The 275,729-nt window shown below is 36.3% G+C and overlaps 2 protein-coding genes and 1 pseudogene across 6 annotated transcripts; all 3 read left to right on the top strand.

Moving 5' to 3' along the window:
• Positions 1-27,802: 27,802 nt before the first annotated feature.
• LOC149814010 (aspartic proteinase 36 pseudogene) lies at positions 27,803-28,517 on the top strand (annotated as a pseudogene).
• Positions 28,518-39,270: 10,753 nt separating this feature from the next.
• LOC149814009 (binding protein) lies at positions 39,271-203,346 on the top strand. 5 transcript variants are annotated; one of them, XM_089992500.1, is made up of 37 exons: positions 39,271-39,424; positions 44,305-44,399; positions 44,839-44,888; positions 45,338-45,423; positions 45,667-45,943; positions 49,480-49,789; positions 57,840-58,292; positions 58,380-58,541; positions 58,691-58,840; positions 61,297-61,452; positions 61,565-61,606; positions 61,693-62,037; positions 81,482-81,655; positions 92,918-93,078; positions 93,192-93,507; positions 93,589-94,027; positions 94,139-94,475; positions 94,681-94,869; positions 108,186-108,453; positions 108,594-108,782; positions 108,885-109,106; positions 109,245-109,418; positions 128,973-129,094; positions 151,406-151,897; positions 152,020-152,233; positions 152,380-152,601; positions 152,786-153,271; positions 153,338-153,679; positions 153,772-154,224; positions 154,311-154,357; positions 154,443-154,536; positions 154,716-154,922; positions 196,885-197,010; positions 197,167-197,538; positions 197,618-197,849; positions 200,996-201,748; positions 203,060-203,346. In XM_089992500.1, exons 5-36 carry the CDS (start codon positions 45,807-45,809, stop codon positions 201,688-201,690), a joined length of 8,328 nt encoding a protein of 2,775 aa, XP_089848626.1. In that variant the 5' UTR covers positions 39,271-39,424; positions 44,305-44,399; positions 44,839-44,888; positions 45,338-45,423; positions 45,667-45,806; the 3' UTR covers positions 201,691-201,748; positions 203,060-203,346. The 5 variants fall into 5 exon arrangements, with proteins under 5 accessions (XP_089848626.1, XP_089848625.1, XP_089848629.1 ...); XM_089992499.1 differs by having other exon boundaries at positions 94,115-94,475; XM_089992503.1 differs by lacking the exon at positions 203,060-203,346 and having other exon boundaries at positions 94,115-94,475; positions 200,996-201,093; positions 201,197-201,358.
• Positions 203,347-223,625: 20,279 nt separating this feature from the next.
• Positions 223,626-225,225, top strand: LOC149814008 (chlorophyll a-b binding protein 6, chloroplastic-like). Its single transcript, XM_089992498.1, has 4 exons — positions 223,626-223,955; positions 224,059-224,161; positions 224,547-224,835; positions 224,942-225,225. The coding sequence occupies exons 1-4, from the start codon at positions 223,771-223,773 to the stop codon at positions 225,094-225,096; spliced, it is 732 nt and encodes a 243-aa protein (XP_089848624.1). The 5' UTR covers positions 223,626-223,770; the 3' UTR covers positions 225,097-225,225.
• Positions 225,226-275,729: the final 50,504 nt, after the last annotated feature.

The following is a 275,729-nucleotide window of genomic DNA, read 5'->3' as shown; positions in this document are numbered from 1 at the left end:
TATGATTTTCAACCTCTAATGCCACCCTCCAAAACTTATATACCAAAGACCACCTTTGAAAAATCGGAAAATGACTTCTGTACAGCAAAAATGACACATTTGTCAAAATTCTTTACAATTTTCAAAATCTGCCTGATGTTCAAATTTGCAAATGTCCAGCTTTAAAAGGGCCACATGAGTGAATTTTTTGAAGTTTGTGTAATATATCCCAAACTCTCATAAAATGCAAATTTGCACATTTTTTTGTGGATCTCATGAAGTTTGTATAACCAAATTTGTGAACCTCCGGTTAAACTTAAAACCTTGAAACTTTGCAAATACTATACTAATTTTGCATATATAACACAAGCTTCACAAGATATAGTGCAAACTTATTCTAGTAACTAATCTTCAAGGAGATCTGCAAATATGTCGATAGAGATGCACATAAGCTTATCTTAGGCTGGCTCGGCTCGAATAAAAAACTAAATGTTCAAGTTCGGTTTGAGTTTGAGCCAAGCTTAAACAACTTTTGTCCAAACTTGGCTCGAGTCAAACTCGAGGTTGGCTTAGCTCGGCTCGAGGCAAGTATTTTTATTTAAAAAAAAGTGAACAAAAATGAAAACAATTGGTTTCAAATCAATCACTTCCTTCATGGAAGGCTAACACCTTACCCATCTGAGCAAGACTTCTTACCTTGTCAAATTTGCAAACATAAAATATATGTATACTATATTTTGTGCATTATATAACTACGCAAACCGAGTTTAATCAGGCTCAACTGAGCTTGATTGCTTGATCAAGCTTGGCTCATTTATGTGTATTGAGCTTGAGCTTGTGTTCAAGCTCTCTCGTTTATCTACCTATAAGAGTTCAAGTCGAACTTGAGCTGAGCCTGAGCTAGCTCATCTCGTTGTGCATCCTTATAAGTGGGGATTTGCGCAAATAATGTTACAAATTTTTACCAAGTTCACACTAAAAAAACTTTGCAAATTAGGTACTAATTTCCCAAATCATGTCATTGTGAATATGCTCTTTATATGCAGATTTCTTGACAATTTTGCGAATTTTTTGAAACATCAAAAATATTAAGGATGAATATAATGTGAATTTTCTTCTTGTTTGCGGATTTTCGTACGAGCATTAAATGTGACCTTCAGTGTTTAAAAATTGGTTATTGCACCCCCAAGGCCATTTTTGCATAAACTAGGGTTTTTTGTGGTCTCCAGTGTGCTCGACAACAATTTTCAGTGAATATTTTTGGTGATTCATAGGCGGCACTTCATCATCTAGATTTTTCAAAATCATTGATGGCAATTTTTTTTTGGTAATAACATCTTTAATGTTATTTTTTTGAAATAAAGGCTTGAATCAGTTTTTTTTTTTTTAAACATTGGCATGAGTTATTTTGTGAAAAAATTTCATGGTTTTCGAGTTGTCTTTTCATGTTTAATAGCTTATTCTAGTTTTTTAATTATTAAATCATTTGTTTATGAGTGTCTGTGTGATTATATGTTATGAATCTTGTATTATAAATATGATTAGTGAACACTTTTTTTTTATCGATTCAAGGTTTGTTTTTTTTTTTGCATTGTCATTAGGCTATTTTGTTTGTTTTTTGCAATACTTTTTCAATAGCTTATGCCATGTCTCTATTGCCCACATATTTATCTATATTCCTCGTGTTGTTGTTGTAGAAAGTTCTAAATTTGTTTATTACAATATGGTGTCTTGATAATACTAACTCAAAGGGGGTCACACCCACAACATCTGATGGTACTACTGAAAAAACAAAGAAAAAAAATTATGTATTGGGTGATAGTTCATATTATGAACTATGGAGTAGGCTTGACATATGGGTAGAGAGGGAATCTGCTTTGTGGCCAAAAGCCTGGGTGTCCATGAATTTCCACAAAAAATACAATATCAATAAATTGAGATACAGGCTTATACGCTCAAACTCGCAACAACTAACACCTTTAATACATGTCGAATTACAACACACACTTGAAGCTTGACCCAAATCTAAGGATCTCATTCCAAAAGCATCTAAGGAGGGGGAAGTCTTTTGGGTGGATCGAATGCTCAACCAAAGGATGAGGTTGTGGTAGAGAGTGTACACAAACAAATGCAGTAGGGAACAAGGTCTAGTGCTCCGAGGATGGGGTCACAGAAGGGAACAAGGTTCGGTGCTAATAGATAAGTACTTTATTCATTTGTTATTTTATAAATATATGTTTATAAGATGTTTGCAATCATTGTCAATTTTATATTCAATCAATAATTAAATTGTCATATATATATATATATTGCAATTCAATCTTTAAAATGTTATATATATGTGTGTAATTAAATTATTAATTTGATTGATTCCATCAAAATTAATTATGATAGTAGGATTTGAGGTCTCAAGATTCAAAGGACCCAACAAGTTGCATGCACAGGTTCTGTAGGTTACAAACACACGAGTGGTTTGCAACACTGATAGAGGAAGCGACAAACTGGTTGGATCAAATGCATTTTTGAAAATTCTTGGAGATCACGTCATAGAACACCAGTTACAATCTCTTAGAAGTCGTCGTGCAATTTTGAAATATGGCAACCAACACATTCAAGTTTGAAGATATTAACATGACCATCATGTTGGAGGACGTGGCACGAATCATCAGATTTAAGTGTTACGTTGAGTCCGTGAGTGCACATTAGTGAAAGATTTCAAGCTTATTTATGGTATTTTTCTATAAACTAATGAGAATGCATTCAAAAGTGAAATGTCAAAGTTATCATGGAGGAAAGGGTAGTGATAGGGTGAACGAGGAGGTGAGAACATTTTTGTTCTACTTCTTTGGCAGTGTTATAATCGAAGATCGTCGGTTCCTCCCATGAGAAGGGACCATTGCACTACATCATTACACGGGCTAACCAAGGCACGTGCAAATATTCTTCAAACAATGTCCTATATTTTTTATAAATAATAAGACATAGGACTAACCATGAATGAAACTTTGGTATGTAGGCAACATGGTGCCCTTATGAAGACGTAGAGGAGGAGGTGATGGTTATGCAAGCAAAAAACATCGCATGGAGGGACATTTGGTTGCACAGCATGAATGAAGTTATACGCCAAATGGCTAGTCAAGTGGCCCGACAATTTGATTTTGTTCAACAACCACTCATTCACCTTGGTGCAATTAACAAAACAATCTTGTGCACAATAAAGGATCAGACAAAGGATTACCCGACATTGTTCCTCTGAACTTGAAGATTGGTGCGAAGGAACATCAACTTATTATCCATGGTACGTGTTTACGATGACGAGGTTGTAGTTGTTGTCAAACTTTCATTTGCAAGAAGTCCCTCCACAAAGAGAGTCATTAAGAAAGATGAACTTGGGGTGAGGAGTCTGATGCATGTAAGGACTGTAAGTGGAGCGGATGACCAGCTGGTGCTTGTACTGATTGAAAAGTGCATGTTGGAAGAGCTACTTCAAGAAAAAGAGTCCATTATACAAACTAACAATTATAAGGTCATCCAGGACCATGAGTGTGCCTAATGCATCCACAATAGTGACTTGTCTTCGATTGTTTTGTAAATCATTTATTATGTAATAATGGATTGCCTTGTAAATTGTTACAACATTGTGTTGCATCATTTGTTAGCACATATATACAATAGTGAATTGTCTTATAAATAATTTGAATGTAACAATGATTCATTATAAAAAAAAAGTAATTGTTTAAACATTATAAATTTGAATTAATTCTGTGAATTTGAATGTAATAGGTGAACTGTTTAAATGCTATAAATTTGAATTAAGAAGGTAAATTTGAATGTAAGCAGTGGATTATGTAAATGCTATAAATTTGAATTGGGTAGGTAAAACTGTCAATTTGTAAGGATGAGAAAATCTGCAAAAGAATTTATAAAAAATCACCAATATTTATGAGGATAAGAAAATTGGCAAATCAATTATGTGAACAATGACAAAGATTTATGAGAATCAGGAAGTCCACAAAAAAACTTTGCGAACTTCTACCAAGATTTGCGAGGATGAGGAAGTTCGCAAAAAAGATTTACAAAAATGATCAATATTTGTGAGGATGAAGAAATTTGCAATTAATGACCAATATTTATGAGGATAAGAAAATAGTCAAATAAATTATACACACAATGACCAATATTTACGAGGATGAGGAAGGCCATAAAAAAGTTTTATGAAAAATGACTAAGATTTGTGGGGTAATTCGCAAAAACAATTTGCAAACATTGACCAAGATTTGCGAGGATATAAGTGATTTTTTAATATAACATACATGAGAGGTGGGGTCTTCGTTGTAAGAGAGAGAGAGAGTTGTTTTTATGCATGTATATGTGAACATAGTTAGGCTTGGAGTTAGGTTGGGGATAAATGAGAAAGTGACATCTCATATGTAAGGTTAGGAGTCTGAGCTTGACTATTTGTGCTTTTTATATATCTACAGGTTAGGTTGGTGAATGCCTCTTATAGACAATCATAGATTGAAAACGAAGAAAAATTGCAAGTTGGGTGTCAAGTCTTTGCCTATTCCTGGTTTTCATTTCTTAGTGATTTTAATAGCAAAAAGTGTGCTAATATAATATTTGTATATCCAGAATTCACATTGGATTGATTGGATACAGAGTACACATTGGATTTATTGGAGTTAAAAATAAGTTCACATGGGAACTGAAACCGCATTAATTTTCAGAACAGACTTGTCTTCAACCGATTACATTGAGTCGAAGCCGAGACAAGTTGTGCCAAGCAGGTTATATGTTACCCCCCGAACAGGACAGTTAGCTATATCTCATGTTCGGGGGTCCCAATGAGCGCCATGTATAAGATCCAGCCCGGCTAGTATCCCCATGTGTGTTCGCATCACATAGCATCGGAATTTGGTGTCGTCGCAAAGACTTAAGTACCCTTTACCGCCATTCTCTTCCTCTTCCCGGAACGGACATAAATGCCCTCCATAATCATCGGTTCATAAAAAGGACAAAACTACCCTCCATCGTGATGGCACCAAAATTTTCAGCAAAGTTTGTGTATGTAGGAAGCTTTATCTCTAGGATTTAAATACTCCAAACAATCCATTTTCGCCCTAAGCAGAAAAGTCTACTGGAGCATCCTTTGCATTCATTTGTTGTCGTCGGATCAGTCGTTGTCTTCTTCTGTTATCGCCGGAGCAGCCTTTGTTTTCTTCTGCTACCGCCGGAGCATCCTTTTCCGTCTTATGCGCAGTGGCAGCATCATTGCCACCATCTGTTGCATCAACCTTCTGAGTGTTTCTTACTCTACTGTTGGATTACCCAAACTCCTATCGTTTAGGTGAGTTTCGTGTAAGGTTTCATTATGCAATCTAAAGGTTGCGATTTATACAACGATTTGTAAGTTTGAATCTGCGATAATTTATACATTCAAAGCAATAGCAATGTGTATTTATGAAGATACCTCGATTTATACATAAGTTTGTTAAATCTTACAACGATGTTTACTTATGAAGCCAAATATTGCGATGATTTGTAATCATGATGATCGTTCAACAAATGGAATAATTTGTATTATTAATGTGTTGTGCAGGTTAGCAATGTATGCGGCTCATCAGAGAAAAAATACTTTGTCGTTCTATGGGTTGTGTATTAGAGAAGTGATCCGCCAGTCTCATCTATCTGAGTTTTTTGAAAGGTACCAAAATATACTTAAGATTGAGAATGATAAAGACAGGGGAAAAACGTTGAAATTGTATTATGCGGGGGATTATCCATCAGATATTGAGGTTGCGGACCAAAGGAAAAATGTTGAAGAACTAAAGATGCAGAAGAAGGATGACCAAGAGAAGGCAAAGCAAAGAAATAAGGAGGAGAATGAAAATAAAAGGCAAAGGAAGAAGGAAGCAGAAAGCAAAAGGCAAAAAAAGAATGAGGAGGAGAGTGAAAGGCAATTGAACAATCTAAAAGAGGAGGCTAGGAGGGAAATGTCAAAAATGTTCATGGAACATAAAGATATGTGACTGAGGATAAAGCAAATGAAGGAGGCGGAGGAGAGGCGAAGGCAATTGAATAAGGAGGAGGAAGAAAAGGAAAGGCGAAGGAGGGAGAAGGAGTTTGAGGAAGAGAAGGAAAGGCAAAGAAAGGAGAAGAAGGATGAGGAAAAGAAGGAAAGAGAAAGGAAGGAGAAGGAGGAGGAGGAAGAAAAGGAAAGATAAAGGAAAAAGCAAGAGGAGGAAGTGGAGGAAAGTAGGAAACAATATAAGGAAGAGAAGGAAAGGCGACGAAAGGAGAAGGAGGATGATGAAAAGAAAGAAAGAGAAAGGAAGGAGAAGGAGGAGGAGGAAGAAAAGGAAAGAGAAAGGAAGAAGCAGGAAAAGGAAGTGGAGGAAACAAGGAAACAACATGAGGAAGAGAAAGAAAGACGATGGAAGGAGAAGGAGGACAAGGAAAAGAAGGAAAGAGAAAGGAAAGAGAAGGAGGAGGATGAAGAGAAGGAAAGGGAAAGGAAGTAACAAATTGAAAATCAGATGAAATTGGTGATGGAGCTAGGGACGGTAGAAGTGGAAAAGCAGTGGGAGGCAATGGACCAACCAGAAAGGCCTAGGTTGGAGGGATTGGTTGAACAGGAGAAAAGTGCGACCAAGGTAAATAAATATGTCTTGTCTGTGAAGATTTAATACTATGTTTAGCGATTTTTGTATAACGATTATTGTGATAGGTATTAATATGTATAACGATTACTGTGATAGTGTGTGTGCAACCAATATTATTTATATCGAATAGTAGAATATTATTTATAAGTACAAATGAGACTAATTTATAATTGGTACGAATAATATGTTATTGTGTGTTACAGGGAGGTCAGAACAGAAGTAGAGCACCAGGTGAAAAGCTCGGAGGTCGGTGTTAGTGGCCTGTAGTTCTGTCGTGGTATGGTCAGCTGAGTGCATATCAGAAGGACTGATTACAAAATATGCACTTCGGTGGCCTTTTGGACCAGCAATATTTTGAAATTTGCTGGAAGACCATGACCCACCTGGTAAATAAGTGGAATGATAAGACAAACACAATCCAGTTTGATTCTTTTGAGATCACCATGACCCTAGAAGATGTGGCACGGATAACTGACCTTAATTGCGTTGGCAGTGCTGTCCTATTACAGAATTCAAACTATAACGAAAGGAAAAAATGCACGGCCCTTATAGGAATGTCGATAGACGAATGAAGTCAATGTATTTCTGGTGGAATCAATTCTACATCAATGAAAGTCTCATCTTTTCATAATAAATGGGAAGGTTGCTCCGCTACTTGTGCATCTGAAAGAGCTGACCAAGAGTTGCGCGGCTTCCTTATTTATTTTTTTGATCTTACTTTATTTTTCGATTGTTCTGGTTCGAGAATAAGTTACATGTGGTTGCAGTACCTGGAAGACTTAGACACAGTCGACAACTATGCATGGGGTGCCGTTATGCTCGCACACTTATACAGTCAACTCTATCGTGCGAGTAAGGGTACGAAAACAGTTAGAGGATTTTGGTCATTTGTTCAAGTATTTGTTTATTACATACTTAGTACTTGTAGACTAAGCTCATTGAAGGTTGTAGTGTTACTAATATATTGTTTTTGTTAGGCTTGGTCGTAGGAACATATTATCCCATTGCGTCCTCATTGTGGCTCTGCGATTTGTGGTTTTCCAAAGATCGATCGTTGGGCTAGAACAAACGTCACAGTTCATAATGCTAAGTCCATTTTAGATGGGCTGCAACTAAATGAGGTAAACATTCTAAAATTGTTTACAATCGGTTCAGCATTTATCATTCAGTATTATAAATTGTTGAAATGTTTAGCATTCTTAAGTAATCATCGCTGTAGGATTTTGTCTTCCTTAGTACAAATCGGTGTCGCCACAACATTCTTAAGTAAACTGTAATATATTTTTTACTCGTTATTAAAAAGAATTACCAATATACAGGTTTTGTGGAGACCATATGGAGATGGGGAGGACGATGATCAAGACATTGTTGCCGAGGTTGCTAGATTGTTTGACCGCGATATGTGGCTATTTTGCAATTATGAAGCTGAGTTGCAGCATGATAGTCGAGTTCTCCTACAATCTGGCTTGGGGCAGTCTATCCCAAATAAGCCTTTGGAAGTGAGAAGAAAGATGAATAGTGGTGGGGGAAGGAACGTGAATTGGCACGAACGCTACAAGGATGAATTATTAATTTGGAACACAGGAGGTGTTTGTGCCGTAGCGTATGATTATAAAGGATGATAATTTGATCCTTTCTATTTCTAAAGGTATTGGGAACCTATGCGGCGAAATCTGGAGATTGAGAAAATTGGGAACCCATGCCTCCCAACTGCCCCCTTTCATGTTGCATCTCAGCATCTACAACTCGTCCATCGTCCCCCTCCGGCTACAACAATAATTCCCTCAGTAACAAATCGTGATGAAGAGCGAACACATCTTACAAAAGAGAACATTGTCTCTGCCGCAAGGTTCAAACTGATGGAGAGGGAGAATAAGAAATTACGGGCGGATGTAAGCAATATGGGTAGACAATTGAACTCACTGGTAGAGATAATGGCCAGTTTTTTTAATCAGATGGACGGAACCAAGAGGCCACACAGGATAGACAGTCCAGCAAGAAAAAGAAAGGGACGAGTTCTCTATCATATTTCATCTGATTCGTCAAGTGCCACGGAATAAACCCTACATATTCTTTTTATCACGATAATTATTTGTTGTAATTCTATAAGTAATTGTCGTAACGTGACATTCTTTAATTGTTTAATTCTTTTTTATTATATCTAACAGACATGTTTCGTCTATGGATCTCGTTGTAACACGAGATCCATAGATTATAAGAAAATGAACGACTCGATCCATCAAGGATTAATATGATGTACATAGATTTCTAACAGATTTTTTATAGTATGTAAACCAATTTTTGTATGCAAATTTTGTAAAACTATACAAAAGATTTAAATCTTGAAAACTGTAGTAAAGTGAAACCTATGTAAATTTAAATCGCAGTTTGGAATATCGATGTTCGCAGTGAACAAATGCGTTGATTGTTCGCCCCTCGTAAATAAATAAAATCTAATCAATAATAGATGTTTGTTGTTCAGAAACCGTGGCATTGCTTAACCTCTTTGATTGAAAATCGCAAAATAAGGTTTGCGATTCATCCGGACAACAAAGGCTTTTAATGGTCGTTATACGTAAGCGATTAAAGTCGTCAGCTATAAGAATTTTTTGATATTCAACAATCCTTGAAAGAAAATCGCACATGAGATTTCCGATGTATGCGGTCAACAACGGCTGAACAAGTTCGCCAGTCTTAAATGATAATAGTAAACAGTGAAAAGAAATGTTTTGTGTTCACAAATCGCTATCTAACTCGTCGTTATTGAATGAAAATCACAGAACACATATGCGATTTATGCGGTCAACAAGGGCCCATAATCGACGTTAGGAAATAATTAAGGTCAACATCGATATAAGAGATCATTGTTGTTCATCAATCATTGTATTTCTCTCCGTCTTGAAAGAAAATCGTAAAAAGGATTTGCGATGTATGCGGTGAACAATGGTTGAACAAGTTCTGACGTCTTAAATGATAACAGTCAACAACGATAAGAAAAGTTTGCTGCTCAGAAATCGTTATTGATGATCATCAGTAAATTCAAATCGCGTAATAGGTTGGCGGCCAACAACGGCTTGTAATATTCGCCCTTCAAAACTGACGTCGTCGTTAAGAAAATTTTGACGTTCCCAAATTGTCGTATTTTTCAACCTCCGTGAATGAAAATCGCAAAATAGATTCGCGATGTACGCGTTCAACAATGGCTAGTCAATTCCCCAGTCATAATGTGGTCAACAGAGGTTGTATTCGATTTGTGATGTATGTGGTAAATGTGAACACCCCAAATTTTCCCAAAAATCTAAAAAATTCCCTTATTGCCCCTGGGTCCATCTTTTGAATAATCAGGTCAATTTTTGTTAAAATTTTCATTCATTTCTCGAATTTGTTGGAAACCAGACTCAATTTTCATTTCTAACCTATTTTCTGAAGGATTTTTCAAAGAACAACGTTAAAACTCTCGAAAAACCCTTCCTTTGTAAATATTTTCAAATTTTACAAAATGTTTCAAGAATCCTTTTGTTTTCTCGTAAGTTTTAGAGTTTTATCTTAAAAACACCAAAAAATATAGAAAACGCCAAAAGAAAACAACAAAAAAATCCAAAAAATCAGAAAATATGCAGTTCAAACCCTTTTTGAAACTTGTTTTGCTAAAAACCTCATTTGAAAAACCATTTTATGAAAACTCCTTTTTGAGGGAGCCCCTTTTTGGAAATTGGAGAAAATGGTAACGGCCTCTTTCTGCTCTCGAACTCCCTTCCTCTCTCTGCTTTGCCCATCTGCCTTTGCCTTCCTCTCCACCTTCGATCTTCAACGACCCTCATCCTCCAGATCCTTCTTCTCCATCTTTAAAAGGGGCACGCAGGGTCTCTCCTCAGGCATCGCCTTCACCCCTCCATAGCTTCTTCTTCTCGACTTTTCCTTCCTTTCTCCCTCTTCCTCTAGATCTCCTTCTTCAAGCTCTGAAATCCCTGTAAATAAGAAGAGCCAACAGGCTTCCTTTCCGATTCCACCGAAGGAGCACCAGCCCCCTTCCTTTCAGGGCTCTGGCAAAAACAAGGTAAGATCCTTCCCCTGTTTTGTTCAATTATTTTAAAGCTTCTTTCATCATTTTTACGCTTTGTCTTCATTTTCTTTTATCGTCATTTATTATTGTAATTTCCTTTGCTTCTTTCAGAGAATCCCCTCTGATGATCTGTTTTCGACCATTTTTTTCCCTTTTTTCTTTTTTTTCTCTTTCTTTTCTTTCTCTTTTATTGAGGATCGACGATGCCTCGCGATGGCATCGCCGATTCATCTGAGTTTTGAATTTTAATTCCATCTCTATATCTATTTTAGCATTTTCCTTTTGAATCTTTTGATTCCTTTTCCAGTTCTCCCTTGCATCGTCCCCATTAGTGCACCATGGACAACATTGGGTTGTTTGTAGCAATCCCAATGCATTTCTGTGTGATATCAAATGGAATTTCCTTATTCAGACATTTTATCTCGCTTTAGTAGCAAGATTTTAGCTGGTTTGGATTCCTTACTATCATCGGCATCTCATGACTCATACGATTCCTCATCTTTATTTCATTTTATTAATATTATGTTTTATACATTTCCTTTTTCTTTCCTCTTAAGCTCTGTAAAGCATTTTATTTAATGGGTAGTTCCTTTATCACTTGTTTTCTATATCTGCAAGCTTGATTTCCTGTTTTCAATGCAATATTATCAATGTCGTATTTGTGGTGTCCTTCTTCTTTAGTTCCTTCTGATTTCGTTAACCCTGTAATGCATTTAGTTTAACAGATTTTTTTTTTAACATCCGGTTGATAATCCTCCATTTTTACTGCGTCTGCATTGGGTTTTAACAGTGTAAGAATCACTCTCTTTGTTGGATCCCCGACTACTATTGAATCCTTTAAGCAGAGGGTCTCTTTTACTGAGGTGAAGTCTTATAAATGTAATCGAGGTCTTGATCGAATCCTTTACTTCTGAAAGTAATTTGACGCTTAATAATCCCATGTATTCCCCGTCGGCATTGGATCTCACCATGGAAGCCGACCCTTGAATCGGCCACGAGGATTATCCCCATCTCCATCATGAAGCCTTTTGCTATCTACCATGAAGATCCAATCAACTGGAGTCACCCCATATGCAGGGTTCGATCAGCCAAGACCTTTGCACTTCTGCAATTGTGTAGATATTATAAATATCGTTGCTACATTGTGCTTTCATATTTTTATTTTTTATTTTTTTTATCTTGCCTCCTCTTCATACTTCTGAGAACAATAGTGGCAACAAAATGTGTTGCCATAAAATCTGGAAGACACTTCGATGACTCAAGACTAAGAAACAGTTATGGAAGAGATGACCAGGATTAAGGTAACGCCAAAGAAACCTGCATTTTCTGAAGGTCGGATGGAATCACCAGTTCAAGCTGCACCGTTAACATCAGATTGCCATCCAAAGATGTGGATAAAGCATTCCACGAGTTGTTGTGCCGCAGGGGAATTCCCTTGATTTCTATTAAAGATGATATGTCCGGCCCTTTTGTGACTAGCTGATCTGGTGAAGCTGAAGGCAGTTGGTCGCTGCTACTGAACTTGAGTTGCAAAGAAACAAAAATTGATTTGAAATTTCATCTTGCTGCCGATAAAAGGGAATCCCATGGATACTGTAGCTTCTTATCTCCTCCCTGTTTCAAATTGCATTCATAGGATTTATATATTCTGTTATATGTTTTTCTCTGCATAATACCCTGTGTCAGAATTGTTTTCTTGAGCCTGCTTGTCAATTGACATCCATCGTAAGGTATATCATTACAGAGATGACATACGTCACAAAAGGTTCATCTTCTGTCAAAGCTAAGATATATATCGTTGCAGAAGAAGAGCTGTATTTGAATTAAAGTAAGTTCAGCTATGTTTCGTTCTTAATTTTACACTTCTATTAGCATGTCATCATAGATTTTTTTTTTAGTAACATCTTCATTTGCATTCAATTTTCCACCAATTGACATGTGTTCTTCGTATCCATGTTAGAAGGTAGGTATATCTGTCATGCCATATCCTGTAGTATGTTCATTCCTAGTATATTTCATAATACAACATGGTTTTATGTTTCATGATTTACTTTTCATTATAGTGTCAAAATAAGTATGTTCATTAATATCCCTTAGGACCGTCCCTGACTCATTTCATTTCCTTCCACACTTCTGTATTAGCCTCACAGCCGTGAGTGTCTCAGCATCCTAACCTGCATATGCATATATCTCTACATTGGTTCATAAATATACATATTGCCATGGTTAAGTTTAGGATAGGTATTTTACATAGGTTCATCACATCAACTCCATCTAAATCTTCTGCATCATACCTTTCATTTCCCTACACTGATATACACCCATATGCTCACTTGGACCTACATCTCAGCATCTCCATCATAGTCCTGCCACCCATTTCGGGTTCCAGCACCCACTATACAGCAGCATAAACATATTATCTCCTTGTGACACCCTCTCTTTACAGCAAAAACCTCATAGACCATGCATGACCTTCCCCTGTTACACTCTAATAGTGCATCTGTATTAGCTTTGCATTTCACTATTGTTGTATTCACTTCATACCTATCTGTGGTCATACATCCATTTTACTGCAAAACACGCTATTCATCTGCACTCCAGTCCTCCTTCAGCAACATAGCATGCCTTCTCACATTTACTGGCACCTACTAAACACTATTGCATGTTCATCCAACTTCACTGTGACCCACTATCTCCTCCCATATACTCGTGCACTACCATTTCCCCCACAGTCCCTTCACCATACACCTCCAAGTACAGCAAACCTGCAACCAGCTACCCCACCTTTTCCTTCCAGCACCTCACATCCACAGCTGTTGCTGTGATTTTCTAGCCCCTGTTACAACATACAGCCCCTTCCAGCGATATTCACTTCCTTCATTACTACCCACACCTCATATCCAATGAAGCTACAACAGTATCCACTATGCCTCCACAAATTTCGTTCATTCATTGCACAGTCTTAGCCACCTGCTGTGACTTACAGCAACATTATCAGTCTCCAATCCTTCACTCCCCAAACATGTTATAGCCTACCTGCTCTTTCCTTTTCTTCAACATTTTCCTTCATTTGCCATCATCATTGCTATGAACCCTATGTTCACATTTACATTAGATGCATAAATGCATAGGCCTCAGCATATGAATTATGTTATACACAATTTTCATCTAGCAAGTAGGATGGACATTATCATTCTTCATTAAAATATAAGCACATGCTCTCTCTCTCTCTCTCTCTCTCTCTCTCTCTATATATATATATATATATATATATATATATATGTGTGTGTGTGTGTGTGTGTGTGTATTTTCCATATATATTGTCTACATAGATACATATCGGTCCTTAACATAACATCCATCTATTATATATTCCATGTCCTGTGCTAACTCTGTTTTGCAGGAATATATGAAAAGCCTGAATTTCTCTCTTAGATTAGAAATTTTTGATATTTGCAATTCAAAGTTGTAATAAATTAGTTATTAATGAGAAATTTACCTTTTTTGCATAGATTAGAATGTATAAGCATGTACATCTTCTAGAAATGCTTGTTTCACATCATTTTCTTGTTTATTCCAAAAATTCACGAATGGGACCACAAATGGCACGTGCACTGTTCTATAAAAGGTGATTAAGTCCAAAGTTGATGATTTACATCAATGGTCATAGTCAGGATGTAAACAAAACTTAGGATTTTCATCTTTTATAGAATAACACTAGATCCACACTGGATCCTCTTCAAAAATCATCATATCTTTAAATATTTTCTTTTTTTGTCAGGGTTTAACTTAAAATTAACTCAAAATATATCTCAATGGCCATAGTCAGGATATATTGAGAGTTAATTTCATTTTAAACTCTATAAAAATACCAAAATATATTCTATTCTTCACCTGAATTTAAATATAGATTATTATATAATGCATTCAATGACCATAGTCAGGAATGTATTATATCTTCAATCTTATTTTAATTCATTTAAAGAATGAAATATGCTTTTTCAAATCCAATTTTATATTCTTTAGATTCATTCATCATTTAGGATAGAATTACATCATATTTTCAAAATTCTCTTTTAAAATTCCAAGTGATTTTTGGGTATTTTCTTCGTTTTCTCAAATCAATGCTTATTTATAAATTCAAATCCAATTCTATCTCATTTCAAGATTCAAAATTCAATTTCAAAGTCCAATTTGACTTTAAAATTTCAAAATCAATTTTGTATTCAAACTTCAAAATTCTAATTCAAATCCAAATTTCAAAGTTCCAATCAACTTTGAAAATTTCAAATTCATTCTCAAGATTCGAATTCAAACTCAAATCAATATCTCAAAATCAAATTCAAAGTTCAAATTTAACTTTGAAATTTCTGATTCATCTTCTGATTTCAAAATTCAAAATTATCCTTTATCCTTAAAATACTCCTCAATTCAAAATCAAGGTTTTGAGATAAATTTTGAATCTCAATATTTGACTCTTCCAAAATTTTAAATTCAATCTGGGTTTTCAAAAACCCAGGTCCATCTTCAAAAGTCCCATTTGGACTTTCAAAAACCAGATCCAAAGTTAGAACCCAATCCCAACTCGGATCCAGATTTCCAAATGCAATCTCCTTTTTTGGATATCAGACTTCAGATCCAAATTCCATTCCAGATTTCGGATCCAATTCCATCTTGGATCTCAGACTTCATATCCAAATTCTATTTAGGATTCCAGATTTCGGATCCAACCCCACCTCGGATCTCAGACTTCAGATCCAAATTTCATTCCAGGTTTCGGATCCAACTTCATTTAGGATCCCAGACTTCGGATCCAATTCCATTTAAGATTTCAGAATTCAACTTCATTTTGGATCTCAGACTTCATATCCAAATTCCATCTTGGATCTCTACCTTCGGATCCAAATCCATTTAAGATCCCAGATCTCAAATCCAAGTTTATCTTGATTCCCAAAAATTTCAAAACCAATCCCATTTTTCATATCCCATCCAGATCTCTTAAACCCAATCCTATTATTTTCAAACTCAAATTAGATTTCTCAAGCCCCATTCTGATTTCAATCTTCAAATATAGAATTCAATTCCATTTCAAATATTCATTTTATCTCCTAAATCCAAGTTTAAAATTCTAAATCCAAAGTCCATTTTCTGACTTTGAAACTTCCTTTTCTTTACCTTATTATCTCAGCTTCAAAACATTCTTTTCAAAGTCAAGATTTATTCTCAAACTCTGATTATTTAGACTTAGAACTTCAAAATATCTTTCCTGATCTATCTCGAGTTCTAAGTTAGATTCAACTATTCAGAAAACATTTCTTTATTCCATCATCACATTTTCACTTGGAAAATCTTAGATTTCCAAAATCATTTCTTTCAAAAAAGCATACATTCTTGCATTGCACAAGCATGATTCTTTGTGCATTTAGACTTAGAATAAATTCTTAGATAATCTTTAAGCAAAGCAAAAAGGCATAAATTCGACCCTTGGTTCGATTACCCCTGGTAAAGGCGCCAGAAACGGTCGAACCTCGTACCGATGAGCGAATCCTGTCTCCCAATTTTTCCTGCAATATTTTCAAAACGGAGGCGAGTAATTTTTCTAAATATTTTTGAAATTAAGGTCAAGTGAGACCCCGCAAATGAGTTCATCTCTCTTCTTTCTTTTCTCATTCTTTCTTCCTTTCTATCTTTTCATTCCCCTTCAAAAAGGGAATAGAGGTTAGAAAGACGAAGAGAAAGGAAAAGAGGAGCGAGCGGAAAAAAATTGCGATGATCACAGTAAACAAAGGTTGTTAATGTTCGGTCGTCTTAAATGATAAAAGTCAAAAGCAGTAAGATATGTTTTCTGCTCAGAAATCGCTCTTTTGCTGGGACACCTTAAATACAAACCGCGAAATAGGATTGCAATTCATGAGGTCAACAACGACTTATAATATTCGACTTTCATAAACGACATCATCGATAGGAAGATTTTGATGATCGCAAATTGTTGTATTGCTCAACAACGTGCACAAAATACTAATCAAGGTCATAAGACATTCTCATCCAATCATCGTACTACTGACACGCCTCGCATGTTCGAGAGTACACTAAGTGGGAAGGCATATAGGTCATCAATAGGTTGGCCATGTAGGAAATGGAATGTTTGTTGTTTAGAAATCACAATTTTCCTCGTCGCCAATGAATAAAAATTACAAAACTCATACGCGATTCATGGGGCCAAAAAATGGTTGTTATAGATCAACCTCCGTGAATGTGATGTATATTGTCAACAATCGTTGTACACGTTCACCCATCTTAAATGATAATATTCAGCTGCGATAAAGAACGTTTGTGGTTCAGAAATCGCAATATTAGTCGTCGTCATTGAATGAAAATCGCAAAACACATAGGCGATTTATGCGGTAAACAATTGCTTGTTTGCTGCTCCAAAATCGGTCATTTACTGATCTACCGTAACTGCAAATCTTATAATAGTTTTGTGATTCATGCGGTGAAGAAAGGCTTGTAATATTGGCCCTTTGAAACACATTCAGTTACCAAGAGTATTATGTTACAATACATAATGACCAATGGTTTGACTTAGATACAATACATTAACATCATCAACAACAACATCAACGACGGTTTGGCTTAGATACAATTAATTTGCATGCGATTTTTGAAAAAGGGCGGTATGTGAAACAATGTTTCTTTTATATAAGACTTACACGTCGATTCCGTAGTTGCGTCGCAAAGGGGTCATCGATATCTTCGTAGTAGACGACGAGAGCAATACGACCAGGGATGTCACCGAAGAAGAAGACGACAGATAGACAGTCAACGTCGATGAAGAAGAAGACCACCAGATCTACAGGACCAGCAATAGCTCTTACGGCGTATATTTTTTGAACCTCGTGACCGGTTTGGGCAACATTTGCCTTTTTATGTCGTATATTTGATTTGTGTTGTTTACTGTAGAAAACAATTATAATTTTAAATTCTAAATACTCTGCTCATGTCAGTGCAACATCCACAAAAAAGGATGGGTGACAACCCTCTAAAGAGTTCGAAAAGAACATCAATCAGATGCAAGATGAATTTGCAGAAGAAAACACTATCAATAATTTTGTACGTATGTAACCACTATCATTTTCTAGGTCATAGGTTTATATGTTAACAAGTTCGTAATTTTTTGCAACCAGACAATGTCTGATTTCGTAAAATATATTCAAAGCAACGCAACAAGAAATACCATACGCATCATCAACCCTTATTTCATGGTATATCTGTTCTGCTATTGTTTTATTTGCTTTTATGACTTAGTCATGTTTCTTGGTGGTTAAACCTTACTATTTCATTCAACAGACGTATGTCCGGCGAAAGTCATACAGCAGTGGATTCTTAGATACATTACCATGTTGGAATGACGATGGTAACTGTGAAGACTTTTGGAATTTCGAAAAGGTAAGTGAACAAACCTCTTCTCCAAGGTTTAGTCCTAACATCCCCATCACGATATGTCTATCGATTTATAAAATATTGTATCGATTCGCAGATTTTACTTCCTACACTCTGGCAAAATCTCAAACATTGGGTCTTATACGAGATGAATTTATGGGAAAAACAACTATGGTGCTACAACTCATTGGATTGTCAGAGTGGTGTAGAATGTGACGTTATACATTTGGTAAGCTTATGTCCATAGGTGTATCGTATCTTTTTACGGTAGACTGGATTTTACTATATTCTCCATTTATCACAGGCGGGATTCCTAAGCCACGTTTTGGGTGTCGACATTGCCGAGTGGATGTTGCTATGTGCTGACTATGCTCCTTTGCAAACTAATGAGGTCGATTGTGGCATATTCGTAATGAAGCATATTAAAGCAATATACAATGGAGAAGAACCTTGTTTCGACGTTGTATGATCTTTGTATCCGCTGTTATTGGGGAATCATTTTATATATTGGTTTCATATTACATTTTTTGTTGCAGGAAGATATACTGGAATTACGCAATGAACTATGCTGAAATTTGATTGAGTTTAAAAAGTCGACAGACATAAATAATCAGCCAACAAGAGTACTTATAAAGAAACGAACGGCACGATCCAGACAAGATTAAAAGGATGTAAATAGATTTCTAACAGATTTTGGAGACTGTCTACACTAATTTCCGTAGGCAAATTTTGTAAGACTATACAATTTTTGTAAATCTTTCTCGGTTGAAATAAAATTTGAACTTTACTAAACACGCTTGTAAATCGTTGTACTGCTTCATCTACGAAAATTAAATCAGAATGAAAAATAGTTTTGTGTTGTATGCGGTGAACCAAGGCTAGTAATGCTGCTCTTCAGTAATTAAAAATACTGCACAACGAAAAGAGTTGTATGTTGTTCCGAAATCTTTGTATAACTGACACATCGTGAATGAAAATCGCAGAAATATATTTCCGTTTTATGTGGTCAACAAAGGCATGTAATGTTCGCCCTTAACAAATGACTAAGTAATTATCGATAAGAAAGGTTTGCTCCTCAAAAATTGTTGTATTGCTGAACTTACGAGAATGAAAATCGTAATATATTTGGCTGATTTATGCTGCAGACAAGTCAATGTTATGTTCGCCCATCGTGAATGAAAATAGTGCATAGCTAGAAGAGATGCTTGATGCTTAGAAATCGTTCTATTGCTCAATCTCCATGAATTAAAATCGCAAATAGCGAAGCAGTCTGAACGATGTCTTATTTTCTGTGATGGGTTTAGTTGTTTGAGTGACACGAGCCGACCCATTGTCGAGGTGTAAATCCCTAATCTAGATCTAAGGCGATTTGTTGGGACGAGGGTGGATGAAGTTATGGATTTATAAAAGACCAAAAAAGATTTTTATAATCAAACTCAGACAATACATGCTATCGTGATTTGAACTACTATGTCCAATCGCTTTGATTAGTTTTGTATATAGCTATATGAAATGACATTGTTTAATTTCATTAATGGGGAGTCTATTTTATTTGAGATTTGCTCATTGTTTTTAAAAACTATCGTATTTATTTGAAAACTGGCGTAGGGTGATAGGACGTTTCATTTATATATGAATGACACATCACACACGTTAAAGATCTGTTCCACTTTGCTTCGTGAATAAGGAACCGACAAACAGATAAATCCTGCATAAATGACTTGTTCGTGAATCGATCATATAACCAGCGATTTTCATTCTCGGAGGTTGATCAATACAATGATTTGTGAGCATCAAAATCTTTTTATCGATGTTGACTTTTAGGGTTTTGTTTTTAGGGTTTAGGGTTTTTGGTTTATGGTTTAGGGGTTTATGGTTTAGGCTTTAGAGTTTTACGGTTTATGGTTTCAGATTTATGGTTTATGGTTTGGGTTTCAGGGTTTTGTGATTAGGTTTTGTGGTTTATGGTTTGTGGATTGTGATTTTTAGTTTATGGTTTATGGTATACTTTAAGAATGGCGAACATTAAAAGCTTTTTTCTACAGGAAACTTTGAAAATCACTTATTGTGATGTTCATACCTGTAGGATGAGCGATACCATGATCTTGTACATCAAACATCTCTTATCTCTGTGGATTTTTTTTTAAAGGGCGAAGATTATAAGGCTTGTTTAGTACAAAAATTGCAAATCCATTTTTGCGATTTTCAGTAACGGTTGGTGAAAAAGACCATGATTTTTTAACAGCAAACGTGTCTTATCGCTGTGTACTATTTCTAATAACGAAAGCAACATTAATGGTTGTTGTTGACCGCATTTATCGCGAATCTCTTTTGCGATTTTCATTCAGGGAGTGTGAGCAATAAAGCGATGTGTAAACATCAAGCATTTCTTATCTATGTTGACTTTTATCATTTCGAACATTACAAGCCTTTGTTGATTGCATACATCGCAATCTAATCTTGCGATTGTCAATCACGCAGGTTGAGCACACATCTTTTATCAAATAAAAGATTTCATTACTTCGCATGCTGACCGTATAAATCGCATATTTTCCTTGCGATTTGCATTCAATGACGACGAAGAATATTCCGATTTCTAAACAACAAACGTTCCTTATCGTTGTTGAGTATTATTATTTTAGGGTGAACATTTCCATGTTTTTTGAGAGCATGCATCGCTAATCGAGTTTGTGATTTTCAGTCCAGGAGGGAGAGAAATAAAAGGATTTATGGACAATAATCATTTTATATCGATGTTTACTTTTTTCATTTCCGAACGTCGATTATGTGCATGTGTTGACTGCATAAATCGCATACACGTTATGCGATGTTTATTCAATGACGATAGGAATATTGCGATTTCGAAATAACAAATATTCCTTATCGCTTTTGACTATTATCATTTAAGACGGGCGAACGTGTCCAACCATTTTTTAACGCATACATCGCCAACCTCTTTTATTTATTGTTGAGCAATACATTGATATCTAACGCAATTTTCTTATCAATGTTGATTTTTATCGTTTAGGGTTTAGGTTTGTGGGTTTCAGATATATGGTTTAGGGTTTACGGTTTAATGTTCGCCCTCAATTGATGTTGACTTAATGTTCCATATCGCTCTTGTTTACCTAAATTGATGTCTTTGTATTCGCTGGATAGCGATTTGTAGAAGTCCTCATCAGCTGAATTACGATTCAGTTATTCAAAAGTTTGTGGATCAGTGATTTATCGCTGACGATTTGTGGTCCGTTTGGTCTTTTAGCATTTATTGCAGATCTCGTCCTCTAATTAATGGATGGATGAGCGGGAATAAAAAAAGGCATTTATTGCTACACTTCTAGGGCTGGTTATTCAAATCATTTGTTCCTTCTTCGATGTTCGGAAATGATAAAAGTAAAGAACGATAAGAAATGATTGACGTTCAGAAACCGTAGTAACTCTCTCCCTCCTGGTCTAAAAATCAGAAAATAAATTTGCAACGTATGTTGTCAAAAAAACATGGTAATGTTACCCCTTGAATGATAATAGTCAACATCGATAAGGTACATTTGTCGTTCAGAAATCACAATTTTCCTCGTCTTCATTGAATGCAAATCGCAAAACACATATGCGATTTATTCGGTCAGCAAAGGAATGTATTCAAATATTTTAATACCTAAAATATATGTGTTGTTCAGAAATCGTGGTACTGCTCCACCTTCGTGGTTGAAAATCACAGAATTAGATTTGGGATGTGTGGTCAACAAAGGGTGTTAATGTTCGATCATCTTAAATGATAAAGGTCAAAAGCGGTAAGATATGTTTGCTGCTCACAAATCGCTCTTTTGCTGAGACACTTTAAATGCAAACCGCAAAATAGGATTGCGATTCATGCGATCAACAATGGCTTGTAATATTCGGTCGAAATATGATTGATTACACACAAGTTCGTGGTACTGTCTATAAAATCTACTTGAAATAGACGAACATGAAATTACTCTGGCGTGGTGGGTCCCGTTGTTCGTTGCCATTTAGATCCTCATGCCGGCTGAGTTATTTTCTCTTCCGCAATTAGAAAGGCTGTCAATTTTTCACAGAGTTCTTCGCGGAATCTAGGTATATCAACCTGCAAAAAAACTGTAATGTGGCACCAATAGACATATATTGAATCCCCAATAACAGAGGGCAAGAAATGGCATACATCGTCGAAACAAGGTTATGCACCATTGTATATCGCTTTAATGTACTTCATTACAAATACGCCACAATCAACGCCATTATTTTGTAAAGGAGCATCGTCTGTCGTGTGATAGATCCACTCGCTAACGTCGACTCCCTAAATGCCTTCGACAAAACTGATCTGAGAATAATGCGGACGAAAGTAAATTCATGACCCCAGTACATGACACGATACTCTTATAGATGGAATCTTACGAGATGGTAAATGTCAAGCCGTAAACCACTGTCAACATCCAACGAATTGTAACGTCATAGTTGTTTTTCATGTAAATTCATCATGTATAAGACTCAATGCTTTTCAGATTACCATAGTGTAGGAATCAATATATGCAAATGAATCGTACAAATACTGTTAGCATTGTTATGTTGTAACCTTGCACTTGAGGTTTGTTTACTTACTTTTTCACTTGACAAAAGGTCTCTGCAATGATTATCGTTAACCCAGTAAGGTAGGCCGTCTTGAAATCCACTAGAGTATGGCAAACGACGTACGACAGTCTGTAAACTGAAACATTGTTAACAACAATGTTAAAATACGAATCAACTGGAGTAAATCAATAACCAAAAAATATAAAATAGAACCGATATACCATGAATTAAGGGTTGACGATGCTTATAGTTTTGTTTGTTGCGTTGCTTTTAATATAACAGATAAAATTGGATATAGTCTGTTTGCAGCAAATATGATGTTGTTAACGTATGTACACATGGCTTACGTATATAGATAACTCCTACTAGTTTCATACGAACAAAATTATTAATCGTGTTGCATTATGCGAATTCATCGTGCATCCGTTTGATGTCGTCCAGGAGTGATTGACTGAGTTTTCACTCAACTTCTTCGGTGGATGTTGTACTGAAATGAGCAAAATTTTCAATCAACGATATTGAAATTACATTACACAGTACACAACACAAATCGCATAAACGATATAAAAGAGATGGATTTTGATGAAAATGGAGATGATGTGTAGACAATATATGATTGATTCGCCATCGTTGGTCGTGTAGTTATCTTCGTCTGCCTCATCGACCATAATTTGCTATGTAGCTGGTTACATGTTCGACTGTCAAACTCGAGGTTTATAAAGGAATCGTAGGTTTGTCTGTTGCTCGTTCACGAGGCAGAAGATAATCACACCATCCAGTACTTGTGTGACATGTCATTCTTATATGACGACAATGTCTTTTCACAGGCCGCCAGTAATCAAACAAATAACGCCAATTTTCATATACGAGCGCCAATAAATTATTGTTGCTGATGATGATGACGATAATGTTGATGATGTATGTTTCGAAGCACATTAATATATGGACGTCGGTTGATGTTGTTGATGATGATGGTAATGTATTGTATCTAAGACAAACCATTGGTCATTATGTATTGTAACTAAATACTCTTTGTAACTGAATGTGTTTCGATGGGCAAATATTAGAAGCCTTTCATCACCGCATGAATCGCAAAACTATTATGTGATTTGTATTTACGGACGATCAGTAAATGAGCAATTTCTGAGCAGTAAACAAGCAATTGTTGACTGCATAAATCGCATATTCATTTTGCGATTTTCATTCAAAGAAGACGAGTAATATTGCGATTTCTGAACAATAATCGTTTCTTATCATTGCTGACTATTATCATTTAAGACGGGTGAACGTGTTTAGCCATTGTTGACAACATACATCGCATTCACGTTGGTTGAGCCATAACAGCCATTTTTAGCCCCATGAATCGCATATGAGTTCTGCGATTTTTATTCATTGAGTAAGTCAAAAATTATGATTTCTAAATACCAAACGTTTGTGATCATTGCAAAATTTTTCTTCTCGTATTCCTTCTCTCTTTTCCTTTCTAGCCTCTATTTTCCTTTTTGAAGAGGAAAAGAAGAGAGAAGAGAAAAGAAAGGAAAGAAGAGAGGAACTCTTTTGCAAAGATCTCACTTGACCTTAATTTTGAAAATATTTAAAAGATTACTCGCCTCCATTTTGAAATATTTGCGGGAAAAATTGGGAAAAGCCCCCGAAAACCCAAGAAAGCTCAAATGTCTCAAAAAGAGTGCCAGAAAGACCATTATGGGAGAAGCCCCAGTATATCAAAACTACCAAAAATCATCATTTCTTATGTGAAATCCTTTCATCAGTGTCTTTTCACTACTTGCTTTTATGAAATTAAGAGTATCTCTTCTCTATTCATATCAAGGAAATAGATAACTTCCTTGAAGAAACTCAACAGCATAAAAAATTGAATCTGACTCTAGAATCCGGGAAGCTAACCTCATTTTGGAGGAAATACTCTAGATAAAAAGAGGGAATATTTTTCGCACATACGTGCACGCTTTCAAGCATTTGAATAAACTACAATTTCATCTTATTGGCAAAATTTTTTGGTTATCCAAAATGAAATAAATGCTCAATATCTATTTTGATGCAACCTAGCGTTTATATTTTTCAAAGAGAGTTGCCTCATTCTTGTGAGGTATTTCTCCCAAATCCCATCATGGTCTTCCCATCAAGGAATTCATGCTTTGTATATCCATTCAAATAAGAATTATACCTGAACCTTGTCTCACGAGGTCTTTTTTTCAAAAATGTTGCATCCAAGTTAAGGGTTAAACCTGTGTCTTTTAAAAAATTCTTATCTATGTCTCAACCACGAGACTCCTTCAAAATCTCTCATTTTTACCATTTTTGGGATATTCATCACAAAGTCCCATCATGATTTCATCATTTTCTTCTGTCTAAATTATTTTCTTCTCGAGGATTTTGTTTTTCTTCCCAAAACCTTTCAGGATAAGGTACCAAAATCTGAGAATAATGTTTTACAAAACAAATCCTTCCACACCTAGTTCAGACCTTCTGACTGGGGCATCTTTAAGAAAATTTGGTGTATCTTCTTTGTCGCTAAGCTCAGCTTACAATCGGCTTAGTATTAAAGAGGGGCATCTGTGAACACCCCAAATTTTCCAAAAAATCCCCTTTTTACCTCTGGCTCCAACTTCTGAATAATCGGGTCAATTTTCAATCAAAATTTCTATTCATTTCTTGGATTCGCTGGAATCCAGATTCAATTTTCCTATCTGACCCAATCTTGGATTTAAATCAGATATCCGGATCCAATTCTGATCTCGGATCTCCTATTCTTCAAAAAAATATATAAAAAATCAATTTCTCCATATTTTCTCAGAGATTTTTCTTAATTCAGGGTTCGATCTCAACTTGAGATCTGAATTCTAATGTTTTCTCAAAATTCTCGGACCCAGATCCATTTCCGAAACTCGGTTTCCAAAATTAACCCCACTTTTTTCAAAAAACCTCATTTTCAGAAAATCTTAAATATTCCAAAATAAATATTTTACAAACAAAATTTAAAACCTCATTTTGGATCCCCTATTTTATTAAAATTTCTTTGTGTTGTCCTTGTATTTTTCATAAAATTTCTCTTTTAAATATAAAAGAAAAAGGTTGTTTCTCAAAAAAATCGTAAAAGAAGGGCCACCTTCTTAAAAATTACCAAAATTTAAAAGATTTCTTTCGAGAAATCCTAACGGACTTCCATTGTGAGGGAAGCCGCAAAGACCTCCATCGCTCTCTCTCTCTCTTTTTCTCTTGATCGATCGATCACATCTTCCTCTCCCGTTCATCTCCAACAGTCTCCCTTCCCGAACCTTCTTCCCCCTCTTTAAAAGAGGCACGAAGGGAAAGCCTTCACTATCCGTTTTCACCCCAGCACCCCTCTCTCTCTCCTCTTTCACGATCGTTCTCCAGTTTTCCTCATCTTCTTCTTCTCTGTTTTTTTTGGTCGACTGAAGAAATCGGGTTCCCCTTTCAATCGGCTAATAAACGGGTATCATACTGCAACAATATACAAGATACCGGTGTTCCTTCCTTTAGAACTCCAGCAACCCTGTAAGCGCCCCCTCCTTTCCTCTAATTTTTCTGATTTCCTTTGAAACTTTCTTGTTTAATCGCCTCTTTAGAAGCACTATTGTGGTGACGGTTTGCATATAGCAAATACCGATCCACATACATTGTGCAATATCAAAGGGAATTATCATATTTCCACAACGTATCCCTTTTTCTTGCAATTTTTCCTTCAATCTTTGATTTCCTGTTTTCATTATGTATTGTCCTTCCAATCTTGATTTTTTGAATCCCCTGAATCTTCACTACAATATACGACCATGCCTTGCTGTAGCATGAGTCTGTGTTTCTCGTTCTTTGAACTTTCAGTTTACTGTTTATTTTGAAATCCCTTCTAATTTGTTGTTAATTTCATTTACCATTGTTATTTTCCATCTCTTTACTGATTTTATTTTGTTTATTTTGTTTTTGTTTTTGTTTTCTCTTTCATGTGCCACGCCATTCCCTCTTTTCTTTGCTTTTCTTTTTTTTCTGATTTTCTCTGCATAATAAGTCTCACGTATGATGTTGATCTGCATATAGCAGTATCAACTCACACAGTGCAATATCAAAAGGAATATTCATGTTCCCACAATTCCTTTTTTATTTTATTTTTATTTTGTTTCTTCTTTTCTCTCCATTTACTGTCGAATTCCCTTAGTTTATTTGCGTTCATCGCATATTAGATTCAGCATTTTGCATTCCAACATCATCTTTCCTCTTTTATTTACTATTCATTATTGAATTTCATTGATTTATATTTGAGTTTGATCGGTGTTCTATCATCGACCTTCACACCATATCTGATTTCATTTTAATTGCTTTTATTTTCTTTTCTTTTCTTTTCTTTTCTTTTTCTTCTTCTTTCTTCCTTTTCTCTTTCTTTTCTTTCATCTTTTAGTTTTTGTTTGCAGATTTCTGTAGTTTCATTTTCTTGTCTTCATTATCCTTTGGATCTTAATTTTCCGTTCATATTTCTGAATTCTTGCTTTCATCCCCTTATCTACCATTGCTTTTCGTTCTATTCTTTCTCTTTGTTGTTTGTTTTGAGGGATAATTGTTACAACAAGAGTCATCTGAGGGCCTGTTGTCGTTTCATTTTGGTTACAATGCAGTATTGTCAACACTTTGCAAAATTTCGATGTCTATCATGATACGCTCTCTGTTGCTAAACAAAAAAAGGGGGGGGGGGATTCATATTAAATTTGCTCAATATATATATATATATATATATATATATCATGTCATCTAATGCAGACAATTTTCAATAGAACGAGGAGAAGAGTAGTAAGTCATTACTGTGACAAAAGATAGTGAAGGATAGACTCTTTACTTTTTTTCTACGTCTTAATTTGATTTCCATTTGAATTATGCATCTTATTTTTGAGAAATTATTTCACATTGTTCATTGTAGATTACGCTTAGGTTGTATGACCAACAAAAATCATCAACCTCATCTACACTGTCGTGTTCAGACACAAGTTGTGTTTCGGCTCTAGAGACTCAAGAGGCAGAATTTGATACTTAGGGTTGTGGTCACATGTTTCGATGTGGTGATGGCAGTGCGATAACTGGTTATTATGTGCCAGATGCTTTGACCTTCGACAAGGTGGTGGCAAATGATCTCACTTCAAATTCTTCAGCAAAAGTGCTATTTGGGTCAGATTGATGAAATAGATTTGCATGATACTTCTAGTTTCCTTTTTTTTATTCTGGTACTTTCTCTTTTTCTGGTAATTGGAACACAACGGATGTTGTTGGTGACATGGTGTTGTTTGAAAAACAGTTGCAGTAGTATTGTTTCTGGTGATTTGACAAAGCCAGACAAGGCAGTTGATGGAATAATTGGTTTTAGTCAAGATAATCTATCCATAATTTCTCAACTTGTATCACAAAACTTAGCTCCCAATGCTTTCTCTCATTGCCTGAGAGGCTCGGATAATGGTGGTGGCATATTTGTTCTTGGAAAGATCATAGATCCAGGGCTTGTTTATACTCCTCTTGTGCAATCGATACCTCACTACAACTTGAATCTAGAAAGTATTTCTGTGAGTGGGCAAACATTGTCCATTGACCCATCAGTTTTTGCAACAGCAAGTAGTAGTGGAACCATAATTGATTATGGAACACTGGCATACCTTGCAAAACAAGCTTATGATCCTTTTGTTAATGATATCATTTCTTATGTTTCAGGAAGCATTCAGTTGGTTAATATAAGTGAGAGACAGTGCTTCTTGACTGTGACCAGGTTTTGATCTCTACTCTTTACATAGATATATACAGGCACACACACACACACACACACACACACACGTGTGCACATGCACATGTTCATTCTTGCAGTTACCTGAGAAACTTTCATTTGAATGGGCAGTTTGACTTTTTTTTTTACCAGGAGTTCTGAATGATGAAATACTATAGGTAGAATGTGCCAAGGGATGTTTTCTCAAAAGACTTTGTGAATGGGATCCAGGAACGATAAGTTATAAGATTTGCTAGAGGATACACATCAGTTTTAATGGACCTTGTTTGCTGAATTAGATTTTCATGTCTTAGTACCTTTAATAATGAGCATATTTCCATCTTAAGTTTAGGCCTGTAACTTGTTATAATACTTACTTGGTTTCTTCTGTTTTGTCTTGTAATTTTCTTTCTCGTTAATATTTATTTCGCTCTTTCAAAGTCATCTAAGGGAATTAATTTTCATATAAAAGCCATACATAGATATGTCTGGCACCTTCATCCTGTTAGAAATCAAGGAATGAGATGTAAATAATCAGTAGCTCTTATTGCATGTCATATGTAGGATATGCATTTCACTATAGGTAGGTACCCCTCTCACTTACCTCTGTGTATCTTCCACTACCACCTTCCAGCGTATATCCCAGCCTCCCAGGCCCAAACCTCTGCATCATACTTATCACCCTCTACACTTCCACATCATTTACCCTCTATGGGTCACAACACTATACACCCCTTTAGCATCATCTCTATACTTTCCTACACCTTCATTCACAAATACCATCTCTACTTGTTGCTAACAGCCACTCCACCTTCACCTCCACCTTTGTCCTACATCCACCATCAACACCACCCATGCTCAACACTTACACTTAATCATTTGTTGCCTCCTGTTCCCCTTGCACCATCAACACATTACCAATCCATTACCACTTACCATTTCATCTTCAGCCATTGGCACTACACCTTCTATTCACTATCTGCCACAGTCTTGCACATCTACTTCATCCCTTCACAAAGCATCTCACCTCCTTCATATGCTTATACTAATGATCTCCTGCATCATTAATATATAACACCTGTTGTAGCAAATATCACTTCCTCCAGTATCCTGCCTCTATACACTTACCACCTTCACTACCAACACCCATTTATCACATGTTGTATCACATAACAGCAAGACCACTTCCTATAGCCTCTTACCATGCCTTACTTCACTTAGCCTACCTCACTATATCATTCATCCCACATGAACCCCCAGTTCCGTTAGGCATCAACATGAGTATTTAGCATAACTAGGTATAGATACATTCATTAGTATGAGCATCTATCTCCAAATTAGGATCTGATATTTACTCGCCTCCGTTTTGAAATTTTATGGGGAAAATAAAGAGACGTGATTCGCTCATCGGTACGAGATTCAATCATTCCTGGCGCCTTTACCAGGGGTAATCGAACCAAGGATTGAACTCATGCCCTTGCTTTGCCTAAATTTGTCTAAGTGATTATTTAAAATCCTAAATGCACAGAGAATCATGCTTGTGTTGTGATGTATGCTTTTGGAAATATTTCTGAAATTTGGGTTTTCCAAGTGATTATGAAATGGATTTTAAAATATCTTTTAGAAAAATGACTCTGAAGTTCAAAAATTGATTTTGCATTTAAAGTTTTAAAATTTTGAAAATGGACTTGAATTGAGAGTTTGAAATTTGAAGATTTTGAAAATGGAATCAAAGTTAAGAACTTTGAAATCTGAAATTGATTGAAAATTGAATTTGAATTGATTTTAAATTGAGAATCAAACTTAGAAGTCGATTTTTGAGATTTAAGATCAAAATTGAAATTTGAACTTGAACTTGAAATTGAAGTTTGGATTTTGAAAATGATTTTGAAAATACTTGGAATTTGCAAATGATTCTAAAATTGAAATTCAATTTCAAAAACAGTTTTTGAATTTAATTATTGAAAATGAAAAAGAAATTTCAAAAATCACTTGGAATTTTGAAAAATGACTTGAAATAATTTGAAAAGAAGGCAAATAATGGTGCAAAATGATGAATGTATAGAAAGGATTTGTTTAAAATTAGAATTTTGAAAGCAAATTTTATTCTTTAATAGAAATGAAATGAGATTAAATTTGAATATATTCATGACTATGGTCACAAATATATTTTAATTTAATTTTCTTTTAAATTCCAAGAAAGAATGAAATAAATTTTTTTGCTTTTATAGAATTAAAGCAAGATTAAATTTCCATATACTCATGATTATAGCCACAAATATATCTAAATTTGATTTTTACTTTGAATTATGATAAAAGAAGAAAAAACAATTTTTTTAAAATATGATGATTTTCAGAAATGACCTAAGGTGTAGGTCAAATTTTATTCCATAAAAGATAAAAATCCTAACTATTGTTCACATTTTGACTATAGACATAAATGTGAATCATTTACTTAGGGTTATTTACCTCTTATTAGAATGGTGCACGTGTCATTCGTGTTATCCCATAGTGTTTTTTGAAAAATAAAGTAAAGAATTTAAAATGCAACTATATGTTCATACATTCTATTCTAAATAAAAAAGTAGAAATTTTCATTAATGTGAAATTATTACAATCTTAAGTTGAAATTGAATATTGAAATTTCCTAATCTATGAAAAGAAATCAAAGTCTTCCAAGCTTTCCTATAAACATAAGCTAGCAAAAGGCAATAGAAATGCAAAGTACAGAAAGGAAATGAAAATGTTATGTTAAAACCAACATACATATGATTATACCTATGCTTTGATGAAAATGCATATACATATGTGAATGTGCAATGCTTATGCTAAATGAAGAAATGCATATGCATTTGCCTAAGTGCAATGCTTATGCTTATGAGGAAGTGTATATGCATCTATCTAAGTATGATGCTTATGCCATATGACGGAATGCATATGCACCTACCTAAATATAATGCTTATGCTAATGAGGGAATGCATATGCATCTACCTAAGTATAATGCTTAAGTTAAATGAAGAAAAGCATATGCATCTACCTAAGTATAATGCTTACGCTAATGAAGAAAAGCATGTGCATCTACTTAAGTATGATGCCTATGTTAATGAAGGAATGCATATGCATCTACCTAAGTATGATGCTTAAGCTAAATGAAGAAAAGCATATGCATCTACCTAAGTATAATGCTTATGCTAATGAAGAAAAGCATATGCATCTACCTAAGTATGATGCCTATGCTGGTGAAGAATGCATACATATGTGTAAAAAGGGAAAGTGCATATGGCTTACTAAAGTGGGGTTGCATATGCATATGCACTGTAGGGATGCATATGTAATGCTTATGCTAATGAAGAAATGAATAAAATAAAGTGTATAGCAGAACATGGGCATGCTGTGAGTGCATGTGATGCTACAACAAATATGAAAGTGTTGTGAATGCATGTGAAGCTACAATAAAATATGAAAATGTTGTGAATGCATGTGACGCTACAACAAAATATGAAAGTGTTGTGAATGTATATGAGATGATGTTGAATGAAAATTAGATGAAATTTAAATTGAACTATACAAATTGAAATACAACAGTTGCTGCAAAACCAGAAATACTATGACAAAACAGAATATGCAAAACAGGTAAAAATTAAACCAAACACAACAACTCAATGAACATATTTTTCACAACAAACAATGTTTATTTTCATTACAGATCCCAACCTAATTTCACTTACACCAAGCACATGTAAATTTCAATAGGTATGAACAAAGCATCAAATTTTAGCGCAATCTTTTAGTAGATATAAATGAAGAATTTCAGAAAATATAGATGCTAAAATGTATGATGTGGATTGAATAATGCAGAGAATGATATGAAGAAAAAGAAATCTGCAACAGAGATGTTGAGCAGGTCTGGATTCCTCCTTTATTGACAGATCAAGATAGACACTTCATGATTAACCAGATCTACGGTCTGGTGAATCTGAAAGAATGTTTAACTAACTCCTGGATGTTGGATGCAGCGTGAAGTAGGAATGCGCACAAATTTGCTCCTCACCCATGGCAGACATCACAGTCACAATAAAGTTTTTGCCTCCACCAAACCCATCTTTGATCTGGGCAAGAAGGGCCTCCTCAATTGGGAGTCTAAGATCATCCTCAGTGTTTCTATTTTCCATCAAAGGACTCAAAAAAATCATCTTCAGAGATGTCAGTTGACTGATGATCAGTACGATTAACATGAGGAGCATCACAGTTGTGTGAAGAGGGAACAATATCTTCAAGCTTTTTCCTATTGAAAATATCAATACACAAAGTGACATTTTGCATGTCCATGCTTGCTAGTCTTGAAAGTTGAGAGGATGCACAGAAAATGCAAGGTACAGAAAACACAGTGAAAATATTTTAATGGATATGGCAATGTGCTGAAGGGTATAGGTGATGTTGTGAAAATAAAAAGAAATGCCATGGTGGATAGAGTATGGTGGGAATAAGATAAGATGGTAAATGAAGGTGCCGTGAGATGGAAAATACAGAGGGGTTATAATGGAGTATACAGTGAAATATTAGATACAGATTACGTAGAGGGGGTGGAGATGTGGCTGAAACCGAGAATGCAAAGGTGGAAATAACACAGTAGATGGATAATACCTAAATGCAAAACTCCTAAGTAAGTATCACCTGAAATTTAGCAGTGAAATGCCTTGGATGCAATGCTTGAACCCATAATATGCACACTATACAAATGGGAGGTTGTTGGAGAGGAATCAATGCAGTGACCGATAAGATGCAAAACAGAAATGCAACAGAGAATGATGCAGATGATACCAAAACAGGATATTGATGTATAAAGGCTAGATTCACATCAATGAAGGCACCTCTTACACTTGAAAGGGGATGTCGCAATGGTGAATGCCACATATATGATGCAAATGAACCATGATGCAGATGTAGCCATAATAATGCAGAAAATGCAAAAATAATGAAGATACAACAATGAACTACAAAAGAAAACTGAAACATAAGCAAAATGAAGATAAGAATGAGGCTAATATCCTATTGCAGTATGCAAATCGATGTTGCTATAGGCAGATCGATGTTGCATATGGTGCTTTAGTGGAGAAGAAATGGTAAGTCGATGCTCTGAAAATAAAAAAGAAAGAAGAAGAAAGATATAAATTCACAGAAAAACAGAAAGGGGATGATTCTCACCTTGGGTTGGTTCGGATCGAGAGGAAAGAGATTTTCCTTTGTCTACTACTGCAAGCTCGATCGAGCTCCTTCACCCATTGAGAAGAGAAAAACTAGGGAAAGGGGGAAAGGGAAGAAGAAAGAAGAAGGGAAAAAGGAGAGGAAAAGTGAAGAAGGAGAAGAGGTCCATGCGATTCTCCTTTGGAAAGGCTCAATTTGCAACGCTCGATGGATGCTTGATGGATCCTAATCGATGATTGGCGGATGAGAGCCTTCCCCTGCGTTGTTTGTTATATAGGAGGAGACTGTTACCTTTTTTTTCAAAAAAGGTCCCTCAATATTTTAAAGACTTTAAAAAAGAAGGCTCTAATTACGAGGATTTTCAAGAGGGTAAAGCTATTTTCTGGAAAATTTCTTTTATGTTTTCTGAAAGAAAAATCTAAAAATACGAGGGAGGGGATCCATATGAAGTTTTTAAGAAGTCTTGTAAAATATTTTGCTTTGAAATTTAAGGATTTTTTTTCAAATCTCAAAATGGATCTGGATCCGAGATTTTTGAGCAAATATAGAGTTTGGATCTCAAATTGAGGAAACATGAGAGGAATGGATCCAAATGGAGATTGGAACTAGGTGAAATACCTGAGCCCATACAGAAAATTAATTTTGGATTTTTAGAAGATCTGGGCTCATAATTTGATTTGGATATCTGATCTGGATCCGTAGTTGAATTGAGTACAAAAAATGAATTTGGATTTTGGATCTTTCACAAGGAAGTGAATCTGAGAGATGGTTAGAAGCTTACTCAATTGCTCAGAAGGTGGGTGCTAAGGGGAAAAAGGGGAATTTTAAAATTTTGAAAAATTTGGGGTGTTCACAGATGCCCCTCTTTGATGCTAAGTCGGTTGAAAGCCGAGCATAGTAGCAAAGAAGAACATACCAAATTTTAAAATGCCTCAGTCAGAAAAATTGAACTGAGTGTGGAAGAATTATTTTGTGAAAATGATTCTCAGGTTTAGCACCTTATCCTGAACGACTTGGTAAAAGACAAAATCCTCGAGAATAAAGTAATTGGATAAAAAAAAATGAGGAAATGGTGATGGGACTTTTGGATGAAGATCTTAAAATTATGACAAAGGGAGATTTTGATGAAGAAATCTCATGACTGAGACGAAATAAGCTTTTTGGAAAGGTTCAGGTTTGACCCTTAACCTAGATGGGATGACAAATACCGCATAGAGTGAGGCTTAGGTTTTAAACCCCTAACCTGACCGAGAAAGAAAAACCTCGAAAGCTGAGGTTCAGGTTTATCCTTTACCTGAATGAAAAAGAAATACCTCAAAAGCTGAGGTTCAGGTTTAACCCATACCTGAATGAAAAAGAAATACCTTGAAAGCTGAGGTTCAGGTTTAACCCTTATTTGAAGGGGGAAGAAATACATCGAAAGTTGAGGTTCAAGTTTAACCCTTACCTGAATGGAAAGAATGTGATCGTTGCAAAAAAAATTCCTTTTCCTTTTTCTCTCTTTTCCTCTTTTTTTCCCTTTCTGCCCCTTTTCCCTTTTTGAAGGGGAAAAATAAAGAGAGAGGAGAGAAGAGAAAGAAAGAAAGAAAAGAAATTCTTTTGCAAGGTCGCACTTGACCTTTATTTGAAAAAGATTTAGAAAATTTACTCACATCTGCTTTTGAATATTTTGCTGGAAAATGGAGAGACGGGATTCGCTCGTCGGTACGAGATTCAACTGTTCCTAGCACCTTTACCAGGGGTAATTGAACCAATGATCGAATTCATGCCTTTTGCTTGACCTAAATTTGTCTAAATGATTATTCTGAAATCCTAAATGCACATTGAATCATGTTTGTGCAATGAAAATGCAAAGATGTATGCTTTTGAGAAATGCTTCGGAAATTTTGACACTTTTCCAAGTGATTTTGAAGTAAATTTGAAGATATCTTTGAAGAAGTCGTTCAAAAAGTTTAACTTGATTTAGAAAACTGAAATTTGAATCTACACTTGAAATTTGAGTTTTGAAAAGGATATTTGAATTTCTGAGGTTGAAATAATCAAAGATTGAAATAGATTAGAATTTTTGAATTGAAGAAGGAATATTTGAAGAAAATGAAATTTGGAACTTGAAGTGAAATGGAAATTAAAAATGAAAGTTGAATTTGGAATTGATACTGGAATTGAGATTTAAACATTGAAATAAAATTAGAAATTGGAATTAAAAATAGAATTTGAAGTCAGAAGGGAATTTCAGAGTTGAATTGAACTTTGATATTGGAATATTGAATTGATTTTGAAATTGTATTTTGAACTTAGAAATGAATTTGAAAATTGAAATGGAATTTAGACTTTGAATTTAAAATTGAATTTGGATTTTGAAATTGAAAAAAAAAATTGAATTCAAGCCTGAAATTTGAAATCAAAATAAAATTCGAAATAAGATGGAATTTGAGAATAAAAGGATAAATCTGAATTTTCAACTGGAAGTTGAAAATATAATTTGAATTTAGAAAATAAAAATTGAGTTTTTGAAAGTTTATTTCAAAATTACTTGGATATTTGGAAGATGATTTCATCCATAATTGCCTAAAGGAAACACGTGCTGATTGTCCATCAAAATGTCACTAAAAGCTTCAGCGTGGATGCACCCTATATTAAATAAATGGGCTTGAAGAGCATCACTAAAGCCCTTTTTTTCACAAACAAAAGTAAGGCTCAATATGAGTGTTTTTTGTTAAGTAACTATGAATTAAGCAACTACCACTCACTCTCTTCATATATTGTTAACAAATTTAAATGCAAGAAAATTAAGATCATCGTTATCCTTTTGTTTCAACATTGATTACTTACCAGCTGCCTTGAAAGTCACGTATGAGCAATCTAATTACCAAAATGACCTAGATAACAAACAATAACTCGTTCAAAATGTCATACGAGGATAAAAACTATACTTTGTAATTTTAATTATTTTCATTTTATAATTAATTTATCCTATTTAAAATATTGTTTTGATCATAGTGGCAAAAGTTAAAAACCCAATTTTTTGACAGTCAAAAACTTGTGAGTTTTTGTTTTTTTAATATCATGTTTTTTTTGGCAAAATATTAACACTAAAAATGAGTTAAAATATAAAAACAAGTCATTATAACATTTTAAAAAATTATTTAAAACTAACAATCACTTGTTTTTTCATGATAACTGGCCAATAAAAACATAAATATCGCATTTAAATCATTATGTTTTGAATATATCGCTATAAATGATCATTTTTTACTTTTAGGTGTTTATCACTTTTTTTTCTTAAATCTCACGATATTTGTTACTATGATTTTGATCTTTTAAAATTAAGAGATATTACCAAAGTGATATATATAGAGAAAAGAAGATTGTTAAACTAAAGAAAGGCGCAAAATTTATAACCAACGACGATCAAACGATATCCCTTCTCCAATGCCTAAGCATCTCTTGGATTGGATGTCTTTATTTTTCAAAAAATGAAGGTATTGTACTAATAATTTGACCCGATTTCCTAAAAAAACTATAATCTTTTTATATTCTTCCGATGTCTAAAATCACAAATATTTGACATTGTTAGGATATTTTTACCCTTTGCAAATGCGAATTGCGGACATATTTTGATAAAACTATACTAATTATCGGCTAGGTATAACTCCCACTTAAATCCAAATCGCTGTTTTTTTATGTGAACCTCGCGAACTCGCATATATTTATTTGTGAAACTTTAGTGATACTGAAACCACCAAAATCACAAATATCCTGTGCTTTCGCATGTATCAATATTTAACATAAATATACGTATGAAAATCTACTTAAATTGAAACGACTAAAATTGCATATATCATACATTTTCGCATATAATTTACGATTTTGCATAAAAAATTTTGTGACAATCCTACTGCTTCACAAAAATCTTTCTCTTTCACAAACGAATTTAGTATTTGCCATTTCAGTTATTTCAGCGGATATTCAAAATAATCATATTTTTGTAAAATAGTTGGATTTTTGCAAATCAATAAGATTTTTTGCAAACATCGTTATGTGAAATTGTGAATTATATGCGAAAAGTATAATATATGCAATTTTAGTGGTTTCAGTTTAAGTTTACATATATTTAAGCAAATTTATAAGCATTTATGATTTTAGTGACTTCAAATTTTTCAGTAGAGTTTTGCATATAACAATTCAAATAATAGTTAATGTAAATAAGTAGACATTCAAATCATTTGAACATTCAAAATATTTGAAAACATATAAACAATGACATTATATGCAAATCATTAAACACTTCTTTCAATTTAAACATTCAAATCATTTAAACGGTGACACTATATACAAATCAATTAGTTATAATGTTGATCTTCAAATTTGTCACGATCTTATCTCCTCGATGACCTTATTTACATTCTCTAGAAAGCTATCTTGAGTACGTATTATATTATTTAACATTTGATTCCTTCAAGTGCTAGAGTCAACTCTCCCTCTAATTCACTTACGGTCTTTTTATGTTTTTCTTTAACTTTCTTATATCCTTGAAAAACACTCATTGTCGTTGAAGAACATGCAACTTGCTAGGCGGCTACAAAATCATCACTAGTAGCACATGCTATAGATGATAAATTGATATCTTTACCGCACTCACACCAATCTTGACGTTTTAAGAGGAATATCATAAAGTAATCCTTTGTCTAATTCTTCATGGCTTGCGATAGAAAGTTGCTAACTATGTGAGTGCGACTAATTGGTTGCTAAACAAACTCAAACTATCAAATAACTCGATTGATTATTTAATGCTCAACTTCATTCATTTTGTGTAATCAAATATCTTTCATCGGGATGACCTTCGCCCCCACAACCACATCGACATTCACCACCTCCTTCAATGTGCCTTTATCGAAGCATCATTTTACCTATATTTTCTTTATGGTTAGGCCTAAAGACATGCATTTATTAAGAAAATATATGAAATACCAATACTAGTACTTATGTTTGCCCTATTCAGTTTGCGAAGTGATGTAGCGCATTCAGCATATGACATACAAAAACCCACCAATCTTTGATCATGACCCTCTGCCTTGCATGATTCACTCCACATTGCATCACATGAAAAATCATCATCACACATATGAGGCTTTCAATGGATATGTGCTCTCATATCTAAACTTACATAACAATCATTAACAAAGATTAATACAAGCACGTATCAAATACCATGCATGTATACTTGTCATTGTCTCTAAGCATGTAACTAATAATCGGGTTCGAGTTTTGTTAGATCACAAAAATACTCAGATCTATATAGTTTTAAAATTTAATTTTGATCAAAAAAATATATAAAATATTCAGGTCGCGTCGGTCCGGTTGGTAACCTGAAAAAATCATGACCCAAACCCAACCTGCTTATTGCTCGGGTTGAGTTCGGGTCGACCGGTCGAGTTCGGGTCGAGTTGGATAGCGATGGACCCGTTTACTGCCCTACCCCCACCAACCACGCCTCTCTCTCTCTCTCTCTCTCTCTCTCTCTTTTCACTCGTTTATCCTCCCCTTTTCCGCACCACCTCTCTCTCTCTCTCGGCGGGAGCACGAAGAAGAACGGTTTCCGTGGACAAGAAAACACTTGATCAAGAAGAAATCCCTTGGCGGACAAGGAAGAACCAGAAAACCCTTGATCAAGGAGAAATCCCTTTATGGACAAGGAGGAACGGCAGATTTTGGTGAGTCTTTGGCGTATTAGCATAAACACTAGCTTTTTAGGCATAGCTTCAAACCCTAAATTTTGGTAAATGATGATGAACGCTTTAAAACCCAAAGATGATAAAAGGAATTAATTTAGTGGATCTTTCCTTTGCTATTTCTTCTGCCATTCTTTCTTTTCTTCGGTTGCTCTTTCTTGTTTAAACTATTTGACCGAAACGGTTTAGTCGGCGTCTATTTCCCTCTAATTTTGTTTCCTTTGATATGTGCCGACGAATAAGAGTTACGGTCTTGGTCATGTAGCTATACCTTTTAGCTAAAAGAAACCCCGAGAGAGTTGATCTATTGTTTTTCAAAATTCCGTGTTTGTTGTTTCCTTTTCGAGCTTCACCAGTTATGGCCCTGTTGGTTCACGACGTAGATTATTTATTTGGCTCGTTTTTCAATCTGTAATACTACTTTGGTGGTCATGGTCCTTGATCTGCTCTTCTTCCCTGCTGCGGCTGTGCTCGGCTTCCTCAGCAGGAGTAGAGTGGTGTTGGGTTTATCTTTTAAACCTTGTTATTAATGCTACTTGGTTTTGGGATCTTCGAGCACGGGCTGTTGTGGGGATTCAGAGTAGATTCTTGGTGATCTTTGAATGCTTGCTGGGAAGTTGGTGCTTGGTGCCTAATGAAAGAAGGTGAGATGTTTTTTGGGAGTGTGATGATGATTTGCAAAGTGCAGTGTGGGAAGTCCAGCACTTCCATTCGTCTTGATGAATAAAGATTGAATTCTTTTTTTGATATACAACTAAGCAGAGAGAGTGAAGGCTTCTGGACAAGATGATTGTTCAGGAGAGTTGTGGGCTTCTTTTGGGGGCCAAACAGATATTGGGTAAATCATTCTGCATCAGTGGGGGTTTTAATTTCTAATACTGTCTCCCTATTCTTGAAGAGATATTTTTTCTCTATCTACAAGAAGTCTCACGGGCCTATTTCTTCCACAGGCCAGTGCAGCGTGACGGTCCTTCCTTACCGCCACAAGCAACTAATTTGTCATGGGCATAAAATTCTTCGCAAACTCGCGATGCATCAAACCGTCCAATCTGGTCTCCCTAACGGCCAAAGGCTGCGTACCAACACCTTTCCATGTGCTGAATCATTTTCATTAGCTTTGCATGCCACCTTGTGCGCAACTGCCTAGCGAAAGCTGATCAAGCGCATTTTCAAATGCAAATTCTATCTAGTCTACGCCGCTTAGTGCATAGCCGTTCCATACCATGTATTACTTTCGAAAATGATACAAACTTGGCTTAGCCTTGCGTGCCATAGAGCATATTGCGACTTCATGCACATGCCACAACAAAACCTCGACATTGAAGAAATAAGACCTTGTGCCCCCAGTCCGAAGACCAGTTGATGATTGAACACCATAGCGAAGAACACCACCCAGACTCATTCGCTGGCGCTTAGGCATTCACTCGCCTAGCCCCGAGTCACCATACTCCGTTGAAATCACCTAATGTAATTCTTGGGGAATTAGCCTTAACCCACACACACCTCCGTGCGTTCAACCGCTACGTGTGAGACACATTCCTGCAAGCCAAGCGGTCCTTAACCAAATCTTTCAAAGGTAACATCTTTTGATTCACTGACACTGCTTAACCAAATAACGCTCTACGTTTGTGCCAACATACAACGATGCACTAACGTCGATGCCGATGCCTACCGTACGCCGTGCACCACCGCACGTCATCGATCAAGCCAACACACACCGCCCGTTCTTACACTTGATGCATTTTTCACTCAGTAGAGCTTTGCACTGCACATGACCCATTTCGAAGGCTCGGTCTGGGACATTTTTCCCCACCCAAAACATTGTTGTCCTCGACAATGCTGGTGCAAGTAAGAACACAATCTTGATTGATATGCCAATTTTCATTTGCACTTATCTTTGGTTTATTTATATTCATCACCTTACTCAACTTGTTCTAGTTTTTATCTACCATCGCCACAACCTTTAATACGCCAAGTCTCATTCCTTAACACGCATTCGATCACTTGGACAATGATCTTTCGCTCAATCAACATCGAGCATTCTTTGCTCGTGGGACCCCAGTGTAATCCAATACACAAGCAGGTCATTCTCGCTTGCACGACAAACTTGCCATCTTTATACTCATGGTTGGGGTGCCTTCCAACCCCAACAAGGGAAATTTCAAGCCCTTCGTCGTCCTCGCGGAGAAAGACGACTTCTAATACGCGCCGCGGGAATATCAACTCTCTTAGGAACCAACTTGCAATTTTTCAATGGTCCAAACTAGTCATCAAGTGAGGGATGCCTACTTGCGTATCACCCCAAAGCGGTCCTTCAAAGTGTCTTTCTAGGCACTCGTCCTCACACGGTTACCTTGGCCCAACACTACAACTCTCATCAAGAGCCAGTAGGTTGTGATTCTCTTCCGGAGTCAGCAAAACGTTCCTGCAGGAACCAAACCGATGAGCCACGAACAACAAATTTTTTTCGCACACACAATCAAAAGAGGAACTGCTAACCTAAGAGACCAAAACAAAGGAGCATTCTCCCCAACATGGGCACTCCGCTAACCCACAATCTTGGGAGAGAATATAGAAGTTTAGTTGAGTCTCCCATACCCAAAGGTCCTAATCCATCATGTCAAATCCAACGCGCATTCTCTGCATGCACAAGGCAAACGTTACGCTCAACCTCCGAGCCTAACGCACAACTGATAATAATTTTTGGCTTATCTACGTTCTCTTAGCCAACTGAATAGCAACCTTACACTTATGCATACCATGGTTAAGATGTCCCATACCATCCTGCCAACATCTTGCTTGGTTAACTACACTTCAGCTGCTCAAATTTGCGTAACCAAGATAAACCATCACTGTACTCTTCAGTGTCGCACACAATAAACAACAAGGTCTACGTAAATCTTTTTGCTCTGATCTCAATTTGTCACGAGCCTATTTCTTCCATAGGCCAGTGCAGCGCAACGCTCCTTCCTTACTGTCGCAAGCCTTCTGTTCGCTTACTCGCAACTAATTTGTCACAGACATAGAATTCTTCGCAAACCTGTGATGCCCCAAATTGCCAAATCTGCCCTGCCTAACGGCCAAAGGCCGCATACCAACACCTTTCCATGTGTTGAATCATTTTCATTGGCCCTGCACACCACGTCGTGCACAACTGCATAACGAAAGTTCATCAAGCACATTTTTAAATGCGAATTCCATATAGTCCATGTCGCTTAGTGCACAACTGTCCCATACCAGCTATCACTTCTGAAAAGGGCACAAACTTACCTTAGCCTTACATGCCATTAAATGCATTGCGGCTCCATGTGCACGCCACAACAAAATCTCACCACTGAAGGAACAAGACCTTGCGCCCCCCAGTTCGAAGACCAGTTGATGATTAAACATCATAGCGAAGAGCACCACCCAAACTCATTTGCCGACGCCTAGGCATTCACTCGCTTAGCTTCGAGTCACCATACTCGGTTGGAATCACCTAATGTAATTCCTGGGGGAAGTAGTCTTAACCCAAACGCACCCTGGTGCGTCCAACCGCTATGCCTGAGACACATTCCTGCAAGCCGAGAGGTCCTTAACCAAATTTTCTAATGGAAACTTTCTCTGATATGCTAATATTGCTTAACCAAACAATGCTCCATGTCTGTGCCACCATACCACAATGCACTAACGACGATACCGTTGCCTACTGCATGCCGTGCTACCACCGCATGTCATCGATCAAGCCAACGCACACCCCACGTTGCTACACCCAATGCATTTTTCACTCAGTAGAGTTCCGCACTGCACATGTTCCATTCCGAAGGCTCGGTCCGGGACAAGCAAAACCTTATGGGAAAGTTCTCAACACTTACCCGACCACAACATTTAATTATGCATTCCTTCATTCCTATCCTAAAGTTGGGTCATGCTAATTCTGCTGAATTATTGTTAAGTTTTTATGTTCCAAGGTTTCAAAAGTTTAACAATGATTACTGGAGTTTACTAATTATAACCTAATGTAAAAGTCTTTTGGATTTTGAAACTAAGTGTTTTATGCCCACACCAATCAGTCCTTTGTTCTCATTCTTCCCTCTCAAAACCAACAACCCATCCTCCACATTTGAATGGAGTGTTTAGTACCAAAAGATGATGCTATTGTAGTTTGAACTCCACATGAAGCTATTGCTGCTGTTTATAATGGGTTGCCTTCTCGTGAATTTCTGTGGTATTCATTTGGAGCAGTTTGAGGAAATTTTACCCCTAACTTGAGAATGTCATTGACCAATTTATTCTGGTGCTGCTAACTTGAAGTAGGTTTTTTCTGGGTTCTCTAAAGAACTGTGTTAGAAATTTAGAATTGTTTTAACCACTATGCATGCTGCCATTTTTTCACTTCATACTCAAAATTTTGTTGCTCCAGCTCAAGGGGCTGGTGCACAATATTTTTTGAATCTGGACACTTTTTACGTCTATTAGACACTTGAGGGAAGAATTAAAAAGGTTGATATTTAGGTGGCTCAAGAACATCATCATTGCTAGGTGGCAAAGCTGAATTCATGTATGTGGGTGTTGTGATGCATCATTTATCTTGAATAGCAGCATGCTCTTTAGTGTAGTTTACATCAAAATTCAGAGTCATACCTGTCCACTAAAGTGTTATATCATTTTTTGTGTGATGATTAGCCTTTTCTACACAACTTCCACACTTGTTCTGATGAAAAATTACATGCTTGGATATGAAAAAACACGTTTCCTAAATTGAATCATGCATACCCTTTATATTCATCATCATGCCCAATAAATTGATTTATTCTGGCCTTAGTAGTAAATTTACATCACAATGAGTAAATTTTCATCACAATGGATTAAAATGCTTGCAGGCACATACATGTTTGTGAATAGTGTGCACGATTACCAAACAACACAAAATAGGGTGAGTTCCCGCTCAAGCAGCAAGTGGCATGCAGTTTATAAGGTATATACTTCCCAAAATCCATGGTCTATAGTTCTGTCTTCCAATTTGATGCATTCATCATAGTAAGCTGCATGAGCCCTCTATTCTTATCCTTTTGTCACTCAATACATGCACAATAGCGCATGTTATCTTCCCTGCATGCTCCGTTTGTTCTATTGCTTCTTAGTTGCTTAACATTGGCAGCATATAAGAGTGTTGGTTTTACTATCAGCTTGAAAATATGTCCTTTTAGTTGAAGAAGCATTCATCTATCACATAGAACATCATGAACTTATCTTTACTTCGTCTAAATAATGGAAATTTTACTAGCAATCTCTTCATTAAATCAACCATCTTGTTGTATATTAGAACGAAAATATTGAAATTTCTTACATTGGTATGCAATTAATTTTTCTTACCTTTTAACATTTTTTCACTAGCTTTTCCACTAAATTTGCAGCATATGCATTCTTCCTAACTACAACAACCATTAGGACATTTCTCCATAAGGTATTCCTCCAAAGTTTTGGATATTTGTGTACCGATTTTCTTGTTCAATTAACAAGTATGCTATCATCTACAAAAAAACTTAAACTATAAATCCTCATATCATATAGATGTATATGGTAAACTTTTTTTTCTTTTAAGACTATTTCTTCGGTTAAATTGGTTGATATCCATTCCCAACTTGACTTCTCGCCACATATACAGAAGATTAACTAATGAATTCTATCTTTGTCTTTCCCTTTTTTTTCCTAAAGAAAAGAAATTCACCAATTACAATTACAAGTATTCAATTTCTGACTGTTTTCCCTCCATGTATGGTTGGAACAATTCTTGAAAAGAGGAAAAATCTTTATTCTTGTACCCAATGTTTCTTTATCAGCCTTTCATGTTCATTCTGAGTGAATCATATATTGTTTTCGGTTGATTTTTTATGTTTGTATGCATTTTGTTAGACAACATTTCTTTACCGAAAAAAGAAGGCAAAGGTTACTTTTCACTGCCGAGATTACAGAATGTGAAGATTCAAACATAAACATAGGTGAGTGGAATTTAATCTTAACACAAGGAACAACAAATGTTTACATTTGGACTTATGCAACTAATGTTTTTTGTATTTGGGAGAGCATGATTTTTGTTTCCAAGTTAATCTGCTTTTTTTTAATTGTCATTTGCGGGAAGTTGTAGAATTCTCTTGAATTATATGTAAGTTTTATATGTTCTATTTTGTGAAATTTGCTCTTTGATTTCTTGCTGACATGTTCATTCTTGATTGTTCTTGCAGTTTGACGTCTGTTGAACTGGATCTTTTGAGTGTTGAAGAATACAATTGACAGACTTGTTTATTAACTATAATTGTCACAAAGGAAGTTCCATGATGATGCTTCATATAACAACTGTGTGTTTTTGTAATTTTAATATATTATGATTTTTTGGATAAGCATGAATATTGTTAAGGGTGTTGCTGATCTACTGCGAAGATCTGCTGGTCAGGGAGGAGAAAGTGCTTCATCCGAACCAGTAGAGAATTTCGACGTGCCAGGACTGAGAATCCAATTTGGGTAATTCTTCTATCTTTTGCTATAGGGATTTTGATGTTTGGCTATCTGTTGAACTGCAAATATTTTTCATTGCTGTTGTTAATTATGTTGATGTTTGGAGTTAGGGCTGGTAAATGAGCTTAATCAGCTGGGCCTTCTTTATTCAGGCTCGGATTGTTCTGGCTCATGGCTAGCTCAAGCTAGGCTTTGGCCCAGCTAGCCTCAAGCTTGAGGTGAGCGAGCTCATTTGTTTTAGAAAACTAGTTTTATTGTTTCTTATGTATTGATACTAGAAATTTATTTTTTAAATATTACAAATGAATCACAAGTGAAAGGAGCACATGTAGATTTGGGCAGCTGACCAGTCGAGAACAACTCATTATTCCTAATCAATCATGAACGGAACTAACTGAGCAAAACCAAAGCAAGCAGTTCATGATTAGGCTCTGCTCATTAAACAAAGAAAACATGCTTGTTTTCAGCTTGATGAGTTTGTTTTATGATCTGAATTAACTGGTAAGGGAGCCAAGGGAGTTACATGCATCTTGTTTCATTTATCAACCATATTGGAGCATGTTCCTTTATTTTTTGAATATTTCATGCATCAGCCATACTGGAGCGTGTTTCTTTATTTTCTGAATATTTGATTCCTTCAGTTCATCATTTCACATATGAGGAATGGAGATGGGAACTTCATAACGCTTAATATATTTAAACTTGCTCTCAGATATTTTATGTTTGCAAAATGTTGGGGCACTGTTGTCTACTGGTGGTTTTAATGCCTTATCTAATATGTTTTTTTGTTAAGATTGATGTAATGCATGTATGACTACTTTTTGTGCTACCCCTCTTGCTATGTATATGTACATTTCATTTTTTATAGGGGTATTCTTGTATTTTGTCACAGTAAGGAGTAAAGTCAACTGTTTTTGTCTTCTAGTGAGATAGAGGGGAAGTCTCCCCGATATTATTGTATCTCTCTCATTTTTGAAGCAATGAAGTTTCCTTTTGTGCTTCCTCTCAACTTGTCTCTTCTAGATCTTGCTTTGACGTAGTATCAAAGCCATGTCTGATTGAAAGAGAGGGTCGAGATTGTGACCAAAAGGGAAAGGAGACTCCATCATAGTCTGGGTATTGCATTAGGACTTGTGCCACAGGAAAGTGCTTACATCTTCACGCGAGAACGAAGTTTCTAATTTGCATTGTCTGAGGTAAGGGTTTGATAGAGCTCAATTTTAGGAATCCAACAAGTGAAAATCATGTCAATGGGAGCAGATTGAATTTTCTACGATTTTTTTAAGATTTTCTGGATTTTGGGTGAAATAGTGACCAGATTTGAGAAATCTGCTCACACAGAACCAATCAGTGGTTGTTTTAGCTTTGTATAGATGAATTTGGGTCATTTTGGTGTCAACTATCTATTGGAAGCATTTATTGCATGAATTATGGTGTTTTTGTTGAGTTATATTAAGGATTTGAGATACCTATTTTAGGCGGTAATCCTATTTTGGGATTATTGGTTCAATCAGCTGACTGTGGGTGCATTAATATGCTGGTGATTGGTAGCTTTCTTGTTATGAAAAGTGCTTGGTGTGGTGACCTATGTTGTCCAAAGCGCTAGGCGAGGCTAGTTGGTGGACCTTCGAAAAGGCCTAGGCGGCCGCCTAGGCGGGCAAAAAAAATTAAGAACAAACGATTCTGTAGATTCCGCCGTTATATGTATTTTTGCACAAATCACATGTCACTAAATTCAAATTTGCCTCATCCTTGCAAAATGCCCAATTCCATGTCGGATCCCCAGAGTTTCCAATTTTCCTTTTCGTTGAAGATTCTGTGCTAGGGTTGGAACAAGAGCCACTTGCACTTGCATTTAGAGGAGCCAATCCACAATCAGCTGAAGAACTTGGGTTTGCATCTTCCACTGTTCTAATTAAACATTTCAAAACAAATAATTTTTAATCAATAAAGTAGATAAACAAAACATACACAATATGTAACACCTCAGAATTTTTAACCCAAATTTATGTGATTTTTTTTATAACAACGGAAAGGATAACCAATATAGGGTTAAACATTTCAGAACATTATATTTGAGAGAAAACTCAACACAGGTATTTCATTTCATTATGATATTAACATTTAAATTACCAGAAACCCAAGGAATCACTGAAACAGTAAATCAACAATCGCGATCCAATGCCTCATCCCGCAACCGCTCATAAGTCTACTTGTTTACCTGAAAATGGTAAAAATTATAGGAATTAGACTACCACGTCTAAGTAGAAAAACTGTAACTCTTAATGCAGGTATATCATGAATCTAGCATGTGATGTGGGTGTCAAAGGTGAATCTCAACATATGTCTAAACAAGTAAACAGTTTATGCAAGCGAAGCCAACATTCATATACATGAGTATGTAAAACAGTTATACAACAACTATAACTGAGCAAGTAAGTATAATGTGCAACATTAATAAGCAAAAGAGGTATGTCATGCAACAATCATAATAAGTGTTGGGATTTGAGTTGGAGGTCCAAGAGGTAGTTGCTTGTGGTGAGCAAATTAGTGTTGGGATTTGCAAATATCTTTCCTTTTGTTAAGTGGGATTTTTTAAAAATCTTTCTATGAAAATTTTAAACTATTACTACTCGTCTGTTCTTATATGAAAAAATTTTCATGCATTGTTATGTGGATTGAATATGCTTTAATTGCTTGCTGGATATATAAGTTGCGGATATTTAAGATTTGTTCTATGTTGGTTGTCTTGCATGTTTTGCATAATTAAAATAATCCATTGATTATTGTAAACTACTTTGAGTGCTTACGTGTTGTCACATTTTTCTTAGTATAATTAATGAGTGGAATCTTATTTGAAATGCTTACCCAAACTTTTGAGGCGTTATTGCAAAATTGTTTGTGTTATCAATATTTTATGTCTAAAATGTGCTTTTCTAAGCATTTTTTTAATGAGAACTTTTTGTAAGTTTTGCTTATGACTCTTAGTGAGTCGTGTATCTTCTTTGTGTGAATGTTCTTGGTCCATAAGTGACCACTTTGCTTTTTTATCTCATTATAGCCTTTAAGTCAATCTCATGAGTTTTTCATATATGCTTGTTTTTTTATTTTTAGTGATCAAAATTCTACTATGTTCTCACTTCATATATATATATGAATTAATCAGAGTTTTTCTTGTTCAAAATATATATATATATATATATATATATATTTATTTTAAAACTAAATATTATCTATTTTTAGTTGTTGGGATTAAATTTTTTTTTGTTTAGTAACTATTTGGTTAGAATATCTTCCTTTGTGTAGTTGGAACATTTGTTTTGTTCTCTCTGTAGATTTTTAAAGATGCTTTGGGTTGAGAACTGCATCTCTTTATTTATATCAGAACTGCTAGCTGATCACTACAGATGAGCAGCTAAGCATGAAAGGGGATAAACATTTGTCAAGCAAATTGATCTGTCTGTTCTCATGAACCCGTTATGCCGTCAGACTAATTCATACATTTTGTCTCATTTAGTTTTAACATGTTATTTTTTCTGCAGAATTTTGTCCAATACTTTGCAGCAGTCCATTCTTTGCACATTCAGAAAGCTACTTGCTTCATCACCAGCTCTACTTGAAACTTTTCGTGCTGAGGGAGTGTGGAATCTCATCTTTTCTGAAAACTTTTTCTACTTTGGGTCAGCTTCTGAAGAAGTTAAAGAGAATAGCTCATGTTCTGAGCAAACAGTGAAAAGTTTCAATAAAGTTTCAGCTTTTGAATGCTCTGAGAACATAAGAGATGTTCTTCGAATGGAAGTTATTTCATTGGTTGAGCTTGCGGCGACACTTAGTGTGAATACACACAACTTGGTTAGTTTCTTTCTTTAATGTTCATTCTCTTATTAGTGACAATGAGTCCACCCTTCATGTAAATAGAACCTTTCTGTCACATTGTCTGATAATTGTTCATACTTGGTGGTACCTGATTAATGTGTTTGGCATATGCTGCTTCATGTTTGTTCAACTAGATATGTGTTGGATTAGTGCCCCTCTTTTCTGCATTTTGCACATGCTTTGTTGACTTGTTATATATCATGTTTGTACTTAAAATGTGATTGCATGGGCATGTATGGATGACCCTATTGTCTATAATTGTCTTTTTTCAATTCTATAAAATATTTTACTGCTATCTTGTGATATCAGTGAGTCTCAATACTGTTTTTCTTCTCGTGTGCTTTGTTGCTAGCTACGTCATATATTGTTTTTTTTTTCACCATCTTCAGTTAATACATGCTCTAAAGGTTGAATGAAGAATAATGGTGTTACCTCATTTCTATTGAATGAAGCAAATAAGTGCACAAACTACATTGGGTTGAATGGAATCCATTGCCATGGAGGGATGTGATATTCAATGTACTGTATGTGTGATGTTCGTCGTCAAGATCCCCTTCCAGAAAAGCTTTTTTCACAGTATGTTGCCATAATGCGTATCCCATATTGACACGGCATGACACTTGAACACTCCAGGACACTTCATGGGCACAGTCAATTTCCTTTTATGATTTGGATTACATATTTTGTATTCACTTCACTCTTTTTCTTTTAAAAATTACATTATATTTCAATTTCGACTTAGTTTTGTTATTTGATATTTTAGTTATAGTGATTTAGAATTGTTGTTTTGTACACACACCAGTACCAGAACTTTCCCACCTTTCTCATCAGGCTCCTCTATTGACACATACTCAGATACACTCCCATCAAGCTATGTCACATGGATTTCGATGCAGGGAAGCCCAATGTGGATGCACTTGGCACAACATAGTAATTCTTAAAATTAGGATTTGGGGACATGGTTGTTCTCAGACCCATGATTTAGTAAAAAGTGAGTAAATAGCAGCATATATGATAACCACACTTTGGTTCTCTTGAAGGTCTTCGTTCAGGTTCCAGATGGATGCACTGCTCATGTCTTATAGGACCTACTCTATAAATGGTTTCTTTAGACATCAGCTAGAAATGTGCTGTTGCGTCAGAGATGCATTTTTTATTTTAGAAAGGATACATAGGAAGAAAGAGGAAACATGAAAAGTGTAATAATTTATATATAGTTAAGATTAAAACAAAATGTTCATGTCTAGAAAAAAACACCTAAAGCAAACTGCATATAATAATGTAAAAAACGAACAAAAGAGAAAATGAGAGAATAACACAGCAAAGATGTAAAATAATGTAAAAAAGGACCAAAAAGAGAAGGAAACATACTTGGTAGCTAACCAATTAAGAGGGGTACTTTGTCATTAAGTCCATGAACGTTTGGTCATAGGAACGAATGCCCTACAAAAGAAGGGAAAAGGGTTTATAATCTCTCTCTCTCTCTCTCTCTCTCTATATATATATATATATATATAGGTACACAATAAGTGGTTTGGATCCAGACCTAGAATATATTATGCGATAAGCTTTTATTAATCCCAAGCCTATGGATATCTTAATGCCTCTTCCACATTCCTAAGAATAGGATTTGACTCAGGGTTAAGATAAGCTTTTATTAATCCCAAGCCTATGGATATCTTAATTCTTAATGCCTCTTCCACACTCCTAAGAATAGGATTTGACTCAGGGTTAACCACAAATGCTTTGAATGCACAACACTTTGAGTTATAGGATACTTTTTAGTTATTAAGGTGCACTTGCTTCTATATGTTAGAATATTAATCTGCAATATAACATGAATATATGAGATCAACTTGCACACATATTTTAAATATCCACATTTGAGTGTCAATCCAATTACCTTTAATAACAAGTAGGCATTTGGGTTGGTATAGTCAGGATATATGTGGTCAGCCTCTCTTGGTGTAAAACCCTCGGAAAAAAAAATTGTTGGACCCGGGTCAGATCCAGATTTGGACCTGACCCAAATCCAAAAGGAGACAGGCGGTCGGGCAGCGCCTCACCGTCCACCGCCTGCGTGTTTTAAAGATAAAACACGCAGGGGGAGGGACAGTTGGCGAGCCCCTCCCCCACACGTCGACCACCGCCCTCCATCTGGCAGCGATCGCCGCTCCCCCTCTCTATTTTTTTTCGGCAGCATCGACGACCAACCCCTCTGATTCCTTGTTCTCTCTCTCGGGCTCTCTCTACTGTCGGTGAACACCACCCTCGGCAACCTCGACTCGTCGGAGCCCCCTGGTTCGAGCTTTAACCCCCGAACCCTCCCCCTTTTTCCGCTGCCCTGCTTCCCAGCGACCATCACCCGACGTCGGCGACTCCCCTCAAGTAACTCTCTAACCCTCTCTCCCTCACTTCTCTGTTTGCAGGGGAGGGGTCGAGACGCAAGGGAGGGGCAAAGCCCCCTCACTGCGATGTGTTTTGCGAGGGAAGGGGCCCAACCCCCTCCCGATGCCTCTGTTTGCAGGGGAGGGGTCGAGCACCTCCCTGCGTGCCGTATTTGGCAGGGGAGGGGTCGAGCCCCCTCCCTGCATCTCCTTTTGGCAGGGGAGGGGCCGAGCCCTCCCTGTGCTCTCTGCAGCCAAGGGAGGGGTCGAGACGCAGGGGAGGGGCCGAGCCCTCCCTGTGCTCCCTGCGGCCAAGGGAGGGGTCGAACCAGAGTTACCAGTCGAGGAAGCGGGAGCGGGAAGCGATACGGGAAGCGGGAGCGGGAAGCGAGGTACTTTAAAAAATTTAGGAAGCGGGGAAGCGTGGGACCACTTAGAAGAAAATTTCGAACCGTCTCGGAAACGACCTAGGAAGCGAACCGGAAGCGACCTAGGAAGCGAACCGGAAGAGAGGGGAAGCGAAAAAAAATGAAAAAATGGGGAAGTGAGGGGGAAGCGAGGGGGAAGCGTGGGGGAAACGTGGGGGAAACGTGGGGGAAGCGTGGGGGAAGCGCGCTTCCCATTTATGGGAAGCGCGTTTCCCATAAAAGGGGGACGCGCTTCCCATAAAAGGGAAGCGCGCTTCCCAAAAAAGGGGGACGCTTCCCCTCACGCTTCGGAAGCGCGACGTTTCGCGCTTCCGAAGCGCGCTTCGGGGAAGCGCGCTTCCCCTTTTGACTAGGCGCTTCCGGTAACTCTGGGTCGAACCCCCTCCTTGCACCACCTTTAGTAGGGGAGGGGCCCAACCTCCTCCCTGCTCCCTTTAACGGCAGGGGAGGGGTTAAGCCCATCCCTGCTCCCTCTATTGGTCAGGGGAGGGGTCGAGCCCCCTCCCTGCACCCTCGTTGTTCAGGGGAGGGGCTGCGACCCTCCCTGCACCTTCCAGCGACAGGGACGGGGCATAGCCCCCTCCCTGTAGCCCTCTGTATGCAAGCGAGGGGCTGAGCCCCTTCCCTGCGTACCCTTTGGCAGGGATGGGGCCAAGCCCCTCGCTGCACCCTTAGTTTGGCGGGGGAGGGACCGAGCACCCTCGCTGCACCCTTAGTTTGCCAGGGGAGGGGCCGAGCCCCCTCCCTGCGCCTTCTCCTTCTAGTAGGTAGCGGCGTTTTCCCTGCCTCCGCTAATTTCGGCAGGTAGGGGTGAAGCCCTCTGCCTCCCTTGTTTTTGTTAGGCAGGGGCTTTACCCTGCCTCTCTTCCACCTTGTCAGCTAGGGGCACAACCCCTGCCTACTCTCATTTTCAAAAGGCAGGGGCGCAACTCCTCCCTCTGTCCAATTTTTCGGAAGGCTGGGGCACAACCCCTAACTCTGCCTGAATCGTCGACAGACATGGGTGCAACCCCCTGCCTCCCTGTTGTTTGCTGATAGCAGGTCAGCAGGGGCTCGCGGCCTCTGCTCCTGCTTCTTTCGCGTTCAACAGGTTCGCAAGGGCACAATGCCCCTGCCTCTACTTCTTTCATGTCAGGACAACGACAATGCCCCTGTCGTCTCTACCTTTTTGATTGAGATAGCATGTTGACGTCTTGCTTTTGCAGCTCGTACGATAGATCCCGCATGCGCCCGCGACCCGACCCGTTAATCACTTATACGGTTATACCCGCATATGGCAACAAGCTCGCAAGTCTCCAAGGTAGGGGAAGATTGCACAGAGGACTTGGATAATTAAATTGAGTTCAATTAACTAAAAAAGACAATTAAATAAATATATATGCATATATATATATATATATATCATATATATTTATACGAGTACGCATTTAACTCAATGACACAGTTTTGCGATCCATGTCCTTTACTTTCTGTCATGCCTTTACCTTGTCGTCGCGCTTTGCGCCCAGGCTCTTGCTTTTGAAAATGTTTCGTTACTGCCTTACCATGGCAGATGACACTCATGTTTTCGCTTATTGCATGTGCTATAAAGGCATCCTCGTGGAGGATGCAAGAGGCATTTACCACTCTCCCTCTTTCGATAAGAGTTGAGTCGGGAGCTTAACAATACATCCTTGTCTAAGGAGAGAGATCCCTAGCAGAGAACTTGGCTTTTCAGAGTAAGTGGTTCTGCAACATAGACTTGAGAATTTAGGGAGCTACGCAAAAACATCATAGATTGCCCAAATCGAAGTATTTGGAAGGATGTGATTGGCTGGTTCTGTTCGTCTATTCGACATATCTCGGGTAACTCCGAATTGGAGCTTGAGCGAACTTCTTAGCGGGGGTTTTGTTCAGAAACCCGTATCTCGTTTATCGAGGCCGGTATCGAGTCATGCGAGGCATGTAGATACCCCGATAGCGGATGAGATTCTAGAAAATCGTATGCCAAATGTTGCCACAAGCTGTTGGCTGTTTTAAAAGATAAAGAATGTCAAAAGTAAAGTTCGAGAAACATTACATCTTTGTAAAACACTTTTGTTGAGGCTCCTATTGAGGGACTATAACCCTTTCATCTTAGAGTACTTGTAGCCGTGCATTACACGCTAGTACTGCGATGATCGGATGAGACGGTCGTGCGACCTCGAACAATGCTAAATGCACAATGTTGTAAACACATAAAAATGGGATCGCGTTCACAGGTAAGATGCTCATTTGGTCAAAAGGCCAGGGCATTTAGAATGAGTCGTCAGTAAATTTACCCCTGACGCACTCATTCGCCCTTGTGTTTCTGTCAAGAGAGAGGATGAATCAGTACAAAACTCCAATGGACAGGTTGTTAACAACCACACCACGGTCAAAGATCCGACCTCTTCAGTCATTGTAGTTAGGGGAAGGGACTACCAAACATTATCCTAGGTGGTAGATCCCATGGACTTTTGCAGAAGTTGGATGCATCCGTTGCCAAGTACATGCCTTTGGGGAATCTTTTCTTGGCTAAAGTCGTCCCTTTAAGAGCGGACTCAACTAGCTTTACGGGTTATTGAAAATACATAAAATAATAGACGCCCGAACTAGTCTTAGTTGTTTCTACAATTTGTTTGCGCGTACCCGCAGGCTAGTAATATCGAAACATAAAGTCTGTTAACACTGGTTAATGGGTCATAAGACTTTCGTGTGTTTTGGATATGTATTTTTTGTCAAGTAAAAGCTTATCGATGAAATTACGTATGACTTTGGTGTCTCTATGATTATGATGCTTATGCAGGTAAATGACACGTCACACCTACATAGTTGTATTATAGAAGATTGCATTATGATTGTTTGTGTGAATATATTATACCTATATAACATGATTGATAAGTATCATGGATATTTGATTAAAATGTCTTGAAGATATGTGCGTGAGTTACACGCTAGAAAGGTCGAATGCGATGTGCTTTGAGATAAGAATTGTGAATGCATACGATGATGCAATGATTTGAATATTTACACATATAACTTGAATCCTATGTGTCTTGATTTACCATGTGAAATGATACAATGCATATTGCTTATTGTTGGTATACATGCTTGTGCCCATATTGGTGGCTACTGACCCCAAGAGCGGTCAATTGTATTGATGCATGTATCACTGAGTATGGTATCTGTTGAGGACCTGATGTCCAAAGGATTATCTGCGAGGGTGTGTATGATCAAGATCATGTGACTCGGCTAGAGCGGTAGAATTTCTGTGAGGATGTACACTGTCCAAGAGTGTGTATCACAATAATTTTGATTGAATATAGCATTTGTTGAGGACCGGGTTCCCAAAGGATTCTCTGTGAGGGTATGTATGATCAAGATCTGGTAATCGACTAGAGTGGTAGATTCTCTGTGAGGATGTACACTGTCTAAGAGCGGGTAGCCACAAAGACGGTGAAATCCTGTGAGGAAGTGTATTGTCCAAGACTAGGTATACCATCTATGGCGGTAATTCTTTGTGAGATTGTACATTTCCCAGACCAGGCGATCTGACGTGAAACTTGTGAATTTTGATTACCATAAAAAGTTATGGTGAGCTGTGATGATCTTCTGAGATTGATTGAAATAGCCACTTATGAATCTATAGACTTGACTTTCTGTTTTTAGCATGATTATATATTGAACTCAGATGTGAGAATCAGATCTTTGTTGATTCTTGATCATAATATAAGATCATGTTTTGGACCTTCTATAGAAGGGTGGGCTTTTTTGAGAATGTATGACACCTTAAGCGAGTCGTGACAGGTGACAGTTGGCCGCGTAAGGCTTTGAGAGATGAAAATAAATTAAGGTTGTTCAGGACAAAGAGTTTTTTAGAAATAGTGAGAGCGACAAACGATGACCTAGAGACCCCGTTCAAGGAACGTAAACAAGCTAGAGCAATGTCTCATTGTGTCTCTTCATTCGTGTCAAATCAAGTAGAAGATAACGAATAAACATTCTTATAGTCTTCTGCTAAACCCTTTTTTATGGCTCTGTATAAACTATTGCGAAGACAAAAGTTTAATTACACATACGTTTTGTTCAATCGAGTTTTAAACTGCTTACCTGTTTAACTGCATATCTGATTTAAAGTGCTTAGCATTTTGAATTAAATGTACTTAATTTGGTTTTCTGTAGTCTCTCTTGTGCACCTACTAGTTTTTCGCGAAACTAACCCATTCTATGGGTATAGGTGATGATTAGGTACACCACGGGCGATGACGCGATTGCAAGATGACTTCAAGATTTCTTTTTTCCTGCTCTTAGCTCGCGTACTGGACATTTGTGGGTTTTGTCACGGATTTTCCTTTCGATATCCGAATTTTGTACTATTTGCAAACTTCTTTAAATGAAAGTGACTTTTCCAAGTGTTTTGCAAGTAACATGTGCAGTGAGTTTTGGTTTTTTTAGCTAACGTGCCTAAAGTTGTCAGCTTGCCTTTCTAAATTCAACAAAAGAATTATCTTCCGCTGATTACATAAAAAAACTCTTAAAGGAATGATTTTTTCTAGTCTCTTGCCTGTTTTCTGAAAGGTTCTCAAGTTTGAAATTTTGGGGCGTTACACTAGGTTAGAATTGTGCCAACTTTGTTCTCTATTCAGGTAGTTAAATTGATTTGAGCTCAGCTGCGCTTAGGTGATTTTATCTGCCAAAATCATCTACATTAGTCAATCTATAACCTTGGGCTTCCTGTCTCAAATTTTCATGGAACTGAATTTTATGGGCATATTATTTAATGTGACATCTAAATATGTGGTCAAGTCACTTTCTTACCTTGGTCAAAAAGGAAAGAAGAAAAAAAAGCAATAATCCTGCCAACAAGCAAAAAGTTCCATTTTCACAATATTTTCTTTGAACTATTTTATTTTGCTTACTATTGGATCTAAGGGTGTTTCCTTAGCCCATTTGTTTCTTTGGATCATATATATCAGTATTAGTTTGAGATTTAACTAGGCTTTTGCCACTATGTCAGAGGCGCATTACTATTTTATCTGCAGAAATATGTGTGCTACTTCTGTCCTGGTTATACATGTGTACCATTTGTAATGTTAATCTAAGTGTTTATACATACTGAGGTATTGGTTCTTTGTTTTTCATGCTTGCAACTGCAATTATTTTCTTGGTTAAAACTTTTTCTTTCTTATATTGGTTTTTTAACTGTTTCAGCCAGAATGCTTGATTCTTATGGATGCTCTTGATCGATCAGCTTCTAACCCTGGAATCTCTGCTGTTCTTGCCAAAAGCCTACATCGTATCCTACAACTATCAGTTGAGCAAACAGTTGCATCTTTGGTGACCTTGGATGCAGTTGCTAGGCTGCCAAAAGTTGCTTGTATTCAGGTGCAGGCACTCAGGAGGGTAGAAAAATGCATGGAGAAATCCTTTGAAGAAGGAACTTCTGTACCTCTTCAGCAGACTTCTGATTCAGCTGGCAGTGTCATAATTTGGACAGAGTGTCTGGAGGCCTCCTTGGATCTCTTCATGGCATTTCTTTCACTGTCAGATGATGCAAAATATCTTGCTTTGCACAGTTCAAAATGTATTGATTGCTTATTTGACTTGTTTTGGGAGGGAAGTTTGAGAAAACCTATACTTGAATATATTCTTATTTTATTGAAGGTACACATGAAATTGTTACTTTAAAACAACATTAGTCACAATTAGCTATAAAAAATGTCGTAATGTCTTGTTCTATTTTATTTGTAGTTAAAAGCATCTTCTGAGGAAGACCGAAGAGCAAAATTGCAGCTATGTTCCAAATATTTGGAGACATTTACTTATGCTAGGGAAAGGGCAGAAGCTCATTTTGTGGAATTATCTATAGACCTCTTGATTGGTATCAGGGACATGCTTAAAATTGATCTGATGGTAAGTATCTGGAAAAATGGCTGCTATGTGCGTCCAATGCCATTGGGTTTAAACTGGCTTGAGTGTGGTGTCTGGAATCTTGTGTGCGTAAGTTCAGTTGATAAGGATACACTACAAGCTGATTGAAGTTTTTATTTTTTTTCCTTCAGTATTACCAGTCATTGTTCCGTAATGGGGAATGTTTCTTGCATATTGTCTCTTTGCTCAATGGCAATCATGAGGAGAAAACAGGAGAGCAACTTATCCTGAACGTCTTTCAGACATTGACATGTTTGCTAACTGGAAATGATGCCTCTAAGGTTTGACAGTGTTAAACTTTTTGTTGTCAATTTGTCATCATGGTCAATTTTTTTCTTCAAATTATGACTAATTTATGAAGCATCTGCATAGATTCTTACATATTCTAAGTTGAAGTTTGAACTCTATCATGAAGTGGGGGTGCTTTTTCTCCATATGTTCTTTGTGCTAAGCATTTTTTAGGAGTGTTTCCCCCCACCTTCTGCTTTCTTGTCTGGACTGGCAATCAAATTGAGCATTTAATAAGTATCATCCTCACATGATTCTTCTGTTTGGATCATGCTCCCAGTCTTGATTCATGCTTTGCAAATTGGGGGTTGGATTCAGTTTCCTAATACCTAAAAATTCACGTAGCTGTGTATACATATATAAGCAAGAAGCATATGGTTTTGCAAATCCCATAAATGCACATTTTTTTAATTGAGGATTTCCTTATGAAAATAATGCAAATTGTTTATATTTTACAAATCACAATAGAATACCTTTAGTATCTTCTTATCAATCTCTCACAACATTATGATGATATTTCAAATTAACAGAGGATTGTGTCTGTGCTTTACATCATTTACGAAAGTCCTCATCTAACTGATATTACTTTGATTTCTTTTAAGAACATGCTTATGTTTACTTTATTGAATATACTATCATACAATACGGTCCAATATTCGTAACATTGCCGATACAGGGGGTATTATTGTACCCGTTCTCCTACAGATACACCACTATTAGGGATGGCAGTGGACCGGGGAGGGGGCGGGGGACAAGGTCTCCACCCCCGCTCTGTCTCAAAATTTCGTCCTCCATCCCCGGTCCAAACGGGACGAGGCAGGGCGGTGCCCCCGTTTCCCCTTGCTCCACTGTCATCCCTAAAGAGTATTTTAGCATTTTACTAACGGAGATCGGGGACGGGGCGGGGGAAAGCGTAAGTCAATCTCCGCCTCCATTCCCGCAGGGGTTTTGATTTTAATCCCTGTTTCATGTCCTTCATCCCCAGTCCAAATGAGGTGAGGCGGGGCGGGGTGGGGCCCCGTTTTCACCCGGTCCACTGCCATCCCTAACCACTACAACTCATCGTATATCAATATCTGTAACATTTCCGATACAAGGGGTATCATTGTATTGATTCTCCTTCAGATGATATGATACTAATAACACTGAGGCCAGGTATGACCGAACCCAGGTTTGACAGTCTGGGCCCAACTAGAGCTGGTTTTGAAAGGACCCAGAAGCTATTTTCCCCCCTTTTTTAGTCTTTTCTGAGTTTGATCAGAGACCTGGTACTGATCGAACCTAGACACACACACCGACCTCTAGTGAAAAATTCTAATTTTTAAATTTTTTGTTGTTTTTGCACATGTAACCCTCCAAGTATGGTGAGTGTTCTGCATATTTGGTTTGGTATGATGTTCTCCAATGTGTATGCTGGATTTTCTGGGGTTGAAAAATCAAAGGTATACAATGGTTCGAATTTTCAACCCTCAAAAGGTCATATTTTTACATAAAAAGTACAATTCAAGGGTGGATTCATACCTTTTGGACCATGCTCAATGCATCCATGGGTCAGATTTGTTCAATATGTCCTCTTCCCTATGAGTTTCAACTAGGGGTTTAGAACTGAGAGGGTAGCCATTTTTTCATATATATATATATGTGTATATATATATATATATACACACACACACACACAGACACACCCTGCTCACATGTTTTTAGAAATTGCGGTGTCATACCTGCATCCACACCTGCACCTGCAGTCCATGGACTTGCAGTCTACGTGCTTTTGATTGTAAGGAAGCAGATGGTAACTGAATGGCTACATCTTCAATCTGTAAAATAAATGGGACATCTTTAACATGCTCTTACACCTCTGGTTTTGTTGTTTTCATTTTATGACAGATCATATTAGTATATGGTTTGAAATTTTGAATTTATCAAACTACTTTATAGTTGAAAATGTATTAGAACATTTGACATGTTTTAAAGATGTAAACAATTTGAATTCAAGTCTTATATCTGGCCGAATTTGAATCTGTTTAATAACCGGATCCAATTAACAAAATTGGATCTGGATTTGATATCAAGTTTTGCATCCAAACCCTAGTCTGAATCTGTGAAAATCAGAATCTGAATAGAACTAAATGTCGGATTTTAAGAAAATTTGATACAAATTCGGCTGATCTTCATCTAACTCCAGATGCAATTATGCCAGATATGATTTGGTCGGGCTCGGTAATTCTATGATCATACCCGAGTCTTACCCGTTTACATCCCTAACATGTTTGTTGTCTTTGTGGAAATGTCCTAATGGCTGTCTTGTTTGGTGTTTTTCGATGCTTTGACATATATATTCCAAGTTGTTAATGTTGGAGCTGCTGATATAGTTCTTATAAACTCTTTCTCTGGAGTGATATATGGTATCATGATTCTGTTGTCACATATTTCAGTTTGCGTTTGACAGGCTGCATTCAGAGCACTTGTTGGAGTTAGTTACCAAACACTGCAGCGTTTGCTTTTGGACTTCGGTCAGTGGCAGCCAAGTATCGGACTTTTGAATGCTCTACTTGACATGCTTGTTGATGGGAAATTTGATGTATCCCCTAACATTTTAATAAAAGTACTTCCACATTTACAGCTCATGCTGAGAAATTTCATAGTTGCTAATTTTGTTGTAATTTGTCTGATCTGAACTCTATTAACTGTCATCCTGCTTCTTTTTTACTTTTCAGAATGAGGATGCTATTTTACTTATCCTCACTCTTTTACAAAAGGTAAGGAAATTTTCCTTGTCATTTCCCTTGCTGTTTATGTACTAGTTGGAGACGTCTTCATTACAATGCTTTATTGTGTTTGGCAGAGCAGTGAAGATTTGCAATATTATGGGCTTGATGTGTTTCAGCGATTAGTGAAGGATTCCATCACAAATCGGGCCTCGTGTTTTAGAGCTGGCATGCTTAGTTTTCTTCTTGATTGGTTTAATATGGAAGATAATGATGCTCTGATTTCAAAAATTGCTGATCTGGTTCAGTCTATTGGTGGCTACAGCATATCTGGGAAAGACATCCGCAAAATTTTTGCAATTTTACGTAGTGATAAAAATGGATGCCGACAAAGGCATCGCTTCCTGCTTTTGAATAGCATAAAATGCATGCTGAAAGAGAAAGGACCTACAGCATTTTTTGAGCTCAGTGAGAGTAATTCTGTATGTCTGTGGCTTTAGTAAATGGTGCTCTTGCTTTCATCTTGTTCACCATTCTTCTATCCTGATTAGCCAGTTATTAGTTTATTTTTTATTCTGAAACAAAAATGCTGTAAAAGGTATGTTAATGTGATTATTTATCTTTTGTTGGTTTTCTGTTGCAAAGTGGATTCCTACCCTCTATGCTTTACTGACATTGATTGGAATAAAACTACTAGTAGATAGGATACTGTTTTAGCTTATACTTCGATTATGTATCTGCATCTTGTGTCTTTCTTATAACCAGAGCATCAGAAGAACCCCTCAATTTTCCTATATCATCTACTGTCTTCTTAAACGAAAGGTTATAGTCACTACATGTGATCACTGATATCAACACACTGATCTTGACTAGATTCAAGCATTGTACTGCAGCAGAAGAGGTTGACTTAGATTTTCTATTTGACCTAGGACTTGAAGGGGGTTATTTGGAGATTCTAGACTGCTTTTCCAAACCAGTTTCCATACAAATGCCTGAATTTTGCATATATGTAATGTTTAGATTGCTTCGTGCAAGGTTATATCCTTTCTTGAAGTCATTCATACCGGGTACTTGTGCTTATCATTTGTTATTCTTGATAAACTTGTGCACACCAAAATATCCCGGCAGGAAGGTGAAACAATTTACAAAGATAGAGAGGGCTGAAAGGAACAATTCCCAATACGGGTTGTGTCCTATGGCTGTTTCATTATATATTGAGTCATATGAAGTTACAATGACGGAATATCTCCTTAGAGAAAACCTTACTGGTTCGCATTGTTGATTTTGCTTTCTTTGACATTATGGAGACACAATTTATAGGTAATTAATTTTTTGTTGGGTTTAAATCAAGGTTGCCACCAACTAGGAAGCCAAAGCAGGAAACGATACAGGAAGTGGAAACGTGAAGCGAGGCATTTTGAAATTTATATGTGGGAAACGAGGATTCAATTTGAAAATGAAATGTGAATCGAACAGAAAACAATATTAGCATCGAATGGAAGTGAAATGTGAATCAAACAGAAAACAATATTAGCTATGTTCAAGATGCTGGGGTGGAGTCTGAGGGTTGATATATTAAAATCATTTTCTTAGACATAAAAGAATGTGTAATTCAAATGTTGACTTAAACAATTGGCTGAAAATACAACCTATGATGATATGAAGCAGCAATGTATTTTCCCTGAGCATAACTAAATTTGGAATACAGAAAATCCTTTGAATTAACAATAATAGAATATAATCATGTTTAAATCTGAAATTAGAAATAAACTTGGGTGGTGGCATACATATACTTGTAGAAGTTGAACTAGGTTCGTAATTGAATAAGGAAATCTGGAACATAAACATAATACGATATATATATATATATATATATATATATATATATATATATCTGTGTGTGTGTGTGTGTGTGTGTGTGTGTGTGTGTGTGTGATGTAGCTAACCTGAAGGAGAGTTACTGACTGCTAGGAATCAGCCCATAATCCATATTCAACTTTAGAAAACAAAATGTGGCTGAATATGACAAGGATTTCAGATCTTTATCAGTAGATAATGATATGCACCGTCAATCACAGATTCTATGTTACTTTAGATCAGTTTTAATAACTAGCTCATTTATCAACAAGAAGGATGAAAGGACTGACTGACTGACTGATCTTGGTTCTGCCATTTAAATATCTGGGTCGGAACCATTGTAAAAGCTTTAGATAATGACCCTAAAACATATTGGATTCTATGAAATGGAATGCCAGAAAGTTGAAATCCGTAATGCTCAAAATCATATCATGTGTCCAAAAATATCTTTAAACCTGGAAGAAACACCATTAACAAGTGCAATCCACTATTTCACTGCCAACATCAGTGCTGACAACTGAAGCTGATTTAGATGCTTGGTGGTTCTCATCAAAGTTAAATCATATAATTGCAGAAAAGCCTCAAGGTTTGGCAATGCTTCATTGAGAAAGAAACTGACTGAATGAATTCTTCTCATACTTCGAAGTTTATCCTTTTGATGAAGCAGTGAATGAACCAATACATTCTTGTGACTTTGCAGTTGGTTTTGTTTATTACGGTGACCGGACCCAGTATACAGTGCCATGTGGCAGGTCCCACCTTTTGCTTCCTATTTATAACCATTGCCTACCAATGTCTTTTCATGGTCATTATTTCCTCAATACATGGTTATGTATCATTAATACGTAGAAAATGCATCAGATTTTTATGGGATTGTATGCATAACAAAGATGCACAGAGAGGCTGGACAAGCTTCATGCCATTTTTCACTCAATCCAGAATTAGGATTGGCTGCTATTCTGGTTCATCCACATTTCGTGAATTTGTTCCTCCAAGTTCTTGGCTGATAGTACATAGGAAAGCTGACTAGCAAATACGACCTAGTTCTTGCTGCTGAAAAAAACCCTACTACAGCTACTATATTGATATGGCTCTAATTTCTTTTTTGCAGCGGTAGGCAATATGACTGAGACCCATCAAAGGGAGGTATATAGATGGGGGAAATGGATAATCCATCCATTCTTTTAGATGATGGTACCCAATGTTCTGGAATAAGTTCGGCAAACAGAAAGAAATGGAAAGAGGGAATCTAGAAGATGGTTTTCATGGGGGGATGACCAGCTTATGGAGAACAGTTAGGCACTTTGGATTTATGTTGACCCTTATCCCTTCGATTAGGTTTACTTGACTTAGGGAATAAGTAAACTCTGATTAACTCCTATAAAACCCACCAAAAAGGCATGCAATGCCAAGTTTTTCCACAAACTATAGATAAATGTTTTCTTTTGGTCTGTTGCAAGCAACACTGTCTACTCTTGCAGCAATATATGAGATCATGAAATCTTTGCACTTTGTCTTAGTAGCTGGAGGCATCTTAAGGGTGTGTCACCTGGTGTAGAATTTAAAATTAATAAAATTTCATTTTGATGAGTTTTGGTGGAGTTTTGAAGTGAATTGTGAGATAGAACTAGTTGGCAACAGGCTGTTTTTAGCCTTGGGAACTGTGTTAATGTGTGCAAGTTATTAGTTATTACTTATGTAGCAATAGTGTCTAGCACATGCCCTAGTGTGTATGAGGTGTGAATCAAAGGTAGAATACACATTGAAGGTAGTGAAAGTGAGGAGACTTGAAATAGGTGTGTGGGGGGGATTCAGTTTTGGCCTTTCGGGTGCTTCTAGGCATATTGGAGATTGCATACTATCATAAATTCTACGCTCGTTTAAACTGACACCTCATGGAGTGTCTCGAGTGGGGTGAGATGGCTGTATTTCAAAAAAAAAAAGAAATTAAATATGAAGTTCATGTACTAATTTGAAGAAGAAAAAGCTTGAAGCTTCTATTGTATATGCCTTTATGTGAAGTACCAAGGCATAAGAGATGGATGGTGTGTTTTCTTCTTCTGTGGTTGGTACTCTTTCAGACACAAAGTTGGTTGCTTATTGGATCCAACTGGAGTGAATTCGATAATTACTAGTCCAGCCAGTTATTTCAACCTCTTCTTCTAACCAGTCAGGTATTCTTTGCATTAAATCTGATTGGTTGATAGATTTAGGAGTTTCTTTTCATATGGCTGCAAATGAATTTATTCTAACCTACTATAGACCATGTTGTGGTGCATTTCACATTGCATATGTCAGTTTCAAAAGTTGGTTATGTTACTTCACTCTCTAGTTCTGACAATAAAGCACATATTTTGGAAGTCTATCATGCTCCCTCTCTTGCCATGAACTTGATATTACTTGGTTAAATTACTTACTGCAACTGGGATGTAGTGTTTTCCCTTTGTGGTTGTAGTGTTTTTAAAGGCATTTTAATGGGCATTAAAGGCATACGCCTCTAACACCCCTTTAAACATTAAGCCTCAAGGCTTCAGTCTCTTTGCTGAAAATGAGGCTTACTCCTCAACAAAGATGCTTTCCGTTACTTTTTTACCTTTTTGAAGTGTGTACTTGCTTGAGCCATAGTACCTCTTTTACATTTTGCTGTATGTACTTGCCTTAGGCCCTTAGGTACCCTTTCTAGCTTCAACATGAAAGAAGCAAATTATCTCCAAGTGTAGTTAAATGTTGCTTTATTGGGTGTCATTAGGGTAAGAAAGGATATCACTGTTATGATGTTGTGTCTGAAAGACTTTAGAATATCTGGACATGTAGTGCTTGTTAAACATATTCCTTGTTTTGGATCTAGTGCTGTAGTAAAATCCATCAGTCATTATTCTTTTCTTATTCCTTATCCTGGAGATGAAAAGCATGGGACAAAGGAAATGCAAACATATAATACACACTTGGTTTGAACTTAGTATCCATGTATGATCAACATGCTTCAGAAATAGATGTATCTTCAGGTTCAGGGCCAGTTCTCAACACCTCTCCAGTTGATAGTAAACATGCATACAAGGATTCCAGGACTATTTAGGTATATTCTAGCACTCATATCTTTGTATCTTCTGAGCATTTTTGTTTCTTACGAGTGTTTTCTACTAATCACCAAATGCTTTTGTCTTTAGTTCATTCCTATTTTGAACCCAGTTTAAACTTTAAACTTAGTTGCTTTAGCACTAGAATGGCAACAAGCTTTGACCCTGGAGTTGAATGCACTAGAAAGTTGCATTCCTAGGACTTTGTCAAACTGTTTGAAGGGAAAACTTTTATTGTGTCTAAATGGGTCTGCAAGATCAAAACTAAGGTTATGAGACCATATAGAGGTATAAAACTAAAATTGTGACCAAGGTTAGTTAATAATTTGGCATTGGTTATGCAGAAATATTTGCACCAGTTCAACATTGGTGTTTGTGGCAGTTAGATATCAGGAATGCATTTTTGACTAGAGATCTTGTGGAGGAGGTGTATGTGGACTTACTCCTTGGTTCGATTGCTAAGAAAGGAAGAATGTGCAAACTTCAAAGAGCTTTGTATGCTTTAAACCAACACCTCATGCCTGGTTTGAAAATTGTAGTTTATTTGTCAAACTACTTAGATGTAGACAGAATCATCAATGACCCAACTCTACTGTTACTTCTTCCTCTTGAAGACATTGATTGCTCTTGATGTATGTGGATGACATGATCATTATAGGTGATGATTTCAGGTGATAGAGAATGTTTAGTACACACTTGCAAAAATATTTGAAATGATGGATCTTAGAGCATAGAGATACTTTTTGAGATTGGAGATAAATTATTATCGTGTATCTCACTATAGTGCATGTTCGCAACTTCACTGCTTAATCTTATTTTGCACCAATTACTCATTTTTCTGTGATGACAAGGAGTCAAGAATTTATGATTTTTTTCACTTAACACACTTTACTCATTGAGACTGTGTTGCACCTATGTGTGATGAAACAAGCGGAAATACAATAGAAAAACCACCAAGGATAAACAAAGAACAATAAAGAGTGCACAAGCACTAGTCCACGAAGGGACAATACAATAACCAAGTGAGAACAATCACAAAGGCACAATACGTGCACAGAAGAGCCAATATGGGCACACACAACACATAAAAAACATGTATTTTCACTTAAGAAAATGCTTAGAAAGCATTGAGAATACAAGAGGAGGGAGTGCCTTTAAATAGGCACTCCAAGACACAAGGGTTGGACTAGCCCCAACGGCTGTATTTATAGAACTACCATATATTTTCCATATATATCTATACATATATATGGGCACAAATACAAAGCATATTTTCATACATATAAGCTTATGTACAATCTTTTTCTTAAAAAATAATGCATAAATCTGTCACAAAGATTAGGGTAAGACCCAGTATGTGACTCAAGCTCGACACTTATGTTTGATTTTTCTTTCAAAAATAAGATACTGGGACACAGATTTTTGAATACTTTAATCAATAAAAAACTAATTTATGATGTTTTAATATATAAAAATGTATTTTTACTGAAATATTAATAAAAAATATTAAAAAAGTATTTTGAAATATTTAGTTAATGTTTGTACGTATCATGGTCTTGTCAGACTCGTGCCATCCATGACATGCCTCCTAAATGACATGCAATTGTGAGATAGAAATAAATATATTTATATATTAACCGTACCCTTGTACCCGTACTTTTGAAAGTTTTGCGTCGAACCTGCAGCCATATCTATGTGGGGTAGATTGTTATTCGTTGGGGTGTTATATTAACTGTTTTAGCTCCCATTGTACCCTGCTATGCGGTATATTTTGCAAATCCTTATGCTTCTAACTGCTTTCAACTTCTGGTGTAATGACTTTCTTTCATGCCTCAGCTTATTGTCTTAATTTTGGAGTTTTAGGGCACATATTTTTAGTGTTGTAATTCTAGTCTTTGGGTGGTTGTACAAGTTTAGTCTTTTTCTCTTTTTCTATACCCTGTTTAGGCACATATACGTTTTGGATTTATTCAATTGCCCATGTTGTTGTAAGGAAATATGCGGAAGCACGGAAACACTAGCCACTTGAAGGCTTTACACGATTACAATCATACAAGTGCACATGCACAAGTCTTCTTTGGGACAATACAAAGATCAATAAGGCACATAAAAGATGCACAATAAGTAAAAAATATAAGCTCTTTATTGATCAAGTGCTTCATACAAGCATGGAATACAAAGGTGGGAACAACCCCCATATTTATACACAAAAGGGAAAGGAGAGGACCATTGGGAGCTCCCAACGGTCAAAAATATTTATGACCGTTGGGAGCCCCCAACGACTCTATGGTCATTTTGACCATAGAGCCCCTAAGGGTCCTCTAAATTACAAATTAAGGAAAAAAAGAAGAAATAAAAAATAACTGTTTTAATAAAACAATTTTATTACATGAGTGAAATGGCAAAAATGCCCCTATAGGGCATATACTTATATAACTGGAAATAAACATATATATATAGTATATATATACATATATATACACTATATATGTGTATATATAATCTTAACACCCCCCTCAAATTTATAGTGTAAACACCAAAGTTTGTTGAGAAGAAAAAGTAAATGTAGAGCCGCAAGAGGCTCAATGAAGAAGTCCGCAAGTTGAAATTCTGAAGTGACAAAAATGCAACTCAATAGTTTCTCTCAGTAATTCATCACGAACATAATGTCAGTCCATCTCAATGTGCTTGGTGTGCTCATGAAAGGTGTGGTTGCTGGCAATGTAGATTGCACTTTTATTATCGCAACACATCTTCGAAGGGTTGGAGACGTCAACACTTATATCCCTGAGAAGATTTCTTATCCTTATAAGTTCTATAGTTGTAGTTGTCATTAGCTCTTTATTCCGCTTCAGTGGAAGATAATGAGACCTACTGTTTCTTGCATCTTCGGGCAACCAGAGAATCTCCTAAAAAGACACAAAAACCAGTAGTTGAGATTTTATCATTAGAATTTTATTCCCAATCAGCATCGATATAAGCAAGTAAATTCAAAGATGAAGATGGGGATATAAAGAGACTATCAGTAATGGTATTCTTGATATATCTTATGATCCTTAATATAACACTCATGTGTACAGTTGTGGGAGCAAGTTGAAATTCTGAAGTGACAAAAAGGCAACTCAATAGTTTCTCTTAGGGATTCATCATAAACATAATGTCAGTCCATCTCGTGCTCATGAAAGGTGTGGTTGCTGGCAATGTAGATTGCACTTTTATTATCGCAACACATCTTCGAAGGGTTGGAGACGTCAACACTTATATCCCTGAGAAGATTTCTTATTCTTATAAGCTCTATAGTTGTAGTTGTCATAGCTCTTTATTCCGCTTCAGTGGAAGATAATGAGTCCTACTGTTTCTTGCATCTTCGGGCAACCGAAGAATCTCCTAAAAAGACATAAAAACCAGTAGTTGAGATTTTATCATTAGAATTTTCTCCCCAATCAGCATCAATATAAGCAAGTAAATTCAAAGATGAAGATGATGATATAAAAAGACTATCAGTAATGGTATTCTTGATATATCTTATGATCCTTAATACAACACTCACGTGTACAGTTGTGGGAACAAGTTGAAATTCTGAAGTGACAAAAAGGCAACTCAATAGTTTCTCTTAGGAATTCATCATGAACATAATGTCAGTCCATCTTGATGTGCTTGGTGTGCTCATGAAAGGTGTGGTTGCTAGCAATGTAGATTGCACTTTTATTATCGCAACACATCTTCGAAGGGTTGGAGACGTCAACACTTATATCCCTGAGAAGATTTCTTATTCTTATAAGTTCTATAGTTGTAGTTGTCATAGCTCTTTATTCCACTTCAGTGGAAGATAATGAGTCCTACTGTTTTTGCATCTTCGGGCAACCGAAGAATCTCCTAAAAAGACATAAAAACCAATGGTTGAGATTTTATCTTTAGAATTTTCTCCCCAATCAGCATCAATATAAGCAAGTAAATTCAAAGATGAAGATGATGATATAAAGAGACTATCAGCAATGGTATTCTTGATATATCTTATGATCCTTAATACAACACTCATGTGTACAGTTGTGGGAGCATGCTGAAACTGACTAGTAGAGTGAACGGCATGAGCGATATCTAGTTTGGTGATTGACAGATAAGTGAGAAACCCAATTAGCTATTTATAAGGTGTGGGGTCTTCATGAAAGTTCAATCCTCAAGTCTTAATTTAGCATTCACCACTTCAAGAGTTTTCACCTTCTTATCATCTGAAATATCAGATTTAACATATCTATCTGCAATAAGTTTCATTTGAGAAAGTATGTACTCTCTGGGAGAGTATGCAACTTTAATTCCTAAAAAATATCTTAAAAATCCTAAGTCAGACATATCAAAATTATCTTTTAACACATTTTTAACATTACTAACTCCGTTTTTGTCATTCTCTATTATAATCACATCATCTATGTAAAGTAGAAGGATAACAATGCTTGTACCTGTATTTTTCACGAGAGCAGTGTCAATATAGCATGAACAAAAACCCAAATTAGTCATAACATTACTGATCCTATCATACCAGGCCTTGGGAGCCTCCTTAAGACCGTACAAGCCTTTTACAAGTTTAAGAGATTTTTGTTTTCAATGTCAAATCCCGGCGGAGGATCCATATAGACTTCATTTAGTTTTTCATTAAGAAAGGCATTTTTAACATCTAATTGGTATATAGGCCATTTTTTGGTTGGCACAACGACTATTAGAGTCCTAACACTAGTCATTCTAGCTACGGGTACAAAGGTTTCCTCATAGTCGATTCTATATTCTTGTGAGTATTCTTTAGCTACTAACTTCACTTTATATCTCTTTAAAGTTCTATCACTCTTGGTTTTAACTTTAAAAACCCATCGGCATCCAATAGGTTTCTTGTTTAGAGGTAACTTAACTACCTCCCAAGTTTTTGCTTTTCTAAGAGCATCTTGTTCTATGTTCCTGACTTCAATCCAATGATGAGCATTTTTAGCTTCATTATAGTGTGAAGGCTCATGATGTGAGTGTAAAATTATTAAGCAAGTCCTATAATTGGGAGATAATGTTTGATAAGAAACAAACCTATTTGGTAAAATAGATTCTCTACTAGATCTTCTAAGAGGAGTTTCTTTTATAGATTCATTATATTGAGAAAATTTTTCTAAGGCACTAATAGGATTATTTTGCTCACGGTGGGTATAAACTTGAATATTTTTAGAAGAATTATCAATGATGTCATCACTACTTGGTGATGTTTCAATATTATAACATTCATGATTTATATAATCAATAACTTCATAGTGATTCACAGAATCATTATTAGCATATATATCTTTCCTTAGGGAGAGATCATACAAAAGCATATAGTCCATTTCCTCCTTATCATATTCTTGAAAACTATTTTCATCTTCTAAGAATGTCACATCTTTGAAAATATAAAGTTTGTTATTTTTGAAATCAAAACATCTATATCATTTTTTATTTTCAGCATATCCAATGAAAACACATTCAATTTTTTTTAGAGATAACTTATCTATTTTGTGTAAAAGCACAAAACATTTACAACAAAAAATTCGCAAACGATTGAAGTCAGGTGTTATTTTGAGAAGTTTTTCATAATGAGAGATATTTTTCAAAGTGGATGATGACATTCGATTCATTAAATAAGTAGAAGTTAAAATTGTTTCATTCCAAAAAATTTTGAGAATATTTTTAGAAATAAATAATGTTCTAGCAGTTTCTACTATGTGCCTTTGTTTTCTTTCCGCTAGCCCATTTTGTTGTGCTGTCCTAGGGCAAGATCTTTGATAGCAAATTCTATTTAGTTTTAGATAATTTTGAAAATCATTAGATAGATATTTCGCACCCGAATTTGATCTAAGAATAAATATATTGCTTTGAAATTGATTTTTCACTTTCATGTAAAATTCTTTAAAGAAGGAGAAAACTTTCGACTTAAGATTAAGAAAGTAGACCCATACATACCTAGTAAAATCATTAATAAAAGTCACATAATACGAATAACCACCTTTTAGACATGACCGTTGAAGGACCCCATACATCCGAGTGCACCAATTTAAAAGGTCTTGTTGAGACAAAGCTTCTATTTAGAAATGAAATAGATTTTATTTTCCAAAGAACACAATCTTTGCAAGTCATATATTTTTCATTACAAAATTTGTTCCCAAAAGAAAAAAGAAACATTTTAGAATAGCTTGGATGCCCAAGTCTTTTATGCAAAGTTTCAATACCCTTAACTTGGACATTAGGACAAAAGGAGTTTAAAGGAAGAGACAAATAGTCCATAAAGTAAAGATCTCCCTTCCTATAGCCTTGCCCAATCCGCTTCTCGGATCGGAAATCCTGCACAAAGCAACCATTAGATGAGAAAGATATTTCACATCCATGGTCAGTAATTTGAGAAACAGAAAAACTGTTTAAATTTAGTTTGGGAACGACTCTAACTTTTGGAACAAAATTTCTTTAAGAATTTTTAGAATCTAATGTCCCTATATTCTTAATTTTCAAAAAGGTTTCATCGGCCGTAGAAACAAGATAAATTTGAATTGGTGCATATATTGGTTAAAGCATTTTCACAGGGAGTCATATGGAAAGATGCTTTCGAATCTAGAATCCAAGAATACGTACCTGGTGAGGATGCAGAGGCAATGACGACACCCGATGTAGAAGAATGCCTTGAGAATTTGTTGAAGTGCCATGGATATTTGTCCAAGTGTGTCTTTAAGATTTTCTCCACTCTTGCCTTTTTCTTCCTTCTTGGGGATTGATTTTTCAACGAAAGCAACCTTATACTTGAAAGTTCCATTTAATTTTGGGCAAGTGGGTTTAATATGACCCGACTCATTACAACAATGACAAATAATCAATTTTCTTCCACTGCTATAGTTATTATTATTACTATAGTTATTTTGCCTCCCAAAGTGTAACGTCCCAAAATTTCAAACTTGCGAACCCTTCAGAAAACATGCAAGAGACTAAAAAAAATCTCTTTCCTTTAGAGTTTGTTTATGAAATCAACGAAAGATTTTTCTTTTGTTAAATGAGAAGGCAAACTGACAACTTTGGACACGTTAGCTAAAAGAACCAAAACTCACAAAATTCGGATATCCCAAAGAAAATCCGTTACAAACCCAAAACGTCTAGGACGCGAGCTAAGAGCAAGAAGAAGTCTTGAAGCCATCTTGCAATTGCGCATCGCCCGTAGTGTACCTAATCATCACCTGTACCCATAGAATGAGTTAGTTTTGCGAAAAACTAGTAGGTGTACAAGAGAGACTACAGAAAACTGAATTAAGTGCATTTAATTCAGTATGCTAAGCAGTTTAAAGCAGATATACGGTTAAACAAGTAAGCAGTGTAACAAGGTAAGCAATGCAAACGAGTAAGCGGTGCTAGAACGAGGTCTCTGAATCGAATCAGTATCAGGACATCGTTTGTTGCTCTCACTACTTCTAACAGACGCTTTGTCTTGAACCACCTTAAACTATTCCCATCTATCAAGGCCTTACGCAACCAACTGACACCGGTTATGACTCATTTAAGGCGTCATACTTTATCAGAAAAGCTCACCCTTCCGTAGAAGGTCCAAAACATGACCATGATCTAAAATCGCTAAAGATCTGATTCTCACGTCAGGGATCAACATGTAATCATGCTAAAACAGAAAGCCAAAACTATAGATTTATAACTGGTTTTCTCAAACAATCTCAGAAGATCATCACAACTCACCATAACTTTTTATGGTAAGCAAAAACAAGTTCCACGTCGGATCGCTCGGTCCGGGAAATATACGACCTGACAAGGAATTACCGCCCTAGAGGGTATACCTGGTCTTGGACCATACACTTCCTCACAGGAGCTCACCGTCTTTGCGGCTACCTGTTCGTAGACGGTGTACATCCTCACAAAGATTCTACCGCTCTAGCCGGATTACCCGATCTGGGAAATGTACAACCTCACAAGGAATTACCGCCCTAGATGGTATACCTGGTCTTGGACCATACATACCCTCACTGCGAAACCTTTGTGAAGCCGGTCCCCAACAAATGTTATATACAATGAAAACCATTGTAATACACGCATCAATACAAATTACTGCTCTAAGGGTTGATAGCCACTATTACAATCAACAAGATCAACCTCGGATCATCTGGTTTGTGAAATGTATAACCTCACAAGAAATTCCGCCCTAGATGATATACCTGGTCTTGGACCATACACTTCCTCACAGGAGTTCACCGTCTTTGCGGCTACCTGTTTGTGGACAGTGTACATCCTCTCAGAGAATCTACCACTCTAGCCGGTTACCTGGTCTTGATCATACACGCCCTCGCAGATAATCCTTTGAAGGTCTGGTCCTCAATAGACACCCTACTCAGTGATACATCATCAATACAATCGACTGCTCCGAACCATCGACCGCTCTTGGGGTCAGTAGCCACAATATGAGCACAAACATGTAAATCAGCAATTTGCATCGTATCACTTCACATGGTAAAACAAAACACAACATCACCCATTCCTTCAATAAGGTTCCATGAACCATGAATATATTATCGCATACTTCCAAGATTTCTTATCACGTGGTATATCAATCACATCACACAGAAACATATAATACTACGCATCGTGTTATTGCCACAAAGAACATTGCAATCCTCAAATAGGACCTGAAAGCATGCGTAAACGACACATGAAAACACACAGATATGACAATCCAGCTGATTCTATAGGCGAAGAGTAACCAACTCTATCCGACAGCCAAACAAAACAACTGAATAAGACAAACACTCATAACAATGCTCACGATATATACAATTACCATCAAATGGCTCGGTCTATCAGCAAGTAATTAAATTAATCGTAAGGCATAAACCATTCCATCGCAAGCCATTCATAAGCTATACATGACAAGCAATCATACGACATGAGTTATATTACAATCTGTAAGCAGCTTTTAAGACAAGCGGCCACATTAATCCTAGTTGCCACCAGTTCGTAGATCACGAGCTGTATGCAATCACATCAATCATAAGAGACACAAGCCAACAAGTGCTACGTTGCAATAAGCACCAAGCAGTTCGACCAAAGGGTAAAGCAAATAATTAACCAGTGTGAACAGACTTTATGTTTCGATATTACTGGCCTGTGGGTACGCGCAGGAAAAACGTAGAAACAACTGAGACTAGTTTAGGCGTCTGTTATTCTATGTATTTTCAATAACCCGAATAGCTAGTTGAGTCAGCTCCAAAGAGGACAACTTTAGCCGAGAGATGATTCCCCAGAGGCTGATAAGCAGTGCCATGGATGCATCTAACTTCTGCAAAAGTATTGAGCTAACAATTGTAGCCCCTTTCCCTAACTCCAATGATTGGGGAGGCCGGATCATCTGCCCGTAGGGTGGTTGTTAACAACCTGTCCATTGAAGTTTTGTACCGCTCTGTCCTCTCCCTTGACAGACATCAAGAAGCGAATAGGTACGTTAGGGGTTGCTTAACTAACGACCCATTCTATGCTGTGGTCTTTAACCCACTCGAGCATTTTGTCTGTGAAGGCGAATATGAGACCATTTTGTGTGATTACAACATTGTTCATTTAGCACTATTCGAAGTCGCACGACTGTCTCATCCGATCATCGCAGTACTAGAATGTAGTGCACGACTACAAGTACTCTAGGACGAAGGGGGTATAGCTTCTCAATAGAAGCCTCAACAGGACTGTTTCACAAAGATGTAATGCTTCTCAAACTATACTTTCATATTCTTTGTCTTTTGAAACAGCCAACAACTTGTACCCACATTTGGCATATGATTATCTCGAATCTCATCCGCTATCAGGGTATCTACATGCCTCGCATGACTCGATACCGGCCTCGATAGACGGGATACATGTTTCTCAACAGAACATCAGCTAAGAAGTTTGCTCGAACCCCCAATTCGGGATCACCCGAGATATGCCAAAAAGACGAACAGAACCAGCCAATCACATCCTTCCAGCTAATCACATCCTTCCAAATGCTTCAATCTGGGGCTGTCTTTGATGCTTTTCTGCAGCTCCCTAAATCTCAAATCTACTATGAAGGAACTGCGTACTCGAAGAGCCAGGATCCTTGCGAGGTATCCCTCTCCTTAGATGAGGATGTATTGCCAAACTCTCGACTCAACTCTTGTCGCAAGAGGGAGAGTGGTAGATGCCACTTGCATCCTCCGTGAGGATGCCTCAAAAGCGTATGCAATGAGCGAAAACCTGAGTGTCATCTGCAATAGCAAGGCAGTAACAACACATATGCAAAAGCAAAAGTTTGGGCACAAAGCGCGACGATAAAGTGGAGACGGTAAGTAGGAGTGCAACGCAAAGCCTTTGCGCAATGCGCGACAACAAAGTAAAGACTGTAAGCAGGAGTGCAACGCAAAACCTTTGTGCAATGCGCGACGAAAAAGTAAAGACTGTAAGCAGGAGTGTAACACAAAACCTTTGCGCAATGCACGACGACAAAGTAAAGGATTGACAAAAAGTAAAGGACAAGAATCGCGAAACCGCGTCCTTGAGTTACATACGTACTCGTATAAATATATATGATATAAATATGCATATATATTTATTTAATTGTCTTTTTTAGTTAATTAGACTCAATTCAATTGTCCAAGTCTTCTATGCAATCTTTCCCTACCTTTGGGAGTTGCAAGTTTGCTGGCGTCTGCGGGTGTAAACGATGGACGACTCGGGTCGCGGAGCGCGAGTAAGATCCGTCATACGAGCTGCAAAAGCGACAATCTTAGCAAGCTAACACCAAAAATATAAGGTCGGGGGCACTGCCACTGACATAACGCAAGGAAAGTAGAGGCAGGGGCATCGTGCCCTTGCGCTCCTGCTATAAGCGCAAGAAGCAGGGGCAGGGGATGCAAGCCTTTGCTGACTTGCTGTCAGCAAAAAAAAATGAGGTAAGGGGTTGCACCCCTGCCCTCAGAAAGCAAGGGCAGGCAGGGTTGCGCCCCTGCCTGACAAAGTAGAAGAGAGGCAGAGGCAAAGCCCCTGCCTGTCAATAACGAAGGGGAGGCAGGGTATTTCGCCTCTGCCTATCAAACATGCAAAGAAACAGTGGCTTGGCCCCTTCCTAATGAATACGCAGCCAGGTAGGGGGCGAAGCCCCTGTTTGACGCTAGAGAAGAGGGAGGCAGGGGGCCTTACCACTGCATGTCGAAAAACAACAGCGACAGGAGCGAAAAGGTTGCAGGGATGGGGCTTGACCCCTCCCTTGAACAACGAGGGTGCAGGGAGGGTCGTAGCCCCTCCCTGGACAATAGAGGGAGGAAGGAGGGTCTCAGCCCCTTCCCAGTGAAACACGAAAGCAGGGAGGGGGTTGACCCCTTCCCTGCGCAATAAACAAGCAAGGAGGGGCTCGACCCCTCCCCTAACATCAAGGGACCGAGGAGGGGGCTCGACCCCTCCTTCTACATATTATGAAAGTAGAGGGGGGTTGAACCCTCCCCTGCATAGCACGTAGGCAGGGAGGGCTCGAGCCCTTCCCCGCAACAAACAGAGGCAGGGAGGGTTGAACTCTCCTCTGCACGACAAAAAGGAGACATGGAGGGCTCGACCCCTGCCACTGAACAAGAGGCTGGTAGGGGGGGGGGTGGGGCTTGCCACCCTGCTGTCCAAGGCACGAGCAACCCCTCCCCTGAAGCCCTACGCCCAAGAGAAGAGGCGATGCAGGCGGCAACCCTGCCGCCTGCCGAAAAGAAAAGGGGAGAAAAATGAGGGGAGGTGCTCAGCACCTCCCTCCTTGGTAGACCCAGAGCCACCCACAATTGGTGGCTCTGGTCCACCGACCCTTGAAGAGGAGGGTCGAGGGAGATGAAGAGGAGAGAAGGAGACAAAAAGAAAAAGGAGAAGAAGAGAAAGGAGAAAAAGAGGCGTACCTGGGGGTTGCCAGCGTCGGCGACGGCGTCGACGGAGGGAACGAAGGCAGTCAACGACGACAACAACGGAGGGGGTCTTCGGCGAGCAGAGGGAGCTTCGACGTCGGGGGCTCCTCTGCGAAACTGAAGAGGCACGAGGGTATGGGGGTCGGGTACGGAGGCGTCGCGGACGAGAGAGAGTCGGGTAGAGTGAACAAGAGAGCAGGAGAGGGGAAGGGGTTTCGTATTTGAACCCCCCCTCCCCCAATGTCTCGTTGTCTTTAAAAGACCCGAGGGAGGCGGTGAGGCTGTGCCCGACTGCCTCTCCTTTTGGATCCGGGTCGGGTCCAAATCTAGATCCGACTCGGGTCCAACAAAAATTTTTTTGAGGTTTTACACAAAGTGTGGAGGCTTATAGGTTTTGACATGGTTGCCGGGTTTAGATATGACCAAGACTTCATCATAACTTTTACTCATACCAAGACGAGTTTCTTGTTGGATGATTTTGGCAATAGCTTCTTCCAAAGGAAGAGGAGCAGATCTATGTAAGAGAGTGAACCTAACTTGCTCAAATTCGGGACGAAACCCAAATAGAAATTGAAAATTTCTTTTTTTTTTTCATTTGTTTTGGCCTAAGTTTCATGTCTTCGATTGCAACCCACTTAGGCTCTAAGAGTGCTGGTTCATCTCATAGGGGATTTAAAGCACTATAATAGTCTTGGATACTCATTTCACCTTGTTTGGTGGTCCTCACTTTTTCTTGAAAGAAATATTCTCTTGCAAGATTCTTTTGGGTATACATACCCTTTATGAAAAACCAAGCTTCATTGGCTTTGCAGAATTTTGCAATTTTAGCATATACCTTAAGTTTTACGTTGTTCATGAACTATGCAAGAATTTTTACATGGTTACTTTCCCATTCTTCTACTTGTTTATGATCTTCAATAGCCTTGGTGCGAGCATTTTCCTCTAGAGCTTTCTCTTGATCTCATTCTATCTTTGTGAACTTTAGTTGGGGTTCGGGAATAGTACCCTTCACATAACCCCCAAACTTTTTTCCTTTTGAGATTGTTTTTCATGGCGAACACCCACATCATGTAATTTTTACCATTGAGCTTGAAGGAGATATCAATCTTGGTTTCCATCACGTGAGCAAGAGATGAAAGAAGTGAAAAAGAGAGGATGCTGTCACAAGCACAACCTCTTGTCTGAAACCTTTCTCGTTCAAGAACACTACCATGTAAGAAAATATGCGAAAGCGCGAAAACGCTAGCCACTTGAAGGCTTTACAAGATTAGAATCATACAAGTGCACATGCACAAGTCCTCTATGGGATAATATAAAGATCAATAAAGCACATAAAAGATGCGCAATAATGTCGGCGTTTATTGATCAAGTGCTTTATACAAGCATGGAATACAAAAGGGGGAACAACCCCCATATTTATACACAAAAGGGGAAGGAGAGGACCATTGGGAGCTCCCAACGGTCATATTTCTGACCGTTGGGAGCCCCCAATGACTCTATGGTCATTTTAACCATAGAGCCCCTAAGGATCCTCTAAATTACAAATTAAGGAAAATAAAAACTAAAAAAAGAAGAAATGGAAAAAAATGTTTTAATAAAACAGTTTTATTATGAGTGAAATGACAAAAATGCCCCTATAGGGCATATACCCATATAAATGGAAATAAACACACACACACACACACACACACACTATATATATATATATAATCTTAACAGTTGTCAGAAATTTCTTGTGTTCTTTTTCTGCAATTATTCTGGCAGTTTATTCACATGATGCAAAGTATTCTAGTTGTGTAGTTTAAAGACAATAAACCTTTGTGACTTGGTTCTTCCATCAGTAGGTGTGAAGTTAACGCAACCTTGTAATGCAACCTTTGTGACTTGGTTCCTTATGCTTCTAACTGCTTTCAACTTCTGGTGTACAGACTTTCTTTCATGCCTCAACTTATTTTATTAACTTTGGAGTTTTAGGGCACATATATTTTTACAGTTGTAATTCTAGTCTTTGGTTGGTTGTACAGGTTTAGTCCTTCTCTTTCTCTATACCCTGTTTACACACATATACGTTTTGGATTTTTCACATGCCCATGTTGTCAGAATTTTTTGTGTGCTTTTTCTGCAACTATTCTGGCAGGTTATTCACATGGTGCAAAGTATTCTAGTTGTGTAGTTTAAAGAGAATAAATCTTTGTGACTTGGTTCTTCCATCAGTAGGTGTGAAGTTAATGCAACCTTTGTGACTTGGTTCCTTATGCTTCTAACTGCTTTCAACTTCTGGTGTACAGACCTTCTTTCATGCCTGAGCTTATTGTTTTAACTTTGGAGTTTTAGGGCACATATATTTTTACAGTTGTAATTCTAGTCTTTGGATGGTTGTAAAGGTTTAGTCTTTTTCTCCATCTCTATGCCCTGTTTAGGCACATATACGTTTTGGATTTATTCACATGCCCATGTCAGAAATTTCTTGTGTTATTTTTCTGAAACTATTCTGGCAGTTTATTCACATGCTGCAAAGTATTTTAGTTGTGTAGTTTAAAGAGAATAAACCTTTGTGACTCTTCCATCAGTAGGTGTGAAGTTAATGCAACCTTGTAATGCTGAATTGTTAGGTCTGAATTCTAGAGTGATAATTCTCTAGTGGGTTTTTATTCCTCTTATGGGAAGTCTTTCATTGGAAGTTTAGCATTTCTTGAAAATGAATTAGAGCCAGCATCACATTTATGACATGATATGGAGAAGTTTTACATTGCAAAGATGAAATCTATAAATTACACATACTTTTGATTTGTGGCCCGTCAAAGTTACCATGTCTTTAGCCAAAGTTGTACCATTCAACTGAAACTGTTAATTATTTTGAAAGGAGGAATGTTGTATTTGATATATAATTTTCATTAAGCCAGTTATTGCTCAAGATATTTTTGTTGGGTTATTGTATCTTCTTTTAGCTATGATACTTCTGGATCTGAAGTTTGCTAAAAAGTGGAGGTTTTATGATAAAAGTTCCCAATTTACTGCATCAGACAGCTTTTTGTCACTGAATCATTTAAAACTGTACTCAGGGAATTGAAGTGACTACAACAATGCGCTGGCCATACAGCAAAGGTTTCTCAATTTGTTGTTGGGCCAGGGTGGAATGTTATCCTGAGAATGGTGCTATGGGCTTGTTTGGTTTTCTTTCTGACAATGGAAGGGGATGTGCAGCTTTGCTTGATAAGGGAAAACTCATATATGAGGTATATGCCAATGATTGATTGAATTGCTTTATTTTTTTTCTTTCAAAGAATTTCTCGGTCACTACACTTGTATAATTTTGAAGAAATTACATAGCTTCTATGTAACTTGAGTTTGGTTGTCAAAAGCGCTAGTCGGAGCCTCGGCGAAAATCCTTAAAAGGACTAGTTGGGGCCTAGGCAGGACCAAAAAAACAAAACATCAAGTAAAACAAAAATATTATAATAAATAGTTAAATTTAGTAACAAACATATGATTGTAACTATGAATAGAGTGTGTAATTCATTGTAACATGTTGCAAAATTCATGAAATTGCATAATATTGAACATACACCAAAACTTGGGGCTCACCATCGTCTCTCTCTCTCTATATATGTATAGAGAGAGAGAGAGAGAGAGAGAAAGAGAGTTATCTTCCCCCTGTTTTGTTAACTCACTGTCAGGACCCTTCAAAAATCATAGTTTTTAGATGCTTTATGCTCGATCTAAACCGTTAGATATGTTTATGAATGTTGCTGAACACAGAACATGTAATTGTTTTAACATTTTTTATGCTCAGATGGGTATTTTAAGGAGGTAAAAAAATCATCGGTTGATATCGTGCGAAAATTTCATGTTAAAATGTTTACATTTCTACAACAAAACAATTTGAAACAAAGCTTGTTTTTCAATAAATAAGTATTGATAAACACATCTAATGGTTCAAATTGAGCATAAAACACCTATAACTTTGATATTTGAAGGGTCTTGACGGTGCGGTAAAGAAAAAGGGAACAGGAAGAACTCTGTTCTCATATATATATATATATATAAAACTGAAAAAACAGATTTATAAATATATGTGTGTGTCAAAAACACATGCATACATGTAAACAACAAAAATAAAAAGAAAAAAATGGGGAAAAAAGAAGAAAAAAAATATTAGAGAGTGGAGGGGCTAGAGGAGGAAGATGAAGAAAAATGAAAAAAAAAGAATGGGAAAAAGAAAAAGGGAAAAGGAAGAAGAAGAAGAAGAAGAAGAAGAAGAAGAAGAAGAGCAAGAGAATGCGGAGGGGTGAAAGGAGCAAGAAGAACAACAACAAAAACAACAACAACTACGCCTTCATCCCAAAACAATTGGGGTCGGCGATATGAACCAAAAAAGAAAATCATTCTGGGTCTTCCACGTGAATACTTCTCCTCCAATCATTTCTATCCAATGCCATGTCCTCTGTGAGGTTCAAAGCATTCATATCCTTTCCTATCATCTCCATCCAAGTCTTCTTAGGCCTACCCCGACCTCTTTTAACTAATATATTTTCCCATTTCTCCATCCTTCTAACTGGAGCATCATTAGGCCTTCACCGAATATGTCCAAACCACTGTAAACGATTTTCTCTCATCTTATTTTCAATGGATGCAACGCCTACCTTCTTACAAGAAGAAGATGAAAAGGAGAGAACAAAAAACAAATCTTTTGGGGCTGGAGGAAGAAAAAGGAAAAAAGAAAAAAAGATAGATAAACAATTAATGAAAATGACAACCATGTCTCTGCAGCCTAAGCGGGGACAACCTAGGCTCCGCCAAGACAGCTTAGGTGGAAAACATGGTCTTACCGCATACACCCATATGCTTAGGCGGTGGCCCTATGCCTAGCCTGCCTAGGTGGCCTAGGTGCTAGGCGCCGCTTTTGACAACTAAGAGCTTGCATACATCTTCTAGGGCCATGTACTTGTATTTGTAATGTGTCCACATGGGCATTGTCAGTAACAACTCGAAATTTAAGCCCAATTTTGAGGATTTTTTAGAATAATGGAAGGTATTAAGTTCATTTCTGGTTAAGCATCTCGGGCACGTCACAGGGTAAACAAAGCAAAACCATTTATTTCATTGTAATGAAATTTAATAATAATCCACATGTTTGGACAATACAATAACAAAAATGAAATTAACGAATCTAATATCTAATGTCTCGGAAACATCAATAATTCATGTATCACGACCCGTACATCATCCCGCAATCACTCTGATTCTTCTATTCTTCACCTAAAAATGGTAAAGTAATTGAATTAGACTACAACCAATCCGAGTAGTAGGAAATTATGATTATGCAGATGTACATTGTAACAAGAATGTGTAATGTATTGGATATCCAATAAAAATTACAATTATGACCTAACATGGAATAATTAAATGGATATCACATGATCATTTAATAGCATAACTCATTTCTGACACGTGAATAAGCATAAATAAATGGTAACAACTCTAAGCACAATATCTCGTGACAAAGAACATAAAATACTTAATTTCAGTTTCCCTTTAATTATCCTGCGGGTACTCGCAGGCCAAGGTAACCATAACAGAAGAGAACATTCGGCAATTTATTATGCAGTATTTTATTAACCTGAATGTCTAACTGAATCTGAAATCCTAAGGGAGAGGCTAAATAACCGAGAGAACCTCCTAAAGGCCAAACAAATAGAATGCATTCCTAACTATGTCACAGGGACTCGGCAAAACAGATGCCGCACCCGCGTCGACGCGACGCGACGCGGGATCGCGTGCGGGTGCGGCACCGGGTGCGGTCAACACGACCCTAGGTGCGGTCAACGCACCCAGGGTCATTTTTGTCCACAATTTTGGGCGAAAAAAAAAAAATTTCCCCCGATGAAAAGGAGGAGGATTAGGGCAAACAATTTTTTTTGCCCTAATCTCTCCTCTCTCTCCCCCTGAGCTCGAGCTCTCCCATCGCCGCCCCAGCTCCGCCGCCCCCAGCTCCGCCTCCCAGGCGCCTCCTCTCGGCTCATCCTCTCCTTTCGCAGGTATGTCTCTCACTCTCTTCTTGGGTCGGCTGGGGAGGGGCCGAGCACCCCCCCCCCCCCCCCCCCCCCCCCCCCCTCTCTCGGTCTCTTGTTGGGTCGGCAGGGGAGGGGATGAGCCTCCCCTGCTCCCTCGTTTTTCGGCACAGGAGGGGCCGAGCCCCTCCCTTTTGTGTTTTTCTTTTTTGGGTCGACAGGGGAGGGGCCGTTCCCCTCCCCTTTATGTTTTTCGTTTTTGGATCGACAGGGGAGGGGCCGAGCCCCTCCCCTTTATGTTTTTCGTTTTTGGGTCGACAGGGGAGGGGCCGAGCCCCTCCCCTTTATGTTTTTCGTTTTTGGGTCGACAGGGGAGGGGCCGAGCCCCTCCCCATCTGTTTTTTTTTTTTCATTGGGTCGACAGAGCCCCTCCCCCATCTGTTTTTTTTTTTTGGGTCGACAGGGGAGGGGCCGAGCCCCTCCCCCATATGTTTTTTTCTTTGGGTCGACACGGGAGGGGCCGAGCCCCTCCCCCATATGTTTTTTTCTTTGGGTCGACAGGGGAGGGGCCGAGCCCCTCCCCCATCTGTTTTTTTCTTTGGGTTGACAGGGGATGGGCCGAGCCCCTCCCCCATCTGTTTGTTTTTTTCTTTGGGTCGACAGGGGAGGGGCCGAGCCCCTCCCCCATCTGTTTTTTTTTTGGGTCGACAGGGGAGGGGCCGAGCCCCATCTGTTTTTTTTCTTTGGGTCGACAGGGGCCCCCTCCCCCATCTGTTTTTTTTTTGGGTCGACAGGGGAGGGGCCGAGCCCCCCTCGCTCTCGCTGTCTTGTTGGGTTGGCAGGGGAGGGGCTGAGCCCCCCCTTCTCCCTGTGTTTTCGAATTGATTTGAAAATTGTAATGTATTTTTTTTTGTGTTTTCAGGATAAAAATGACGGATAAAGGGAAATGACTTGCGTCATCCTCATCCCAACATGTGAGTTCTGCTGCTAGTTTTGCTGATAGTTGCAGTGGGATTGATGATGTGGGGCTACTATGGATACATGTAGATAAACTTGCAAAAACTGGAGAAGGAGGTGGTGGAAACAAAAGATTTCGATGCAAGCTCTGCGAAAAAGATTTTGTTGGGTCTTACACAAGAGTGAAGGCTCATTTGTTGAAGATACCAGGACATGGCATTTCAGCTTGCAGAAAAGTTGATGAGGCAATGCGAATGCAATACAAGAAAATACAAGAAGAGTATGAGAAGAGAAAGGCAATGGCCGATTCTTCTGCAGTCAGTGTGCCATTTGCAAGCCACCAAGAAGATGCTGAAAAAAAAAAGAAAAGTCAATCTAGGAGGTAGAGGAACGATACAAGCAGCATTCAATACATATGGAAGAGAAAAATTGGATAGAAAAGTTGGGAGGTATTTTTATTCTGGTTCACTCCCATTTAATGCGGCTAGAAATCCTTATTGGAAGGATTTAGTAACATCCTTGGCAAATTGTAATTTGAGTGGTTATGTGCCTCCAAGTTCAGAAAAAATACGAACCACACTTCTTGCAGAAGAGAGGGCAAACGTGGAGAGGTTGATAGAAATTAAAAAATATTCATGGGAGCAAAATGGAGTTTCCATTGTGTCTGATGGATGGACAAATATTCAAAGGCGTCCATTAATCAATTTCATTGCTTGTTCGCTTAGTGGCCCAATATTCTTGAAAGCAGTTGATCCATCTGGGGAATATAAAAATGCAGAGTATTTGAAGGGATTGTTCATAGAAGTGATAAAAGAAGTGGGTGATCAGAAAGTGGTACAAATCATTACAGACAACGCTCCGGTTTGTAAAAGTGCAGCGTTGAGTTTGGAGAGTGAGTACTCTCATATTTTTTGGACTCCCTGTGTAGCACACAGCTTAAATCTAGCCCTAAAGAGCATATGCAACCCCAAAGAAGAAGAAAATTTACAAGCATATGCTTTATGTTCATGGTTTGAAGATTTAGAAAGAAATGTCAAAAGCATTAAGAATTTTGTTGTTAACCACCATCGTGCTAATGCTATATTTAATAGGCATTCTGATTTGAATTTGTTGAAGGTCGCTGAAACACGTTTTGCGTCCATCATTGTGATGATGAAGATGATTAAAAGAGTGAAGAATGCTTTGATTAACATGGTGACTGATGAAAATTGGACATTCTATCGTGTTGATGATGATATGAAGGCTCAAGAAATTAAGAAATTCATTCTTGATCACAGAGCTGACACAACGAATATGTCAACTGAAATTTACTATCCTTGGCTGAGCTCAGAACTTTTTGCTGGCTCCAATGAAGCATGTTCCTCAGATTGCGTGCAACAAGAAGAAGAGGTGTTTGAGAACACTCGGACGTCGGGGTCACAGAATCCAGAGAAAGTACCGGGCAGATACAAAGGCATTGTCTATTCTAGACAGAGACCGACAACATTAAGCCATTCATATCATGTCTCAGTCGTCAATCCTACTCCTCATACTCTTGAGGCCAGAAAATCAAACTGCATACGACATCCTATTTATAGGTGGGTGAGTTATAACAACTTCTCCTTGGATCTTCAACTGTTTTTAACTGCCATCAATAAGGACGAAGAGCCCATCATGTATTATCAGGCAACCGCTTCTATAAAATGGGTAGAAGCCATGAATGATGAAATACAAGCCTTGCATGAATGTGAGACATGGAAAGTTGTTCCCAGACCACCTGACAAAAATGTTGTCGGATGCAAATGGGTCTACAAAATCAAGTACAAGCCAGATGGAACCATTGAACGATATAAGGCAAGGCTTGTAGCAAAAGGATTCACTCAAGAAGCAGGGCAAGACTATGATGAGACTTTTAGTCCGATTGTAAGAATGGGAACGATTCGAATTATCATTTCCCTGACTGTTGAACATGGATGGAAGTTGAGTCAACTTGATATAAAAAATGCATTCTTGCATGGGGATTTGAAGGAGGAAGTATACATGGATCAACCCCTTGGATATCAAGAACAAAATTGTAAAACCCATGTATGCAGGTTAAAAAGAGCCATCTACGGTTTGAAGCAAGCATCTCGCTCTTGGTTTGATAGCTTCTCGCTGGAGATTCAGAAACATGGATTTTCACGTTCCATGCTGGACCACTCATTATTTATTTTTAAAAGTCAGCATGTGACTACTCTATTATTAATTTATGTCGATGATATTATCATCATAGGAAACTCTGCGGACCACATCCAAGAAATAAAAGACTTATTAGGTCAGAGGTTAAAAATGAAAGATCTTGGAGTTCTACGTTATTTCCTTGGTGTAGAAGTTGATAACCAGGCTCATGGCTTGACACTCACTCAACACAAGTACACCGTAGATGTTCTCAGCAAGGCAGTCATGAAAGACTGCAAACCTCTAGGAACTCCGAGTGTGCTTTATCAAAAACTTAACGCTCATGATGGAGATCTGTGTGATGACCCCACCAGGTATCGCAGCATAATAGGAATGTTACAATACCTCACATTTACTAGACCTGATATTGTTTATTCAGTCAATCAAGTGTCCCAATTTATGCATGCGCCACTTACTGGACATATGGAAGCGGTCAAGGGGATCCTTAGATAACTGAAAGGGACTATTGGGGATGGATTGATATATTTACCACAGTTATATGGCCAAGACGAGCACAAACTTACTGTATATTGTGATGCAGACTGGGCAGGAGATCCTGACGAATGAAGATCTACATCAGGATATTGTGCCTTCATTGGAAGAAATTTAGTCTCTTGGAGCAGTAGAAAACAAAAGGCTATTGCTAGATCAAGCATTGAGGCTGAGTATAGATCCTTGGCTGCTGCCACTGTCGAAGTCACATGGATCAGACATCTTCTAACTGAAGTAGGAGAAAAGATCTCCCACACTACCTTGCTCTGTGACAATCAAAGTGCTATCAACATGTCATTCAATCCAGTACATCACAGTCGTGCCAAGCACATTGAGATCGACCAACACTTTGTGAGACAGAAGGTTGAAGAAAAAGAGATTGAGCCTGAATTTGTCAGTATTGAAAGACAGGTTGCAGACATATTTACCAAAGGGTTAACAAAGGATCACTTTTGGATTCTCAAAAGCAAGTTGTTCATGGTCCAAAACCATGATCAACTTGAGGGGGGGGGGTGAAAAAGGTGCAAAGGATCCGACCCGATCCATGTAACCGAGCCATGTAACCCTTTCAATATCTATCGGGTCTGGATACACCAGACCCGGATCCATTTCTGTAATGTACATATATATGCACAGTGTTAGGTCACAATTTCATTTATTGAAATCGTGACAGCCGCACTTATCCTTCTCCTATCTTTTCTTTCTCTCATGCAGGTTTCAGAGAAGATTTGTAACACAACGAGCCATTGCCGCTCGAAGCTAATGTAACATCTGTCCCCAAAGTCGTGTACGACTTACCCTCTCCAAGGTAAGCCCGAGTCTGAGTGGATAAATTTTCTTATAATTTTTTATTACCTTACTTCTCAGGGGTTCTACTTCATTTGAACCCCGTCGATCAGTATTACAAGTACTGACACAATTAACGAATCATACTACCGTAGTAGCATGTTCCCACTTTAGGTAGGTAGGTTCCCAAATATCATTTTATTTGTGCAATCTCACTCAGTGTGCTCCGGTACCTTTAAACCGTCAAGCACGAGTGCTCCAGTGCCTTTAAACCAGTAAAGCAAAAGTTGATATTTAAGTTTACCTGTGTATTAGCTTTATAAACTCGATGGGCTACTTTGAAACCCTCAAGTACCAGGCTTGGCAATTCATGTGCCAACATTAAACCATGACCTCTATTTACTTATACGGGCATAAGTTAACCCATGTTCACAAGTCACCTGATGCAACTTTTCATCAAAGTATTTTAAAAATATATTTTCAATAAAAATGTTTGTGCAAACCGTGCATCAAATAATAAAAACCGGTTCACACTAGTGGTGAAGTCCGGGTCGAACTCAAGGAACGGGAAAAATACTTTATATTCCACAGAACAACTAAACTACTCTTTATTGCCTTGAAAAATAAAAAATAATTAGCTAATTAACTAAAAAGCAAGAAAACTAAAACTAAAACTAAAACTAAAACTAAAACTAAAACTAAAACTAAAACTAAAACTAAAACTAAAAGAATCTAATAAATTGAGTGCTGTACGGATTTTCAAAAGTAACAAATAAAAAAACTGAATTACAAATTTAACATAAACTAATTGCTTTAATAAAAAAACAAGGCAAATGTTTAAAATCGACTATCGGCTATGATGTATTTCTAAAAACAACGATCATCAATCCTAAACTAACTAATAGCATAAACCAAATGACATAAACTAATCGTGCACTAATTAAACTAAACAACAAAATTACCGAATTAAATCTGGAATTTGTCTACAACTAAGAACAATTTGATCTAAGACAAGAATTAATGACTAAATACATTATCTAAAGGAAAAGATAATTGCATAAAAGAGAAAATCGACTAACTTAAAAATAATTAATCTAATTTCTTCTAATCAAAATTTAACTAACTAACTAATTCACTGCTGACGTGCTATAAAAAAATTATTAGACATCAGAAATAGAGATCACTCCCCACCAGTAAATCGGTTGCTAGCCGATTCTCTAAAAAAACGGTAATGGCTAAGTTTTAAAACACTAATCCTGATCTAATGAATGAGATTAACAATCTGGAATCAAAACAATTAACTAACTAATAAGAAAAGACAAAAATTAAATCTACGTTATATGGTTGATTGCAGTAAAGAAAATGCTACACTATATTTTTAGCATTTTTTTTTCTAATCTAATAATTAATCTAACTAACTAAAAACTAATCTAATATTTAATAAAAGCTTAATGGTAGGTATTAAATAGTAAATAAAACCAAGAAACTATGATCTATTTGACACCATAAAAAAAAATTCAGAAAAACCATGCAAGAAACTAGATCGGCTAATAAAAAAACTTTTTACGTGAACTATAAAATACCAAATATTAAAAATATAATGCGGACTAACTCTAACATAGATCTAACCTAAATTTAATTAAAAATCAGGAAAATATAAGAAAACGCTATCTTAAATCTATCGATTTGACTAAACTAAGGTTATTCTATGCGCAATCAAGACAAATGACTAATCGAGATTAAGCTAGAAAAACGGGGAGAAAGGAAGAAAGGGAGGCAGAGAGGAGAGAGAGGGAGGGGTGCAAGCTACAAAATGAGAAAACTGTCTCCTCATGTTGAAAACATACTATTTATATTAAGAAAATTAGGTTAGCATGTTTTTTTCAAAAAAACATCAATTTATTTTCAAAAATTTCAAAAATAGTGTTTAAAAAAACATGTTTCATAAAACTACCTCTCCTAAACCGAATAAAATATGACTTAAACACTTCTAAGCTAATTAATAAGTTTTAAACAAAATTAAACATTGAAAAACGCAGGGAAGTATTTAAAAATGTGGTTTTCCCTTTATTTTCAATTTAAATGCAGTTTCTGAAAAATACCAATAAGACTGAGATTTTAACATGATTTTTCAATGAATCATACATAAAATTGAATGAATAAAATGCGAAATATATGCATGATCAAAATCTCCCATGCTTATCGTTTGCTAGTCATCTAGCAAACTGAAGCAAAAAGAAAAAATAACAACTAACCAAAATAGAAACCTAACTCACTTTCGTAGCAATCATAGTTGCATTTAGCATTTGCAACAAGCCCTTTAAACCCTGGGGTTATCCCAGTGGACGAGTAAGGTCTCGTGAGGGTTTGCAATGATGCTACCCACAAACATCTCTGTCATGTATGCATAAAGATTTCAATTCAAGAAGCATTAGGCAGTTAAGGAGTTTGTTTTCACAAATATTTCATGCCATTACATTTTCAAAACATAATTAGAGTCTTTTATATGCCATTACAGAGTAAACCTATTTCTTTTACTTTTCTAAGAAGAACCATAATCATTTATGCTTTATTCTCAGAAAATCAAATATATACATGTCATTATTTATTTATCTTCACTCATATGTTTTCTGCACAGGTTTTCTCAATATTTATTCCTAAGCAGTGAACTTTTTCTTTCTTGCTATTGATTTCTTTTTCTTTTTTAATTTTTCATTTTTTTCACATTTTTTCTTTCTTTTGTTGAATACTATTTTAAATTTTCAGTTTTCGTGACCCGTGTAATGAGCTTTGGGTAAGTGACTCTCAGGCCAGACGACCTTACGACACCAGATACAAAGTATCCCTCAGACTTAGTTGCTCGAGTCACTAGACGTTCCATTTTTATAGTTTTACGTATAATTTCCTTCTTGTCATGTGCAATGTCAACATCTATTAGGCTCTCTATAAAGTTCGTGTAACAGGCTTTCAGGTTGGTGGTTCCCAAAACAAATGGCTTTAGGGCACCAGGTGTAAACACTCTTCAGGCTCTACTTGCTCGAACAAAATAGGACACAGATATTAACTTAGACAAAGAAGTAACTTCCTTCGTTATCCTTTTCGACATGTGAATCAAACACTTCAACTTGTGTCTAAGAGCCCAACTACTGGGGCATACGAAGAGATACAAAAAACTAAACGTATGCTCTTTTTCACTTTTTGAGATCTTTTTTTAAATGTTATTCATTTGCTTATTTTTTCAAAAATAAACTGTGCATATTCATACTTATGATTCCAAATAAACTTTAACATGCATCTATCATCATTTCTTTGAAATCCACATAAATAACCATTTTTTCTAGATCAGTGTCAAAAAAAATTTGTTCGCTGTGCTTAAAAATTCTTTTAAAACATTAATTTATGTAAAGCATTCATATAAGATCAAACTTATTCCTTAAAAGCCCAATTTTTATGAGTTTTCATCAACGTGCAAGTAGAAAAAAATCGGTTGCGAAAAATCGGGTGTGCAAACTACACCCTTTCCCATGCTTGAATGTCAGTGTCCTCAGTGACACTCCCCCATGCTTGCATAAAACTATATGGATGCACATGAGAAACAAAAAATATAGGAGGAAAGTAGTAGAAGTCACCTGATCCTTACTGTGGAATCTTACCTGATACTGCTATGTACTGGCTCTGTAGAGATTCCACCTGTCTCAGTGAATATAACTAAAAAAAAATGCATAAAATGCATACATGATCTAACAAGCACGCTCATGAACAAAGAAATAAACAGACGTATCCTAAGAAAACTATGAAAGAACACTTATAATACATGGAGGGCGATTCACTTATAATTAGTTCAAAAAGCTATAATTTGAAAGAAAACTCTTGATGTACCTCAACTTAGAATAGGCATGCAATTGGTTTATCATAATTGCTCGTTCTGGAACTCTTGTATGGTTATTTGTTTATGCGTATTCAATTCAGTAATTGTTTTATTTATACTCTTATTGAATTGTTGCAACTCAGTGTTCAACCAGCTGATGCAATAAGTGTCTATATTTGTTTTTGCAGTCTACTGGGCAGAAAATGCAAAGTGTTTTTGTCAACTTGAACCTTACTCCAAAGAAGTGGTATTTTCTTTGCATAAGTCATAGCATTGGCAGAGCATTTTCTGGGGGTAGCATGTTCAAATGTTATCTAGATGGAGATCTTGTATCTTCTCAGAAGTGCAGGTAACAGTATTCTTTTTTCACTTCCATCTACTTTTTTGTTATCATTAAGGATTTTACACCCTTTGATTGTTCTTCTCAATGTGCTGAAAATTCATATGGCTTTATATTTCCAGCTATGCAAAAGTTAACGAAGTAATGACACAGTGTACAATTGGGAGAAGGCCACTCATCGCATCCAATGAAGATGGTGACTATGGGTTGCCAAAAAATGATTCATTGCCCTTCCATGGTCAACTTGGTGCAGTTTACTTATTTGGTGATGCTATCACCTCTGAGCAAGTTAAGGGTATTTATGCCCTTGGTCCAAGTTACATGTATTCATTTATTAGCTATGAACTTTCCACTGCTTCAGGCAGCCTTCTCTCAAATGGCGTTCAAGATGCAATGGATAGCCTATCCTCAAAACTCATATTTGGTTTCAATGCACAGGTTGGGCTCTGATCTGTCTGAGATTAATATGGTGAAATATTAATTTCTGATCAATAATTTATTAGCCTTGCTGCTCTGCAGGCAAGTGATGGAAGAACTTTGTTTAACATTGCTCAAGTACCTGATTATGGCTCAGATAAGAGTGTGTATGTAGCAAATGTCATGGCTGGCTCCCAGTTATGTTCCCGTCGCTTACTGCAACATATCATTTATTGTGTTGGTGGTATTTCTGTATTTTTCCCTCTGTTGACTCAGTTTGATAAGCCCACTGATGGAGAACTGAGATGTGGACAGTCTGAGCATGTCTTGATTAGATCTATCGTGAAAGATAATCTTGCGGCTGAAGTTATTGAGCTCATCGCTTCTGTTTTAGACGAGAACCTGGCAAACCAGCAGCAGATGCATCTTCTTTCGGGATTTTCTGTCCTTGGATTTTTACTTCAATCAGTTCCACCAGAAGAGTTAAAATTGGAACTTGTTTCAGCTTTGAAGCATCTTTTAGATGTTATTGAGAAATCAGGTAAGGAATTGCCTTTTTTGTATTCACTAACGTGTTTGAACGTGCACCGTTCCCCAAGTTGATATGAAGTTTTTTGGGTAATGCAAGTGATTGTGCTTCAGTGTCCCTCAGGCATGTCAGATGTTCTTATGAAGGAGGCTATTCCCTGGATATATATGAATCCTCGTATCTGGGTTTATGCTGAATACATAGTACAGCGTGAGCTTTTTATGTTTCTTGTGCAGCATTTTGATAAAGATGCAGCCTCATGGACACTTGTCTGTCGACTGCCCAAGATTATTGACATAGTGTGCCAGTTTTATTGGGATACATCCAAAGACCGTTCCGCTTTTGGAAGCAAGCCACTTTTGCATCCTATAACTAAAGAAATCATTTGGAAGAGACCCAGTCGAGAAGAAATTCAGAAAATACGCCTACTGCTTTTGAGTCTGGCTGAAATGAGTTTGAGGTATATGTGTAATTGTTGTAACTTGTAAAATATTTCTAATCAAGTGATAAACATGCACTCATGCTATAAGCTGAGAATGCTCATTCATTTGTTTTTGTTCAATTCGTTGTGGATCTGTGAGTTTCTGCTTCACAATCTACTCTTCATCATTGATGGTCATGTGTATAATTCATTCTTAGACCTTGATATTCATGTGAATCTGCAGGAATCATATTGTAGTCTCTGATGTAAAAGCTCTTGTGTCCTTTTTTGAGAGGAGTGAAGATATGGCATGCGTGGAAGATGTGTTGCACATGGTTATTCGTGCTGTTTATGACAAGGCATTTCTGGCATCCTTCTTAGAGCAAATTGAATTACTTGGTGGTTGTCAGATATTTATAAACCTTCTCCAGAGGTACTCTTTTTCTTTAAGCTTAAAATAGTTGCAAAAATGTGGCATACATGTTCAAAAGGCATTAGCTAGTAAATTTCAGCATCTGGGATTTCAGAAGCTCACTTCATATACGCTTTAACCTCATGATTTGTCAACACTCTGGTAAGTCAGTGCAATGTGTTTTTATCTGTTTTGACAGTTTGGTATTCACATTGCTCAGTAAACCACGATCATTCACATCTTCCCCTGCCATCAATATGATAGCATTTTTTTGAATTTATCTTCTTGTTTCCGAATGTATGTGTATTTATATGTATATATATATATATCTATATGTATGTATTAATATATATATATATATATATATATATATATATATATATATATATATATATCTGTGTGTGTGTGTATTTAAATGTATGTAAGCTGAAATACCTATCAGGGGTATTTTGGTCTTTTCACATCGTAATAGTAGTCAACCCATTAGGGGCTGACTTTGTCCTTTTATTTTTGTTCTTTTTGTACTTTTTTTGTCTTGAAATTAGGTGTCGATGGGACAGCTCCAACTAGCTGTTGGAGCTGTGACCGTTGGGGGCTTGCCCAACAGCTAGTTGGGCTGCCCCCACTCTCCCTCACTTGTTATAAGTTCTCCCCTTATCCTCCAATGCTTTCTTAAGCATGTGTAATACAAAAGGATTTATTTTTACTCTCGTGAGACTTGTGTGGGTGGTGTAGATTGATCCATACAGTGTTCTTTGTGGGTTGGTTGTGTTCTTGTAAGCCCATAAGAGGCTCTTGTTTGCTTTTGTTCTTATTTCATTACAGTGTTAAGTGGTAGGAACTGTTGGCACCCTAATAATTGGGACAACAGCTGGATCCAGAGAGAACTCAATTAGAAAAGCGGTATTGAATGGAGAAGGATGATTGAGCTATTTAATTGTATTTACTATAAGAAATGCAAAGTACAACATGATTTTGTAGTTTTCCGATGCTTGGTGTGGTTGGGACAAATTTTATGTCTAGCATATGGAGCTAAAAGCATGTAGTTGATACATTCAAGCATCACAAAGATGGATGTCAAGCTTAGTACATGGTGCTGGTCATCCTTATGCAAGAGATACAAGAAATTGCTCAGTTCTTACTGGTTTTTGAGGCTTTAAACTTTGTAAATTAGGGAGATGTGTTTACTACAGGCAGCATAAATATATGAGCTTCATGTGGAATCAAAACATGGTGTACATAGCCTGTTGAATAATCTGGACAGCTGTCTCTACCGTTGGTTCTTTAATTTTAATCTGAGTTCACATTTGAAGCATTTGTTGGATTCAGATTTGTGGCATTTGTTGGCAATGCGATATTTTCATGCATAATGTACTCTTGATTTCTTGTATGGTACCTTGCTCTTTGAATTGGGCAATTTGTGCATTCTATTTTGTACAAAGATTTGATATAGTCCATGGATTGTGGTCTATGATTGTAAGTTGGTACTAGGTCTAATTTTATCAAGAAGTTTCTTGTGTCGTGTTTGTTAGTTTTTTGTTGTAGCCTGAGATACTTATACTACTAATAGAACTTGCTTGTTTGAAAATGTAGGTTGCTTTGATGAATTGTGAAGTTTTCGAGAATAGTGGATAGAGTAGGGCACTACATTTATATTATATAGTATAGTAATTTTCTGCAAGAGTTGATTCTGAATTCATGTTTTGCTAGCTGAATTGAATCTTGTTTATCAGGTGCGATTTAAGACCCCTGCTTACCAGCTTCACTTCATAGGTTGACCTTTCAATAGTTACATCTTTGGTAGAGAAGGCCTGAAGGCTCGCCAATTTTTGGTCTGCTGCTTGTCATGGCAGAAAACTAGAGCTTGGAGATGTTTGAATTCTAGTACGCCATCTATCATCAATGCTAAACATCTGCATGCAACATGTGGAAGGTTCCACTCAACACCAGCCTGAGTCTTTGCTTGTCCGTTTAAAGAACTAGAATACAAATTTCATTGGTGGTGCATCTGTTAAATTATATATATATATATATATATATATATATATATATATATATATATATATATATATATATATATATATATATATATATATATATATATAACTGTGTGTAGTGATGTAATTTTTTTTCTCATCAAGGGCATTTTGGTCATTTAACCTATGTAATAGGCACTGTTCATTAGGAACAGTTTTTGTATTTATGTTTCTTTTTATTTCTCTTTCTTTTATTTTTGTCTTTTTTGTATTGTTCATGGGCCCTATGGTCAAAAGACCATAGAGACCAACGCCTCTTTTGGGAGCTCCCGAAGGCCCTATACATATATATTGCCTCCACTTGTATTCTATGCTTCTTCCAAGCATTTGATATCAATAATATATATATATATATATATATATATATATATATATATATATATATATATATATATATATATATATATATATATATATATATATATATATATATATATATATATATATGCTCTTATGTTCTCTTTTGGCTCATTGTAAGCCATTGTATGCACTTTTGTGCTTCTGAATTGTCTTTTGACATTTGTATTGTCCCTTAGTGGACTTATCTTTTGTATTCAAACACTTTGTATTTGCTTTTTGCTTACTTTTTTACATGGTATCAGAGTCATAGTGCTCACTTTAAGAGAATGGCCATCACGTGTTTGTGTTCGTGAGAAAGCATCCAAAAGTGTTAGTGTGTTCGTTGTGCTTGCGCTGACTCAAGTTGACTCATTGCTCTACACCTAGTTCCTTATCTCTCGTTCTTCTTCCATTCAACGTGGAGCACGATTTCAATATAGATCACACATTCAAGCTTAATGGTCAAACTAGATGATGTGAGCCTCCTCTACGAAGAACAATGTTAAAGGAAAGAAGCTTTTGGGATACATGATGGAGACTATTCTCAAGCCTCAACCTGTTGTCACCAAGAAAGAAGATCAAGTAAAGACACTTTAAGGAGATGATCATGCCAAAGCTATTTGTGATTATCAATCTTAAATAGAAGATTGAGAGAGTAATCATGTAAAGATACTTGCATGGTTTATAAATAGTGTTGATGGTAAAATATGTGCTAACATTGCAAAATTTAGAAATGCCAATGAAGCTTGGTTATTTATGAATTGCATCTACACTCAAAAGGCCCTTGCAAGACAATATTTCTTGCAAGATAGAACCACCAAGGGGATATGAGTGTTCGAGATTATTTTAGTGCCTTGCCCCCTCTATGGGACGAGTTAGCACTACTTGAACCTTAATGGTTTGACATTGAAGATGTAACGACCCCAACTCATACCCGTTAAAAAGTGACATTTTTTTTTAAAACATGTGGAGAAACATTCGCAAAGGCTCAGGGACTTTACAGTTATAACACATCTACAACCACAGGGGATCTTATACTACCATCATCCACACTAAACCAACTTTATTAATTGAATTCATATAGTCTGCAAGCATGTGCAATAGAATATAAATAAATCAAAATATGGAGCCACACTGTCCCTAAAAGAATTTGTCAAATAGTCGTGTAGCCCTCGTAGCTCCTCGCAATAGCAACTCCCCTCACTGGGCTTCAAAGACTGTGAAAAGCATAAAAGTAGAGGTGTTAGAATCAAAGATCCTGCGTACAAGTCCCTCTAATAAATCAAATAGGTAAAAATAATACAAATAAAATTCATGCAACATTTTAGAGGGATGCAATTATATCAAATTCATAATTTAATTAATCATCCATGTATTAGAGAATAATTGTTAATTAAGAAGAAACAATTATTAAACAATAGGGAACATCAATTAAGCAATATGAAACATTTATCATCCAATCATTAATTTAACACAAGAGAATACGTAAATATGCATGATCTAATACATAACAGGAATATGCATGATTTCAATGTAGCTGCATGAATAAATTATTATTTTTATCAGAGTTTTCTTTTATATGCATGTCCCTATTAAATGCAAACAAACTTTAGTTTCTTTTTTTTATTACCGTTGCCCGTGGATACTCAAAACGAGTCAACAATTCTTGAGGTTAAGTTAGGTCTTCAGTTGTAGCTTAACACACAAGTTGTATTTTATTACTCGATTCCATACTCAGCCCTCCACCAATATCAGGAATGAACACCATCCATCGAAATACTAGAAATCAACATCTAATACCGGGACATTATGAAAATCAACATCCACTAATGCCATTTTCTTGGTATACAAAAAAAACAACAGCTGTGTCTACACTGAAAGTTTCTCTCTGCGCTGCACCTGCGTTGAGAAAGAGAAGAGAGAGAGAGAGAGGGAGAGAGAGAGCAGTTACGGCTGTCACAATTTCTGTAATGAAATCGTGACCTAACTTGGGTATCTAAGTTACATTACAGTATGGGTCCGGGTCTGGTGTATCCAGACACGATAAATGAAAAAAAGGTTACATGGTTACGTTACATGTTACATGGATTGGGTACATGGATCAGGTCAGATTCTATGCACCTTTTTCACCCCCCCTTAAGTTGATTATGGTTTTGAACCATAAACAACTTGCTTTTAAGCATCCAAAAGCGGTCCTTGGTTAACCCTTTGGTAAATATGTCTGCAACCTGTCTTTCAGTGCTGACAAACTCAGGTTGAATCTCTTTTTCTTTCAACCTTCTGTCTCACAAAGTGTTGGTCGATCTCAATGTGCTTGGCACGACTGTGATGTACTGGATTGAATGACATGTTGATAGCACTTTGATTGTCACAGAGCAAGGTAGTGTGGGAGATCTTTTCTCCTACTTCAGTTAGAAGATGTCTGATCCATGTGACTTCGACAGTGGCAGCAGCCAAGGATCTATACTCAACCTCAATGCTTGATCTAGCAATAGCCTTTTGTTTTCTACTGCTCCAAGAGACTAAATTTCTTTCAATGAAGGCACAATATCCTGATGTAGATCTTCATTCGTCAGGATCTCCTGCCCAGTCTGCATCACAATATACAGTAAGTTTGTGCTCGTCTTGGCCATATAACTGTGGTAAATATATCAATCCATCCCCAATAGTCCCTTTCAGTTATCTAAGGATCCCCTTGACCGCTTCCATATGTCCAGTAAGTGGCGCATGCATAAATTGGGACACTTGATTGACTGAATAAACAATATCAGGTCTAGTAAATGTGAGGTATTGTAACATTCCTATTATGCTGCGATACCTGGTGGGGTCATCACACAGATCTCCATCATGAGCGTTAAGTTTTTGATAAAGCACACTCGGAGTTCCTAGAGGTTTGCAGTCTTTCATGACTGCCTTGCTGAGAACATCTACGGTGTACTTGTGTTGAGTGAGTGTCAAGCCATGAGCCTGGTTATCAACTTCTACACCAAGGAAATAACGTAGAACTCCAAGATCTTTCATTTTTAACCTCTGACCTAATAAGTCTTTTATTTCTTGGATGTGGTCCGCAGAGTTTCCTATGATGATAATATCATCGACATAAATTAATAATAGAGTAGTCACATGCTGACTTTTAAAAATAAATAATGAGTGGTCCAGCATGGAACGTGAAAATCCATGTTTCTGAATCTCCAGCGAGAAGCTATCAAACCAAGAGCGAGATGCTTGCTTCAAACCGTAGATGGCTCTTTTTAACCTGCATACATGGGTTTTACAATTTTGTTCTTGATATCCAAGGGGTTGATCCATGTATACTTCCTCCTTCAAATCCCCATGCAAGAATGCATTTTTTATATCAAGTTGACTCAACTTCCATCCATGTTCAACAGTCAGGGAAATGATAATTCGAATCGTTCCCATTCTTACAATCGGACTAAAAGTCTCATCATAGTCTTGCCCTGCTTCTTGAGTGAATCCTTTTGCTACAAGCCTTGCCTTATATCGTTCAATGGTTCCATCTGGCTTGTACTTGATTTTGTAGACCCATTTGCATCCGACAACATTTTTGTCAGGTGGTCTGGGAACAACTTTCCATGTCTCACATTCATGCAAGGCTTGTATTTCATCATTCATGGCTTCTACCCATTTTATAGAAGCGGCTGCCTGATAATACATGATGGGCTCTTCGTCCATATTGATGGCAGTTAAAAACAGTTGAAGATCCAAGGAGAAGTTGTTATAACTCACCCACCTATAAATAGGATGTCGTATGCAGTTTGATTTTCTAGCCTCAAGAGTATGAGGAGTAGGATTGACGACTGAGACATGATATGAATGGCTTGATGTTGTCGGTCTCTGTCTAGAATAGACAATGCCTTTGTATCTGCCCAGTACTTTCTCTGGATTCTGTGACCCCGACGTCCTAGTGTTCTCAAACACCTCTTCTTCTTGTTGCACGCAATCTGAGGAACATGCTTCATTGGAGCCAGCAAAAAGTTCTGAGCTCAGCCAAGGATAGTAAATTTCAGTTGACATATTCGTTGTGTCAGCTCTGTGATCAAAATTTTGTTCATCAAAGACAACGTTTCTTGAGGTTCTGATGCGTTTGTTGGTGGGATCATAACACCTATATCCTTTGTAGTCATTTGCTTATCCCACAAATCTGCACTTTTGGGCCTTGTCTTGAAACTTGTTTCTCAGGGACTGATCGATATGTACATAGCAGACACATCCAAAAACACGCAGATCATAATAACTAGGATGAGTTCCAAAAAGGCAGTGATAAGGAGACTTATTTTCCAGAACAACCATAGGCAGTCTATTTGTCACATGCACGCCAGAATGAAAAGCTTTTGTTCATAGGTTGATGGAAGGATTGCTGTCATGAAACATGGTCATGGCACTTTCAACGATATGCCTGTGTTTTCGTTCAGCAATTCCATTTTGTTGAGGGGTGTGAGGACAGGACACCCTTCTTCCTATTCTGTTATTTTGAAGAAAAGAAATAAAATCACGGGATGAGAATTCCCCATCTCCATCACATTGGAAAAATTGAATGGACTCAGAAAATTGATTTTTGACTAAGGAAAGAAAAATTTGAAACAAAGAGAAGACTTCCGACTTATTTTTTTTGAAATATATCCAAGTGTATCGAGAATAGTTATCAACAAATATTAGATAGTATTTGCTTCTAGATCCAGAGGCAATTGGAGCGGGTCCCCATACATCAGAACAGATTATCTCAAAAGGTTTTGAAACTCTCTTATTAATGGAATGAAAAGGCAATACATGTCTCTTGCAGGAAAGACAACTGGAACATTTGTGACTTTTCTCATCCCTATTGAGACTTTTTTTTGGAATGAGATTATTAGATACAAGTTTCTCAATAAAATGACTCCCACAATGTGCTAACCGACTATGCCATAAGAATGGTTTATTACATTCAGAAATACTAAAAACATTAGCAGAAGAGGATGAACACGACTCTAATGAGGGCTTTGAATTCAGGTGGACTGGGCGAACAGCATGACAAGGAGCTTCTTCAAAGACATACATATTGCCTCGTCTCTTTCCTTCAGCGAATGTTTCCCTCATGCGTAGGTCCTTGACCTGCACAGAGAAGGGAGTGAATTCAACTGAAGCATTATTATCATCAATAAGTTTGGAAACAGAGACAATATTTTTCTTAATGTCAGGAGCATGAAGAACGTCTGAAAGAGTAAGAGTGGAATATGACATGGGAATGACAGTTTTTCCAACATGAGAAACAGGATGGTGGGATCCATCTCCAGTGACAATCTTACTTTTTCCAAAATAAGGAATGAGATTAGAAATCTTACCTGCATCACCTGTCACATGAGTCACTGCCCCTGAGTCGACAAACCAAGTACCTTCATCACTCTGCTTCAATTTCAACTCTGACAAGGCAGATTAGCAGATCTTTAATCTCTCCACTATTTGATAACTTCCTTTTGTTTTCTGTCTATGGACCCTTTCCTTTATTCTCTGGATTATGCCAACAATTCGCCTTGATATGCCCCTTTTTGTTACAAGGGAAGCAAGCAGGAATGATTCTTGATCCCTGCGTATGAGCTGACGTATTTGGAGTGGGAAGCAGACCACGTCCTCCGTGTCCACTGCGCCCTTGTCCTCCTCATCCTCGTCCTCTACCATAAGTCACTCTTGTGGCAAAAACTTCTTGGGAATATGTGTGAATGTGAGATTCTTTAGAGAACCCTTTCAGAGTCATCTCATACTGAATCAATTTTGCTCGCAACTCATCAAAGGTAGGAAGGGCAGGGAGACACAATAGTGAAGTGACGATCATATTGTAGTCGGATCCCAATCCACTCAGAGTCTGTTGCACAATATCACTGTCACTCACCACGCATCCTATAACTGCAAGTTGGTCTGTGATGTGCACCTATCAGTTTTTAGTGAAACTGACCTATTTTATGGGCAAGTGATGTATAGGTGATACAACCTGCGATGACACGATGGCGTGATGAGATCAAGATAGTGCTCTTTCCTTGACGTTTCGCTTCTGAGGACATGTTAAATTTGATATGAAGTGTATTTAAAAATTCTCTTTTAATTAAACCTTGAGTTACTAAAACTGTTTTAGTAAACTTCTTTTTGGCTTCAACAAATATAACGAGTTGTAAAATCCCATAAACAAATTCTCAATTATTGAAATTGCATTTCGAAACCATTTGATTTCAATAGTTGTGCGGAATTCGACAAAGGAAAGTTTACGCTGTAATGCGCTCAAGGTCTATTGACTTGTGGTTTTAAAAATATCATTTTTCCGCTGAAGTACTATTTAAATTCTGATAATCGTATGATTTTCAAAGCTTTCTAAACTATTCTAAAAGTTACAAGTCCTGGATTTTTGGGGCGTTACACTTCAGTAGTTATTCTACTACTTTATGTTGATGATATGATCATCACTGGAAGTGATGAGCAAGGAATTAATGATATTAAGAAAGTTTTAAAAGAAAATTTTGACATGTCTGACCTTGGTTTCTTAAGATATTTTTTAGGAATTGAAGTAGCGTACTCTCCGCGAGGGTACATTCTCTCTCAGATGAAACTTGCTGCTGACATTTGTTCCAAGTCTGGTATATCCGATGATAAGAAGACCGAAACCCCTGAAGTCATCAATGCAAAGTTAAGGTTGAAAGATGGAACACTCCTCGAGGATCCTACTCTCTACCGTCAACTTGTTGGGTCTCTAACCTACTTATCTATCACTCGGCCAAACATAGCTCATGCCGTCCAGTCAGTCAGTCAGTTTCAACATGCACCTACAACTGTGCACATGAGTTCAGTCTTAAGGATCGTCAGATACATCAAAAAACACCATAACTAAGGGAGTTTTTCTTTCTTCCTCTTCATCACTTGATTTAATTGCTTATACTGATGCTGATTGGGGAGGAAATCCCAATGATAGAGTCTTAACTACTGGTTTTTGTGTTTTCTTAGGTGACTCTATGATTTTCTTGGAGATGCAAGAAGCAACACAAAGTATCATTGTCCTCAAGAGAAGCAGAATATCGTGCTATGACCACTACAACTATGGAGCTTGTGTGGCTAAGAAGTCTCTTCAGTGATATGAGCATAGTCATCTCTACTCCTTCGAAGATGTGTTGTGACAATAAAAGTACAATCTATATCACAAGCAATTACACCTTCGATGAGCGTACTAAACACATCGAGATTGACTACCACTACGTTCGTGATGAATACCTAAGAGGAACCATAGCACTGCCTTATGTTACTTCCGAGTTCCAGTTGGCAGACTTCTTCACTAAAGCCCTTGCAACTCCTCGTTTTATGTTCCTTCTCAGCAAGCTTTCAGTTATATCTCCGTAAAGCTCGAGGGAGGGTGTTAAAATACATGTAATCAATATATATATATATATATTCAATCATACCCCGATAGAGGTACTTTAGTCATTTCATATGTACCCAATAGGGGTACTTGTTTTTCTCTTCATTTTATTTTTTGTATATCTGTTTTTATTTTTCCCTTTTTTACCCACTTAAAGGGGCCCCGCTATTGAATCGTTGGGGGATCCCAACGACTCCATGGGAGCCCCCTTTGTGGCTCTTTTTTTGAGGCCTCGTGGCCTCCCCCCTCTCTCATTTCTCTTGTATAAATAGGGGTGACCCCCTTTGTATATTTTCACTCTTGAGAGCTCTCTCTCTTTCAATAAGAGACATTTATATTTTATGTTGTGTTGTCCCTTGTGGACTTGGGTATTATCTCTTTTGTTTGTCCATTGGTGGACATTGTAAGTGCTTATAGCACTCTTTGTATTTCCGCATATCTCATTACACCGCACATTGGATCCAAATGGATCCAACTGCGAGTCCGCGTATAAACAGGTTATACATATATTACGTTTAATATTATTATTTTTTTCTACCCTTAGTTATTTTTCTTTCCAATATATATATTTATATAAGTTATCATACATATATATATGGATCCTTTATGGATCCGAAATGCGGATCCCAGGCCCAAATTTAGAAAAATACCTATTATTTTCAGATAAATGTAAACAAAAAAAAATGCAAAAATCAAGGTTATTACAATTTTAATGATGATGTTTGTGAGCTTTCTTTGGATAATGGTGTTGATGAAAATCATGATAGTGAAATCTTGGAATTAAATCATGACAATGGAGCATACACAAAGGAACCACCCTTGTGCTTATGAAAAATATACCCAAGATCTCCCCTTCGATGAAACACCCAATCAAAACTCAACTCTAGGAGATACCAGTCTTGGGAGATCTTATAGAGTTTCACTCCTTCCAAACAAAGAGTTTCACTCCTTCCAAACAAGTTTGTGTCCTATGAATCCTTTTCATTGAAATATAGAGCATGCTTGATAACTCTTCATTGGTATCATGAACCCTCTCATTATAATGAAGCCAAGAATTATCCTCATTGGATTGAGTCTATGAATATTGAATTGGAATCCCTTCCTAAAACCATACTTGAGATATAGTGAGCTTACCGTTAGGAAAAAAACCTATGAGATGCAAATGGGTATTTATGGTTAAAACTAGATGTGATGGAACCTTAGAAAGGTACAAAGCTAGGTTAGTTTTTAAAGGTTAATCACAAGAATTTGAAATTGATTATAAAGTGACATTTGCACCTGTAGCTAGGATGACTACTGTAAGAATCCTAATAACTGTTGTGTCCATTAAAAAATGACCCATTTACCAATTAGATGTAAAAAATGCCTTTCTCAATGGAGATCTTAGTGAAGAAGTATGTATGGAACCTCTGCTAGGGTTTGATATTGTAAAGAGAAAAACTTTAAAATTATGAAAATCCTTATATGGTGTTAAACAAGCCCCTAAAGCTTGGTATGATAGGTTTAGTGTTGTTATGATTAATTTGGGTTTTCAGTGTTGTTACACAGATACTGCTCTCTTTGTCAAGAATACAAGTACAAATATTGTTATATTGTTGTTGTATGTTGATGACATGATAATTACATGAAATGACAAAAAGGGAGTTGGCGAAATTAAAACTATTTTAGAGGAAAAATTTGATGTCTTATCTGAGTTTCTTGAGGTATTTTTTAGGTATTGAAGTGACTTACTGGCCTTGAGGTTATGTTCATTCACAAATGAATCTTGCCGCTGATATTTGTGCTAAGTCTTGGATTTCAGAAGACAAAGAAGGTGGAGACTCTTAAGATTGTCTATGCTAAATTAAGACTCGAAGATGAAACCCTACTTGAAGATCCTACTCCATATAGACAACTGATTGAATCACTCACCTATCTGTGTATCACCAGACCAAATATAGCCCATGCAGTTCATGTAGACAATGAACTCCAACATGCTTCAACTACTGTACACACGAGTGCAGTATTGAGAATTGTTAGATACATTAAGAACTCAATAACTAAAGGACTTTTCTTATCCTCATCCTCTTCTTTCGATTTATTTGCATATACTAATGCTGATCGTGGAGGAAATCCTAATGATAGGTTCTCAATCACTGGTTTTTGTGTCTTTTTAGGTGACTCTTTAATTTCTTGGAGATGCAAGAAACAACAAAAGGTATCTCTATCCTCCACGAAAGCTGAGTACCGTGCAATGACCACGTAAGTTTGAGGGAGTGTGTTAAATTATATATATATATATAACTTTGTCTAGTGATGTAATTTATTTTGCTCATTAGGGGCCTTTTTGTCATTTAATATATATAATAGGTACTGTTTATTAGGAACAATATTTATATTTATATTTATTTTTGTCTTTTTTGTATTGTTCATGGGCTCTATGGTCAAAAGATCATAGAGACGTTGGTACCATCCCAACGTCTCTTTTGGGTACTCCCCAAGGCCCTATTTGTGTATATATAGGGGCTGTATTTTATTGTTCTCCCAAGCATTTGATATCAATAATATATGTGTTTTTTATGTTCGTGTTCTCTTTTGGCTCATTGTAAGCCATTGTATGCACTTTTGTGCTTGTATATTGTCTTTTGACATTTGTATTGTCCCTTAGTGGACTTGTCTTTTGTATTCAAGCACCTTATATTCACTTTCTGCTTACTTCAGTACAGCATCTTCAGTTTTATAAGTACAATGTCCACGATCTTTCTTCTTACTTGACCATTCTAATTCCATTTGTTCTTTATAACAGTTTAATGCAGTGTTATAAAAAGTCATAACACATTGTACGATGCTTCATGATCTGCAACTTTTTCAAGGAAAAACCAACACGATACAACCTTGAAACTAGTTTTAGGCGTGCATGTTATGTTTCTCCTGTGTATTCTAGGATACATCCTGATACAGGATCTATTATACAATACTGTTACTGTGAGAGCTTAATGTTTTCTGGCAGTATTTTCATGTACTTCTAAGAGACAGCCAATTTTGGTTGGATGTTTGACCCCAACACACCTTAGGCCATTTTTCACTCTTTGGTGAGATATCTAGGGTTTCTTAGGGTTGGGATTTTGGGAGATCTTGGGCTTCTTGACTATGCAGAGGTCGATAACGAAGAGAATCAATATGTAGTTAATGTTGACGACCTGGAGGTAGATAAGGACAAATAAGATGAAGAAGAGATGGTGATGATTATTAACATGTTATGCATTTTATTTTATTTGAATATCATCTCTTTATTTTTGGTTATGTAACTTGTGTTGTGACTTATGAGTTCGTGTTATTTGGTTTTATACTTAGCGTATTAAATTTATATTTCTATATTTTTCTTATTAGTCATGAATCTCGTTCGTAATGATATGGTACTATTTTTGGTTAATTATGATGTGAGTATGATGCACATTTTACAACATTTGTCTAATGGGTAGCATCACTATAACATGAATTATGATATTTACCTTATAATGCTTCTATATTAACTTCAATTAATTTTAGTGGTGTATTTGTTCCTTTAGTTGATTTATCACCCATTTCAGGGACATGGAGCCAATCAGGCTGCTGGCTTTGCAGTTTCTTGGGAAGCTTTTGGTTGGTTTGCCTTCTGAGAAGAAAGGAGGAAGACTGTTCAACTTCAATCTTGCAGTTGGACGATCCAAATCCCTTTCAGAGAGTCAAAAGGGTGCAAGCACAAAATTTTTGCCCATCTTTTCCTCAATGCTGGATAGGCTTTTTAAGTTTCCTCTGACAGATTCTTTGTGTGCTGCTTTATTTGATGTGCTCCTTGGTGGTGCTAGTCCAAAGCAGGTACTTATGCGGAGTTCAGCTAGTTCTCATATTGTCTTACGTTGAATTATTTTTGCTAAATGGTAGCATCGTCCTTTAATGCACAAGAAAAAAGTTTGTTTCGCTGAAGGTGTAATGATTTCACCATGTTGCTGATACAGGTTTTGCAGAAACATAGTCAGCCTGAAAAGAGTAATTTGAATGGCATGTCACACTTCATACTTCCACAAATATTGCTTCTCATATTCAAATTCTTATCAAAATGCAATGACACATCAATGAGATTGAAAATTTTCAATGATCTTCTCAATCTTCTTGATTCAAATCCTTTGAATTATGAAACTATAATGGTAAACCTTGCTATCTCTTGTTGATGTATTCATCTCACATTCTATTTATTGTTTTATCTTGCTTATACTTTCTCTTTTTTCTTTGTTTCTATTCAAATATAGGAAAACGGATGGAACTCATGGCTCTTGACATCTCTTGAACTAGATGTGATCAAGAACTACAAATCCATTACGGATTCTTCTTATAATAATCCTTGTAAAATTGAGGAAGCTCTAGTCAGAAAGTTATATTCAGCTGTTCTTTCATATTATGTTTACTCTATGAAAGGTGGATGGCAACAGCTTGAGGACACAATAAATTTCCTTTTTATCCAAATTAAACAGGTGCATTTTATTGTGTTGAGGTTCAGTTCTTTGTGCTGGAGTTTGTTTGGGCATTATTTATTTTTTTCCTGTGCATATTTCTATAGTTGTCCAACAGGAAGGGTAGGTTTTTGCTTAAATTTGATTTTGCATGTGCAGGGAGATATTTCATTCCTTTTCCTTAGGGATATCTTGGAGGATGTAGTGGACAGGCTGATTAATTTGTCATCTGAAGTAAACATATTTGTTTCTCAACCATGCCGAGACAACTCACTATACCTCCTAAGACTACTTGATGAAATGCTTGTACGAGAATGTGATCTCAATCTTCCTGTAAGTTTCAAGTCTATCAATTGCTGAAAATGTCATAATGATAATGCTACTCTAGATCTGCATTTGTTTTTTTCTGTGTAGTGATTGTAACTTTTAAGTGTTGTAAAAATCGTATCAAAAGATGTATCAGATCAATACCGAATTGTGGTAATGAAAACAAGAGGAATGCTAAAGAGCCACCAATGGCATACAATGCTAAAAAAAGAGTGCACAAGCACAAGTCCACAAAGGGACAATACCAGAGTTACGGAAGCTTCTTAGGTAGGTGGGAAGCTCGCTTCCCAGAAACTCGCTTCGGAAGCGTGATACTCCTCGCTTTCGAAACTTCATGGGAATCTCGATTCTCCCACACTTCTTCTATGCTTCCCACACACATGGTCTATGCCTCCTATATGCTTTTCTCACGTTTCTTTTCATGTTTTTCATGTATTTTCACTCACACTTTCACTCACTTTCCATGTACTTTCTTTAAATTAGTAACCATCATTGTTAGATTTTAACAAAAATTTAACTCTTACCGAAAAATAATGAAATATAAGAATGATCAATTTTATTTTAGTTTTTATTTGTTTCTTGTTCGATTCCTATTCAATCACCATATTGCTTCATTTTTTTAATATTTTGCTTTTAAATTGATACTTCGCTTTCCGCTTCCTATAAATTTTAAAATGCTTCGCTTCTCGCTTTCGCTTCCCGTATCATTTCCCGCTTCCTAGTTTGGCAACCTTGGACAATAGACAAGCCAATTAATGACAAATACAAAAGATCACAAAAGCCATCAATGGTCATACACAAAAGAACACAAACATAAAAAGACAATAGATCTCTTATTGAGTTAAAATGCTTAGAAAAGCGTTGAAGTAAATAGGGGCAAAATGTCCCTTTATATACAACAAGAGAGAGCCAAGGGAGCTCCCAATAGAGTTGTTGGGAGCTCCCAATAGAGTTGTTGGGAGCTCCCAACGTCTCTATGGTCAAGACCATAGAGCCCCTAGTCTATATAAAAAAGACAAAAGAAAATAAAATTAAGAAAACCAGGAAGTCAAATCTGCCCCTAAAGGGCAGGACCTATTACAAGGGTTCAAAATGACCACAATGTCCTTATAGGGCAAAACCTATTATGACTCAATGAACATGACACACACACACACACACACACACACACACACACATATATATATATATATATTAACGCTCCCCCTCAAACTTACGGTACGATAACTGAAAGTTTTTCACAAAGAGACATAATTTGAGGTGCAAGTAAGGCCTTAGTAAAAAAGCCCGCCAGCTGACATGCAAAAGTAACACAAGGCTTTTCAATTGTTCCTCTCAAGTATTCTTCTTTAACATAATAACAGTTCTGTTACAAAATATGCGAAAAAACTAGACAAGATTCTCCAAGGGCTTACAAGAACATAAACACAAAGTGCACGTGCACAAGTCCACTAAGGGGCAATACAAAGAGCCAACATAGGCAAAAGAAACAGCCACTATGGGCAATACAATGCATTAAGGCACAAAAGCAAGAACAACAATCATAAAAACAATAATATTTCATTCATAATAAAACTCACAAAGGAGCTAGAATGCTTAGAAAAGCATTAGTTACAAGGTTGGGAAGAACCTTATTTATAAGCAACAAAGGCGAGCAAGGGGGGCAGCCCAACAGTCATATTTCCAATAAAATATAAAAAAAGATTGAAAAAAAATACAAAAAGTATATTCAGCTTTTAATGGGCCGACCCCTATTACAATGTGAAATGATTGAAATACCCTTGATGGGTATTTCAGTTTACATAAAAAAATGAATATATATAGTCACACACACACACACACATATATATAAATAAATATATATTATACAATATCTTAACCTATGTCACACGGACTCGGCTAGGGAGGCGCCGCACTCGAGTCGACACGCCCCGACACGGGTGCGGCTTCAGACTCGGTCAACGCCGAGTCAGACTCGGTCAAAGAGTCGAGGCCGAGTCCGTCCACATTTTGGACTCGGTCAACTTTGACCAAGTCCAAAAATATCCATTTTTAAGACGAAAAACAAAAAAAAATCATTTTTTATATAACTTTTTAAAAAAAATATATATATAACCAGACTGCAATGCAGTTGCACAGTCACAGACTGTGCAACTGCAACTGCACAGTGTGACTGTGCACAGTCACAAACTGCATTGCACAGTCTATGCAACTGCAGTCTATGCAACTGCAGTCTATGCAACTGCAGTCCATTTGATTGGGGATGTGTGATCTTTAAGGGGAAACGTGATTCCTCCAACGAAGGGTGAGCTGCCTACTAGAAAGTTGCTTTGAAATATCTTTCAATTTATCAATTTAAAGGAATATAAATACAATACAACCAGGATTTAGCCAGAGCAAAGGTAACTGAAACATGAATGTGCCCTCTTCCTGTAAGATGTATATTTTCATATGAAAGTCATATTTTCTCTACTGAAAAACTTGATATTTTTATATATTCATGTACTGATAAATGACAATGAAATTGCTAATAAATTTTTTCTGTTGCTATGTTATTGCTTCTATATATATATATATAGCCGAGTTCCCGTGTCCAAAATTTTTGAAATTGCGCCGCACCCGTGTCGCACCCGCACCCATGTGACATAGATCTTAACCAAAAGAAACAAAGGGAAAGATCTAAGTCTTCAATGATAATCTTCTCGAAATCGCGACGTCGGCTACCTCCATCTTAATGATGCATCAATAATATAATTTCTTTCTCAACCCACATCTTTACTAACCTGAAAAGAGAGCAAAACAAATGTTCCAACTACAAAAAAGGAGATCTTAACCAAATAGTTATATAGTTTCAAGACAAATATATATACTTTGAACAAGAATAACACTGAAACAAATGTAGTAATAATTTTAAGATTTTAGAAAGATTAGTAACAATTCAAGCAAGGTACAATAGCCATTAAAGAAAATACAAGGAATATACTTCAAAATCAATTTTTAAGAATTTCTTGTTTAGGAAATTATAACCATAAAAGAACAACATATTCTTTATAAATTCTTAACATAGTAGAATTTTGATCATTAAAATAAAAGAAGAAGAAGCATATATTAGAAACTCAAGAGAGTGTCCTAAAGGCTACAATGAGATTCAAAGCAAAGTGGGCACTTATGGACCAAGAACACTCTCACAATGAAGATACACAACTCACTAAAAGTCACAAGCAAAAATTATAGAATGTTCTCATTAATAAAAACACATTTTAGACATAAAATATCAATAAGATATACACAATTTGGCAATAATTTCTCAAAGGCTTGGGTAAACATTTTTTAAAAATTATCCTCTCATTAATTATATTATGCAAAACACGATAACATGTATATCAAATGTAAGAACTCAAAGGATTTTACAATATGGAGCATGCAAGACAACCAACATGGAACAAATCTAAATATCCTAACATGTATATATATACAATGAAACATGCAATTAAAATATATTCAATGCACATGACAATGCATGAAAAAAGTGATCCATCTTTTAATACAATGTAATGAAGCAAGGCGTGTGCAAATACACTGTCACTAAAGGGTTATAATTAAGGTGCACATTCACCAAAGCCACTTACAGGCAAAATACAAATCCACAAAGGGCAAACACTCAGAATATAAAAAATATAACTTTTTATTGAGAATGAATGCACACAAAGTGCATGAAAAATTTTCAATGAATAAACATTTTCCATACAAGGGCAAACGAGTAGTAAAAGTTTAGAAATTTCATGGAGAAATTTTTAAAAATCCCACATAACAAAAGGAATGATTTTTGCAAATCTCAACACAAATTTACTCCCCACAATCTACCACCTCTTTGATCTCCAACTCAAAATTCAAGTGTATTAGCGCATAGGACAAGAGATCAATCACAAATGTCATCAATAATCATGGCAGTTACCATGCACAAGCAATACTGGCTATCTAAATTGACAATACAAACCAGCTACAACGACAAGTGGTGCACATCCCTCACCTCACAAATGATTGTAAAATGCAAATAATAACATCAAGTACAACGGGTAAACATAGCTCACCATAACCGTGGTTGTAAAATTGATAAACAAAAAACTCTTATCCATCAAAAAAATCACTCAAATAAGAGGAAAGAGTGGAGAAAGCAAGATGGGTAAATATACTGTAATGAAGACAAACTGATGTCAATAAGCAAGAAGATTTGAAAACAATATTCTAATTAAAGTAGTAAATTTTGCAATAATATGAGATTTCATCTATAAGGACCATAAAATGGTCACAAGCAAATAACAATAGAGTCATCACTAACAAAAATTGATACAAACATCAAATGAAGAATAAAGGCCAAATAAACAATTGAGCAATAGAACTTTATCATAGAACTAGAGATCAATCAACCGTCAGTCAGAGTCAAGACAAGTGCCAATACAACATCCATAAATTTGACAATCTATAATGACAAGAAGCTAGAGGTGCACACATAACTCACCTCAACAACTAACTTTGTCTCCACAACATCTAGGTGCACAAAAAACATATAAGTGATACAACACACACATCAAACCATAGGTCAATCAACTATAAGTCGGAGCCAAACCATTGGCAATCTATATTGACAAGAATACAGAGGTGCACACATAACTCATCTCAATAACTAACTACGGCTCCACGACACAAAAGTGCAAACAATTCACCTCAATAAGGCCAAGGAAATAATAAAGGATGAATTAACAAAGCCATATAATAAGGAAAATAAGAAATCCTTGAAAGACACATTTCAAGGAACATGAACCGATCAACAAATCTCAAGTCAAGTGAAATATGTAATGAAGTGGATTGAATCCAATACACATGCAAGAACACACCTTCAATCAAGTAGAATACTTGATTGAATCAACACATCACCCACACAAGGGTCTAACAAATTGTTATTTCATATAAACACTCAAGAAAATGAGTTGAGAAATACAATGGGCCATATGGCCTATTTATAATACAAGGGCCACAAAGGGAGCAGCCCAAAGTGACTGTTGGGCTGCTCCCAAAATATGACTGTTGGGAGCAGCTTCAACAGTTACTTTGGAGCTGCTCCCAATAAAACTCAAAAAAATAAAAAGTGAAAAATACAAAAAAATAAAAAGGAAAACTCAGAGTCCCTTATGGGTTGATGCCTATTACAGTAAAAGGATTGAAATACCCTTGATGGGTATTTTGGTTTACAATTGAGTACATATACATATACGTATATGTATATCTTAACACTTCCCTCAAACTCATGGTACAAATACCGAGAGTTTGCCAAGTAAGAAATGAAATCTAGGTGACGGTAACGCTTTGGTGAAGAAATCTGCGAGTTGACACTCTGATGGAACATAAGTCAGTGTGATAGTCTTCCGCAGGAATTCTTCACGAATGTAGTGGCAATCCATCTCAATGTGTTTCGTTCTCTCATGGAATGTATGATTGCTTGCAATGTATACAACGCTCTTGTTGTCACAACACAATTTTGAAGGTTCTGTAGTATGAACCCCCAAGTCTTCGAGAAGTTGTCTCAACCATATCAACTCAGACGTAGTGGTCGCCATGATTCGATACTCAGCTTCAGTGGAGAAGAGTGACACCTTCTGCTACTTTTTGCATCGCCATGAAATTAAAGTCACCTATAAATACACATAAACCAGTGGTTGAACGTTTATCATTGACATGCCCTCCCTAATCAGAATCAGAATATGCAATGACTTTTAGTGAGCAGGAGGACGATAAAAACAAACCAAGATTAATAGTTTTTTTAATATATCTAACAATTCTCATTACAACGCTCATATGCACTATAGTGGGAGCATGCTCAAATTGACTAGCAGAATGAATATCATGAGATATATCAGGGCGGGTAATAGAAAGATAAGACAAAACCCCAATCATTTGTCTATAGGGCGTTGGATCTTGTAAGGGCTCTTCATCATCTATCTTCATTTTGGCATTTATGACTTTTGGAGTATCGACAAATTTTTGATCCGAGAGTCCTGATCTTTCAACGATTTTCGCTGCGTATTTAGTTTGTGACAAAAAATAACCACGATGTGAGTAAGCAAATTCTATTCCAAGAAAGTATCGTAAGAAATCCCATATGATAAATGGAATGATACATGCAAGTCAAAACCAGGTTAAGAATTCCCATAAATGTGAAATTTTACAAATCTCAACAATAGTTCATCCTACTACAAGCAATCACCTCATTAGACCTCTAAAACCCATAATTCAAGTGTATAAACAACTAGAACAAGAATATAAATATAATACCACTAAAGGGCCAAAGGCACACACGAAGGTGTTAATAATAAACACCTCTTGTCTACATATAATGATACTTGAAATGAGTGTATCAACGACTAGAACAAGAGTACAAATGCCAACCATGCGTTAAAAATCACACATGAAAGTGTGAATAAACATCTCTTGTCTACATATAATGACACTCAAAATCAAGTATGTTCAACAACTAGAACAAAAGTACAAAGCCAATAATGGGCTAAAAGCACACACGAAGGTGTTACTAAACATCTCTTGTCTACATATAATGATACTTAAAACAAGTGTATCAACTACTAGAGCAAGATCAAACAGTCAACAATGGGCCAAAAACACACACAAAGGTGTAAACAAACAATTCTTGTCTACATATGATGACAATTAGATAGGAGGCATAAAAGGAAACGACATTTGAGGTAAGAGGGCTTGTAATGGAAATGCAATTAAAAAGAAAATATCAATTTTTCAATTTATCTAGAAACACTATTGTTTCAAAAGTTAGACATTCATCCCAGGTACACATAATTAAGAGCATCCATAATAAAATCAATGGCCAAAAGAAAAACGAGTGATTCTACACACTCATAATCAGAGATCACATAACAAGTCATTTAGAGTCAAACTACAGGTTGACAATATAAAAAGACATAACTCGAGGTGCCCATAACTCACCTCAACAAACATCTCTGATTCAATACCAAAGCAAAGAAGATTGATGCATTATATAACAACTTGTGATGGACAACAAGTGCCATAAAAGGCAAATAATACTCATAAAGAGATAGACTTTCAAATAAGCAATGCCATGTGTAAGAACTGATTTAGAGTAATCCAAGAATCAAATCAAGCCTTAGCTATAAAGTGCAATTATATGCACACCAAATGATAATAGATGCAATTTTATGCAATACAAGATGTCAAATGACAATAATCTTGAATGAGCAAATAACAAATTTAGACCAATATAGGCATTCTTAATAAATGTGGTAAGATTATGAAGTTTGAGAATCTTATGTGAAAAACCATGAAAGGAAATGAATTCCACAATTGGAACCTCAAATGATGCTCACAACCAATCTCAAAAGAACCAAAAAGGTTCACAAATATTAATTTCTCAATCGAATCTTTGAAAGATTCCATGTAAGAAAAAAAGGAACTCCACAAATGTATCTACAAAAGATACTCCCAAACAATCTTCTCACAACAACCATGAAAGCTCTCAAGACGCATATACTCACAAGAACCACTAGGGTTTAACAAAAATACTCAAAAAGAGTACACAAGAAGAATAACTTTCATTTGAGTGGGAGAAACCCACACTAAAAAAGGGTAATAAGTTTATGAACTTGTTAAAACCGCACAACAACATAAAAGTGCACTAAGGCACAAATAAGCATTAATAAAAACCATAACTTTTACAATGAGATAAACACTTGAAGACAATCAAATTGAAGAATCTTTAAAATGCAAAAATAACCATATTTCATATGATAATAATACAAGACTACTCCTTTTAATAAACACTAATTTTAATTCAACATGCATAAAAAAACACTTTTCCAAACAAATATTGCTCATATGAAATGACGCATTAGGTAAGCCTTGTTAAAGGAATTAAAACTTAATAATGAATTTTTCATAGATGATATATGTCAGGATTTTTTTCGAAAAAACACAATGTTATACGAAGCCACATATATGACTTTTTAGTGGATAAGCACGTACCTTTAATACGAAACAACAAATATGATGAAAGTTTAGAAGAGTACGTGATCAATAGTTTTACACTACATATATCACAATTTTTTTAATCTCAACATAACTTTCTCTAAAGACTTACTATTCATATGAAGGATATGCTTACAAACACTGTTCAACATAAAATATAAATTCAAAGCTCCTAAAGCCATACACACAAGTTCAAGTGAGATTGACATCAAATTATGCTTGAAGGATAAACATGATTAACGACCCATTAAAGCAATTTTTGAGCAATCATATATCTAGTTTTTCGAAAAAAAAACTTCACCGGTTCAAAAATTATCATTTAAAATTTTCAAAACATACGAAAAAGTGTAATGTGATATACAAAAAAGCAAAGGTTCAATGAAGAACCAAATAGCACATCATGCACTAAATGTGCAAAATACATTTTGATAAAAACACAACGACAAAGAAAACACATATATATTAATGATCAAGGAAGTAGATATTTCTTCATAATGCATGATATTTAAGAAAAAAGAATACATACCAAATAACTTCAAGAAAGAAAAGAGAGAAAAGTGAATACTTCACCATTTTTCTTAAAATTTCTTGAATAACACACTTCTCGATACACCAAAGAACAACTCGATTACAACCTTGCTCTGCTACCATGTTAGAAAATGAGCTTGAACACAAGAGGTTCGATAAGGAACCCATAAATACACACACTTAAAGTGCAAATACACAAACCCACTAAGGGGCAACCATACGCACATAAAGTGCAAACTCATAAACCCACAGAGGGTTGAAGCCAAAGGGCTAAAAAGAATTAATCTTTATTAAGGGAGAAGGTAAAAACCCTTACTTTACAAGAGGGAGAGCCCTCTAATTTATAGAGGAAAGGAAAAGAGAGAGAGGGACCACATGGGGCTCCCTTCTAGTCGTTGGGAGCCCCAACGGTCACATTAATGACAAGTGGGGCCACAATGACTGGATGGGTGGGGCCCCATGTGGTCCTATTACATATTAAATAAAAAAGAAAAAGAGAAGGAAACAAAAGAAAAACCTAAAAATAAAATGGAAATAAAGCGGTTCAGAAAAATTACCAGAATACCCCTATCGGGTTTTTAGATGTACAATAAAGAAAAGAAAAATATATAATATATGTATATATATACTTATATATATACGAATGCATATATATATACATATTTTAACAGTAATGAAAACAAGAGGAATACAAAAGAGCTACCAAGTGCATACAACAATAAAAAAAAGTGCACAAGCATATGTCAACAAAGTGACAATACACAAGCCAATCAATGGCAAATATAAAAGATCACAAAAGCCACAAATGGGCATACACAAAATAACACAAACATAAAAAAATAATAGATCTCTTATTGAGTTAAAATGCTTCAAAAAGTGTTCAAGTAAATAAGGACAAGACGTCCCTTTATATGCAACAAGAGAGAGCTCAGGGAGCTCCCAATGGAGTTGTTGGGAATCTCAACATCTCTATGGTCAAAAGACCATAGAGCTCCTAGTCTATATAAAAAAGATAAAATAAAATAAAGATAAACAGAAAAAAGTCAAATCTGCCCCTAAAGGTTAGGACCTATTACAAGGGTAGAAAATGACCAAAATGATCCTATAGGGCAAAACCTATTACAACTCACTGAACATGATATATATTTATGCACATATATATGTATATATACATACACATATAACATATCTATATATATTTTAACAATTGTATCATAAAATATGACATAAAGGAAAAATTAGAAAAATAGAACAATTAAAAAATCATATTTAAGCATTACAACTACTAGAATTTCAAATATGCCTAGACCACTCAAACATGTTAATTAATTGTAACCTATGTTGTTAAAAACGCGCCTCAAGGCGCAAAAAAGCACGCCTCGCCTTGAGGCGAGGGCCTTTTTGCCTTGAGGCACACTTAAAAAGTGTAAAACCCTCAAGGAGTACGCCTCATGCACCTTGAGGCGAGGCGCGCATTAAAAAATCGGATGGGCTCGGACCCGAGTCCGACCCGGACCCAGACCCGTATACTCGAAGGTTCGAGAGAACCTGTGTCCTTAAAAAAGAGACAACCGCCTCGGATGAGCGGCAAAAGCCCTCGACCCTTCTCTCTCCACTCCGTACCCTCTCGTCCCCCGCGACTGTTGTCGCCGGCCACCACCCGCCGCCGGTCATCACCTCTTCCACCTTCTTTCCTCTGCTGAGAAGGCATCGACGACTCGCCCACCACCACCGTCTTCTTTTCTCTGTTGCGAGGGCGCCAACGACTCACCGCCGCTGCCGTCCGTTCTAGCGACCTCGACCGACATCCCCGACGCCGCCTTTCCTCTATGTTTTCCGGAGACGTCGAAGTCGCCGCCGCCAGGTAAACCCTCTGCTTTACTTCTTCTCCGTGAGGGGTCGACCGACAGGGGTGCAGAGCCCCCTGTCGTCGCCTCTCGTCGGCAGGGGGTTAACCCCCTACCTTTCTTTTGGGGTCGACCGACATGGGTACAGTGCCCCCTGTCGTCGCCTCTCGTGGGCAGGGGGTTCCCCCCTCTGCTTTTCTCTCTTGGTCGACCGACAGGGGGGAGGAGCCCTTTGTCGTCGCCTCTCGTCGGCAGGGGCTTACCCCCTGCCTTTCTTTTTGGGTTGACCGACAGGGGGGCGGTACCCTCCTGTCGTCGCTTCTCGTGGGCAGGGGTTCCCCCCCCTCTCTGCTTTTATCTGTTGGTCGACCGACAGGGGGGCGGAGCCCCCTGTCGTCGCCTCTCGTCGGCAGGGGGTTACCCCTGCCTTTCTTTTGGGGTGGACCGACAGGGGGGCGGTGGCCCCTGTCGTCGCCTCTCGTGGGCAGGGGGTCCCCCCCCCTCTGCTTTTCTCTCTTGGTCGATCGACAGGGGGGCGGAGCCCACTATCTCTTTCTTTTTCGGTAGGGGGCTTTGCCCCCTGTCGCTCACCTTGTCGTCAGGCAGGGGGCTCTGCACCCCCTGTCCTTCTTGCTTTGCCCGACCATTTGCCTTGTCGACAGGGGGGCTCTGCTCCCCCCTGTCCTCCTTGCTTTTTCGGAAGGGGGCTCCACCCCCCCTGCCATTTGCCTTGTCGACAAGTAGTGAGGAAGGAAGCTGATAACTACAATTGTTTGCAGGGTTTGCTCTCTTATCTCTCTCTCTCTCTGTTACTGTCTTTTTAGATTCTTTTTCTTCTAATACATATTTGGTTGTTTATGTTAAGTGTTATTTCATTGATACAATTTTTTATAGATTTTCTTATTTCCTGTTTTTGCATGTGTTGATTTTCATGCTAGTGGAATATTATGTATTGGAGAACGTCTTAGTTTATTATGTTTGATGATGTGTTCCAGTATTTAATCAAACTGTTGATGATGGTCGCCTCATTTATCGTTTTATTTCGTTGTTCTGTCATTTTGTAAACAGAATGATGTTTCTAATTCATGTATAAGTTTTAACTTTTAGTTGTTCTGTCTCTCCTCGAGGATTAGCCTGTTTCAGGACAATGCTATAGCCCTCAGATATGTTTGTCCATGAACATGAACCTGCTTTTGATTAGCTTAGGCTGGTATAGGTGTCATGCCACTGGATGTTGGGTTATACAATATACTTCTATATGCATTGTTAGTAATTTATCGTTGATTCACATATCAAATCTGCCTAAATGTTGACATTGCTCCTCTTGGATTAGTTAACTACTTGTATCTTTACTTTTAGTTGCTAATATGTGTTTGCATCACTACTAATAGTTCTCTGTATCAGGTGTCTTATTGTTTTGCTTGCATTTGCCATCATTTTCTTGTTACATTTTCTTGTTAAGTTTATTTTCAATCTCAGAAATTTTATTTCCTGTATTTAGATTAGAATTTAGTTGTTAATTTATTAATTACCATTTTTAGATACATTAATACTTGTGAGACTAGTTTAAAAAACTATTGTACATTAATTCTTATGTTGAAGTTTTAGTGTAATACAATATGCTGATTTTTAGATTTCTTTAAAAATCTGACTAAACATGACAAGTTTTGAATGTGGTATACATTTTTTGCATTTGTTTTCATGTAATGTGGTCAGCTGAATGCATGATGTTAATATATATTTTGTTATATGTATTTTTGCAGTTGAACAATGAGAAAAGATGTAGGATGAGATCATGGAGTTAAAGTTTCAAATCCCACTAAAGATCCCAAACTCGTAGGACATGTAATTTGCAATTACTGTCATAAAGTGACTACAGGAGGCATATATAGGCTAAAACATCACTTGGTTGGCACAAAACACGGTGTAAGCATGTGCGAAGCGGTTTCACCTGATGTGAAAAGTTTTTTTCAGAATCATCTAAAGGATCAGAAGCAAAGGAAATAAGAGTTAGAACAAAACAAGTTGGATATCGGGAGAAGTGTTTATTTTGGATCATCAACAGACGATAATGTGAATAAAGAAACTAGTGGATCATGTAGTGATGCAAAAACAAGTACAAGTGGTCTTATGGACCTTTTTGTAAACAAAGAAGCACGACAAACCACAATAAATACTGCTTTCAAAAGGGATGAAAGAAATAATGTATGTCGTGCCATTGATAGACTTTTTTATGTAAATGCCTTATCATTTAATCTTTGCAATAGTCCATATTTTGGTTCAATGGTAGAAGCTATTGCAAATTATGGGCGAGGGTTCAAACCGTCTTCTTATCACGAGATTAGAATGTAGATTTTGAAGGACGAGGTAGATTGTACTCATGAAATTTTAAAAGAGTTCAAAAAAGAATGACGAAAGGTGGTTGCAACATTATGGCAGATGGTTGGACAAATGGAAAATGAAGAAACTTAATTAATTTTCTTGTGAATAGCTTATCTGAGACAATATTATTGAAGTCCGTTGACATCAGCGATATGGAAAAAACTGGTGCAAATTTTTGTAAGTTATTTGAAGAAGTTGTTAAAGAAGTTGGTGAAGGTAATGTGGTGCAATTCATTACAAATAATACACCAAATTATGTGGCAGCTGGGAATATGTTAACAGCAGGAAAAACATGTTTTTGGACACCATGTGCAACACACTGCTTGGATCTTATGCTAGAAGATATTGGACAAATATCAATTTTTAAAGATACAGTGGAAAAGGCAAAAAAAGTTACAAGATACATTTATAGTTATGCATGGGTATTGAATTTAATGAGAAAATTTACAAAGAAGAAAAAACTTCTGCGTCCAGCCGTCACTCGTTTTGCCACAACATATCTTACACTTCATAGTATTGGATGTTATAAGAAAGAGTTAAAGTCGATGTTCTTATCTTCAAATTTTAGATCATCTAATTGCTATAAGAAATCTGATGCTAAGAACATTTCTTATATTTTTCTTAATCATCATAAGTTTTGGGCTGCCATATCATATGGAATTAAAGCTACACTACCTCTCGTGAAAGTGTTGCGACTAGTTGATGCAGACAAACCTGCTATGGGATTTTTGTATGGCACAATGGATAGAGCGAAGAAGGAAATTGCTTCAAACCTTGACAATGTCAAAAGAAAATATAAACCTATTTTGGATATCATTGATAGACGATGAGACTTGCAACTTCATAAGCCTTTGCATGCAACTACCTATTATTTAAATCCACATTTTCATTATGCTGACAATTTCAACTTCGATGGAGAAGTTATGAGTGGCTTTTATGATTCTGTTGAAAAATTAGTTTGTGATGCAAATATTCTATTGAAAACTACAACACAAATCGATGCATTTAAAAAGACAAAGGGGTTGTTTGGCAGAGAGGCAACTGTTATAACAAGAAAATTAAAAAGTCGTGGTAAGTTTGCAATTATGTTGTTATTTGTCAATATTTTTTATGTTTTTGTTAATTATGACATTATTAATATTTTTATCATTTTTTTATTATTTTATTTGAATGCAGTGGAGTTTATTTGGGCACAAAAATCCCGAGTTGATGAATTTTGCAATTCGAATTCTAAGTTTAACATGCAGTGCATTGGGCTGTGAGAGAAATTGGAGTACTTTCTTATTGGTTTGTGACTTTTGTATTTTATTTTTGAAATACATTTTTATAAGTTTAATTATCTTATAATTAATTATCAATGATTTGAAATTATAGGTGCATACAAAACGAATGAATAGACTTGAACAAGAGAAGATAAATGCATTGATTTTTATAATGTACAATATGAAATTAAGACAGAGAAATATGAGGAGGAGTGCTACCAAAGACTCTGTATGTCTAGATCATATAGACTCAGACGATGAGTGAATTGTGGAGAAGGAAAATCCAGTGTTGTCAAGTGATCTCAATTGGTTGGAGGATTCATGGTTGGATCCGAACTTCAACATAAATTCCATTGAGCATGTGCCTATTAAAAAAGTCACTTTACCTCATGTTTCACAAAGTAGTTCTAGGCAAAACATATCTTCAAGAGATCGATGTAAAGTTATATTCCTTTTACCTAGCTATGAATATAAATGTATTTTTTTAATTACATAACATAAATATTTAATACATGATTTTTTATTGAAGGAAAAAGAAAAGCAAAAGAAGTAACTGAGGACGTGGATGAAGAAAATGTAGATGATGAAGAGTCAGAGAATGAAGATGAAGGAAAACCTATTTATATGGATTCTTCAGATGATGATATTGAAGACTTAGATATTGATGATGACAAGACACAACAAGAGCCTAGGCCTTAATTCATATCATAGAGCTATTGGCCATTTATATGTTTTTTGGGTCTTTTACTTGTAATTGTGAATGTTAACACTCTCATTTTGAAGAGTTTTGGACAAATATATTAACATTTGCTTGTTAATGTTAACATGCATTTTCTAATTATAACCTGATGTTGTTAGTGCTAATATGCATTTTGTTGTTAATGCTAGTTTTTTATTGAGTGAATGCTCATATTTAATTTCTTAGATACTTACATAGATCAAGTTGTTGCATTAATGTTACTTTTACATGTTAATCTCATATTGTTTTCGTATTTATTTGAGATTTTTTATTTCGTGTTGGTTGGTGCTTCATCAATAAAGCATTTCTTATTTATTTATAATTTTAGATAATTTGTATAGTTTTTTTTAAGTTAATTTTTTTTTGAGGCTTACACTTTGCGGATCGAGGCTTACGCCTCGCCTCAGATTTTGGTGGAGCGCCTCGCTACACCTCAACGCTTTTAACAACACTGATTGTAACTAACAAAACAAAATAGTGTAATGCATGAAGGCATCAACAAGTATGATTTTTTGAAGACATCAACAAGTCTGATTTTTTTAAGACATCATTCTAACAATCCAATGATTCATCAATTAAATAGCAAAATAAAAAGGAGAAATCCTTCAATTCTACCTAGCTTCATCAATCACGACCAAAATCATAAGGGAATAAAGGATCTTCTTCAAAGTCATCCTCGTCCTCTACTCAGGCCCTACATAACTATTCCCTCTTCTCGAAGTTTAGCTTTCAATTGCCTCCATTCAGCATCATCACTGAAGATGTCAGACTATCACACCAATGTCTATATTATCACTGTCAATGGGATCATGGTAGCTTCTGTGTGTAGGGTGAAACTGGGTTGGGTATACCCGACCCAACTCGATGTCCTAAATCGATTATGCCTGACCCCAAGCGTTGTTGGTGGACCCATGGATTTGGGTCACGTCCAAAATATAGACCTGTAGTGAAAACAGGTTGGGTTTTGGGTATTGTAAATAAAGACCCGAACCTCAAAGAACCCGACCCAATTATGTACTGGGACCCAAATGGTTCTTCATATTTTAAAACTGATCTGATCCGATTATGTACCCAAACTTGCTTTGTACCTGAACCCAAACCGACCCGTACCTGACCCGACTATATACCTAAATTGACCTATACCCGAACCCGCTTCATGCCCGATCCATCTGAAAGTTTACAACAACAACAACAACTACGCCTTCATCCCAAAACAATTGGGGTCGACGATATGAACCAATAAAGAAAATCATTATGGGTCTTCCACATGAATCCTTCTCCTCCATTCATTTCTATCCAATGCCATGTCCTCGGTGAGGTTCAAAGCATTCATATTCTTTTTTATCACCTCCATCCATGTCTTCCTAGGCCTACCCCGACCTCTTTTAACTAATATATTTTCCCATTTCTCTATCCTTCTAACTGGAGCATCATTAGGCCTTCGTCGAATATGTCCAAACCACCGTAAACGATTCTCTCTCATCTTATTTTCAATGGGTGCAACGCCTACCTTCTTACGTATCTCCTTGTTCCAAATCTTATCTTTTATTATATTTCCACACATCCATCTCAGCATACGCATCTCAACTACACTTTTTTTTTTAATATGATGTCTCTTGGCAGCCCAACATTCCGTACTATATAGTAAAGCGAGCCTAATAGTCATCCTATAAAACTTTCCCTTCAACCGCAATGGCATTCTACGATCGCACAACACTCCAGTTCCACTCTTCCATTTCATCCACCCAACCTTTATCCTATGATTTACATCTCCATCAATTTCTCCATACTTTTGAATGATAGATCCCAAATATTTGAAAGAATCATCCACCGGTATTTCGTGCTCACCAAGCTTCACTACACTCCCATCACTACTTCGTTGCTTACTAAATCGACATTCCATGTATTCTGTCTTACTCTTACTCAACTTAAAACCTCTTGCTTCCAATGTCTGTCTCCATAATTCTAACTTAGCATTAACCCCAGCTCTAGACTCATCAATCAAAACAATATCATCAGCAAACAACATACACCACGACACATTTTCTTGAATTGATCTCGTAAGCTCTTCTATCACTATAGCAAATAGGAAAGGGCTTAAAGCAGATCCTTGATGTAACCCAACCGTTATAGGAAAATTGGTTGTCACCCCTCCACAAGTGCGGACATTGGTTACTACTCCTTCATACATATCTTTAATTATACTAATGTACTTGAGATAAACACTTTTCTTCATCATTGTCCACCAGAGAACGTCCCTAGGTACTTTATATACCTTATCCCTCGCGTTCCGAACTACTTTTTTAGCTTCCTTCTTTGCTATCATATACTTCTCCAAATTCTCATTATCACGATTTTTACTTAGATTTCTATAACACTCTCTTTTAACCTTAATAGCTAATTTGACATCCTCGTTCCACCACGATGTATCCTTACCTAGCGGTGCACCGCCTTTAGACTCACCCAATACCTCCTTAGCCACCTTTCTCATGCCACCCGCTATCTTATTCCACATAGATTTTGAATCCTCCTCGAGTCACCAATCAACTTCCTTAACTACCCGCTCTACAAACATTCCTTGTTAGCTTCTTTCAGTGCCCACCACTTAATTCTAGGATCTATCATATGTCTATCCCTTTTGCGGTATTGTCTAATTCTAAGATCTAAAATTAAGACTCTATGTTGTGTAGTGACACTTTCTCCCGGTATAACCTTACAATCGATGCAACAACCCCTATCTCTCTTTCTAAGTAGGAAAAAATCTATCTGACTCGTATTAACCCCACTTTTAAATGTTACTAGGTGAGACTCCCTCTTCCTAAACCAAGTGTTTGCTAAGATCATATCATAGGACAAACCAAAATCTAAAATCCTTTCTCCACTTTCGTTTCTTTCTCCTATACCATAGCCTCTATGGATACTCTCAAATCCATCCCTACTAATGCCTACATGCCCATTAAGGTCACCGCCGATGAAAAGCCTTTCTCCATAAGATATCCCTTGTACTACTCCATCTAAATCTTCCCAAAATTGACGCTTAATGGAATCATCTAAACCTACTTGAGGTGCATAAACACTAATAATATTAATAATATTCGTACCTAATACTAATTTAATAAGTAAAATCCTATCACCCTTCCTACGGACCTCAACTACATTATCTATAAACTCACGACTCATAACAATCCCTACTCCATTCCTATTCCTATTTATTCCTGTATACCAAATCTTATATCCTTAAGGTTCTATCACTTTTGCTTTCTCACCTACCCATTTGGTCTCTTGTAGACATAAAATATCAATCTTTCTCCTACACATAACATCTACTAACTCTACCAACTTACCAGTTAAAGATCCTATGTTCCAAGTGGCTAACCTAATTTTATGGTCTTGTACTAACTTCTTTACCCCCACCCGTCCAACAAAGTGAGGGAACCCTTGCCTATTTGACACCACACCCGGGCGCCGGTGTGACGCGTCGCTTCCGGGCGACGACCTAGCAACCCTTGCCCATTTATCACTGCCTCCGGGCCTATAGAGTACAGCGCGTCGCTCAGTAGGGAACGCCCCAACGAAATTCTCATATTGGTTCATATTCATAGGGTATGACAGTTTTTATGCTGGCTGTCACACGCCTACCGCAACCCTCCTCCTTTGTCCGGGCTTGGAACCGGCAGTGTATAACTAAACAGTTATACACAGGCGGAGTTGAAAGTTTATAGATTGGTAAATATTATATATTAAATTAAACATTTAAAGATGTTGACAAACTTAGAATTAATATGCATTGCATTTTAGCAACCTAAACTTTAATTCATTTTTGCATATACTTTCTATTGCCTTTTTGTCATGGAAATTGTCGGATTGAAGTGAGTCCCAGAATAATACTCAAGAACTCGTTGAATTTGATACATTTTGAATATGATATGTCACTGTTTTTTTTTTCAACTTAAAATATTTGGTTGGCATGGATATATTCTTTTTATATTCAGATTTTGACATTATTTATAATAGTTATTAATCTTCTGTTTTTTTAGCATATAATCTTCTTAATAAACACTTGATTCCATTAATTTACATATTTTTTATTGGCTGGTAATTAGGTCTAGAAAACCGATCATTTCAAGACCCGAGCTGAAACCCGAATCCTTAAGACCCGAACCGTTAATACCAAACTTGTTATAACCTATATGGGTCTACTTTTTTCAGCCATACCCAGACCCGAAGCCGACCAGAATCAAAACAAGTCTACTAAAGACCCGACCTGGCCATACCCGACCCGATGGATACCCGAACCTGTTAAACCGTATGGATCCATGGTTTCTTGTTGTACTCGAACCCAAATGAGATTGGGTCGGGTTTGGGTCTTACTTTTAGACCCGATTTAACCTTTGCCTGAGTCTCATGTCATAAACAATAATTATAAGTTCATTTAATCATGAGTGAGTGCTCCATTTGGTTTCTGTATGTATGGATATAACAATACAGGTGTAACCTAGGATGCAACCAGAATACAGTATGACTCAATAATTGTTAATACAATGATTTTTGTATGTGCAGCATATTGCATAGAGGTTTAATACTAAGATACAATGTATAATACCATATAATTCAATATGATTTTTACAACATTGAAATTTCTAATGCTACTTTTCTGGATTTGATGTTGTATTTTTTTTCCAATTAGCTTTTACAATCCCCTTCAATTGAACTACTTGCATATTTTTTTCCTCAGTTTCCTGGATTGATTTTCTCCAAGGAATTTTTACCTGATGCCTTGGAATCTGACAACCCCAAAGACTTCAGCTCTGCTGTATTTGAGGCCTTGCATGCCGAAGTAGATTTTACTCTTGCTGGGTATGGATGGCAGTGCTCATTGGTTAATAAAATACAGTTCTTGTTTCTGGTTATAATTGTATATTTCATTATGCTGTTGTTCTATTATCTCCAAACCGTGCATGATTATCGTGCATATGGGTTCATTGTTTGCTATTGGATATCGTCAATTTTTTTTGTTAATTTTTTTGAGCAGTTGCCTGCTAGTCAGGAAATAAAACCACCACTGAGGGCCTAACATGCAGCAGAGGCAAACTCAGATTCCAGAAAATTAGATATGCTAGTCGCAGATTGAGACTGAATCCAGTTCTTTCTCGTTCCACCTCTTTAGCTCCCAAGGATGGGCAGTGGGCTCCTATATTTTCATAGGAGCTCAGTATGAGATGATGTCAGAATGTTTTTGTGACTTATGAAAATATCTGTGCTTTCTAGAGCACTGTTCCATCACATCTTCATAGGTACAAGTACTGTTGGTTTTGAATTGTTTATCAGTTATTTCTTCAGCAATGTAAACGAACACATCTACTTAGATTGAACTATAGAGAAAATTGAACTATTTTTAAATGTTCAGAGTGAGGAAACTCATAAACTAAATAATGTAGCTCGATGATATTTTCACATTGAGTTCCTTATAATGAGAAGAGATGAAAGTAGTTTCCAGTGGTTTTCCTATTTCTTCCCCACAAGATTCATGTCTTCATGGGAAGTTAGCCAAGTTGCATTTTTTAAGAGACGAACATGATGCTAGTCCATTTGTTGTGGCAGTTAAATACATGCAAAGCATATTGCTGGATGCTAAACAAATGAAAGCGGCCCCTCTCATATTATTGGATGTCCTAGGGGGACAGATGTAATGACTAGTACATTGTATAAGAATGATTCTTGTGAATGAGGTTATTGTTGAGAGGATACATAAGCAAATGAGGTGTGCATTAATTATATACATGATGTATATGTTAACCCCTGATGCTTGGTATATAGGCCCTCAAAAGAAAGTCATGGAGAAACTGATGACATGGTGAAAAGTACGGCACTGTAGAGTAGTCTTGTCAACGAAACATCTTAAAGTCATGTGCAGTTGTCTTCTAGCACACACACAATAGCTTTAATTTCTTATGGAAAATGTTTTTACTAGCATCAAAAGTCTTCTTCTAGTCCAAGCAAAGCAAATGCAGATCTTTCTATTACCGAGCAAATGTTGAACCATGAAAATTTGTAGGCCATAGACAAGTGATCTCCAATTCAATTTGAATTTGTGCAAACTGTAGTTTATGCTGGAACATGCATTGAATAGAAAAAGGCTTGAGAAACTCTAGCTACGAGTTGCACACAAGATATATGCTGACTGAGATGCACCAATGAACTACCGACATGAAGTGTGAATGCAATGTTAGGGCTTAGATAGTCATATTTATCAATCTGCTTGCTGACTGTCAAATCATGGCAATATAACCAAGAGGATTTCCATCATCAGCACATAATTTGGTAGTTAACTTGTTAGAAGTGTCAATCCCATCTCCCAACTGAGCATGAGAGACAAGCTTTATAGCACAAGCTGATGCTGTGACAGTTTGCATACCATGAATTTGCTAGGATTCCAAGACCCTTCATCTGGGAAGAGCTCCTACTTCTTTGACTAAGCTATCGTCTTCAATTTGTCTGTTGTTTTATATTCATGCTGACACATGCACAAATTGTAATAACCTAAAATTTTCTTAATTAATTGGAAATTTTGTTTTCGTAATTCTATAAATTGGGGCTGGGATTCACGTTTCGAATCCAGGATCCATAACGAATCCATATATATACGTATAATAACTGATATATATATATATATATATAGAAAAAGAGAAATAACAATAAATTATAAACAAATAATAATAATAATAATAATAATAATAATAATAATAATAATAATAATAATAATAATAATAATAATAATAATAATCACCTACTTAACGCAGGGATCCGCAGTTGGATCCATTTGGATCCAACCTACAGATCCCCACTATTGGAGACCTACAGATCCAAACCGTTGATCCTGACCGCGGTAGGTTCGCGGGTCTCGGACCTGGGCCACGCCCCGTGTGATGAGACGAGTTACATAAAAAACGGACCCTGGGTTGGATCCGACCCGGACCCGCCAACCCGTTAGGGTTAAAAACTGCAGGGGCGAGGGTTTCTTTTAAACCCTCTCCCCCGCGCCGCTGCTCTCCCGTTTCCACCCTCTGCTAAAAAGGGAAACCCTTTCCCGATTGACGCCTCCTGTGTGCCCCTTTCAAAATCGTGCAGAGGGGAGGGAGGGCTCTCAACCTACGCCCTCCCTGCTCCCACTACCGCTGACCTCCCCTCTGCAACCCTCAGCGAGCCATACACTCGCCTCTCTCCTCCCCCCCCCCCCTTCTCCCTCTCCGTGGGTTCCCGCCCGCCACCCATCGACGGTGGTCCTTACAGGTAAGATCCTCGCTCATCTATCTTCTCCTCCGATTCCTCTCGTTTGGCAGGGGCCTAGACCCCTACCGATCGTGATGCTCCTCAGCAGCGGGGTCTCACCCCTGCCGCTCGGATCCGCAGAGCGCAGGGGGAAGCCCTGCCACTGTTTGTTCTTTTAGTAGGGGGCAAAGCCCCCTTCCTCCATTTGTTTTCCTGGCGGGGGGCTAAGCCTCCTTGCCTTTGTGTTAGTTTCTGGCAGGGGGCTCTGCCCCCTGTCTTGCCTCGGTTTTTGTTCTGACAGGGGGCTCAGCTCTTGTCCCGCCTTGTGTTTGGGCAGGGGTCTCTGCCCCTCTGTCCTGCCTTGCTTTTCGGCAGGGGGCTTCGTCCCCTGCCTCTGCATTTCGTTCCGGTAGGGGGCTCCACCCTTTGTCCTGCGTTATTTTTCGACAGGGGGCATCACCTCTGTCCTGCTGTGGCTTTTTCGGTAGGGAACTCTGCCTCTCTGCTTCCCTTGTTTGTTTCAACAGGGGCTTGACGTTTGCCATGTCCCTGCCTCCTTTATTGCTTCACAGGAAGCTCCCTGCCCCTGTTTGTGCGAACAAAAGGTCGATAGGGGGCTTGACCCCTACTGCTTTCTGTCTTCCCTGCTGTTCGGCAAGGGCTGGGGTCTCTGCCGCCTTCTGCTTCTCCCTGCTGTTTTAGTAGGTTGGCAGGAGTCGCTCCTGCCTTTGTCTATCTTATTTAACGTCGGGTTGGGTCCGGCTCGCAGATGAGTCCGCCTGCCCCTCCAATTTCCTTTCAAATGGTTAATTGATTACCTTTTTCGCAGCTGGCGCAACAGAGCACGCTTGCCTCCACGTCGATTATGAGGTTCGGGTTCTTTCTTTTGAATCATGAGAGAAATCGAATACCAATTCAATTTCCATGTAATATTTAGTGCAAATCCATGGTTAGAGAGTGAATCTATGTGTTCACTCTAGATTATATAGATGAGGATCTATAGATCCTCTTTTATATGGATGTTTTCAGATCTTTTCATATAATTTTTTTTTCTGTGTATGGGTATCCCTCTTAATCCAGTGGTAAGGGTTTAGATTAAATCAGATTAGCATGGGTTTAAGAACAAAGTGAACACCTATGAATCTGATTTCAGATTTACAACTTTCCGATTCTTTTCACCATGGTTGTCTCTGTTGGTTTGGATATTGGTTTCCTGATTTGGGTTTTGTTGAACCTAAAAGATCTAATCGTAAGGTCCTTTGCTGAAATTTAACTCTAGTGGGATGGGACTTATTTGGTTATATGTTGATCCGTGCTTGAGTTGGGTACACGCTGGGATGCGATTGGAATTGATCTTGTTAGAGTTAGATTCATTGGGATTGCATATCCTGACTTGCATATCGCTTGGGACTGAATTGACGATGGGTATTTTACCTTGAAAATTTTGTATCTGACGTTCCAGCAAGAACAAATATATTTATTGCTTGGTTTATGTTGAATCACAAATTTCTGTACAGACTTTAGCTGTCACATTTTTGCTAGACAGTTCACAGAGGGATAGTGTGGCTCAGTCTTCTTTATTTTTCTTTTACATTTCGTTGTCTATGCACACTGAATTTCGTTTATGAAATTCTCTCGAGACTTATCACTTATTATTCAATAAAGGTTTGGTTTGGTATGGATGATAATTGTACGCTCTATCGTGGTTGGTTGTTTTATCCAATTGGGAGTGGAACTGTAAAGGCCTCGGGTTTTTCAGAAGATTTTCGCAATGGTTTAAAAAAAAAAATTTCCTCATTTTCAAAGGGTATGAGTTGGGGTCGTTACACAAATTCTTTTTTGGTAACAAAGAATCTAATGCAGGGGATGCCAGGGAATTGTTTAATTCTTGTCACCATGTTTTGAGATCCATGTATTTACTATGAAAGCTAAAGAGAGTGAGAGAGAGAAAACATTTCATTCCACATTGTGTGCACAAGTTTTGAAAAAATTGTGCTAAGATTGGCCTTATACTAAAGCAAGTATGACCATTATGTGACAAAATTATGCTAATGACAAGACCACTTACAAATGTGTTTCATTCCAAACTTGCCATTGATTTTTTGAAGCCTAATTTTATTTACAGGTTTACTGAGAATATCAGCCAATTGTAGTTGAGAATGCACATAATGAACTTTAAATTGTTTGATCTCGATCTTCTCCCTAGTGAAGTGACAATGCACCCCTATGTGTTTGGTTCTTTTATGATTAACTGGATATTTCTATATGGATGGCGGCTTTGTTGTCACAAACTTATGAGTTGGGTATTTTTACTTTGAGCCATAGTTTTGTGACCAATGATTTTTAATCACATGCCGTCACATATCCCATGTGCCAAAGCTGTATACTCTGCCTCAGTACTCGTTCTAGCTACAATTGTGTTTCTTGGTTTTTCATCAAATAAAATTACCTCCAATTAATGCACAATATCTTGAGGTTGACCTTCTTCAATTGCTTCTGCTCAATCTACATTCACATATAATTCTATGTCAAAATGCTCATGATTTGCATATAAAAGGTCTTTTTCAAGTTTGTTCTTCAAGTATCTCAGACGTGATACTGATGCATGCATCATACACCTCTTTGAATTGTGCCTATTGGGGGCAGGCTTGTAAATACATTAAGGTATTAGAGGGTGAATTTTAATCAGGTGGGTTATCATATTTAGATCTGAGGAGTTAGGATCCAAACCATGGATACCCTTAATAAGCGCAATGTAACGTCTTAGATGGGATATGAAATAGAGTAAAGTCGGAGGTAGCTTCCCTGAACGCCCCAAAAAACTTAACCCAGAAACACCAGGATTTTTTTTTTATTTTTTTATGCATACAATAGAATCATTTTATAACTCATGGTGAAGTGAATGAAGCGATACAAGTAAAAAGATCTTCAAACAATCCCCACATCCTTTATTCCACTTTAGTTCATGAAACTTTACAAAAGTACATTTATAAAGAACGAATCCATGATGGCATATCAGTTACAAGTTGGCCAGGGAACCAGTAGATCAAACAGATATTGAAACCTCTCCTGTAACCGCTTGTGGTGACTACTCATGACCTGAGAATGTAAAAAAAAAAAGGAATTAGACTACCACGTCTAAGCAGGAAGTATATCGTGAATCGAGTGTGTGGTATGAGTGTCATGGTTGATCTTTAGTGTATATCAAGACAGGTAAGCACTATGTAACAAAGATCTAAATTCATGTACATGAGCAGGTGAAAAGTTATATAATAACAACTATGCCACATTAATATGCAAGTGAGCAGTTATTTAGCAATAACAAATATGCAACATGGATAAGCAGGTGAGGTATGCCACAGTCAATGTAATAACATGTACACTTTCAGATAACAATTTAATTACCTCGTATCCACCAAGTTAAGAATTTTACTAATTTATAAGTTGATAATATAAAGCATCTGAAATGCAACTTACATATATCTCTCTAGTGTCTCCACTGGTTTGTGACACCTACTCTTCTAAATGATGTTTAATTATCTTATCCCGTGGGCATAGGTGACCATCTCAGAAGAGAACGTTCGGGGGTATATTATTCCAGGTAATTTTATTAACCCGAACATTCTAACGGAGACTGAATCCCCAAGGGAGCGACGAATAGCCGAGAAAATCTCCCAAGGGCTCAACTCAAAACAGGATGCATCCTTAACTTCTGCAGAAGACGTGAGACTACCACCTATGACACATAGGTAGTCTTAGTCCCTAACTCCGAGGACGGGGACCCACGAGCCGCTTCACGCTCGACACCAAACACAAGTCCTCAAAGTCTTGTACCACCCACCCTCTTCAAGGTAGGTCTCAATTGAGTAATTGGGTTTCATTAATTTAGTTATTTTCCCGAAGTTTAGAACATTTCCACAACTTCTAATCACTGCCATAGCATTAAACCCCATTCTTAGTAATACACACACTCAAATATTGAGTCCCAAACTTTCCTTTGTCACATGTTATGTTCATTGTTCAAATATACTAAACTTGAATACCCATCATAGGTATCTATCTGTTAAATATAACCCAACTGCTCTGTTAATAAAAGTATCACATACTCCCACATATTGTTCTAACCAAATTGTCCCAACTAGATATCTTTTAAAAAAAAATAACAAATCAGCTATCCTGAAATTTGTGTTAAGCCATTATTAACAGACAATCGTCCAATATAGATTGTTGTTAGTCAAAAAAAATGTATCGATATGGTTTAAAAGAAACAGGACAATTCATGCACAAAGAGGCAATATACCATTGATAACGCCAGTGGAAATCAAACATGAACAGAAACCACTACTCCTAAATATAACCTTGGATGTAGTGTTAAATGATATACAATTTTAACGTGTTCTTTATAATGTGAGATATGTTCTATGGATCACCCAGTATAAGATACGTAAGACTGTTCAAGCAAGACATAGTCCCTCAATGAAGGTATGTTTACTACTGTTTTTCCTTTTATACATTATTTCAAAAGAGAAATCACAATCTACAACAACCCACGAAATTATGGGCTTATAAAACAAAATGGAATTTGATATAATATATACAAATTTTAGTTAATCTGGAATCCGACGCAAGCATCAAGAACCCATGTTATTTCAAGAAGTTAAAGAAATTAAAAGAATATATGTTAGGCTGTCTTGATTGAATGGAAATCATCAGCCGACAGATTCAAGACACCCTGCTTCACATATCATTTAGAATCCAACGCAATAGGTTAAAAGAAAACAATCTAACCAAGAATAATCGAGCTGACCAACATCATATATGATCAAGAAACCATTAAGCTTAAGAGAAGGAAACAAATCCGAAAACCCATCTGATTAAAAGCATATACGATCAAGAAAATCAATGTTTTCCAGAGAATGAATCATTTCAGTAAAAGAAATGATCCCCATCGTTCAGACTTGAAGATTTAGGGCTTGGCCAGCCATACCGCTTTTTCCTCATGACCCTCGCGACCCTTGCCGGAAATCTCCAGCCCTTGGGATGGTTTTTCCGGCAAGCAGGGTAAAAATAAACCTTGAAATATGGACAACCATCAGGTGTCCCTTTGTCGACCCGACCTCACCTCGAATCAATCGATACCCTACAATATCAGAGCAGAATCCTACCTCTTCTTTTCCGGCGACGAACGAAGACAAACGAGGCTGACGACCGAGCTCAGGTACCCCCCCTGTGTTTCTTGCTGCCGACTCTGAAATCGTCATGAGAAGAGGGATGAGAGGCGAGAGACGAGAGAAGGAATTTGAGAGGAGAAAAACGCGAGGGCACAGCCTCCTCTACGTTCCCTCCTTTTATCGTGGCGATTCCCCATCTCCGATGGACCGGAAGAGTCGGTTACCTTCTGTAACCCCTCCCCTCTACCGATTTTCCATTTCCGCTTCTTAAGTAAGAATCATGCCCTAAGAACGATTCTGAAACTCGAGTTTTAATAAAACTCAAAACGGGTCTGGGTCCGAACCCGATAACCTACCGTGCCGGATCCATTTTACCGTGGATTCAGATCTATAACAAATTATTAACCCACTCCACCCCTTGGATCCTCCATGATGTGGGTTCGAAAAGACACCACTTGGGCAAATCCTTAAATGGATCCATTTAGGTCCATGGTGGATTCGACCCCACCCATATAGTTCGTACCCTATTGCCTGTAATGAAAAGAGGCGGAAGCACCAATAGAGCAAAAAGTCACTCCTTAAGAGTGACTACAAGAGCCAAGAACACAAACACCAAATGTGCACACACAAAACTCACAAATATAGGAAATGACTTAAACTCATAAGTTGGATTTATTGAAGAAAGGAAGAGAAGGGTGTAAAAACCCATACATTTACAAGGGGGAACCTCCTCTTTAAATAGAGGAGGGAAGCACTAAAGAGGACCCATAAAGGGGGCTCCCTTCTAGTCGTTGGGAGCCCCAACGGTCATAAATATGACTGTTGGGGCCACAACGACTAGATGGGTGGGGCCCCTTTATGATTCCAAAAAGCAAAAAGAAGAAATAAAAAAGGAAAAAGAAAAAAGGGAAAAAGAGAAAAAGAAAAAGGTACATTTGGGAATTACCAAAATACCCCTATCGGGTTTTTGGTTTATACAAAACAGAAAAAGAAAATATAATTATGTATATATACATATATACGTATATATACTTATATATATATACTACTGTATATGTATATATATAAGTATATGTATATATATATTTATATATACATAATTTAACATGCCCCCTCAAACTTTACGGGGAGAAGACCGAAAGTTTGCCAAGAAGAAACATGAATCGTGGAGTTGGGAGCGCCTTGGTGAAGAAGTCAGCTAGTTGATACTCTGAAGTGACATATGGCAATGTGATGGTTCCTTTGAGATATTCGTCTCGAACATAATGACAATCCATTTCGATATGCTTGGTCCGCTCATGAAAGGTGTGATTGCTGGCAATGTATATCGCACTCTTGTTATCACAACAGAGCTTTGTGGGAGTAGAAATGTTAACACCCATGTCACTAAGAAGACTTCTGAGCCACACAATCTTCATAGTTGTCATTGCCATTGCCCGATATTCAGCTTTAGTAGATGATAAGGAGACCTTCTGCTGCTTCTTGCATCTCCACGAGATGAGAGATTCACCTAAAAAAATGCAAAGACCCGTAATTGAGATCCGATCATTGGGATTTCCTCCCCAGTCAGCATCAGTAAAAGCAGTTAATTCAAGAGATGAGGAAGAGGATAAGAAGAGTCCCTTGGAGATGGTATTTTTGATATATCGCACAATTCTCATTACAGCCGCCATATGAACCGTAGTAGGAGCGTGCTGAAATTGGCTTGCTGCATGAACCGCATGAGCTATATCTGGATGTGTGATGGATAGATAGGTGAGGGATCCAATTAATTGGCGGTAGGGGGTTGGATCTTTAAGAAGAACACCATCTTCAAGTCTTAGTTTCGCATTGATAACTTCAGGAGTCTCCACTTTCTTTTCATCAGATATTCCTGATTTGGTACAAATTTCCGCAGCTAACTTCATTTGAGATAAGATGTACCCACGCGCTGAATAGGCCACTTCAATTCCTAAAAAATATCTCAAATAACCAAGGTCAGACATATCAAAAGTATCTTTTAATATAGACTTAACATCATTTACTCCCTTTTTGTCATTCCCAGTGATGATCATATCATCAACATACAGCAGAAGCATAATAATGGAGTCACCTGTTCTTTTGACAAAAAGAGCAGTGTCAGTATAACAAGAAGAAAAACCTAAATTGATTAATACATTACTAAACCTGTCATACCAAGCTTTAGGAGCTTGCTTAAGTCCATATAAAGCCTTTTTTAATTTTAAAACTTTTCCATTTAAATTCATACCTGGAGGTGGTTCCATATAAACTTCTTCATTTAAATTACCATTCAAGAAAGCATTTTTAACATCAAGTTGAAAGATGGGCCATTTTTTGACAGAAGCTATAGCAATAAGGGCTCGAACGCTAGTCATTCGAGCAACTGAGGCAAAAGTTTCATCATAGTCTACCCCATACTCTTGGGCATAACCTTTGGCTACCAACCTAGCCTTATATCTTTCCAATGAACCATCACTCTTAGTTTTTATTTTAAACACCCATCTACATCCAATTAGTTTCTTGCCATTGGGAGGATCAATGATTTCCCAACTTTGTGCCTTTTTAAGGGCATTAAGTTCAAGCTCCATAGCTTCATTCCAATGATCATATTGTTTAGCATCATTGTAATGTGATGGTTCATGAAAGGAGTGAAGAGCAAGAAGTCATGCTCGATAATTAGGGGAAAAAGAGTCATAAGAAACAAATCTATTTGGAATCTTAGGAATGCGATTGATCTTCTTTAAGAGGTTTCTTCTATCGGCTCATTTTGAGAAAATCTTTCAAGGGCACATGGAGGATTTCTTTCATTCCTTCTAGAGTAGACTTGTATTTGTCTTGAAGCATTTTCTTCTAAGTTTTGATCATTATTTGGATGTTCAACAAGATCTTCAAGAGGTTCATTAAGATCAATATGATCATCTATGATGTTTTCTTGAGGTAACAAGTCAAATAAAAAGGAATAGTCAATATTTTCATTTGGTTGATGCGAAAAACCATTTTCTTCTTCGAGGAATGTGACATCTTTTGAGATATAAAGTTTATTATTAAGGATGTCAAAACATCGATATCCTTTTTGTTTTTCGCCATATCCCAAAAAAATACATTCAATGGCCCTAAGAGAAAGTTTATCATTTTTGCGAGTTAAAACAAAGCATTTACATCCAAAAATTCTTAATCTTTTATAATCGGGAGACATATTGTAAAGTTTTTCAAATGGAGAAAGATTTTTCAAAGAGGATGAAGGGATTCTATTGATGAGATATGTTGAAGTTAGAACCGCTTCGGCCCAAAAGGATTTTGGGATATTTTTTGAAATCAATAATGTTCTTGTAGTTTCTATTATGTGCCTATGCTTTCTTTCCGCAAGACCATTTTGTTGCGGAGTGTTGGGACAAGAACGTTGATGACAAATTCCATTTTCTTTTAAGTAAGTTTGAAAATCATTAGAGATATATTCACCTCCCGAATCGGACCTAAGAATAGATAGATTTCCAAAAAATTGATTTTTAACCATTGCATGAAATTCTTTAAAGAACGAGAAGACTTCAGATTTGCGACTTAAGAAGTATATCCACGTAAATCTAGTGAAGTCATCAATAAATACCACATAATACGAAAAACCTCCTTTAGATAAAATAGGGGAAGGTCCCCACACATCGAAATGAACAAGTTCAAATGGCCGAGTGGCAAAATAACTTCTTTGAGGAAACGTAATAGCTTTAGATTTCCCAAAAATGCAATCTTTACAAGTCATGTGATTGTCTTTACAAGTATTGTTCAAAAAAGGGAAAAGAGACATTTTTACAAAATTTGGATGACCAAGTCTCTCATGCCAAATTCCAATACTTTTGTCTTTGACAAGATTACAAGATGACTTAGATGGAAGCGTCAAAAAGTCCATAAAATAGAGATCACCCCTTCTATGGCCTTGCCCAATCAGCTTCCCTGACTGGAGATCCTGCACGATGCAATCTTTAGGTGAGAAAGAGACTTGGCATCCATGGTTGGTGATTTGGGAAACGAAAAAAAGATTTAAATTAATTTTTGGAACAACTCTTACTTTAGGAACAAAAAAGTTTTGAGAATTTTTGAAGTCAAGTGTTCCAATACTTTCAATTTTTAAAGACGTTCCATCGGCCGTTGAGACATAGGAGGACATAGGTTCGGAAAAAACATTGGAAAGGGAGTTTTTATGAGATGTCATATGGAAAGAAGCACCAGAGTCTAGTATCCACATACCTGGAGGTGATGAAGAGTAGGCGATGGCGGCTCCGGATGTTGAAGGAGAAGACTTGAGAAGGTGTTGGAGAACTTCGGAGATATGATTAAGAGTTTCTTTGATATCTCCTTCTTTGGTACTTTCTTCCTTCTTTGGAGAATTTTCTCCAACCGCAGCAACCTTTCCTTTAAGCTTAGGACAAACCGGTCTAATGTGTCCCGGTTCATTACAATAGTGGCATATGATTCCCTTTCTAAGCCCATTGATATTTTTGTTAAAGTGGGGAGGTCTATATGCTTTAACATTTGAACCGGGCCTATTAACGGCCAAAACCTCATCATTCCTAATGCTTAAGCCAAGTCGAGTTTCTTCTTGACATACCTCGGCAAGAGCATCTTCAATAGGTAAGGCTTTGCTTCTATGGAGAAGAGATGCCCTCACTTGTTCAAATTCCGGGCGGAGTCCATGAAGGAATTGAAAAAAGTGCTCCTTTTCAATTTGTTCCCTTCTTAGTTCAATGTCTTGTGGAGCAACCCATTTGGGCTCAAGAAGGGCAAGCTCATCCCAAAGAGGAGTTAGAGAGCTAAAATAGTCCCGGACACTCATATCCATTTGTTTGGTGGAACGAATTTTTTCTTGGCAAAAGAATTGCCGAGCAAGATCCTTTTGGGTATACATACCCTTAAGAAAAAACCAAGCCTCATTGGCTCTTCTAAACTTGGCAATATTGGCACAATTTTTCAGATCTACGTTGTTCATAAGCCATGCCAAGATTTTGGCATGGTTACTTTCCCAATCCTCAATTTTGGATTGATGTTCATTAATGGCTTTGATGCGCTCATCGCCATCTAAAGCCTTTTCAACTTCATTTTCAATTTTGGTAAGAACAAGAGAGGGTTCGGGAGTAGTTCCCATAACAAAACCCCAAAGTTTCTTACCTCTTAGATGATTTTCCATAGCGGAGGCCCACATGAGATAGTTGGACCCATTTAGCTTGAAAGAGAGCTCCACTTTAGAGTCACGTTCCATCGGCACCAAATATACTTCCTTTCTTTAAAACTTTGAGAGGCACGCTTTCCAAGATGACAAAAGAGAAGCCCAATCACCAACCGAGCTTTGATACCATGTAATGAAAAGAGGCGGAAGCACCAATAGAGCAAAAAGTCACTCCTTAAGAGTGACTACAAGAGCCAAGAACACAAACACCAAATGTGCACACACAAAACTCACAAATATAGGAAATGACTTAAAGTCATAAGTTGGATTTATTGAAGAAAGGAAGAGAAGGGTGTAAAAACCCATACATTTACAAGGGGGAACCTCCTCTTTAAATAGAGGAGGGAAGCACTAAAGAGGACCCATAAAGGGGGCTCCCTTCTAGTCGTTGGGAGCCCCAACGATCATAAATATGACTGTTGGGGCCCCAACGACTAGATGGGTGGGGCCCCTTTATGATTCCAAAAAGCAAAAAGAAGAAATAAAAAAGGAAAAAGAAAAAAGGAAAAAAGAGAAAAAGGTGAAAAAGAAAAAGGTACATTTGGGAATTACCAAAATACCCCTATCGGGTTTTTGGTTTATACAAAACAGAAAAAGAAAATATAATTATGTATATATACATATATACATATATATACTTATATATATACTAATGTATATATATATATAAGTATATGTATATATATATTTATATATACATAATTTAACATTGCCTACTCCATTTGGATCCAGTGAAGGGATCCAAGACCCAAATCTCCCTATTTTTCGTAGATAACCCTAACACTACCCAATGTGGTGACTGTACCCATATCCATTGGGTAGTGTTAGGGTTAATAAATAAAGGAAAATCAAACAGAAGCAAAGAGAGAAACATATAGCTTAAAGGCCAGTGGAGAAGTAAAAGAGTTGCTATTGTCAGCTTTGACAGGATTAAATCTGAAACAGAATGAATAGGGTACTTGGTATGTTAACTATGGGGTAGCGACTCATGTTACTGGTGATGTTGGTAAGCTCCTAAACCTTGTTCCTTACATTGGTAGAAATAATATAGTCACTGGGGATGGATCTCACCATTCTATCTCTCGCATTAGAAACTTTGTTATACCTATGTCAAAGTTCTCTCTCAGTCTTTCAAAGGTCCTTTATGCTCCTAACATCAAGAAAAACATTATTTCTGTTTCTAACCTTGTTGATGATATCAATGCTTCAGTTGAATTTACTCCCTTATATGTTCTTGTCAAGGATCTCTGTACGAGGAAGACATTCGCTGAAGAAAAACGATGAGGCAATGTGTATGTTTTCCAAGGAGATCCTTCTACTCGTGGTCGTCTTGTTGACCTCAACTTGAAGCTCTTCTCATCGTCATCTTCGGTGATTCCTACATGTGTTTTCTGTGTCTCTGAATCTAATAAGCCAAATCTTTGGCATAGTCATTTAGGTCATTGCAGTAGTAGTTTTATTGAGAAGCTTGTCTCAAATAATCTCGTTCCCAAGTCTAGTTTAGGAATAAATGTCAATGACAACGAATGTTCTAATTGTCTCTTATGTAAGAGTCATGCTTTACCTTTTCATTCTATCAATAAAAGAGCTTCAAGACCTTTTGAGATTATCTGTTCTGATGTTTGGAGGCTTGCCCCAGTTGCTTCTGTATCTGAAACTAGATATTATCTTATATTTGTTGACAATTATTCTCGTTATACTTGGATTTTCTTTATGAAACACAATTTGAGACCTTAAAGCTATTCCAAAATTTTCACTCTTTTGTGGAAGACCCAGAATGATTTTCTTTTTTGGTTCATATCGCCGACCCCAATTGTTTTGGGATGAAGGCGTAGTTGTTGTTGTTTGTCAAGAATCAATTTTCTAAAAACATTCTCTCATTCTAATGTGATGGAGGAGGTGAATTCTCTTCAAGTGACTTTATTAACTTTCTTCAAGGTAATGGAATAAGTAGAAGGGTGTCTTGCCCTCATACACCTCAGCAGAATGAGATTGTTGAAAGGAAGTATCTCCATATTGTTGAGAGTGCAATGAGTATAATATATGATAGTAATCTTCTGATTACTCTATGGACAAAAGCCTTTCATTCAACAGTCCATGTGATAAATCGATTGCCTATGACTATTTTGGAGAACAAGTCTCATTACTTTTCCCTGTTTGAAGTTCATCCCAACTATCATGATTTGCGCGTGTTTGGTTGTGTATGTTATGTTCATATTAACAGTTGAATGAGACATAAGTTTCAGGACAAGGCTTTGAAGTGCAGGTTTGTGGGTTATGCAAATAACTATAAAGGCTACAGGTGGTGTATGTTATGTTCATATTAACAGTTCAATGAGACATAAGTTTCAGTTCAAGGCTTTGAAGTGCAGGTTTGTGGGTTATGCAAATAACTATAAAGGATACAGGTGCTATGATCCCATGAGCAAGCACATAAAAATATCAAGAAATGTTATCTTCGATGAACTAAATTTTGATCATCGACCCATCACTTCTTCTGAATCAAATTTCAGAGTTGAGGTCTATCATACTTGGTTGAATTCTGAACTTTTCTCTAGTACTAATGATATTTGTTATTCAGACTGTGATCAAAGGGATAAATGAACTATGCCTGCTGATAGGTTGATTGCATAGGAGAGTACAGAACCATCTTTGGATCCATAAAGGTATAAAGGTTTTGTTTATACCAGTGTTTTAAAATGCGCCGAGTCAACTCGTTGACTCGGCTGACTCGGCTCGGCTCAGCCCTCCAGCGAGTCAACTTGGCAAGGCAAACTCGGTTTGCCAAAACTCAGGCTTGACTCGGGATTACTTGTGCGAGTTATGGGATGTTTGAAATTTTATTTTTGAGTTTCAAATTACTGTTTCGAAATATATAAGTACATATATTTTAACAAGGGTTACCCCCAGATTTTGTATAAAAAAGAAAATAAAAATCATTTAAAGATAAAAAATCATTTATATCCATAGAATAATATCGCCATGCTGTTCGAACTTCGAACTACTGTTCACCTTGTGCTATCAACTTATTCTAGCAAAATATTTTAAAGAAATGATTCTCACTATATATGGAGGGTCAAATGTGCCTATATGAAGTCACATTTAGGTTTCATCATCCATTTGTTATGTGAAGAAGCATTGTACAAATTCAAATATTAGTAGTCTTTTTATAGTTGTGCCATTAATATATTAACTGCATATTTTTCATACATGAGAAAATTGCTTATTTATGTTGATATTGGGCATTTTGCAAACTTTCAATATGCATATATATCCCTATTTTACATTTATGGATTTGTTAAAGAGGGAATTGAAACTTTTAAAACAAGCTAGCATATATGATTGGCCATTTTAGGAACCGTAGGTGGTAGCAGACTGAACTCATGGTGACCACATCCTCTAATTTAAGTCATGAATTAGTCAAAGTGCTTGTATAGATATCAAATTCAAGCAAACCTCTATAGCTCTTTGCAATTTTTATATTTTTACGGACATTTGGAGACTATATGTTTACTCAAAAACATGGTTTGAGATAAATTATATATTGTTTTTCTTTTAAAATCAAAAGTTAACAAAACCCGGTCCGAGTCACTGAGTTGACCCGCCGAGTCACGAGTCAATAAAGAACGAGTCGAGTTCCGAGTCACGGGTTTTAAAACCTTGGTTTATACTCGACGAGGAAGAGAGGTGCCCACTATTTTTAATCACGAAATGGATATACCCTCTATATCTACTACTTTTGATGTTAAAAGATCCACCTGCTCTCATCGTTCGTTCGAAAGATGAGTCAATTATGAAAATTTTTCTCTGGACTTTCAACTTTTTCTAACTGCTTTAGTCAAGGAAGATGAGCCCACAACATTTTCTCAAGCAACAAATTCTAAAAGATGGATTGAAGCAATGAATGAAGAAATGGAGGCTCTTCATGAATGTGGTACTTTGGATGTTGTTCCCGTACCACCTGATAGAAATGTAGTTGGATCAAAATGGTTGTACAAAACAATGTTGTGAGAGGCGTACGCCTTAGTACCTGAACCGTAAGCCTTAAAGGCGAAGCGCACGCTCAAGGTACTGAGGCGTTGTAGTGAGGCATAACCCTTGTAACAAACATGATGACCTTCCCTATCAACACCATTCATTAGGCAGCTCATTCAAGACCATACCCCAGTTCCTCCTCCATTACTGAGTCGATCTTCGAATCTTTCCTCCACCGGATCGTGTTCTTCAGCATCTCGAAAGCCTTGTTCACCTTGAAATCTCTAGCTCTGAGGAACTTCAGCAGAACAACATTAGTACTATCAAGATTCTTGCTGGGCAAAAGAGGCACATTCCACAAAGAGATATCCTCATTGACTACTTGGGTGTTCTCGATTTCATTGTTTTTCTCACTATTAGCCATTTCCTCTCCCTCTTTTGCTTCTTGTGGAGTCTCCTTCTCTTCCCCGACTGAGGCTTTGGCTGAAGAATCGACGACGAGCTCGTTTTTGAGAATTGATTCTTCCACCTTGGACTTGAGCTCGTTTAGCGCCTTCCGCCCGGGCTCCAACAAATTGGAGAGGAAATTGTTCTCTTCCTTGAACAAAGCAGAGTTCAATTTTTTCTCAGAATCCATATCCTGGCTCTCCCTTGCCTTCTCCTCTTCGGACTTCTCTTCTGTGGCATCATCTGTAGGCACAGGCTTTTCTTCGGCCGCTGATTTGACAGAAACTTTGGTCGATTCAGCCTCCTTTTCTGCCATAGTGGTGGCAGCGGCGGGCTCTTCCGCCTTGGTTTCGATGGGCTTAGAGTCCTCAGCAACCGTCATCTTTGATGCTGAGTCTGGATGTTATCAGAGTTCTTTCAGGTATAACTCCCCAAAGAAAGAAAGCGCGGTGCTTGCAGATTTTAAGTTGCGGGCTGGTTCGTGACCCCTTCGTCGCGAGCTCCATGATCAGTATGTACTGGAAATCCGGCGGGGTTGGTGATGCGTGCCAATTGTTCGAAGAAATGCCTCAACTAGATGTTGTTGCTTGGAACGCCATGATTGCTGGGTTCCTGAAGAGGGAGGACGTGGGGTCTGCTTGGGCTTTATTCGAGTTGATTTCTGCAGAGAGGTCTTTGGTTACCTGGAACATCATGATCACCGACCTAGTGCAGAATGGGATGTCGACGGATGCGCTCGGGCTTTTCCGGCAGATGCAAGCCGAGGGCTTGACGTCGAATGAAGTCACGTTGGTTGGTGTTCTTTCAGCTTGTGCTAAATTGGGTGTGCTGGAGGTCGGGAAATGGGTGCATAGGTACATCAAGAAGAACGACATTAAGCTGAGTGTTTTCTTGAGTAATTCCCTCATAGATATGTACGTGAAAGGTGGAACTTTGGAATACGCACGCCAAGTGTTTGATGGTATGTGTGAGAGGACAGTGGTCTTAAAGCTTATTTTATTATTTTCATCATGAAGCTTACGCTCCAACGCCTCGAGGCTTACGCCTCGCTTCATAACATGCTCAACGCCTCGCTTCGCCTCATCACATTTAATAACCTTGGTACAAAATAAAGTACAAACCGGATAGCACTATAGAACGATACAAGGCGAGACTTGTCACCAAAGGATTTACATAGGAGAAAGGACATGATTATGATGAGACTTTTAGTCTAGTTATGAAAATAGGGACAATCGGAGTCATACTATCTTTAGCTATTGAACATCAGTGGACAATTAGTCAACTTGATGTCAAAAATGTCTTTCTACATGGAGATTTGAAAGAGGAAGTGTACATGGAGCAGCCCACTGGATATGTAGAAGGCAATCCTACAAAATAGGTATGTAAATTAAAGAGGGCGATATACGGGTTGAAGCAGGCATCCCGTTCTTGGTTTGATAGTTTCTTTCTTGAAATACAAAAATATGGTTTTAGCCGATCTCTCCTTGACCATTCTTTGTTTATATTCAAGAACCAAGACATAACTACTCTGTTATTGATATATGTAGACGATATTATCATCACAGGTAACTCCAAAGTTCATATTGAGGAGGTCAAGCATCTCTTGAATCAGAGATTCAAAATAAAGGATCTTGGGAAACTGTGATACTTCCTTGGAGTTGAAGTTGACAGTACCTCTGAAGGAATAACTCTCACCCAACATAAGTACATTATTGATGTCCTCAACAAGGTAGGTCTAAAAGAATGCAAACCCTTGGGAAGTCCTAGTGTCCTTCATCAGAAACTCAGTTCTCAAGATGGAGATTTTTATGAGGATCCTACAAAATATTGTAGCATAATTGGCATGTTGCAATATCTCACTTTCACTCGACCTGATATTGTTTACTCAATAAATCAGGTATCTCAGTTCATGCATGAGCCACGTGAAGGGCATATGGAAGCCGTTAAACAGATACTTCAATACTTGAAGGGAACTGTTGGGGATGGCCTTTTGTATAGAAAAAGGACAAATGGGAAAAATACACATGAAATTATTGTCTACACTGATGGAGATTGGGCGGGAGATCCAGACGAATGCAGATCAATATCAGGGTATTGTGTGTTTGTTGGGATGAATTTGGTATCCTGGAGTAGTAAGAAACAAAAAGCTGCTGCTAGATCAAGTACAGAAGCCGAATATAGGTCAATGGCAGCCACCACTGCTGAAGCTAACATTGATTAGGCACTTACTAACAAAGGTGGGGGAATCGATCTCACGATCCCTTCTCTTATGATAATCAAAGTGCCATCAATATGTCCTTCAATCCCATTTATCTAAGTCGTGCCAAACACATCGAAATAGATCAACATTTTGTGAGACAAAAGGTAGAAGAAAAGGACATTGAGCCTGAATTTGTACGAACTACTGATCAAGTGGCTGATATATTCACAAAAGGTATGACCAAAGACAGGTTTTGGATGTTAAAAGGCAAGTTGTTCATGGTTTAAAACCATGCACAACTTGAGGGAGGGTGAAAAGACGTGCTTATGTATATTTGTCCATATCGGGTCAGGGTCCAGACTCATAATCATGTATTATACCAACTAATGTTCCTTTCATTAATGACACATATATAATTATTCTTTGTTGTAAAAGGGTATTTTAGTACCCTAAATTTTGTATTAGTAACAACATTTAATGAGAAGATTAACAGCCGATTCCTGTATTGGAAATCTGAATTTCTCTGCAGCTCCTTCTCTCTCTCTCTCTATCTGTTCTGCACTCTCACGCATGGTAAAACTCTGGATTTTATAAAATCTAACAGTAAGTTGATAAATCTGAATTGCATATGTATTTTCAGATGCATGCTTAATGAAACTGGCAAGTCTAAAACATATATATTCATTTGGGATGCACAAGCATGAAAATCGACAAACCTGAAGTGTATATATATATGTATATATATATATTCAGTTGCATAAACAAGGAATATCGACAAATCTGAATATAAATATTCAGTATGTATGAGCAATAAAAATTGATAATCTGAACTACATGCATATTTTCAGATGCAAGATCAATAAAATCGACAATATAACAATATATATAGTTTTGAAATCAGATTTCCCTTTTTCCCCCCGAAACCTATGCTCAAATCAATTTATACAATCCCCTTTCCCGTGCGAATTAAGAGAGAAACCCGTACCTTGAATCAAAGTTACAAAAAGCTAGAAAAGAAATTGATGGATGACTTCTTCTCTTTTCCTTCTTTTCTCAAACCCCCTAAACCACACAGTTTTTCTCTCTCTCTCTAGAACACGAGTTCTAGAGGGAGAGAGGTGTAGCCCCTTTCTATATTTTATGATTTTGTTTTCTAGAGAGGGGGTGACGTCCCCTTCTAAATACTCTCCTATATGGGTAGAGTTTTACCAAGTGTAGAACTCTATTCTCTTATCTCTTCTCGATTTTTAGGATTTTTATATTTTCATTATTTAATTTATTTTATATTTTTAAGAAATATTCCAAGGGGGATGCCCCCTTCTAGAAATTCTTTATGGGGTTGAGTTCTACCCTAGGTAGAACTCTACCTCATCCTTATTATCATTAAAAGTTAATTATTTTTAAAACTTTAAATTCATGTTAGTTTTAAAATTGCCACGGATGAATTTCGGATCCAGATTGGATCCCAACCTGGACTGGATCCTAGTCAATATGGATCCTAGACTGGGTCCAGATCCATATTAACATGGATCAAACGAAGCGGATCTAGTCCGATCCAAACCAAAAAAAGTTAAAAAATAGATGTCGGTCATTTTTTTAAAATGCATTTTTTGGGCCAACCATAATCCGATTTTGAGAAAAAAGATCTCCTACAAGATCTACGTTCCGGGACGAATCTAATGGTGGTCTTAACTCAATTTCGCTTCTGAATTTTGCCTGAATTTAACCTGAATTTCGCTTGAATTGAAAGGTTAAAAACTAAAAATTTCTCAAATTATGATTTACTCAATTAACTCTTGTCTAGTGGGCTCTGGGCCATTTCCAGACCCAGCTGACACCACTCTTTTTTTAATGATTTTTCTACAATCTTATCAAATTTAAATATAAGGATATAATTCAAAATTTATATTTTAGGTTTTAAAAGTCATGAAAAAATATGAGATATTACAAGTATAGTCGAGAAAGGAATAGCGGAGGCACCCTACGTCGAATATGATTTTTTCTGAGCTTACTCTCCATCGTCTTCTCTCTTCTCCCTATTCTTCCTCTCACTCTTCATTCATCTTCTTCTTACCACTTTCCTCTTTGATGGCTTCCAGCTGGAGATCCGCCTGACGAGGCTGAGTCTCGCTGGGGGGGTCCTTCGTAGAATCTTACTCGATTGAGGGTTGAGCCCACTGAAGAAAAGGGGGTTCTACCAATTTGTTATTTGGCACCCTTCTTTATTCAGGATTCCTTGGGAGTTTATCATATAACCCCAGTCTTCGGGATTCACCATCAAACCCCCTTCTTTAATTTCTCCAACACTTGTGCCTGAGAGTGAGAGAGAGAGAGAGAGAGAGAGAGAGAGAGAGAGAGAGAGAGAGAGAGAGAGAGAGAGAGAGAGAGAGAGAGAGAGAGAGACTTCTCATATCATTTCACATCTTATATATAGCTTAACAATAAATTGGCTAAGACAACATTGGAGCAAGTATGACCATTATGTGATAAAACTGTGCTAATGACAGGACTACCCTTAGAAAACTGTAACAATTCCGGTCCTTTGTTATGATTTTCTGTTTGGTCTTCTTGCCCTTGCAATAGTTTTGAGCAGATTATGACCTCAACGAGGCAATGGAACCCTTTTTGGTCTAACCATTGTACTTGCATGTCCTTGTTATTATCATATCATCTACCCAATTGACCAAACAGATCTGTTTCGGAAGACGTACTAACAGACAGTTCTGGATTCCTCAATCTGGTCTAACTGCTCCACTTGCATATTCTATTGTTTGATTATAAAGCTAGCACTGTGCCTGCAAATTTTTCTTACTTTAGTTCTCTCTTCTTTTATTTTATTCTGGGAATAATAATCTTATGCACTTGCTATACAATTATATATCATTTTTCAGGTCAAAGGAAGTGCCTTTTTCTTGCCAAATAGTGAGTATGCAACAACTCAGTGCATCAAATAACAATGATGTAATTGAAGATTATTGGTGGAATATCTATGACAAGCTGTGGGTTGTGTTAAGTGAGATGAATGGGAAGGGGCCTAGTAAGATGATTTCTAAAACATCGCTCGCAGGAGGCCCTTCTTTTGGTCAAAGGGCACGTGGGTTAGTGGAATCTTTGAATATTCCTGCTGCTGAAATGGCTGCAGTAGTTGTATCAGGAGGATTAGGTAATGCGTTAGGTGGAAAAGCAAATAAACATGTTGACAAGGCTATGATTTTACGAGGAGAGAAATGCCCAAGGATTGTTTATCGCCTTGTCATATTGTACCTCTGCAAATCTGACCTAGAAAGAGCATCTAGATGTGTTCAGCAGTTCATTGCTCTCCTCCCATGTTTTCTTGCATTAGATGATGAGCCAAGCAAGAGTCGGCTGCAGCTTTTTATTTGGTACTTGTTCTTTTATCCTAGTTGTGCTTCAGATTTGTGATATGTTCTATATGAAGCATTATTCATCACATTGCTTAACATCCTACAACTTTATGTGAGTATGCTGATTCTGGTGTCATTAGGTCATTGCATGTGTTAAGATCTCAATTTGGCATGCTGGATGATGGAGCACGGTTTCATGTTGCGTCACACTTTATCCGTGAAAGCATCAACTGTGGGAAATTAGTGCTTGCAAACAGTATCTCTGGAGCTGAAGATGCAATTGATCTCGGTAGTGGTCTTAAGGAGAGCGGTTTGATTTTCAATTTTCTTCAGAAAGATAGAGTTCTCTCTGCGGTTTGTGTTGGATTTTCCTCTTTCTTGTGTTTATAGTAACACTGATTTTCTTGTCACTTTATTTGAATTCGACGGTCAGGTTGAATATATCCTCTAGCAATGTTAGGAAGGTCAGAAAGTACTAGAAAGTGCTTGTTTTAATGCAGGTCTCTGAGGAAGCAAAGTACCTTAATCAGTGGACAGCTGAGCGTGCAAAACAAATGGAGGAGCTGTATATTAAGATGGAAGAACAGTTCTCCTCAGCATCTGTTCAGAAAAATACTTTTGAGGATGAGATTCAAATTAACCTGAACATGATTCTTTCTGCAGATGACAACCTGAGGGCTTTAGCCCAAGTTTCAAATGATGAGGATCAGCAGATTGTAGCTGTAAGCTGCATCGTACTTTTCTTTTATCTTTGAACACTTATTTTTTTCTTTAATGGGCGTTTCCATTTGCAAATTGCTTGAACCAAGATCAGGAGTAGGTACTAGTACTTTGATGCTTTGGCTTAAGTTTTTCAGCTCCTAAGATAAGTTTATCCACCATTGGTTTTATGCTATTGTTCAACAGGAAAAATGGATTCACATGTTCCGAGCACTGATTGATGAGAGAGGGCCCTGGTCTGCTAGTCCTTTTCCCAACAGGATCATTACACATTGGAAACTTGATAAAACTGAAGACAAACTACGCCGGAGACCAAAATTAAGAAGGAATTACCACTTTGATGACCGGCTTTGTCATCCTTCTACCACTGCTTTGAGTAGTGGTCCTAGTCAGAGTGATCTTGTCTCTGTGTCTCATTTGGGAAATCAGGTTCCTGCGGGGATGAAACACTTTCTTATAAAAGGGGTGCATGGGATTAGTGAAGAGGGATCATCTGATGTCTGTGAATATGAATACAAGGACTCAACTGAACTCAAAGACCCCAGCCATGTTGGTGCTTCAGATAATCAGAACACCGAGGCTGAAAGTGTCAAAGGCGATCACATCGAGAAGGATATTACACTTAGTTGGAAGGATGCTTCCCCCAATGTAGCAGATGCAGAACAAAATGAGGTAATTACATGGTTGACTCAGGGTTATATCTAGTTGCATCTTTGCTAATGCTTCTTCTGCTTGTAGGTTCTTTTGTCTATTCCTTGTATGCTTGTAACACCAAAAAGAAAAGTTGCTGGGCATTTGGAGGTTATGCAGAACTTTTTGCATTTTTATGGTGAGCTTTTGGTTGAAGGATCTGGAGGATCATCTGTTTTCAAAATACTTTGTGGGTCAAGCGACCTTCGTACAAAAACTGATCAAGGGGGAGGTGTTCAGAAGCCGAAGCTACAACAAGAGTGCATCAGTGTAGATACTGATGGTGAGAAAATTAGTGGTGTAACTGAAGGTACGGGTACTGTTCAAAAGTCTTTGTTCCACAAATTGCCAAAGAATATAAAGCGGCATCGCAGGTGGATCCTTTGCAAGGTAAACTAGATCATTTGCTGTTGCTTCATTTTTTTCTCAAGATCGATGTGATATTTTGGGATTGCACTGCTTTACATTTTGCTGATCTGCAGATAAAGGCTGTTCACTGGACTCGGTACTTGCTTCGTTACACTGCAATAGAGATATTTTTCAGTGATTCAGTTTCTCCTGTGTTCTTCAATTTCCCATCCCAGAAGGATGCCAAAGATGTTGGAACACTCATAGTTTCCTCAAGGAATGACACATTGTACCCCAAAGGAAGCCCCAGAGATAAGAGTGATATTATTTACTTCATTGATAGACAAGCAGCATTGGAAAAGGCAGAAAGAGCAAGAGAGAGTTGGCGAAGAAGAGAGATCAGCAATTTTGAGTATCTAATGGTTCTTAATACGCTTGCGGGTAGATCATATAATGATTTAACTCAGTATCCCATCTTCCCATGGGTTTTAGCTGATTATTCGTCTGAGAAACTTGACCTGAACAAGTCCTCAACATTTCGTGACCTTTCAAAACCTGTAGGAGCACTGGATTTGAAACGATTTGAGGTGCATAAACCTGGCCTTTTCATCCATTTTCATGCAAAAAATTTAGGAGGGTTAAAGTGTGACTATTATTACCGTTTCTCTTTCAGGCTTTTGAAGAAAGATACCGCAACTTTTGTGATCCTGACATTCCCAGGTAACCACATAGCTATTGCACAGGTCTCTAATGAATGCAATCTTCAACGTTTCATTTATGGTTTTCCTTCTGGTTGTGTTTGTAGCTTCTATTATGGTTCCCATTATTCAAGCATGGGAATTGTGCTTTTCTACCTACTGCGACTGGAGCCTTTCACAGTGTTGCACCGAAATTTGCAGGTATTTGGATGTTGAATTTTCTCCCATTGAATTGTATTTATGTTGTTCACTTCTGAGCTTGGTTATGTACCATCCTAATTAATTTTTCATTTTCCATGTGATTGTATGACTTCTTGGGATAGTATTTGTCATTGGATTTTCATGGGCCCAAAACTCATCCTTTATAAATTTTCCAACAGGGTGGTAAATTTGATCATGCTGACCGTCTTTTCCAAAGCATGGAAGGAACATATAGCAATTGCCTTTCAAATACAAGTGATGTGAAAGAGTTGATACCTGAATTTTTTTACATGCCTGAGTTTCTTGTTAACTCAAATGGATATCATCTGGGAGTAAAACAAGATGGAGAACCTTTGGCTGATGTTCTACTTCCTCCATGGGCTAAGGTCTAACTATCTGTTTAACTGCGAGCTTCAAGTGGAAATGTTTTGGTCTTTTGTACCCAAGTTTCTAACCAAATTCTGGTCTACATTTGATGATCTCAATCTTTTTCTGTGAAACCTGCATTTATTTATTTTTGATAATTCCATTTCAATTTATTGCACCTTAAGTGCTTACATAAATTTGGTACTGCATTAAAGAGTAATAGGATAAGGTACATCTCTGTATTCCATTGGCCTCCTTTATGTTTGTGTTCAGTATATATATGAATTATGAAATACAAATTTGGTTACGAAGGCAATGTATGCAACTGCCAAAATGAAGATAGTTGTGTAAATTCTAATGAAATATACAAATCCAAAATGATACATAGGGGCACTATCATGACTATATGTGTATGTGAGAAAAAGACAAAAAAATGGCTAAGTATAGAAGAAAAATCGGTAGAACCTCGATATTAGGCCGATGTTCTTTGAGTTTGGGCTTGGCCCGGGTTTCATCGACAAGGTCTAGATGAGCCAATCGAAAGGTGCGAAAGAGTTTTATTTTCAACTTTTAAATTCAAGCGAAATTCGAGTTATATATCATTGGATGCGTCTCGAAATTCTAAGTTCAGCGTTATTTTACTTTTTCGAAATTCGGGTTAAAATCACATTTTTCCAAAAAAGGACCGCCTCGACGGGCCGGGTCTGGATTTGGATCGAACTAGATCCAATGCATTTGATCTCAATTAACATGGATCTGGACTATGTTGAAAACCCATATGAATTTTGATTTGATCCAGCCTAAGATCCAATTGGGGTTTGGATATGGATTTAGATATTGGATCTGGATCTAGATCCAAACCCATACCCAACGAAATTATAGCTTTAAATTCAAATTTTATATTTATATTGAAGCTAACTAGAGTTAAAAAAGACTCCCAGAGGGATAAGGTACCCTCTGGAAGTTTTTGGATATTTAAATATTAATAATTAATTAATTAATTTTAATCAATTCTGAAATTTATTTTGTTAAGTTGTTTAAGACTCCTTAGAAGAGTCATTATATAGGTGTATTAGGCTAAAGATGGTTTGAGAAAGTTCAATTGAATTAGGAAAGAAGATTTGAAAGTCAACATGAGGGAGTTTTAAAATTTTTGGAAAGAAGAGTGAGAGTGAGTCCCAATTAAGGATTAGCCTCCAGCCCTCTCTAGAAGGGATGAATGGGTAAGAGGGGGCATCACCCCCCTTGTTATATATATCTATCTATCTATCTATATATATATATATATATATATAGCCTAAAAAAAATCATGTATCCCAAGAGAGAAGGGAAAAGAGGGAAAAAGGAAAGAGAGTGAGAGATAGAGGAAAAGGAAAAAAGAAGGAAGAAGAAGAAGAGCAAGGAGGAGGTTCTTTTCACCTCCAGCCGTCTGGGGGTTCAACTATCTATTTCTAGTTTTCTCTCAATCTACGAATAAGGTACAAGTCTTTCTCTTGTTTTGAATGAGAAAAAGAGCATAGATTGGATTTTTATGCAAGGTTTTAGTAAAAAAAAAAACCCATGAGAAAAGAGTAAATCTGAATATTTACTCTAAGAAATACGTATGGGACTAATATAGTTTCCCTTTTCGAAATCTATTTTAGAATATATATATATATATATATATATATGTATATGTGTGTGTGTGTGTGTGTGTGTGTGTGTGTGTTTTAATGTGCTGCAGATCCATGGAGCTGGACCGATCTGCCATGTATTTAACATGCGCAGATCTGGTCCAGATCTCGTGTTCTAAAGTTTTGAAAAAGATAAATATAATGTGATCTGCATATAGTTAGAAAATTTTTCTGTTTATGCTTATTGTCATGTTAAAACAAACATTCTGTTTTCGATTTGTGTTCATGTTAGAACAGCATGTATTGCTGCATGTTCCATGTCGATATATTCTTTTTAGATTCATGTAAAAATCTGAATGCAAACATCAATATAAGCATGCTTACTTGATTATGAATCTGTGCATACCTGAATGTAAGTTTGTCTATTCATACATATTTGAGATATGAATTTGTAAATACATGCATACATAGTTTTAAATCTGTTTAAACTTGCAAATTTGATTGTGAACTCAGCATATGCATGCTTGCTTGACTGAAAATCGGTATATGTAGATAAATTTGCGTGTGAAACTACCTGTGCATGCACACTTAAATGTTTATTATGCATATGCATGCCTACTGATAAAATCTATTCATTACTTATGTTTTTTTTTCTGTTTTCTGGATCTTGACTGGCTCCTCTGGGCAGGCCACGGTCCTGCCACGCCCAGCCATTCTGTTGGCCTGGTGTAGGCCTGGCAGACCCTGCCAGGCCAGCCACTTAAATGTTTATTATGCATATGCATGCCTACTGATAAAATCTATTCATTACTTATGTTTTTTTTTTCTGTTTTCTGGATCTTGACTGGCTCCTCTGGGCAGGCCACGGTCCTGCCACGCCCAGCCATTCTGTTGGCCTGGCAGACCCTGTCAGGCCAGCCACTCGGCTGGACTGCAGTTGGGTATAGTCCAGACCCAGCCGACCGATCGGCTGGGCTAGCACACTGTTAAAAAGGAAAACAGACAAAAAAAATATATATAAACCTCTTTCAATTGGGCTGGTACAAGGCCTGTCACGCCCAGCTGAACCGGGTTTGGCTGGGCAAGACAGGGCCTGTCAGGCCCAGCCGAACCTGGTTCAGCTGGGCGTGACAGGCTTGTCAGGCCCAGTGTGATCATTGCAAAATTTTTCATCTTCCTTCTCTTTTCTTTCTAGCCTCTTTCCCTTTTTTGAAGGGAATAAAAGATAGAAATAAGAGAGAAGAGAAAGAAAAAAAGAAAGAAAGAAAGAAAGAAAGAAGAGAGAAACTCTTTTGTAAGGTCTCACTTGACCTTCAAAAAACTATTTTGAAATTACTCGCCTCCGTTTTTGAAAGTTTGCGGGAAAAATGGGGAGAGGGGATTTGCTCGTCGGTACGAGGTTCAACCGTTCCTGACGCCTTTACCAGGGGTAATTGAACCAAGGATCGAACTTATGCCTTTTGCTTTGCTTAAATAATGTCTAAGAAATTATTCCAAGTCTAAAATGCACAAAGAATCATGCTTGCGTAATGTGAATGAGAATATGTATGCTTTTGAGAAGAATAATTCAGAAATTTTGGGATTTTTCAAGTGATTTTGAAATAAGTTTGAAAATATTTTGAAGAAATGGTTTTTAAAAATTGATTTGGGAAAGTTAGATTTTGAATCTCACTTAGAACTTGAAATAGATCTGGAAGAAGAGACTTGAAGTTCTAAGTCTTGGAATAATCAGAGATTTGAAAATAGATCTTAAATTGAAGAATGAAGAGAAAAATGAGAGAAATGAAACTGAGATGAAATTTGTAGTAAAAATGAAGTTTCAAAGTCAAAATGAACTTTTAATTTGAATTTGATTCTCAAAAATTGATTTTGAAAAGAGATTTCGATCTTGAGCTTAAATTCAGAACCTGTAACAGGAATTGAATTTGAAAATTGAATTAAAACTTGGGAAATAGATTTGAAAAGTGAATTTTGAAAATGGAGTTGGAATTTGAATTTGGAATTGAAAACCAAGTTGAGATTTGGAAATGGAATCAGATTTGAGAAATCCAGATGGAGTTTAAAAAAAGAATTGAATTTGAGAACTCCAAATGGAATTTGAAGATGGAATTGGATTTGAGAAATCCAGATGAAATTTAGAAATGGGATCGGATTTGAGAAATCCAGATAGAATTTTAAAAATAGAATTAAATCTGAAATTGGATTTGAGAAATCTAGATTGAATTCGAAAGATGAAATTTGAAAATGGATTTTGGATTCAAGAATCCAGATGAAAATTGAAAATGGAATTGAGTCTAGAATTGGAATGAAAATCGAAAATGGAATTGGATTTTGGAAATCTTGAATTGATCTTGAAATCTGCCTTGACTTTAGAGATAACCGATTTTTGAGATTCAGAATCAATCTCAAAACTTTGATTTTGGATGAATGAATTGGATTGAGAATCAAGACTCAATCTTAGATAGAATTTGAAGATTGTGGAATTTGAAATAGAGAATGAAGAATAAAATTTGATTTTAAGCTTGAATTTTGAAATCAGGAGATGAATCTCGGAATTTCAAAGTTGAATTAAACTTTAAAATTTGATTTGGAACATTGAATTGATTTTGGAATTTCAAAGTTTGAATTGAAGTCTGAAATATGATCTGATTTGGAAGTTGAATTTTGAATTTAGAGATGAACTTGAAATTTTAAAGTTGAATTGAACTTTGAAATTTGATTTTTGAAGTTTGAATTTTGAAATAAAATAGAATTGAGAATAACAAGGTGAATTTGAAATATAAATGAGAATTTGAAGATTGATTTTGAGAAATGAAAGTTGTTTGAAAAATTTACCTCAAAATCACTTGGATGATTTGAAATAATACGAAAAAGAATGCAATTCTATCCTAAATGATGAAATGCTTTGGAAGAATTTTGAAAATGGAATTTGAAAAGCATATTTCATTCTTTAGGAGAACTAAAATAAGATTAGAGTTCTAATACATTCATGACTATGGTTACAGATGTATTATAAAATAATCTGTATTTAAATTCAGATAAAGAATAAAATATATTTTGGTGCCTTTATAGGGTTTGAAATGCAATTAACCTTCAATATATCCTGACTATGATAATGAATATATATTTTAAGTTAATTTACAAGTCAAACTCTGATAAAAGAATTTTTTTTTTTGAAAATATGATGATTTTTGAAAGGTTTAGAATGGTTGAAAAATCTTTTTAACAAGATTTGGCGGACAAATAAGATGGTGGAGGAAGAGTACTTTGGTGCCTCTATATAAGAATAAGGGTGATATACAAGATTGCACAAACTATCGTGATATAAAACTCATGAGTCATACTATGAAACTTTGGGAGAGGGTGATTGAGTCTAGGTTGAGGAAGATTGTCATGATATCGAAGAATCAATTTGGTTTTATTGGATAGAAATGAATGGAGAAGGATTTATGTAAAAGACCCATAATGATTTTCTTTGTTGGTTCATATCGCCGACCCCAATTGTTTTGGGATGAAGGCGTAGTTGTTGTTGTTGTATGATGATTTTTGAAAGAGACCTAAGTGTGGATCCAATGTTATCTCATAAAAAATAAAAATCCTAAGTATTGTTCACATTTTGACTATAGTCATAAATGCAAATTATCTACTTTGGATTACTTACCTTTTATTAGAAAGGTGCACGTGCCATTTGTGTTTCCATTTGTGAATTTTTAAAATAAAAAAAATAATATGAAACAAGCAATTTGTGATATCTACATGCTCATACATTCTAATCTAATACTGAAAATAAAGAATTCTCATTATCATCTAGCTATTACAAGTTTTTTTTTTGAATTGAATTGAAATCAAAATTTCTAAATTAAAAAGAAAAAGTAGCCTCTTCTACCTAATCCCTGCAAAACTCAATTTAGCACAAGGTAAATGTAAAGGAAGACATTCTATTTTCAATGCAAATGCTTATGCTTACTCTAAGTGGAGAATACATACACGATATGCTAAATGTCATGCCTAGATCAATGGGAAAATATGCATGTGATATCTATGGGCCATGTGAAAGCTTGTAGGAAAGTGCATGTGCATGCTTGCCTAGACATGTTATGAAATGAAAGGAACTTCAGCCTTCATTGGGTTGATGTGAAGAGGCTGCAGCACATTGGGATGAGTTGGTGAGGTGGAGTTGCTGCAAATATCTAGAGTCTATGGATGTTATGTAAAAAGAATGCAGAAATGGGACGGAATGGACCGTGTTTCATGTGAGTGCATCAGTGGTATATGCTGTGAAAGTATGGTGTAAACTAGTGTGATGATAATGGTGATAGATGGGGGCATGTGCAAAGGAGAAGGTGATGTGTCTATCTAAATGAAGAAGTGAAGGGGTACTGGAGATATACACAGTGCATACAGCAGGCAAAACTGCTGTGTAAGTATGCATGGGTGTTTGAAACGGTGAAGTGTGTGTGTGTGTGTGTGCAGGGGACTAACTTGCAGCAAGATGAAGTATTGCTGTGTAGCTACATAAAGGATATGTTGCTGTATATAAAGGGGGGTGTGATGTAATATTAAGATGGAAGTGATAGGTGGGGTTTGTAGGTGACAAGGTGGATTAGGTAACAGGGTGCAGGGGATGATGCTGTAATTGCAAAAAAACAAGGGTGGGACAGCTGTGGATAGTGATGAAGTACAGTATAGTGGATGCTGCTATAATTGTATCAGGTAGGGGATGCTGAATAATAAAAAAAATGGAGACTGTGCTGGGCAAATGATGTTGCCAGCACAGTTGAATATTTGAGTGTATTGGGCAGCAATCACAACAGGTGATATACTGTAGGCATAAGGTATGAAGATGTTAGGTGAGGTAACAGGAATGTAGTGAGCATGCAGCTGTGGAAGAGTGCTGAAGGTAAGTATGGCGGCTGGAAGTGGCACTGCTGCTGAGCGAAAATGTAATAGGCTGGGTGAGGTAAGGTATACCTCTGTGCAACGAGCTACTAACCATAGCTGGGTTGAGCTAGTGATGACCATCCATGACCTGCCAAACAGGAGGCTGGGTTGCATAGTCATGCTGAGAAAGTGGCATCCCATAACCAGGCTGGTTATGTGCTTGAAAAGGATAGCTGGCTGCAGCAGTTAAACAGTGACAGTGAATGTTGGAGATTGATAGTGCTGCTGTGAGCTACAGCAGGTAGGAAGTTGAAGGAAATTACAGGTGCTGTTTGATGGTGTGATAGCCGATGTAAAGTGAAGGTGTTAATGTAGATTTAACAAGTGCACAAGATGCTATGAAATGGATGCCGAGTTGTGACAGTCGAGAGTGTAGAAGTGCTAATGTGGTAGGTGGAAGTGAGTTGTGGTGATGCAAGTGCTACAAATGCAGGAAAACGGAATGCAAGGGGTGTGCATATGCAGCAATGGATAAAGCACAGGGTGTTGGGTTAAGTGCTGTGTACCTAGATATAGCATAGTGCTGTGTAATGTGAGTGAAGGAGACCAAACACCAATGGGAATAAAAACATGAGTACCTAATGCAATGAAGGTAACAAACCCACATTCTAATGATCACATGATACAACAGTTGCTGTAATGATGTCGGAGAGGATCCATTCATCATTAAATGCAAGTGGGAGAGGTATGTAGTACATTCAATAATAGACCAATGTATGAGCAACGACACAAAGAAAATTAATATCAGAATAAATATTGACCCAGCAACAAACTATCTAAAACATGACAAAACTGAGTGAATGGTATAGAGATGATTATATTGAGCCAGTCAAAGCAGACGACAATTCTTGGCTCTCTGATGGTCGCATCTTCAGATCCTATGGCAAGATTTGCAAATTGTAACTCTTGTTCATCAGCTCTCAATGCCCCTTTAATTACTACTGCATTAGTTCCTAATGCCCTGCTGAATTGCTAATAGTTTCTGTTTGCTGAACTTGACACACAGGTGGGGAAAAATGCTGTGAGGGACTTAATTGAAGATATCAAGGTGGAAGCGTCTGTTAAAAAAAATGAGCATGTAAACTTTTGGATTACTTTCCCAAGATGCAGTGCTCTTCATCAGAGCAACTAGGTGGGCTTCCATCCTGATTCTTGAATCGGCAATGACAAAAGACCTCTCACACTTGCAAATGGGAGCAAACAATTTTAGTCTTGACATCATCTGCAAAACAGATTTTCCCTGTTTATCCCCCATTCAATTGGGGGATAGCGTTCACTTCCTTCAAAGGTATCGACTGGACCGACTATTGCGAAGATGAAACTCTTTGCAGGGTGGATGAAACTGATGATCCTTGAGGAAGAAGACCATCAAATCGGCTAAGGTCCAAGATACTGATCTTGGGATCTCGAGTGAGAACTGGTGGGAGTGGGCCACCTCAGCACATTGTGCAAGACATTTGGGTAACTCAAACACAAGGATTGGGAAATTGGCTCAGGAAAAGATTCATTTTGCTGACTCTCATGAATGAGTTTAAGTCTATTCCCTCCTTTTTTTTTTAACTATGAGAGGCAAATTCCCAAGGAATTGATTACTGGACAGGTCCTGAATGGTGTAAATTCAGTTCAACAATGGGGATTCACTGTAATCAATACCTGGTGATGGGTTGACAATCTAAAGCATGATTATAGTGACAAATGCAGGTTGTCACCATCTAGATTCCCCACAGCACCACCCCTTAGAAATTTGTGCAATACGAATCTCCAGCGGCCATTGTTGCAAGACCTTGAATCCTCTGGAGCATGTATAACTTGAAATACCAGAAACGATACGATGAATTGATATATACAAGTGATATTAAAACTAAACATGTAGATGATGAAACAACCCAAAAATGGTTGTGAACAGAGGAGAATGACCTTATCAGATATTGAGGATGCAATAGTTTCTATTGTAGATGAAAAGCTAAGATGTTAAAATGCTGAAGTGCTTACACGATATAGATGAAAATGACATTACCAAACATTACTAAACATGTAGATGAAAAGCTAAAAATGTCCGCATGATGTTGATATGGCAACAATGATGGTGAAAATGTGTGATGGCGATAGAACAGAGAAATGGGATTGTGATCATTGCAAAGGGTGTTCACAGGGATGCAGAGCGATGTGCTGATCACGAACATCAAATAAAATGAATGAAAGGATGCGTAGGAAAATGAAGTTATGATAAAATAAGATGAATCCGATTGTATATAAATGCTAAGTTATTCAGGTAGCAACTAAAAAAAAATGCAACTGAGGATGAATGGGATCACAATGGATCAATACACCCATGCAATGTAGCGAAGGTTAAACAGGGAAAAATCAAAGGAAAATGGAAATAATATGATGGAATGAGAGGAATGAAACAAATAAAATGGATGAATGGAGTCAGCTAATAAAAATGTTTGATAGGAACCCACGAATGAAGCATTTCCACAGTGAATGGGGTGATCGGCTGATGCTGAACTACCAAGAGAGGCATTGAATCAGGACAGCTATCCAAAACTTTCACACACCAAAGAAATTCAAACAAATAAATTATGAAAACAGAAGAAAAGAATATCACGAAATACATATTAACCATCACGAATGCAGGGAATTCAAGGACAACAATGCCATGTAATATGATGTTAACGCTGGTCTGAAGCTAGAAAGCTTGCAGATCTGCTGTTTAACGATAATTTTGATTTAAGTAAAAGCAGATAATCAAATGCCAGAAATCACAATGCCAACAAGAATCAGAATAAAATGGTCAATAAAAGTAAGAACTCAAATGTCAAGAGCAGAGATCATAATGTACACAGGAAATCCAAAATTCACAAGGGAATCAAACTGAAAACAATAGTTGAGAATCAGCAGGAAAATCAGATTTGGATTCAAATGGACCATATTGGATTCTTGAATCTGATGGCCTGAGCAGGAATAAATCGCAGATCGACAAAAAAACAAAGCAAAAAAAATGTTGGAACATGATCGTTCCTTTTGCTGTAGCACAGGGATGTGTTGAGATTGTTATAGGCAACTCAACACCATCCATGGTGCGTTAATGGGAACCCAAAACAAAAAAACCAAAAGAAAAGAAAATCAGAAAAGTAAAAGGGGAAGGAAGCTCAGAAAGGAATGTGGTAAAACATCCAAAAGAGGTAATCAATACGAAAGAAAAGGGGATTTGAAAATCATAAGGGAAATCAAAACTACAAAAAGGAAAAGTAAAATAAACTCAGATGTAAATTGAAATCCAAAACCCAGATGAATCGACGATGCCATTGCGAGGCATCGCCGGTTACCAGCATGTAAGGAAATGCATTAAACGAAACAGAGAATCCACTGTGAATTTGAAACAGAAATAAACACGGAAAATTAAAATGCAAATGAGGAGTTTATATATAAACAGACAATGAAGGCGAAAATAGAAAAATTTGAACTACAAACATGCGTAAAAAAATATATATAAAAATCAAATAAATTCATGGATAAATGATGAAAGGGAGGGGTTCTTACCTTGCTTGCAGGAATTTTGAAGGAGGGAGTTGAGTTTTCTTCAGTAGCTTAGAAGGGAGAAAGATAGAAGAAGGGAAGAAGGCAATGGGATCAGAGGAAATGCGATGGAGAGGTAGGAGATGGATGCAAGATGGTGGATGGATACCCTTGACCTCCCCCTGCGGTCTCTCTTTATAGCGAGAGACCATTAGAATTTTTACAAATCAAGTATGATTTTTTTTTGAAAATTTTCAAAAGAGTGGCTCCTTTCAAAAGCTTCCTCTCAAAAGGTGGTTTTCACTAAAAACAACTTTCAAAAAGGGGCTTTTAAAACCATTTTTTTTGTATTTTCTTTTTTCTATTTTTATTTTGTTTCTTTTCTTTGCATTTTCTATTTTTTTGTGTTTTTGAAATAAAAACTCTAAAGCTATGGCAAAAATAAGGGATTTTAAATTATTTTTGTAAAATTTGAAAATATTTACAAAAGAGGGGTTTTCTGAGAATTCAGGGTTTATCTTCGAGAATTTCTTCAGAAAATGGGTCTGGATCCGGAGCTTTTGAGAAAATATTCGAGTTTTGAATCTTGAATCGAGGAATACAGAGCGGTGGATCCAAATGGATACTGGATGGATTGTCTGAGCCATTCAAAGATTATTTTTGTATTTTTATAATTTCGATTTGAAAATTAGATAACGAGGCTCATAATTGGATTTTGATATCGGATCCGGATCTGGAATTGAGTCAGATATAGAAAATGAATTTGGATTCCAGTGAATCCAAGAAATAACTGGAATTTTGATCAAAACTGACTCAATTATTCAGAAAATGGGTGCCAGGGGCAAAAAGGAAATTTTTATAAATTTTTGAAAAATTTGGGGTGTTCACACCCAGCCGAGCCGACTTGGTCGGCTGGGTTCGGTTGGCGAAACATTATATATATATATATATATTGTCATGTTTTTTGAAATGCATTTTTTTTAATAGAATGTTTGAGTTGCTTATGCGAAAAACATTCAAATTTCATATGTGGCTGTACTCAGTTTATGCATAAGTGGGGGTCAAATTAGTATGTGAAAATTTTCAGTTTATGTACGTTCTTTATGCTTACTTGAATCTGGAATAAAAACTCAGTTTGCCCTGTAAATTTTTAGAATTTCTATTTGTATTAGACTTGGCTTTATTCATACAAAATAATATTTTTTTTCACGTGCTTAGACTTGATATATTATGCTGGATCAAGGTATTGCTGCAAGGTTGCTTTCATGTGCATGTGCATACATGAAATTGATGTGTTTTGGTACATGCATCATTGCATGAGTGTTCACTTGTTTACTTTGAGAAAATTCATGAATGGAAGCATGTAATTGGCATGATTATGTGAACACATGCATATGAATAGTGTTGTTCATGCAGATCTCTAAATTAGCATATATGATTGTGCATTGAAAAGCATGTTAAAAGAATGCATAAGTGGCTTGTTCTTTATGATTTTTGCATTTGGATGCATCGATGATCAAAAGTAGATTATCATAGGCTGTGTGAGCCTTGATTATGTGTTTCTCCTTGTTTTAGTTGTTTCTATGCATCACAAAAATCAAACTTGATATTATTGTTCTCATTGCATTGTTCCATGTTGCCACAGGTTGTGGTCTTGTGATGAGATTCGCATGTTGATTTGTGAACCTATGTTATTAATTTTGCATGTTGATTTGCAAAATAAAGAAGTTGAATTAATAACAAGATAAAAGAAGAAAACAATACACCTAGACTTGCGGTTTTGAGGAACCGTGAGGATACTAAAACTTTATGTGCGTTGTTGTGCCCCTAAACCAACTAGGTGGTTCACCTATCAGCTACAGTTTTTGGAAGATTCCGCCACTTTGCTTAGGGGTGGTGTATAGACACAACTATTGTTTTTGGTATACCAGGAAAGTGGCATTAGTAGATGTTGATTTCCATAATGTCCTAGCATTAGATGTTGATTTCTAGCATTCCGATGGATGATGTTTATTCCTGATATCGATCGAGGGTTGAATGTGGAATCCAGTAATAAAATACAAATTGTGTGCTAAGCTATAACTGTGAACCTAACTTGACCTCAGGAATTTCTACCCGTTTTGAGTATCCGTGGGCAACGGTAATAAAAAGAGAAACTAAAAGTTTGTGTGCATTTAATAGGAACATGCATATAAAAGAAAACTCTAATAAGAGATAATAATTTATTCATGCATGTGTACTGAAATCATGCATATTCCTGTTATGCATTAGATCGTGCATATTTACTTGTTCCCTTGTGTTAAATTAATGGTTGCATAATATTTGTTCTATACTGCATGATAAATGTTTTCTATTGCTTAATTGATGTTTCCTATTGGTAATAATTGTTTTTTCTTGCTTAGCAATTGTTTCCTATTGCTTGAATGATTATTTGGATTATGATTTTGTCATAATTGCATCCCTCTAAATTGTTTCATGATTCTTATTTGTATTCTTTTTACTTATTTGATTCATTAGAGGGACCTCTATGCAGGATATTTGATTCTGACACCCATACTTTTGTGTTTTCACAGTCTCTGAGGCCTAGTGAGGGGAATTGTTTTTGCGAAGTGCTACGAGCGCTACATGACTATCTGACAAATTCTTTTGGGACATCGTGACTCCATCTTTTGCTTTATTTATATTCTTTTGCACATGCTTTCAGACTATGTGAATTCAACTAATAAAGTTGGTTTGGTTTGGATGATGGTAGTATAAGATCTCTTGTGGTTGTGGATGTGTTATAACTATAAAGGCTCCGGGTTTGTGGGAATGTTTCCACAAATGTTAAAAAAAAACATTTTGCCACTTTTTAACGGGTACGAGTTGAGGTCGTTATATATATATATATATATATATATATATAAAGAGAGAGAGAGATCCAAAATGATACATGGGGACACTATCATGACTATATGTGTGTGCCAAAGATTAAAAAAAAAATGTTTGCTAAATCGATTGTATAAAAGAAAATTTTAAAGTTTGCTAAGGCTTGATCTGTAGCAGACAAAACCATTCTGAACACATATATGTGGTTAGATTGAGTTGATACAACTTGCACCTATGATTTCTAGCTCATTAGTTCCTTACCTTCATTTGTAGCAAATATTTTTCCATATATATATATATATGATACTTATGGTGGTATGCACTTGATTTACATGGATCTAAGCTCCAAAAGCAAAATCTAACCATTGGATCACATTTGGCATATTCTATTTATTATTTTCATATGTTAAAGTTGACTCAATCATGATGTTTTATGCCAATTTTAAACCACCCTTATTTTCATGAATTGTGAGTTGTTGATTTTCACTGTTTCAAAAATGGGATTTTATGTTGTATTTGTAACGAAGTATGCAGAAGAATTAAGAATACAAATGCATTCACAATGGACTTAGCACAAAGAAGAAATCCACTAAGGAATAATACGAAAGGCCTTGTAACTATTCTACACACATAAAATAAATACTCTTTTTATTAAAGAGGAGCTCACAAAAGCTTAAAAGAACACAAGGGGGAATACCCCTATTTATACACTCAAGGGACCACTTGGGGGCTCCCAATAGAGTTGTTGGGAGCCCCCAACGGTCACAATTGTGACCATTGGGGCCCCCAACGACTCAATGGTGGGGCCCCTTAAGTGGCTTAAAAAGAAGAAAAAAAAAAGAATAAAAAAAAAAAAAGAAGAAAAACAGGTACCCCTATCGGGTATTGTGTGAAATGGCCATAATACCCCTATAAGGTATTATGGCGTATATATATATATATATATTGATACATATATTTTAACAACCCCTCTTAAACTTTACGGGGAGATGACCGAAAGTTTGCCAAGGAGAAACAAGAAGCAGGAAGCATGAAGTGCTTTAGTAAAAAAGTCTGCGAGTTGATACTTGGATGTGACGTATGGCAGTGTAACTGTCCCACGGAGATACTCATCACGAACATAGTGACAGTCCATTTCTATATGTTTGGTTCGCTCATGGAAGGTGTGATTGCAAACAACATAGATGACATTTTTGTTGTCACAGCAAAGCTTCGAGGCATCGAAAATTTCAACTCCCATATCTTTAAGAAGACTTCGAAGCCACACAAATTCCATTGTACTAGTTGCCATAGCCCGATACTCAGCCTCAACAGATGATAAGGAGACTTTCTGCTGTTTCTTGCATCTCCAAGTAATTAGCGAATCTCCTAAAAAGACACAAAAATCAGTAGTTGAGATTCTATCATTTGGGTTTCCTCCCCAGTCAGCATCAGTATAGGCAAGCAAATTTAATGAAGAGAATGAGGTTAAAAATAGCCCTTTAGTTATAGTGTTTTTGATGTAGTGAATAATCCGAAGCATAATTATAACGGTTGGGTTACATCAAGGATCTGCTTTAAGCCCTTTCCTATTTGCTATAGTGATGGATGCGCTTACGAGATCAATTCAAGAAAATGTGTCGTGGTGTATGTTGTTTGCTGATGATATTGTTTTGATTGATGAGTCTAGAGTTGGGGTTAATGCTAAGTTAGAATTATGGAGACAGACATTGGAAGCAAGAGGTTTTAAGTTGAGTAAGAGTAATACAGAATACATGGAATGTCGATTTAGTAAGCAACGAAGTAGTGATGGGAGTGTAGTGAAGCTTGGTGAGCACGAAATACCGGTGGATGATTCTTTCAAATATTTGGGATCTATCATTCAAAAGTATGGAGAAATTGATGGAGATGTAAATCATAGGATAAAGGTTGGGTGGATGAAATGGAAGAGTGGAACTGGAGTGTTGTGCGATCATAGAATGCCATTGCGGTTGAAGGGAAAGTTTTATAGGACGACTATTAGGCTCGCTTTACTATATAGTACGGAATGTTGGGCTGCCAAGAGACATCATATTCAAAAAATGAGTGTAGCTGAGATGCGTATGCTGAGATGGATGTGTGGAAATACAATAAAAGATAAGATTCAGAACGAGGAGATACGTAAGAAGGTAGGTGTTGCACCCATTGAAAATAAGATGAGAGAGAATCATTTACGGTGGTTTGGACATATTCGGCAAAGGCCTAATGATGCTCCAGTTAGAAGGATGGAGAAATGGGAAAATATATTAGTTAAAAGAGGTCGGGGTAGGCCTTGGAAAACTTGGATGGAGATGATAGGAAAGCATATGAATGCTTTGAACCTCACTGAGGACATGGCATTGGATAGAAATGATTGGAGGAGAAGGATTCTTGTGGAAGACCCAAAATGATTTTCTTTGTTGGTTCATATCGCCGACCCCAATTGTTTTGGGATGAAGGCGTTGTTGTTGTTGTTGTTGAATAATCTGAAGCACGGCACTCATATGCACTGTTGTAGGATCTTGCTGGAATTGGCTGGCAGAGTGAACAACGTGAGCGATGTCTGGTCAGATAGGTGAGCGATCCAATGAGTTGTCTATAGGGTGTAGGATCATCCAGTAGAACCCCATCCTCCAACCGTAGTTTAGCGTTGATAACCTCTGGAGTCTCCACATTTTTGCCATCTGAAATTTCAGATTTGGAACATATATCTGCAACAAGCTTCATCTGTGATAATATATACCCTCGGGGAGAGTATGCAACTTCAATTCCAAGAAAATATCTAAGAAAACCTAAATCAGACATATCAAAGTTATCTTTTAACATATTTTTAACATTAATAATACCACTTTCATTATTGCCTGTGATGATCATATCATCAACATAAAGCAAAAAAATTACAATACTATTGTTTGCACTTTTAACAAAGAGAGCAGTGTCAGTATAACAAGAACGAAATCCCAATTTGATCATGATAGTACTAAATCTATCATACCAAGCCTTAGGGGCTTGTTTAAGACTATATAAAGCTTTTAATAATTTAAGGGTTTGACCTTGTTCAAGAGTAATTCCTGGCGGAGGGTCCATATATACTTCTTCATTTAATTGACCATTAAGAAAGATATTTTTAACATCTAATTGAAATATATGCCATTTCTTATATGACGCTATAACAATTTGGGTTCAAACACTAGTCATTCGAGCAACAGGAGCAAAGGTTTCCTCATAGTCAATGTTGTATTCTTGTGAGTATCCCTTAACCACTAATCTTGCTTTATATCGTTCTAAGGAACCACCACTTTTTGTCTTAACTTTATGAACCCAACGACATCCAATAACTTTTTTATTTGGAAGAACTTGAACTAATTCCCAAGTTTTAGCCTTCTTTAAGGCATCTAGTTCTACCCTCATTGCTTCAATCCAATCCAATATATTTTTTGCTTGATTATAATGAGAAGGCTCATAGTATGAATGTAAGACTATTAGACAAACTCTATAATTTGGTGAGAGAGATTCATATGAAACAAACCTATTAGGTGGAAATGATTCTCTCAAGGAGTGCCTAAGAGAAGTTTCTTCTAGAGGTTCATTAAACCACAAAATTTTTTCTAAATCCCTAATAAGTTTCTCTTGTTCACGCCGGGTGTAAACATGTATATTGTCACCATTAGTTGGTGATATTTCAATATCATGTATGTCTTCACTATTACGTGTGTTTTCTAATATTTTTGAATGACTTAAAAATTCATCATTTGTATCTTCTAAAAGATCATTTAAAAACAGATATTCAATTTCATTTTGTTTGTCTAATATTTCAAATCTATTCTCATCTTTCAAAAATGTCACATCTTTTGAGACATATAACTTATTGTTTTTATAATCAAAACATCTATAGCACTTTTGATTTTCACAATATCCCAAGAATACACATTCAATTGCCTTTGGTGATAATTTATCTTTTTTATGTAAAAGAACAACGCATTTACATCAAAAAATACGAAGACGATTGAAATCAGGTGTAATTTTAAAAAGTTTTTCATAAGGAGAGATATTATTTATTTTTGAGGACGACATTGATTGATTAAGTGGAGGTTAACACGGCTTCGGCCCAAAAAATTTTAGGAATATTTTTAGAAATAAGTAATGATCTAGTGGTTTGTAAGATATGCCTATGTTTTCTTTCCGCTAGACCGTTTTGTTGTGGAGTTCTTGAACATGATCTTTGATGACAAATGTCATGTTTTAAATATGTTTTAAATTCATTTGATAAGTATTCTCCTCCGGAGTTGGATCTAACAATGGACATGTGACTTTGAAATTGATTTTGAAATTTTGCACAAAATTCTTTAAAAAAGGTAAAGACTTCTGATTTAAGGTTAAGAAAATAAATTCATAAATATCTAGTATAATCATCAATAAAGGTCACATAATATGAATAACCACATTTAGATAGAGCCAGAAATGGTCCCCACACATCGGAATGCACCAATTCAAAAGGTCTAGTTGAAATAAAGGTTCTTGTAGGAAATGAAAGACTTCATTTTTTCAAAAATGCAATCTTTGCAATTGATATCTTTTTCTTTATAAAACTTGTTTCCAAAAGGAAAAAAATACATTTTAGAACAACTTGGATGTCCAAGTCTTTTATGCCAAGTTTTAATACTTTTGTCTTGGACATAAGTACAAAAAGAGTTTGTAGTGAGTGTTAAGTGATCCATGTAGTAAAAATCTCCCTTTATATGGCCTTGCCCAATCCGCTTTCCGGACTGGAGATCCTGCACAAAGCATCCTTGAGATGAGAAATATATTTCACATCCATGGTCGACAATTTGGGAAACGGAAAAAAGGTTGAGATTTAGTTTAGGAACTATTCTTACTTTTGGAACAAAAAAGTTTTAAAAATTTTTAGGATCTAGAGTTCCAATGCCATTTATTTTGAGAAAAGTTTCATCGGCCGTAGAGACACAAGATATTTTTGAATTGGTACATACGTTGGTTAAAGCATTTTCATGCGGAGTCATGTGAAAATAAGTTCCGGAATCTAAAATCCAAGAATACGTACCAGAAGGTGACGAAGAGGCAATGGCGGCACCGTAGGTAGAGGAAGTAGCCTTTAAGATTTGTTGGAGAGCCATGGATATTTGACCAAGAGTGTCCTTAAGATCCTCATTTTTGCCTTTATCTTCTTTAGTGGAGGATTCCTTAAAGGAAGCCACCTTAGGCTTGAAAGTCCCATTTAATTTTGGGCATGCGGGTTTGATATGTCCCGGCTCATAACAATGATGACATATAATCATCTTCCTTCCACCATTCCCTTGTTTTCCAAAATGTGGTTGCTTGTATGTTTAACATGATTGTCGGGTTTAGATACTGCAAGAACTTCATCTATGCTTTTACTCATGCCATGCCGAGTCTCTTCTTGAGTAATTTTGGCAATGGCATCCTCTAATGGAGGAAGAGTGGATCTATGAAGGAGTGAGGATCCCACTTCAAATTCGGGACGAAGCCCAAATAAAAATTGAAACAATCTATCTTGTTCCATTTGTTTTTGTCTAAGCTCAACATCTTTCAGAGCCACCCATTTAGGCTCTAAAAGAGCCAATTTATCCCACAAAGGGTTTAGACCACTATAGTAATCTTGGATGCTCATATCCCCTTGTTTTGTAGTTCTAACTTTCTCTTGCAAGAAATAAGCTCTTGCAAGATCTTTTTGGGGTTATGTGATGGGCACCGTTCCGGAACCTCAACTTCAACTTACCAAAATGAAAGGAGATCAAGAAAAGGCTTTGGAAAGAGGTGCGTGAATCAAGGCGATTGAAGAATATCATTCCAAGATTGAGGATTGGGAGAGTAAACATGCAAAATTACTTAACTGGTTTATGAACAATGTGGAGTTAAAAATTTATGCAAATATTGCCAAATTCCGTAAAGCTAATGAGGCATGGTTCTTCATAAAAGGTATGTACACACAAAAAGACCTCGCTAGACAATTCTTTCTTCAAGAAAAGATTCGTACCATTAAGCAAGGGGACATGTGTGTCCGTGACTACTTTAGCTCTCTTAGTCCCTCATGGGATGAGCTCTCTCTCCTAGAACTCAAGTGGATGGCTAGTGATGATGTAGAGCTTAAAAGAGAACAAATGGAAAAAAAACACTTTTTCCAATTTTTACATGGGCTTAGGCCCGATTACGAGCAAGTTAGATCTTCTCTCCTCCATAGATCTAAGCCTCTACCCCTAGAAGATGTGGTTGCCAAAATATGCCAAGAAACTCGTCTTGACATGATAAAAAGAGGAGATGAAGTCTTAGCTGTATCCAAGCCCGGTAACCATGTTAAGACCTACAAGCCTCCACATTTTGGGAGGCAAAATGGCTATAATGGTAACTATAAGAAGGTCATATGCCATCATTGTCAAGAGTCGAGACACATTAGACCTAATTGTCCCAAGATAAATAAACCTCCCAAACCTAGAATTGCTTTCGTTAAAGAAACCACTACAAGGAAGGAAGATTTAACCAAGGTTTTAAAACCCGTGACTCGGGACTCGACTCGTTCTTTATTGACTCGTGACTCAGCGGGTCAACTCGGTGACTCGGACCGGGTTTTGTTAACTTTTGATTTTAAAAGAAAAACAATATATAAATGATCATTTAAACATATAAAGGTTTGTAGAATTACTTAATTACTAGTTTAATTGATTAATAAGTAAAATAACATCAAGTAAATAAATTATACGGGTAGAACCCAAAATCGAAACCAAATTAGAATCCTAAAAACATGTTCCCATTACCCAAAATCGAAAATCTCAATACATTGAAAAATACAACTAGAATAATTTTGAATCGAATTGCACAGGATTGGTTTAAATCGTCTATTTGAAAAAAAGTTTTTTGAAGAAATTCAGAAAACATACAAATTTTAAAAAAAAAATATATGTACAAGCAGATTAAGCTGCATTCCCAAATTTCATAGGAGCCCAAATCAACCCTTGCACCAAATAAAAAGGGGTTGATTCGAAAGTAACAGGGTCAACATCTCTTTGTGTCAAAGATTTATCTGGATTCTGGTGTTCCAAAATTTCTACTGATTGCTATTTGTGTCAACAAAAATATCGTTTACATACAAAGCCTGTTCCAAGTACATCTATTCCGATGAGCAATGCTCAACCAACACAGTTTGTTGTGGTGGGTGGTATCTAGATTCCACCAGAGTACACTGCAGTAGCAACTTCTAGCCAAGCCGCACCGGCAGTTATCTACACACCCTCATCAACAACTGCTTCACCATCAGTAACAACAACAACATCGATTCCGACATTAACGGCTAAGCCAAAGAAACAAACACAACAACCATCTCCTGATGGGCCCTTGCCATCAGATAGAAGGGGTGGTGATAAAAGTGGAAGCAAGGAAGAACACAACATTTGTGAGGAAGAAAGTTCCTCAGCCACTTCTTCCTCCCGCACTACCACCTCCCCTGCTCTGTAAACTACTTTTGTACATATTTACCCTGTTTGATACACACTGATAGGTAAATATGGGGTTACAGTGGCCTGTATGTTTCTTTAACCAATATACAACATACATACCTTCACAAATCTCGTCGGAAAATCTCACCGGAAATTCTTGCAGCGGCGGAAAGAAACACAAAAGGGGAAAAAATTGAAAAAACATACCTGGTGGCGTCGGAAAATCTTGCCGATGCACTGTTTTTGCTGGAGAAGATGCGTCAGAGCTACTGTTCACCGTCGATGTGCCTTCGTCGGAGTTATTGTTCGCGCTGGAAATACAAAACGCAAAAAAAAACCCACGATGGTTGTTCACACTGGAGTTATTGTTCACGCCGAAAACTCCTTTCTGGCGTCGCTGTTCACGTCGGAGTTCTCGTCGGATGGCTGGAGTTGCAGCCGCACTGCACCTTCTCGGCTTCTCCTCTCTTCCATCGAGGTTTGAACAGTGAAGACCTTAGGGTTTTTGTTAAAAACTTAAAAGGTAAAGAACCATCGTGTTTTTTTTTTTTGCAAAAGTGCCATTACAACGAACCGTCACGATTCTATTTGAATCGTGACTCGCCCCGAGTTGCGCAAGTCCAAGCGATCCCTCCAGCGAGTTTTGTCAACCGAAAGTGAGCATCACTCGCCCGAGTCCAACAAGACTCGTGACTCGACCGAGTTAGGCCGAGTCATAGTCGAGTCTTGGCAAACCGAGTTTGCCTTGCCGGGTTGACTCGCTGGAGGGCCGAGCCGAGCCGAGTCACCGAGTTGACTCGACGAGTTTTAAAACAATGGATTTAACCAAAGGAAAATATTCATTTTCTCTTGCTCAACTATCGGAGGTGCTTCAAATCCTACTCAAATCTCCATCTACATCTGGTGCCGCCATTGCGTCTTCCTCTCCTCCAGTTATGTCTTCTTGGACCCTTGACTCAGTAGCTTCGTTTCATATGACACCGGTTGAAAATGGGCTATCCAACTTATGTTCTAATTCAAAAACCTTCTATGTTTCAACTGCCGATGGAACATCTTTACAAATCAAAAGTGTTGGAACATTAAGATCTATTAAAAAATTTCTTGTGCCAAGTGTTAGAGTAGTTCCACAACTAAATTTAAACCTTCTCTCCGTTTTTCAAATTTGCGATCATGGATGTGAAATCTCCTTAAATAAGGATTGTTCTGTACAGGATCTCCAGTCCGAGAAGCAAATTGAGCAAGGCCATAGGAGGGGGGATCTCTATTACATGAACTACTTGAAACTCCCCACCAAATCTTTTTGTAATTATGTCCAAGATAAAAGTTTCGAGACTTGTTACAAAAGACTTGGACATCCAAGTTTCTCAAAAATGTATTATTTTCCCTTTGGGAAAAAATTTTGTAATGAGAAAAATTTTGTTCGTAAGGATTGTATCTTTCGAAAAATGAAATCCACTCATTTTCCAAATAGAACTTTTGTGTCTAAGAGACCTTTTGAATTAATTTATTCGGATGTATGGGGGCCCTTCTCCTGTCATATCAAAAGGGGGATATTCATATTATGTTACTTTTATTGATGACTTTATTAGATATGTATGGATTTATTTTCTTAACTTAAAATCCGATGTCTTCTCATTTTTTAAGAAATTTCATATGATTGTCAAAAATCAATTCTCAAGTAATATCTCTATCCTTAGGTCCGATTCGGGTGGAGAATACTTGTCAAAAGAGTTTCAAGATTATCTAGAAACTAATAGAATTTGCCATAAAAAATATTGTCCTAGAACTCCTCAACAAAATGGTTTAGCCGAAAGAAAACATAGACACATTTTGGAAACCATTAGGACTCTTCTTATTTCAAAAGAAATTCCAAAAAAAATTTGGGCCGAAACCGCTCTAACATCAATTTATTTGATAAATAGAATGATCTCATCATCTTTGCAAAATATATCTCCCTATGAAAAACTATTTGAAAGAATACCCGATTTCAATAGGTTAAGAATTTTTTGTTGTAAATGTTTTGTTCTTTCACATAAAAGAGATAAATTATCACCAAAAGATATTGAATGTGTATTCTTAGGTTACGGGGAAAATAAAAAAGGATTTAGATGCTTTGACTCCAAAAATAACAAACTATACGTGTCTAAAGATGTACCCTTTTGGATAATGAAAATGGTGTTGAAAAAACTAAAGACATTAATGAAAGCGAATATGTATTCTTGTTTGATCTTCTTCCTCAAGAAGAAGTGATTCCTAATGAAAATTTCGTGAATGACCAAGAAGACACTCCTTTGGACAATATTGAGAATAAAAATGTTGATGAAATCAATATCATTGATACTAGACCAATTCAAACCTATATTCGGCGTGGTCAACAAGTTCTCATGAATGCATTGAAAAAATACTCCCAGGATTCTAGCATATAGGAAACTTCACTTAGAAGATCCAGTTGTATCTCCAATCCCCCTAACATGTTTGTTTCCTATGATTCACTAACACCAAAATATAAGACATGCCTAATTGCGTTACACTCATTCCATGAACCATCCCACTATAATGAGGCTAAGAATTTTCCCTAATGGGTTGAACCCATGAACTTAGAACTTAGTGTTCTTAAAAAAACAAAAACTTCATTACCTGTGGGAAAGAAATCTATAGGATGCAGATGGGTCTATAAAGTCAAAACTAAGAGCGATGGGTCCTTAGAACGCTACAAAGCTAAGTTAGTAGGTAAAGGATACTCTCAAGAATATGGTATTGATTATGAGGAAACCTTCGCTCCGGTTGCTAGAATGACCAGTGTTAGAACCCTTATTGTTATTGCTTCTATTAAAAAATGGCCTATTTATCAATTAGATGTTAAAAATTCATTTTTAAATGGTGAACTAAATGAAGAGGTTTACATGGATCCTCCGCCAGGGGTATATATTGGTAATAATAAAATCCTTAAACTTAACAAAGCATTATACGAATTAAAACAAGCCCCAAAAGCTTGGCATGATAAATTTAAAAATGTAATGACACGTTTGGGTTTTCGATCTTGCTATACTGACACTGCTCTTTACAAGGTCTTTGGTGGTTATTCTCCTGCCTTACGTAGATGATATGATTATCACTGGAAGTGATAAGCAGGGAATTACTGATATCAAAAAAGTTTTAAAAGAAAATTTTGACATGTCTGATCTTGGATTCTTAAGATATTTTTTAGGTATTGAAGTGACGTACTCTTTTAGAAGGTACATTCTTTCTCAAATGAAACTTGCAGCTGACATTTGTTCAAAGTCCGACATTTCTGACGACAAGAAGATAGAAACCCTTGAAGTTATCAATGCCAAATTAAGATTGGAAGATGAAACTTTTCTTAAAGATCCTACTCCCTACCGTCAACTTGTCGGGTCCCTGACATACTTATTTATCACTTGGCCAGACATTGCTCATGTAATTCATTCAGTCAGTCAGTTTCAACATGCACCTACAACGGTGCACATGAGTGCAGTCTTAAGAATCATCAGATACATTAAGAACACTATAACCAAGGGAGTTTTTCTTTTCTCATCTTCATCACTTGATTTGATTGCTTATACTGATGCTGATTGGAGAGGAAATCCCAATGATAGAGTCTCAACTACTAGTTTCTGTGTGTTTTTAGGTGACTATAATTTCCTGGAGATCCAAGAAGTAATACAAAGTATCTTTGTCCTCAACAGAAGTTGAATATCGTGCAATGACCACTACAATCATGGAGCTTGTATGGCTTTGCAACCTTCTTAGTGATATGAGCATAGTCATCTCTACACTTTCGAAGATGTGTTGTGACAATAAAAGCCCCATTTATATCGCAAGCAACCACACCTTCCACGAGCGTACTAAACACATTAAGATGGACTGTCACTATGTACGTGATGAATATCTAAGAGGGACTATCATATTATCATATGTTACATCTGAGTACCAGTTGACATACTTCTTCACTAAAGCTCTTGCTGCTCCTCGCTTTATCTTTCTACTTAACAAACTTTTGGTCATCTCCTCGTAAAGATTGAGGGAGGGTGTTAAAACATATGTACTTAAGTATATATATATATATATATATATATATATATATATATATATATATATATATATATATATATGTTACTGTAAATCTGCCCAATAGGGGCAGTATTGTCATTTTTCTTTTTATTGTTTTTCTTTTCTTGATTTCTTTTTCTTATTTTTAGTTTATCTTTTTCCTTTTTTTATTTTTATTTAGTGTATTGCATTGGGGTCCCAACTAAGAGTCGTTGGGACCCCCAACGGTCATTAATATGACCGTTGGGGGCCCAACGACTCCTAGTTGAGCCCCCCAATGCTGTCTCCTTTTTCAGCTCTCTCTCTCCCTTTTTCAGCTGTCACCCCATTGTAAAGTAGGCTTTTCCAAGCCCTATTGCCCAATAACATTCCCTTTTTATTTTGTAAGCTCTTTGGTGACTTTTGTATTTGTCCCTTCGTGGACTTGTTCATTACTATTGCTCTTGTGGTTGTCCTTTATAGGACATTGGGTATGCTTTAGCATTCTCTATATCTAATTCCGTGTATTTCATTACATATACATATTCAGATTTCTAAAATTTAGCATGCATACACATACTTGTCTAGATTTCTAAAAATAATCACATCTGTATATACATGTCCAGATTTTTAAAATAAGTATGCATATACATGTTTAGATTTCTAAAAGTAAGCACATATGTATATACATGTCCAGATTTCTAAAAGTATTCATACACACATACATGTCCATGTTTCTACAAATAATCACATATATGTATATACATGCCCAAATTTGTAAAAATACTCATGCATGCATATACATGTCTAGATAAGGATGAAGATGATAGGAAAGGATATGAATGCCTTGAACCTCACTGAAGACATGGCATTGGATAGAAATGATTGGAGGAGAAGGATTCATGTGGAAGACCCAGAATGATTTTCTTTTTTTGGTTCATATCGCCGACCCCAATTGTTTTGGGATGAAGGCATAGTTGTTGTATGCATATACATGTCTAGATTTCTAACATTACTCATGCATGCATATACATGTCCAAATTTCTAAAAAGTAAGCATATATGTATATCGATGTCTAAATTTCTAAAATTACTCATACATACATATACATGTCCAGATTTCTAACATTACTCATGCATACATAGTTGTCTAGATTTCTAACATTACTCGGACATGCATATATATGTTTAGATTTCTAACATTACTCATTCCTGCATTTACGTCCAGATTTATAAAAGCGTATATGTGTATACATGTTCAGATTTCTAAAAGTAAGTATATATGTATATACATGTTCAGATTTTTAAAGTTACTCATACATGCATATACATGTTCAGATTTCCAACATTACTCATGCATGCATATACATGTCTAAATTTAAAAAAAGTAAGCATATATGTATATACATGTCCCGATTTTTAAAAGTAAGCATGCATACACATACTGTTAAGAGTATATGATTTTGTATCTAACTGATATACATATATTTATACAATATATGTATATTAGGGGTATTTTGGTCATTTCATGATATGTAATAAAATACAGTCCAATAATAACTATAGTGCCTTTTTATTTAATTTTATTTTCTATTTTTTAATGTAAGTCAAGCTGGACTGTTGGGAGGCAGTCGAACTAGTCGTTGGACTGCTCCCAACGGTCATAAATATGACCATTAGAGGTAGTCCAATATAGAGCCTCACCACTTCATGTTTGTGTATGCTTTTCTAAGCATTTTTGTTGAGAATACAAAACTCATTATTTTTTACATTGTGTTCTATTGAAGTTTGTGGTTTGGATATCTCTTTTATGAGATTGTAATCGGTCCATTAGAGACAATATTGTATTTGTGTACTTGTGTAGCCCTTTGTTGGCATTGTGATTATGCACATCTTGTTTCATTTCATGGTACGAGCCTTGGGCTCTTGTAGTGTTGAAAATCATCTTGAGCGTGCTTTTTTATGGTGGTGGTCTTCAAACTCAAGCCTTCTTCATCTCCTAAAGGCTCAATAAAAGCAACTTGACGTGGGCTACCACAATGAAAAACCATATCATTGGGAAAAAGGTAGGGGGCTTCGCTAATAAAACCACTAATGAACCCCAACTAAAGTTAACAAGAAAAGAAGGTGATCAAATCAAAGTCCTCTCTGGAGAAGAAAAGGAGAAGGCTTGGAAAGAGTATCAAGACAAAATGGAGAATTAGGAGGCTAACAACGCTCAAATACTCTCATGGTTCTGTAAAAATGTCTTCAAAGAGACTGTGTACAAAAGCACTAAGTACTCAACGTGTGATGTGTGCACAAAGGCACAAGAACACATACAAGAGATTACAAATACACAAAGGCATAAAAATAAAAGGAAATCTTTATTGAAAGTGGAGAGCTTTTGCTAAAAGCTTAAGAAATACAAAGGGGGTGTTCCACTATTTATGCGCATTAGGTGGCCTTGGAGGGGCTCCACATGTAGACGTTGGAGCCCCTCCAACGGTCATAATTTTGACCGTTGTATAATGTGGGCTCCCCAATGGCTAAAATAAAAAAATATAAAAAGCAAAAGTACAAACATATTCCAAAGAGAATATGCATAAAAATAAAGAAAAAGACAAATTTACCCTTATCAGGTATTACAAAAGTATATATATATATATATATATATATATATATATATATATATATATATATATATATATATATATATATAAGTTACATTTTAACATCCCCCCTCAAACTTACGGTATAATGACCGAAATTTGCCAAGAAGAAAATTAAATTTAGGAGACCAAAGCGCCTTAGTAAAGAAATCAGCCAATTGATATTCTGATGTCACATAGGGCAGATCAATGACTTTCTTCAGGTATTTTTCTCTAACATAGTGGCAGTCCATCTCGATATGCTTCGTGCGCTCATGAAAGGTGTGATTCTTGGCAATATATATTGAATATATATTGCACTTTTATTGTCAGAACATAACTTTGTAGGTCCTTGAATTTGAACCCCCATATCTTTCAGCAATCGCCGAATCCAAACAATTTTCATGGTTATAGTTGTCATGGCTCGGTACTCAACCTCAGTAGAAGACAAAGACACCTTCTGTTGTTTCTTACATCTCCAAGAAATTAATGATTCATCTAAAAAAACATAAAAACCAGTGGTGGAGTGACAATTATTTGGATCACCTCTCCAATCAGAGTTTGTATAAGTAATTAAATTTAATTCAGAAGATGAAGATAGAAATACTCCCTTATTTATGGACCCCTTTACATATCTGGTAATTCGAAGAATGACACTCATATGAACTCAAGTAGGGGCATGTTGAAGTTGACTTGCAACATGTATTGCATGAGAGATATTTGGCCTAGTAATGCTAAGATACATCAATGATCCAACAAGTTGCTTGTAAGGACTGAGATCTTCTAGAAGAACCCCATCATCAATCTTCAACCTTGTTCCTACTACTTTAGGAGTTTTACAAATTTTGTCATCTGTAATTCTTGACCTATCAATGACCTCACAAGCAAGTTTAGTTTGAGACAAAAAATAACCCTTGTGATAATAGGCAACTTCAATGCCTAAAAAATATGTCAAAAAACCTAAGTCCGACATTTCAAAATTTTCTGTTAATGTAGACCTGACACTCTTGATTTCTTTTGCATCATCACTTGTGATCAACATATAATAACAAAATCACAATTCCTGCATCAGATATTTTGACAAACAGAGCAGTGTCAGTATAACATGAGATAAAACCATTTTCTACCATTAAATTGTTAAACTGATCATACCAAGCCTTGGGGGCTTATTTCAAACCATAAAGAGTTTTTCGTAGGCGAAAAACTTTAACCTTAGGTACATCCATACCCGGAGGAGCATCTATATAAACTTCATTTAGGTTTTCATTTAAGAATGCATTTTTAACATCTATTTGATATATGTTCTATTTTTTAATAGAGGCAATTATAATTAAGCACCTAACAATGACCATTCGTGCAATGACTATACTCCTTTGCAACTAGACGGACTTTATATCTTTCAAGAGATTCACCACTCTTGGTTTTGACTTTGAAAACCCATCTACACCCTATTGTTTTCTTTCCTTTAAGTAAATTTTGGAATTCCCAAGTTTTAGTTTTCCTAAAGGCTCTGAATTCATTATCCATTGCATCCCTCCATTCTATCATTTTTTTGGCTTCTTCAAAATTTTAGGTTTCACATATGAATGAATGGCACTAACACTTGCTCTATGTTTAGGTGAGAAGGATTCATAGGATATAAATCTAGAAGGGTTTCTCCTAGTTCTTTCTGTAATGAAAACAACTGAAGTACCAATAATCCAAAGGTCTCTTTAGAAAGAGTCAAACCAAGAGCACAAGCACGAAGAATGCACAAATAACCCACTAAGGGGTGAAGTGCCTAAAAGGCAAAAAAATATTATTGAAGGGAGAGACAAAGGGGGCTAAAAAGCTTATTTTTACAAGTGAGAGAGCTCCTCTATTTATAGAGGAGCCAATACATTAAAGAAGGACCACAAAGGGGCTCTCTTCTAGTCATTGGAAGCCCCAACTGTCATATTAACGACTAGATGGGTGGGGCCCCTTGGTGGTCCAAAACCAATAAAACAAAAAAGAAAAAATAAAAGAATAAAAAGAAAGAAAAACCTAAAAAACAAAAAGTATAATGTTATTTACCAAAATACCCCTATCGGGTATTTGGATGAAAAAAGAGATATATGTATATATATATACATATATGTATATATATACTTGTATATATATATATTTATATATACATATTTTAACATGCCTCCTCAAACTTTACGGGCAGAAGACCGAAAGTTTGCCAAAAAGAAACATAAAACGCGGAGTCGAAAGCACTTTGGTGAAGAAGTCAGCCAACTGATATTCTGAAGTAACATATGGTAGTGTGATGGTTCCTCTGAGAAATTTGTCTTGAACATAGTGGTAATCCATTTCAATATGCTTGGTACGCTCGTGGAATGTATGATTGCTTGCAATGTAGATCACGCTCTTGTTATCACAACACATCTTGGTGGAAGAAGAATTTCTAAGCCACACAATTTTCATAGTTGTTATCGTCATGACCCGATATTAAGCTTTAGTGGATGATAGAGAAACTTTTTGCTGCTTCTTACATTTCCACGAAATAAGGGAATCTCCTAAAAAAATGCAAAAACCAGTAGTTGAGATTCGATCATTGGGATTCCCCCCCCTCAATCAACATCAGTATAAGCAGTTAATTCAATAGATGAAGAAGAGGATAAGAAAAGCCCTTTGAAGATGGAGTTCTTGATATAGCGCACAATTCGCATTATGGCCGCCATATGAACTGTAGTAGGAGCATGCTGAAATTGACTTGCAGCTTGAACCACATGAGCAATATTCGGACGTGATAGATAAGTAAGGGATCCAATCAATTGTCGATAGATAGGGGGTAGGATCCTCAAGAAGAACACCATCCTCAAGTCTCAACTTTGCATTTATAACTTCAGGAGTTTCCACTTTCTTTTCATCTGAAACTCCTAATTTGGTACAGATGTCTGCTGCTAATTTCATTTGAGATAGAATGTATCTTCGAGGAGAATACATCACTTCAATACCTAAAAAATATCTCAAAAACCCCAAGTCAGACATATCAAAAGTTTTCTTTAACATAGACTTAACATCATTTACTCCCTTTTTGTCACTTCCAGTGATGATCATATCATCAACATACAGAAGTAGAATAACAATGAAGTCACATGTTTTCTTAACAAAAAGAGCAGTGTCAGTATAACAAGAAATAAAACCCAAATCGATTAATACATTACTAAACTTGTCATACCAAGCTTTGGGGTCTTGCTTAAGACCATATAATGCCTTTTTTAATTTCAAAATTTTACCATTTAAATTCATGCCAGAAGGTGGTTCTATATAAACTTTTTCACCTAGTTCTCTATTTAAAAACACTTTCTTGACATCAAGTTGAACAATGAGTCATTTTTTAATAGAGGCTATTACAATAAAGGCTCAAACACTAGTCATTTCGAGCAACATGTGCAAAAGTCTCATCATAATCCACCCCATATTCTTGGGCATATCCTTTGGCTACTAGTCGAGTCTTACATCTTTCTAAAGAACCATCACTTTTGGTTTTTACTTTGAAAACTCATCTACATCCAATGGGTTTCTTGCCATTAAGGGGATCAATGATTTCCCAAGTTTGTGCTTTATTAAGTGCTTTAAGTTCAAGTTTCATTGCTTGATTCCAATGGGCATATTGTTTGGCATCATTATAATGGGATGGTTCATGAAAGGAATGAAGAGCTAATAAACAAGCTCGAAAATTTGGAGAAAAAGAATCATAAGATACAAATCTATTAGGTTTTTTAGAAATACGATTTGATCTCCTTTGAGAGGATTATTCTAACGATTCGTTTTGAGAGAATTTTTCAAGGGCATAGGGAAGATTATATTCATTTCTTCTACGGTAAATTTGTGTATGACTTGTTATATTTTCATTTAGGTTTTCATGTAGATCATGTTGCTCATCATTTTGAGGTTCAATGTGATCCTCACTTGCAATTTCAGGAGGTTCAATAGTTTCAACACGATTGTCCATGCATTTTTCCTGAGGTAACAAGTAAACAAAAAAGAATAATCAACATTTTCATTTAGGTTATGCGAAAAAACATCTTCTTCTTCTAGAAAAGTAACGTCTATCGAAATATAAAGTTTGTTATTTAATAGGTTAAAACAGCAGTAACCTTTTTGTTTTTCACCATATCCTAAGAAAATACATTCAATTGCCCTTGAAGAAAGTTTATCATTTTTATGGGTTAAAACAAAACACTTACATCTAAAAACTCTTAGTCTTTTATAGACGGGAGACATATTGTAAAGTTTTTCAAACAGAGAAAGATTTTTCAAAGAGGATGAGGGTGTTCTATTAATTAAATATGTTGAAGTCAGAACAACTTCGGCCCAAAAAGATTTTGGAATATTTTTTGAGACTAATAGAGTTCTTGTTGTCTCTATTATGTGTCTATGCTTTCTTTCCGTAAGACCATTTTGCTGCGGAGTGTTAGGACAAGAACGTTGATAAAAAATTTCATTTTTTCTCAAATATTTTTGAAAATCATTGGACATGTATTCTCCTCTCGAGTCAGATCTAAGTATGGACATGTTTCCTAAAAATTGATTTTTAACCATTGCATGAAATTCTTTAAAAAAAGGAGAAAAGCTCAGATTTACAGTTTAGGAAGTAAATCCATGTAAATCGAGTAAAATCGTCAATAAAGACAACGTAATATGAGAAACCTCCTTTAGATACAACAGGAGAGGGACCCCATACATCGGAATGAACAAGTTCGAACGATCGTGTGGAAACATAATTTTTTTGAGGAAATGGAATAGCTTTAGATTTCCCAAAAATGCGATCTTTACAAGTCGTGTGTTTGTCTTTACAAGTATTGTCCAAAAAAGGAAAAAGAGACATCTTCAAAAAGTTTGGATGACCAAGTCTCTTATGCCAAACCTCAATACTTTTGACATTTACAAAATTACAAAATGACTTGGATGGAAGAGTAAAAAAATCCATAAAATAAAGATCGCCCCTCCTATGGCCTTGCCCAATCAACTTCCCTGACTGGAGATCCTGCACGGTGCAATCTTTAGGTGAGAAAGAGACTTGGTAACCATGTTTGGTAATTTGGGAGGCCGAAAAAATGTTTAAGTTAACTTCTAAGCTCAATATCTTTCGAAGTTGAAAGAGACTTGCCCAATCAGCTTCCCTTGAAAGAAATGTTCTTTTTCAATTTGTTCTCTTCTAAGCTCAATATCTTTCGAAGCTATCCACTTGGGCTCAGGAAGAGCGAGTTCATCCCAAAGAGGGGTTAAAGCATTAAAATAATCAGTGACACTCATGTCCGCTTGTCTAGTAGATCTAATCTTTTCTTGACAAAAAAAATTGTCTAGTTAGATTTTTTTTTTTGGTATACATACCCTTAAAGAAGAACCATGCTTCATTGGCTCTTTTAAATTTAGCATTGTTGGCACAATTCTTAATATCAACATTGTTCATAAACCATGCCAAAATTTTGGCATGATTACTTTCTCAATCTTCTACCATGGATTGATGCTCATTAATGGCTTTGATGCGGTCATCACCATCTAGAGCTTTCTCAATACCTCCTTCAATTTTTGTGAGCTTTAAGGTGGGTTCAAGAGTGGTGTCCATCACAAAGCCCCACAACTTCTTACCTCTTAGATAATTTTCCATTGCCGAAACCCACATAAGATAGTTAGCGCCATTGAGTTTGAAGGAGAGCTCAACTCTTGATTCATGCTCCATTGATGACAGGAAGGATAGAAAATGTAGAACCCCAAAGATCTTTCAAGAATATTGAAAAACCACTTGCTCTGATACCATGTAATGAAAACAACGGAAGCACAAATAATCCAAAGGTCTCTTTAGAAAGAGTCCAACCAAGAGCCAAGAGCACAAGCACGAAGAATGCACAAATAACCCACTAAGGGGTGAAGTGCCTAAAAGGCAAAATGATATTATTGAAGAGAGAGACAAAGGGGGCTGAAAAGCCTATATTTACAAGTGAGAGAGCTCCTCTATTTATAGAGGAGCCAATACATTAAAGAAGGACCACAAAGGGGCTCCCTTCTAGTCGTTGGGAGCCCCAACGGTCATAAATATGACTGTTGGGGCCCCAACGACTAGATGGGTGGGGCCCCTTGGTGGTCCAAAACCAATAAAACAAAAAAAAGGAAAAAGTAAAAGAATACAAAGAAAGAAAAAACCTAAAAAACAAAAAGTACAATGTTATTTACCAAAATACCCCTATCAGGTATTTGGATGAAAAAAGAGATATGTATATATATATATATAAGTATATGTATATATATATATTTATATATATATATATATATATATTTATATATACATATTTTAACACTTTCAGTTCTACGAGAATTGTTTGTTGAGGAAGGTTCACTAGATTCACTATATTTTTCAATTGTTCTTCTAAAAGTGTTTCTATTTCTATGGGTATATGTAATTGGTTCACTAGATATTCTTTATTCGATAGTTTGCTCAAGAAGTTGAGAATAATCTCTCTTGTGAATCATTAGAAGGAGCATCAAATATTATTTCATCATTGAAATGAAATGGGGATCTTCGAAACACGAGCTTTGATTAACAAGAGCAAGTGTCAAGAATGACACTAAAGCATAACCCTTAAAAAGGGTATAACTGAAAACAAAATAAAAATAAAAATGTATTCTTTATTGATATGAAAAACCAATTGCTTAAGAAGCATTGGAGTAAAATACAAGAGGGGCTGCACCCCTTTATATACACAGCTGAAAGAGGACTCAATAGAGCTGTTGGGCACAGTCCAACAGCTCTATTTAGAGCTGTTGGAATGTGTCAGTCCAACAACTCTATTGCTAATCAAGTCTGGACAGGACTTGACTAGCAACAGTCATTCTAGTTCAAACTGAACTAGATGACATAAAGACAAAAAATAAAAATAAAGGAAAAAAAATACAGAAAAGAAAGAAATTAAAAATGTATTTATATATATATATAATAATATAATATTATTATATGTACAGTTTTACATTTTAACACTCCCCCTCAAACTTACGGTACAATGAGCGAAAGTTTGTCTAAGAGAAAGTGAAATCGGGGAGCAGCGAGAGGCTTTGTAAAGAGGTCTGCTAACTGATATTCTGAAGTGACATATGGCAGATCAATTATCCCGTGTAGATATTCCTCTCTGACGTAGTGACAATCCATTTCGATGTGTTTGGTGCGTTCGTGGAATGTTCTGTTACTGGCAATGTAGATCGCACTTTTGTTGTCACAACACATTTGTGAAGCCTTTGTTGCTTCAACTCCCATGTCAGCAAGCAGTCGTCGGAGCCAAACTATTTCCATGGTCGTGGTTGCCATGGCTCTGTATTCAGCTTCGGTGGATGAGAGAGATACCTTCTGCTGCTTTTTACACCTCCACGAGATTAATGATTCCCCTAAAAAGACACAAAGGCCAGTGGTTGAGTGTCTGTTATTGGGATCACCTCCCCAATCAGCATCAGTATATGCAATTAAATCAAGAGAAGATGAGGAAGATAAGAAAAGTCCTCGTGAAAGAGAGGACTTGATGTATCTGATAATACGCATGACTGCTCCCATATGAACAGAAGTAGGAGCATGTTGAAATTGACTTGCTGTATGAACAACATGTGCTATATCTGGTCTGGTAATGGATAGATAGGAAAGTGCCCCGACAAGCTGTCTGTAAGGAGTAGGGTCTGCAAGAAGTTCTCCATCATCAATCTTCATTTTAACATTAACAACTTCTGGAGTGTCAACTTTCTTATCATCAGTAATACCAGACCTGAAAACAATATCAAAAGCAAATTTAGTCTGAGATAATAAATATCCTCTAGGAGAATAAACAACTTCAATGCCTAAAAAATATCTCAACAAGCCCAAATCAGTCATTTCAAAATGAGATTTAAGAAGTGTTTTGATTGTTTCAACTCCCTGTTTATCGCTTCCGGTGATGATCATATCATCCACATAGAGAAGAAGCACAATGATCCCTGCATCAGAATTCTTAATAAACAAAGCAGTGTCAGTTAAACAGAATTGAAAACCAATATCAATCATAACACGACTAAACCTATCATACCAAGCTTTTGGTGCTTGTTTAAGTCCATAAAGAGCTTTTTCTAAGCGAAGGACTTTACCCTTAGGAATACTTAGACCAGGAGGGGGTTCCATATATACTTCTTCAACTAGCTTTCCATTTAAAAAAGCATTTTTGACATCCATTTGAAAAATAAACCATTTTTTGATAGAAGCTAAGGCAATTAAGGTTCGGACAGTAGTCATACGAGCCACCGGAGCAAAGGTTTCTTCATAATCAATCCCATATTCTTGGGCATAACCTTTGGCTACTAAACGGGCTTTATATCTTTCAAGAGTACCATCACTCTTGGTTTTAATTTTATAAACCCATCGACATCCTATAGTTTTCTTCCCTGGAGGAAGATCTTGAATATTCCATGTAGAAGCCTTTTCAAGTGCATCTAATTCAGCTTTCATGGCTTCTATCCATTTGATATCATTTTTTGCTTGAAAATATGTGGATGGTTCTTCATATGAGTGAATTAATGCAATAACTGCCCTATATGTGGGTGAGAAAGACTCGTATGATACAAACTTTTCTGGAGGCCTCGAGATTCGGGATGATTGTCTAGTTGGAATGTTAGAATATTTCTCAAGTGCACATGGAGTATTAGACTCTTGTCGCCTAGAATATTGAATACTAGTATCTCTATGAACTTCTTCATTTTCAACATTAAGATCAATAATTCTTGGATCATCATCAAAGTTACAATCAAGGTCATATTCATCAGATGTTGATGTTAGATCTAGCAAAAAGGAGTACTCAGTGACGTCTTTTAATTTTCTAAAATCAAAGAAGCTCTCCTTTTCAAGAAAGGAAACATTTCTAGACACATATAGTTTATTATTTTTGAAGTCAAAACATCTATAACCTTTCTGGTTTTCAGCATATCCTAAAAAGGCACAGGGAATCGCACGAGGGGAAAGTTTATCATTTTTGTCAGTAAATATGAAACATTTGCACCCAAATATTCTTAATCTAGAGTAGTCTGGAGAAATGTTCATAAGTTTTTCAATGGGAGTGATATTTTGTAACGAAGAAGATGGCATCCTATTAATGAGATAGGTTGCAGTTAAGGCAGCTTCTGCCCAAAAGTCTTTAGGGACTTGATTTGCTATTAATAAAGTTCTAGTGGTTTCTATAATATGGCGATGTTTTCGTTCTGCCAGTCCATTTTGTTGAGGTGTATAAGGACAAGATCTTTGATGTGTGATGCCATGCAATTTAAGATAATTTTGAAAATCTGTGGATAAAAACTCTCCCCCTGAATCTGTGCGAAAAATAGTAATATCATTTTGAAATTTGTTTTTAACCATATTATGAAAAGTTTGAAAGTATGAAAATACTTCAGACTTATGTTTGAGAAAGTACATCCACGTATGTCGGGAGAAATCATCGACAAAAATAACATAGTAAACAAATCCTCCTTTAGAAATTACTGGTGCAGGACCCCAAACATCCGAGTGTATTAATTCAAGTGGTCTTGAAGAGAAAAAGGTTCTGTTCTGAAATGGTAATCTTTTCATTTTGCCGAGAATACAATCTTTACAATCAAATGATTCAGAGTTACAAAATTTCCCTAGATTTGGAAAATGTTGGATTTTGGCTATATGTGGGTGACCAAGTCTCTTATGCCACAGTTCCAACTCTATTTTTTGAATATTATAACAAAAAGCTTTCTTCGGCATTTCCAAAAAATCCATGTAATAGAGTCCTCCTTCTCTATGGCCTTCCCCAATCAGCTTGCCTGACTGGCGATCCTGTACCCAACAACCATGAGAAGAAAAAGAAATATTACACCCATAATCAGAAATTTGAGATACAGATAAAAGATTTAAATTTAATTTGGGAACATGTCTAATTTCTGGAATAAAAAAATTTTTTGTTTTATAATTTTTTTTCAAAATCTCCTATTCCTTCTATTTCAAGAGAAGTCCCATCAGCAGTAAAGACCTTTGACACACTTGTTTTATTTTTAACACATTTGGATAGACTTTGATTATTTGGAGTCATATGAAAAGATGCACCAGAGTCAAGAAGCCAAGAAATTTTACCTAAATCAGAAAAAGATGAGGCTGCTGCGCCGGTTGAAGCTTCAGATGAGGAAGAGGCACCTTTGATGAGAGGCTGAAGGATCTCCATTAGTTGGGCCAGGGAAACTGGTGCATCCTGATCTTTAGGCTCCGATCCAGCAATTGCAGCTCTTTTTTCTCTCAGCTCCTTAAGTTTGGGACATTGTGGCCTGTAGTGTCCCGGTTCATGACAGTGATGACAAATAACTTTCTTCTTATCATAGTCACCATTTTGTCGGTTAAAGTGATGCGGCCTATATGATCGAACATGATTCCCTGGTCTAGACACGGCTAAAACAGAATCATCTTCAATTTTTAAAGAACCTTTTCGGAGACGATTTTCTTCCATTGTTAACTCTTCAATAGTTTCAACAATAGAAGGAATTTTTCCCCGGTGAAGTAGGGCCGATTTAGTGGTTTCAAATTCCGGCCTTAATCCAGTGATAAACTGGTAAAAATGTTCAACATCGAGTTGTTTCTGACGAAGCTCGATGTCTTCGGCACAATGCCACTTTGGTTCTAAAAGGGAAAGTTCTTCCCAAAGTTCGGACAACCCATTGTAATATTCACGAATAGTTTTGTCTCCTTGTGTCATCATTCGAACTTTTTCTTGGAGGTTGCACACGTGTGCAATATCTTTAAGGGAATACATATTCTTAAGGTATTCCCATGCCTTATCGGCATGATCAAATTTGGCAAGACTTGAGCATTTTTTAATGTCAACGCTATTGATAAGCCATGACATTATCTTCGCATGAGATATTCTCCATTCTTTCCATTTCTTCTCGTATGAGGCAATAGCCTTGATTTTCTCTTCTTCCGATAGAGGGACGTCTTTATCTCCCTCCTTTTTAGTAAGAGATATCTTAGGTTCCGAATCGGAACCATCCACAATCCCCCATAAGCCTTTTCCCCATATATGGTGCTTCATGATTGAAGCCCATGTTACATAGTTCGTATCGCTTAGTTTCATAGGCATGATGGTGACTTTATCATTGTCATCCATCGATTACAAGGAGAGAAAGAATAGGGATAGAAGAGAAACAAGAAGGAAAATGAGAAAGAAAGAAAAAAAACAAACAAAACAAGATGTGAAATCTTCTCCAATGAAGCGATAAAACACTTCTCTTCAAGTGGCGAACATTTTTGCAAACGGGCACGGAAACCGAGGCAGCTTTTCCTCAAGATTTAGTACTTCCGCGGCTCTGATACCATGAAATGAAATGGGGATCTTCGAAACACGAGCTTTGATTAACAAGAGCAAGTGTCAAGAATGACACTAAAGCATAACCCTTAAAAAGGGTATAACTGGAAACAAAATAAAAATAAAAATGTATTCTTTATTGATATGAAAAACCAATTGCTTAAGAAGCATTGGAGTAAAATACAAGAGGGGCTGCACCCCTTTATATACACAGCTGAAAGAGGACTCAATAGAGCTGTTGGGCACAGTCCAACAACTCTATTTAGAGCTGTTGGAATGTGTCAGTCCAACAGCTCTATTGCTAGTCAAGTCTGGACAGGACTTGACTAGCAACAGTCATTCTAGTTCAAACTGAACTAGATGACATAAAGACAAAAAATAAAAATAAAGGAAAAAAAATACAGAAAAGAAAGAAATTAAAAATGTATTTATATATATATATAATAATATAATATTATTATTTGTACAGTTTTACATTTTAACAATCATCACTAGAAATATCCTCATTCCTAGACAACAATTCAAACAAGGAATAATCTGTATTATCTTCATGAGATTTATATTCTTCAAAACCGCTAATATTTTCTAAAAAGGTTGCATTTCTAGAAACATATAGTTTATCATTTTTAACATCATAACATCTAAATTTATTTTGTGTTTCCGAATATCTAAGAAATGCACAAGGAATGACTTTGGGTGAAAGTTTATCATTTTTGTCGGTAAGAACACAACATTTGCATCCAAAAATTCTTAGTCTATTATAATAGGTTCTTTTTTATATATAATTTCAAAAGGTGATATTTTATTCAAGTTCTTTAAAAGAAGACGATTTATAAGATAAACGGATGCAAGAGCTGCCTCGACCCAAAATCTTTTAGGGATTTTTTGAGAAATAAGCAAAGTCATAGTGGTTTCAACTATATGTCTATGTTTTCTTTCGGCTAAGTCATAGTGGTTTCAACTATAGAGGAGCTCAGCGGCGGCATCGGCAGCGTTGGCAGACGAGCGAGAGAGAGAGGGCATCGGGGGAGAGTGAGAACGAGAGAGTGACAGAGGGGGAGAGGGTTTCGTATCGAAACCCCTCCCCTCCTCGCTTCACTTTATAAGCAAGAGGGAGGCGGTCGGGGGGAGAGAGTGCAGAGATTGAGAGACGAGAGAGTGAGAGGGGGAAGGAGGTTTCGAAAACCTCCCCCCTTCGCCGCTGCATGCTTTTAAAAGCACCCAACCGACTCATCACCCGGGTCGGATCCGGCCCGGATCCAAACATTTTTTTTTCTCCCAAATTTTACAGTGCGACACCTGGTGCGGTCAACCCGACCGGCAGCAGTCAACGCACCCAGGGTCATTTATGTAAAAAAAATGAAAATCAGAGGGAGGCTCACCTGAAGAAGAAGAAGAGAGGCGAGAGGGAGCTCACCTGAAAGGGGGCCAGAGGGCGGAAGGACCAGTGTCGGGTGGCTCGCCGGATGTGGGGTTTGTGAGGGAACCTACGGCGGGAGGAGAAGGCGAGGAGAGAGAGTGAGCAGAGTGGGGAGGGGAAAGCAGATCAAGACACGCTGAACATGAGCGTTTTTGCTCTTGGCCATCTGATTTGCATTTTAAAGGGCTAAAAAGTCAACAAACCACGTGGCATTCATCCAAAATGCAAACAGACGGCCACGATGTGTGCAATAGCAAAAACACTCATGTTCAGGGTGACCTGATCTGCTTCCGCGTGGGGGAGGGTTTCTCCCTGCGTGCTTTAAATAAGCACTGGTTTGGATCTGGGTCGGATCCGAATCCCACCCGGATCCAATTTTATTTTATTTTTTTGCCGCAACCCTGCACCCATGCTTTTTTAAAGTGCCGCATCCCCGCACCCGCACCCATGTGACATAGGTACATGTGTTTTGCTTAGTGTAATTAATGACTGGAATCTTATTTGAAATGTTTATCGAAACTTTTGAGACATTATTGCAAAAATTGTTTGATCCATATTTTATGTCTAGAATATGCTTTTCTAAGCAATTTATTAATGAGAACTTTTTATTATTTTTGCACATGACTCTTAGTGAGTTGTGTATCTTCTTTTTCAAAGTGCTCTTGGTCCATAAGTGACCACTTTGCTTTGTATCTCATTATAGCCTTTTAAGACACTCTCTTGAGTTTCTAATATATGTTTGTTTTTTTAATTTTAGTAATCAAAACCCTATTATCTTTAGAATTTACTAATGTTTAAAAAATAACTTTGAAGTATATTCGTTGTGTTTTTTCTTGAATTATTACTAATGTTTCTAAAATCTTAAAATTATTGCTTAAGGTGCGTATCTAATTCATTTTTTCTATTTAGGTTTATAGTATCTCTATGTTTTGTAGAGGAACTTAACCATCCTTGCTTTATATATATATATATATATATATATATATATGAATTAATTTGTGTTGTTCAAAATATATATTTGTTTTGAAACTAAATACATGTATTTTATATTAATCTTTTAACTGTTGGGTTAAATCATTTTTCGTTTAATAACTATTTAGTCAGGATATCTTCCTTTGTGTATTTGTATTTTTTTGTTTTGTTCTCTCTGCAGGTTCTTAAAGATACTATGGGATGATAAAGAAATTATATCTTTGATGCATCATGAAGATGGAGATAGCCGATTCAGGCATGTGGTGAAGATTATCATTAAAGACGTTTGAAGACTTGTATTTTCAAACTTTCAGTTTTCACACCTTAAATTTGAGGGGGAGTGTTAAGATATATATCTATATATATATACATATTGTTCTTTATGTAAACTATATACCCATCAGGGGTATTTTAGTCTTTTTAGTAGTGAACTAGTAGGAGCTAACTTTGTATTTTTTATTTTGTTTTTCATTATTTTTGTTTTTTATATTAATTGTAATGTGGCTGTTGGGGGGCTAGCCCAACAACTAGTTGGGCTGCCCCCATTCCTTCTTTCATTCTTCTTTCATGTATTATAAATAGGGGCTAGTTCCCCTTTCTATTGTTAATGCTTTTCTAAGCATTCTAACTCCTTTATGAGTTTATTATGAATACAATGTTATTATTTTTATTGTTGTTCTTGCTCTTGTGCCTTAGTGCATTGTATTGCCCAGTAGTGGCTGTTTGTATTGCTTATGTTGACTCTCTATATTGTCCCTTAGTGGTCTTGTGCATGTGCACTTTGTGTTTATGTTCTTGTAAGCCCTTGGAGGCTATTGTTTTGTATTTTTGTGTACTTTATTACAATATATATAATTTATTTACTGATTTTTTATTATATTATATATGTGTGTATATATACGTGTGTGTATGTGGTATTTTTATTTTAAACTCTTTGCATTAACCTTTGCAGCATTCAACCATTCGAAATGATAAAAATGTCCTCAAGAATGGTGGAGCTTTTGAAAATATGAAGTTACATTTTGGAGTTAAAAAAGCCACTTTTAATTTTTAAAATAAAATTACTAAAATACTTTTTACTTTTTTAAAATTGTTTTGGATCTTTTATTTTCTTCCAAAGCAAATAACCTCCTTATGCTACACTAAATGACAGGGCTCTCCTGAGGAGTTTATTTACAAAAATCAAGAAGCTCTAGAAAGTGAATATGTAAGCTCAAATCTTCATCACTGGATTGATTTGGTATTCGGATACAAGCAACGTGGCAAGCCAGCAGTTGAGGTACACGCATTTCTTGGACATTAGTTACATGACTTCACTAACTTAGGTATTTGGTATAGGTTCATATCCTAGTTAAAATCATGTACACTTGCATTAGTTTGATGGACGGTGTTTACAAGGCACTTGACAGTGATTGCTAGTAATGCTTGGTTACAGGCGGCAAATGTCTTCTACTATTTAACATATGAAGGCTCTGTTGATTTGGACACTGTGGAAGATGAATTGCAAAGATCTGCCATTGAAGACCAGATTGCTAATTTTGGTCAAACGCCTATTCAGATTTTTCGTAAGAAGCATCCTAGAAGAGGCCCACCAGTTCCAATTGCCCGTCCTTTATACTATGCTCCTGCATCCATAACTTTGACTTCCATCATTTCAGCTGCATCTCATCATCTGTCTGCTGTGTTGTTCATCAGTGTCTTGGACTCAAGTGTTGTCATTGTCAATCAGGGGCTTACCATGTCAGTTAAAATGTGGTTAACCACTCAACTGCATGCTGGTGGGAACTTCACATTTTCAGGCTCACAGGTTGGCTAATTTATTCTTATTAAGCGCTTTTCTTGCAAATTCTTGATATCTGTCTGATTATGTGCCCCAATTGTTGTAGGATCCTTTCTTTGGAATTGGTTCAGATATTCTGACTGCTCGAAAAATTGGTTCTCCATTTGCTGGAAATATTGAAGTTGGGTTGCAGTGTTTGGCTACATTACAAACTTCATCTGAAAATTTTGTGATTACTTGTGGCAACTGGGTAAACAGTTTCCAAATTATATCATTGAATAATGGGAGGGTGGTTCAAAGCATCAAACAACACAAGGATGTAGTCAGCTGTATTTCGGGTACTTCATGTTTTCACCTTATTTTTCTTCTGAATCCTTTTATAGATTCCTAGATTCAATAGTAAGTTACATTGGTGCTGATTTTGGAAGCTACCCACTAGGAGAATTCCAGGCACAGTTTTGACACAGTAATACTGGGTGGTTTCTTACTTTTGGTGAAAAGCTCACTGCATCTAATTGGATGGCTAGAACATAAAGACAACAGCATGAGGAATTATATAATTAATTTCTAACCAGAAACCTTTGTGCAACCTAAATTTATTTGAGCATTTTATGTTAATGCATTGCTTGTTTATTACATAATGTTGCCCACTCTGTTGCAGCTTTGATATTAACTTTTTTTGTTTGTGTTAATGAGGATAATGTGATGTAGCACAGGTGTTACAGCAACACCTCCTCTTCACCCATAATTTGCAGTTTAATGCAAGGTTGTAAGTATCGTATCGTTACCTGTATCGGTCAGGCAAAAATTAGCTTGTATCATATCGTAAATGTATCTTAAATTTTTAATATTTTTTTTTATTTCAAAAAATAAATAGCAAAAATTGTAAAAAAATCATAACACATGAAACAATGATGAATTGCACAAAATACAGCCATAAAATTACATATGAAGCATTTGTCTCTATGAACTACCTAAGACTCTTGCAATTAAGAACATGCCACAAGAATCATACTTTCATATTACAAAAACAAAATATTATATAAAACCTCAATAATCATAATCATCACCATCATCTTCTTCTTCTTCTCCTCCTGCTAAAATTAATAACGAACATTGCAACTTATAATTGACAATGTAAATAAAAGGCAACTACATAATTTAAATTTTAAACACAATTAAAGCCTTAACTAACAATATTAAATTCACACCCAAGTCATAACTAAACTACTAAGAGTTCATGATAACTAAAAACATTACATTTAACCAACATCTTACATGCTAATCTTCATCTCTAAAGTTCTAAACTATAAAGATCTTAAAACTAAACTATCTTTTAGAGCTTATTTGCCAACGTTAGGACAATAACTCGTCAGTATTGCATCCAACTGCCACGCGCTCTTCGGCCATTTTTTTTGGCAAGTGGGTCATCATCATCATCTTTAAAATCTGAACAATGGTTGGAAGTCCTTCACACTTTTGCAAAATTCTTCTTTGAATTTATTCTAGTTCGGCAATAACATCAGCATGAAAAGTGGCAGTAAAAAAGTAACTTTTGTTTTTTTTAAAACGTGCCGAAGGTGTATCGTACGATACGGGTCGATACAAGGGTGTATTGTACGATATACCCAATACAGATATGTATTTAAAGGGACATCTAGTCTCTATTCGTTTCAATACTTTTTTAAGCATTTCAACTCAATAAAGATCTATTATTTTATGTTCTTTTGTGTAAGCCCATTGGTGGCTTTTTATGATCTTTTGTATTTGCCATAGATTGGCTTGTGTATTGTCCCTTTGAGGACTTGTGCTTGTGCACTCTCTTTTGTTTATTGTATGTAGGGATGCACACGAGCCAAGTTCGAGCCAAGCCTAGGCTATTTGAACTCGGCTCAGTTCAAAGTATTTTTGTCCAAGCTCGGCTCGAGCTCGGAGCCAAGCTTGAATGGCTTTGTCCAGACACGGCTCGGTTCTGAGCCAAGCTTCAAGGCATTCCAAAGAAAATCATCTTTTAAATATATTTTTGAAGGTGGGTTTCGAACCCTAACCTCTCTCAAGTTTCCCATGTGACCCACTACTAAGCCAAAGCATACAATTTGGTCATTGACACCGAAAATAATATATACATACTAAAAGTACTTTGTATTAACAGCAAGAAAAGTGAAAAACGGGATTCGAACTACGATCCCTTTGATAAAAACCCAACAGCCTAACCATTACAGTAACAATAACTTGTTGATTATTTTTGCAAACATATTATATATATACGTGTATCCGAGCCTAGCGAGCTTTATCGAGCTCAGTAGGCTGATCAAGCTTGGCTTGTTTGCTCGTCCGAGCCTTAAAACCATGTTCAAGCTCGGCTCATTTAAAGCACGGATGAGCTTCAGGCCGAGCTTAACCGAACCGGCTCGGTTCATTGTGCATTTCTAATTGTATGCCCTTATGGCTCTTTTGTATTCCTCGTGCTTTTATTACAAAGGGGTTGTCAGGATCTTGGGAGGGGGTTAACCCTATAAACCAAGTTACCTCCTTGTGACAAAATTGGGCATGACCAGTTTTTTCAAAACCTGTTTTATATCAGCTTTTTCAAAACATGGTTTGCATGGAAACCAGGTTTTGTGTCAATCTAAACTTGAATCAAACCTGGTTTTCATGTGAAAACCAGGTTTAACACCCAAAACTAGGTTTTCAACCAGGTTTTGGCTGTCACCTAAACAGACCCATAGTCTTTTTTTTTTACTTATGCTAGATGAACTGGTCATAAAGCCACAAGCTGACTCACAAAACCACTGATGGATGCATAAACAACGATATTTGTTCTATCCTGTTTTCCAGTGTCTGTTATACTTTGCTACATATTCATATGCCATGTACCAAAACGGTGACAAGGGTGTGGTTAACATTAGCAGTGCACCCTTATGCATCAATTAATCAACCTGTTTGAACAATTTGTTCTGCACTTTTCCTTATCTTGAAAGTTTCCATTATGTTTAGTTAAAGAACAGCCTTTTTAGTGTTGAAGTGCCTTTGAACCTTGGCTATACATTTAGGCGTTCATCTATTCCCTTTTATTAAGATGTCACATGTATTGCATGCTGAGTGTTTACCTTCATGTGGTGTCTCTTTGTTTCTTTCAAATTGGTTTCTCAATGTCTGTAAAATACAGAATGGAAAATGTTGTGAAAGGATCATTTTCTACTTCGGTCTTCCCATCTTCACATCCAATGTCGCTGCATAAGCTGAATTTTTAATAAGACTTATTTTGCGCAGGTTGTCCATTTTATTTAGTCTTTAGTTGGAATACCGATTGTTTTTTCTTCCTCTTCCTGGAGCTCTGCAACTGAAAATTCACCTAATTTTGGGTTGGGCACAAGTTCCAACTGTTTTAAACTCTAGTTTTTGTTCCAACAGTGAATGCAATAAATAGTTGTATGTACTAGAGAAATTTCAATCTCTTTTACACCTATTCATTTTGTTGCAGTGGCTTCAGATGGAAGTGTTGTTGCCACCGGTAGCTATGATACGACAGTGATGGTGTGGGATGTTTGTGTCAAAGCTTCAGAAAGGCGTGCTCGTCAGGTGCAAACTGAACTCTCCAGAAAAGACCATATTGTGTCTGATACTCCATTCCATATTCTGTGTGGCCATGATGATATCATCACTTGCTTATTTGTAAGTGTAGAACTGGACATCGTAATCAGTGGGTCAAAAGATGGAACTTGCATTTTCCACTCCTTGCGAGAAGGTAGGTACATAAGATCCATTCAGAATCCATCTGGGAGTGCTATCTCAAAACTAGTTGTGTCACAGCATGGCAACTTGGTGTTTTATGCAAGTGATGATCTTAGCCTACATCTTTACTCCATCAATGGGAAACATATTGCCAGCTCAGAATCCATTGGTCGGATCCACTGTATTGAACTTAGCAGATGTGGTGAATACCTTGCTTGTGCTGGTGATCAAGGACACATCATTCTTAGATCCATGCATTCTCTTGATGTTATCATGAAGTACGATGGAATTGGGAAGGTCATAACAGCCCTTACTGTGACCCCTGAGGGATGCTTCTTAGCTGGGACTAAGGAAGGGAGTGTTCTGGTTTATTCCATTGAAACTCCTCAGCTGCGTAGAAGTAATATCTCTCGCAGTGCTAAAGTCCAAAAATTCAGCAGCTGATAGATGTAAAGGTGTTAAATTGACATCTTAATATGGCAACGGTGGCTGTTTTCTGCGGGTAATTATTTTGAACTCAATCTGACATTTGTATGTAGTCAGCATGATTGATTTATTAGGAATTGACTTTGTATCATGTTTTTTCCATGAAAAAATGTTTGAATTGTTTCCTACCATCGATTTTGGACTGACAGAAAAAACTCATAGGTGTGTTCAGCATGGTTTGTTTGCTAGGGATCACACCTTGGGTCATATATTTATGACGTAAAAATACGACTTTTTTGGTTCATTGTGGCCCATTATTTTTTGGAGCCTATTTAAAACCTGCTTACATGTTGCAAACACATGATCCTAACCTATTTTCTACTGAACAAACTATGTAGATTACATGAAATTTTAAAAAAAAAGTCAAAAAGTAGTATTTTCTACTAGATTGTATTTACAAATGACACACACACACACACACACACACACACACACACACATATATATATATATATATATATATATATTGAGTAACTAGAATATGAGAACTAGAAATATGGGCATTTCCTACACTTTTTTTGCAAATCCAACCATGTGGATGTGCTTGGCATGGTGAATTTGCTAGGAACCAACCATTGGATCATGTATTTTCGATGAAAAATGTGACTTTTGAATGCTTGAATATTTATGAAGATTATGAACCATTGATTTTAAAACCTTAAAAAAATCATGTTTATGCATCAAAATTGAATGAATAAAGAGTGGGTTCTTATAAATCCAAGCATGTAGATTGCATCAGATTCAAGAGAGGACAAAAAATCCATGAAAATAGTGGTTCACAATTAGTTTTCATATTTCCAGTTATCATATTCTAGTGATTATATATATATATATATATATATATATATATATATATATATATATATATATATATATATATCTGTGTGTGTGTGTGTGGGGGGGGGGGGGGGGGGGGCGTAATATTTGGTGCCTTTTGAAGGCACCAAATTATTGAGCTTAAAATCATACGTTTTAATTATTTTTTGTAAATTAAAGCTTGTGGATGTGATCTACAATGTTTATTGGAAAATGAGTTCTGAATCATATAATTCTGACACATAAGCAGGTTTTTTAAGGGCTTAAAAAAATTAACGGTCTTCAATGCACTAAAATTTCTTGACTCCAAAAGTCATGTTTTTTAATCGAAATAACAATCCAAGTTTTGATCCTTAGCAAACAAACCTTCCTCAACACATCTATGTGGTCAGATCGAGTTAATAAAGCTCGAACTATGATTTTCAGCTCAATAGTTCCATATACTATGGTGCCTTCAAAGGCACTAAATATTAATCCATTTATATATAGCTTCTGATTCAGCATTTTGCAGCTGAACGATATGTGAAATTGTTACCGAATGCAACATCATAGAAGCCACTATTGAAGGAGATGCAAACACTTTCATATTTATCAGAGGGTGAAGGTCTATCAGCATGCATTTGTTGTATTATAAATCCTTGTTTCATTTATTATTTGCCTCTCCAGGGGCTACTTTATCAATTTGTACATAGGAAACATTGTAACATTATTTGGCTTTTTTTGTCATTTTACATATTGTGCATCAACTAAAGCTCGGTTCTGAAACAATACGAGTTGATCAAGGTTTTCTTCTTTTTCTATTAACTTCAACATTGCTGCATAACCACATCCATAATGCATTGTTCTCATATGATATATCTCGTTCTTGCAAGAGATTCAGACCCATTTTTACTTTAGATTCCTTTTGAAGTGATTAACATAACTTCTCGCATTTAGAAGTGCTTTCTAAACCAGCTTAATAGGCAGCATGTAGCAAGTTTTAAGCTTTCTGCTCTAGCTCCATCAGAAGTGCCCTTTCCAGGGATATATATGTGGCAAATCCTCCACCATGCAGTGAAAAAATTCATCAAACCAAAGCTGTTAAAGTATTGCCTAGCAGTCTTTCATAACTCAGCTTGTATTTGAAGCCTGTAGTGAGGCATTAGTTGAGGAGTAGGATTAAATGGCACAAGGTAAAGACTTGATTTGGGTGGAAGGAAAATTAGTACCTAGTAGATTAGATTTTTGCGTTAAGGAGTTTAGGGAGTATGCCATGTTAAGGTTTTAAGAAATAAATTTATGGTTACAACAGTTGCAAGTTCGGATATTAGGGTTTTGGGTTCTGTAGTTTGGGGCTTTTGAGCTTTAGGTCTTGGGTTCTAGGGTATGGGTTTTAGAGTTTAGGGATTTAGGGTTTAAGGTTTAAGGTTTTAGGGTTTATGATCTAAGATTTAAGGGTCTTAAGATTTCAGGCTTTAAGGTTCTGGGATTCAAGACTTGTTGTTTAGGGTCGAGGGTTGAGGGATTAGGGTTATATGGGTTTTGGTATTAGCTATTCGGGGTTTGAGGTTTAGGGTTTAGGATTTTAAGTTCTAGGGTTTATGGTGCATGGTTTTAGAGTTGTATGATTTAGGCTTCAGGGTTTTGGGATTTTCAATGAGTAACGTGGGGGTTAGGCTCACCCTCGCCAGTTCATTCCAAAAGATAGCCTTGTTGTGGCAAAGAACAAAGAGAGAGAGAGAGAGAGAGAGAGAGAGAGAGAGAGAGAGAGAGAGAGAGAGAGATTGGTGTTGTCCTAGTAAGTTTGTGGTTTTTAAGGTTTCTTGGTGTGGGAGAAGCTAAAGCCATTGTTTCCCATAGTAGTCAGAGTTTCAATAGGGTAATGGGGTATATTTCTTTAAATGTAAAATGTGGTTTGCAGGGTGTAACTCAAGTAAAGGATGATACTTGCTCAGAATGTCCAAGAAAGGGTTTGGCAAGTCAACCCAAACTGTGTGTGTGTATATATATGTGTGTGTGTGTGTGTGTGGAAATGAAAACCTACGCACCGTGCTAAATAAAACATGATAATAGATTCTTTGTTTACTCTTGTCGGACGTGCAAGTTAATTGTTGGGGTATAAAAAAACCTTGTAATTTTCAAAAAATTAGCCAATGTTCAAAATCACAAATGTTTATAATTAAGTGTCATTTTAACCTTTGCACAGGGTTCGTGCGATATATCGGTACACTCCTTGGGTATCACACCATCTCACTTAAAAGTAGATTTGCATGATTCTTTTTTTCAGACCTCACAAAATTTTCATAAATATATTTACGAACCTCCTGTTAAACTGATACTTTAAAATGTCGCAAATATCATACTAAATTTGTATACATGGTATGAAATTCGTGAGATATAGTGTGAGCTTCATGTTAATATATTGTAACCGCAAATATTTTTCTAAATCCATATGCATAGTATGAAGTTCGCATACCCATATATATGTGAACGTCCTAGTTGAAACATTGCAAACTAACTTCGCCTATATAATATGAAGTCCAATTGAGACTTAAGTAGATCCGCAAATAAGGGAAGATCTGCTCAAGTTTTTGGCATGTGAATTTTCTTTCATTCACATGCTTGTTTTATCGTATATAAAGTTGCTTGTGTTCATTTTGTTCATTTTTCTTGTTTGTTTTTTAAAGAACCCTAACCTTTTTTCTTCTAAAATGCACAACTTTTCTCTTCTCCTCTTATGGTGATTCTCATGAAATCGCAGCAATTCTCTTGAAATTGATTTGCTTGTCTTTTAGTTAATATTGAGTGTTTTTTTTAATGAGGCTAAGGTTTATTGTGCACAAACCTTAAATATGGGTTTTCATAGTGCAAAGAAAGTGATAGATACAATGAATTTTGATTTAATTAACAAATAATGATGACATAGACTATAAAGAATCAAACAATATTGATGATGAAACAATATGAAAAGACCAAGAATCTGACGACATTAGACAAATAATGGTGGTTGAAAACATTGCACAAGTGGCAAGTGAAAAGTCGACCCCTTGGTATGGTTGTATAAGTTATATTAGCATTTGTTGGGTAGCATAATTGTCTTATGTTTTTACACTAATAATTTTGAATATTTTCAATGACTAACAACTAGATCAAATGATCAAAAAATTGTTTTTGACAAAAGATTTAATGATCTTCAGCACTATAGCAAGTTTTTAAAGGATTATATTATGAGGAATAATTATAAAACAAAATTCGTGAGGAGTTGTAATAACAGTCATTGTCATATATATGAAAAAGAACCCAAAAAGTATGATTGATTGACCATTAGATCTATTACATAAAGGTACACGGAGCAACATTCTTTCAAGTGAAAAAATATGAAAGTGATGATACATATAGTGAATCATTGGACAACCTTATAGTAGAAAAAGTGTCTTCCAAGTGGATTTCAGGTATTATTCATAAACACATATACGATAATCTGAAGATAACTCTAAGAAAAATCATGAATGATATCAGTCGCGAGGAAGGTATGGAGATTTCTTACAAACAAGCATAGTGTGGACGAAAATGAACAAGGGAGACACTATATAAACAAGATTTAATGATCTTCAACACTATCGCAAGTTTTTAAAAGATTATATTATGATGAATAAGTATAAAGCAAAATTTGTGAGGAGCTGTAATAACAGAGTCATTGTTGTATATATAAAAAAGAACCCAAAAAGTAGTTGATTGACCATTAGAGATCTATTACATAAAGGTACACTGAGCAACATTCTTTCAAGTAAAAAAATATGAAAGTGATGATACATATGGTGGATTATTGGACAACCTTATAGTAGAAAAAGTATCTTCCAAGTGGATTTAAGGTATTATTCACAAACACATATACGATAATCCAAAGATAACTCTAAGAAAAATCATGAATGATATCAGTCGCGAGGAAGGTGGAAGGTATAGAGATTTTTTACAAACAAGCATGGTGTGGACGGAAACGAACAAGGGAGACACTATGTAGTTCATTCGAAAAGTCTTTCCGGATGCTTTCGACCTATTTGGATAATTTGATGAAGGCTATTCGATGATCGCTATGGTATATTCAGATCGATTAAAAAGGTCGATTTAAGTATCTGTTCTTATCCTTTTGTCTATGCATCGCTGGATTTTTAAAGGATGCTCATAAGTTCTTATGATAGGTAGCACATTCTTAAAAGGAAGATACATGGATATATTATTGTCGGCCTATAGTACTGATCTTTATGGTAAGATGTTTTCTGTAGCATTTGCAGTTGTGGATAAAGTCGAACAATTCATAGGCATGGTTTTCTGAGCATGTGAAGGAAGAACTCGCTATCTTATTTGATTATAAAGTAAAATTACAACTTTCAGTTATCTCAGGTAGGCATGAAGGTTTAAAGTATAGTCTTCCACACCTGATTGACATGTTATGTTGGATATTGCATGAAGCACTTGACGGAGAACTTTTTTAAGAAATTTGGTCCACCAATAAGTTCACTTTGGTGGAGCACAGCCCAAGCAGTCATAAGATAATAATATAATTAGTTTCTTCGAAAGGCCCAGGAGCAAGATGAAGTTGCACACCATTATATTGCTATTGATGTGGATCCAAAATATTGGGCTAATAGTTACTTTCCAACAATAAGATATGGGTGGATTCTCGCCATATGTGACATGCCCCTAATTCCTTTTATTGAGAAGTTTTGTCTTATGTTGAAACTTTTCAAAAAAAGAAAGAAAGTCGCAGAGTAAATAATAGGGGTTATGGTGCCTAAGGTAAAAAAAAGATAGAGAAGTTGAAGATAAAGCTATAACAAGTATGTGTGCAAGTAATACATTATCACTGACATGGGCACGAAGCTCATGATTGATCTTACAGTTACAATATTGATCTTGACAAACAAAAATGCTCTTATGAAGAGTGAAAAGTCCGTAGGATTTCATGTTTACCTATGCTTTGTAAAATGTGTATTTGTTAAGAGTTGTTTAATTAATTGCTTCTTGGTATTTATCTATTTTTTTAATAAACTACTTCAATGTCTTATGTAATCTGTTTATTAAGAGTTGTTTAAAGAATTGCTTTTTTGTATTTAATTATTATTTTTTAATGAATTGATCTAATGTCTATTTGTTAAGTGGTTTGTTGTTTTATAGGGTGGTTTGGCTTTGACCCTTACACCTAAGGATGGGATACGGGTCGGGTGGCCTGATAGGCCAAGCCGACCCAACCCGCCATGGGTCGGGTTTGGGTCAAGGTTTTAGGCTCAGGCTTGTAAGCTACTGGGATAAAACCCAGCCTGTTATATATATGGGTCGAGTTTGGATCGGCCCACGGGCTACCAAGCCGGCCTAACGGGCCTCAACTATTTATTAATTTTTAATAATATAAAAAATAATTAATTGCATAGTAACTTGGTAACTATTATTATTACCTAATTATTTACATTAGTTTTATGAAAACTAGAAAGATAGTTAGTTGGGTACATGGGAACTTGTTCATTATTTATTATTTACCAAATTAGTTGCATTAATTAGTTGGGTTTGGGTCGAGCCCAGACCCAGTCCAGCCTGCTTCACATTGGGCCAATGGGTCAGGTCATGGGCTACTCATCAAACCCGAGCTTGTTAAGAATCAGGCCAACCCGATGCTCACTCTTAGTTACACCCATTAGAGGTCTAACTGTACACATAATTGAACTTCACAAAATTGTAAAACATTGGATGTAAATTTGAGTGAATTGTCAAAAATTATATTCAAATTTGAAAAAATTATCAAAGATTATATGTAAAATTTACTGAAATATTTTTTAAATGTAGTCATTTCAGTTTTAATGTTTTGTATGTTTAATTTCATACTGCAAAAGATGTGCAAGAGTCGAATTGTCAAAAACGAACATGCTCATACATTACATTCATTCCATCCATTGAAAAATTGAATATGATCATACATTGCATTCATTCCATTGATTCAAAAAATGAACTTGCCCATACAATTGCATTCATTTCATTCATTCAAAAATGAACTTGCTCATATAATTGCATTCATTTTATTCATTCAAAAATAAACCTGCTTATGCATTACAGTCATTTCATCCATTAAAAAATGAACCAGCTCATACAATTGTACATCCATTCAAAAAATAAACATGCTCATACAATTGTATTTATTCTGTTAAAATGTAAACTGTAATATATATATATATATATATATATATTATTTAATATTATTATATTTTCTTTTTCTATTTTTCTTTATTTTCTTTTTTAGCATCTAGTTCAATAGAAACTAGATATTTGATCCAGTCAAGTTCCTGTTGGAACTTGACTGTGCAAATAGTTGTTGGATTGTAGTCCAACAGCTATAATAAATGTTGTTGGACTATAGTCCAACAGCTATAATAATAAATGTTGTTGGACTGTAGTCCAACAGCTATATTAAGAGACGTTGGAATCCAACGTCTCTTTTGGAGAGCTCAAAATGAGCTCTCCTCTCTCTTCCACTTTTTTGTATATATAGGGGTGAACCCCTTCAATGTAAATAACCATGCTTCTTAAGCATTTTGTTCATGAATAAAGTATTATTTATTTTTCAAGTGTTCTTCCTTTTATACCCTTTCAAGGGTCATGCTTGTAGTGTCTCCAATAGACACTTGTTTGTGAGTTATTTGTGCATTTGTTGAAGACCACCATTTTCATTACATGGTATCAGAGCTACGAAATCCTTAGATCTTGAAGTGCTTCCGCCTCGATTTCCATGCCAGATTAACAAAAGGTGTTTCATCACCTTGTTCTTGGCTCAAGAAGATTTGTTTAAAGAAAGGCGAACTTGTGCTACAAAAATTTTTGGTTTTGTATCCTCTCTTATTCCTTTGTCTACTCTTTTTCTTTTCTTTTTATTTCTCTCTCTCTCCTCCTATTTATTCCTCTCTTACCCTTGTAAAAGATGGATGACAATGATATGATCACCATCATTCCTATGAAGCTAAATGATACTAACTATGTAATGTGGGCTTCGATTATGAAGCACCACATTTGGGGAAAATGTTTATGGGGTATAGTGGATGGTTCCGATTTGGAACCTAAACTATCTCTTACCAAGAAAGAGGATGATAAAGACGTTTCTCTAACGGAAGAAGAGAAGAGTAAGGCGTTAGCCACTTATGAAAAGAAATGAAAGGAATGGAGGATAGGGCATGCAAAAATTATGTCATGGCTCATCAATAGCATAGACATTAAAAAATGCTCTAGTCTAGCGAAGTTTGAGCATGCCGATAAGGCTTGGGAATACCTCAAAAACATGTATTCCCTTAAAGATATTGCACATGTATGCAATTTACAAGATAAAGTTCGGACAATGACTCAAAAAGATAAAACTATTCGAGAATATTATAATGAGTTGTCCGAACTTTGAGAAGAGTTGGCTCTTCTTGAGCCCAAATGGCATTGTGCCGAAGACATCGAGCTTCGCCAAAAACAACTCGATATGGAACATTTCTATCAATTTGTGAATGGTCTAAGGCCGGAGTTTGAATTCACCAAATCAGCCCTTTTACATCGTGGAAAAATTCCTTCTATTGTTGATACTCTAGAAGAGCTCACTATGGAGGAAAATAGACTTAGAAAAAGTACTCCAAAAGTTGATGATGACTCTGTTTTAGTTGTATCTAGACCGGGGAATCATACTCGTACTTACAAGCCGCCTCATTTTGGAAAGCAAAACGGCGACTTTGATAAAAGAAAAGTTATTTGTCATCATTGTCATGAACCGGGGCACTATAGACCTCAATGTCCAAAGTTAAAAAGAAGAGAAGAAAAAAGAGTTGCATTTGTTGAATCTGAATCAAAAGATCCAGATGCACCTGTGTCTATGGCTCAACTGATGGAAATCCTTTAACCTCTTCTCAAAGGGGTATCCTCCTCAACCGAAGCCTGAACTGGAGCGGCAGTTGCATCTTTCTCCGGTCCAGGTAACTTTCCTTGGCTTTTAGATTCTGGTGCTTCTTTTCATATGACCCCAAATGTTAATAGTCTATCTGAATGTCTTAAAAATAACTCAAGTGTGCCAAAGGTTTTTACAGTTGATGGCACATCTCTTGAAGTAAAAGGAATAGGATGTTTTGAAAATCTTCAAAAATCCAAAAGATTTTTTATCCCAGAAGTTAGATATATCCCTAAACTTAATTTGAATCTCTTATCTGTCTCGCAAATATCTGATTATGGATGTAATATCTCTTTCTTTTTTCATGGTTGTTGGGTACAGGATCGCCAGTCAGGGAAGCTGATTAGGGAAGGCCATAGAGAAGGAGGACTTTATTACATGGACTTTTTAGAATTACCCAAGAATGCATTTTGTTATAATATTCAGAAATTAGAATTGTATTTATGACACAAAAGGCTTGGCCATCCTCATATGTCTAAAATTCAATATTTTCCAAGTTTGGAAAAATTTTGTAATTCTGAAAATTTTTCTTGTAAAGACTGCATTCTTAGCAAAATGAAAAGGTTACCATTTCTTAGTAGAACTTTTGTTTCCTCACGACCACTTGAGTTAATACATTTGGATGTTTGGGGCCCCGCACCAGTTATTTCCAAAGGTGATTATACATATTATGTCATTTTTGTTGATGACTTTTCTAGACATACTTGGATTTATTTTCTTAAACATAAATCTGATGTCTTTGCTAACTTCCAAATATTTCATAAAATGGTTAAAAATAAGTTTCAAAATGATATTTATGTTTTTCACACTGATTCAGGGGGAGAATTTATGTCCAACGAATTCAAAGACTATCTCAATTTACATGGTATTACACATCAAAGATGATGTCCACACACTCCACAACAGAATGGCCTAGCCGAACGCAAACATCGGCACATTATGGAAACTACTAGGACATTGCTAATTGCAAATCAAGTTCCAAAAAGTTTTTGGGCTGAAGCGGTCCTAACTGCCACCTACCTCATTAATAGGATGCTATCTTCCTCATTAAAGAATACAACTCTAATAGAAAAACTTGTTAATTTAACTCCAGATTATTCTAGATTAAGAGTCTTTGGATGCAAATGTTTTGTTTTCACCAACAGAAATGAAAAACTCTCTCCTCGTGCAATCCCATGTGCCTTTTTAGGATATGCTGATAATAAAAAAGGCTACAGGTGTTTCAATTTTCAAAATGACAAATTATATGTGTCAAGAAATGTATCTTTTTTGAAAAAAGAAAGCTTCTTTGAATTTAAAAAATCCAAGGATGTCACTGAATACTCATTTTTAATTGATCCAACTTTAAAATCCAATGAATGTGATGTTGGATGTGACCTTGACAATGATCAAAGTACTATTGTTGTTGAAAATGATGATAATGAAGAGCAAATCCATAGGGATGTTAGTCTACAATATTCAAGACGTAGAGAGCAAAATCTTTCATGTGCATTACAAAAATACTCTGAAGTCTCACCTAGAAGAACGTCTAGAATCTCTAAACCTCCAGAAAAATTTGTGTCTTATGAATCTTTTTCACCCACGTATAGGGCCGCCATTACATTAATACAATCATATGTTGAACCATCATCATATTCTCAAGCAAAAAATCATATAGAATGGATAGAACCCATAAAAATAGAATTGGATGCACTAGAAAAGGCCAATACTTGGACGATACAAGATATTCCTCCGGGTAAGAAACTTATAGGTTGTAGGTGGGTATACAAAGTCAAAACCAAAAGTGATGGGACCCTGGAAAGATATAAGGCCCGTTTAGTAGCAAAAGGATATGCTCAAGAGTATGGCATCGATTATGAAGAAACATTTGCTCCTATGGCCCGTATGACCACTGTTAGAACTTTAATAGCCTTGGCCTCCATTAGAACATGGCCTATCTTTCAATTAGATGTCAAAAATGCTTTCCTGAATGGGAATCTCGTTGAAGAAGTATACATGGAAGCCCCACCTGGTATTAGTATCCCTAAGGGTAAAACTCTTCGTCTAGAAAAAACTTTTTATGGTCTTAAACAGGCTCCAAAAGCCTGATATGACCAATTTAGTCATGTTATGCTTGATATTGGTTTTCAACCTTGTTTAACTGACACTACTTTGTTTGTTAAGAAATCTGATGCAGGCATCATTATTCTTCTTCTCTATGTGGACGATATGATCATCACCGGAGGCGACAAACAGGGAGTTGCAAATATCAAATCTCTTCTTAAAACTCACTTTGAAATGACTGACTTAGGTTTATTAAGATATTTTTTAGGCATTGAAGTTGCTTATTCCCCTCGGGGGTATTTGATATCTCAATCTAAATTTGCTCTTGATATCGTTTCCAGGTCTGGAATTACAGATGATAAGAAAGTAGACACTCCAGAAGTTGTCATTGTTAAAATGAAAATTGATGATGGAGAACTTCTTGATGATCCTACTTCTTATAGATAGCTTGTTGGAGCTCTTTCTTATCTTTCCATTACTAGGCCAGATATAACTCATGCGGTTCATACAGTCAGTCAGTTTCAGCATGCTCCCACCTCCGTGCACATGGGAGCGATTTTGCGTATTATTAGATACTTAAAATCCTCTCTTTCACGAGGACTCTTCTTGTATGTTTCATCTTCATTAAATTTAATTGCATATACTAATGCTGACTGGGGAGGTGATCCCAATAATAGACACTCAACTACTGGTTTTTGTGTGTTCCTAGGTGAAACCTTAATTTCGTGGAGGTGCAAGAAGCAGCAGAAAGTCTCTCTTTCCTCCACCGAAGTTGAATACAGAGCCATGGCAACCACCACTATGGAGGTTGTTTGGCTCAGACGATTGCTATCAGATATGGGAGCTAAAGCAATGCAAGCTTCAAAGATGTGTTGTGACAACAAAAGTGCGATCTACATTGCAAGCAACCAGACATTCCATGAGCGCACTAAACACATTGAGATGGATTGTCACTATGTCAGAGATAAATACTTACATGGAACCATTGATCTGCCATATGTTACATCAGAATATCAATTAGCAGACTTCTTCACCAAGCCTCTCGTTGCTCCCAGATTTCACTTCCTCTTAGACAAACTTGCGCTCATTGTATCGTAAGTTTGAGGGGGAGTGTTAAAATGTAAACTGTAATATATATATATATAATTTAATATTATTATATTTTCTTTTATTATTTTCTTTTTCTATTTTTCTTTATTTTCTTTTTTAGCATCTAGTTCAATAGAAACTAGATATTTGATCCAGTCAAGTTCCTGTTGAAACTTGACTGTGCAAATAGCTGTTGGACTGTAGTCCAACAGCTATAATAATAAATGTTGTTGGACTGTAGTCCAACAACCATATTAAGAGACGTTGGAATCCAACGTCTCTTTTGGAGAGCTCAAAATGAGCTCTCCTCTCTCTTCCATTTTTTTGTATATATAGGGGTGAACCTCTTCAATGTAAATAACCATGCTTCTTAAGCATTTTGTTCATGAATAAAGTATTATTATTTTTCAAGTGTTCTTCCTTTTATACCCTTTCAAGGGTCATGCTTGTAGTGTCTCCAATAGACACTTGTTTGTGAGTTATTTGTGCATTTGTTGAAGAACACCATTTCATTACATATTCCATTTATTCAAAAAATGAATATACTCATTCATTCCATTCATTCAAAAAATGAATCTGCTCATTCATTCCATTCATTCAAAAACTAAACTTGCTCATACAATGCATAAATTTTATTCATTCAAAAACTGAACATGTGCATACATTGCATTCATTTAAAAAATGAATCTACTCATACAATTGCATTCATTTCATTCTTTATAAAAAAAAAAGCCTTTTTATACAATTTGCACTTATTTTATTCATTTAAAAAATGAATCTGCTCATACATTGCATTTAATTCATTCATTAAAAACCGAACATGCTTATACAATTGCATTCATTTCATTCATTCAAAAATAAACATGCTCATACAATTGCATGTATTTTAATCATTCAAAAATTAAACTTGCTCATATATTATATTCATTTCATTCATTCAAAAACTGAACATGCTCATACATTTCATTCATTGCATTCATTCAAAAAAATAAACATGCTCATACATTGCATTCATTTCATTCATTTAAAACTGAATTTGCTCGTATTCATTTCATTCATTCAAAAAATGAACTTGATCATATAATCATTAATTCATTCAAAATTGAACATTCTCATACATTACATTCATTAAAAAAATGAATTTGCTCATATATTACATTCATTTCATTCATTCAAAAAATAAACATGTTCATATATTGCATTCATTCAAAAGTGAACATGCTTGTATCATTCATTTATTTAAAAGTGAATGTGCTCATACATTGTATTTAGCTTTGCAAGCAATTCCACATCATTATTGTCTTAAACATTTATTTGACTATCTACGTTTAGAGTAACTATACTGGTGGCTCAATAACTCTTCTGCATAATCAGTTTTATGAGACATCAAAGTCATAAATTCATTAAAGCTATTTTTTTTAGATTAATATAGATTTTCAATTAGTGTGATAGGTACGACAATGGACTTTAATCGTCTTAGAGGCCATCATTAATTGTTGTCGAAAAATAGTCGGATGTACAAGGCAAAAAAAATTGGCCATGGATTAGGAACAATGTTGCATAATACAAGATATGCTATTTAATCATAGAAACACACACACAAATAATTTAATAAAAAAAATAGAATAGACTATTGAACATGCAAAGATAACTTGATAACCATGCAATTATTTTACAAAATAACTAACTCATGTCAATGTTTAAAAAAAATAACAGATTAAAGTCATTTAAAAAAATAACAGGTTCAGCCGTTAAAGATGTGCTTACCGAAAAAACTTATCATCGATGATTTTTTGTCTATAAAATATTTTTGATAAATCGTCGCCTATGATTCACCAAAAATTGTTGTCGTTGGGGACTACAAAAAGCCCTAGTTTATGCGAAAATGACCCTGGGGTGCGACATTTGGTCTTTTATATAATAAATGTCACATTTAATGCTCATATGGAAATCCACTAATAAGTCATGTTGTATTCTTCTCTAATATTTGCAATGTATCAAAAAATCTCCATATTTCTCAAGAAATTCCCATAGAAAGAGCATATTCGCAATGACATGATTTGCGAAGCTAGTACCTGATTTAAAGATCGCAAAAATTTTCAACATATTATTTGCGCAGATCCTCTATATTTGTGTACATATATAGAACGAAGTTCACACAACTAATTTTGTTAACTTCTTGTAACTGAAACCTATTAAAACATTGAATACATTGCACATGAGATTCATAAATTTTTAAAGACTTAAATGTGAACATCCTCATATTTTTGTAAATCACTACTGCATTAAATGTGACGCTTCAATATTTAAAATGACTTCAAAATTTATAAATGATAGTTTATATTTTGGGGAGGATGTCATGGCTGAGGTGGAGAAGATAGGAGGTAGAGATGCTAAGGTGGTGAATTATATTGATGGTCCTCAACCAAAGGAGAAAGCCCCGATTGTGAAGAGTGTGTTGGTTGAGGAGGTGAAAGATGAACACTTGGTGAAGCAAGTGTATGCTTCGAGTCAAACTGCAGGATTCATAGGCTCAAGAGCCATATTACAAAGGATGCAGTTTCACCTCAATCATTTGCTTAAAAGAAGAGATGGTCTGCAGTTGCATTAAGAAGCCAAAGAACGAACCCCCTGATGTGGAGCCTTTCCTTATTTCATCAATTAATGATCTTGTACAATGTAGTTTGCCGAATTCAAGTAGTGCACTTAAGGATGCACATATTCTAATTGCACAAAGAGTCTCTGCAGGAACAAGTATATGCCTCCCAGTGGGCATGTGCAACATTCCAACCCTTTCCCTCTTTAAACACCAAAACCTTATGCAATTGATGATGATTTTCATGAAGTTTGTACTAAAGTTTCTAGTGAGAATGAATATTGTATGAGTAAGTTTGTTTTCTTAATAAATGAAATGAACAAATGATTGTAAAAGCAGGTTCATTTTTTAATGAATTGGATGAATGCAATTGTAGGAGCATGTTCATTTTTTAATGAATGAAATTAAGTTGTATGAACAGGTTATTTTCTTTCGAATATTGCAAGTTTCAAGAGGTTTCAGTTGCACGAAGTTCACAGATTTTGTTGTATGAACTTAGCTATGTATGTGAAGTTAGTTTGCAAAGTTTTAACCATGAAGGAAATCACAGATATGGTTATGCAATCTTCGAACTATATATGCAAACTTAGTAAAATATTTGTGAAGTTTCCATAGGTTTCAGTTATTGAAAGTTCGCATATATGGTTATGTGAATTTAGTATGATATTTGCAATGTTTTAATGTATCCGGTTAACAGGGGGGTCACAAATATAGTTATGCGAACATCGTGAGGTCCACAAAAAAAATGTGTGAATCTATCTTTAAGTGGGAGGGTGCAATACTGGAGGAGGGTACCGATATATCACGTAAACCTCAGGAGGTCCATTGTGTGAAGGTTAAAATGGTCTTTTTAATGACAAATATTTGTGGTTTTGAACATTAGGCAAATTTTTTAAAATTATAGGTTTTTAAAAAAAATGTCATTTTTGTGGTATAGTTCGATCATTTTTCACTTTTTAAATATGTGAAAAACTGCCCCAACTTGGAAGTAGAGATTTATCTTTATACAATTGGAATGTCGACAAATGTCTTCTTCCGTTGGCCTATGTCATTCTGAGAGAACCTCTCCTCATGTGCGTGCATTTGCATTTAAATTTGGGACCCAGCAGGGATCTCTTATGTGATCCCCCTCAAGTGCGACAGTCAATCATGTGACAGCATTTTGAGTGGGGTTGTGGGCCTTACAAAATTATGTCATGTGCTTGGCTGATAGCATATGAGGTTAGAGATCCATAGATCCCCTCTTTGTGTTTGGGATTTGCTCAGCAAAAAAAAAAGATAAATGGACAATATTTCCAAAAGGAACATCGTTCAAACTAATATACCAAAAATCTCATCATTGCAGAAACCCACTCACATTTAAATATGGTGATCCAACAATTATCGATCCTCACCATACAAACCATGTAGATCATTAACATGGTTAAAAAAAAAAAAGAATTGCTATAATTTTTTATACAAAAAATGTTGTATTGTATAGCTAATTTGACACGACCTTTTTACCCTTCACAATTATGAATTGACAGGATATTATAATAAAGTTTTATCACTCATCGACTAGTGCAAACTCCCACTTAAATCCAGAATTGCACGTTTGCTTTTGTTGACCTCATAAACTCTCATAAATATATTTGCAAAAAATTCAGTGAAACAGAAACTACTAAAATTACAAATATCCTACTTAATCGCATATACTTAACGAATTCACATAAATATATTTGCGCATATTTGATTATACTGTAACCACTAAAATCACAAATATCTTACTTAGTTGCATATATTTCACGAATTTGCATAAACATATGTGCGAACCTCCACTTAAACTGAATGTCGCAACATTGAAAATATTCTACTTAAAAAATTATGAATTTATAATATATATGTGAGTTTTCTTATTATTTGCGGAGTTCACAAATCATATATAAACTCGATTTTGTACCTAGGGTTTCTTCTTTTCGTTTTTGTTTGCAAGGAACTTTCTTGTAGAACCCTCTACATTATTTATCTCCAATTGCATCGATTCTCGTGTAATTTGGCATTGCATTTTGAAAAGGTTACGGTATCATCCTTGTCATCAACTTTTCTACCTACAAGTTCGAAAGGTGAGTTCCATACAAATATATATATATATATATATATATATGTGTGTGTGTGTGTGTGTGTGTGTGTGTGTGTGTGTGTGTGTGTGTGTGTGTGTGCATATTGTTTATTTTTCACTTCGAATTATTTTCTTTTTTTTTGTAGATGTGATCATTTAATTGCCCCATGCATATTTCTGTTTAGTTGTTGCTATTGATGTTTTTTGTGTGTTTTTCTGTATTGTCATCGACTTTCCCGGCCATTGGATTTACTATTTAGGGCTTACTATTTTTACGGTTTTTTTCATAGATATATATTTGTTTTTGTTGTAGATGATTTATATTTAGTTCCTTGTTCTTTAGTTAATATTTGATATTTGTATGTTGGTGTAATGGGGCTAGGGTTTACTCTACACAACCAATGAATAGGGGTTAAGAGTTTATTGTTGGTTGTTGATTTTCAGAGTGGTTGTTGTGTGCAGTTATGTTAATTGAATGTATGAAGTGCATATAGATAGTCTTTTCTCACATGTTATTTTCATTAGATGAATGATATGCTATGTAGTTGGTGTAGGCAGTTAATGATGGACTCTGAAATGGTTAGAGTATATTACCATAGCACTTAGTACCCTACTTGGCGATCTATAATCATCTCAAAAAATAGTAGCTATATGGAAGTGATGGCTTTGATGTCTCATAAAACTGGATATGTAGAAAAGTCAATGATCCTCTGATACAGTTTTTGTCTGAACCTAGATATCCAACATATGTAGATGGTTGTGTTGGATGATAATGATGTGAAATCGATGTTATTTTATGGTGACATTTACTTAGTTGCTCATAAAGATAAATAAGTGGAAAATGTGCATCTATCTTAGGCACCATCTATCGAGTTGAGTCCTTTATCGATCATCCAACTATCTTAAGCAATAAATGCTATTGATGTTGTGCATAATCAAAAGATCACTGCAAAAGATATGGAATCGTGTGGGTAAACTAGTACTAGTGATCTTCATCGCAGTAGTTTGAATGTCATACAACCTTCTTAGACATACGATAAAGTTAAGTATAAGTTATAATTTTTATGTAATTTTGATATAATTTATGGTTGAGATGTAGGTGTGATGATGAATATGATATTTTAATGGTTAATCTTAAATATTGGAAATGCAGGAATATTGCATGCATGAAAATAAATGAAGTGATAGATACGATGAAATTTGATTTAGTTGGTTCAACCGAACAGTCAATTAGTGGTAGCAGCAATCATGTTGATAGTGAAGAATCAGATGATAACGATGATGATGAGTATGCCATGTCGATAGGGGAAGACGAAGACAGGGATGACATGGGACAAATAATGACGGGTGAAAGTGATCCACCAATGACATTTGAGAATTCAAACCCTTGGTATGTTGTATAATTATATAAACATTTTTTGGCCGGTATAATTTGTTTATGTTTTTACACTAATGAGAAGTTGAATGAGTTTTCATTCAATGGATTCTCATATAATGAAGAGCAATAGAAAATCATTGAAGCGGAGACATTTCATTTGTATAACTAATTGCGTAACAAAAAATTTAATGAATATGAACAATTTTAGTGGCTAACAACAGACTCAAACAATCGAGAAATTGCTTTTGGCAAATGATTTAATGATCTACAGCTCTGTCGCGAGTTTTTCAAAGATCATGTGATCAAGAAGAACTATAAAGCAAAATTTATAAAGAATTGCAATAACAGAGTCACTATTGTATGCACGAGAAAGAACTCACAGCTAATAGTTGATTTTTCTTGGAAGATCCATTGCACAAAGGTACGCAAAGCAGGGTTCCTTCAAGTGGAGAAGTATCAAAGTGAATATATATGTGGTGGATCACTAGGAAACCTTATAGTGTAGAAAGTACTTTTCAAGTGGATTGCATGTGTTATTCACAAATACATGCACAGTAACCCAAAGATAACTTTAAGAAAAATCATTAATGACATCAGCCGCGAGGAAGGTGTGGAGGTTACTTACAAACAAGCATGGTGTGAACGAGAACAGATTAAGACGACATTATATGGTTCATTCAAAGTCTCCTTTAAGATTCTTCTCACCTAATTGGATCATTTAGTGAAGGCTAATCGAAGATTGCTAGGGTACATTCAAACCGATCGAAAAGATCGATTTCAGTACATGTTCTTATCCTTTCAGCCAAGCATAGACAACTTTTGAAATGATGCCCTCCAATTCGTATGGTAGATGGAACATTCCTAAATAAAGATAGGTCGTTATATTGTTGTCGACCCATAGTATTGATTTTTGTGATGAGATGTTTCTAGTAATATTTGCATTTGTTGATAAAGAGTCCAATGAGTCATTAACATGATTTTTAGAGCGTCTAAATCATGAATTCTACACTTTGACGAGTTTAAAGAGAGGAGTATTGACAATTATCTCTTATAGGCATAAATGTTTAAAATATGTTGTTCCTCACATATAACCTACATATCATGGTAGATTTTGCATGAAGCATTTGATAGAGAACTTTTCGAAGAATTTTGGTTCACCACTCAGTGCACTTTGGTGGAGTGCAGTTTGAGCAACCAGGATAGAACCGTGCAATTATTTTCTTAAAAAAATTAAAGAACAAGACAAAGATGCATACAATTATATTGCCACTGACGTGGAACCAAAACATTAGGCTAATAATTACTTTCTAGCGAAAAAATATGGGTACTTAACGCCTAATATAACGAAGATCTTTAATTAGTGGATTCTCGCCATACGTGACAAGACCCTAATTCCTCTTATTGAAAAGCTTTGTTTCATGTTGATAAAACTTTTTGAGAAAGTAAAAAATGTCGGGCAGCATATGATAGGCATTGTGGTATCGAAGGTAAAAAAAAAAGGCTAAAGAAATTGAAGAAAAAAGCACAACAAATACATGTGCAAGTAGTGCATTGCCTCTGACATCGGTAAGAAGCCTGCGGCCGATCTCATTGTTACAATATTGATCTTTAGAAGCACTTGTTATATTATTAAGAGTGGCAGGTTAGTTGGATTTTTTGTGAACATGTGATTGCATTTATTTTGTATGAGGGCAACCTATCAAAAGATTATTGTCACAAGTTCTTCATAGTTGAATTGTATCAAGCTACGTATAATTAATATTTATTCTTAAATTTTAATAATAAATATTATTTGTGTTTTAATTCAGTTATGATGATTGTTTGTTCTTTAACCCACCTATAATGTTTAATCCAAAGAAAAATGTTATTTTTGCTGATTTTAAAAGAAAAAAAATGTGATTTTTTTTAGTTAAAATTTGGGGGCGTTATAAGAAGGTGTTAGTGAGGGAAAGGAATTTGAGGATCGGAATGTTGTTATTTTGGAACTCCCCGCCTAAGATCACACTAAGTCAGATTTGATATTGATGCGATTAAGGAACACATAATCACAATAAAAAAAGCAGCAAAGAAACATTAAAAAAATAGTGCATGCCATGGAATGCCCATTGCTGGCAATAAATTGGCAGGGAGTGCTTCGGTGTAAAGAAGACTATGTACGTCATAGTTTCATTTGAGGAAGAAGATTTGACACGCTATATAGGCTATGTTTTGGAACTTTGCATTGGAACACGATTTCCACGTGTAGTCAAAATATGGCTTTGGAGCTGACAATACCACAAGTTGCTTGAACCCCGACTACACATCATCAAGAACTTAATCTACTATATACTCGAATTAGCCCTCGGGAGGCTTGTTCAATAGTCTCTGAGTAGGAGTTGTTCACTAGGTTGAGACAAGGAGCTTGGTCAATTGTCATTTGTCTCAAACTCAAGGCCGTCCTTTGCACACATTAATAGCTAGCTAAAAAGAGGTGCAAATAGGGGTGGGCATCTGACCAGGCCGATCAGGCTGCTGACTGAGCCAGCTTGGCCAATGGCACGGCTCATTTACTATCAGGTCGGGTTTTGGCCAGGTTCTTAATGGGCTCAGGTTTGAAGAGAGGCTCATGGCCCAGCTCATTGGCCGGCAGGTGTGATTTGGTGCAATTAATTATATTTTTTCTAAAATAAGTACAAATAATTAGGTAATTAAAAGTAATTAACAAGTTCTCATGTACCCAAGTTACTATGTGATTTCTAGTTTTCATAAAAAAATTAAATTTACTTTTTTATTTTTTATAACTCAGGCCCATCGGGCTGGGCCCTGTGCGCTAATGGACCAGGCTGAGTTTTGGCCTGGTTCCTAACAGGCTTGGGCCTAAAATCCTGGCCCTTGGTGAGCCGGGTCAGCTTGGCCCATCGGGCCCGCCCAGCCTGTTGCCCACCCCTAGGTGGAAACACTTTTAAGGTATAAAGAAAATTTCAGTTAAGGTCACTTAATTTGAAAAATGAGTTTTATTTCTGAAATTTAAAACACTAGCGGTTCTTTCTTGAAAACGGTTAAATGAGGACCTCAGTTTTGTTTCTTATATCGTTCATTCGAATTAAAAAATACTCATTCATCTTTATATATATATATATATATATATATATATATATATATATACAGAAATTTGTAGTTGTGCAATCCTTAGGTGTGTAGCTATTGTGGAACAATGCTGATGGCCAGCAGTTCTTTTGGGACCTTTAGCGGCGGTCAAAACCATCGCTAACGCTCACAGGTTATGCACTTGACATTAATAAAAATGCTTTTTAGCGTGGTCCACAACTGCAGCTAAAGAGTGTTTTGAGTGTTTTTTATGCTGTTGTCAGTGTTTTTTACGAAAAATGCTAACTCCACTCTAAGTTGCGCTCACTATATATATATATATATATATATATATATATATATATATATATATATATATATATATATATATATATATATATATATACCCGACCTGTGGCCGGGTGGGCCGGTTGCTCACCCCTAGTTGGCAATTTTCACGCTCATGCCTGAGATTTCGGGTTCATGTCAGGTCGGTACTCAATGCAAACCGGACCTGTTGACAGCCCGACTGAGAAGTGGGAAATCTGAAATCCGTGGATGAGCAAGAGCACATCAGGTCATATTCTAGATATCGGCTCGCTGGGCTATATCCGATATCCACCGCACATCTCACTGGAGAACCATACACCTCAATTGGAAACCGTCAGGGGGGGCCATGTGATCCGCTCCCACTCTTGTGGATGGCCTTAGCAGAGAGACAGATGAGATAGGATCTGTCAAACGCTGGCAGCGGTTACAACCACAAACCCACAAGTAGGACCCACAGAGCGGTGGATTCGCTCTCGAGACTAGATTGCGTCCTCCAACTTGGCCCAATGAAATCCAAGTTACTAGATTAGGCGGCCAATAGGAGCAGTAGTTTGGATTTGGCAGCCAAGGAAACCCGCCCTCCCTTTTATATTACGGTCCCGAGAAGGCCATCACCACCACCACCACCACCACCATTCAAAATCCAATCTATCAATCTTACAGAAGGGAAGAGCTAAGGGAAGATGGCGAGCATGGTGAGGAGTTGTGGAGTGGCAGCCATTCCTTCCTTCTTGTCTCCCACAAAGTCTAAATTCGTAAACCCACTTTCGTTGCCAACCTGCTCAAACGCCTCTTCTCGCTTGACCATGTCCGCTGAATGGATGCCCGGCCAGCCACGCCCTCCCTATCTAGATGGCTCTGCACCAGGGTCTCTCTCTCTCTCTCTCTCTCTCTCTCTCTCTCTCTCTCTCTCTCTCTCTCTCTCTGCATGCTAATTAAATTAAACCCCTTGTTTACTCTCTGTTGTGCAGAGACTTCGGTTTTGACCCACTTAAACTCGGGGAGGTACCAGAAAATCTGGAGAGGTTCAGGGAGTCCGAGCTTATCCATTGCAGATGGGCGATGCTTGCAGTTGTATGTATCGATCCAAAGCAAACCATCATCTGAATTTTACTCTTTTATTATCCAAAAAAAAAATGCTCTTTTTCTCCTCCTTTCTGCTAAAAAAGAAAACATGATAATTTAGACAATCTACATACCACTCCTCCACCTTCCATTTCCATTTACAAAATGGAAATGGAGTATGTATAATGTATTCATGCGCCCCATTGTCCGTTTCAAAAGGGCGTGAATATTGCGATTTAGAAAAAAAAGGCATGCCAAAACTGCGAAAATTACAATTGGATTCGAAAACTAATTTTATGATTTGAGAGAAAACAGATATGTCCGAGAGATTTGGCATCTATTACTTGGCCTTTACGATCGTTGGTGCTGATGTATGGGTTTTGGTTTTATGCAGCCAGGGATTTTGGTCCCGGAGGCACTGGGGTTGGGCAACTGGGTGAAGGCTCAGGAATGGGCAGCGGTGCCTGGTGGGCAGGCAACATACTTGGGCAACCCAGTCCCCTGGGGCACCCTCCCCACCATCCTGGTTATCGAGTTCCTAGCAATCGCCTTTGTTGAGCACCAGCGCAGCATGGAGAAAGACCCCGAGAAAAAGAAGTACCCGGGCGGTGCCTTCGACCCACTCGGTTATTCCAAGGACCCTGTCAAGCTGAAGGAATACAAAATCAAAGAGATCAAGAACGGTTAGTCATTAGTGGTCCCTCAGACATGTCAGTGCGTTTAATTGTTTTTTTCCGCTCTCCCCACCCACTCCGGCACCTAACCTACTTTTTTCTTGACAATCCACAGGTCGACTCGCCCTGCTCGCTTTTGTAGGATTCTGCGTGCAGCAATCTGCATATCCTGGAACGGGGCCACTCGAAAATCTGGCTACTCACCTTGCTGACCCATGGCACAGGAACATTGGTGAGGTCATCATTCCCAAATCCATCCTCCCCTACTGAACACCACTGTAAAATTCCATCTTGAACTTATAACGCGTTTTTTGTGGTTTCCTTTTTGTTATTTCTGTCAAAAGAACAAAAAAAGGAAGGTTTCTTGCTTCCATTCTTATGCTGAAGCTTTTCATCCTATATCCTTTTGCTGGTTCACCTAATTTCATGCAATCACTTTGAATGGTGGTGCCTTGAATGATGCAGTTTGCTTCGATCTATGAAAATCTGTTGAGCTCCTGTCTAAATTTTTCCTATTAGCATGATAAGGTTGCATCCAACTTCCAACCATAACAAATGGAACCGCCAGTGTTACCATGACAGGTCCACCTCAAAACAAGAAGAGTTGGAGAGGCATCACTATGCCGCATGAGCACATATTGCATACACATCCTCGCGCGCGCGCGCGTGTGTGTGTGTGTGTGTGTGTGTGAGAGAGAGAGAGAGAGAGAGAGAGAGAGAGAGAGAGAGAGAGAGAGAGAGACTATTGGGCTTTTAAAGTGGCACAGTCCCTTGTTTGCGTTGATCAGATTTAACTACAGATGTATGTGATATAGCTTGTGATAGTAGGTTTACTCATATCCAATGTACTATAAGATTCAATTTTTTACAGTGGGAAATCAATTGCCCAACATGAAGAAAGTAAATAAAACATAAAACATCTTAAACATGATCCAAAGGCTAGTTTTTTATTTTGAAGTTTGGATCTATGTAGATTATGAGTATACCGCCATAAGCTATAGTGGTTTACTACCACAATAGGCCTATGCACTCATGAACACTACCAAGCTGTTGGAACTTCACAAGTTTGAAATCCATGGTTGCATGTCCCTCGCCAAGAGGCCGAAGCTGGGTGTACTTTTTTAGTCGGCAAAGGGGGGCTTGAGGTTTTACGTAATGAGGCGATTCTACCCCAATTATCCAAATAAAAAAAGGTTAAGTAGGCTCCCGTGTTTAAGTGACATAACACTACATGAGGATCTGCATTCAGATTTGAAGTCAGATGGAGATTAGCTAAAACCGAATCGGGATCCAACTTGCTTGAAATCTGTCATTTACATGCATCTGGATTCAGATTTTTTATTTGCAGTTTTCTTGAATTCAGAAGCAAAACTTGATACGAATCTGGTTCTGAATATTAATTTGATCCGACTTTGGCTACCAAATCCAACTAAATAAGGGATTTGAATTCGTTTGCATCCCTAGTCATGACATGCCCTGTTGTTTTTTTGTTGTTAGCATAAGCCACCATATCTTTTATGGTTTTTTCTTGGAGCGAAAATGAATTCAAAGGGGAAATCACAAATGCTTCTGGTCCCCTGCAATCTTGAGCATAGGTAAGGGATAGATAACACATACCAACGGGGGCTCCGCTTGTCTGGCAGGAGTAGTTAGTGCTTGTCACCTTATGTTGGGACGTTGCAAGTCGGAATCCCAGTGGTATATGTTGTATATCTGGTAGGGGTCTGTAGAAAAAAAGGGATAGATAACATGAAGCCAGCAACATGAATAAACGATCCGCTTCTAGAACTACCGACTCAGTGGCTACTTTAAACAGGCAACTATTGTATAGCATGTTTGGTGCAACGCTATTTTTGGGAACATTATTATTGGTTTAGCAGTGATACTTTTTTTGGGATTTATCACCCAGCATGAAGACCTGATCTCACTGGCTCAGCCAATACCTACAGGAGGCGTAAAACTCCCGAGGCTAGGAGACACACACACACACCGCCCCTGGGGCCCATGCTGCCACCACAGGAAAACTAACCTTTACTGGCGCTAAAATAGCGCCAGTATATGGTGCTACCAGTAAAAGCTTTACTGGCACGTTTTTTTTAGTGGCAAAAAATTTTTATTATAGTGTAACAACCATTTTCAATGGCCCCATATAAAACAGAGCCAGTGAACCCTTTTACTGGTGCGTAGTGGGGGATGCGCCAGTGAAAAGGTTTTTCTTGTAATGTGGGCGTCGGCTTGCGCAGAGAGGAGACGCTCATGGGAATCAATCCTTCACCACCCATCTAGTGGCCAGGGCCCCACTCCACTACACCAAACCCCCTTGGGGCTTAGCAGCGATTCCATGTAAAATAATTTTACAAGCACTACTTTATGTGTTGAATTGGAAAAGATATTTTATGTCATGTACAAACGCGAGTGATTCCCAAAACCGGTGGCACAGTAAAAGGTTTCAAGAGTCTTTTTGGAGGCAATTTCCAGCTAGGCTACAAGCCTTGAGGCTTTATCAGGATAACAGCTTTTCAATTTGGGGTCAATCTCATAGACAATCGGCAGCTATGTCACACGGACTCTTCTAACAGGGCACCGGTGGGTGCTACACTCGGACACAACTTCCTTTGTGTTAGGTGAAGTTTCTATCCAAAAGTAGATTCAGTTAGCCCTCATCAAGTCTATTTTTATCTATATTATATATATAATTTTTAACAGTTAACTTAAAACTGTTAAAAATTATATATATATATCCTCCCCACACACCCAAGTTTTTTTAAAGTGTCACATCGCGGCATCCACACCCGTACTTGCACCTCCACCTGCACCTATGTGACATAGATCGGCAGTCATCCAAGAGGAAAGCCTTGACTCATTTTGCAAGACTCAACTCTTCTTTTAGATAATGGGCATGTCGATACTTTGCCAACCTGTTAGTGGATTCAAAATGCAGGAAGTTACCAGAAGAGCCTCCTTAAGGGGAGAAGCACGCCGAAGCAGGAAGCACCACATAGAGGAAACTCGTGTCTCACTCGCTTCTCAAATCGCATCCTTTTTGTTTCTGACTCATTTATTCCACACTTATCCTTTGTTTTTTGTGTTTTTCATTGTATTATTTATTTTTTTGGCTTTTCCCTCACTTCCAGCTCATTTTCTTCACATTTCCTTTTTCGCTTCACACACACTTCCACAATAACTTCTAAAACAAAACCCACTTCACGCTTCATATTACTTTTTAGCAATTGCTTCTCTTTTTTGCTTCATCCATCACTTCCAGTATCCATTTCACTTCCTGGTAACTATGAGCAGGATTTCCACTACAAGAAAAACCCTTTTTAAAACCTTTGTTGGCACAAGAATATACCAAAAGCAGCGCCAGGAAAGGTGTCGTTGTTAGAAAGGTGTCGCCGTTAATGCATTTTTTGGAGAAACTTTACATCACCAGGAAATATTGTTTTTCACTAGCGCAAATTTGCACCAGCAAAAATTTAATACTGGCGTAGTTCTGCGGCGTAGTTCTGCACCAGTAAAGATATTTCACAAAATTGAAATATCTTTTACTGGTGCAGCTCTGCGACAATATAGATCTTTCAAAAAAATGGAAGGATCTTTTACTGGCACAAAATTGCATCAGTAAAAACTGTTTACTGGTGCAATATTGCACCAGCAAAAGTCCTTTTTTTTTAATAATACATTTATTGTGCCAATAAAAAACACAAGGATTATTGACACAGTTTTTGCGCCAGTAAAAACAATTTTTTTTTTCAAAATAAACTTTATAAATTCTTCCAAATAAAGACTCCGACTTAGTAGAACAACAACAGAACCCACAAGAGAACTCAATGCTCAAGTTGCAACACACTAAGAAACAATTTAAAAAAAAAAGAAATTTGAAAAAAAATATGCTAGTTTATTTCCATATACAGTTAAATGTTTAAATCCCATATGTAACATGTATGCACACTCAAAACTACCAGAGAACTTGTGTCAAATTTGCTAGAATTCATCCAGTTGCAAAGTACCATAACAAACATTAAGCATGTTATACTATTGTAGGCATCAAATAATGGAAAATACTTGTAACGCTCCAAATTTTTAACTTGTGATTTCGAAAACATTAATGAAAACCCTTTCAAAGGTTAGGGTTTCAACTTTTAAAAACGTCAGTAGAAGCAATTTAGAAAAGAAAATAAGTTGACAAAATTTTGGGCATGTTAGCTTTAGAATCATCATCTATAAAACAACTACTCAAGGAAAGTGAGGAACAAAACTATAGATTATTCATAGAATTTGTAATTCATTACAAAAATGAGCACTTCTCTCACAATTCAAAAATCTAAAAACAACCTAAAGCACAGAGTCAGGATGCCAGTAGAAAGATGGAAATCTTGAGTCAAGTTGCATCGCGTCATCGGTCGTCTGTAAGGTCCTACTCGTCACCTGCCTATAAAATGGGTCAGTTTTATAACAAACTGATAGGTGCACGAACAGACAATGAAAAATAAATAAAGTAGGACATTCATAAGATAAATAATTTATTTCATAAAAAATAATAACTAAAATACATAATTGAAATGCGAGAAAGTAAATCTATTCTAACATGAGCAACATATGCAAAGAACTATTATACTAAAAGAAATATTCATCATAAGACATAAGCAACATCGTAAGCAGTATGAATCTCATTAATCTACAACTATTGTGAACATGATATTCTTTAAGTTTTAATATTAATTGGCTTGTGGGTACACACAGGCGCAAAATATGAAAACAGTCGAGACCGATTCGAGGGTTTATTATGTCAAGTATTTTTCATTAACCCGGGTGGCTAACTGAGTCCGCTCCTAAGGGGATGGTCAATGACCAAGAGAGTAAGTCCTCAAAGGCATTCGTGACCCATGGATGCATCCAACTTCTGTAGAAGTACCTAAAAGCTACAACCTAGGATAGTTTATGGTAGTCATATTTCCCCTAACTTCGATGACTAGAGAAGTCGAGTCTTTTGTCGTGGAGTGATTGTTAACAACTTGTCCATCAGAGTTTTCATACCATCCATCCTCTTTCTTGATGAATCGTTAGAGTCAAATGAGCATGATAGGAGTTTCTTTCTATTAGACTCACTCGAGCATCTTGCATGTGAAGGTGAGTTATCACCATTTATGTGATCTCAACATTGTGTTATATGTTGCCACAACCTCATCATCCAAACATTGCAACACCAACATAACATACTTATCTAAAAGTACAGTCATACTTGTCTAAAGGTACGACTACAATGAGAGAGTAACATTTAATATGTTGTAATTCATTTGGTTCAAATGTGACATGCATTGCGCTTTAAGTGTTTAGCCTATGGAGGCAAACATCATTACCTTTATTTATTTCAATAGATTGTTCATTGCAATGTTCGAGGTGTTCAACGATCTCTCATACTACTCATCGTAGTATACATACCGTACCTATCTAAAGGTCTGGCTATGATGGTAGATCATGGTTTTCTCAAAGGATAACCCTAGCAAGCTTAGTTTCTACGAAACAAGAATACAAGTCTCAGGATCACCGTGGATCTGAGTATCTCTCATGAGTAACCGACTCGGGGTGCAGATAATTGCATCTAGCAACTTACAGAGAGAACACGAGCTTTAAAAGTAGGCTTTCATGCTCAAGAAGTTGAGATTTACACAAAGGAGACCCTCTTCTCGACACAACAGTGTCTGTACTCAATTTTGTACCCCTTTTGAAAGGTGTGAAATGTTGTACGCACACCTGCACACCCTGCAAAGCTTGCTTGAAGACGGCAAAAGAACAAACATGTACTAGCAAAACTAAGTAACTACGGTGCAACATCAACAGAAAGCAAGTACATGAAAGCAATAACGAGAATTTACTATAGAGCGTGCCTATGCATATAGAATACAGGAAAACATGTAAACTTTAGGGAAATAAAGACAAACAGTCAGAAGTCAAATTTATCTATATGTACGCATGCATAAACTATAAATTATTCTATCTCAGAATCCTAATACTTTATTTAATTCATCAAAAGTTCTCATGCAACTTTCCCCTACCTCGAAAGGTTGCGTCGCTGCGAGTGCCTACGAGTGTAGGTGATGTAAGACTCAGACCGCGGAGCACGAGCGGGATCCGTCATGTGAACTGCAAAAGTGTGAACACTTAGAAAGCTATAACCATAATAAAGAATAGAATGGGACAGAGGTACAACCCATGCCGCCTATCAATAATTAGCGAAGGGGCAGGAGTGCATCCCCTGCCCGCCACTATGCTGGTAACCCTAATGAAGGGGCAGTGGCAGGGGCTTGGCCCTTGCCAAAAAATGAAAAAGAAATAGTGGCAAGGGCTTGGCCCCTGCCGAAAGCCAAAAAGTGGTGGGGGTGGATCCCCCCTTGCCTGACGGACTATGTAGAGGTAGTGGCCCGACCCCCTGCATGATGGAAGACCAGGAGGTAGAGGGCGGAGCCCCCTGTTTGCCTGTCGTAAAACACAGAGGCATGGGGCTCCGCCCTCTGCCCGTCGATAAATCGAAAGAGACAGGGGGTGGAGCCTCCCCTTGTCTGTCAAAAATTGAAAAGGCAGGGGGCTTCACCCCCTACCGGTTGAAAGATCAAGGAAGGCAGAGAGGGGCAGAGCGTGACAGGGAGCTGTCAGCCTCCTGCTGACTCTCCGACAACTAAAACAAGAGAGGGAGGGTGCAGTAGAGGTTGTCAGCCCTCTGGCGAACACAGGAAGAGGCGGGGGGGAAGGCAGGGCTTCGCTCTGCCTGCCGAAAGGCTCAAGTGGCAGGGGTGAAGCCCCTACCCTTTGCTAATCCAAGCGGCAGGGTTGATCCCTCCCTGCCGAACGAGAATCACAAGCAGCAGAGGTTCAGGCCCCTACCGAAATCGAAGAAGAAAAAGAAGACAAAGGGAAGATGAGTGAAAGGCGCAATAGGGGGCCGACGAACGCAGAGAGAGGGGAGTGGAAGGCACGACATAAGGCCATTGGCCTCCTTCCGGTGAACGCAGAGAGAGAGAGGGGAGGGAAGAAGAAGAAGGGGAATACCTGGAAGAGGGAGCCAGCGTTGTCGCACGCAGAGAGTGAGAGAAGGAGGAGGAGAGGCTGCAAGGTGAGGTCCTCCCCTCACATGTTTTTAAAACATGGGGGAGGAGAGGGTTTAAACAAAACCCTCGCCCTTGTGATAACCCTAGCAGCTCTGGGTCGGATCCGGGTCTGACTCGAGTCCGAATACATTTGTTTTTTTTTTATCATGAGTTTTACATCCGACCCCTCTTAAAGGAATTTTGTCTGTGAAATTTTATTGCATTTAAGACTTAAAGTACAAGTCAGGGTATTTTTCTCTGATATCATTCTCAGGTTCTCAAGTGCATTCGTCAATCCCATGATGATGCCATTGAACCTTTACAAAAGAAATGGTCTTTGATCTCAGCACTTGGTCACTATGATCAACCATCTTCATCGATCTTTCTTTGAATGTCAAGTCTCCTTGAATGCCCACATCATCGTAGTGAATGATGTGCGATAGATTGTAAACGTACTTCCTCAGCATGGACATGTGGAAAACATCATGGATCTGAGCGTACTGAGGAGGTAATGTCACACGATAAGCTATTTCTCCAATTTGTTCCAAGATCTTGAACAGTCTGACGTATCTAGGACTTAGCTTCTCTTTTTTTCTGAACCGAAATATGCTCTTCGTTGGAGATACCTTAACAAAAACCATCCCACCAATCGTGAAGGTAAAATCTCGTCGACTTCTATCGGTGTAGCACTTCTGCCAACTCTGAGCGCTACAGAGTCATTCCTGAATCATTTGCACCTGTTGAGTATAGTGTTGCAGAACTATAGGTGCCTCCAGCCTTCATTCGTTGACCTCATCCCAGTAGACAGGTGATCAGCAAGGCCTTTCGTACAAAGTTTCGTATGGAGCCATCCCGATGCTATAGTGGTAACTGTTGTTATACGCGAACTCTGCCAGACTGATGTGGGAATCCCATTCTCTCCTCTAGTTCATCATACAGGCTCAGAGCATGTCCTCCAAGGTCTGAATCGTATGCTCAGACTCCATGTCAGTCTCAGGGTGAAATGCAGTACTGAACTTTAGCTTTGTGTTCAAAGCTAGCTGAAGTTGTTCCCAAAACCTCGAAGTGAATCTCGAATCACGATTGGAGATAATCGAGATTGAAACACCATGTAATCTCATAATCTCTTTAACATAGAGATCTGCCATACTATCAAGTGACTGGCTAAGACAGATAGGTAGAAAGTGAGCAGATTTGGAGTCTATCGATGATCACCCAAATTGTGTCATGCTTCCTTCACATCCTCGATAGACCGACTATGAAGTTCATGGTGATATCCTCCAACTTTCATAGTGAGATCTCCAGTGCTCGATCTTGATATGCTATCACGTCAGACATTTTGAGACGTACTCAGCCACGTCTCGCTTTATCCCACTCCACTAATAAATTGGTTATAGGTCCTTGAACATCTTCGTGCCACCAGGATGAATAGTATACCTGGACTTGTGAGCATCCACAAGAATTACGTCCCTCAAAACTGGGTCATCAGGAACCTAGTGTGAGTTTTGGAAAACGATTTTTAAAACAATATTTTTAATCAAAATCAAGTGAAAGCCAAACACCAAAAATATAAAAACTGGCTCGCACGAGTGGTGGAGTCTGAATCAAACTCAGAGAACGGGAAATACTTTGTATTCAACACACAATCTAAACTACGCTTTATTGCCTTGAAAAATAAATGATTAATTAACTAAATAGACGAAAGAGTGTTGCCCCTGTAGAGGGCTTAAACAAATAAATAAAGTGCCTTATTACAAACTCGAATGAATAAATAAATAAAATAAATAAGATCCTAATCTAAAAAGAAAAGAGAAGGCTTCAGTGCTTGAGGCTTTAGTCCCTTCTTGAGTTGATTTGCTTCCCTTTGTCCTTCCCTCTTTTTGTTCCCTCAATGGAACAGGTAATGCATGTTTTCTTTTTCCCTCTGAGGGCTCTCTAAAGACACTTTTGAGGACCTGAAAGGAACTCAGAGGGTACTTTGAGAGCACAAAAAGGGCTCTACTGCACATTCCAACACTTTCCTGCAACACACAAAAACAAAACGAAGCAGTGGAAAGGAACTACGAGAAAATCAAAGGTAAATATGAAAAAAAATCACAAAAACATGACCTACTTAACATGAAATAGACTAATAACATTAACTAACTATGAACAACTATTAACCAGCTATCACTAAAAGACTAAATAGCAAAACAACCTAAGTAATCAAAAACTAATTTCTAAACAAACTAAAGAAATCAAGAAATCAAGAAATCAAGAACTAATTAATTCTAAAGACCAAGAAAGCAATCAGCTGAACCTAACAAACTACTTAATGACTTTACTCTAATATTAACAAATTGATAAAAATAATTAACAAGAACTAAGAAAGAAAATCGGTTAATGAACTATGCTAATCGGCTAACCTGAGTTCACTAAAACTAAGTATTAAACTAGATTCAAGATAGAAAAATAACTAACTAATGGATGACAGAATAAACTAACTTCACATGAATTCTATGTTGTACATTAATTCAAAATAAACTACTTACTTGACAAGATCTAAAGTTAATGTTAACTAAATTACTAAACTAAATGACAAGAATCGGCTATTACTATTACCAAGCTAAATCTACTTCTAACTTGCAGATTGAAGTAAATAAAAAAAACTAAACAACCTTAACGTGCATCACATAAAGACATTCTGAACCTAATACCCATTAAACTCTAGAACTATGCAAAAAAAAAAAATACACTCTAACCTATGTTCAAGAAAACGTAAGTTACCAAAGAAAAAAAAACAATCGGCTATGTTTATATTAACTACCTTTCATGCAAACTCAAAGTCAAAGCTAATTAAACTAACATGGAGATAAAACTACTGACCACTAAATTCACTACTGTAAATTACAGCTGAACACGGCTGCATAAAAAAATACTATTATCATCTAAACTATTTAACAAGAAAATGATACTTAAAAAGAAATTGACTCCTATGCACTAATTAGCAACCATCCAAGACAAGGATCAAAGAAGAAAACTTATGAACTAACACCAAAGGACGTGCATCAAACTAAAACTAAATAGCTGTATCCAGAACTAACATTCAACTATCAAAACTATGTTTATTTTAAAACAGCAAAACACTTATTAATTAACTATTCAAGAAAATGATTAACTATCAAAACAAAATCTGTATTTTTTTCTTTTTGTTTTTTTTTTTAGATGCAAGATATGAACTAACCTAATCTAAATATGTAGATGATGTGATTATATGATTTATGTAATGTGAAACAAAAACTATGACGAGAAAGAGGGAGAAGAAACGAATTGTCGTGGATCACCTCCGATGGATGGGTTGAGAAGAAGATGGCTGATCTCAGCTACACACACGCCTCTTCGACGAAGAAGAAGAAGAAAGAGGAGAAAAGGTAGAGAAAGAAATCAGCAAAAGGGAAAGAGAGAGAGAGAAAGGCATAAGAGAGGAGGGTTTGAGGCTGCTGGAAAAAACATCCTCTCAGCCCTCAAAACTACTATTTATAATCTTTAATTAGGTTAACATTTAAAATTTTAAAAAGAGTTTGATAATTTTTCTCAATTTCCAAAATAGTCTCTTTTTGAAAAACATGTTTTTCAAAGGGATATTTTTCTAAAACTCATTCAAAATAATTAAATAAGTCATACTTTAACTAAATTATAATTAAGAAAATTCTAAAACTAATAAAAATACTGAAAAGAGCAGGGCCGAATGGAAAAATGTGATTTTTTCAGAAAATTCAATTTCAAAGCAAATACACGAAAACAACGATAAAGATATATTTTTAATGTGATTTTATCATGGATCATGCATAAATAAGGATGAATAAAATGAGAATATTATGCATGGTCAAATACCTTCATGCTTATTGTTTGCTAGTCTTCGAGCAAACTGAAGCAAAAATCATAAATACTAAAGTAATCAAAACAAAAACCTAACTCACTTTGGTAGAAATCATGGTTGCATTTAGCATATGCAACAAGCCCTTTAAACCCCTGTGTTACCCTAGTGGACGAGTAAGGTCTCGTGAGGGTTTACAGTGACGCTACCCACAAATATCTTTGTCATGTATGCATAAAAAATTCAAAACACAAAGCATTAAGCAGTTAAGGAGTTTTTTTTCACAAATATTTCATGCCTTTACATTATCAAAATATAATTAAAGTCTTTTACCTACTACCACAGAATAGAACCTTTTCTTTTACTTTTTTAAATATCCTAATCATTTATGCTTTATTCTCAAAAAATCAAATATATACATGTCCTTATTTACTTATCCTTACTCATATGTTTTCTGCACAGATTTTCTCAAAATTTGCTTCTAAGTAGTGAACTTTTTTTCTTTTATGCGCTTTCTATTTTTTATTTTTTTTTATTTTCAATTTTTTACCCTTTTCATTTTCTTTGATTTTCAATTTTTTACCCTTTTTCTTTTTCTTGATTTTCAATTTTTTCACACTTTTTCTTTCTTTTGTTGAGCATTATTTCAAATTTTCAATTTTTGTGACCCGTGTAACGAGCTTTGGGTCAGTGACTCCCAGGCCAGATGACCTTAGGGTACTAGATACAAAGTATCCCTCAAACTTAATTGTTAGAGTCACTAGACCTTCAATTTTCATAGTTTTACATATAGTCTACTTCTTTTCATATGCAATGTCAATATCTATTATGCTCTCTATTAAGTCTATGTAACGAGCTTTCAGACCGATAGCTCTCGAGCCAGATGGCTTTAGGGCACCAGGTGTAAACACCCCTCAGGCTCTACTTGCTCGAACCAAATAAGCCACAAATATCAACTTAGACAAAGAAGTGATTTCCTTCGTTATCTTTTTTGGCGTGGGAATCAAACACTTTAACTTGTGTCTGAGCCCAGCTACTAAGAAATACAAAAATATCAAACAACTAAACATATGCTCTTTTTCACTTTTTGAGCTCTTTTTCAATTTTGTTCATTTGCTTAGTATTTTAAAAATAAAACTATGCATATTCATACTTGTGATTCAAAATGAACTCTAACATGCATCTATCCCCATTTCTTTGAAATCCACATAAACAATCATATTTTTTTAGATCCGTGTCAGAAAAAAAAACGCGGGGCTTAAAAATTCTCTAAAAACATTAGATTATGTAAAGCATTCACATAAGTTCAAACCCGTTCCTTAAAAGGCCAAATTTTTATGTGTTGACATCAAAAGTATAAGTAAAAAGACATAAAAAGTTTGGGTGTTGTGGTCCTCGCAAACAAATTTCTTCTCTTATATTTCACTCTCTTCTCTTTTCCTTTCTAACCTCTATTTTTCCCTTTTTGAAAAGGGAAAAATAAAAGACAGAAAAGAAAGAGAGAAGAGAAAAGAAAAGAAGAGAGAGAGGAACTCTTTTATGAAGGTCTCACTTGACCTTAATTTTGAAAATATTTAGAAAAATTACTCGCCTCCGTTTTGAAATATTTGCGGGAAAATTGGGAGATGGGATTCGCTCGGCGGTACGAGGTTCGACTGTTCCTGACGCCTTTACCAGGGGTAATCGAACCAAGGATCGAATTTATGCCTTTTTGCTTTGCCTAAATATCATCTAAGAATTTATCCTAAGTCAAAAAAATGCACAGAGAATCGTGCTTATGTAATATAAATGCAGAAATGTATGCTTTTTGAGAAAACACTTTTGGAAATCTGAGATTTTCCAAGTGATTCTGAAGAAAATGTGATAAGGGAATAAAGAAATGATTTTTGAATAGTGGAATTTAACTTAGAACTTGAGATAGATCTGAAAACATATTTGAAGTTCTAAGTCTTTGAAATAATCAGAGTTGGAAAAATAAATCTTGAATTTTGAAAAGAATGATTTGAAGCTGAGAGAAAAAGAAATGAAGTTTCAGAGTCAGAAATGGTCTTTGAATTTTTTGAACCTAGATTTATGAGAGGGGATGAAATCTGAAATGAAATTGAATTCCAGTTTCGAAGTTTCAAATCAGGATGGAATTTGGATTTGAGAAATCCAAACGGAGTTTAAAAATAGAATTGGGTTTAAGAGATCAAGATGGGATATGAAAAATGGAAGTGGTTTTTGGAATTTGAAAATCAAGATAGACTTGGATTTGAAATCTGGTATCATAAATGGATTTGGATCCGAAGTCTGGAATCCAAAATGGAGTTGAATTCGGAATTTGGAATCCTAAATGAAGTTGGATCCGAAGTCTGGAATCAAAAAATGGAGTTGAATTCTAGAATCCTAAATGGAATTGGATCCGAAATCTGGGATCCAAAATGGGGATTGGATTTTAAAAATCTGGATCCAAAGTGGAATTGGGTTCTAATTTTAGAATTGGATTTTGAAAGTCCAAATGGGACTTTTGAAGATGGATTTGGGTTTTGAAAACCCAGATTGAATTTAAAACTTAGATTTTGAATTTTGAGAGTCAAGGCTCAATGGAAAATAAAGGATGAACTTGATTTAAAGCTTGAGTTTTTGAAATCAGAAGATTAATCAGAAATTTCAAAGTTTAAATTGAACTTTGAAATTGAACTTCGTGATGTTTGATTTAAATTTTTGAAATTGAATCCTAAAAATAAATTTGGAATTTCAAAGTTGATTTGAACTTTCAAAATTTGTTTAGAATTAGAAATTGAATTTTGAATATACAAATGAGTTTCAAAGTCAAATTAGACTTTTGAATTTGAAGTTTGAATTTGGAATCAGAAGATGAATCAGAAATTTCAAAGTTAAATTGAACTTTGAAATTGAATTTTGAGATGTTGAATTGAATTTGAAATTGAATCCTGAAAATGAACTTGGAATTTCAAAGTTAAACTGAACTTTGAAATTTGATTGGAGTTTTGAATATAAAATGAATTTGAAATTTCAAAGTCAAATTGGACTTTGAAATCGGATTTTGAACTTTTGAAATGAGATAGAATTGATGAATTGAAATAGAAATTAAAGAAAATATATTCAAGATCGTTTGGATTTTGGAAAAGAATTTTGAAAATATGATGCAATTCTATCATAAATGATGAATGAATTTAAAGATTTTGAAATTATATTTGAAAAGCATATTTCATTCTTTAAGTGAATTAAAATAAGATTGAAGATATAATACATCCCTAACTATGGTCATTGAATGTATTATATAGTAATCATATTTGAATTTAGGTGAACAATAAAACATATTTTGGTGTTTTTATAGAGTTTAAAATGAAATTAACTCTCAATATATCCGGACTATGGCCATTGATATATATCTTGAGTTAATTTTAAGTTAAACCCTGATAAAAGAATAAAATATCTAAAAATATGATTGTTTTTTGAAAAGGGACCCAGTGTGGATCCAATGTTATTCCATAAAAGATGAAAATCCTAAGTTTTGTTCACACCTTGACTATGGCCATTGATGTGAATCATCGACTTAGGATTTAATCACCTCTTATCAAAATGGTGCATGGGTCATTCGTGTTTCACCATTGTGGATTTTTGAGAAATAAGACAAAATGAGATGAAACAGACAATTATGAAATCTATATGACATACATTCTAATCTAGAAATGGAAAGTAGAGTTTCTCATTATCATCTGGCTATTACAGCTTTGAAATTGAAATTCGAAGTTAATATCCATAATCTAAGAAGAAGAATTAACATCTTACATGTATTTCCTGCAAAACAGAGGTTAGCACAAGACAAAATAAGCATACAGAAAAAAGTTTGCCAAATACCAGATGGAATCTAGAAGACAACTGATACAATGCTCCTACATATACTTTATACTAATGAAGATTCAATACATCATATTTGGTAAGAAAACGCATATGTATCATGTGTTAGGCTGATGGAGAAGTTAGAATACATTGGCAATATCCTAAGAAGATAAATGTATAAATGTTTTATATGAGGAAGATGTATATAGTATCTTAAGCTTAATGCAAATATGTGTATATTGGCCTAAGTTATTATATCTAATGCAATTGAGATATCTATAGGGAAGGGAGTGATTGCTATGACCTTATGCAGCATCAAGAGTTGGGCTAAATGCTGAAGACTAAAATGTGATGAGGAAGGTTGGACTATGATGGTGACTGATTTATGTGGAAGGTAATTGTTGTAATGAGAATATGGGTAGTTACTGTAGAGAAGGTTAATGTATTGTTGGGCTGGAAGGTTATAGCAGCTGGAGGTGGGTGCAGTGGCATGAATAGTGTAGTTTACAGATGGATGGGTGTGTGTGTGAGTGTTGATAAATGGGGTACAGGTAAATGTTAAGATAATGAATTATAAGGTGTTGTAGATGATTTACAGGTGACAAGTGATGTGAGGACATAGCTGATTGAAGTATATAAAGAAACAAAAATTACAACAAAGAATGCTTTATGAAATATGTTGTTGGTGACCGTACAAGAGAGGTCACAATTCAGTAAAAAAAAAAGTTTCTTTTTGCAGAATGACATCCATTTTCTAGCAGTCTTAGGCATTAATGCAAATGCTTCAGGTGCCAACTTGGTACCACCCTCATCCGAGATATAACAGAAAATCTTTTGAATGGGGTAATCCATTTGGATAGAACAGGGTTTACAGTAATCAAAGGGGGTTCCTCCACGATACTGATATCAATATCAGCAGGCCGAATGATAGAGGTAAGTTGTAATCTAACATATCTGGAACAAGACAGAGAAATCCTTCATCAGTCCTACGATTGTTGCACTTTGGCACTCCTCTGCAAATGCTTCCCAAACAGCCATGGAATCTTGTATGAAGCAGACATGGTAAATTCAAGGCTGGACTCGTCGTTTCTGCGGGCTGTGTTGGAATGGCCATGTAGCTAAGATCCATTATTTCATCATCAAAGTTAAAAAAACAGTACATGAGAAGAATTGAAATGCCATACTAGCCAACCAGATACTGAACTTCCAAAAGTTGTGTTTAACAAAACATGCAGTAATAAAATAACAAGGACAAAGAACATAGTGGCATTAATGTTGAAGCCCTATTGATATCAGACAGAGGAATCTGTATTTCAAGATCCTTCGGGGATTGATTCTTATCATCAAAAAAAAAAAGAAACAAATAAAGAAATAAAGAAACAACTGGTACCAACTGCAGAAAATAACTACAGAAGTACAAAACGCACCTATAGTGGATCAATCTGAAAGGTATAAACCTCTCTATCCCTAATACCAAATGTTACATTACTTTTGTGACTCAAGCAAGACAAACCATAAAATATGATACATAAGACTTGCTTTGTATGCTAAAATGAATATACAATTATAAATGATAAGTGGAAAACGATGAGCATACTTGAAAGGCTAGGCAATCAGGACTGCTAGGGGTTGAGATGAATTCCAAACATCAGTGGCAAGTTTATGAAAGCATGGGCATCCACCGTAGCCTTTGGGCTGCCATACCATAACACGTTGGAGGCTCCAATAACTTGATGTACCGTGAAGATTCAGCAACAAATACTACTGCTGAAAATATGGGTGGAAAATGGCTTCCAGGTCAAATCTTTCTACGTGCTCACTTGTTCAGGACAGCATAAGCTAAATCATGGTCTTGATTTGAGAACCGAAGGTCATCAACTATTTTCCTTATTCTTTTGCCTTCTTCTTATTACGTCCACTGTCTCCCTTGATATCAACATCTCCATCCACGCAAGTAGGCATGGCTGCAACTCTTTTTCTACTTCTTTTTTTTGTTTGATCAACTGCAACAGGGTCATGCATGCCATCACTTTTCAATTTGTTTTTTTTTTCTTTCCCCATCCGAAGCGTCCTTTTCCTTCACATGACTGGATTTGGGATCGATGGGCTTCCTAGACCCACCTTCAGGAGTATGGTGAACCAACGCTCGATGGACAATACATCAGGAATTAAGCAAAGAAACAACCACATAATGCAATGAGTGGGACGAACACAGAGATTAGCAGTGGGAGATGAAAACAAATGCTGACGGGAATTCAAATGAAACCGAAAGAAAAACAAGGGAAGTCAGCCACAGGAAATTCAAATAAAAACAGGAAATGAAGTGGAAAATCACAATCAGATATACCCATGATGTGATGACAGAGATAAAATCAAATAAACGATCTAGATAAATATCCAATAGCAACAAATGGAAAACTTTGTAAAAATAAGGATTGCCCGATGAGGTGACATAGTCAACTTGATATAGAATTATAATGTTAAAACGAAATGTAACTGATACAGAAATGAACATCATTCTTGAAATCTAATACGGTGACTTCTGAATACCATGATATAAACAAGATTACTGTGTACCAATCGGATAATCAAAGGAACGAGATAGCTGCGGCTTCAAGAGAACACCAAATCTTATCACATGAACAGACAATCGAGCATATATACCTCAAAATAAAAAAAATAAATAATAAAAAAAAGAGGATTCGCATCCTGTCACCAAAAAGCAGATTGATGTTGCCGATGAAATTGGGAATACATTGGATGAATCACAAAATGAAATAAAACATGATGCTAAACAAAAATATCAACAAACGATGATGGATGAAATGTAGTTAGAAGGATAATTAAATGTAAACTAGAACAGGGAAATCAAATACAGGTTGGAAATTAAAATCTGCTATAACTAATGTACAATAAACAGATATGATAAAACTCTGAGGAATCAAAATATATAAAAAAAAAGGTGTAGCCAACGATGGGGGCAGATTTTTATTGCAGAATGCATGTCGATGCTGCCATAAACAGATCGACATTGCATTATTTTGCTTTAAAGAGATAAGAGGTGATAACTAAAAAAATTCAGATTCAAGAGGAAGCTAGGGCAGAAATACTCACCTCGATGGAGCTTCTATTGCAAGGTTGGCCTCCTTCAATAGGAGGGGAGAAAACTAGAGGAATGCAGAGGAGAAATAAGGAGGAGAGAAGGAAGAAACGCGATCTCGTGAAGGAGAAGAGACGAGGGGTGCGAGGGTGAGAGGCGGTGCCCGACCCCCTTCCCCTGTATCTTTTCTATAAAAGGGGAAGAAGCCTCGAGAAGGAAAGAAAATCAAAAAACCTGAGAAATTTTAATAAAATCACAGAGACGACTCTTTTATAAGAAAATTTGCTAAAAAAGGGTTTTTACTAAAAAACGATTTTTATAAAAAGAGGCTTACTCGATCAATTTTTTATATTTTTCTTTTCTTATTATTTTTTAATTTTTTGCTCTTTGCTTTGTGTTTTCTATTTTTTTGTGTTTTTGAAATAAAAATTCTAAAATCTAAGGGAAAATAAGGGATTTAAAACTTTTTTTTATTTTTAAGAAATATCTAAAAAGAGGTTTTCTGAGCATTCGGGCTCGATGTTTCTCAAAAAATGGGTTCGGATCCAAGGTTTTGAGAAAGTATTTGAGTTTTGGATCTTGAATCGAGGAATATAGAGCCATGGATCCAAATATGTACCGGATGGACTGTCTGAGCCTTTCAGAAATTATTTTTGGTACTTTTGGAAATTCGGTTTAAAACTGGATGATGAGGCTCATATTTGGATTTTGATATTAGATCCGGATCTAAAATCGAGCCAGATATAGAAAATTGATTTGATTCCAGTAAATTTGAGGAGTAAACTGGAATTATGAACGAGAATGACTCGATTTACTCAAAAAATGGGGGTCAATGGCAAAAAGGGAATATTTACAAAATTTTGAAAAATTTGGGGTGTTCACAAATGCCCCTCTTTGCTACTAAGTCGGTTGAAAGACGAGCTTAGTGGCAAAGAAAATACTCCAAATTTTGAAAAATTACTCAGTCAGCAAATCTGATCTGGGTATAGAAGAATTTATTTGAAAGACATAGTTTTTCAGGCTTAATACCTTATCCTGAATGGTTTTGGGGAGACGAAATCCTCGAAAATGATGACTAAATAATAGAAATAAGGAAATCGTGATGGGACTTTGGGTGAAGGTCTCCAAATGGCAGAAAAATAAGAATTTTGATCAAGTCTCGTGAGTGAGATAAGATCAACCTTTTGGAATGACTCAGGTTTAGCCTTTAACCTGGATGGGATGAAGATATATCATGGTGAATTTCAGGTTCTACCCTTACCTGAATGGGAAAGGAATATATGAGGACCTTGATGGGACATTTTTGGAAAATGCCTCATAAGATGAAGCTCAAGTAGGATCCTGTCCTGGATGGATATACAAAGCATGGATTCCTTGATGGGAAGAACCATGATGGGACTGAGAGAACTACCTCATCGAAACGAGGCTCAGGTTTTACCCAAACCTGAACGGAAGATTCCTCATGGAGCGAGGTTCAGTCTTAACCCTTAACCTGAAGGGGACGACCAAATGGAATCCTCGAACGAAGAAACCATGATGGGACCTTTCGGAGTTTGGACGAACAAATCCGAAAGGAGTTCGCGAGAGGAGGAAAAATGGGGTTCCCTAAAGCTTGAAAAAAAGGATGATCTTGGGTGTCTCATTGTTGAGACTGAAATTAGCTTTTGAAATTGATGACCTCTCGCAGAAAATTCAGGTTTGACCCTTAACCTGAGTGGGTATGACCATAAGGAATCCTCGGATGAAGAAACCGTGATGGGACAGGAAGAGATACCTCTCCTGAATGAGGCAACTCTTTTTGAAAAAATGTAAACAACTCTAGGTTGCATCAAAATAGATATTGAATGTTTACTTCATTTTTGGACAACCAGAAAATTTTGCCAACAAGATAAAATTTGCAGTTGATTCAAATGTTTGAAAGTGTGCACGTATGTATAAAAGACATTCCCTCTTTTACCTAGAGTATTTCCTCCGACGAGGTTAACTTCTTGGTCTTAAGAGTCAAATTCAAAAAAAATTTAGCGTTGATGACTTTCTTCAAGGAAGCTATCCATTTCCCTGATATGAGAAGAGAAGAAATATTGTTAATTTTATAAAAGCAAGTAATGAAAAGACATTGATAAAAGGATTTTGCATAAGAAAAGATGATTTCTGACAATTTCGGTAGTTTGATATCTGGGTGTTTTCCCATGATAATCTTTCTGACACTCTTTTTGAGATATTGAGCTTTCTCGGGTTCTTACATCATCCTTCATTTTGGAGATGTCATGCCTTTTCTCTCTTTTTCGGAGAAGGGTACGTCACAAACTCCTTCATCTTGGAGATGTTTCGATCCTTTTTTTGTCTCAGGAATTATATTGATGATATTGGCTCAAAAGGTCTTTAGATGATAGCAAAAATCAAAATATCTTTTAGGGTTTATCGGTTGATTCATCGCATTCGCCTTCATCTTAACGGTGATCTGAACTTTCCCTGGAAGAATCCGTCACAAACTCCTTCATCTCGGAGATGATTCAAACCTTCTTTGGCCCTGGGGGTCTAGCTCGCATATTCATCTTCATCTTGACGACAATTGAGAGATATTTTTGCGGATATTTGATTGCAGCTTAACTGAATGAGGAGATATGGATTGAGTAGACTCTTTTATAGCTCAAGATATTTTCACTGCCTGATTGTTAGATAGTCGTCTTTAAACATGTGCCATAGCCATGATCAATATCAATTCGCTTTTGGCTTTTCAACATCATTGAATATTTCTTTCGCTAATCATACCGAGGATATTTCTTACATCCTTTTGGTTGATCAACAGAGAGAAGATTTGAATTTTACCCTTTTCGCAAAAAATTCACCCTTTTGGAAATAATACTAGAGGTAATATGAGGTGATTCTTTTGTGCAGTAAAATGTTTGGAATCAACAAATGTTTTTAGCAAATTGGCAATGTTTTCACGAATTCTGTGTGAAATAATCACTCAATATAGATTTTAATGAGACCTTGAGCTGAATCTTTGATTTTGGAAATTTCGACCAGTAGAAACTGGGACCTTTTATTTAACGGCCAGCGAAGGAGCTGGACTTTTTGATTAAATGACTAGCAAAAGTTAGAATCTTGATTTAATGACCAGTGAAAACTGGGACTTTTGATTTAACGACTAGTGGCAAACCGGAACCTTTCATTTAACGACCAGCGAAGGAGCTGAGACTTTTGATTTAACGACCAGTGAAAACTGGGACCTTTCATTTAATGACCATCGAAGGAGCTGAAACCTTTGATTTAACGACCAGTGAAAACTGGGACCTTTCATTTAACGACCAGCAAAGGAACTGGAACCTTTGATTTAATGACCAGTGAAAACTGGGACATTTCATTTAACGACCAGCGAAGAAGCTGGAACCTTTGATTTAACGACCAGTGAAAACTGGGACCTTTCATTTAACGACCAGCGAAGGAGCTGGAACTTTTGATTTAACGACCAGTGAAAACTGGGACCTTTCATTTAACGACCAGCGAAGGAGCTGGGACTTTTGATTTAACGACCAGTGAAAACTGGGACCTTTCATTTAATGACCAGCGAAGGAGCTGGAACCTTTGATTTAACGACCAGTGAAAACTGCGACCTTTCATTTAACGGCCAGCGAAGGAGCTGGAACCTTTGTGATGTGATTTAAGATTGAGACTTTTTGAGAAACAACCAGTACGAGGACTGAGTTCTGTGAATGAACTTGATCTTTAGTTTTAAATATTTTGAGAGGTAACCCGTGCGAGGACTGGGTTTTTCAAATGAACTTGGTCTTTAGATTTGAAAATTTTGCAAAATAACCAGTAGAACACCAGGTTTTCCCAAATGAACTGGATTTTTAGTTGAAAATTTTGGAGAGATAACCAGTGCGAGGACCGGATTCCTCAAATGGACTTGCTCTTTATTTGAAAAAGAAATTGAGAGACAACCAGTGCGAGGACTAGGTTCCTCAAATGAACTTTCTCTTTTAAAAAAAATGAGAAATAACCAATGCGAGAACTGGGTTTTTCAAATGAACTTGGCCTTTAATTGAAATATTTGAAAAATAACCAGTTCGAGGACTGGGTTTTTCAAATGAACTTGGTCTTAGAATTTGAAAATTTTGAGAGATGACTAGTGCGGGGACTAAGTTTCGAAAAATGGTTCAATCTAAGATCGAAAATTTTAAAATGACCAGTTCGAGGACTCGGTTTCGAAAAATGGTACGATCTAAGATCAAAATTTTTTGAAAATGACCAGTTCGAGCACTAGATATTCCAACTGAGAGTCGGGAAGGAGACCAACATTCTTAAGATATTTGGAGATTGAAGCAGGAATGATTGTCGGGGTTTCAGGATTATCCCTTATCCTGAAGGGAAAATAGAATAGACATTTGATGAGAATTTAGGAAATCATAATAAAAATGATTCAAGTTTATCCCTTAACCTGAAAGGGAAAAGAATACCTCGAAGGCCGAGGTTTAGGTTTGTCCCTTAACCTGAAAGGGAAAAAGAAGATTTTGTGAATAGATAACCTGAGACTTGAATTTAGAAGGGATATGACAAGATTTATGATTTATGATCTATGATTTAGATGGACCAGCACAGTTAGTTGTATGCGGTCCAATTTTCAGGATTAACCCCTTATTCTGAATGGGGAAAAGAAAGAATAAAATTTGAGAAGATAGAAGGAGATAGAATTTAATGGAAGACTGATAAAAATGGAGAAAATTTGATGAAATTGATGAAAATTTATTTCGTAAAAGAATTCTCACAAGTAGCATCGTTGCTCCTATGAGTGATTTCAGGATTATCTCTTATCCTGAATGGGAAAAGAATAGAATTTAAGGAGAATTAATGAAGAAAAATTGATATAAATTTAGAAAATCAATAAAGATTGATGAAGCATGTGTTGCAAAAGAATTCTCATAGGTAGCATTATTGCTCCTACGAGGGGTCTCAGGATTATCCCTTATCCTGAATGGGAACACCTCGAAGAATGAGGGTCAAGTTTATCCCTTAACCTGAGGGAGAAAAGAATAAAGAAATACATCATTGAAAAGAGGCATCAGGTTTATCCCTTAACCTGAAAGGGTAAAAGAAAAAGATAAACAAAAATTGAAAGAATTTGATGAAAAATCAATAATAAAGGATAAAAATTGATAAGATTGACAAAGATTAAATGAAAATTAATAAAAATTGAGAAAAGAAAAAGAGTTTATTTGACCCTGCCTGCAAACACGTTTTTGAAATGTGAATATATATATATATATATATATATATATATATATATATATATATATATATATATATATATATATATATATATATATATATATTAAAAAAAATGCCCCAATATAACTGGGAAGGAAGAATAATATTTGAAGAATTTTTTTTGAGAAAAATAAGAAAATTTTAAAAATGGGATATTTAGAAGAAAGAATTTTGAAAGAAATTTTTGTCAAAAAGAAGGAATTAGGTCAACTGGGTTGACAAAATTGTATCCCATTACTAGGGATTGAGTCGTCATAGAATCTATGACAATTGCGTTGTTACTGCATGAGGGAGAATAAACAACTAAAGCGCGAAGGAAAATGTCATTTTGAAAAGGATATCTCTTGACGAAAAGAGATTTCATTTATGAGAAGATAAACAAGAAAAATAGAACCAGAAGATACATTGGAAAGATATGAGGGAAAATAATTTGAAAATAGATGGTAAATATTTAAAATTTGAAGAATTTGCAGGCAGGATCAAAAAAGAATTTGAAGAAATCAGAAGAAGAAAAGAAAAATACACCTGAGTTTTAAAACAAAGAGGAAATTTTGAATAATATATACCCAAAGTTTTGGAAAATATAAGGAACATATAAAATATCACGCAATCACAGTTGTACAAATAAGGATGCACAAACAACACTCCCTAAAGTTGACTCTAAATGCAATATTTTGAAATGGCTAATAGGACCTTAATCCTAACTCTAAGATTTTAGACCATCTGATTTCAATCAAGGTATGTCGATATACTCAAGCCGAAGCTCGAAGTACGTGGCATAAAAATATTTCTCTGATTCTAATGTAATGGCTTCCCAACATCCTTGAGCGCCTACCGATATACCTCAGACTATGGCCCTTAGGTACGTGGTAGGGGGGCACGAACCCAAATAAGTGGTTCAGTTGTGAGGCTCTCTCCCGAACTATGGTTCAGTGAGACAGCCCAGCAACGTGAAGACCGGGACAGTATAGGTAGGGATGTTTTCAAAAACATGTTCAACATGCAAGAAATCAGATAGATCTAATGCAAGTCCTAAAAGAGATAGATTTTGAAATCATAAGAAGCATACACTTGCACACATTGTTTTCATTCAATCCCTAGAATTGAGGAGAGTTGTATTTCAGACCTAAGTCTAATGTGAACATGGAATAATCTCCTCAATATGGTCCTACAAAACCATACTTAGATTCTATATGCATTATGTCAGCTAGGACTGAGTCTAGGCTCCTAAGGTTTGCATGAAAATGAAGCTGACATTTGTAGAATAAAGACTTAAATAATATCAAAGCAAAGCAAAAGGCACAAATTCGACCGGACGAAGACGGGTCCCATCACGGTCGCCAAAACTGTGGTCATTGCAAAAAAAAATCTTCTCTTGTATTTCTCTCTCTTCCTTCTCTTTTCCTTTCTAACCTCTATTTTTCCCTTTTTGAAAAGGGAAAAATAAAAGACAGAAAAGAAAAAGAGAAGAGAAATGAAAAGAAGAGAGAGAGGAACTCTTTTGCGAAGGTCTCACTTGACCTTAATTTTGAAAATATTTAGAAAAATAACTCGCCTCCGTTTTGAAATAACTCATCGGTACGAGGTTCGACCGTTCCTGACGCTTTTACCAGAGGTAATTGAACCAAGGATCGAATTTATGCCTTTTTGCTTTGCCTAAATATCATCTAAGAATTTATCCTAAGTCAAAAAAATGCACAGAGAATTATGCTTGTGTAATGTAAATACAGAAATCTATGTTTTTTGAGAAAACACTTTTGGAAATCTGAGATTTTCCAAGTGATTCCAAAGAAAATGTGATAAGGGAATGAAGAAATGATTTTTGAATAGTGGAATTTAACTTAGAACTTGAGATAGATCTGAAAACATGTTTGAAGTTCTAAGTCTTTGAAATAATCAGAGTTGGGAAAATAAATCTCGATTTTTGAAAAGAATGATTTGAAGCTGAGAGAAAAAGAAATGAAGTTTCAGAGTCAGAAATGGACTTTGAATTTTTTGAACCTGGATTTAGGAGAGGAGATGAAATCTGAAATGGAATTGAATTCCAGTTTCGAAGTTTGAAATCAGAATGGAATTTGGATTTGAGAAATCCAAACAGAGTTTAAAAATAGAATTGGGTTTAAGAGATCAAGATGGGATATGAAAAAATGGAATTGGTTTTTGGAATCTGAAAATCAAGATAGACTTGGATTTGAAATCTGGTATCCTAAATGGATTTGGATCTAAAGTCTGGAATCCAAAATGGAGTTGAATGCGGAATTTGGAATCCTAAATAAAGTTGGATCCAAAGTCTGGAATTAAAAAATTGAGTTGAATTCTAGAATCCTAAATGGAATTGGATCCGAAATCAGGGATCCAAAATGGGGATTGGATTTTGGAAATTTGGATCCAAAGTGGAATTTGGTTCTAATTTTAGAATTGGATTTTGAAAGTCCAAATGAGACTTTTGAAGATGGATTTGGGTTTTGAAAACCCAGATTGAATTTAAAACTTAGGAAAAATCGAATTTTGAGGTTCAGAATCAATCTCAAAACTTTGAATTTGAATTTTAAGAGTCAAGGCTCAATGGAAAATAAAGGATGAACTTGATTTAAAGCTTGAGTTTTTGAAATCAGAAGATGAATCAGAAATTTCAAAGTTTAAATTGAACTTTGAAATTAAACTTCGTGATGTTTGATTTAAATTTTTGAAATTGAATCCTAAAAATAAATTTGGAATTTCAAAGTTGATTTGAACTTTGAAATTTGTTTAGAATTAGAAATTGAATTTTGAATATACAAATGAGTTTCAAAGTCAAATTAGACTTTTGAATTTGAAGTTTGAATTTGGAATCAGAAGATGAATCAGAAATTTCAAAGTTAAATTGAACTTTGAAATTGAATTTTGAGATGTTGAATTGAATTTGAAATTGAATCCTGAAAATGAACTTGGAATTTCAAAGTTAAACTGAACTTTGATTGGAGTTTTGAATATAAAATGAATTTGAAATTTCAAAGTCAAATTGGACTTTGAAATCGGATTTTGAACTTTTAAAATGAGATAGAATTGATGAATTGAAATAGAAATTGAAGAAAAGATATTCAAGATCGCTTGGATTTTGGAAAAGAATTTTGAAAATATGATGCAATTCTATCATAAATGATGAATGAATTTAAAGATTTTGAAATTATATTTGAAAAGCATATTTCATTCTTTAAGTGAATTAAAATAAGATTGAAGATATAATACATCCTTAACTATGGTCATTGAATGTATTATATAGTAATCATATTTGAATTTAGGTGAAGAATAAAACATATTTTGGTGTTTTTATAGAGTTTAAAATGAAATTAACTCTCAATATATCCGGACTATAGCCATTGATATATATCTTGAGTTAATTTTAAGTTAAACCCTGATAGAAGAATAAAATATCTAAAAATATGATTGTTTTTTGAAAAGGGACCCAGTGTGGATCCAATGTTATTCCATAAAAGATGAAAATCCTAAGTTTTGTTCACACCTTGACTATGGCCATTGATGTGAATCATCAACTTAGGATTTAATCACCTCTTATCAAAATGGTGCATGGGTCATTCGTGTTTCACCATTGTGGATTTTTGAGAAATAAGACAAAATGAGATGAAACAGACAATTATGAAATCTATATGACATACATTCTAATCTAGAAATGGAAAGTAGAGTTTCTCATTATCATCTGGCTTGAAATTCGAAGTTAATATCCATAATCTAAGAAGAAGAATTAACATCTTACATGTATTTTCTGCAAAACAGAGGTTAGCACAAGACAAAATAAGCATACAGAAAAAAGTTTGCCAAATACCAGATGGAATCTAGAAGACAACTGATACAATGCTCCTACATATACTTTATACTAATGAAGATTCAATACATCATATTTGGTAAGAAAACGCATATGTATCATGTGTTAGGCTGATGGAGAAGTTAGAATACATTGGCAATATCCTAAGAAGATAAATGTATAAATGTTTTATATGAGGAAGATGTATATAGTATCTTAAGCTTAATGCAAATATGTGTATATTGGCCTAAGTTATTATATCTAATGCAATTGAGATATCTATAAGGAAGGGAGTGATTGCTATGACCTTATGCAGCATCAAGAGTTGGGCTAAATGCTGAAGACTAAAATGTGATGAGGAAGGTTGGACTATGATGGTGACTGATTTATGAGGAAGGTAATTGTTGTAATGAGAATATGGGTAGTTACTGTAGAGAAGGTTAATGTATTGTTGGGCTGGAAGGTTATAGCAGCTGGAGGTGGGTGCAGTGGCATGAATAGTGTAGTTTACAGATGGATGGGTGTGTGTGTGAGTGTTGATAAATGGGGTACAGGTAAATGTTAAGATAATGAATTATAAGGTGTTGTAGATGATTTACAGGTGACAAGTGATGTGAGGACATAGCTGATTGAAGTATATAAAGAAACAAAAATTACAACAAAGAATGCTTTATGAAATATGTTGTTGGTGACCATACAAGAGAGGTCACAATTCAGTAAAAAAAAAAGTTTCTTTTTGCAGAATGACATCCATTTTCTAGCAGTCTTAGGCATTAATGCAAATGCTTCAGGCGCCAACTTGGTACCACCCTCATCCGAGATATAACAGAAAATCTTTTGAATGGGGTAATCCATTTGGATAGAACAGGGTTTACAGTAATCAAAGGGGGTTCCTCCACGATACTGATATCAATATCAGCAAGCCGAATGATAGAGGTAAGTTGTAATCTAACATATCTGGAACAAGACAGAGAAATCCTTCATCAGTCCTACGATTGTTGCACTTTGGCGCTCCTCTGCAAATGCTTCCCAAACAGCCATGGAATCTTGTATGAAGCAGACATGGTAAATTCAAGGCAGGACTCGTCGTTTCTGCGGGCTGTGTTGGAATGGCCATGTAGCTAAGATCCATTATTTCATCATCAAAGTTAAAAAAATAGTACATGAGAAGAATTGAAATGCCATACTAGCCAACCAGATACTGAACTTCCAAAAGTTGTGTTTAACGAAACATGAAGTAATAAAATAACAAGGACAAAGAACATAGTGGCATTAATGTTGAAGCCCTATTGATATCAGACAGAGGAATCTGCATTTCAAGATCCTTCAGGGATTGATTCTTATTATAAAAAAAAAGGAAACAAATAAAGAAACAACTGGTACCAACTGCAGAAAATAACTACAGAAGTACAAAACGCACCTATAGTGGATCAATCTGAAAGGTATAAACCTCTCTATCCCTAATACCAAATGTTACATTACTTTTGTGACTCAAGCAAGACAAACAATAAAATATGATACATAAGACTTGCTCTATATGCTAAAATGAATATACAGGTATAAATGATAAGTGGAAAACGATGAGCATACTTGAAAGGCTAGGCAATCAGGACTGCTGGGGGTTGAGATGAATGCCAAACATCAGTGGCAAGTTTAAGAAAGCATGGGCATCCACTGTAGCCTTAGGGCTTCCATACCATAACAGGTTGGAGGCTCCAATAACCTGATGTACCGTGAAAATTCAACAGCAACTACTACTGCTGCAAATATGGGTGGAAAATGGCTTCCAGGTCAAATCTTTCTACGTGCTCACTTGTTCAGGCCTGCTGAAGCTAAATCACGGTCTTGATTTGAGAACTGTTATCATCGCAAAAATTTTCCGCTCTCTTGCGAGAGAGAAACGAATTTCGCGACTCAAACTCGACCAAAGTTTTGAAAATAGTTTTTGAAAATTAACTCGCCTCCATTTTTGAAAATTTGCGGGAAAATTCCGTGGAATGGGATCCGCCTGTCGGTACGAGGTTCAACCGTTCCTGACGCCTTTACCAAGGGTAATTGAACCAAGGATAAATTATGCGCTTTGACTAAGTTAAATTATCTAAATTATGCTCTATTTTCCTAGAATGCACAGAGAATCGGGCTTGTGCTATGAAGTTTTGAAAATAATGCAAGTTTGAGAAACATGATGTTTGCTTTGGAAAATTGAAGTGTGCTTGGAAAATGCTTGAGAAATACTTGGGAAAATCATTGAATTGCATTAGAAATCAGATATTGGATTGGAAACTGAATTCTCAGGAAAACTTGAATCTTGGGAAAATCAAATTTTTATATTTGGAATTGCTTTTCTGAGAAAATGGATTTAAGAATCTTGAGAAAATCAAGAAATTCATTGGAAAAGGATTTCTGAAATGGAAAATGGACTCTCAGGAAAAAATGGAAAATCTGAGAAAATTGATTTTGAGATTGGAAAACGAAATTGAGAATGTGTTAATCTTAAGAAAATCGATTTCTGAAAACTTGGGATTTTGAAATTTGAGAGTTTTAAAACATTGGAAAATCTTGATTCGAACTTGGGAAATGCTTTGAAATATCATTTAAAAACTCAGAATTTCGAGAAAATCCAATCCTGAGAAAGACTTGGCAAATCCTTGAGAAAATTGATTTTCTGAAATTGAAATTGGAAAATGAATTTGAAAATAATGCAATTTGAATAATATGAATGAATGAATATGAATTTGAAAGAGAATTTCATTGAGGAATTGGGAAATCCTTTTGAAACTTTGAGAAATGCAGTGCATTTTTGAAGTTAGCCTAAGAGTGTAGGCTGAATGTGGATAATATGAAGATCATAAATCTAGGTTTTATTTGTATTCTGACTATGGCCAAAAATACAAATTCCACCAAGTTTATAAACTTCATAAGAGCTTGTGTATATGTCATTCGTGTCAACGATAGTGAATTTGAAATAAATATGCATGAATCATACATCAAATATTGAAATTTGCAGAAATTAAACTATGTGCAATGCAGCCCTATTCTAAGCAGAAATGTAACTCTTATTCCAAATATTACATTTCTTTTTACAATGAATTGAATAAAACAAATAAATAAAGTAACTAAGTCTTCTTCTTGAATGTTTCTGCAAAACTAGAAAACAAGGTTAGAACAAAAATGTAGGTTTTTCTGAAATTATCCGAAAATATTGGAAATTATTAGATATTATTCAGATATAAACCCAAATTCATACCCCCTTTGATATAAACATGATAAATAATGAATAAATTATGAAAATAAACTTGAAATTCGAAATTGGAGTCAAAATGACCAAAATACCCCTGATGACCTTAAAATCAGGGTTTCCTGAAAGAAATTTTGTAAATTTTGGAAATTTGAAAATCAAATGAAATAAATCAAACACAATATGATGAAATATGATTATATGTATGAAAATTTATGGAATTAGAAATTAGAATTTCAAAATTTAGGCCAAAATAACCAAAATACCCCTCATAACAAGACTATGGCCTTGAAACCAGGGTTTTCTTAAATAAATTTTGCAAAATTGAAAAATATAAAATGAAAATGAGATTGAAATTAACCCTAATATGATATGACATGCTTATTTACATGAATAAAACCCTACAATGGCGAAAATATCATAAAATATCAATTTAAACTTGATTTTTGCCTGATTTTCGCTTCTGAATTTAAAGATAAACTAACATGTATAACATGTAAATCAAATGAACTTGGAATTAAGCCAAATTTGGCATGGACACTTAAACTAACCCTATAAACAGAATGAAGCTCGAAAATCTATTTTTTGTATTTTATTAATATGAAAAATAACTAAAATCCTAAGAAAATCAAAATTTTGCCTAAAATGCTGATTCTAAAGGGAATTTAGGATATCAAACTTCCATAAAAATGTCCCAAATTTTATGGGGTGACATAAGACAGTAAGGAAAGGATTTTTTCTTTTTACACTTTTTGGTTTTGACCTATGGTCGGAGCTGTACAGTTCCGGCAAGTCGGATCGTAATCCGGCGACTCTAGGATTTGGGGGAAACAAATATGTTTCGGTAGAAAATATGGGGAAAATAGAAGACAGATGAGAAAAAGGCTGAAACTGTGGGAAAATGTCTCTGACAGACATGGTAAAATTTGATTTTTTTGCATAATTGGGATTCGGGTTATGGTTTGGAAAAGGACACACTGTTATCAGAGACCCAAATCTCTGGATTTTCTGGATATTGGAATCTATCAGACAGAAAAGAAAATTTCGGATAAATATTGAGACAGTTCTAAAAATTCCCAAATTTTGGGAAATGATAGGAAAATATGTTAGGAATAACTTTTGTGTTTAAAGTTTTCGCAGATGGGATACGGGTTGATCGGACTCGATGCATTAGGGTCTGTCTATACCCTGACAAAAGAAAATCAAGATTTTCCCAGTGGTCTAGGAAATCCGATTTTTGACAGAGGTCAAAACTACTTAGAAAAACCTTAAAATTTCTAGATCATTAGTAGATTCAATTATAAATCCACTGTGAGTTTTTTAGGGAAAATCGAATTGTCCATAGAGGCGATCTCGGGTCGACAACCCTGCTAAATGAAATCTGGAGTTTCCAGAGAGTCTAGAACTCAGTTCTGCTTTTTATTTTTTTTAATGGATCCTAAAAACTCAAATTAGTTCAAATTTTTGGCATGATATCAATAACAAATGAACCTAATTAAACTATTTTTTTTTGTGATTTATGAATGAAAATTTGCACATAAAATAACAATGGTACTGTGTGCAAAAATGAAAAGAAACTATGAACTAAAACATTGGATATTAATAATTTTAAACTAAATGAATAATATGACAGCAAACTAGGAAATAAACCTAAATAAAAGAGATACATGGAATCTACATGATGATGGTAATGAAACATAAAAAAAAATTAGGGAGACATGAACCCTTTTTACTTTATGTTGTTGTGAAAAGGGAAGATTCAATCCATTTTTTTAGATGGATCCTTCTATCCTTACAACATTCATCATTAAAAAAAAAATTTAATATTATAGACCTACTGCTAAGGTTCTCCAGCCACATGAATCTGGATTTGCGCCAAATTCATAAGATAATAAGAGAGACAACATGTGCAAAAGGGTTTACCTTGGGGAAATTTTGCTAAAACCGGTTGAAGGAGTTGAAACTTGCTCCTGCTGCAACAGAGGAGGGCTGAAGGTGATGACTTTGGTGGCGGTAGAGAGCTGCAATGGCTAGAGAAGGCTTGCTGCGCCAAACGGAGAAGGCTTGCTGCACCAAACAGAGAAGGCTGCCTTGTTGCTGCTGGAGGAGGAAGTCGACCTCTTGGAGGTTGAAGGTTGGAGGCTGCAACCATTGAAGGGCTGGAGCAATGGATGGTGAAGGTTGGTGTAGCTTCAAAGGGGGGCTAGAGAGGAAGCTGGAGGTTGGACGATAATGGTGGATCTGCTGGGCATCAAAAGGGAGCTAAAGAAGGAGCGAGTTGGAGAGATAGGGCTAAAGGCCAGTGAAGAGAGAGCCGTATGATGGTTGGAGCCAAATGGAAGGGTTGTTTAAAAGCCTCTTGGTGGAGGTTGCAGGGGCTGGAGCAAGATGGCAGCAATGGTGGTTAAAAGCCTCCACCGTGTGATAGAGAGGGGGACTGCTGAAGCAATGTAGAAAAAAAGGAGGCTAATGGAGAGAGTGTTAGAGATAAAAGAGAGGGATTTGGAGAGAGACGTGAAGAAGAATTCTCACCAGCCGTATGGCCCTTTTTTTTTTGTTTTTATTAACTTAGGGAAGATCCCATCTTCTCTTAAGTTTTTAGGTTTAATTAGGGAAGGAAAGGTAGGAGAGCCTTTACGTGAATGGCTGGCAAGGAAGGGAAGAAGGAAAGGAAAGAAAAGGGAAGAAAAGAAAGGAAAGAAAGGAGAGGGAAAGAAGAAGGAGGGAGGAGAAGGAACTTATGTAAGTGGGTCGGAGAGGAAAGAAAAGAGGAAAGAGAAAAGAAAAAGAAAGAAAGAAAGAAGGAAAGAAAAGATGGAAGAAAAAGGAAAATGGAAGAAGAAAGAAAGGAAATGGGCTGGAAGAGAAGGGTTAGGGTGGTCGACCCCTTTGTGGGTCCCACCTTAGGGAAAAATAAATAAAAAAAATGAAAAAAATAAATAAAAAGGTAAATTTTTTTCCTTTTTTTATAAATTAAAACAGAAAATGCAAATGGATGGACCATCTCAGAGCGAGTTTCAATTCCAATTTTGAAATTCATTTTGACGATTAGAGGGGTAAAATAGTCTTTTCAGAAAATTTCAGACGAAACGAGCTATTTTTGGCAGTTTTTGAAACGAGCTCGGATTCAATACCTCGTTGCGAAGCAAATCCAACATAGATTTTAAAAATTTGAGTTTGAAATAAATCTAGATTGTTTTTCTCAAGAAAATATTTCCAAATTTATTTCCAGACGAAACGAGCTATTTTTGGCAGTTTTTGAAACGAGCTCGGATTTTGAAGTTCAATACCCCGTTGCGAAGCTAATCCAGTGTAGAATTCAAAATTTTGAGTTTGAAATAAATCCAGATTATTTTTCTTGAGAAAATATTTCCAAATTTAGACTTCCGGGGTTAAAAATGTCAATTTTGGAAACCTGAGGTTTGAAATTGATTTCTGAAAGCTTTTAAAACTCGATCTTGATTGAAATTTATAAAACTGGAGTTCTGGACTTCGAAAATGGGATGAAATGTGATGAAATGTTATGAAATGCTGAGAAATGATATGAAATGATGAGAAATGACATGTGAAATGTAGACCCTGAATGAAGAATTTCGGATGTTAGACCCCGATTGGCAGTTGTATCAGTTCAAAAAGCATAAAAACTGATAAAATTTGCAAAATGGTTGACAAAATGATTTTTGAACTCTACTCGGTTAGAGTGACACTGTAAATTAGGGTCTGAGCTGAATTGAACTGAAATGAACTGGATTGAGCTGGTTTTAGAGTTTCAGAACTCAAATGAACTGACCTAACACTGACTCAACTGGCCTTTCCGACTGAATTTTCAAGAAAAGTTGTCATTTTAGAGAAATTGTACGGAATGGCCACTGGAGTGAAGTGAATTAGGGATCTGAGCTGGCTTTGAGCTAGAACAAAGGTCAGTAATACTGACATGAACTAAAATTGAAGCTTGAACACTAGCTCAACTGACTGAACTCAGCTCAATTTCAGCTGAAAGAGCTGAAATGGAGTAAAATGGGCTCCTGAACACTTAGAAATGGTTTTGAACTAAAACTAGAGCGCTTGAACTTCTGGTGAGCTCAGGCTAGACTCTAGGGAATATGACTGACTGGGAATGACTGACTCAGAGACAATTGGCTTAGATTTGAGTGAGAAATGATTTTCATTTCTGAAGAAATAATCCCATTTTTGTAGAAATGGTCAGAAATGAAAATGGTATGTTCATTGTGAGCTTGAGATGACTGATATTATAAATGTTCTGAACTGACCACCAAGCTTGGTTGACTCCGACTGACTAGGGTCCGGGATGACCTAGGGGTAAAATGGTAATTTTCCTAATAAAAATGGGTAAAACGATGATTTTCTAAAACTGACTCGGGGTTTGACTCCTACACTGACCTAACAAGGTTGGCACTGCACGAAGAGGGTTGTCTGAAATGAGTATGGAAAATTTGGGGTGTTTACAGGAACCGAAGGTCATCAACTATTTTCCTTATTCTTTTGCCTTCTTCTTATTACGTCCACTATCTCCCTTGATATCAACATCTCCATCCACGCAAGTAGGCTTGGCTGAAACTCTTTTTCTACTTCTTTTTTTTTGTTTGATCAATTGCAACAGGGTCATGCATGTCATCAATTTTCAATTTGTTTTTTTTTTTCATCTGAAGCGTCCTTTTCCTTCAGATGACTGGATTTGGGATCGACGGGCTTCCTAGACCCACCTTCAGGAGTATGGTGAACCAACGCTTGATGGACAATACATCCGTAATTAAGCAAAGAAACAACCACATAATGCAATGAGTGTGACAAACACAGAGATTAGCAGTGGGAGATGAAAACAAATGCTGGCAGGAATTCAAATGAAACCGAAAGAAAAACAAGGGAAGTCAGCCACAGGAAATGAAGTGGAAAATCACAATCAGATATACCCATGATGTGACGACAGAGATGAAATCAAATAAACGATCTAAATAAATATCCAATAGCAACAAATGGAAAACTTTGTAAAAATAAGGATTGCTCGATGAGGTGCCATAGTCGACTTGATACAGAATTATAATGTTAAAACGAAATGTAACTGATACAGAAATGAACACCATTCTTGAAATCTAATACGGTGACTTCTGAATACCATGATATAAACAAGATTACTGTGTACCAATCGGATAATCAAAGGAACGAGATAGTTGCGGCTTCAAGAGAATACCAAATCTTATCACATGAACAGACAATCGAGCATATATACCTCAAAATAAAAAAAATAAATAATAAAAAAAAGAGGATTCGCATCCTGTCACCAAAAAGCAGATTGATGTTGCCGATGAAATTGGGAATACATTGGATGAATCACAAAATGAAATAAAACATGATGCTAAACAAAAATATCAACAAACAATGATGGATGAAATGCAGTTAGAAGGATAATTAAATGTAAACTAGAACAGGGAAATCAAATAGAGGTTGGAAATTAAAATCTGCTATAACTAATGTACAATAAACAGATATGATAAAACTCTGAGGAATCAAAATATATAAAAAAAAAAGGTGTAGCCAACAATGGGGGCAGATTTTTATTGCAGAATGCATGTCGATGCTGCCATAAACAGATCGACATTGCATTATTTTGCTTTAAACAGATAAGAGGTGATAACTAAAAAAATTCAGATTCAAGAGGAAGCTAGGGCAGAAATACTCACCTCGATGGAGCTTCTATTGCAAGGTCGGCCTCCTTCAATAGGAGGGGAGAAAACTAGAGGAATGCAGAGGAGAAAGAAGGAGGAGAGAAGGAAGAAACGCGATCTCGTGAAGGAGAAGAGACGAGGGGTGCGAGGGTGAGAGGCGGTGCCCGACCCCCTTCCCCTGTATCTTTTTTATAAAAGGGGAAGAAGCCTCGAGAAGGAAAAAAAATCAAAAAAACTGAGAAATTTTAATAAAATCACAGAGACGACTCTTTTATAAGAAAATTTGCTAAAAAGGGGTTTTTACTAAAAAACGATTTTTATAAAAAGAGGCTTACTCGATCAATTTTTTATATTTTTCTTTTCTTATTATTTTTTATTTTTTTTCTCTTTGCTTTGTGTTTTCTATTTTTTTGTGTTTTTGAAATAAAAAATCTAAAATCTAAGGGAAAATAAGGGATTTAAAACTTTTTTTATTTTTAAGAAATATCTAAAAAGAGGTTTTCTGAGCATTCGGGCTCGATGTTTCTCAAAAAATGGGTTCGGATCCAAGGTTTTGAGAAAGTATTTGAGTTTTGGATCTTGAATCGAGGAATATAGAGCCATGGATCTAAATAGGTACCGGATGGACTGTCTGAGCCTTTCAGAAATTATTTTTGGTACTTTTGGAAATTCGATTTAAAACTGAATGACGAGGCTCAGATTTGGATTTTGATATTGGATCCGGATCCAAAACTGAGCCAGATATAGAAAATTGATTTGATTCCAGTAAATTTGAGGAATAAACTGGAATTATGCGCGAGAATGACTCGATTTACTAAGAAAATGGCGGTCAAGGGCAAAAAGAGAATATTTACAAAATTTTGAAAAGTTTGAGGTGTTCACAGGTGTGCAAACTACACCCTCTCCCATGCTTGAATGACATTGTCCTTAGTGGTACTCCTCCATGCTTGTATGAGACTGAGTGAATGCATATGAGATAAAAAATAACTAGGAGAAAAGTAATAGAAGTCACTTGATCAACTTTGTCGAACCTTACTTGATATGGCATGTGAATGGCTCTGCATAGATTTGTGATCATTGCAAAAATTTTCCTCTTGTTTCCTTCTCTTTTTCTTTCTAGCCTCTATTCTCCTTTTAAAAGGGAATAAAAGATAGAAAAAGAAGAGAGAAGAAAAAAGAAAGAAGAGAGAGGAACTCTTTTACAAGGGTCTCACTTGACATTAATTTTGAAAATATTTTGAAATTACTCGCCTCCGTTTTGAAAATATTTGCGGAAAAATGGAGAGACAGGAATCCCTCGTCAGTACGAGGTTCGACCGTTCCTGACGCCTTTACCAGGGGTAATCAAACCAAGGATCGAACTTATGCCTTTTTGCTTTGCTTAAATATTGTCTAAGAAATTATTTTAAGCCTAAAATGCACAAAGAATCATGTTTGTGCAATGCAAATGCAGAAATATATGCTTTTGAGAAGAATAATTTAGAAATTTTGGGATTTTTTAAGTAATTTTGAAATAAATTTGAGAATGTGATGAAGAAATGGTTTTTGAAAGTTTAAAGATTGAATTTGAAAAGTTAGATTTTGAATCTAACTTTAAAATTGAAAGAGATCTGGAAGAGGAGACTTGAAATTCCAAGCTTTGGAATAATCAGAGGTTTGAAAATGAATCTTCAAATTTGAAGGAATGAAAAGAAAATGATATTTGGGAACTTGAGATAGAATTTTGAGAAAAATGGAGTTTCAAAGTCAAAATGAACTTTGAATTGGAGTGGATTGATTCTGAAAGAGGAATTCTTAATTTCAAAACCTGAAAGAGGAATTAAATTTGGATTTAGACTTAAGAAATAGATTTGAAAATAATTTTAGAAATAGGAACTAAAATGGGACTCTTGAAATTCAGATGAGGTTTGAAAAATGGAATTGAGTTGGAAATTTGAAAATTTGGAAATCAAATTGGAAAATGAAATTGGATTTAAAAATCTGAATCCAAGATGGAATTGGATTTGAAAAACTGATGGAATTGAATCTGAAATCTGGAATTCAAGATGGAATTGGGTTTTGAATATGGAATCTAATATGGAATTGGATTCAAAGTCTGGAATCCTGGATAGGATCTGGATCTAAAATCTGGAATCCAAGGTGGAATTGGATCCGAAGTCTAGAATCCAATATGGAATTGGATCCGAAGTTTGGAATCCAATATGGAATCGGATTTCGAAAATCCAAATGGGATTTTGAAGATGGATCTAGATTTTTGAAATCCAGATTAAATCAAATTTTGAGATTGAGAATCAATCTCAAAACCTTGGTTTTGGATAAATGAATTTAATTGAAAATCAAGACTCAATCTTTAGATAGAACTTTGGAGATTTTAAAAAATAAAGAATAAGCTTAATTTTGAACTGGAATTTTGAGATTAGGAGATGAATCTGGAAATTTCAAAGTTTTAATTTGAACTTTGAAATTCAATCTGGAATATTGAATTGAATTTGAAATTGAATCTTGAAAATGAATTTTGAAATTTCAAAGTTGAATTGAATTTTGAAATTTGATTTGAATTGGAAATTAAACTTTCAATATAAAAGTGAATTTGAAATTTCAAAGTCAGATTGGACTTTGAAATTGAAGTTTGAATTTTGAAATGAGATAGAATTGAGAATAGAAAGATGAATTGGAATAAAAATTGAAGATTGGTTTGAGAAATAAAGAAGATATTTGAAGAATTATCTCAAAATCACTTGGATTTTGAAATAATATGAAAAGAATTTTAAAAATATGTTGTAATTTTATCCTAAGTGATGAATGAATTAAAGAATTTTGAAAATTGAATATTGAAAAGCATATTTCATTCTTTAAATGAATTGAAATAAGATTGAAGATATAATACATCTTTGACTATGGTCATAAAATGTATTATATAATAATCTTATTTAAATTCAAATGAAGAATAAAACATATTTTGGTGTCTTTTATAGAGTTTGAAATGAAATTAGCTCTCAATATATCCTGACTATGGCCATTGATATATATTTTCAGTTAATTTTAAGTTAAACTCTGATAAAAAAAATATTTAAAAATATGATGATTTTTTAAAAGAGACATTGTGTGGATCCAATGTTATTCCATAAAAGATGAAAATCCTAAGTTTTGTTCACACCTTGACTATGGTCATTGATGCAAATTGTCAACTTAAGATATAATCACCTTTTATTAGAATGGTGCACGTGTCATTCGTGTTCTCATTTATGAATTTTTGAAATAAAAGAGAAAAATTATATAAAATAAGTATTTCTATAAAATATGCATGCTCATACATTCTAATCTAATGCAGGAAGTGTAAATATTTTCATTAATATCTAACTATTACAAAGTTTGAATTGAATTGAGATCAAACTCCTAAACTAAAAGGAAAAAGCAATTTCTACCTACTTTCTGCAAGATTCCAAGTTAGCACATGATGTGTATAGGAAGCAATTCACATAATATCATTTTGAACCTAAGATACAATTGATGAAATATTCATTGACATATCTTACACACTAAAAAAATGCAAGATAAATGACAAATTCTATACTGGGATCACATGTTGAGTGAGTATTAGAATATACATGTAATATCCTAAGTGTGATATCCTAAAACAGTAATGAACCTAAAGTAAGCTTGTTTGAAAGATATGAATGATATTCTAAGTTAGTTAGAATACATTTATACCCTCTAAATAGAAGAATTTATACCTAATGAGTGGTGGAGTGTGCACAGATGCCTAGTGTAGGTGTTGTGCATGTGTGAAGGTATGTGCACAAGGTATGTGTGCACTATTGGTGTGTGAATGTTGAAGAGATAGCAACAAAGGTGGTGCAGTGAATGGGTTGTGAAAGTGGAGTTGTGAAGGGAAAATGCTTATCTTGGTGGAGGTGTACAGCAGGCTAAGGTGAGTGTTATATGCTATGTAATATGATGTGAAAGGTGTAGATGATAAGGGAAGTAAAAGCCTGTATGGAGAATATGTTGTAGTACTGTAGTGACATATAGGGGATAAGTGCAAGCAGGTGGTTACAACAGGATGCCCAAGGGATGGATGCTATGAAGTGAAGAAATGAACATGGTATGTTGTTGTGTAAATGAAGCGAGGTGAAAGGATAGTGTACCTTGATGTGTGACAGGGGCATGGATGCCTATGTGGATATATAGCGGGTAAATGTTTTGCTGAACATAGTAAATGCAACAATGGTGAATGTGACAATAGGTGTGTTGAAGACATATGCAGGTGGCAGCATGATGTTCATAGGGGTTACCATGTAGACGACATGAAGTGATGTAAGTTACAGCGAGATATGCTGCAAATGGTGTTGTAGGAGTGGATGGGTGACATTGCAGTGCATTGACAGAGTATATTCATACGGCTGCAAAAAGCACTGTATCTATGGTTAGTGACATGTGTAGGAAGTAATAGGGTAAATATAGCTGGGGAAGGTAAGTGGAATGGGTGTGGCATATGCCGGTGTATGTGATCATTGCAAAAATTTTCCTCTTGTGTTCCCTCCTTTTCCTTCTCTTTTGCCTTTCTAGCCTCTATTCCCTTTTTGAAGGGGAATAAAAGATAGAAAAAGAAGAGAGAAGAGAAAGAAAGAAAGAAAGAAAGAAAGAAGAGAGAGGAACTCTATTGCAAAGGTCTCACTTGACCTTAATTTTGAAAGATTTTGAAAATTATTCGCCTTCACTTTTGAAAATTTGAGGGAAAATGGAGAGACGGGATTCACTCGTTGGTACGAGGTTCGACTGTTCCTGGCACCTTTACCAGGGGTAATTGAACCAAGGATCAAACTTATGCCTTTTGCTTTGCCTAAATATTGTCTAAGATTTTATTCTAAGTCTAAAATGCACAGAATCATACTTGTGTAATGCAAATGCAAAGATGTATGCTTTTCAGAAGAATAATTTTAGAACTTCTGGGATTTATCCAAGTGATTTTTGAAATAAATTTTGAAGATACTTGAAGAAAATGATTTAAAGGGTTTGAAAAAGTTAGATTTTGAATCTAACTTAGAACTTGAACAATGGATCTGGAAGAAGAGACTTTGAAATTCTAAGTCTTGGAATAATCAGAATTTAGAAAATAAATCTTGGATGAAGAAAAAAGGGAGAATTGGAACTGAGGTAGAATTTGAAGTAAGAATGAGATTTCAAAGTTTAAAATGAACTTTGAATTTGAATTTGATTCTCAAAAATCAATTTTGAAAAGGGATCTTTGATCTGAAGTTTTTAATTCAGAACCTGAAATAGGAATCTGAATTTGGGAATGGAATTTAGATTTGGAAATGGTTTTTGGAAATAGAAAATTGAGAATTGAAATCCAGATGAGGTTCGAAAATGGAATTGAGTTTGAAATTGGAAATCAAATTGGAAAATGGGATCGGATTTGAAAATTTGAATCCAAGATGAAATTGGATTTGAAATCTGGAATCCTAGATGGAATTGGATTTTGCAATCTAGAATCCAAGATGAAATTGGATTTAAAAATCTGAATCCAAGGTGGAATTGGATTTGAAAATCTGGGATCTAAGATGGAATTGGATTTGAAATTCTGGGATCCTAGATGGAATTTGGTTTTAAATCTGGAATCCAAAAGGGAATTGGATTTGAAATCTGGAATCCAATATGGAATTAGAAGATGGATCTGGGATTTCAAGAATGAATTGAACTTTAAAATTCAATCTGGAATATTGAATTGAATTTGAAATTAAATTCTGAAAATGAGTTTGGAATTTCAAAGTGGAATCAAACTTTGAAATTTGATTTGAATTGGAAATTGAATTTTGAATCTAGAAATGAATTTGAAATTTCAAAGTCGAATTGGACTTTGAAATTGAAATTTGGATTTTGAAATTAAATAGAATTGAGAATAGAAGGATGAATTTGAATTTATTAATAAGAATTGAAGATTGATTTGAGAAATGAAGAAGATATTTGAAGAATTGTCTCAAAATCACTTGATTTTTGAAGAAAATTTGAAATAATTTGAAAATATGATGTAATTTTATCCTAAATGATAAAATGAATTAAAGGATTTGAAAATTGGATATTGAAAAACATATTTCATTTTTTAGGAGAATTAAAAATAAGATTGAAGATATAATACATCTATGACTATAGTCATAAAATGTATTATAAGATAATCTATATTTAAATTCAAATGAAGAATAAAACATATTTTGGTGCCTTTATAGAGTTTGAAATGAAATTAAATCTCAATATATCCTGACTATGGCCATTGATATATATTTTGAATTAATTTCAAATAAAACTCTAATAAAGGAGGAAAATTTCAGAAAATATGATGATTTTGAAAAGAGATCTAGTGTAGATCCAATGTTATTCCATAAAAGATAAAATCCTAAGCATTGTCCACATTTTGACTATGGCCATCAATGTGGGTCATTTGCTTAGGATTAAGTACCTCTTATTAGAATGGTGCACATGTCATTCGTGTTCCCCATTGTGGATTTTTTAAATAGAAGAAGAATGATATGAAAACAGATAATTCATGACATCTACATGCTCATACATTCTATTTTAAACTTGAAAGTAAAGATTTCTCACTAATCTAGCTCTTTACAATTATTAAACTGGAATTTGAAATGATATAATCTAATCCTGGATTTTTCTTTTCTCATGATGATCTTTTTGCACTCTTTTTGAGGTATTGAGCTTTCTTGGGTTTTTGGGAAGAAGTTTATTGCATCATCCTTCATTTTAGAGATGTCTTGATGTGAACACCCAAAATTTTCTAAAAAAATCCAAAAATTCTCTTTTTTCCCTTGACCTCACATCTTCTGAATAATCGGGTAAACTTTTATTTCTTATTTCTGACTCAATTTCTTATCCAAATCGGATGTCCAAATCCAATTCTGATCACAGATCTTCTATTCTTCAAAAAATCAAGAAAATCAATTTGTGGTATTGTCTTAGATATTTTATCTGAATCCAATCTCAATGCGAGATCCAAAATCAATATTTTCTCAAAACCCGGGATTTAAATCCATTTTGGGGTTCATTTTCTGAAATAAATCATATATTTCGTAAAAGTCCTATTTCAGAAAAACTTACAATTTCAAAATGAATATTTTATAAAAATCTTTTAAAAACCTCATCTAGATCCCATCTATTAAAAATCCTCAAAATTTTTCTCATATTTTCTCGTATTTTAGGATTTTTCTCAAAAACATAAAAGACTTCACACACACACACACACACATATATATATATATATATATATATATATATATATATATATATATATATATATATATATATTAGTTTAAAACCTTTTCTTGAAAAGCCATGTAAATGAAAATTTTATCTTTTTTTTTGAAATTCTCGAAACTTAAAGAACCCTTTTTTTTTAAAAACCTTTTTTTTAAACCTTCTTTTCAGAAATTTCTAAAAAAACAAGGGACCTCTCTCGAATTTTTCTAATGGCTTTCCGTTATAAAGGAAAGTCCTAGGGGTCCTCTTCCTTCATCGCATTTCACCCCTCCATAAGCATCTTCTTCTTCTCCCTCTTCTTTCTTCTCTGGATTCCTGTGGTTTCCTTTTCCGATCAGCTGAAGGAAGCCGACCATCCTACAACGTCAAGGCTAAGGTAACCGATACTCCCCTTCTTTTTCTTTTTCTTGTTTTGTTTTCTTCTTTCATCTTGTTTTCTGATTATTTTTTTTTTCCTTTTAATTGAAGCACCCACGTAGAACCGATCTGTTTGCAATGAGATCGACCTACATACATGCAACAGCAACAGAATGCTTGCATTTCAACACTTTCTTTCTTATTTATTTACAATTTTTCATAATTCTGATCTGTGTCTTTCTTCTTTCCATCTTGATTGTAGTTTGCATTGGGATTTCTCCTCTGATTTTTGATTTCTTGTTTTTCATTTTTATTGTCTTATGACCTTGACATTTCGTTTGTATTTCTACTTCTTATTTTCATCCCGATTTTCAAATTGCCTTAGATTCCCAGTTTGCATTCAATTTCATGTTCTAATTACATTTGATTTTTCCTTTTGATTTCGTTTTGTTCTTTTCCTTTTACAGTTAGTTTTTTTTCTTTTTATATTTCCTATTGTTGTCTCGATCCCCTATTTATATCGAAATTCTAATGGATTGGCGTGCATTCTAATTTTCGATTCTCCATTTAGTTTTCTTTTTTTTAGTCATAATTACATGTTCATGTTTGATCTCTTGCTTTGACAATATCGGATTCATCATTTTTTTTTTTTTTCTTACCTTTTTTCGATTTGTAAATATCACCTATACATTTCTGCACCCAATTTCTTTTTTATATTTATGTGTTTTTCTTTAATTTACCACAACATTTGTGCATTTTGATATGTTTCATGTTATTATTCAACATCTTATTTATTCATTATGACCTGGAGTTACCTGTTCCATAATGCATTTTCCTCCTTGTATTTCCTGTTCTACAAGTGTAATGTCTGCATATACCAATTTAAAGTATTTCAGTGTCTTGGATTCAGCATGGTATTGTCCATACCATGCGTAAAATTACATCCACTTTCTCAAGCAATCAGGTGTCTTGATATATTTCACGATATCCAGCACCCGTAATAAAAAAAGGAGAGCTTAGAATTGATGTTTGATACAATACCAAATAGAGAGCCTGCATATATGTCATTGTTGATCTGAACTAACGCTGCATTTCTACCTATGTATCAATTTTTTTTATTTCTCTGTTACGTCTGTATAGCTTTCACGTCATCATGGCATTTGAATTTAACACTCGGCTATAGAATTAGGATGCCTCTGGTTTGTTATAAATTTTGCCTATTTGATTAGCTGTAAGGATATGTTAGTTAACTTTTAAAATCAAAGGCGAAATACAAGCAAAATTCAGGCGAAATTCAGTATTTTCTTGATATTTTTGCATTTTTAAGGTTTTAACATGCATATCATCATTTCATATCATATTATATTCAATTTTCATATCATTTGCATTCATTGAAATTTTGAAATTCATATTTTTACAAAAAATATTTCAGAAAACCCTGATTTCTAGGCCATAGTCTTGTTATCAGGGGCATTTTGATCATTTTGACCTCAATTTCGAAATTTCAAACTTTAATTTTTATATTTTCATCATATCATATCATATCATATCATCTTGTGTTTGATTTATCATCATTTGAATTTCAAAATCTCATTTTTTTTCATAAAATATCTTTCTGAAAACCCTGATTTCAAGGCCATAGTGTTGTTATCAAGGGTATTTTTGGTCATTTTGACCCCAATTTTGAATTTTCAAACTTTATTTTTGGATTTTTCATTCATTTTTATCATATGTTTCTTATGTTTATATCAGGGAGGTATGAATCAGGGTTTATATATGGATAAAATTTGATAATTTCCTGATATTTTCAGATAAATCCAAATAAACCTACATTTTTGTGTTAACTTGCTTTCTAGTTTTGCAGGGATATTCAGGAAGAAGATTTATTTATTTTTTTCTTATTCATTTCAATGTAATATCAAATGTAAATTTGGAATAAAAGTTACATTTTTTCATAGAATTGGGTGCATTGCATACAGTTTGGTTTCGTATTAATTCTAATATCTGATGTGTGATTCATGCACATTTTTCTAAATCCACTATCGTTGACAAGAATGAAATGTGCACAAACTCTTAGGGAGTTGACAAACTCAGTGGAATTCGTATTTATGGTCATAATCGGAATACGAGTGAAACCCAGATTTGTGATCTTCGAATTAGCCACATTCAGCCTATACTCTTAGACTAACTTCAAAAATGCACTGCATTTCTCAAAAAATGCAAAAAAGATTTTTTCAATTCCTCAAAATAAAAATATTCCAAATCCATATTCATTCATTTCAAACAATCATATGCTTTCATCTCAATTCAGAGAAATCGATTTTCTCAAATTTTCCAAGTCTTTCTCAGAAAGTGATTCTTTCAAAAGTCTGAGTTTTTGAATGATATTTCAAATATTTCCCAAATTTAAATCTTGATTTTTTAACGTTCTCAAATTCATTTTCAAAGTTCACAAATCGATTTTCTCAAAGTCTTTGAAATATCTCTGAAACTTGTTTTCTCAAAACTCCCAAATCTACTTTAGAAATCAATTTTCTCAGAAAAAGCAGTTCAAATCTCAAAAAACGATTTTCTCAAAGTTTCAGTTTTCCTGAGAATCCATTTTCTATTTCAAAAGTCATTTTCCAATGCAATTCCTGATTTCCAATGAAATTCATGATTTTCCCAGAATCATCACTTTTCTCAAGTATTTCCAAGCATTTTCCCAAGCAAACATTATATTTCTCAAACTTGTATTTTTCAAAATCTCATAGCACATGCCTTATTCTCTGTGGATTTTAGAAAAAAGAGCATGATTTAGATATTTGAACATTAGCTAAGCACACATTGATCCTTGGTTCAATTACCTCTGGTAAAGGCACCAGGAACGGTTGAACCTTGTACCGACAGGCGAGTCCCATTCTACAAAATTTTCCCACAAATTTCAAAAATGGAGGTGAGTTATTTTTAAAACTTTGGTCGAGTTTGACTCGCAGAATCGTTTCTCTCTCTCGCAGAGGGAGGGAAAATTTTTGTGTTGATAACAAGGATGAGGAAGAGAAGGAAAGACAAAGGAAGGAGAAGGGGGGCAATGAAGAGAAGGAAAGAGAAAGGAAGAAGCAGGACGAGGAAGAGAAAGAAAAAGAAAGGAAGAAGCAGAAGGAAGAGAAGAAAGAAAGGGAAAGAAAAAAGCAGACGATGGACGGAAGGAAGGAAGTACAAAAGTAGAAGAAGGAAGGGAATGAAGAGAAAAAAAGTGTGACCAAGGTACGTTAATCGCTACTGTATGTCATGATGCACTGTTGTAGGTATTATTATGTATAGCGATTACTATGAATAATGATTACTATGTACAACGACTATTACGTATAGCGATTACTCTTTAAAGCGACTACTTCGATAGCGATTAATCTGTATAGCGAATTTCCCAACACGATCGTCCAACAAAGCTTTCAATTACACCGATAACTACTTTCTGTCTAGTAGCCAAGGTCCCACCCCACAATGCCAACACCCCTTGGAGCTCAAAATGCATGTTCTAAAACCATATTCTAACACAACCATCCAAGGGCTCCCTTTTGGACGCCGCAAAAGCCAAGAGGTTACCACGGGGATAGGAGCAGGTGTCAAATCATATCCACCACACATCCTGTCCAGGAGGGCGTTTCCGTAGCACCAAATACTCGGGCTAAAGCGGAAATGATCGAACCCCAGCTTAGGTACTTTACAAAATACTCGGGCCAGACAAAACATAGAAACATTATGCATATAGAAATTTTCTGTGTTTTGTATTCTACACGGAAAATTGCTCCATGCATAGCGATTTTCAATGTTTTGTGTTTTATAAAATACTCTGGGTACACAAAACATAAAAAATTATTGCATGCATATTTTGGTATGGACTCTTTTACAATAAAAGAAGGTTCAGTAAAAGATGCTTAAAACAGAAACTTCCGTACATAGCAAATTTATAAAACACTTAAAAAAGGAAAAACTTCCCACTAGCTACATGTCTCTACAATTTTGGTTCACATCATATTCTTTAAGCTCAAGTTATAACTACCTACATACCTCTAACTTTCCGCCTTTTTCTCAACATGGCTGAACAGATCACTCTATAAAACCAGCAACCACCATCTACATGATCTCACACATAACTACATAGACATGTGGAGCATTAACTACATTGCTCTCCCTTAATGCGACAACCTACATACTTCTAAACTTTCTCTAAACTTAACAAATTTTATCAGTGGTAATGACTTTGTGAAACCATCAACAACTTGTTTTACAGATGCACATTTTTTCACTGCAACAAGTCCTCTTGACACTACCTCTCTAATAAAATGATATTTGATCTTCACATGTTTTGTTCTTCCATTAAAAACAGAATTTTTTGTCATAGAAATTGTTGAGTTATTATCACAAAAAAAAAAATCTTTGTAGGCTCCTTTTGACCCAATTTGACATCTTTCAAAATTCTTCTCATCCAAATGGCTTGACATGTTGTTGTAGTGATAGCTATATATTCAACTTCTGTTGATGATAAAGCCATTGAGTTTTGTTTTTTTGAGCTCCAAGTAATAGCTCCATATCCGAATGAGAATATGAATCCGCTTGTGTTTTTTCGATCATCTTTCGAACCTGCCCAATCACTATCAGAAAAAACACATAAAGTGAGATTAGTAAATGATTTATACCATATTCCAAAATCAATTGTTTCATGAACCTAACGCATAATGTGTTTAGTTTCTCCCAAGTGATGAACTGATGGACAATGCATAAATCTTGAGACCATGCTCACAAGGAATGCAATATCTGGCTGAGTATGAGTTAAGTACATCAACCCGCCAACCATGCTTTTGTAATACTTCTCATCTACTTTTAGAGTTCCATCATCTGCACATAACTTCTCAGATATATTTATAGATGTAGAGCATACTTTACACTTATTCATATTGAATTTTTTCAGTAGAACTGAAGCATAGTTCTCTTGTAAAATAAAAATGCCTTCATCTGATTGATAAATTTGTAGCCCTAAAAAGAACCTTAGCAAGCCTAACTCATTCATCATGCACATTTTGAACTCTTTATTGAGTTTAAACGAAGTGCATGTATAGATAATGTCATCAACATATATACTTACAGGTATAATGTCAACACCTTCCTTCTTAACATATAATGTAGGTTCACTTTTACTCCTTTTAAACTCATTTTTAGGTAAGTACGAGTCTAACTGACTATACCAGACGCGCGGTGCTTGCTTGAGTCCATACAAGGCTTTGTTTAACTTATACACTTTCTCTTCCTTTCCTGCAATAAAGAAACCTTCTAATTTCTCTACATAAATTTCTTCATTTAAATAACTATTCAGAAATGTTGATTTTACATTAAGTTGAAAAAATTTCCACTTTAGTTGAGTTGCAATTGTAAGAACCATACAAATAGTTTCAAATCTAGCTACAGGAGAAAAAGTCTCTAAAAAATCTTCACCATATTTCTGAACATAGCCTTTCGCCACAAGTCTTTGATTTATATTTTTTGATCTTGCCATCAACATCATGTTTAACTTTGTAAACCCATTTTATCCCAATAGGTTTTTTATCACACGGCAAGTCCACTAATTCTCAAGTTTTATTTTTTTCTATCAATGAAATTTCCTCTTTCATTGAATTTACCCATTCCATGCTTTTACATGTTTCGTCATAACTTGATGGTTTAAATGCAAGAAGAGCAAAAGTACACTTTTCATATATTTCATCCAACGATTTTACCTTTCTTGAAGGTGAATCTGAGTCAAGAGTACTTTCAAAGGTTGTTAGTGATGAATTACTAGAAGACGTAGAGTCATCTAGTGCATATCCCTCCAGTTCTTCAAATGGTACATTCTTTACTTCATTATCTTTCCTTTTTGAACAACTTTCTTCATCAAAGATCACATCTTTTCTAATAATTAGTTTTTTGGTAACTGGATTATAAAGACGATACCCTTTGGTTTCAAGACTATAACCAATAAACACACATTTTTTACTCTTCTTATCTAACTTGGAATGTTCAGAAGCATAAATCAAAGCATAAGCAGTGCATCAAAATATGCGTAAATGACTTATACTAGGTATGCGGTTCCACCATGCTTGATATGGTACCGTATTTTGAACTGCTTTTGTAGGAGATATATTCAGAAGATACACAAATGTTGCTACAGCTTCTGCCCATAAATCATATGACAATTTTTTTTCAACAAGCATATTGTGTGCCATCTCAACCACTGTTCTATTTTTCCTTTCAACCACTCCATTTTGTTGTGGCATTTTTCTCACCGAATATTGCCTGTGTATTCCATTTTCCTTGCAAAACAACTCAAACTCATTAGAAACAAATTCACCTCCTCTATCAGTACGAAGAGTTTTTATTGGAAGACCACTTTCTTTTTCAACTAGCACTTTGAATTTCTTGAATTTATCAAAGGCAACGGATTTTTGTGCTAGAAAATAGACCCAACGTTACATGTATAATCATCAATAAAAAATAAAAAATATTTACTTTTATTTAATAACAATGTATTCATTGGGCCACAAACGTTTGCATGAACAAGTTCAAGTGGTCTCGTAGCTCTCCATGCTTTTCCTACTGAAAACGAACTTCAATGTTGTTTTTAAAAAACACAACCTTCACACACTTTGTTAGACATAGAAATAGATGGTAAACCATGTACCATACTCTTTTGATTTAACACATTCAAACCACTATGATGCAAGTGCTCGTATCGTAAATGCCACAATTTTGATTGATCCTCAACACCAGCCACTAGAGCACATGTATCCATAGTTGTAACCTCAAGTGGAAACAACTTATTTTGAAGCATGGGAATTTTTGCAATCACCGAGCTAGTCTTTTTATTTTTTATCTCACATAATTCATCATGAAAATAGACCAAGTAATCTTTTTGTATCAATTGACCTACACTAAGTAGGTTATGAGACAAACCAGGTACAAAGTAAACATCTTGAATAAATTTTTCTTTACCTGGTTTGATTATCACTATAAGTGTACCTTTTCCTTCAACTTTTACCTTATTATCATCCCCCAACCAGACCTTCAGCTTAACTGATTCGTTAAGTTCTTTAAAAAGTTCTTTCTTTCCTGTCATGTGATTGCTATACCCACTATCTAAAAATCAAGCATCTTTTTTTCCATTGTCAACACTTGTAAGAAACAGATTAACATCCTCCTCTACAATATTTGCCTGAAAACATTGTTTTGCTTTATAACTCGGTATGTGGATGTTACCTTCCTTAGAAAATTTTGCATCATACCTACCACGTCCTCTTCCTCTGCCTCAAAAACTGACTCTATATCCTCCTTTACCGCAACCTCTAAATCCACTTGTTTTATTATTGACCCCACCAGTAATTT

The sequence above is a fragment of the Nuphar pumila genome, chromosome 16 (genome assembly GCF_984573655.1).
Source record: "Nuphar pumila chromosome 16, dmNupPumi1.hap1.1, whole genome shotgun sequence".
Taxonomy (NCBI): Eukaryota; Viridiplantae; Streptophyta; class Magnoliopsida; order Nymphaeales; family Nymphaeaceae; genus Nuphar; species Nuphar pumila.
The sequence above is the reverse complement of the archived record's forward strand: the minus strand, read 5'-3'. Positions and strand labels throughout refer to the sequence as shown.

Bases quoted from the DNA above. Each gene is read 5' to 3' on its own strand.
- LOC149814009 (XM_089992499.1), top strand. From the start codon at position 45,807: ATGATTTTTTGGATAAGCATGAATATTGTTAAGGGTGTTGCTGATCTA. The intron at 81,656-92,917 runs GTATATGCCAAT...TTGTTTTTGCAG, and splicing joins AGGGAAAACTCATATATGAG to TCTACTGGGCAGAAAATGCA. The intron at 197,011-197,166 runs GTACACGCATTT...GCTTGGTTACAG, and splicing joins GTGGCAAGCCAGCAGTTGAG to GCGGCAAATGTCTTCTACTA.
- LOC149814008 (XM_089992498.1), top strand. From the start codon at position 223,771: ATGGCGAGCATGGTGAGGAGTTGTGGAGTGGCAGCCATTCCTTCCTTC. The intron at 223,956-224,058 runs GTCTCTCTCTCT...TCTGTTGTGCAG, and splicing joins CTAGATGGCTCTGCACCAGG to AGACTTCGGTTTTGACCCAC. The intron at 224,836-224,941 runs GTTAGTCATTAG...GACAATCCACAG, and splicing joins AATCAAAGAGATCAAGAACG to GTCGACTCGCCCTGCTCGCT.